The sequence below is a fragment of the Chanodichthys erythropterus genome, chromosome 10 (genome assembly GCF_024489055.1).
Source record: "Chanodichthys erythropterus isolate Z2021 chromosome 10, ASM2448905v1, whole genome shotgun sequence".
In the NCBI taxonomy this organism is placed as follows: domain Eukaryota; kingdom Metazoa; phylum Chordata; class Actinopteri; order Cypriniformes; family Xenocyprididae; genus Chanodichthys; species Chanodichthys erythropterus.
The window spans coordinates 22481594-22769951 of NC_090230.1; the positions used below are offsets into that span (position 1 = coordinate 22481594).

The window sequence follows — 288358 nt, forward strand, 5'->3', positions numbered from 1 at the left end:
CATTAACACAAAATCCGGGTTCAGACTTGAAGTGAAATAAAACCTTTGTTTGACAGAGGGAATATTACTGACTAAGCTTAAAAATTATGCAGCAGTCTGTCTTAAGGCATCTTTACACAGAAAAAGCGGCACAGAAACCAACTCTGAAGCGGCATAAAATCACAAAAATGTGCATTTACACAGACTGTTTAATGCTCATCTGAAGCGGCATAAATGCATTTACACAGGAATTAAAATCGCGGGAAACAATGCTTTGAACATAAGTATTTCAAAACTAACAGTTTAAACAAAATTAATTTAAAAATAATTAAATAATAAACAATTAAATATAACTCGAAATAAAAAAAAAATACGAAAATTTAAAGTAGTAAACTGCGTGCTATATCTCACGCTTTGATGTTTGTCATAATAAAAATTGAACGATGCAACAAAAAATTATTCATTATTACACCGGGTAGTTCACAACAGGAATAAAAGAGACAGAAACAACAAAAGATGCTAGCATTTGCGTGTATCAGGCAGCAGCAGATCACCAGACAGACCGTCGTGTGTGGGAGAAATATCGTCCTCAAGGAGATGATTTTTGGAATATAATATAACAGTACACAATCAAAGTGACGCCGATTGTGTTAAGCATTTACCTTATCTGAGAGAAATGTAGCAGCGCGTTGATCTGACAGTCTCTTAATAGGAAGATTACAAACGCCGAAAGCCAATTGATGACACACGACGATTCTCTGCTGTTATTTTGGTGGTTTGCTTCACGATGTGAGTACAGGACTCTTTTACTTAAATGCCCCTTGTTGGAAGACATTATTTTTATTATTTACCCTAAGTTAGCTAAGTTATATGTTTCGTTTCCTGCTTCTTGAATCTCGCGCCGCTTGAGCTGACTGGAATGCTTTTGGTTGTCATGACAATGACGTAGTTTAGAGCGGCTATATTTCGCGTTCATTTACACTGAACCAGAACAGTATCAGACTCGCCTTTTATACTAGGGGCTGAGGTGGGTCAGACCCGGCGTATTTTAGGTCTTCTTTAACACGGCATTGCGTCTTTACACTGAATTCTGAGCAGGTACAGACCCGCTTCAGAACAGCCATAAATCGGCTGTGTAAAGATGCCATTATTATTATAATGCCTGTGCCAGTGAAAGCTTAATAACGTTTAAATTAATATGTAATATTATTATTTTCTCCATATATGGGACCTTATGTTAATCATATTTTTACAGTCTTTTACAGTTAAAATTACAATCATTTTAACACACACACAGAGCACACAGGCAGGCGAGAATCTAACAGGAACTGGGCCGAGGTAATTTTGCTATCTGGGAACACTGTTTCAGTGTTTCTTTTAACATTATGTAGATTGGACTCATATAAACACAGATCAGTGTTCACTGAGGATTTTGCTGTGTATGTTGTACATTTCAGCATTTATCCAAACAGTTTTATACATAAATATTATTTTATTTTATTTTACATATATATATATATATATATATATATATATATATATATATATATATATATATATATATATATATATTAAAATAATTATTCTACAAGTATGTGTATTTTATGTTTGTTTCAGGGCATATGTATCAGTGGGGAAACGATCCTCACAGCAAGAAGGTTCGAGTCTTAGCTAAGCCAGAAAATCTTTCTTTCAGATCTGTGATGTGTGAATTACAGATGCTAAGTTGTCTAAAGGTATGAACGTGTGTTTTACTGCATGTGTTAACGTCTATATGGGACGTTCAGAACATATTAAAAAAAGACGTCATAAAAACGTTCATTCTGACTCCTCAGTGTCAACGTACGACTTTTGTGACAAAGACGGACATAAGACGGACATCTTCTCGACATAGTGGGTTGAGAATAAAATATGTCAAATATTTCGTTCGTGTTGTTTCTACATTGTTTACATTTTCATATGATCTTGAGGACCGCCCATTTAAAACAACCTAACTTAACCCACTGTGTGATTTTCGTTTCACTTTGACAAAATTAGACTCCAAGAAAGAAGAGGAACAGAGCACGTTTATTTCATTGAATCTTCTCATGAGGAAACGTGGATGAAATGAACTTTATTTATATTTTGATCTCAGCGAGTATTTTGCTCGACCATGGTAAGACATTTATCTGTTATATAATATGTTATATATGGCTAATCTCTTTTCTGGTCTAGCCTACGATTAAAAAAAGAAAAGAAAAGAAAAGAATGATGTATTATTAATTTATTTTATTTTAATTAATTTGAGTTTTATTGCTAATTTAGCTCGACATAAATTCATTTATTTTTTATATTTGTAATGCTCTTTGAAAAATGGCCAAATTCTGACAGTAACAAACCATTTTCCATTAAAACAGTAATATACTATAGAAAATAATGCCCTAATGTAAATCATTAGTCTGTTATTAATGTAACAATGGATAAAGCACAGTATGAATTCAGTGAATCAAGAGACTATGTGATGGTTATGTCTTCATCAACAAGTCACCTTTATTTATATAGCGCTTTTTACAATGCACCCACTGAGCAAATTACGTCCAGAAGACGTCTTTTTGAGGTCTTGTCTCAGGTTGAAAAGACGTCCACTGAGGGGCCAGAATGAAAGTTTTTATGACGTCTTTTTTTGACGTCTTCTGGACATCCGATATAGACGAACACGCAGAATCACCAAAGGAGAAAAATCACAATTTTTAAGCCACCATCGTGGAGATGAGTGTTTGTTTTAGTTGGGCTCTTGACCCTTGCCTTATTAATATTAGAGTTTGTTTGGGCAGTTAACTGAGTCATAACAGCCAGACAAATAAAGAGAAATGATCAGGTGTTGATTATGTTTTCACATAGTCATTGTTTGACCTTAATCACTGAACTCATTTAGAGCCCAATCTCTGAGTTAGATTTACGTTATTGATTACAGCAGAAGATCAGCTTTATCAATATAATATAAAGGATTTCACATGATAAACAAAAAAAAAAAAAACTTTCTCTTAGGCACACACAGACATCAAGAATCAGCCTGTGAATCTCAATGACGGTGACAAGCAACATATTCTGATCAACAGATCAACTCTGAACATTAGAAAACAAGCTACTAAAAAGTCGCTTAAACAGAACAAAATAAAATATGAGAATAAAGGAAATTACTAAGACAATTAAGCTCATAATTTATTCATGAAGCAATGCATGATGGGAGCCATGGATGAATTTTGATTGGTGGCTCCCAGAATGCACTGCAACATGCTTTTTGATGGTCACCACTATTGAGATTCACAGGCTGATTCTTGATGTCTGTGTGTGCCTATAATTAGTTTTTTTTGTTGTTCAACACACCTTTTCTGAAATCATTTGAATCATATTGTAAAAGCTGATCTTGTGCTGTAGAATCACAGTTCTGCTGTAATCAATAATGTAAATCTAATGAGTTCAGTGATTCAGATCAAATAATGGTTATGTGAGATCATAATCAACACCTGATCATTTCTCTTTACTTGTCTGGCTGTTATGACTCAGTTAACTGCCCAAACAAACTCTAATATTAATAAAGCAAGGGTCAAGAGCCCAACTAAAACAAACACTCATCTCCATGATGGTGGCTTAAAAATTGTGATTTTTCTCCTTTGGTGATTCTGCGTGTTCGTCTATATCGGATGTCCAGAAGACGTCAAAAAAAGACGTCATAAAAACTTTCATTCTGGCCCCTCAGTGGACGTCTTTTCAACCTGAGACAAGACCTCAAAAAGACGTCTTCTGGACGTAATTTGCTCAGTGGGCAGATTGTGTCAAAGCAGCTTTACAGTGATAACTGGTATATAATTTTGGCTGCACAGCAGCTCTTAAAGAATAGTGTCAATGCAGGCGGATCAAAGCACTGTTGAATAAATGTCAAGAATACTATTGAATATCAAATGTCAAGTGTACCCAACTAAGTAAGCCAAAGGCGACAGCGGCAAGGAACCCAAGCTCCAACAGGTTACATCAGGTGGCAACAGGGGTGTATAGTCCAGGGGTCAGAAAGTAGAAGTCCTGCCATATTTTTCATTCCACCCACTGAAGCTGTGTTAAAGTTAATGAGATAATTAAGTGATAAATTGAGTGATGATTGACCATTACTGAAGACACCTGATGATAACAAGCAGAATCACCAAAGGAGAAAATCACAATTTTTAAGCCACCATCGTGGAGATGAGTGTTTGCTTTAGTTGAGTTCTTGACCCTTGACTTTTTATTTTTAGATTTTGTTTGGGTTGTTGTAACAGCTAGTCAAGCAAACAATAAGGATGATCAGGTGGTGTTAGTTATGTTTTCACGTAATCATTATAGCACAAGATCAGCTTTTTCAACATAATCAAAAGGGTTTCACAAAAGCTGTTCTGAATAAAACAAAACAAAAAAATTTTAGGCACACACAGACATCAAGCCTGTGAATCTCAACGACAGTGACAAGCAACATATTCTGATAAACAGATCAACTCAGAACGTTATAAAACAAGCTACTAAAAAGTCACATAAAAACAGAAAAAAAAAAAAAAAATAGTGAGAATAAAGGAAATTACTAAGACAATTAAAGGGTTAGTTCACCCAAAAATGAAAATTATGTCATTAATGACTCCCCTCATGTTCCAAACCCGTAAGACCTCCGTTCATCTTCGGAACACAGTTTAAGATATTTTAAATTTAGTCCAAGAGCTTTCTGTCCCTCCATTGAAAATGTATGTACAGTAGACTGTCCATGTCCAGAAAGGAAATAAAAACATCATCAAAGTAGTCCATGTGACATCAGTGGGTTAGCTAGAAGTTTTTGAAGCATCGAAAATATACTTTGGTCCAAAAATAACAAAAACTACAACTTTATTCAGCATTGTATTTTCTTCCGGAATCCTTTCCATTGAATTGATTCCATTGAATCCATTGAATGGGTCAAGAGCTCAACTAAAGCAAACACTCTTCTCCTCAATGGTAACATCAAACTAAACATTTTCAACAAAACAACAGCATCTAAACTTCTGTTAATTCTCAATAAGATTTTCTGTAGAAATAAAGTTAATCTGGTCAGTAATAAGTGTAATAATGTGTAATGGCTGGAAGACAGTTGTAGTTCTGCTCATAGTTGTAGTTTCTGCTCATATTTATTCTGTTCTTGTTCCTCTTTTCAGTGGTTCTGCTTGTTAACAGCAGGTGTTCATCATTAATGCTCAATCATCACTTAAATATTAACTTAATTATCTCACTGCAACACAGTTTCAATATTACTTTTTCTCTGTAGTGTGGACACTAGAGGATGTTCCTGTGGGGTTTAAAGGGTTAAAGGTGTAAGATAAAAAGACACACCCACAAAATGCATTTTAACATTAACAAACTGTTAGTTAAAGAACAGTTATATACTGGCAACACTGTTGCCAGTAGTTTACTGTAAAACTGAGTTTTGTGGGTCACCTATTGTGCTGAAGAGTAGAGCCTGTGCTTAGGTTCAGAAGATCAAAAGACTTTGATGATATGCTGCATGTTGTTTTATTTAACAGATAGTGACTGTGTAGTTATTGATGCAATGAAAATCTTTTTATTTATAGTTTTTTATTAAACTCTAAAGAAATAAGTTCATAGTAATGATATGCTCATATTATTAGCATGTAATAAAATTAGTTTGTAAATTTAAATGGTACTCTGACAATTTGAGGCAGTTGGTTTCTGCGAATGAAATGATGTAACAAGTTTAATTTAGTTCGTGGTATCTTTACAGGAACATACTGTAGATTACAGTAAATAACTGTACAATCAATATTAAATTACTGGCAACAGTGTTGTCAGTATTACACTGTAAAAAAGCCCGGCAAGGTCTAACAGTGTACAAGAAAAAAGGCTTGACCAAGCTTGGAGTTTATCAATTAGGCTATTGCAGTTTTATGTCGATGAATTGAAGTTGTGTGCTTGAGAACAATAAAAAAAAACACCTGTTTTTTAAAGGTGCAGAGACAGACGAAGTGCTGCAATGAACAAAGAGTATTTTTTTTCTTGATGTTACAGAAATTTTTTTTATAAGGTATGATGTTCCTCAAACGTTCTTTAAACTTAATTTTGATTTAAAATTCAACATTGTAGGAACGTTGATTTGTAATATTACAAGAACATAAATTGTCCAGTTTCCTTAAGCTTCTGTAGGCGTGTGACAGAAATACAGTCAGTCTGGTTAGTAATAAGTGAAGCTGGTAAAGCTGTTTGTGGAGTTGTTGAATCAGATCTTGAGAGATTTAATGTCTTTTATCTTCAGTTCATCTAAGGCTGTGGCTGAAGAAAGTTGTAGTTTGTGTTCTTATTTCTCTTTCTTTCAGTGTTTGTTCACAGCAGGTGTTTGAATGATTGAAAGAGTGTTTCAGGCAGAGGTGGGTAATCCAGGGGTCAAAGAGTAAAAGTCCTGCCATATTTTTATTCCATCCACTGAAGCATTAATGAGATAAATAAGTGATTAATTGAGTGATGATTGAACATTATTGAAGACACCTGATGATAACAAGCAGAATCACCAAAGGAGAAAATCACAATTTTTAAGTTACCATCATCGAGGTCAGGGTTTGTTTTAGTTGAGCTCTTGACCCTTGCCATTTCGATAATAGATTTTGTTTGGGCAGTTTTTAACTGCATTAAAACCAACCAGAAAAGCAATGTGAAAAAAAATGATCAGGTGGTGTTGGTTATGTTTTTACATAATCATTATTTGATCTGAAACACTGAACTCATTTAGAGCCCAATCTCTGAGTAAGAACATCAAACTAACCTTTAAATAACATTCTACTAACATTAAGAAAGCTAGGCATTTTTATGTTCTTGGAATGTTACAAATCAACGTTCCTAGAATGTTGAATTTTACATCAAAATTAAGTTGAAAGAATGTTTTAGGAACATTATGCCTTATAAAAACTTTCCTCTAACATCAAGAAAACTGGACGTTTTTAATGTTCACAGAACCAACACTGTATATATTTAGAGAACGTTCTTATAACAAAATTCTGTTAACTGGGTCCAAGTTGTTCAAGGTCCAAGTTGTTCAAGGTCCTTCATGGGACTTGTATATGTTTGTCTGATGAGTGAATGTGTAAATCAGCGATGTTCTTCTGCTGTTTGATTGCATGTGTTACATTATGAATTCAGACATATTTCTCTACCCACCGTCTCTATGATCTGTAGAAAAACATTTTCACAGTACTATTGTATATTGTTTTTGTTTGGCTTACAATGAACTGTTAATTTCTTCCCCAGGTGTTTTTCATGTTGGTTCAGATGGAGTGTCAGTGTTTGTGAAGGAGGGCGATTCAGTCACTCTAAACACTGGTAGTAAAACAAACCAACAAGAGAAGATTAAATGGTATTTTAATAACATTCGCATCGCTCAAATCAATGGAGATCTCAGCTGTATCTGTACAGAACTTCAGTGTAATAATGGTACTGAGAGGTTCAAGGACAGACTGAAGCTGGATCATCAGACTGGATCTTTGACCATCAGAGACATCAGATTCACTGACTCTGGAGAATATGAATTAAAAATCATCAGCGACAATAACAATGATGGGATCTTCAATGTTTCTGTTTGTGGTGAGTTGTTTACTGAATGTTTAAAATCAGATTATATATGTTCAGATCATTGTGTTTATTAGCTAAAATTATTTTTTCTTTGTTAATTACCTATATCATTAATCAGTTCAGGTTGATTAGAAATTAATTAAATGAACGAATCCCTTTCTTATCATCTGTTTAAATTTATCTATTATTTCATACTAATTTTTCCCTTTTGAGAGAACTCAGTGCTGTCATTTGATGGTGTGGCCAATTCACACCAATGCAATAATGTCCCACGGAGCACCCGAACATATAAACAGGGCGCGTGCAAATATGTCATCAGCTTTATTGTCTTCAGGAAGCTGCTCAAGAGCTGTGCACCAGAGGTGTATAGTCCAGGAGTCAGAAAGTAAAAGTCCTGCCATATTTTGCACCCATTGAAGCAGTGTTAAAGTTAATGAGATAATTAAGTGATTAATTTATGATGATTGACCATTACTGAAGACACCTGATGATAACAAGCAGAATCACCAAAGGAGAAAATCACAATTTTTAAGCCACCATCGTGGAGATGAGTGTTTGCTTTAGTTGGGCTCTTGACCCTTGACTCTTAATATTAGATCTTGTTTGAGCTGTTAACTGAGTTGTAACAGCCAGACAAGCAAAGAGAAAAGATGATCAGGTGTTGGTTATGTTTTCACATAATTGTATTTTGACCTGAACTCATTTAGAGCCCAATCTCTGAGTTAGATTTACATTATTGATTATAGCAGATCAGCTTTATCAATGTAATCTGAGGGATTTTGCAAAAGGTGTTCTGATCAAAAAAACAAAAGTTGTTTTCATTTAGACACACAGACATCAAGAATCAGCCTGTGAATCTCAACAATGGTGAGAATAATAAAGAATGTTGCAGTGCATTCTGGGAGCCACCAATCAAAATTCATCCATGGCTCCCATCATGCATTGCTGCATGAATAAATTATGAGCTGAATTGTTTTAGTAATTTTCTTTATTCTCACTATTAAAATGTTGCTGTTTTTCTGTGACTTTTTAGTAGCTTGTTTTCTAATGTTCAGAGTTGATCTGTTGATCAGAATATGTTGCTTGTCACCGTTGTTGAGATTCACAGGCTGATACTTGATGTCTGTGTGTGCCTAAAAAAATGTTTTTGTTTTTGTTTTATTCAGAACAACTTTTGTGAAACCTGTTGGATCACATTGATAAAGCTGATCTTGTGCTGCAGAATCACAGTGCTGCTGTAATCAATAATGTAAATCTGACTCAGAGATTGGGCTCTAAATGAATTCAGTGATTCAAATCAAATAATGATTATGTGAAAACATAACCAACACCACCTGATCATCTTTATTGTTTGCTTGACAACAGTTACAACAGCCCAAACAAGATCTAATATTAAGAGTCAATGGTCAAGAGCTCAACTAAAGCAAACACTCATCTTCATCATGGTGTCTTAAAAATTGTGATTTTCTCCTTTGGTGATTCTGCTTGTTATCATCAGGTGTCTTCAATAATGCTCAATCATCACTCAATTAATCACTTATTTATCTCATTAACTTTAACACCGCTTCAGTGGGTGGAATGAAAAATATGGCAGGACTTCTACTTTCTGACCCCTGGACTATACACCTCTGAAAATAAGTTTGGTTTGATGTCACCGTGATCGATGTCAGTGCTTACTTCAGTTAGGCAGTTTGACTCTTGACTGTTTTAGAGTTTTTCTGGCTGCTTTTGCTTAGCCCTTTAACTGTTACGGTCCCGCTGGCCGGACACCTCCCAACCAGCACACCCATGTTTAGCACATGGTTTTGTCCAGATGAAATGAACACTATTCAGTGTGAACACTACAGGTTATTAAACGTAACACTGAATCTGTGTTGGAGTTAATGAGATAATTAGGTCATAACGAGCAGAATCACTGAAGGACAGAGAAACAACAAGAACTACAACTTCAGCCACAGCTTTAGATGAAATCAACTGAAGATAAAAGACATTAAATCTCTCAAGATCTGATTAAACAACTCCACAAACAGCATTATCAGCTTCACTATTTGTTTGATGTCACCATGATCGAGGTCAGTCTTTGCTTTAGTTAGTCAGTTTTACTCTTGACTTTATTAGTGTTAGTTTTTTTCTGGTTGTTGTAGCTGTTTGTTATGGCAATAATGACAAGAGAAAATGTGATCAGCTGCTTTATGATAAGAATGTAATTGGCATGTAGTGGCTTAATTCACTTATCTAAAGGCTGAGCTTTATATGAATAAAGAAATACAATGATAAAACGGTTTTAATCAGAAAAGCTGTGCGAGTTTTAAAACACATTGTACACTAAACTCTTTAAAACTTCCTCACACACAGACATCCAGGATCAGTGTATGAATCTCAACAACGGTGACATGCTTCATGCCACAATGCATTCTGGGTGCATAATGAAAAGAAAAGAAAAAAAAAGCAGCATTGTGGTATGAAGCATGTCGCCATTGTTGAGATTCATACACTGATTGTTGATGTCTGTGTGTGAAAAAATCTTGCAGGTGTTTTGGAGTGTTTAGTGAACAATGTATTTTTCAGATTTATTATTTTGATCTGATTTATTCAACTGTTTTGTATTCTAGAGAAGATCCAGCTCAAGGTTAATAACATTTTTTCATATAAAGTTTATCTTTAGATCAGTGAATAAAGCCACTACATGTTAACAATCATATTCTTATTTTCTCTTGCCATAACAAACAGCAAAAGCAGCTAGTGAAACACTAACACTAAAACAGTCAAGAGTCAAACTGCCTAACTGAAGTAAGCACTGACCTCGATCACGGTGACATCAAACCAAACTTATTTTCAACAAATCATCAACATCTAAACCTCTGGTGATTCTCAATAACAACTTTTGTAGATGTATGACAGAAATAAAGTCAGTCTGGTTAGTAATAAGTGAAGCTGGTAATGCTGTTTGTGGAGTTGTTTAATGACATTGGAGCTTGACAAACAATTTTGTGTTTAGACATCAACCTGATTTTCATTTTCAAAGTTTGACGTTTATGGGTGATGTTGAAGTCCACATCCAGGAAACTTAAATCCAAAACTTTATAAGAACGTTAGGGGATAATGTTCTAACAATGTTATCACTAAACATTTTTACAATGTTTTTAAATAATCCTACCTTTTTAGGAGAATATTCTAGGAACAAAAATAAAACTTGCCACTGAAAACATTACCAGAACATAGCATAATGTTCTCAAAACATTCTTATAACAATCACATTTCTAGCTGGGATAGTTCTGTTTTGTTTGTTGTTTCAGTCAGATGTTTATTTATGTTTGTTCCTGATGCAGAAATGGATCAAATCAAGAGAAAATCATTGAAGGAAGGACAATCTGTCACTTTTTATCCTGGTGAAATAAGAAAACCAAATGATGTGATGACGTGGTATTTTAATGATACTTGTATTGCTGAAATCACTGGAGATCAGTGTAAGATCTGTACAGATGAACAGTGTGATGAGAGATTTAGAGGAAGACTTCAAGTGACTCAGACTGGATCTCTGACCATCACAAACATCAGAAACACAGACTCTGGAAATTATACACTAGAGATCATCAGCAACAAATGCAGCATCATAAAGAGCTTTAATGTTCCTCTTATTGGTAAGTATATAATTACTGGCTCACTTCCCATATAGCAACATTGTTTCTGCCCTAATCTGGCCCACATCTGGCACATGTGGCATGATGATCTGGCCCACATGCTGCACTGAATTACGTTCCTTGTGTGGGCCGTTTCTGTCTGCCAGATCTGAGCCACAAGCAAGCCACAGCAATGCCACATGTCAGCCAAGAGCAAAATAAACCTAAACTGGACCTTATCTGAGCCACAAAATCTGTGTATATTAAGTATAGATTCATCTCAGCCTTAATAATCCTGTTAACAAGCAGAATCACTGAAGGAAAGAAGAGAACAGAAAAAGAGACGAGCAGAAACACAAGAACTACAACTGACTTCAGCCACAGCCTGAGATTAAATCAACTGAAGATGAAAGACAAACAAACAGCATCACCAGCTTCACTTATTTCTAACCAGATTGACTTTATTTATGTTAGACATCTACAAAAGTTGTTATTGAGAATTAACAGAGGTTTAACTGTTTCATCTGAATTCACCATAATGGTGAATAGTTGTTCCATTAGTTGGGCTCTTAACAAAACATTGAACAAACAACCATCATTTTGCTTTACCTTCCTTTTGCTACTGATACCTTTTGCTTTGTGTTTAACAATCTCACTTTCACAGCAGCTAGAAAATACAAACGTATAAGAGTGAAGAGCCCAACTAATGGAACAACTGTTCACCATTATGGGGACTTCAAATGAAACAGAGTTAAACCCTCTGTTAATTTTCAATAACAACTTTTGTAGATGTCTAACATAAATAAAGTCGATCTGGTTAGTAATAAGTGAATCTGTTAATGCTGTTTGTGGAGTTGTTTAATACTCCTTTGTTGAGATCTTCAGAGATTTAATGTCTTTTATCTTCAGTTGATTTCATCTAAGGCTGTGGCTGAAGTTGTAGTTCTTGTGTTTCTGCTCGTCTCTTTTTCTGTTCTCTTCTTTCCTTCAGTGATTCTGCTTGATAACAGGCTTATTAAGGCTCAGATGACTCTATATTTAATATACACAGATTTTGTGGCTCAGATAAGGTCCAGTTCAAGTTTATTTCTTTGCTCTTGGCTGACATGTGGCATTGCTGTGGCTTGCTTGTGGCTCAGATCTGGCAAACAGAAACGGCCCACACGAGGAATGTAATTCAGTGCAGCATGTGGGCCAGATCATCATGCCACATGTGCCAGATGTGGGCCGTCATAATGTTGCTATGTGGGTTATAGACCCATCAGGCCAATTCTTCAGTCATTTTCACAGACTATGATTCATAGCAACATATTTTTGCATTGGGAAAAAAAGTTATAATGCCTGTATTTTGTTTATTAACATTAAACTACAGTAAAATATATCTCCATGATGTCATGCATTTCTAAATTTATAACAGATTTGAAAAACTGTTTTCAAGACATTGTGGAAATGAATAAAATAAGTTCTGTAGAAAATATTAATTTTTACTTATAATTTACTTCCTTATTTAACTGATTAAAATGATACTCGGTTGTGTGTGTGAACTTTAAAATGATTGACTGGAAAGTCATGAAAATTCTCAAATGATTTGTTCAGAAAGTGTAAAAACCCTGAATCTCTGAATCACATGATGAATGAGCATTTCCTTCATGGAAAACATTTATTTATATTTATTTTACATTTATTTTTGTTTAATTTCTTTTTTTTATTTTAATACATTTTAATTTTTTTTTATTGCTCATGCATCTCTTACAAGTATTACCATTGCATATAAAATGTGCTATATAAATATCTTGCCTTGCCTTGATTTAAGTGTTGGCTACAGATCAGACTAATGACTACATCCCTCTATCCACTACAAATTCACATGTAGAAACTCCAGCACTGGATCAACCTGGTATAAAGGAAAAATTTGTTCTCATATTTCCACTACTGGCCATGGGCGCAGTGATTTGCTGTCTCTACTGGAAGTCTAAACAAAAAAGTGTAAAATGTAAGTAGCAATTTCATTTTCTAAATCATTTTTTAAAATTTGCATGCTTTGCAGCCTTTTGTGTTAGTGACCATATATGTGTGATGTAAACAAAACAGTAGCTATCTTTCCATTCAAAGTTGCGAATTTAACTTGCTCACAGAATTGGAATAATGCATAAAGGATTTGCAAAGCACCTCCCACATAGAAGGCAACGTTCTTGTGACCTTGCGCAGCATTTCCTAAAACGTATATACTTTTACAGAACATTACGGATGTTCCTAAAACGTCCTCTTTTGATAATGAGAATGCTGCAGTTCAATGTTCCTTAGATGAGTTTAGGGGAACGTTCAATTTTGGTTATTTATGGTCACATAAGAACGTTATAAAGAGTACATATGGGATGTAAACAGCACATTCCCACATGGTCAACTGTTGGTTATATAATAACGTTCCCAATGTGACTTTAGGGGGATTTTCTATTTTGGTTACTTTATAGTCGTGCGAGAACATCAGGTCCGCCTCCGGCCAGCGCCATAAATTCTACTGTCAATCAGCGGATCCTGAGCGGACCCATGCAGGAGCGGAGCCAGGGGTGGCCAGGGCCACCCCTTTGGCCACCCCGCTCACAACTGCTGTTTCTGTCTACTTTTTTGTTGACAAGAATTACGTTTATTTAAATGCAGAACCGTCTCTTTAAGACCACAAAAAACGGGAGATTTTTCAGTCAGTTCTCAGTTCGCCTCAGCGCCAGGCGCAAGTCAGACGCGCGTGGAAATGATACAGGTGCCAAATGAGCTTCAGCAGAACAACAGTGAATGGCGAACATTATAGCTTACGTCAATGTTTCTCAAATGGTGGGTTGCAAGACTGTGCACTTTTCAATCACACGCAAAAACGGCGCGCTGTAGGCTATATCACTATAAATTAAGCGCAAAAGAAACTACGAGCATGCAACGTCGTAGTTCTGTCATCTATTAAGTCATGAAATAACCAAAAAGGCGATTAAAGCTGCGTTAAAACTGTGCATTCATGTGTGTGTCCATTTGAGATATATATATATATATATACAGAGGTGGGTAATCCAGGGGTCAAAGAGTAAAAGTCCTGCCATATTTTTATTCCACCCACTGAAGCATTAATGAGATAAATAAGTGATTAATTGAGTGATGATTGAGCATTATTGAAGACACCTGATGATAACAAGCAGAATCACCAAAGGAGAAAAATCACAATTTTTAAATTACCATCATCGAGGTCAGGGTTTGTTTTAGTTGAGCTCTTGACCCTTGACTTTTTAGTGTTAGATTTTGTTTGGGCAGTTTTACCTGCGTTAAAACCAACCAGACAAGCAAAGTTAAAAGATGAACAGGTGTTGTTGGTTATGTTTTCACATAATCATTATTTGATCTGAATCACTGAACTCATTTAGAGCTCAATCTCTGAGTTAGATTTACATTATTGGTCACAGCAGCACTGTGATTCTACAGAAGATCAGCTTGTTAGTGATGTGTCGTTTTTGAACGAATCTTTAATGTGACTCGGGAAGAACGAGTCGTCTCGGGGGGTGATTCGTACAGTCGCGCATGTGCAATATTCTACAGGTTCTGTACTGCTAGTAGTAGTTCACCTGATGATTCATTTCATTAGTTCATTTCATGAGTCTTTCGAGTTTTGAGTCGTTCCTTAATCACGTGACAGACCCATACGCTACCAATGCATTCTGAGCCGGAAAGAGAATTGATTAGTTCTTTTTATGAGTCTTTCGGGTTTTTGAGTCGTTCCTTAATCACGTGACAGACCCATACGCTATGCTGTGTGAACCAAGCACATTATATTTATTAGTAAATAACACTAACTCTCCAGTTTTGTTTGAGTTTGTGTTAAACTGTTAAAGCTGTAGTTATCATAACCTTAATGTTTTAAACTAACATTAATAATTCAAATTCAAAATGTTATTTGCTTTTAATTTATGTCATTATGTCCTTTTTGAGCAATCTTCTTATACATATATTAGACCAATATGTCAAGTCTGCCTAGGAAAAGCAATTATTATAACAGCAAACTCAAAATTGGAGTAAAAATAAACAAACTAGGCTATAAGTACTTTGTATTGTAGGCTTGGATTATTATATTATTATATAGCCTAGTGTTTATTTACAGATAGACAGTCAAAAAGATAAATTAATCAATATTTTATTTACAACAGGGCTTTATTTATTTATAATAACACACCACAGATCCTCAAGAAACAGTAACAAAAACAGTGACAGAAATGTCAGAAATAGCATATGGGTCTGTCACGTGATTAAGGAACGACTCAAAAACCCGAAAGACTCATGAAATGAACTAATCAATTCTCAAAACTGCATTGGTTTAGCATGGGACTGCCTGTCATGTCATTAATGAATGACTTAAACCCGAAGACTTGTCAGACAAGAGGTGAGGTGAGCTTAATCAGCTTGTCATAAACTGAAGACCCAGGTAATGAATTAATCATTTCTGAATCTTATAGCATTGTAGTTTTGTATTGTTTGTAACATTTGCATAAGTAGTAGATGTGTTGAGAATGTAACACATTACATTTTAATTACATTTTGCTAAAATGAACGAAATGACTCGAAAAAAGATTTGTTCATTTTGTTAAAAGAGACTCAAAAGTCTGAGTCGGTAAAATGATCCGAACTTCCCATCACTACAGCTTATACAATATGGAATTTTTTTAAAAAAAAAAGTTGTCCTTATCACAAAAAAATAATATTCTTTTAGGCACACACAGACATCAAGTATCAGCCTGTGAATCTCAACGACGGTGACAAGCAACATATTCTGATCAACAGATCAACTCTGAACATTAGAAAACAAGCTACTAAAAAGTCACATAAAAACAGCAAAAAAAATAAAATAGTGAGAATAAAGGAAATTACTAAGACAATTCAGCTCATAATTTATTCATGCAGCAATGCATGATGGGAGCCATGGATGAGTTTTGATTGGTGGTACCCAGAATTGCAGATTCATACGCTGATTCTTGATGTCTGTCTAAATGAAAGCCTTTTTTTTTTTTTTTTTTTAATTATTATTATTATTTAGAACAACTTTTGATGAAACCTTTGAATTATTTTGATAAAGCTGATCTTGTGCTGTAGAATCACAGTGCTGCTGTAATCAATAATGTAAATCTAACTCAGAGATTGAGCTCTAAATGAGTTCAGTGATTCAGATCAAATAATGATTATGTGAAAACAAAACCAACACCTGATCATCTTTTAACTTTGCTTTTCTGGTTGAAAGCATGAAGCGTGTCACTGTTGTTGAGATTCATATGCTGATTCTTGATGTCTGTGTGTGAGGAAATTTTGCCAGAGTTTTAAAGTGTTTAGTGTACAATGTGTTTTAAAAACTACCCAACTAAAGTAAACACTGATCAATATGATGGTAACATAAAAACCCTCAAACAAATTTCAATAAAACATCAACAACAAAAAAACTCTCTCTCTTAATTCTCAATAAGAGCTTCTGTATATGGAGTTGTTTAATCCTCCTCTGAGATCTTGAGAGATTCAATGTCTTCTTTTATTTAAGGCTGTGGCTGAAGTCAGTTGCTCTAATGTTTTTGTTTTCTGTTCTTGTGTTTCTTTTTCCTTCGTTCATTCTGCTTGCTAACTGTCTTCAATAATTCTCAATCATCACTTAATTAATTACTTAATTATCTCATTCAATTCAACACTGATTCAGTGTTACATTTAACAGCCTGTAGTGTGCACTCTGAACAATGTTCATTTCATCTCGGCTAAACCATGTGGGCCCTACATGGTTGTGCTGGCTGGGAGGCGTCCCGCCAGCGGGATCGTGACAGTTAAGAGGTTTAATACTGGCTTGTCTAATGCCTTGAACATGGGCTGGCATATGCAAATATTGGGGATGTACATATTAATGATCCCGACTCTTACGTAAAAGTCGGGGTTCTTCGGAGGTCTTTTAAACAAATGAGATTTACATAAGAAGGAGGAAACAATGGTGTTTGAGACTCACTGTATGTCATTTTCATGTACTGAACTCTTGTTATTAAACTATGCCAAGGTAAATTCAACATAATGTTGCTATGTGGGAAATAGTGCAAAAATTGCAAGTGCAAGTACCTTTATGGATCTTGAGAAAGGAAATGTCATTGCTCCCTATGCAGGCCTCACTGAGCCATCAGATTTCAACAAAAAAAGCGTAATTTGTGTTCTGAAGATGAACGAAGGTCTTACGGGTGTGGAACGACATGAGGGTGAGTAATAAATGACAGAATTTTCATTTTTGGGTGAATGAACCCTTTAAGCAAGACACATTTACAGTATGCATTAATAAGTTATTATTTTTCTAGTGCTTCTATGGTTATATTAACTTTTATCCAAATGTTATCTTAAAGGGGACCTATTATGCAAAATTCACTTTTGCATGCTGTTTGGACATAAATGTGATTTGGCAACCTTATAGTGACAAAAATCCACCCACTCCTTTTTTTTTTAATCCCCATAAATCATAAGCAGTGTCTCAGAACAAGCCGTTTCCAGATCCCTGGCAGTGTGATGTCACAACAGTCACAGACCCCGCCCATGAATGTTCACAGACACTGACGTTTGAACATAGAACCGCCCTGAGCGCATTCCAGAGGTGGGTAATCCAGGGGTCAAAGAGTAAAAGTCCTGCCATATTTTTACTCCACCCACTGAAGCATTAATGAGATAATTAAGTGATTAATTGAGTGATGATTGAGCATTATTGAAGACACCTGATGATAACAAGCAGAATCACCAAAGGAGAAAATCACAATTTTTAAGAAACCATCGTTAAGATGGTCGTGTTTGCTTTAGTTGAGCTCTTGACCATTGACTCTTAATATTAGATCTTGTTTGGGCTGTTGTAACAGATAGTCAAGCAAACAGTAAAGATGATCAGGTGTTGGTTTTGTTTTCACATAATCATTATTTGATCTGAATCACTGAACTCATTTAGAGCTCAATCTCTGAGTTAGATTTACATTATTGATTACAGCAGCACTGTGATTCTACAACACAAGATCAGCTTTATCAACACAATCTGAAGGGATTCACAAAAGTTCTAAATGAGTTCAGGCCAAATTACAATTACGTAAAAACATAACCAACACCTGATCATCTTTTTAATGATTTGTCTGGCTGTTATAATTCAGTTACAGCAGCGCAAATAAATCTAATATTAAGAGTCAATGGTCAAGAGCTCAACTAAAGCAAACACTCATCTCCATGATGGTGGCTTAAAAATTGTGATTTTCTCCTTTGGTGATTCTGCTTGTTATCATCAGGTGTCTTCAATAATGCTCAATCATCACTCAATTTATCACTTAATTACAGAGGTGGACATTCCAGGGGTCAGAAAGTAAAAGTCCTGCCATATTTTTATTCCACCCACTGAAGCATTAATGAGATAATTAAGTGATTAATTGAGTGATGATTGAGCATTATTGAAGACACCTGATGATAACAAGCAGAATCACCAAAGGAGAAAATCACAATTTTTAAGTTACCATCATCGAGGTCAGGGTTTGTTTTAGTTGAGCTCTTGATCCTTGACTGTTTAATATTAGATTTTGTTTGGGCAGTTTTAACTGCATTAAAACCAAACAGACAAGCAATGTTAAAAGATGATCAGGTGTTGTTGGTTATGTTTTCACATAATTATTATTTGATCTGAAACACTGAACTCATTTAGAGCTCAATCTCTGAGTTAGATTTACGTTATTGATTACAGCAGCACTGTGATTCTACAGCACAAGATCAGCTTTTACAATACTTTTTTTTTTTTTTAAGAGTTCTGATTTAAAAAAAAAAAAAAAGCGCTCATTTAAACACACAAACATCAAGAATCATCCTGTGAATCTCAGCAGTGGTGGCCATCATAAAGCATGTTGCAGTGCATTCTGGGAGCCACCAATCAAAATTCATCCATGGCTCCCATCATGCATTGCTGTATGAATAAATTATGAGCTGAATTGTCTTAGTAATTTCATTTATTCTCACTATTAAAATGTTGCTGTTTTTCTGTGACTTTTTAGTAGCTTGTTTTCTAATGTTCAGAGTTGATCTGTTGATCAGAATATGTTGCTTGTCACCGTCGTTGAGATTCACAGGCTGATACTTGATGTCTGTGTGTGCCTAAAAGAATTTTTTTTTTTTTGTGATAAGGACAACTTTAAAAAAAAAAAAAAAATTCTGTATTGTATAAGCTGATCTTCTGTAGAATCACAGTGCTGCTGTAATCAATAATATAAATCTAACTCAGAGATTGGGCTCTAAATGAGTTCAGTGATTCAGATCAAATAATGATTTTGCGAAAACATAACCAACAACACCTGACCATCTTTTAACTTTGCTTGCCTGGGTGGTTTTAATGCAGTTAAAACTGCCCAAACAAAATCTAATACTAAAAAGGCAAGGGTCAAGAGCTCAACTAAAACAAACCCTGACCTCGATGATGGTAACTTAAAAATTGTGATTTTCTCCTTTGGTGATTCTGCTTGTTATCATCAGGTGTCTTCAATAATGCTCAATCATCACTCAATTTATCACTTAATTATCTCATTAATGCTTCAGTGGATGAGATAAAAATATGGCAGGACTTTTACTTCCTGACCCCTGGAATGTCCACCTCTGGTTCTGTCTTCCTGTGTCTGAACTGCATTAACAATAATCACAGGTGTTAAAAGAACAAAGGTTGCATTATTTGTTTATTGAATTCCTTACCTGATTTTTTACATTTCCTGCAGATGCAGCAGATCCCAACCACAGCTACAATCACCAGCAACAGAGATCAGCACCAGGCACGTGCACACATAGACAAAAAAGGGGCTTGAGCACCTGCCCTTTTTCTTCCTCGAGAGAAAGTGCCCTTTTTTCTGGGGTGCTTCTTTTTTTTTTTTTTTTTAATAAATGAATATATATTCCTGTTTGTGCACAGCTTCCCTGTCAAACAAATATATTTACTGAATAAAACAAAATACTAAATCAGGTCGGCTTTGTCGATTTCAGATGCCCTAGCTCACTCCGCAACACGCCATTCATGCCCGCTCGAGCGCGCGCCCCGCCCCACCTAACCTCAAGTTTGCTGCTGCTGGCTGAAAACTTGTGACAACTATTCCCGCGAAAAAGCAACTGCTGTCTGGCGATGAGAAGCGAAAAAGAAAAAAAACCCTAGATGGATGCATTTCTTTCAGGTAGGCTATTTGTTCACAAACCTGAAAGTTCTGGCTATTTAAGGGTTATTTATACATTTAACGCTGCATTAATAGTTTGACCACCATCGACACATTTGCCTGATTTGATACTAATGAAATCTATGTCATATTATAATTTCAGTTATTTTATTGTGCTATGCATTGCGTTTTGAACCATGGTAAAGATATCGGTTGGGCTGTCAATACCAGAAGAGGAGCACGGACGCACATCCATGAACCGCATTATTAGACAGTTTTCTAAGGATGCATGGTTTGTTAAAACTATTTAAAAATCATGATAATACAGCATTAGCTACATAATGTTATTCTTAAATCTACGCTTACACAGGGTAATACATCAATTGCTCTCTCTTTGCATGTTTGATGTCCACATATTCTTGTTGAAGAAATTACAGTGGCTGTAGCATTTCTATCACAAAGAAGTGGCCGAATATTATTATTTTACTAAAAATATATTTTTAATCATGGTAGCCTATTTTATAATATATAATGCATTAAGCATTAACAGTTTTTGTTTAATTTAGAAGAAATCTACAGATGCAAAAAGATGGATGGTAGTACGCTTAATCTAAATGTGTATAGGGTTAGGGTTAAGTTTTCTTTTCATTAGAGTAAAAGACATGGAAGCAAAAATGGACCAAAATCTAAAAATTGTCCACTTCATGAAAGCAATCCAATAACACCGAAATAATTAAAACGATTTATTGATTTGTGCAAAATAAATTATTAGTGAAACTATGTCCTTCTCCTTGGTGCAGTCATTTATTCAAAATATATAGCTACTTGCTAGTTGCTGTTGCCTTCTCTTGTGATAAACCTAGTGAATACTAAAGAAGAACATGGTCTCTGTGTGAACTGATTATTTTGTAGAAATCTGTGGAGTATAAAACAATTCTGTGAGTGTGAAGGAATTAAAATAAATTGGTAAGGAAAGTCAGAGTTGTTTTAATATATTTAAGGGTTCATTATTTTTAAAATAAATAATTATGAGAAGTGCCCTTTTTACCACTTGAGCCCCTGCCCCCCAAAATGTCTGTGCACGTCCCTGATCAGCACTATGTTATATAAAAGTAGACGCTGATCTGTAATGTACAAAATCTGTCAATCCGACCTTGAATAAGACTGAGATCTCATTAATGATTTATTTTAAGTCAAAAACAGCTCAGCTGAATAAATAATCACTACACAGCAAAATCCCCAGAGTTAAATCAACTCCGCTCTTCTACATTTGGTCCCTCTCTAAATAGTGTTAAAATAACACTGAAGCAGAGTTAAAGTTAATGAGATAATTAAGCAATTAATTAAGTGATTGAGCAATAATGATAAACACCTGCTCTTAACAAGCAGAATCACTGAAAAAAAGAGAAACAAGAACTAAAAATCGTTAATGAATCAGCATTACCAGCTTCACATTACTAACCAGACTGACTTTATTTTCAAACATCTACAGAATTGAGAATTAACAGAGGTTTATTGTTCAAGAAAAGAAAATGTAAAAAGAAAAGAAAAGAAAAGAAAAGAAAAGAAAAGAAAAGAAAAACAACACCACCATGATGAAGATCAGCATTTGCTTAAGCTGGGCTCTTGACCCTTTTCTGCAACAGTGTGTATGATGTTGTTGTAAAGCAGTGAGGTTAGTGCTCTACAATGAGCAGATATTAGCTGCTTTTATGTGATGATATAATCATTGTGAAATTCTTTGGTTGGATCCAAAACAACTGTTCATATATTTTAGTTTTGCTTTACCAGCCCTGTGAAACTTCATCATGAGAAGAGAGAGAAATAAAAGCATTGCAGCATAAATTTTTTTTAACACAGAGACATCAAGAATCAGCATAGAACAAAAAAAAAAAACGCTTCATGCTGCAATGCATGCTGGGTATCACCATAGGACACCATAGGATTGTATGCTATATTTTCATGTATAAGCCTGAACAATAATAGTTGATTCTTGTTAATAGCAGGTGTTCATCATTAATGTTCAATTATCACTTAATTAATTGGTTAATTATCTCATTAGCTCTAACTCTGCTTCATGGTCAGTTTATACTGAAACGCAAACCCAGCATTTTCAAAGTAAAACGAGGTCTGCAGCATTTTTGAAAGTCTCCGTTTTCGAGGTTCGTAATGTAAACGACAGGCGTAATCGTAGCAATTGTACTCTGAGCAGAGTTGATTTAACTCTGGGGATTTTACTGTGTACTGTCACCACTTTCGTACCAGAGTGAATCTGGCAGACTTGAGTGATGTTGAGATGTTTGATCTGGTTGCTGATGGGATTGTTCAGCACACAGCTGTAGGTGTTTTTATCCTGATATTCCACCTCCAGAGGTAGAGAGAGACTGATGCTGAGATCAGACACACTGATGCTGGACAATAAACTGTTTCCTTTGTACCAGGAGAGAGTCACATGACTCACATTCGCAGCTGAACACACCAATGAACAGTTCTGGCTTGATGGTGATGAAAGATTTTGTGAATAATCTCTGATAATGACAGGAATGGGCAGACAAGCTAGAAAACAATAAACAGAAATATGGGTAAATCTACAGCAATCTTATATTTTGTGTTGAGGGTCAATGAGTATTTCTTTAATAAAAAATATTTTTTTGAAAATGATCTACTCACCATAGACAGAAACACTGAATGTTTTTGATGACCACCTGGGTCCATTTATCTCTAGTTCATAGTGTCCAGCATGTTCAATCCTGATGTTTGTGATGGTCAGAGATCCAGTTTGATGATCCAGCTTCAGTCTGTCTCTGAATCTCCCATCAGGGAAGGTTTGTTTCTCTTTATTGATTTCAGCTATTAGAGAGTTTTCAGCTCCATATTTCCACAGTAAATCTTCATCTTCATGTATTTCAGTAAGATCAGTGTGTAAAGTAACAGAATCTCCCTCCATCACTGAATTACCAAACACACCTAGAGAACAGGGACAGAAAGAGATTTCACATATTTGAAGTGAAATCTGAACATTCAAAGTGAACTGTGAATTGAACATCCCAAACAGCAGCAGAAATGCAAAATAAAATGCTTTGACTTCAATTTACAGAATGCATGAACTAGTCAGAGGTGGAAAGTCCAGGGGTCAGAAAGTAAAAGTCCTGCCATATTTTTATTCCACCCAATGAAGCAGTTTTAAAGTTAATGAGAAATTAATTGAGTGATGATTGAGCATTATTGAAGACACCTGATGATAACAAGCAGAATCACCAAAGGAGAAAATCACAATTTTTAAGTTACCATCATCGAGGTCAGGGTTTGTTTTAGTTGAGCTCTTGACCCTTGACTTTTTAATATTAGATTTTGTTTGGGCTGTTGTAACTGAGTTATAACAGCCAGACAAGCAAAGAGAAAAGATGATCAGGTGTTGTTGGTTATGTTTTCACATAATCATTATTTGATCTGAATCACTGAACTCATTTAGAGCCCAATCTCTGAGTTAGATTTACATTATTGATTACAGCAGCACTGTGATTCTACAGCACAAGATCAGCTTTATCAATATAACCAGAAGGATTTCTCAAAAGATGTTCTGATCAAAAAAAAAAAAAAATCTTTCTGTTAGGCACACACAGACATCAAGAATCATCCTGTGAATCTCAACGACGGTGACAAGCAACATATTCTGATCAACAGATCAATTCTGAACATTAGAAAACAAGCTACTAAAAAGTCACATAAAAAACAGCAAAAAATAAAATAGTGAGAATAAAGAAAATTACTAAAACAATTAAGCTCAAAATTTATTCATGCAGCAATGCATGATGGGAGCCAAGGATGAGTTTTCATTGGTGGCACCCAGAATGCATTGCAACATTCTTTATTATTCTCACCACTGTTGAGATTCACAGACTGATTCTTGATCTCTGTGTGTCTAAATGAGAGCTTTTTTTTTTTTTTAAAGAAGAACTTTTGATGAAACCTTTGAATTATTTTGAAAAAAACTGGATCTTCTGCTGTAGAATCACAGTTCTGCTGTAATCAATAATGTAAAACTAACTCAGAGATTGAGCTCTAAATGAGTTCAGTGATTCAGATCAAATAATGATTATGAGAAAACATAACCAACACCTGATCATCTTTTAATTTTGCTTGTCTGGTTGGTTTTAATGCAGTTAAATCTGCCCAAACAAAATCTAATATTAAAAAGTGAAGGGTCAAGAGCTCAACTAAAGCAAACCCTGACCTCGATGATGTTAACTTAAAAATTGTGATTTTCTCCTTTGGTGATTCTGCTTGTTATCATCAGGTGTCTTCAATAAGAGTCAATCATCATTCAATTAATCACTTAATTATCTCATTAACTTTAACACCGCTTCAGTGGGTGGAAAAAAAAATATGGCAGGACTTTTACTTTCTGACCCCTGGACTTTCCACCTCTGGAACTAGTCATTTAATATTTAAGGTGTTATCTGCCTGTCACTTCATGTTTATTTTGCTCTGCCAAGTCTCACAATAATATCTGTTTTATTTAATCTGGGAAGAACATTAAATGCAAATCCTCAAAACTAATCTGAACCAAATCAACATTATTATTATTATTATTATTATTATTATTATTATTTATATATTATGTATTATTTTATCAGTGAAGTGGAACGAAATTAAAATGTTTTTATAACTTACTAGTCCAGCAGCACAAACAGAACAAAACGAACATGTGAAACATTTTGTTTAGCGAAGTGCCTGACCCAAAAAGACTTTACTCTGAGAGACACTCAAGTTCATCTGATCTGTTTGAATCCTCCCACAACTGTTGACCCACCTCATGAAAAGAAAATATATTTCCCTACATATGAATGATTAATATATACATGATTTAATTGAAAATATACAGAAAAATATATTGTGTAAATATATTACAATATATTGAATAATACATAAGGAATTGCCGCTTTTCATATATTGAAAATATGTGATAATATACTTACTAATATATCATAATGTATGTAATTTTATATTCAGTAATATACTTCATAACATATAGATTTATATGTGACCAGATATGGTCCTGCATGCATAACATTACAGATATATTTACTCATAAGGTATAAACATATATGGTAAAATATTTTATGTAACACATTTCAAAACACAGCAAAACACATGAAATAACTCTAACATTTACTCTCCTTTAACAGTCAAAAGCAAAGCATGCTGGGAACTAGAAGTTTGTTGTAATCACTGATTGTAACTCATTCCATGAATGTGTGTATATATGTGTGTACAATACATTCACATTAATATGGGAACATGTGTGTGCAATATATGTACACAATAAAGAATAAAACAAAATAATTGTTTGTTTGTTTGTTTTAAACAAATGTAATTTTTCTCTGTTTATTAATGTTTTTTCCTCCAAATTTGTGCAGCTTTTGGAGGATTTATGATTTATATAAATAAATTAAAAAATATTTTTTAAAAATAGGTTTTTATACAAAAACAGCTTTTCATGTAAAATTCACTTTATAAATGTCCCACATTTGTAACTTTCATTCATGGGGATAACATGGATAATTTGACATAGTTAATGCAGATTTTTGCCCATCTTTTGAAAAATGCAGTTTTAAAAGTAAAAAATTATCTCTTTATCCAGTATATGGCTGCAGAGCTCCACTGTTTGCTATTTGACTAACTGAATGTTTTTCCATTTGGATTCATACCTAAATATTATGAAATCATGATTACAACAATAAAAATTACTTTTGAGTCTTTAGAGCAGGGGTCTCAAACTCAAATTGGCTGGGGGCCATTTCTGTGATTGACACCTCGGAGGGCCATTTTAAAGGTCCCGTTTTTCGTGGTTTTTTGAAGCTTTGATTGTGTTTATAGTGTGCAATATAACATGTGTTCATGTTTCGCGTTTAAAAAAACACAGTATTTTTCACATAATTTACTTATCTGTATACCGCTGTTTCCACTGTCATAAAAACGGGCTGATGACTTCCTTGTTCTATGAAGTCCCTCCTTCAGAAATACGTAACGAGTTCTGATTGTGCCAGCGGTTCCTGTGTTGTGATTCGACAGCAGCTTAGCGCTCCTTGCCCGGAAAGGTCACGCCTCTTACCATAACGTGTGCTGCACATAGTTTTACATGTGGATTATTGTGGTGTTGTGCCGAATGAACACAAAAGACAATAATTCCCGAGAGACTGAACTCTTTAATCTCCACAAGCAGCGACAGAAAATGTACAACGTTAGCACTCACTCAGAAGAGTACCTCATACGCAGAGGTGGACATTCCAGGGGTCAGAAAGTAAAAGTCCTGCCATATTTTTATCTCATCCACTGAAGCATTAATGAGATAATTAAGTGATAAATTGAGTGATGATTGAGCATTATTGAAGACACCTGATGATAAAAAGCAGAATCACCAAAGGAGAAAATCACAATTTTTAAGTTACCATCATCGAGGTCAGGGTTTGTTTTAGTTGAGGTCTTGACCCTTGCCTTTTCAGTATTAGATTTTGTTTGGGCAGTTTTAACTGCATTAAAACCAACCAGACAAACAAAGTTAAAAGATGATCAGGTGTTGTTGGTTATGTTTTTACATAAACATTATTTGATCTGAATCACTGAACTCATTTAGAGCCCAATCTCTGAGTTAGATTTACATTATTGATCACAGAAACACTGTTATTCTACAGCAGAGAAACAGCTTTATCAAAATAATCCAAAAGATTTCTTAAAAGTTGTTCTTCTTTTAGGCACACACAGTCATCAAGAATCAGCGTATGAATCTCAACAATGGTGACAAGCAACATATTCTGATAAACCGATCAACTACTAAAAATTCACATAAAAACAGCAAAAAAAAAAAAAAAAGAAATTACTAAGACAATTCAGCTCATAATTTATTCATGCAGCAATGCATGATGGGAGCCATGGATGAATTTTAATTGGTGGCTCCCAGAATGCACTGCAACATGCTTTTTGATGGTCACCACTGTTGAGATTCACGGGCTGATTCTTGATGTCTGTGTGTGCCTAAAATGAATACTTTTTTTTTTGTTCAACACACCTTTTCTGAAATCATTTGAATCATATTGTAAAAGCTGATCTTCTGCTGTAGAATCACAGTTCTGATGTAATCAATAACGTAAATCTAACTCAGAGATTGGGCTCTAAATGAGTTCAGTGATTCAGATCAAATAATGTTTATGTAAAAACATAACCAACACTTGATCATGTCTCTTTACTTGTCTGGCTGTTATGACTCAGTTAACTGCCCAAACAAAATCTAATATTAATAAGGCAAGGGTCAAGAGCCCAACTAAAGCAAACACTCATCTCCATGATGGTGGCTTAAAAATTGTGATTTTTCTCCTTTGGTGATTCTGCGTGTTCGTCTATATTGGATGTCCAGAAGATGTCAAAAAAAGACATCATAAAAACTTTCATTCTGGCCCCTCAGTGGACGTCTTTTCAACCTGAGACAAGACCTCAAAAAGACGTCTTCTGGACGTAATTTGCTCAGTGGGAATTAGGGCTGGGCGATATATCGCATGCGATTGTCACGCGCATTTCGTCAGTAAAGCCGGTTCCCTGATTGCCGCTAAATCGCCATCACCTGCTTTCAAATGGAGCGGCATTTAATAGACAGAGCCGTAGATCACTGATAAGCCACGCAATATCGCGTTCATATCGCAGATGTATCGCCTTCGATATTGAACGCGATATTGCGTGGCTTATCAGTGGTCTACGGCTCTGTCTATTAAATGCCGCTCCATTTGAAAGCAGGTGATGGCGATTTAGCGGCAATCAGGGAACCGGCTTTACTGACGAAATGCGCGTGACAAAAGCATTCGATATATCGCCCAGCCCTAGTGGGAATTATGAAGTTGACTCGCATATATAGAAATACATATTTAAATCAGATCATGAAAACTAAACATTAACCTGAAAATCAATAATGTCATGTAACCCACAGCTGACCTATCAGCATCAGCTACATTGGGCTCTAAAGTGATTCAGATCAAATAATGATTATGTGAAAACATAACCAACACCACCTGATTGTCTTTTCTCTAACATACTATAAAATAGGTCAAGGGTCAAGAGCTCAACTAAAGCAAACCCTGATCTCTGTGAGGGTGATTTAAAATTGTGATTTTCTCCTTTGGTGATTCTGCTTGTTATCATCAGGTGTCTTCAATAATGCTCAATCATCACTCAATTAATCACTTAATTATCTCATTAACTTTAACACCGCTTCAGTGGGTGCACTCTAAAAACTCCTGGGTTATTTCTTTAACCCATTTTCTGGGTTATTTGTGTTGGGTTAAAATTATGGGTTATTTTTTCTGAGAGTAATCATTTTCTGGGTTATAGGGCTAATATTTTGACCCAGTTCCTGGGTTGTTTAGGTTTCTGGGTTATTTTTCAAAGAGTAACCCATGTTCTGGGTTAACGCCCCTTCCCCGCCCCCGCTGTTGTTCTGGAATTTTCTCACAACAGTCGTTTGAAATAACCGTCACTTGAACTTGAACTTGAACGCGATCGATCCGTTTTGGCCTGGGCTTTCTTCGGTGCAACTTCAGTTGACCCTCAAAAAGGTACAAACATGTTCCCAAGCATTAAAAGGTACATATATGTACCGTTTCTTTTAAAGGTTAAGGTACAATATCAAGAGACAGCCTCTGCTAAGCCTTTTTTTTTTTTTTTTGTAAAAGTTTGTTTAAAGATTTTGATAAATAATATAAATGATATATATCATTAAAGATTTTAATGATATATAGATTTGTTGTTTAAAGATTTTAAAGATATTTCATTAAAATCTTTAAACAACAACTTTTACAAAAAAAAAAAAAAAAAAAAAAAAATGGCTTAGCAGAGGCTGTCCATCTTGCCAGGTGTTAAAAAGTAACACTGAAGCAGTGTTAAAGTTTGATGATTGAGTGATGATTGACAATTAGTGGAGACACCTGATGATAATAAGCAGAATCATTGAAGGAAAGAGAGAAAAAAAGGTGTTAATTAATGTTTTATGGAATGTTTCATTTCAAGTCACCATGAAAGAGGTCAGCGTTTGCTTTAGTTGGGCTCTTGACTCTTTACCTTTTATTATTAATTTGTCTCTGATTGCTCCAACTTTGTGTTTGTAAAGCACATTTGTTATGGTCAGAGAAAATAGGATTTGATGATGATATAACCATCATGCGATGGCCTGATGTCTATTAGAGTCTAAATCTCTGACCGTATGCTTGATGTGTAGTTTTAGTATTAATGATTGTAGTCATGTGATTTTACAGCTTGAGATCCAACAGCAGTATTACTTTTTTTTAAAGAATAGATTATGCACTGAAGCATCTATGGAAGTAAAATAATGCCAAATGTTTTTGAAATAAAAAGCTTGTTGAATTGCACTATTTGAAAAAAATATGCATTACATTAGCTGTACTTGCATTTAGATGCACTGTATTTTTAAGGCTTGCATTTTTATGGGCTGAAATTCAACATGGTCGTATATTTAGGCTGTGAATATTTCAATTAAAAATATTTCACACACATTTTCATTATTAAAAATTCAATAATTCATATTCACCTTTTAGATTTCACTTCCAAAATATTCATTCATGTTTAAAAATACAACCTATAAAATTCAACTAGCAATTTTCAGTCCATTTTATTTCGCTTTACAAATTCGCTTCCACAAATTCAGTGGCTCAAATTCGGCAGAAAATTCAACATTTCACATCCGGGAACTGCAGGAAGAGCAGTAGAGTGCCGATGCATCATCTCTATCTGCTGTTGGTCTTCTTCACCAGCAGGTGCCGCTAGCGGCTGTTTAAGACGAGATCACGGCTAGTAAGTCATTCATTCATAAAAACAGATTTACAGAAATGGAGCAAGCGGTAAGTGAATGTGTGATGATTATCAGGGCCAGTATAAATGCAGAAAAGCTGATAAAGACACAAAAGCTGCATTTATGTTTAATTCAGTGTATTTACGCTTACTTTCCCAGTGTAGCTACAGCTTTCTCTCCAGTGAACAAGATAACGTTATTGCCCGATGCTGGTGTATAGATCAAACGTTAAATCTGAGATAGACATATATTTCTCTCTGTTGTTTAGTTTCCTTAACTTTATATCGCAGCGCTGTGTTGTAATACTAGGGCTTCCCTCATCCGTCATAGCTGCCATCAGGACATATAAACTCTTAACACAGCTTAATGGACTCGTACAGTGATATAAAAGACCAAACTCGCACCTCATTTGTGATGTAGGTTAGACTATATAGGCTCCAAGAAAGCAGATACTGGCATTAAGTTGATTTGACGCTGAACGTTTGATTATGATATTCGCAAATTTAGGGACTGTCTCTAAAGTTACAACATTATGTATTCACGTTTCTACCTTCAATAGCATTTAAAGAGAATGACTTAGTCACAAAACCAACTGTAAATTGTTCATCTAGGTGTCAGGTATAATGCAAACCTTTTAGATTTTTGATGTTTATTAAAATAAAAGGTAACACTTTATATTAAATAGTTGATATGAACGAACAATGAACTGCACTTCTACAGCACTTACTAATCTTTGTTAAAGTTAATTCCAGCATTTACTAATACATTATTAAAATCAAGAGTTGTATTTGTCAACTTTAGTTAATGCACAGTGAAGTAACATGAACAATGAACTGCTGTATTTTTATTAACGTTAACAAAGATTAACAAATACAACAACAAATGTGTTGCTCATGGATAGTTCACATTAGTTAATACATTATGAACCTTACTGTAAAGTGTTTCCAAATAAACTGTCAAGTAATATGTAAAGATTGCTATGTATTTCACTACTGTATTGGATCATACAAAAAAATGCCATAATTTAAAGCTCAATAGCATTTGATGAGAATGATTTACAATCACCAAAACTACCTGTGAAGTGTTCATCTATAGGTGCCAGGTCGAAGAGTGATGCACCCTTCTCTCTCTCTCTCTCTCTCTCTCTCTCTCTCTCACACACACACACACACACACACATATTCAAACACACTCAACTCAAAGTACATGCACATATACTTTTTCTTTTTTTTACACATTCATCACACAATTAGTTCTACTTAGTTAATTTTATTTCTAAATTTAATTTAAAATTTGTATAAGCAGGATAATATATGATCAGGTAAAATAAAAAATGAACAAAGTAAAAAAAAAATTGTGTGATGAACGTGTAAAAAAAAAAAAAAAAATAGTATATATGCATGTACTTTGAGTGGGGTGTGTTTGAATATGTATATGTGCATGTGTGTCTACAAGAGTTTGGTAGAAGGTAGAAACGTGAATACAGAATGTCGTAACTTTAGAGACGGTCCCTAAATTTGCGAATATCATAATCAAACGTTCAGCGTCAAATCAACTTTATGCCAGTATCTGCTTTCTTGGAGCCTATATAGTCTAACCTACATCACAAATGAGGTGCGAGTTTGGTCTTTTATATCACTGTACGAGTCCATTAAGCTGTGTTAAGAGTTTATATGTCCTGATGGCAGCTATAACGGATGAGGGAAGCCCTAGTATTACAACACAGCGCTGCGATACAAAGTTAAGGAAACTAAACAACAGAGAGAAATATATGTCTATCTCAGATTTAACGTTTGATCTATACACCAGCATCGGGCAATAACGTTATCTTGTTCACTGTAGAGAAAACTGTAGCTACACAGGGAAAGTAAGCGTAAATACACTGAATTAAACATAAATGCAGCTTTTGTGTCTTTATCAGCTTTTCTGCATTTATACTGGCCCTGATAATCATCACACATTCACTTACCGCTTGCTCTAATTCTGTAAATCCGTTTTTATGAATGAATGACTTACTAGCGTTGCTTTGGTCTTCCTAAACAGCCGCTAGCGGCACCTGCTGGTGAAGAAGACTAACAGCAGATAGAGATGATGCATCGGCACTCTACTGCTCTTCCTGCAGTTCCCGGATGTGAAATGTTGAATTTTCTGCCGAATTTGAGCCACTGAATTTGTGGAAGCGAATTTGTAAAGTGAAATAAAATGGACTGAAAATTGCTAGTCGAATTTTATAGGTTGTATTTTTAAACAGAATAAATATCTTGGAAGTGAAATTTGAAATGTGAATATGAATTATTTAATTTTTGATAATGAAAATGTGTGTGAAATATTTTTAATTGAAATATTCACAGCTTAAATATACGACTGTGTTGAATTTCATCCCATAAAAATGCAAGCCTTAAAAATACAGTGCATCTAAATGCAAGTACAGCTAATGTAATGCATATTTTTTTTCAGTTAGAGCAATTCAACAAGCTTTTTATTTCAAAAACATTTGGCATTAATTTACTTCCATAAGCATCTGTGTTTAAACACACACAGACATCAAGTTAATCTGTTAATTCTCAGTAAGAACTTTTGTTGATGTATGACAGAAATCAAATCAAACTGGTTAATAATAAGTGTAATAATGTTTAATGGCTGGAAGTCAGTTGTAGTTGTTGTGTCTCTCTCTTTTTCTCTTGTTGTTTCTTCAATGATTCTGCTTATTATCATCAGGTGTCTCCACTAATTGTCAATCATCACTCAATCATCAATCAATTATCTCATTAACTTTAACACTGCTTCAGTGTTACTTTTTAACACCCGGTAAGATGGACTCATATGGAATATTTAAAAATGAAGAGTTCATTTGCAAAAACCGATAAACGCCATTTTTTAAAAAAATGAACTAAGTGCTGTGCATTATTCTCCATATATAGCACGTTCTGTACCCTAAATCCATTTTGTCAGAAGAGCCGGTTTTGCCCACTTTCAGGCATGCAAGTTCACGTTTTACAGCAGAAGCCGACAAGCGCCCTTGTTTGTGTACAGACAGAAACCGATAAGTCCGTTTTAGCGAATCAGCACGCAGTATTCAGGTCAGGTGACAAGGCTTCTAGTCACTTCAAAAAGACGCGCTAGCTGAGGGAAGTTTTATCAAAGCTCACTAAAAGTGATCGAGGATTTATGATTTCGACTCCTGTAAGTCCTTGTACACCATACACGACTTACATGCTGAAAAATTGGTTGTCCTTTTGCTTGTGTGTGTGTGTGTGTGTGTGTGCGTGCGCGCGCGCGCACGTGCGTGTGTGGATGAGTGCGTGTGTGTGTACTTGTGTGCCGATCTGTGTGTGTGTGTGTGTGTGTGTTTGATTGAGAGAGAGAGAGAGAGAGCGAGAGAGAGCGTGTGTGTGTGTGTGTGTGCCGATCTGTTTGTGTGTGTGTGTGTGTGTGTGTGTGCGCGTGGGTGGGTGGGTGTGTGTGTGCGTTTGTGTGCACATGTGTGTTTGAGAGTGTTTTAAATGCAATTACTTGGGTTTTGTTTAACTATGAAACATGAAATGTGGAGTTATCTGCTTTTGCCAAAAAACAAACTTTTAATATATATATAAAACATACTTTCAATGAATTTTAATTTTTTAATTTACATGTATTTTTTAGAGTTATCATTACTTAATCAAAACAGCCCAACTGCAGTTTGATTGTTATTACTTGGAATGCACAATAAAAAAAACATGATTTGTGAGAATTCACAAAAATGGAGTTATCTGTTTTTGCAAATAAACTCTTCAAATGTGTTTAAAAAGAAATGTTGTAAAATGTGAAAATGAAAAGTATTTAATAAATTCTGATTTTAATTCAATGTGTGTGTGTGTGTGTGTGTGTGTGTGTGTGTGTAAAATATATATATATATATATATATATATATATATATATATATATATCATTATAGTCAATGATCGTACAAATTGTCAAAGCCAATTTTGTACCCTTTTTGAAGGGTCAATTTTTGTACTGTTAAATAAAGGTACAAAATTGTCACCAAAGGTACAAAACTGGTCTCTTAAGGTACAAATCACAAGGGTACAAATTGTACCCTTGAGGGTACAGCCCCAGTGACAAGTTATTGTACCTCTAAAGGTACAATTATGTACTTTATTTTCTGAGAGTGTTAATTAAAATAAAAACTGCATGCATGATAAATCTAAAACAAGTAGACAAATGTTAAGTAGATTAAACAGAGCATGTGACTGACTCTGAAGGTGATTGACCCCTAATGTATTTCTATTCAATTCAATTCACATTTATTTGTATAGCGCTTTTCATGAAACATATCATTTCAAAGCAGTTTTACAGAGAATGCATGTCAACATTACAATTTAAGAATGCAGTTAGCAAATATTGTAATAATTTAGAATAAATATTCTATCACTGTTAGCAGTTTAACTGAAGGTAGAAGCAATGAACTCCTGGAAAAAATGAATTACATTAACAATAATTTCTAAGTATTTTGATATTATAATAATAATTATTATTATTATCATTAACAGTTAAGTTCTTTTTGAGAATTAACAGAGGTTTGATTGAAAATATTTGGTTACCATTATGGTGATCAGTGCTTCCTTTAGTTGGGCAGTTGCTCTTGGTCTCTATGTTAAGATTATGTTCAACACTTTGTATTCACAAAAACTTATAATTTTATACAAATAAGACATCAGATAAGAGCAGTCTGGTGATAGAGTTTACACCATAAATAATAAAATCTAATCCCATCACTGACTGAAAGTGGTTGTTCATTCATTATTAAGTTATTTTAACAACAGTATTTCATGCAACAGATCAGGCATTTTGAATTAAAATCTTAAACACACTGGGAGAAAAGAAAAATTTTGCCAATTTTGTACCCTTTTTGAAGGGTCAATTTTTGTACTGTTAAATAAAGGTACAAAATTGTCACCAAAGGTACAAAACTGGTCTCTTAAGGTACAAATCACAAAGGTACAAATTTGTACCCTATGCCAAGGGTACAAAAACTGTACCCTTGAGGGTACAGCCCCAGTGACACGCCATTGTACCCCTAAAGGTACAATTATGTACTTTATTTTCTGAGAGTGTAAGAACGTTTTCACTCAACGAGAACGAGAACATCAGTCAAGTACAAATAACGTGATAAAGATGTTACAAGAACGTTGTTGTGAGAACATTCTCATTCAACATTATGATAACATCAGTCAAGTACAAATTAGTTAATACATTAACTGATGTTAACAAATGAACCTTATTGTAAAGTGTTACCAAAAAAAATGTAGTATATTTCCATGTGATGTTAAGCTACAAACAGAACGTTTATTTTAGTTTCTGAATGCTGTACTGTTGTGAACCACTAAATTACAGTACTAATATGGAGCAACAACATTTCAGACATAACAATGACCAAAAAAAAAAAAAAAAAAAGTGTGATCAAGCAATGTAATACAAAGAGCAAAAGCAAAATAGAGAAATTCTGAAGACAACCAAAAGTTGTGAGTCAGGGACCGTATGAGCTCTGACATCAATTCCAGTATTTGATCAATTTTCAGGGACATTTTCATACACTGCCTCTTTCTTTCTAAGGAATCTCTGAAAGGAAACACAAACTCAGTCAGGAACCTGCTGATGCAACCTGAGTGAAAATGAAAAATGAATTGCAGACAAGCCGTTAAAACAAGACCTCATTACAGTGTCTGTAAAATAATTTTTTAGCTAATAATTACAAAAAGTCTATAGCCTACATTGCGTTTTCAAACTTTATACACTTCAACTGCATCAGGCATCTTCAACCCCTTGAGTATCGCTGCTCATTTTCATGATATTGATCTCTTGTTTCATCGCCAGCAGTCACTGTACCTTGTATCTGTGGATTAATGCTGTGCTCAGGCTATGCCTAAATAACTGTAGTCTCAAGATAACAGGTGACGTTATATTAATTGTATGTCATGTTAATTACATATTAATTACATGACATAAAAGCACCCCACTGCCTTCAAGTACTATTGGAAATTTCCTACTTCCCACTTCTGAAGATTATGAGCTTATTGTATTCAAGTGCTTTGTTTTTGGAAAGAACAGGAATCATAGAGTTAATTCTTGCGTCTTTTATAGGAAAATCTTATTAAAGTAAAAATAATATTTAACATCCCATTCATTAACAGCCATATAGATGTTCACCACATTATCAAGATTACTGATGATTCTAGAATTTTGGTCTGTTTTTGCTGTGTATAAACATATAATATGCTACAAATTATTATTATATGTGCACTACTTTGATGATGAAAAAACAAGGCAATGCAGTACATGTGTAACTAATTATTAAATATAATAATAATAATTCACTAGTAATTTTAATATTTTATTGTTATTGGGTAAAAAAATAATTGTGTGTGCTAATAAATTGATTCATGCAAATTAATGTATTGGTCTGCAGAATGGAAACATTGTGTTTTAGTGAGTTTCAGACAGTACATACACTTAGTGTAAATAGCATGAAAACACTTTTGAGCCTCCCTTACTGAAGGAAATAATGACCAAGATCCACATCTGCCACATCTGTTCACCAACTGTCTGATGCATACTGCACACACTTCAATCAACAAGCTTCATTCAGCCTGACTGACTACAACTTAATCATAAATGATCTTACTGTTTTTGGTGTTGTTGGATTACACACTGCTGAATCAGTGTTTTCCTCCAGGGTCTGGACTGTATAAATAATCACGTGTTAAAACATAATTTTAAATCTCATATGAAAATTTGTGCTTTGAAAAAAATAAATCAACATTTGCGGTAAAGGGTTAGTTCACCCAAAACATGAAATTTCTGTCATTAATTACTCACCCTCATGTCGTTCCAAACTTAAGAATATAATATCGTTGCTGCCCGATGAAACTCACGTATGTCCAAAACGGTTACTTTTCAGGAAGTGAAAAAAACACCGTATTTCAAAAGCAGTTGAATGTAGCGTTGTCATACTTGGTACGGCATCTTTACATGTAACCATATTCTTGCCAGTGTAATGATATAATCCACATTTGACCAAAATTGAGTTTAAATGGACATACGTGCATATTTTACAGTAACGGTGGTCGATACGCGTTCTTCCGATCATTAATTAGAATGGCCAAGTCGCGTTTCATATTGACAGATGAATACGCTCAGTTTATTAAATAGCCTACGTCTTAGTTTATTAAATACGCTTAGTTTATTTAATATTAATTATAAATTTATTGAATGTCTCTTGCAAACTATGAAGGGACAATGAATCAATACACTGACATGGTAATGCTAGACAGATACTTTGTTTGCACAGTCCTACCGTAATTATGTCACTCCTAGACGTACGTCTGGCATCAGGGGGGAAACGTTTACCTCGATAAAGGAAAGTCATTGTCTCACCAGGCTATGTTTATTTGGCAATGTAACCTCACAGTGTTATTCGGCTATCCAGTGCTGAGCTTCGATGAAACTTCACGAGACCAGCGAGATGCTTCCACAGGGCGGGAGATACGCGGCGTGATTGACAGCTTTGACACCAAATGGATATACGTGAAAATCAGATGACATGATTTCACAACTTTTCATTGGCCATTTAGATATGTGAAGCATACTGTATACAGAAATGAACCTGGACATTCAATCCGTCGAAAAATCTCAAAATCGGCAAAATGGACATACGTGGTTTTCATCGGACAGCGACGATATAATATTCTTAATAAGATAATATAATAAGAATTTTCACCGGAAATAATGACGCAAAGACAAGCGGCAGTAGGCTTGAATTTCCTATGGAAACCTCCAGTACCACTCGAATTAGAACACAATATTATAAGCTTACCGCTGTGAATCGGACTAAGGTAAGGAGATAGTTTTGAACACTGGCTGGTTATACTTGCTCGATGATTTTGGATCATTTTTAACCAAAAAATGCTACTGACTGCAGCTTTAATGTTATGAAGCGACAAGAATACTCTTTGTGCATAAAAAAAAACAAACAAAACAAAAATAACTAATTTATTCAAAACTTTCTTCTCTTCCCTGTCATTCTCCTATGCTGTTAAGTTATAGACACTGTCCAGCACTTTCAGGTTATATGTCAGAACGCTGACTCATTATTGGCTGGCTTCTGCATCAGCATCACACGCATGCTTTGTGCTGATCATGTGAACAGCGTCGGCCAATACTGAGTTGGCAGGTGGACGTATAACACGGAAGCACTGCACCATCTATACAATGTAAACAGTGTGGGAGAATGACACAGGAGAGAAGAAAATGTTAAATAAAGTTGTTATTTTTGTTTTGTTTTTGCGCACAGAAAGTATTCTCGTCACTTTATAACATTAAGGTTGAAATATAGCTGCAAGCAGCAATTACGGGGCCAAGCACAAAAACGGCACAAGAAGCAAGCCAACACGACTGGGAGCATCAGGCTAACTGCAGCAGTGAACAATTAAAGACCTATTAAGATCATTTTATGTGAAAGAGCTGAAAAATGATCAAAAATGAGGATTTACTGCTTCATCACTTTCGACCAATAGGTGGCGCTGTGTCCAAATTGTTGTGGTATGGTCAGAGTGAGGTGACAATGACACTTGCAAAGTTCGGTGTCAATATGTCAAAGCACTGAAGATTTATACAAAAACGGTTTGACATATCGACTTGAAATCCATAACTTTTTGTCGGCATCGTCTGAAGATGACACGGTTCAATTTTGGTGAAAATCGGAGCAACGGTCTAGGAGGAGTTCGAAAAAGTAGGTTTTTAAAGAAAAACAATATGGGGGAAAGGAAGTTTAGCTGACTATGGCAAATTTGATATCTATGTTCTCAGCATGACCCAAAGAATCTACTGAGACCAGTTTCATTTCAATTGGTGAATGCAGTCAAAAGTTATTAACATTTTTGTACATTTTGTTATAACTTTTGGCCACAAGGTGGTGCTGGTCTGAAACTTCTCAAGCACTTTCAGGGCATTGTCCTGATGACCCATACCGAGTTTCGTAACGATACACAAATGCATTCACAAAATACAGCATTTTAGCACAAATTTCAAAATGGCCGAAGAACAAAATGGCCCATATGAGAAAATTGGATATCATTCGACTCGGCATGATGCCTCGAATCTAAAGAGACCAAATTTATGATTTTTTGTCAAACCCATTAGAAGTTAAAAGCAAAAATAGCCATTTTTCATATCTCCACTCCAGTAGGTGGCACTGCGCCGAAACACTGCATGATGCCTCAGGTCATGCTTGTGATGACATGTACCAAGTTTGGTCTAAATATGATAAAGCAGTGCAGAGATACAGCTTCAGGAGTGGGTTTTGCATCATGACTCAAATTCGTTGCTCCAGTATATGAAAACGATTTGACGTATCGACTTGAAATCCATAACTTTTTGTCAGCATGGTCTGACGATGATACGGTTCAATTTTGGTGACAATCGGAGCAACGGTCTAGGAGGAGTTCGAAAAAGTAGGTTTTTAAAGAAAAACAATATGGCGGACAGGACGTTCAGCTGACTATGGAAAATTTGATATCTATGTTCTCAGCATGACCCAAGGAATCCACTGTGACCAGTGACATTACAATAGGTGAATACAGTCAAAGGTTATTAGCATTTTTGTAACATTTTGTTTTAACTTTTGACCACAAGATGGCGCTGTGCCGAAACTTCTCAGTCTCCTTCAGGGCATTGTGCTGATGACCCATACCAAGTTTTGTAAAGATACGTTAATGCGTTCGTAAAATACAGCATTTTAGCACAAAATTCAAAATGGCCGACGGCCAAAATGGCCGAATTGGGAAAATTGGATATCATTCGACTCGGCATGATTCCCCGAAACCAACGAGACCAAATTTATGATTTTTGGACAAACCCATCAGAAGTTATAAGCAAAAATACCCATTTTTCATATCTCCGCACCAGTAGGTGGCGCTGCGCCGAAACACTGCATGGTACCTCAGGTCATGCTTGTGATGACATGTACCAAGTTTGGTCTGAATACGATAAAGCGTTGCGGAGATACAGCCTTACTTCTGTTTTCGCAAGCACTACGTACAATTCGTTCGTTAGTTTTTCGAAAACGGTTTGAGGAATCAACTTGAATTCCATAACTTTTTGTCAGCATGGTCTGAAGATGATCTGATTCAATTTTCATGAAAATCGGAGTAACGGCCTAGGAGGAGTTTGAAAAAGTAAGTTTTTCAGAAAATTCAAAATGGCGGAAAAATTTTCATGACGTCATATGGTGCGTTCGATTCGTCTTGAGCCAAGGAATAAGAGCCCTTATGGTTCAAAAGTTATTAACATAAACATAAGTGCAACTTTGGACAGCTGGTGGCGCTAGAGGGATTGAGTTAGAGACTCCAAATTTGCTATGGACAAAGGTCAGACTGTCCTCTGACTGTGTGCCAAATTTCACAACTTTCCCGCCAGCGGTTCTATGGGCTGCCATAGACTTCAAGAGCGGAAGAAGAAGAAGAATAATAATAAGCGTACGGAACGCCAACAATAACAATAGGTGCCTAAGCACCTTCGGTGCTTGGCCCCTAATTACTGTAGTCATGTGGACTATTTTAACCATGTTTTTACTACTTTTCTGGACCTTGAATGATGGTAAAAATTTAGTTTTCTTTGGGGGATAAAAAAAACCTCTCTGATTTTCTTGGATCTTAATTTGTGTTTTTAAGATGAATGAAGGTCTTACGGGTGTGGAACGAGTAATTAATTACAGAATTTTATTTTTTTGTTGAGCTAACCCTTTAATTGCTTGCTTTCCTGACCTGTTTTTTCATGTTTCCTGCAGATGCAGCAGATCACGACTGTAACTACAATCAACAGAAATCCAGCAGCAGCAGCAGCAGAGACCAACACTATCAGAGAGACTGGAGGACCTAAAGGAGAGGAAACGAGAGCCAGTCATTAATGTCTGATCAACAACAGAAGAAAGATCAAGCCAGTAAATATACGCACAGTATATCGATGCTGTCGTACCTGCACATGTGTGACAGAGGTGAGTGATGTCCAGATGTTGAGTCTGGTTGCTGATGGGATTGTTCAGCACACAGCTGTAGGTGTTTTTATCCTGATATTCCACCTCCAGAGGTAGAGAGAGACTGATGCTGAGATCAGACACACTGATGCTGGACAATAAACTGTTTCCTTTGTACCAGGAGAGAGTCACATGACTCACATTCACAGCTGAACACACCAATGAACAATTTGATGATGATGATGAACTTCGTGAAGACGAGCTGAGAACATAAGAAAATGAAAAGAAATATGGTTAAATCTAATCTACAGTCTTATTTACAGTGTAGAATGTTGACGGCCAATGAGTGTTTATGTCACCCCAAGGAATAATCTGGTTTCAGTACAAGTTCAATCTGGAGCATTTGTGACATAATAGTAATTACCACAAAAATAATTTTCAATTACCTACTTTTCTTTAAAAAAATCTTACGAGTTACAATGAGGTACTTGCAATGAAAGTCAATAGTACAGCCACAAGACAAGCAATATGAGTATTAACATGTTTTTTCCTCTTATTCCTTGGGTCATGTAGAGTCAAATGAATGTGTTTTTTTTTTTTTTTTTTTTGCAGGATTTTTCCCAAAATGCTATTTTGTTAATGCCTTTGCGTATCATTATGAATCCTGGCAACCCAGTCTCATATGAAAACGTATCCTGACTACGTTGGTCCAAAGTGCAAAACGTAGAGGGGTTACAATAATGGCCCTTAAATTGTATGACTGTTACATTTTTTTTTTGCCTATTGTTTTGCGTCCAAGTCACGTGACTTTAGAGAGCCCGGCCGTGAGAACAAAAAACATGGCGGACATTTCTCTACTTTTTAGTGAAAAAAACAATATTTTGAGTTAGTTTCTGCATAAAAATAAGTTTTGATTACATTTTTAGCGAGAAATATATATTCTATTTTCATAATATTCACTCAGTGAATGTACATAATCACTCGCTTGCGCGTTGTTGCAAAGATTTTTCTGATCTCGCCAGAATAATGTGAAACTGCTACGTTTTGGTTGCTATGAACAATATTTTGAGTTAGTTTCTGCATAAAAATAAGGTTTGATTACATTTTTAGCGAGAAATATATATTCTATTTTCGTAATATTCACTCAGTGAATGTCAACCCGTTCTCACTCCTGACCGTTCTCACGCTGAAGAAATCTCCTTCAGAACACATCGCGATATTTGGCATCAGTTCGCGTGTGCTGGATGTTGGTAAGTAGTCGTAAATACGCTGTTCTAATGTTTGATATAATGTCTTTTCTGTTTGCAGATATTAATCAGATTAACGTTAGCTCCCTCATGTTCAGTCACTGCATTATATCTGTCACCTCCGCTGAGGTTTTGCTTTTCATTGCTTTCTATATTAAATACTAAACTAGGGGGATTAAACACTGTCACGTGACGTGCAATATATTGCACAATATATATAACATATTCATATCAGGTTCAAAGTAGTACAAGTGTAGTTTCAAAATGGTATTTGTTGTAGAAGCACGGTAAAAAACAACACTTACCATGCTTTTTACCACAGTATTGGTAGTTTTAATGTGATTTTTGTTGTAAATACAGAGTAACCACAACACTTATCATGCTTTTAATGCCTAATAATGTTAAATCCAAAAACTGTAAGGTCAATAAGAACTTCTTTCCTATATATATTTATATATAAACCTATATATTATAAATAATGATATTTTCTTTTCTCTTGTTTTAGCTGAAAAGACAAAAAGGGCCTTTTGGAAATGGATGAAGGAGACAGAAAGCTGCAAAGGCAAATAATTGCAATGGTATGTATGTGTTGCTTTTAACCCTTTATCAAACATTTTATCAAGCATTTGTTAAATAGTCTCACAGTTAATTAAAATTAAAGTCAAATCCTGTACATATTTATCACCTTATTTGTAAATCAGTTGTGCCCCTTCTTGGACAGTTGGACGTCCCACACATAAAAGTTTATATTAATTCCATTGAATTCTTTAAAATGATTACAGATTGGGCCCAAAATGTTCCAATGATACATGATGTCTCTCCGCACCTCATAACTACCTCTGTTTGCAAGAGTGGAAATTATCATTTGACTTGTCACATGACATCAGATATTCGATTATTTTGTCATAATCAAAATAATTGAATATCTAATGTCTATTCAATATCTAATCAGTTACACTGCTGATAATGTCCTGCTTGCATGTGAAACATGTTATTTATTTATTTTTATTTTTTATTTTTTAAAATATGAATATAGCTTGCTATACTTTTAATCATGGAAATGCCCACACATCAGTGAACTTATTACATAAATGCATTTAACATTTAATTGTGCAACACTCTTTACAGAAGGAAATCCTACGGTTATGTATGAACTCACAACATCATCATCAAGTGCTGTGCTGGGCACATTGGGTAACAAGTGTCCTCCAACGTATCCAATCTGTGACCACATTCTCCACATCTTCCCATGGGACACCGACATTCTTCAGGCCTTCGTTTCCATGTCTTCCCCTGCATTCTCCTGGTGGTGTCCACTTCATATCTGTCTTTGGGTGTTGTTGTTTGGTCATGCTTAGGGTGTGTCCAGGGAGGTGCACCCTTCACTCTGTCACAGTTTTTAAAAGTCTTCACGTGGACTCCTCCTTATGATCTCCTTGAAACGTGCAGAACCAATATTGAAAATAGTAATTTATCTTTTTCCATATTCTTGCCTTTATCAAATAAGCACCAGTGCTCATCCGGAGTTTTGGTAAAAGTTCTAGTAATGCTGCGACTATAGTCAAATATGTATTTCTGCATGTGTGTATAGCAGGTGTTTGTCCGAACAATTGAAGTTAGTGAGAGTGTTCAGGAAAACCCTCTGAGAACAATCAATATTTATTTAATTCTGTTTGGTGCTGATATAGAGTATTACAGAAATGACACATTGACATTCTGGACATTATTCTGTGAGTTTGTTACCTCTTCATTTAGATGGACTTGAAAATGTCTTGCATTTTGTTTCATTAAACCTTTTATTACAGTGTCACTATAGTAAATGTCCACCTTAACTACATCTATGGTATCATTATATCAGTACCTGGATAATGTAAATGTAACATACCCATGAATGTATTTTATAGAAGCATTTTATTGCTGAAAACATTTAACATTTATAAAATACATTAACTATTTGAATTTGCCTTTCATTTAGTTACAGTAAAAGTGAACAATAAACACAATATTATATTGTATTAAAGTTGAGAATGTAAAATGTTATTTTTTTCCCCCTATTCTTTAAAGAAACATATTTTCACATGGAATTTTATCTCATCTCTTGGTTTGTAAAAATAATACTTCATCATATCGATTTGTGTAGTTATATTTCACTATAATAGATTGCCTCTGTAACTGGATATATTTTTTTCTCACAATTAACTGATTTTTATACTGTTGTGCAGTAGTTTGGGGACTACATTTGTCTTTGACACTAAATATTGGAATATGATTACAAAATCGAGTACATTCATTATGCTTTTATTTATATTTATTTTAATTCCAAGAGTTCAAATGGTGAAGAATGGTATAAATAAGTGATTAAATGTATACCTTTAATATACTACATATCTACTGTAAATGTTAGAAGCACTTTAGTAGATGCAATTATATCTCTTTCAAATATATTTATGCATCAGTTTAAAACACAAAGGAGTCTTTCGTTGTAAAATGTGATTTTTATTATATTTAATTAGATTAATTATATATTTAAGGAATCTTTCTCGTCAGCCGGAACCGAAGGAGATCTGTCGTCATTTACCATAAATGGACAAGTAAGCGTGACGCATCTGTTCAGCTGTGTTGTGATTGGCTGTGACTCTATCGCAGAACTCGCTGTGATTGGACTACCTTTCAACCCATATAAAACGGCGCTTTATCTTACAAAGTTTGTTTTAGTGTGAATATTACGTTACTCATACATTAAGTTAACTATAAAGTGTTTCCATGTTGTGAGAAATTACTCCTTTACCGAGATCCCAACCCTAACCCTAGCTTCTCAATGAACTACAGCGCCATGTTTCCCGTTCATTGATAGAATGACAGAGACATATGGGTAATGTAGTTTAAAACGTTTAGTAAAGAAATGATAAATGTTAAAATAATAAGATCTTTAATGGACAACTCGATATCTAAATATGTTTATTGTGCAAACATTTATTACATATATGAGGGACAGGCTGAAATTTAATATTTTACTGTAATCACTATTAAAAAACCTTTATGCCAGCTTTCCATGTATGTCTGAAAACTGTGCCCAACATTATTTAGTAATCATAGCATAAGCAGTTGTCCTGTTGATTTTCTCTTTGATACGCTAACCGGACTTTGAGTTACAGCCATTTGAAATGTGCATTTTTTTGCTCTTCCAGGGGCCGGTACTGGCCCCTTGGGGGTGGAAGGGCATTAAAATCTACACAGGTGTGTACTCCTCATCATGGATAACAAACTTTGTTGAATCACATTTAAATATTGGAGTATTTTATCATTTCCTCATTTTCCATTCTAACATCATGCTTGTATAGGTTTTTGATGGGTATTGTGAGACCATCTGATGAAATATGGAAATATTATAACAAAATGTTGTAATAGAATAATAATAATAATAATAATTGATTAATTGAATAGTAGTTGATTATTTCTTTGCTTTTTTTTTGTATGAACACCAATAAATATAATGGATGAACCCACAACAACTTGCCATTATCCAGCTGCCAGTGTTGGCAGTAAACTAAAAACTATTTATATTTACACTTCACTATTACTGTTACACAAGGATAATGCACTATTCAGTAAAATAAGAAACTGTGCCAAAATGTCATTATCACCCCCTCTTCTTGCTCCTCACATGCCTGACATCAGTAATGTCCAGCTGTCATTTTGAATGCAGTAGTAGATGTACCAGAATGATCAACATCGATCTTCTTCAACTCTGCTTGAAGTGTTTGTATCAGTATAACCCACTGCAGCCTCTCTTTATTCACATTCCTTCCCTTTATTTCTCTGGAAAGTGCCATCCTTGTCACAACATGAAAGTATATGCAACTTTTGGTGCATTGTTGTCCCAAATATCATGAATTAGATCGAAAATATTTATGTAATATATATTTATGTATTAATAAGTAAAACAATCATGGAAATTATATGTCATTTTTTTAAATTATGAAATAAACTCAGCTTAGTTAAATTGTATTTACTCTACCAAACACCACGTTCACCATAATTTATTACACAACACTTTATTGGAGGATACAGCATAAGGTTGAAATTTGCATAAAGACAAATGAGATTCAAGATAAATAAAAACGTGTCTTCAAAAATACGTTAACGTCATAATAATCCATTCACAGACTTTACTCCTGTTGCACAAATGAGCGCCACAGAATCCCATCCAGTCAACTATGATCCAGAAAACAGATTTGATATTGAGTTTAAAATAAAGATTCATTATCACAGCTGAACTGGGTTCTTGCTCTTCCCTGTACATGTCTCTATCATGTTCATGTTCTTCTTCTTCTAAACAGTTTGTTCAGTTGTACTCTACAGTACAACTGATGACCAGAAGATGTGATCACTGATGTGCTGTAGCTTTTTCTCAACCAGAGGAAGAAGTCTTAACATCCCATTGTCAGGCGTTCTTCAGTCCTGGTCTAAAAGTAAAACAAAAAAACACACAATTCAAGTTAAGTAGTTTAATGGACAGCCAGGTCAGCTTATGTTCTGCATGATTTAAACAGTGGTGGGCTACTCTGGCCCTCAGCGTCCACGGTCCTGCAGATTTAGCTCCAACCTCAAACCCAACTGCCAACTGTCTATAAGTACACCTGAAGACTTTGGTTCAAATTTTCAGGTGTGCTCAATTATGGTTGGAGGTAAACTCTCCACCTCAAAAAGGAGACAGCAAAAGGGCTAGAGTTGCCTGTTCCTGATTTAACTTTACAAAACAGCAGTACATAATATATATATTATAATAAAAGTGCAGCACAGACTGTAAGCTAAGTACTGAACAAAAACTGTTTTACCCATATTAACAGCAACCTGTTTTAAAAGATCTTTTAGAAAGGCATGCTCTCTTTTGAGCCTTGATTTCTTTCAGGACAACATACTCTTCTGTTTCTTGTTTCAAGAGCATAATTTGGTCAAAAACCAAGTGATAACCTGTACAATGTAAAATTGTTAAAATACTGCAATAAAAACTTTAAGGCAAGAATTAAGAATAGGCATAGGACTTACCGTACTCATGAAGAAGCCATGGCCATGCATAGTTTCTGCCTCTTGTGTTCCTCCGTAGCTGCACATCAGTCGTTTTTCCTCTAGGATCTTCTGTTAGTGACTTCACTTGCTATCTGTTTTAAAACACAAATACAATGTTTTAGGTCTGTGCAGTATAAGGCCTTATTTCAAGCCAAAAAAACTAGGTATTACACATAATTTAAAGAACATTTACTATTTAATTCCTATTATACTATATTATATTATATTAACTCATTATCTTCCAAAGCTTCCCTGTCTGCTTTTATCTAAAAAAAACAAACAAACAAACAAACAAAAAAAAACAGAAGGAACAGTTTTTAAGAACTTTTTAAGAACTTAATAGTCCTTTGAGAGAACAACATTCAATTCTGTACTACATATTACAGCATTGCCTCAACACAAGACATACCAATGGACTTCTGTCTTCTTTGGGCATGAGATGGTCATGTTCCTTCCTCACCCTAAACAAAGGACTTCGATGAGCTTGCTTTGATATAAGGACTGGTCTTCCTTCTCTGCACAGAAAAACAAGAAAGTCTCTACTTACTCTGTGTGCAATTACTCTTGTTCTTAAAACATACAAATTGAGACAGTTATAAATAAGTTAATTTACCATACCATCCAGGAGAGCATTTGATGAGTAAATACTGATTTAAATATCTAGAAACTTTACCTGGAAAGGGCTGATCACGGCAGGTTTGCAGCGACTCACTAGTAGCTCTTGTGAGGGTCGGCTCTTAAAAGAGCTGTTGAGTTTGATGTTGTAGAGATCCTAAAAAGAAGGACTAAGTAATCTGCAAGTAATCCTGCAAGACAGAAAGGAAGGTAAATTTATTACATCACATTCAAGTTGTCAATTTACACATAACTGTAGGATTTCCTTCTGTAAAGAGTGTTGCATAATTAAATGTTAAATGCATTTATGTAATAAGTTCACTGATATGTGGGCATTTCCATGATTAAACATATGTCTTTAATAGCAAGCTATATTTATATTTAAAAGAATAAATAAAAAAATAACATGTTTCACATGCAAGCAGGACATTATCAGCAGTGTAACTGATTAGATATTGAATAGACATTAGATATTCAATTATTTTGATTATGACAAAATAATCGAATATCTGATGTCATGTGACAAGTCAAATGATAATTTCCACTCTTGCAAACAGAGGTAGTTATGAGGTGCGGAGAGACATCATGTATCATTGGAACATTTTGGGCCCAATCTGTAATCATTTTAAAGAATTCAATGGAATTAATATAAACTTTTATGTGTGGGACGTCCAACTGTCCAAGAAGGGGCACAACTGATTTACAAATAAGGTGATAAATATGTACAGGATTTGACTTTAATTTTAATTAACTGTGAGACTATTTAACAAATGCTTGATAAAATGTTTGATAAAGGGTTAAAAGCAACACATACATACCATTGCAATTATTTGCCTTTGCAGCTTTCTGTCTCCTTCATCCATTTCCAAAAGGCCCTTTTTGTCTTTTCAGCTAAAACAAGAGAAAAGAAAATATCATTATTTATAATATATAGGTTTATATATAAATATATATAGGAAAGAAGTTCTTATTGACCTTACAGTTTTTGGATTTAACATTATTAGGCATTAAAAGCATGATAAGTGTTGTGGTTACTCTGTATTTACAACAAAAATCACATTAAAACTACCAATACTGTGGTAAAAAGCATGGTAAGTGTTTTTACCGTGCTTCTACAACAAATACCATTTTGAAACTACACTTGTACTACTTTGAACCTGATATGAATATGTTATATATATTGTGCAATATATTGCACGTCACGTGACAGTGTTTAATCCCCCTAGTTTAGTATTTAATATAGAAAGCAATGAAAAGCAAAACCTCAGCGGAGGTGACAGATATAATGCAGTGACTGAACATGAGGGAGCTAACGTTAATCTGATTAATATCTGCAAACAGAAAAGACATTATATCAAACATTAGAACAGCGTATTTACGACTACTTACCAACATCCAGCACACGCGAACTGATGCCAAATATCGCGATGTGTTCTGAAGGAGATTTCTTCAGCGTGAGAACGGTCAGGAGTGAGAACGGGTTGACATTCACTGAGTGAATATTACGAAAATAGAATATATATTTCTCGCTAAAAATGTAATCAAACCTTATTTTTATGCAGAAACTAACTCAAAATATTGTTCATAGCAACCAAAACGTAGCAGTTTCACATTATTCTGGCGAGATCAGATAAATCTTTGCAACAACGCGCAAGCGAGTGATTATGTACATTCACTGAATGAATATTATGAAAATAAATAATATATATTTTTTGCTTAAAATGTAATCAAACCTTATTTTGATGCAGAAAATAAAATATTGTTCATAGCAACCAAAACGTAGCAGTTTCACATTATTCTGGCGAGATCAGAAAAATCTTTGCAACAACGCGCAAGTGAGTGATTATGTACATTCACTGAGTTAATATTATGAAAATAGAATATATATTTCTCGCTAAAAATGTAATCAAAACTTATTTTTATGCAGAAACTAACTCAAAATATTGTTTTTTCACTAAAAAGTAGAGAAATGTCCGCCATGTTTTTTGTTCTCACGGCCGGGCTCTCTAAAGTCACGTGACTTGGACGCAAAACAATAGGCAAAAAAAAAATGTAACAGTCATACAATTTAAGGGCCATTATAGACCTTTTTCACACTTCCGGGTTTTTGGCTTCCGGAATGAGCCACGCAGTGTAAAAGATTTTCCGGTTACAGTGATAGATAGCCTCGATCAGAACCAGTTCGGGAATCAAAGTCGTTTTACGAATTAAATGTCTTGAAAATGTTTGAACGGCCTTGGTGAATTATTGGTGAGACTACAGAGCTCGCATTAAGAGCTAAGTTTAATAAATAATTTGAAGTGATGGCGGTTAAACTGGTTATATTCTTCGTGTATGTTTGGCGCGGCTGTGCATTATCGCGCTCCATGTGCTGTAAAGACAGTGTCTGTGTCTAAACGTGCATACTATGTGACATTATTAATATTCAGTACTATTTAGGGTGGATAGTATGCACATAATGAGATGTATAGAGTTTTTTTAGCGACGTGCTGGGGAAATGATCGACTGGTAGATCCCTTATCACACAAGCCTGATCCTCTGATTCGTGAAGCAGGACTGCTCGCACCATGATATTTCTGGATATAAACACTTCAGTCATCTCTCACTCATTTTCCTGTCATCATCATCTTAAAGTGTGTATTATGCGCAGCATTGTTGTGCTATTGCAACATGCAAAGACTGATAGTTGTGTGGAAATGATGTCTTAGTTTAATCATTTTAATCGATCAGGATTAATGATAACATATGCTTGAATGTGGGATGTGATGCCATATGAGACATGCTATATATTTTTTTAAAACGTAGCTATTAAACTCACGACAATATTATGTATCTCACGACTTTATATCCCACATTAAAGTATATATTGGGAGTTAATTTTTTTAATTAATAAATTATATAAATGTTCGTAGTACGTAATACGATCTGGGAAATTGCTGAATGCGTAGCTGCATAGCCTTTGCTGTATGACAGCTGGTGATATAAATCCATCTTCCGGTAAATTCGATCAACGGTCTGAGTGGCTGTATAAGCTACAAACAAGTAGAAAATAATTTATTTGTAGATTATACAAAAGCTATTTGGAAAACAGACAAAACAGAAAAGGTAAGAAGCGATATTTGAGAAAAGAGCATATCAATGTAATAGCCGTAGACGCATAGCGGAACTAACTTTACCCTGCGTCACGTGATTTCCGATTCTTGTGAAAAAGGTCTATTGTAACCCCTCTACGTTTTGCACTTTGGACCAACGTAGTCAGGATACGTTTTCATATGAGACTGGGTTGATCCTGGTAAATGTCATCCATAAATGTCATGCCCTGAAAAAAAAAGAAAAAAAAAACTCCAGACCGTTTGTCCATTTTTCAACAAATTCGTGTCAGATCTTCTTCAGGCCAAGATCTGGATTTTGTACTGATAAAAAATAAATTTTCGTATACTGCATCAGCAAATTTGAAGGCATGATGCCAAAATGTCTCTGAGGCTGTTTCTCTGCAATGCTCTGTCATATTGACACCAAACTGTGCATATGTCATTGTTATCTTACCACACCACATCAATGACAGCGCCATCTATTGGTCAAAAGGGATAAAGCAATAAATCATGTTACCAGTGTTTCATGATTTGTCAGCCATTTTGACTGAAATCATCTTATAATGTATTTAATTACTCATTGTTGCCATTGGTTTGATGTTCTAAAGCTTTATGGGTCCAATTTATAATAGTCCTTTATGATTGTTGCTTGTCAGACTGTACAAACAAGATTCTCATGTCACACTGTGGGATCTCAGATGTCATTTATGTCAGACTGTATACAGTCAAGACGTATTAAAACGGATGTGCGCATTGCAACGGTCATTAACCGGTTGTCTGTGAACATGTTAAACTAGCGATCAAAGACTACAGATTTTTGGCTAGGATTATAGGAATCTTTTAGGATTTGCAGAATTTGTCTCAGACGACCAAATCGTGGCCAAAATCACACAGTGTGCACCTGCCACTATTGTGCCTTCATTGTGCTTGGCCCCATTGCTGCTGCAGCTATATTTCTTGGTATCATAATTCCATAAAACTAAAATGACTACAAACATGGCTTAAATAGTTTGCAGCTCAAAAAAAAGAAGTTTTAACAGAAAAATAATTCTGTGTCTCTATAAAATTGTACGCTTCTCATTTTTAAATTGTCAAAAAAATGCCACTGATGTACAGTAAGTGCCTCACCTAGCATTGAGTTTTGCTCTAAAAACCATTATGATTCTGTGGATTCTAAATGATTTTGTACAAATGAATTATGTTGATTGAGCTTATACCAAATATGTGGTCGTATATCCACGAATATGTGGACAAGACAAATTAGCTTCAAGACTCACCATAGACAGAAACACTGAATGTTTTTGATGTCAGTTTCTCTCCACTTATCCGTGCTTTATAGAGTCCAGCATGTTCAGTTGTGATGTTTGTGATGGTCAGAGATCCAGTTTGTTTGTCCAGCTTCAGTCTGTCTCTGAATCTCCCATCAGGAACATCATCATATATGGAGAAGTTTTGCTTCTTTTTTTTAATTTTAGCTATGGGAGATGTTTCAGATCCAAAATTCCACAGTATCTCATCATCTTCATGTATTTCAGAAAGATCAGTGTATAAAGTGACAGAATCTCCCTCCATCACTGACACTGAATCACCAAACACACCTGGAGAGTATACAGATTTTACACTGATTAAAGGCTTCTGATGGTTTACAAATCTTGAAATCAGCTATAGTGTGTGAATAAGCCTGAACTGAAAAACATTCACAAAAGCAGCAATGTCACACAAGCAAATGAAAGGTTAGATTTATGAACAGAGAGATGTGTGTGAACTAATAATATGATATTTATAATTTTAATGCCATCTGCAATAGAGCAAAATGAATGATTGTAGGTAAAAAGTCAGTTACACCATGAAAAGTTCAGTTCTTCCAGATATTTTCAACATCTTGACATTTTTGTGTATGGGATATTTGGATCAGTACAGAGTTCTTGAAGTGGCTTAGGATTCTCTCTCTGTGTCTCCACTGGTTGAAGAACTATAGCAATTTAAATTATTTTCCACAACTTTTCACATCTGTGAAAAATGTTACTAATGTTAATCCAAAAATATATATTTATAACTTACCAGTCAGACTCCACCAGCACAAACAGAACAAAGCAATCATGTGAAACATTTTCTTCAAATGTTCAGTGAATGTCTGACCACTGAAAACACTCAATCTGTTCATCTACTTTGTGAATCCTCCCCCAACAGTTTGAGACTTAGTTCACACGCTCTCTAAATGTGTGGTATGATTATATACATGCTCTAACATGCTATAGCAGGTACTTTCATTGTTCTTAGTGAAAAACATTTTTATTTTATAATTTAAAACCAATACTTTTAGTAGTTGATGTATTGCTTTAAAAACACAAGAGTGGAATTGTGTTAATATTCCTAATTCTTATCAGTAGAGCTTATTGGTTTTAAAACAGTCAACTTCAATCATTTAAATATCAATTATTGTATATGGGGTACCATCTTCCATCTCACTTGACCAGTCTTATTGAGGCGACTCTAGCAGCTAATAATGAGTCAAACTGAAACCTGATGTTGTCTGATTTCTATAGAAATGTGGTTTGATCAGATATGTAGACAAACAGCTTGCATGAGAGAGTGGTCATTTAGTGCATGTGTGTTTAGTTTGTAGACTAAGAGTTTCTTCCTGTCCTGCTTTTTATCAACCTCACAGTTGATGTTCTCACAAAACAGCTTAACAGTAAACTGATGCTTCAAAAACAGTCAAATCAGGGTTACAGGTCAAACTAGACTCTTACCCATCATGCATCTTTAATAACATACAGACAGCGAAACAAACACTAGATAATACACCAGACATAAAGATTTTTTTGGCTGCTAGCTGTAAGCAGTTAACGACAGAGAGAGGCAAGAGTTTGCAGTTGGTACATTGGTCCTCTGTATTGTCTTGTCATAAAACGTTGCATTCGTTCTAGTGATCACTGTAATCAGGCTGATACTTTAAGAATTCCTTTTTCTTAAGTAAGTCCCTTGGCTTCTCTTGGTCTTCTTGTCATTGATGGGATCATCTTTCTCCGCAAGGTTACACATTTCAGACATTTCATCTCCATGCCTATATCTAAAACAAGAATAAAAAAGAAAAAGTTGCCCAGTCTTTTCCCCACAAGAATCTTCTCAAATTCAGAGATATTTTAGGCATGGAGTTCTGGATCTTGCAGGTCTGGAAATCTCTGGGATTTTAGGTCATGGATCACTGTTCTTTTTCTTGAGAAAGTCTTCTGGCTCCAGTGGTTTAACTGGTCTTCTAGTCCTTCAAATGACCCGATCATTTTTCTCCAGGAGGTTACCCATTCCAGACAAACATCTCAATGCTTATATCTGAAATAAGAAGAAAAAAAGACAAGAATCTTTTCCCCCTCAAGAATCTTTTCACATTTAAAACATCAAAGTCACAGAAGTTTAATCAGAACATTAAACATCCGTAATGTCTTAAAAATATATTTTTTAAAGTAATGCAATTAAAACATTTCTCATTAACAACATTTACATATCAATGCCAATAAAACTTTTTTTAATAAATTATAATCAATCACCCCCCTTTTGATAGTAAACATATTTTTTAAATGAGCTACTATCATAAAACAATTTTCTAATTCACTTCATCATCTGCTTGTGACGGAGTTACAGTCATTTCGTTCATGCAGTGATCTGTCTGGCAAAGTGTGAATGTCCTTATTTCTTTTTAACAGTCCTAACAGGGTTTCTAAATTGCCTATTTTCTTAAGCAAATCATGATAGCTCATCTTTCTTTTGTGTAAAAAGTGACACTGTCTTGCCTTGTGTCCTGTGTTTCCACATGCAAAACAAACAACTTCCTGATCGTTCCTTCTTTTCTGCAAACAGTGCCTTGCAATGTGACCATCCCTTCCACATATATGACAGACAAATCTTTGATGAGGTCTCTCATTGTCTTGACACTGTCTAGCAATGTGACCAGCTTTTCCACATGCATAGAAAAGAATAACACCTTCTGAATTTACTCTTGCAGTTCTCATGAGGGAAACCATCAGATAATCTAGAACATTTTCTTCTGCCAAAGGCAGAAACTGGATGTCTAGATTTGGCATCTTTCATTTGACTATTTGCATTAGCATTATTGTTGTAAAACTGTGTCATTTTAGCAATAATGTCATTATATTCAGAGAGAGGTGTCACAAACATTGACACAGCAGAACGAGTGAGTGGGTCACATTTGTTAATCAAGGCAGACTTGAAACTGACATCATTATAGTAATATCCGAATTGCCACTGAAAGTTTTAAATGTCTCTGTTGTGGAAATTTTAATTTTTCATATGCTTTTTACCTGTATTCTTGTGAAATATGATGCTTATGGAACATGGTATGATGTTGGCTTAAGTGGTAATGTTTAACATAGTGTTAACATAGATGTTAGAAATAGAAAGAGCAAGATATGGTATGGGGAAATGCAAGATGTATGTTAAAAACATGTCTGTGCTAACAATGTGTGGAAAGTTACAGCCACTAAGGGATGTTCCAAATATGGTAAAAGGACAGAGGCTTCAGCCTTGGAGGTTAGAGATATAAAAGTGAGGGGAAGCTTTCGTTCTTGGTCTTACACTCTGCAGCTACTTGTGTTTCTGTATGGCCTGTCTGACCTTTCTTGCAAGAAATAAAAGCTTTAAAGACAATTGGACGTGTTTGTCTCTTATGCAGTAGAGTCGGAGGTGATTTTTTGCCAAAACAGTCTCCAATAATCGTTCTGAAAACGCTGCTGGGTGCTCTCCTTTCCTCATGTGCATCTCAGATATTTTATCCCAATTAACTGACATCACACCTAAAACTTCAAGTAGTGCCTGTTTCCTCTCTGACTTATTAGCAGTTCTGTCCTTTACTTTCTGAGTTAAGGCTCCAGACAAAGTGTCAGGCAAGCACATTCTTAACAAAACACATGCATCACTGTCTGTAAATTGGTAAATCTCTGCATATTCCTCCAAGTTTTTTAGAAAAACTAATGGATCTCATTTGGCAGGATCAAAGTTCCCAATATCCTTGACCACAGTTTCTAATTCATTCCGATTTAATCCTCTGGCCATGGTAGAGGTCATTTGCTCTTCCCTTCCTTCAATAGCACGCACAGTTGTAGTCGCATGAACTGGTGCCACTGGAACTGTACAGTCAGAGTACTGACTACTGAATGACTGAGAATCTCTTTTTCAACCCTCAGTGCTATCTTCCTGCAAATCTGGCATTTCTGGAACTGCGTTACACAATGTGACACCTAACAATGTGTGGTGTTTTTCTCAGTTATGCCATTCTTGATCATAATCTCATAAACTGCCTTCGTTTCCTCCAAAGTGTTGGCCAATGTTTCCACAGATGATTTAAGCATGTCATTATTAGTTCTAGGAAGTGAAATCTCATTCTGCATTCTTACCTTTTCTTCTTTCCATATTGTTTCAGTAGCCAGGTAATCTTTTGTAGAAATGACCCCAACACCGAGTCACTCATTTTCAGCTTTTAACTCATCAACTCTCTTCCTAGTTACTTTGTACGAAGCAAAAACAGCTTGAAGCACATTAGCAATTTTTCCTTCTTTGTTCTTAGACATTTTAGGGGAATTTTTGGGTCATCTGCCTTCTCTATCCTGTCAAATACTGTAGGTGAACCAATCCACCAACATATTTGTTTAGAATTGTTTAGGACTGTTTTCACTTGTAAGCTGAGCTTGATATTTTTGCTCATATTTTGGCCAGAAGCAATACAGTTACTGACCCTCATGCCGTCCCACACCCGTAAGACCTTCATTCATCTTCGGAACACAAATTAAGATATTTTTTGATGAAATCTGTTTTTTTTTTTTTTTTTTTCCTCTCATAGAAAGCAATGTAATTACCACATTCAAGGTCCAAAGAAGTAGTACAGACATCGTTAAAATAGTCAACATGACTACTGTGGTTCAGCCTTAATGTTATGAAGTGATGAGAATACTTTTTCCCCTCTTCCCTGTCAGTCTTCTACACAGTTGATGCAGTGAATGCAGTTCAGTGTTTCTGTGTTCTATTTCTGAGTGTCGGCTCAGTATTGGCCAACGTTGTTCTTGTAAGCACCATGATGCATGCGTGTGATGCTGACGCAAGAGCTGGCCAGGACTGAGTCGGCATTCTGACGTAAACACAGAAACCCTGAATATGTTCACTGCATCAACTGTGTAGAAGACTGACAGGGAAGAGGAAAAATTGTTGAATAAAGTCATTTTGTTTTGTTTTTGCACACAGTATTCTCGCCGCTTCATAACATTAAGATTGAACCACTGTAGTCATGTGGAATATTTTAACAATGTTTTTACTACTTCTCTGGATCTTAATTTGTTGCTTTCTATGGGAGATTAAATAAAAAAAAAAAATAAATAAATAAAAAAAACCTCACATATTTCATCAAAAATATCTTAACTTGTGTTCTGAAGATGAACGTATATCTTGTGGGTTTGGAACAACATGAGGGTGAGTAATTGATGGAAATTTCATTTTTAGGTGAACTTACACTTTAAAGGTGCTGTAAGATTTTGAACAATTTTATTAAAATGTTGCATATTCTGCAAGGGTTATAAATATGAGCAGAAATGTAGCTTAGGATGCTTCTGTCAGAGTCTGAGAATCACCAATTGCTGTTTACATTAATGTTTAAATGACATTAAAATGTAATTTATATAAACAAGTAATCTAAAATATATTTCAGATGTAACTGTAATTTGATTACCACCCATTTAAAATGTAACTGTAATGAAATACATTTACTCACATTTTGTATTTTAAATATGTAACTAAATGTATTTTGTTACTCCCCAACCCTGCTTATGTAGGCCTGTTTTATCACCAAAAGGCGCTCTCACATTATTCATGTCGTGTTATTTTACATTTTTTTTTCTTATTCCTTATATCTATTTCAGATGACAATTAAAGATAATTCAAATATTTTTAGTCATGCATCCTAAACACACACACACAAACACTTGATCAAAACACCACATTATTCCTAAATCAAGGGACAGTGAAAATAACGTAATATTAAAAAAAAAACGCTTGACCCAACGTAATGTAATATATGGAATTACATAAAATTATATTTATACGATGTTTTACATCGGCTCCAGATTATCACTTTCACTTTAATTCAACAACTACATCGCCATTAAATCAAAGAAGAATGGATTAGAATCTGCAGTCATTTGTCTGAGCAGAAAGTGGCGAAAATGAAGCTTCTCTTTAAGTGGCTCTCGGTGTTCTTGCTTTTTTCCGATCGTGGTAAGTTGCAATCTTCAACATCAAAGTTTGTTACAGTCTCTCTTCCGGGCATCGATAAAAACGATTATGGTTAGGCTAATACAAATCTAAAAGTCTATTAAAACTTGGTTATATTAATGCACAAATATTTGTCTAACGAAAGGGGACAATATATGACTCGAATGTGGTTTGCATGATCCCAACAGAATGTTGTTATAAGAACTTTCTCCAAATATTCAGTGTTGGTTCTGGGAACATAAAAATGTCCGGTTTTAATAACAGACAAATGGCTGCATTAAAGTGGTTTAAAGAACTGATTTTTCTGTAGTTTTGCTTGCTTTTGGAATTTAAATGTGATATGAGAAGGAAGTAGCCTTATTAACTCAAATAATATGATAAAAATCATTTGTAACACTGAAGTGGTTAAGATCGTCCAAAACGATTTAAAAGTTTAATATGACACACTTTAGACATCAGCAATCAGGTAGCCATAATTTCATAAGTGAGGTGGACAGAAATGTTGAGTGTAATACCAGTTTTTATCTGACTTTTGTCTAACTGATAGATTTTATGTTTCTTATCTCATCTGTTGCACACTGCTGTACAATAACTATGTTTGTTTCCCTTTATTTTATGACAATTTTATGATTGGTTTATTGACTACAAACACTTGTTCAAGTCATCATGGATTTTATACAATGTAAAAAATAAATAAATAAATAAATAAAAAAAGTCACAGAATAGGCATAAAAAAAGACAATAATTACCACTTTAACCAGCAGGTGGCGGCAAAGTAGCATTTATTTGCGCATATATCAGCCATTTCCAATCGTTTTTCACTTAATTTTTGACTAAATATTAAACATTATAAAATACCACGGTTTAAAAATACATTTTGTCAATGTGAAGTATAAAATCTTAAGAAAAACAATAACTTTTCTTGTGGATGAATGACATAGAAAGCGAGCACCACACTTTCGCTTTATAATCACAGTAGCTGTCACATTTGAAGCTTTTTTCACATAAAAGTGTGAAAACTGATGGTCGAATTGAATTTAGCCGAGGAGGAACAATGAGGTACATCTTTATTTATTTATTTTTTATGCCGTCTTATGTTTGAATAACTAAATTAATGCTATGTCTGACTATTTAAGTGACTATATTCTGATTATAAACTATAAGTATTACACTGATTCTCAACACACCAGCAAGTGACATCTCACCGGATGTTTTCGAGCTGGCTTAACACTCTGTGCATATATCCCATTTTCAGCATCATTACTCGGTCTTCAGTGTCACATGATACTTCAGAAATCATTCTGATATGCTGATTTGATACTCAAGAAACATTTCTGTTTATCATCTGTGTTGAAAATGTTGTGCTGCTTCAGATTTTTGTGGAAACCATGATACCATTTGTGATAAGATAAAAAGAGAGAGAAACTAATACTTTTATTCATCAAGGAAGCATTAAATTTAAAGGTGCCCTAAAACTCAATTTCACAAGATGTAATATAAGTCTAAGGTGTCCCCATGTGTCTGTGAAGTTTCGGCTCAAAATACCCCATATATTTTTTTTTTATTATATCATGTTTTAACTGCCTGTTTTGGGGTGTGATTAAAAATGCTCTGACTTGGCGGTGTGCACCTTTAAAAGGGTTAGTTCACCCAAAAATGAAAATTCTGTCATTTATTACTCACCCTCATGCAGTTCCACACCCGTAAGACCTTCGTTCATCTTCAGAACACAAATTAAGATATTTTAGTTGAAATCCGATGGCTCAGTAAGGCCTCCATAGGGAGCAATGACACTTCCTCTCTCAAGATTCATTAATGTACTAAAAACATATTTAAATCGGTTCATGTGAGTACAGTGGCTCAATATTAATATTATAAAGCGACAAAAATATTTTTGGTGTGCCAAAAAAACAAAATAACAACTTATTTAGTGATGGCCGATTTCAAAACACTGCTTCAGGAAGATTCAGAGCACAAATGAATCAGTGTATCGAATCAGCTGTTCGGAGCACCAAAGTCACATGATTTCAGCCGTTGGCAGTTTGACACGCGATCTGAATCATGATTCGATACACTGATTCATTTTTGCTCCGATGCTTTCTGAAGCAGTGTTTTGAAATCGGCCATCATGTAAGTATGGCATGTATTTTGCGGATGTTTGCTAACATTTGATTCTGAATGAGTTTCATAGTGCTGCACGGCTAACAGGGCTAAAGCTACACACAGTTAGAGAGACTCGATAAGAATGCAGATGCATCTATGAATTGTACAGACTACAAGCATTTTCGGGTTAAAAATGAAAATAACGACATGGCTCTGGTCTCCGTGAATACAGTAAGAAAAAATTGTAACTTTAACCACATTTAACAGTACATTAGCAACATGCTAACGAAACATTTAGAAAGACAATTTACAAATATCACTAAATATATCATGATATCATGGATCATGAACAGTTATTATCGATCCATCTGCCATTTTCGCTATTGTCACTGCTTGCATTCTTCACAATACCTGCATTAAGTCTGTTGATTCAGCTGTGCACAGATCCAGACGTTAATACTGGCTTGTCTAATGCCTTGAACATGGGCTGGTATATGCAAAAGTTGGGGGTGTACATATTAATGATCCCGACTGTTGCGTCACAGTCAGTGTTATGTTGAGATTCGCTGTTTTTCCGTGGTGTTTTTCACGCACGAGATTTACATATGAAGGAGGAAACAATGTGTGTTTGAGACTCACTGTATGTCATTTCCATGTACTGAACTGGACATTTTTTTTATGTTCCCAGAACCAACACTGAATATTTGGAGAACGTAATTATAATAAAATTCTGTTAGCTGGGATGTTGCTGAAGACCAGCAACATTATGTTCGTCTGATATTTGTTACATTATGAATACAAACATATTTGTTTATTCACAATCTTTATGATCTGTTTAAAATAACATTTTGAAAGCACTATTGTATGTTTTTGTTTGGCTAATGTTTTTTTTTTTTTTCTTCTTCTGGGGCATCAGGTGTTTATTCAGACAGAGAGTCAGTGTCTGTGAATGAGGGAGATTCAGTCACTCTGAACACTGGTGTTCAAACAAACCAAGAAGAAGAGATTAAATGGTATTTCAACAGCACTCGCATCGCACAAATCACTGGAGATCTCAGTTATATCTGTACAGATGTTCAGTGTAATGAAGGTAATGAGAGATTCAGAGACAGACTGAAGCTGGATCATCAGACTGGATCTCTGACCATCACTAACATCACAAACACACACTCTGGAGATTATGAACTACTGCTCTTCAGCAGAAGCAACAGTGAAAAGATCTTCAATGTTACTGTCCGTGGTGAGTCATTATTGAATGTTTACATCACATTGTTAATGTATTTATTGATTTTTAGAGAGATACTCAGAACTATTTATTTTCTTTTCCTGTATACTAGTTAACTTACAGTATATATCACAGGTAACAGGGAATGTTCTCATAACTTTGGCTAACATTCTGTCAAGGTTCTTTCAAAGTTATGAACAAACGTTCTTGTAACGTTAATAGAACATTTGTTTAATGTTATCTGGTCTTTAATATTGTTCCCCATAAAGTTTATTATTTGCATGTGTTTGTAAGTCTTACCAAACACTCAAGTGTTTTTAAACAACTCAATTGCAAGAAGAGGCAAATTTCTCAGTCGCACATTTTTTTCTGTGCGCACACACTCAAAGCACGCATGCTCTCAGAGGCACCTTTCAGATGGCGGAGATGGTGGAGTACGAAAGGTTTTGTCTCCAATTACCCAGAATCTCAGTAGTTGAAAATTATTCATTGTCATAAGGAAATGTGAAAACTCACACTTCTCAAGCATAAATTTGGATTAATAATTGTTTAGATGCTCCTAATGTATAATTTACTGTACATGAAATGTGCACTTTGATTTTAATTGTGGAAATGGCTTTTTCGGTCTTCTTTTATCTTTTATATATTCAGGCATCTTTTCTTCAGTCCACATATGAGAGTTACTGCAAGTTTCCCCTACAAAAATGGCGGCACCGTTGGCATGCGATCCAGCGGCCAATGGGACATCTATATATTTATTATATCTATGGTTGAGATAACTTAGGCTGAATCCCAAATGGCACACTAGACCCTAATTGTCTTCTTTTTGTTAAGTAATGCCGCTTTGACTGTCTTCTGCCTAGCTTGCAGACTCAGCTGATGTGTGCATTGAGGGTGCATAGCGGCTGCAAAAGGGGGCACTCGCGAGCACCCTTCAGAAATCTATAATGATGAATGGGACACCCTACGGTCTTGTGGACTCAATACTCGCACATGTGTCTCAACTTTTAGACAAAAAGTAATGATTTAAGAAAATCTAACAATGATCTTTTCAGTGTTACAAGTGATCTTTGTGTCACAACTGCTAAGTTTATTACCTTTTTTATTCATTATGTGTCAACTTCATAACTATTTTCACCAGGTCATGAAACTACAGAAAAAGCAGTCATTTGACTTCTATTAAAACACACATGTTGAACTGCTTTTCATCTTTCTCCTTCTTCAGCAATGCACAAATGTTCATTGAAAACACTGTTGCAATTGCTGAAAGAAATAATTTAATAAAAGTGAAGGACCAAGAGCCCAATAAAAGCAAACACTAATCGCCATAATGGTAACTTCAAATAAAACATTTTCATTAAAACATCAACAACTAAACATCTGTTTATTCTAAATAAGAACTTCAGTATAAAGAATGATAGCTGGGACAGATCTCTTTACAAATGCATTTGAGGTGCGAGTGCAATTTGTACCCAGATAGGCCCAGATAGTGTTGTGAGATCTAAAGAGATCTAAATAGACAGATTTTCTATATAGAAAACATCCATGCATGGGCCAGATCTAAACCATCTTTACTATCTGGGTAGAATTATGTCAGGTTACATCAATAAATAGTTCAGTTTTTTATTTATTTTATTTAAAACTAAATCTTTTCTTTTAGCAAGTTGTTATTTTTAAAAGTGTTTTTTCTTTCTTTCCTTTTTTCATATTAGGCTGCAGTTGAGCTCTGATAGAGATGTTGGAATCTAAACATGTCATGTATTTTCACCTTCTATTGTTATCTGTTTAAATGTTGATTTCATGTAAAATAAGATCATAGTTCTTTCATGTTCTGGAATTTTTTGTTGTGTTTTTTTATGTCTTTAGCTGAAAGATCCTCCAATCATCTGTTTGGTTTGTGTTTCAGGTGTTTCTGCTGATGAACAATATAAAATGAAGACAATATCAGTGATCAGGGGAGAAAATGTTATTCTAGATCCTGATGAAGACCTAAAAGATGTGATGATGTGGTATTTTAATGACAACATCATCACTAAAATCACTGGAGATCTCAATAAAACCTGTATAGATCAAGATGAGAGATACAGAGGGAGACTGACAGTGAGTCAGACTGGATCTCTGACCATCACAAACACCAAAATCAAAGACTCTGGAGTCTATAGACTACTGATCATCAACCACAGCAACAGCTTCAGCATCAGCAGAGCGAAGAGCTTCAATCTTTCTGTCTTTGGTGTGTATCATTCAGTCATTCAATGCTCTTTCCATTGAGAAATGTTAAAAACAGTTCAACCCAAAAGCAAGCTTTCACTCAGAACTTTGACTAATTTTGTTAACATGAAGAAATGCATATTATATTAGTTTTCTGTGCTGATGTTTCCTGTTCAGCTCACATTGCTGTGGTGCTGTTTTAGCTGCTTTTTCTCAAAAACCTATTTTAAACCTTATTTTATCCATACAACTGACCAATGTAAAAGACAGGTGTACATGTGCCAGTTATATCAGTAAAATTGATTATCAGTTAATTTTCTAGTAATAATGACTGTATTTATCTGTTCCTGGTTCAGTTCTGTCTACAGGTGAAATTGCAGGAATAAGTGCTGCTGCTGGTGCTGTTCTGCTGATGGCTGCTACAGCTGGTGTGATTTACTGCATTGAAGAAAAAAAAAAAAAACAATAAAGGGGTAAGTGTTACATACAAATGATTTAACAAGATTTACTGAGATTTACAGTGCAAAAAACAGTATTGAATACATTTGTATGTTATTATTATTATCATCTTTTTTGTTCTTTATTTTTGTCCTTTTATTTTTATCTTTATCATTATTAGGTCAGGCCATGCCAAATCAATATAAAAAATAATAATAATAGAAATAAACTAAATAACAAATAGTATAAATAGTTAAAGTGCAAATTTGTTCTGAGAGCAAGAGACTCCATAACGATAGTTGAAACATTTTAGATTGAAACCACAATGAATAATCACTCAAAATATCACTCTAAATAATTTGCATTTCTGCAGTACAGAAGATAAAGTTTTAGACATTTTGATAATATTTATCACTCTTTATATTACGCAAACATCAGGAAACATTCGTTTATGTAACTCAAACAAAATCCTTTCCATTTCTTTTATTCTATTAGAAGAAATGTGTTTTCATAGCAGATAATGATAATCTGTAGGAGACTCGTCAGAATTAATTTGAGTGAGACTCCCAATGAATCGTCCTCTAACCAGACTAAGACTGAGGCTGACAGTGAGACACCAATGAAAGAGTATTTATTACTTTTATACTTTTATTGAAGGTGACACCTCACACGGAACCTGAAGAGGCTTCAAGCAGAAATGATGGAACCAGTTGAAATTGAAACATTACCTAAAGAGTAATTGTGTCTCTAATCCTGGTACCAATAAAGTGACATTTGACCTATATTACATACCAATTTAAATGCAGCAACAACAACAAATCTGTTGTAACAAAGCAACACATTACAACAGAACACAGAGTGTATGTTATGGAAGCCCTGAACCACTACATGAAATGATACTCTAAGCATCTTTTTTAGTCTTTTTTCCCAATATTTAACAAGTTTTTTGAAACAATGACTTTATTCTCGAAATTTAATGAATTTATTCACATTTTATTTTGACTTATTTTCTTGAAATTTAACACGTTTTTTTCTTGAAAAAGAACGACTTCATTCATAAATTTTAATTGGTTGAGAAATGTTGATTTTTATTCTCAATATTTTATTTTGACTTTTTCTTGAAATTTAATGATTTTTTTTTTTTTTCAAAACAACATCTTAAAATGCAATGAGTTTACTCTCAACATTCTATTTCAACTTTTCTCTTGAAATGTAATCAGTTTAATCTTGCATTATAATGACTTTAATCTCGAGATTTTTTTATTGCTTGTCCCTCCACTCTGAATTTATTTTTTCATGTTGCTCTTCAGGGTTTCGATATGATGTTTTTCAGTATACAGAGGTTTATTAAAGCTGTTAAAGTGATTCAGACAGGAACAGTGAGAGATTTCTGTTTCTTGTCATTTGCACTGTAAGACCTATCAATGCACTGATATGAGCTGTTTTGTCATGTATTGTACCAGATTACCTCACCAAGAAAGGCATTATGACCAAAAAGTGTATTTGACTTACACTATCATACAGGTGCTCTTCACAGCTGCACTACTTATACTTACTGCTAATGTTGCTGTTATTGGAAAAGACTGGAATCATAATGTTGCTCTTTATAACTCTTGTTCATCCACCTTTATCATAAAACATTGGTTGACCAAATGTGAAATGTGAATAGCACCAAACAATCCATAACCGGTTTGGTGTAGCATGAACATACATTTATTCATTTTCTTAAGTTGGTGAAATACTTTCCGTTGAGTATTTGTTACACTGGACACTTATAACTGAATGATGATACAGGCCCCATGTTGTTACTCTGTGGTTAAACCTGAAACATACTTGATGTGATGTTTGTAATGAAGAAATGTTACAGCACAATTTTTACACAAATGTGGCTATATGTGATAAAAACAATGCCATTTTTGTAGTAATTGAATTATCTTTATATGTTTTATATATATTTATTGTTAAAAATGAAAAGTGAAAAATGAAACCGTTACATTTAGTCTTATTGTAATTGTAAACCAAACACTGTGATATTTTATGAGGTGCTGATTAGTTTATATCACTGCCAATAAGTTCATGAAGTAGTGCCCAATGTGATTTTTTTCTTTTGTGTGTGTAAATCATGGAATTGAATTCTATCTGTGTTTGTCTTGTAAAATATTATCACTGTTTGTTGGAAATGGGGGGTGGGGGTTTTAGCTTATATCAGCCAAAAGAAAAAGTGCCTTAAAGTAAAAACCCAGCTAAACACTATTTTCTTTTCTGAAACAAGAAAATAAATGTGTAAGATCATTTTTTGTGTAATGAAATATATTAAAAACATATTTGATTTACTCATGCTGGAATCTGTGAGTCTCATTTACATTGAATCAATCAGTGATTTCGACTGATGCACTAATTTTATTTCATTTATTAATGAACTATCAGGCAGTTTATATGAAGGGCACACTGTGTTTATTTTACTGTGATTTATTTATTGTACTTTTATACCACACATGATGAATCTGCATTAAAAATCCACAACTGGATGTTTTTATGTTTTTTGGTCAAGATTAAGCTTTTAAAAAATAATACCGTTATCCTTTCCATTTTTAGTCATTTTCACAGATCCTAAAGGGGATCTTGCAATGCTGTCATCTGTACATAAAAAAAAAAAAAAAAAAGAAGACGTTTCCGTTTTAGTACATTTTCATGTCTTAAATGTACCCTTAGATTTAACAGCTTAGATTGAGATTAAATTTAACATAATGAATAAAAAAAAATTAAGCTTCAGGTTCTGACAAGGCCAAAGCAATAAACAAAACCCCCAAACTTAACCCTAGTCTATTTGACCTAGCCAAAATTAAAACAAAGAAAAACTGTTCTCAGAAAACAACAAAAAAACTTTATTTATTTATTTTTTACAAAGGGGAACTAAACCACAGATCTGTGTTTGAGTGCATGACAAAGTCTTACATACCAAACTACATACCGACATACCACGACAGTGTACTCATATTACTGTGCTTCAGTTGCTATAAAAGTGTCATGATCACAAGTTGGAGTGCCCTATTTAGCCACCAGAGGGCACTCCAACCCGGACTGTTTCTCATCTCTTTTGAACTACAATTCCCATAACCCACTTCCCGGACTCATTTTCCCCTTCATTGCACCCAGCTGTTTTGTGTTTGTTCATTAGTGTCTGTCTATTTATACCTGGTTTGTTTCTGCTTTGGTTATGGTGTTTTCATGGATGTTACTGGTTTCTCTGTTTTGGTTTTCTTTGTGGTTTTCTTTTCTTTGTGTTTTTCTTGTTTTTTGTATGGACTGTTTCTGTGGATTTTGACCCTTGCCTGTTTGGGGATTACGTTTCTGGATTTCCCCATTAAAAGCTGCACATGGATCTTACCTTCTCGTCTCTGTGAGTTGCGTGACAAAAAGATGTGATATGTTCTGAGATGTGGGACTAGCTGGTCCAGCCTGAAATGTAAGCTTCTTTAATGGAATGTGACTTTACAGGATTTTTTGTTTTTTGTTTTTTGTATTTTGTTTTCATGTCATTTAAATGTGTCAAACAATTTTAGAGATTTTGTAATGCCCCGTCAAAGTAGATGAGATAATTTGGATAGCTGTTGCAATCATACATGACAGTATTGAGGTTGTAACAAATTGCATGCACACTTTCTGTTTAATGAAATGTCAAAGGGGTTACAGTTTGTTTGGTTAGTATTAGATGATGCAACTACACCATTATTTGGGGGAAAAAGGCATCTTTCTACATTGATGGCCATTCATATTATAGATGTTTCAAAAATGACAGATTTTTCCCTGTTTTCTGAAAGAATTTTAATATTAAGTCATCGGTCACACAGCATTTATTACTCAGGTGACATGCATGCCTACAAAGACAAAACATGGCTTACATTGTTTGAAATTTGATTCAAACCCATATTACAGAAACTCTAATAACTATATTTGGATCACGTGTTGTTGCTGTGTTTTGCCTTTGTTTGGCACATTGTCACACTTTTGTTAAACATGTTTGCAGTATTTTTTCATAGTAAAGATGTTTTGTGCAAACAGAGCCGTCCTCCCTTCCCTATGCAAAATACGTAAGTTGCATAGGGCCCCTCAACCACCAGGGGGCTCATTGCTTTCAAGAACGATTTAGTACTGTTTTAGTTTTGGTTTTGACAGTTTAAAAGCAGATTTTTAAACCACTAATGCAATAATTTGCCTATTAAAAACAGACATGTTGATCTGCTTTATCAATGCAAAAATGTTTTCTGAAAACAACTGCAATTGCTGAAAAAAAAGCAACTCAACAAAAGTTAAGGGTCAAGAGCTCAACTAAAGCAAACACTGATCTCCATGACAGTGATCAAATGAAACATTTTCAATTAGACATCAACATCTAAACCTCTGTTAATTCTCAATAAGAGTTTCTGTAGATGTGTGACAGAAATAAAGTCAGTCTGGTTAGTAATAAGTGAAGCTGGTAATGCTGTTTGTGGAGATGGGCTTAGGACTTTAATATCTCAGTTCAGAGAAAGAGAGAAAATGCATGTCGGGAGCTGGACGTACGGAGGAAAACGGTCGCAACGTGGTGATCTGCTGCGGACGTTGTTGGGAGAAACATTTGAATCATAAGGAGTTGGTAACTAAAACATTACTGTACAGTGAATGTAGAGTGGATGATGGCAGAACATTCCAATGGTTATGTGAAAGATCTCAAAGACTCAGATCCTGTGAGATTAGAGCAAGATGATGAGATGTGTTGAAAAGAAGTACACACTAAAAACTCCTGGGTCAAAAATAACCCATAATGGGTTATTTTTGACCCAAATCCTGGGTTAAAAAGGGACCAACTAATTTCTGGGTTATTTCAACCCAGAAAAATGGGTTATTCTTTTTGACCCAACTTCTGGGTTAAATACCTAACCCAAATTTTGGGTTAAAATAACCCAAAATTGTAGTTAATATAACCCAACTTCTGGGTCAAAAGAACAACCCCAATATCTGGGTTGAAATAACCCAGAAATTAGTAGGTCCCTTTTTAACCAAAGGTCAAAGGTAAAAAATAACCTGGGTTACTATGCCAGTATGCCTTATTTCAGAAAATAAAACTTCAGGCACTTACACACTTCAGGCACTTTTACATTTTTATTGCATTAAATTAAACTCTACATAAACTCTACACACTTGGACCTATTTATTTTAGGTCACACTGTAATAACATTAGACATTAGAAAAAATAGAAAAATAAACAACACATTCTCTCTCAAACATTTGACAACATTCAATAACTGGATTGAACTTGAGGGACAAGAGTTTTGATAGTGTCCTCATCTAAGAGAAGAAATGCCTCCTCATCTCTGTCTTCACCTGAAAGACAGAAAACAAGACAACATGAGTATTGTTAATAAGTCGAGACAATTGTGAACCACTCACCAGACACTCTTTGATTATCAAGCTAACAAATAATCACTTTTAAGGGAATGATGTTGTTGTTTTTTTTTGTTAAAAAAAAAAAAAAAAAAACGTGGCCCAATTTGCTAGTTAACTAATGTGGTTCTTTTGCAGCATTACCCATTTTGTGTGAATGACAGTCTATACTGTACATCTTTTCTTTCATTAACAAGTGTAATAATGACATTAATTCAAAGGTGAATATCTGGCCCATTATTATGCATAACAGTTTAAAGACAAGGCACAAGTATCTTTTAACTATAAGGGTTATTATAGAGATGCATTCCCCACTGTCGAAGAAGTTGTGACTGTCACAAAATCTTGCACTGACATATTAAAGCCATATTAAAGAAAATATTTAAGTATAGAGAGATGATATGAGGGCAGTTAAAGGGATAGTTCACCCAAAAATGAAAATGTGATGTTTATCTGCTTACCCCCAGGGCATCCAAGGTGACTTTGTTTCTTCAGTAGAACACAAATGATGATTTTTAACTCCAACCATTGTCGTCTGTCAGTCTTATAATGCGAATGAATGGTAACACAATTTATAAGAGTCAAAAAATAATCCAAAAATAAATCCAAATTAAACCCTGCGGCTCGTGACGACACATTGATGTCCTAAGACACGTTTGTGCGAGAAGCCGAAAATTATTTATATAATTTTTTACTTCTAAAACACCATGTCCAACTGCATTTAACAATCGCTTAGGTTTCTCGCACAAACCGTTTGTTTCGTGTCTTAGGACATGAATGTGTCATCACGTGCCGCAGGGTTCAGTTTGGATTTGTCTAAGCATATTTTTTGACTCTTATAAATTGTGTTACCATTCACTCGCATTATAAGACTGACAGACGGCAACGGTTGGAGTTAAAAATCATCATTTGTGTTCAACTGAAGAAATAAAGTCACCTACATCTTGGATGCCCTGGGTGTAAGCAGATAAACATCAAATTTTCATTTTTGGGTGAACTATCCCTTAAAAGAGTAAAACGCTCACCTCTAAAATTCTCTATCAGCTCAGACATCCGCCACTCAGTTAGCTTATCGGCAACAAAGCTGTCCATTTAAAATGACCTGGAGAAAACAATAGAGGTTAGCAACAATTTGAACACTTGACACACTTCTTTAACTCTCACTACTTAAGCCCGTAGAGCACTGTATAATATGATAAGCACAGCGCAGCTGGTTAACATAACTCAACTATTGTGTTGCCTCGTCGCTCTAGCCGCGGCTAAAGGGGGTCGCACACCGGAAGAGATGCGTATTTAAAACTGAAACACATTATTCTCTATGAGTGTACACACAACGGAAGCGCCCAGCAACGGTTCAGGACCTTGTTCAAAATCCTGCAGTGCCACGTACATAGATTTATATTAAATTTACACTTATTTGTCTCAAATCGTCGTTAATGTATATACTGACTTCACCATGTGCTGCAATATAAAGTTAATTTTACATTAATTTACAGTAATCAGCTGCATGAATAAAAATTGCTTATGTTATTGGATTTTCAGGTGATATTCTCAATTCATTCAGTTAACGGACACTCTGAGGTAAAGTGTTCAGACTGCAGACTCAGCAACAATTGTATTTAATTATACAGTACAACCATAACATAGTACTGACATTATCTTAATTCCACAATGTCCTAAAACATAACAATATTGCTGGCCATAAACTGAGAAAGTACATGATACCTCGAGTTGTCCTAGACGCGGCGCAGCGCGGTGCTTCTCGTCCGGTGTTCGACCCCCTTAACGCGGCATGAAGTCGCCACTAGCTGCACTGTACTTATCGTATTATTACGTTACGTCAAATTTGGCTGGGTGGTTAATAACACTTTCTTATTTAGTCTGACAAACTCAAAACACATATTTATTTTGACTTTACACAGACTTTAAGCTAGTTAATGTAGATGTTGTCGCGATATCCGCAGGCGGCTACATGCTCACCACAGAATTACCATGGTAAGCCATGGTCATTTTTTTAACAAATGGTGCTAAAATAGCAACGGGGACATGGACACAGACGTTTAACGTTACATTGACACTGAAAATACTTGCTTACCTTGAATACGCGACGAAGTTGCACCGAAGAAGCCCAGGCCAAAACGGATCGAGTGCGTTCAAGTTCAAGTGACGGTTATTTCAAACGACTGTTGTGAGAAAATTCCAGAACATCTGGGAGCGGGGGAAGGGGCGTTAACCCAGAACATGGGTTACTCTTTGAAAAATAACCCAGAAACCTAAACAACCCAGGAATTGGGTCAAAATATTAGCCCTATAACCCAGAAAATGGTTACTCTCTGAAAAAATAACCCATAATTTTAACCCAACACAAATAACCCAGAAAATGGGTTAAAGAAATAACCCAGGAGTTTTTAGAGTGTAAGAAAGAAGAAACAAGTTAGACAACGATCGGACTCCAGTAATAGTGTGGAGTCACTAGATACTGTCAAACGAAGTAAAACTGAAGAAAGCAGATCTAAAAGGATTAATGCTAATAAAATACCAAGTGAAACATTTAAAGTAGTCATAGTGTTTGATCAGCATGGACGGCCTGATTTACACCCGATACATATGACAAAAGCAATTGTGAAAGAAATAGGCAAAATTAATCATGCTAGGGGAAATGATCATTTCATGGGAAACGGTAGATTGCTTATTTTTGCAGCATCAGAAAAACAGCGTGCACAAGTGTTAAGTCAAGATTACTTCACACATACCAGGTACAACAACAAAAGCAAGAGGAGTGATAACAGGAATACCAATATCAGTTTCCATTGAAGAAATCAAGAAAAGTTTGAAAGGGGGTGAGCTAATGGATGCAAAAAGGTTGACTAAAGGAAAGGAGAAAGTTGAGAGTTTGTCAGTCCTGCTATATTTTAAGGCAGAAATGCCTAGTAAAGTTCAATTGGGATATATGAACTATCCAGTGAGAGAATACATTCCTCCCCCATTAAGATGTTTTAAATGTCAAAGATTTGGACATGTTGCGGCCCAATGCAGAGGCAAGAGTAGGTGTGCTAAATGTGGAGGGGAACATGAGTATGGTAACTGTGGGGAAAAGTTGACTTAAAATGCTGTAATTGTGGAGGCCAACATAGTGCAGCTCATGGGGGTTGTGAAAAGCAAAAGGAAGCAATTAATGTCACAATACAGCACACTATGAAAAGTGATAGGATAAAGTCAGTAGTGGAAGCAACTAAAAATTACTTGGGGATTATAGCAAAGGCTGATGAAGTGCATGAAATACTAAATATTAATCATGAAGGAACACAAAATGGTTAAATGGTTTATGATGTTGTCTATTCTTCAGTGGAATGCACGAAGTTTAGTTGCAAATGGACAAGAATTCAAAAGATATGTTAGTGAATTATCAAGCAAACCAGATATTATATGCATTCAAGAGACATGGTTAAAACCACAACTAGATTTTGTGTTAAATGGATACAATAGTATAAGATGTGACAGAGGAAAAGATAGAGGAGGAGGATGTTTGACATTTATTAAGGAAGGAATATCATACAGACCAATCAAGGTAGCTGAAGAATATGAATGTGTTGTGATGGAGATATTTAACAATGAGGACAAAGGTAAAATGGTAATTATCAATTATTACAATCCTTGTAAAATATTAACAAATGAGTTAATGAAGAATATTTGTAAAAAAAAGGCCATAAAGAAATATGGTGTGGGGACTTTAATGCCCATGATACTCTATGGGGAAGTAGAATTACAGACTTAAATGGAGAAGTGGTAGAAGAAATGATGGATGATAGAAGGCTGGTATGTTTAAACAATGGTACCGGTACACGCATAAATATATATAGAAATGAAACATCTTGTATAGATTTAACACTAGTGGATAGGAAACTTGCTAATAGGTGTGAATGGGAAGAGGATCAAAATACAAATATTGGTAGCGATCATTTCCATATTTCTGCAAGATGGAGACAAATGTATATATATACAACAAAACTATGTACATCATAAATGGTGCTTTCAGAAAGCCAACTGGGAAAAGTATTTGGAATGTTGTAATGATGAAATGAAGAACTCATCTTGTAGGTTGGATGAGACTATAGATAAAAAGAATGAATCTTTGAATATCATCATTCTAAATGCAGCAAATCAGAGTATTCCAATCAGTAAAAACAAAAGAACAAATGTACCATGGTGGAATGAAAAATGCACAGAAGCAACTACAGATCGAAATAAAGCATTTAAGAAATTACGCAAAACATTAACAATGGATAATTTGGTAGATTATCAAAAGAAAAAAGCTATGGCAAGGAAGGTAATTAAAGAAGCTAAGAAAGAAACTTGGAGACAATTTTGTTCAACAATTGGAAGAGAAAAAACTTTGGATAAGATGTAGATGATGATGATAAAAAAAATGACAGGTAAATATAAATGGTCACAAATACCAGTGTTAATTGATGGACGAAATCATGCTGTATCAGATTCTGATAAGGCAAATATGTTAGGTAAAAAGTTTGCTGACATTCATAAAGGTAACCACTTAGATTAAATGTTCAAAAAGAGAAAATATGAAATCTTGAAGGAAAATAAAGATGTATTAAATGCTAAACAAGAGACAAATACTATACTAGATGCTAAATTAACTATGTCAGAACCTAAAATGGCCTTAAATAACACTGAGTACTCCTCGCCAGGAATAGACAATATATGTTATGCTTAGGAAATTACCAGATGGAATACTGAATAAGATTCTAGAATTATTTAATGAAGTATGGAATAAGGGCAGACTGCCAAAGATGTGGAAAAGGGCAATTATTCTTCCATTTTTCTAAGCCAGGAAAAGACCAAAGCAATCCAGAGAATTACAGGCCTATTGTGCTGACATCACATTTAGGGAAATTAATGGAGAAAATAATAGTGGCCAGACTAAATTATTTTTTGGAGAAGAATTGTTTACTTAAAGATTACCAAACTGGTTTCAGAAAAGGTAGATCTACAGTGGTTGCTTTGGCAAAGTTGTGTAATGAAGTGGAGAAAACATTTATGAAAGAGGTAATGGTGGCTGTGTTTTTAAATATAGAAAAAGCATATGATACTATGTGGAGAGAAGGGTTATTGATCAAACTGGATAGAATGGGAATTGGTGGGAAAATATACAATTTTATATTGGACTTCCTCTCACAGCGTACTTTTAGAGTTAAAGTAGACTCCGAAAATTCAGATGAGTTTACAATAGAGAGTGGAATTGGAAGTGTAATCAGTCCCATTTTATTTAATTTGATGATTAATGATATATTTGTAAAACTAGGACAAGAAAGTGAAGAATTACTGTATGCGGATGATGCTGTAATATGGAAAAGAGGCAGAAATATTCCATACATAACAATAATGCAAAAGAAAATTCAGTCATTAGAACAATGGGGAGTTGAATGGGGATTTAAATTTTCTATACAAAAATCAAATGTTATGTTATTTACAAGAAAGAAAGTTGCTGATAACCAAAAATTGTTTATTTACAAGCAAACCCTGGAGAGAGTCATGAAATTTAAATATCTAGGAATTTGGATGGATGAAAAATGTACATGGAAATATCATATTAATCACATTGGAACTAAATGTAAAAAAAAAAGTCATAAATATGATGAGAATGATTACTGGAAGCAGATAAACCATCTTTAATGGATGGATATATATATATATATATATATATAGCGTTAATCAGGTCAGTTATAGATTATGGCTGTATAGTATATAGCACAACATGCCAAACAAATTTAACACAGATAGATAGAATTCAGTTTAGAGCACTGAGAATGGTCATAGGTGCTATTAAAACAACTCCAACAAGTGCTATACTGGTAGAGACAAAAGAAGCCCCACTTACGTACATAAAGATTCATTAAACTGGCATTGACATATAGGGTTAGGTTACTAGGGAGTAGTAATAATCCAGCAATGTCAGTATTAAATGATTGTTGGGAATATCAAACAAAGGCTAAAGGGTTTGAATGGAACATACATCATTTAGCAGAACAGTACGGCATTAAAGAGTTAGAGTTTAGTCCTGCAATAGTTCTGAGTGAAGTTCCTCCCTGGATGCTTCCAATGCCAGAAGTCAACATAGAACTATTGAAAGAAAAAAGAGAATACTCAGATGAACAGAGTTTTGCATGGTATAGTGAAAGATATTTGTCTTCTTCATTTTATGGTTTTATCAATATTTACACAGATGGATCAAAAGATCAAAATGGTCATTGTGGTGTAGGAATTTATATTCCTGAATTTAAAAAAAGGTCTGAAGTATAGACTAAATAATTTCCTTTCAGTATATTCAATTGAAATGATTGGTATAATAACAGCATTAGGGTGGACAGAAGAGATAAAACCATTAAAATCGCTAATATGCTCAGATTCAATGGCTGTAATGCAGAGCTTAGAAAGTGGAGTTTCAGTCAGAGATGATCTAATAGAGGTTAGAAATATACTGTTAAATATTCAAAGCCTAGGAATAACAGTTCAGTTCTGTTTGGTTCCAGCACATATTGGAATTAGAGGTAATGAAAAGGTAGATGATTTAGCTAAAAAGGCACTAAAAAATAAAGAAATAGAAATTAATGTTCCAATAGGGAAAGGAGAAGCGAAAGCTAAAATAAAATTTGAAATAACAAAGAAATGGCAACAGGAATGGGAAGCAGAACCTAAGGCTAGGCAATATTACAATTTTCAGAAACAGGTTGGAGGAAACAGAATTAATATGAAAAATAGGAAGGAAGAAATAGTATACAAGAGATTAAGAATGGGACATACAGGACTGAATGCAACACTGAAGCTGATAGGAAAAGGAAATGGTTTATGTACAGAATGCCAAACACAGGAAGATGTAAAACATGTTTTATTTAGATGTAGAAGGTACAGTGATCAGAGACAAAGATGGAAAGAAATGGACGATAGCATTGAGGATATTCTTGGGGAACAAGGAATACAAAGTGAAAGAATTAGAACCTTATTTATTTTCCTTAAAGACAGTGATTTAATAAGAATTTAAAAGTTTTTTTTGTTTGTTTGTTTGTTTTTTTGCCCCATTTTGATAGAATACCCAAAGGTTTACTGCAACACTCTACACACTCCTGGGGGGTATTCCAGAGAGCAGGTTATGTGACATACCTGGGTATGTTTAAGAGTAAGTAAGCGGATAACCTGAACTTTCGGTTCCAAAAACAGAGGTAACTTTTAGGGTATGTAAGTAACCATAGCAACTTGCTCTCTGAACATAACCTGCTCCGGAGCAGGTTATGTTAAAGGGTTAGTTAGTTTAAGAGGAATTCAGATGCATGTTATATTATCAATATGGTTATATTAATGTATCTAAATTTGTTATATAGTTACAGCTATATACACAATGTTATATTATACAATATATAACTGTCTATTCAATTCTAATATATGAATGTATTTTATTGTCATCTCACACATGGATCTGCTTTTTATCCTTTATAACAGGACATTTTCTATGCTATAATTTCTATAATAAAATACATATCATATATGTGATATCTTATTTAATAATTAGCATCAAACAATATTAAGAATAAAAAATGATTGCATAACCACCCAATAGGTGGTGATGTGCACCAAGTAGGTTATGTAAATCGCCATTAAACAAAAGAAGAAGAATGAAGTAGAATGGCGCGCTTTTTCCAGTGCCCAAGGAAGTCGACCGGAAGTTGAAGTCGGCCGGGTGCCGCCATCTTGTAGCAGAACTTCACTTGCGCTAGCATCCCCATTGACTCCTATTCATTTTGGCGTCACTTTGACAGTGAATAACTTTACGTCTGAGGCGTTTAAAGACTCCATTTGTCCATTATTTATTTCCAAAGATACACGACAATGTATAAAGGGCTCCATTACCTTCTATGTTACATTATGGCCCCGTAGAAACAGTTTTTGTAAAAATAAGCTAACGATTGCGTCATAAACACTCGACTCTCTGTCGCACAGAAGAGAAGTTACCGTACAGACAGGAGGAGAAGCTCACAGGCAATCGGGGAGACGTCAAGAGAGAAGCCTACTGGCGTTACATTTTAAAATACTATACAAACTAATTAATCAGAATACTTACTCCTTCTCACTCACGCCAAAGAACTCCCCGCTCAAGCTCACCGTCTCTGCAAGATTAACGATGGCAGTTTGTACGCACAGCTACTAGAAGATTTACATCTGTCAGACAGGTTGCTGACGTCATCAAGCTTAGTTTGAGTCTGCGCGTCAGAAAAGGAAGTGCTAAAAATCGCTAAAAATGGGCTTCACTTGTCTCAATTGAGTTCCAATGGGGTCGCTGTGTCCATTTCTTTTACTGTCTATGGCTTTTTCTTAGCGTCTGTTTCCATGGTGAATCATCAATTCGTCGCTCTGTTGAGAATGTCTTGTGTGTTAACAGGGAACATCCAGAGTTGGCTGAACTTACTCCTGGAGGCATTTTTGGAACCAGCATACCACAAGTAAGCAAGGTTTGGGTTAATCAACCGAGAGTTCAGGGTATATGTGACAGTAAGTTAACCCTGCTTTCTGGAATACACCCCTGTACAGTAGGTGGCGGTTTGCAAAACATAAACGATGCAATCTGCCAATAAACTAAAAGAAGAAGAAGAAGTAGTAGTAGTTTGTGGAGTTGTTTAATCAGATCTTGAGAGATTTAATGTCTTTTATCTTCAGTTCATCTAAGGCTGTGGCTGAAGAAAGTTGTAGTTTGTGTTCTTATTTCTCTTTCTTTCAGTGTTTGTTCACAGCAGGTGTTTGAATGATTGAAAGAATGTTTCAGGAACATCATACTAACCTTTAAATAACATTCTACTAACATTAAGGAAACTGGACAATTTATGTTCTTTGAATGTTACAAATCAACGTTCCCACAATGTTGAATTTTTAATCAAATTTAAGTTCAAAGAATGTTCGAGGAACATCATACCTTATAAAAATGTTCCTCTAGCATCAAGAAAACTGGAAATATTGCAGGGAGCCACTACTAAACTCTTCACAAGCTCCTAGGGTTTTGCTTTTGGTTGTCATTTGTTGAAATAAATGTAAAAATACAGTGTGTTCGTGTCTGTCTGCTGAAAATGACCCAAAATCTCAGATTCTCCTCCCAGCTCTGTGATTGTGGAAAAGTTGAATATTTACCATGACAACAGTTGTAGGCCTACTCTATTATGCTCGTTCAAAAATCATTAAAACGTTTCCAACAAAGAAATCAATCGACTTCTCTCAGCGTGTTGAACATGTAGATTTTATTTGGATATTCATATGATGGCTGAAGCAGCAGCAAGCGTCCTCCAGCATGCAACACGGTAATCGGATCAACATTGTAAACGAAATTCTACAAAAATTTTGTGAAAAAAATGAAATTATCATGAGATTCGATAAATAGCTTCTATTCCCTGCAAACGATACCATGAAGAATGAGAATGTTCCAGAAACAAAACAAAAGGTAAGCATATATCCATAGGCCTATTAATTTCAGTGCAAGTAATGGCGGCGCCAAAAAAAAAAGAAAAAAAAAGTAATGGCGCCGCCACACCGCTATGCAACGCGGTGTGATGTAGGCTTGTCTTCTTCTTCTTCTTTAACGGTGGTTGGCATCCAGCTTAATGGTGCAGTACCGCCACCTTCTGTTCCGGAGTGTGGATCAGTCAGTAAATTCACAATATAATCTACAATTTTTCATTGATTGAGGGAAAGGGAGAAAAAAAAACTTACCATTATATCCTATAATAAAGCCTAGTACCCCTTAAAAAAACGACAATTCTCTCACCTGTGCGCTATCATTCATACTCATAGTTTCTGCACCCCTCGTTCCTTTAGTCTATTATCCATTATCAGCCTCTCCCTCTGATATTTCCAAAATGTAGAATTACATGTTCCACAGATTCCTCTTCCTGACACTCCTCACACATGATGTTGTTTCCCCACCATTTTTAATGTTTTATTTAGAGCACAGTGTCCCCAGCCTTAGTCTCGTTAGTACCGTTTCCTCTTTTCTGTCTCCACCTCCTACCTTTTTTACTTGTATACTCTTTTGAATATGGTATAAATGTCTCCCTTTCCCCTCACTATCCCACATTTCTTGCCATTTTTTGGTTAATTTTTTCCCAGATTATACATTTTACTTCCACTTTACTGATTCTTATTTGCATTTCAAAAATGTTCCTTCTTTAATGCCTTTTTTTGTGACCTTGTCCACTTTTTCATTCCCATTCACTCCTACGTACTTGGGTAAAGTTGGTTTTATATTCGCACATTCTGACTTCTGATAAATTCAGACTTTCCAATAAATGTGCAATAAATTAATGTTTGCGAATTTTAAGCAGCAACATGATATTGACAACCAACGATTGTCAACTTACAACATTTTTCACAGTCGATCAAAATAGGCAAGTATTGTTTTAATGGCATATTTACTTGTGAATGTCCACTGAATGTCCAATGTAGTGTGATTAACAAGGCTATTGAATACGGATGTCCGAATGTGCGAATATAAAACCAACTTTACCCAACTCTCCTACGTGTGCCGGAACCCACTAGTCCACCCTGGTATGTTATTCTTGTAACTGAGTACAGATTTTCATATCCTGTCGACTTGAATGGAACGATATTAGACTAACAAGAGCTGAAGCTGAGCCTGTACATATTATGATTTTGTCAATTTTTGCTTTTTCCACCCAACTAATGCTACTAAAATTGCAACCATCTCCACTGTACATACTGTTAAATTATTAGAAGTACTTCTATTGATTTCAGTTCCTTTTGCTGGAACCACCACACCCATTCCTGTTACCTTCAGGGTTCTTAGTGCCATCTGTATATTTGAGTAAAGTTTTTGTATACTTCAGTAATATAATCATTAAACACCCCAACAAGATCAGCACTTTCTTCTTTCCTTTTCACCTCTAATAGATACCAATCTACCTCTGGACATGTCATCTTCCATGGGGCTATGACTGGATGTACTATTGAAGAATTGATTTTCATATCAGATACCTATCCAATACAATCCAATACATCCATAAAGTTCATAAATTAATTATGACAAAGGCATACTTAATGTGTAAAGACAGGCCGAATAGAGCCTCACAGAGCTTCACAATGATCATTTGTTTCCTTTTCATCTGTCAAACAAATGCAAAATCAACACAACTGTGAACATGAACAGTGGCAATAAAGGTAAACATGACTTTAAAACCTTTTTAAGCTGTCTCTAATTATATTTGAGCAAAAGATAATATTTTAAAAAATAATAAAAAAATATTTTGAAGATCTTCTGTGTGTAACTGTGCCTATTGTGCAAGATTCAGCTATAGAATAAAATAATATAACATTCAGCTAACAGAAAACTTAAGTGATGCTGACAGATCACAGCGAAAGTCCAATCTCTCGTTTAGAGAGTTCCCTACGTGTGCGTACACTGAAGTGACTTTTATTATGAAATATCTCGTTCGTGACATTAGTTTCCGCTATTGTATTTTACTTTCACTTTCACAAGTCGCACGCTGTCCATTTCTTCACGTGTTAATGCGCGCGATGGAATACCACATTTAATACATCGTGTATATGTTAGAAAATTCAGCACAACTGGATGATGCCAATGGATGTGAACATTCAAATACTATATATAAAGAGTTCAGTTCTCCTGTCATTCTTCGGAGACCCGTGTTTGTGCATCCACCTGCAAATGCGTGTTCCTCCCCCCAAACCAGTTCAGCGGTAACCCCTGGAGCCGATTCTAAACATTTTATTGGCCATGTCAATCACAGTAATGATTACCTACACCCCCAGTCACTGTAACTTCAGCCAATGAATTGGTTGCAGGGCGGGGATTTCCGCAGAACCGTTCGCGGGAAATATCTTTATAGAGTATTGGTGCGCAAAGCGCATGGAAAGCATGGACGTGATTTTAAGTTTTGTGTTTTTGTTTTTATTTGCAGACGGTAAGACATTCTACGTTACAATCTCTGTTCTAGTCAACCATAAAAATGAATAACAAACGTTGCGCAGTAATTTGGCAGAATATGTTTGTCCCCCGTATCTCCGCAATTTCTCCCACGTGCTGCATTGTATCATATGAAGTAGAAACGCATCAATGTAAACTGAATAAAAAACTTATACCAAATGAATAAATGAACATCAAAGAAAAAGTAGTAGGCTATTTTTTTTCTTTTACTGCATAACCCACTAATAAAAGTACGTTTTGCATTTAATAGCAAATAGTGTTTTATGTGTAATATTCTTAATGGGTGATATAAATCTATGAGAATAGGCTACCTTTTGGTCCGTGTAACGCTTCACAATTTAATTTTCAGACCATACAATGCAAATGCAAAAATTAAAAATTGAAACCAGACGTTCATTTTTGTTTTTCGGTTACATCATCAATGGATATTTGCCATTTTCTCCCTTTTTTCAATTTTACTTTGGCTAAATTACGACTTTAGAAACAATCATTTGAATAAATGAGATCTAACCGATTTCTATTTTTCCATTGTTTGTCTTGTAATTTGCGCTGTGGGCTGTACCATTAGCACAGGGGGTGTGGCCGCGGATCATCTCATTGATGTAACTGCTTTATTTACACTGCATGCGTGTTGAGGAGTAGTTTAAAAGAATGGAGGATGACTTTTTGCACCCAAAGTGCTATCATGTTTAATTATTAATATAATAACTGTGCTAAATATAAGGCAGTCCGGACTGGCCATCGCGTATCCAGACATATTTCTCATAATCTCTGTGATCTGTAGAAAACATTTTCACAGCACTTCCTGTTTTATAATTTTATTTGGTTTATAATTGTTCGTTTCTATAGGTTCATCTGGCACTAATAAAGTTAAAGTGTCTGTGATGGAGGGAGATTCAGTCACTCTAAACACTAACGTTGAAACAGACAAACAAGACGATATATCATGGTATTTTAATAACACTCGCATCGCTCAAATCACTGGAGATCTCCGTTATAGTTGTACAGATGTTCAGTGTAATGAAGGAACTGAGAGATTCAGAGACAGACTGAAGCTGGATCATCAGACTGGATCTCTGACCATCACGAACACCAGAAACACACACACTGGAGAATATAAACTACTGATCACCAGCAGCAGCGACAGTCAAAAGATCTTCAGTGTTTCTGTTCATGGTGAGTCATTTAAGGAATTTCATGAGTGAACCTGTTTAAAAGAAAGTTATATTTGTTATATAACATATATAGTTGTGCTCAAAATTATTCATACTCTTTGTAAATATGACTAAAGAAGGCTGTGAAAATAAATCTGCATTGTTAATCCCTTTGATCTTTTATTTTAAAAATGTACAAAAATCCAACTGTGTATTGAAGAATAAGTGTTTTAAATCGGGGGAAAATCTCATTATGATTTTTTTTTTCTTTTCTCTAATACACACTACTCACAATTAATCATACCCTTTTATTCAATACTTTTTTGCAACCGCCTTTTGCCAAGATACCAGCTCTGAGTCTTCTATAATGCCTGATGAGTTTGGAGAACATGTGACAGGAGATCAGAGAAAATTCCTCCATCTCTCCAGATCCTTCAGATTTCCAGCTCCATGCTGGTGCTTCTTCTCTTCAGTTCACTCCTCATTTTCTTTAGGGTTCAGGTCAGGGAACTGGGATGGTCATGGCAGAAGCTTCATTTTGTGTTTAGTGACACATTTTTGTGTTGATTTTGATGTTTGTTTTTGGATCATTGTCCCGACGGATGATCCAACCACGGCCCATTAGAAGGATCTGGAGAGATTCTGAATGATCTCTGATCTTTTGTCAGGTGATCATCAGGCATTATAGAAGACGACGCAGAGCTGTTATCTTGGCAAAAGGAGGTTGCAAAAAGAATTGAATAAAAGGGTATGATTAATTGTGAGCAGTGTGTATTAGAGAAAAACATTTATTTCATAATGAGATTTCCCCTCATTTAAAATACTTTTATCCTTCAATATACAGTTTGATTTTTGTAAATTTTTAAAATAAAAGATCAAAAGGATTAACAATGCATATTTATTTTCACAGCCTTCTTTGGTCATATTTACAAAGGATATGAATAATTTTGAGCACAACTGTATATACAGTATATACACAGTAGTATATTGTTTTAATTGTGTGTGTGTGTGTGTTTGGCATAATAGAGCAGCTGTTGGTTTGTGTTTCAGGTGTTTCTGATGCTGAAAGAGATGAAGTGAAGAGAAAGTCAGTGAAGGAGAGGGAATCTGTTACTTTAGATCTTGGTGTAATAAAAAACCCAAATGATGAGATGACATGGCATTATAATAACACACTCGTTGCTGAAATCATTGGAGATCCAAGTAAGATCTGTACATATGTTCATACTGAAGAGAGATTCAGAGACAGACTGAAGCTGGATCATCAGACTGGATCTCTGACCATCATGAACACCAGAAACACAGACTCTGGAGAATATAATCTACAGATCAGCAGCAGCAGCTTCAACATAAAAAGGGGCTTCAGTGTTTCTGTCACTGGTGAGTAGAGTTTAGTTTTATCTCCCTTGAGCAAATTTAAAATGTTTTCATTGTGGAATGTTAGAGAGAGTTAGCTTTTATTTTATTGATCATATTACACTATAATTGACAATCACCTTCACATTGAGCAACACACCATTTTGACACAACCAACACATGCTTTTCAAAAAATATTAGTTATTAACATTAAAAAAACACCAGATGGCGCCATTTATCAGTTATATTAAACTTACAACTGATGGCCAAAGCCGAAAGTGCAAATATGAGGAGACATTAGTAAAAATGATTATCAGTCACTCTATAAATAATAATGACTGTCTGTCTTCAGCTGTTCCAGATTCAGGTCTGTCTTCAGGTGCTGCAGCAGGAATAGTTGTTGGTGTCTTACTGCTTGTGGCGGCTGTTGTGATTATTTGCTGCAGGCGTCAAATAAGAAGAAAAGGTAAGAATTACAGTAGTGATGAGAAGTTTGATTCTTTTCTGCAAACTGGTTCTTTCATAGTGTTTTTTCAGTAACCAGAACCTCAATACTAGGGATGTACTGATCCAAGTTTTTTGTGCCCCTGATCAGGGATGCTCAGAGAGGGGGTAGGGGCTCAAATGTAAGAATAGTAACTATAGTAATTATGTACACCCTCTGGCCACAGAAAAGTGTTCCTTACAACTTGTCAAATAAACCTAATCCATGGATATTGACTAGGGTTGCCACCTTCAATACAGAAAAATAAGGGACGCCTGCCGCAGTGGGGGCCACACCCCTCAGGGCCACGATGACCACAGTCCCGATGGCGTGCCAGTGGTGGTATATAACTTAAAACATATTTTCATAAAAATATTAAGATTGATACCAATGGACATTATAATAAGATATCTGCTATTGAAATCAGTGTGAACAGATGCACTCAGTCTCTCACTATCACAACTTAAGTGGTCATATTGAATACACAGCTATGACAATAATAAACATAGGCCAACAAAGTGTGACTGAGACCACAAAAAATAAGCTTATGGAGGAACTTGTGAGATGTGAACCATATTTTATTAACTTATTAAATTAACAGATCCATAACTTAGTAATTATAAATTAAACAAATTGTAAATTGTTATTTGTTGTGAAAAAAGATTTTGGCTAAAATATTTGTCATTGTTTGCAGTAACACCATCCAAACAGTGAAACCACACCTAAATAACTGGAAATGATATATCTACAAACATTTCTTATTTAAGTAAAACACTTAACATTTTTATTATTGGTAAGTAAATATATTTATGTATTTATTTATTCAATTTTCATATAGTATATTGTTAATTATATAGTATTGAATGATGCAATTATTTAAATTGGTTAAGCATAACAAATAGTTGTTTATTTTATTCACATAGGTACTATATTTTGATTAAATAAATATGTATTTAATATAGGCTATATATATATATATATATATATATATATATATATTATCTCTTATTAAAGTAATGCTTATGTGTCTTAACAAATCCTACCATAACATGATTAATGTACATTATTAACATTATTTCTTAATAGGCAGCATATGAAATCTAACGTTATCAATCAAAAACTTGAGGTGATATAAAAAATAAAACATTACACGAAGCGGCGAGGCGGCGTCCCGCCCTCCTCTGACTCTGATTGGCTGTGATTCACGGTCCGTGAACCTGAAACCAATCAAACCATGATGGCAGCGAGTATTACCCAATCAGGGGCAGAATAGGACGTGTCTTCACACAATGCGGGTGGGGTGATTTGCATGGGATGCTGCATAATGTGGACCTACTGTATGTAAAATACGGGACAAATCGCGTCCCGTCATTTTGCCTGTAAATACGGGACGATTCCGTATTTCACGGGACAGGTGGCAACCCTAATATTGACGCATAACCTGATATTGCTGATTTCAACATGTTCCTGGGTCAACATTTTTGCTGATCCTGGAACAACATTCAAATCAACCAATCAGATTTGAGGGACAAGTTTACAGATTATGTCAAGTTTAGGCTTAAAATGATGAATTGGTGCTTCTACATCAGTGTTATTCATCTGTCATTTCCCTCTGATTTTTGGGATAACTTATGGGTAGGGTTAGGTTTAGGGGTAGGAATAGGGTTAAGACTAAATTTTCAGACTAGAATGTTGTTCCAGGATCAACAAAATATGTTGACCCAGGAATGCATCTAACTCAGCAAAATCAGGACGTGCGGATATTGACATGCAGCCAGGAATTGTGCTTCCTGACATTTGTATGTGCCTGATTTAGACGCCGGTGAACACCGTAGGTCTAAACAGAGTGATGACTTTTTTAAACACCCAATTATGCAGAATATAGGATGGTAAATATTTAATTGAGTTGGCAACACAATATATAACAATACAATATATAGGGTATGATTTTACTGCAAAATCCAACATTTTGACAAAATGATAACTGCAAATCCATGTTTCTCTGCCTGGAGTCCAGCTGTTTCTGTGAATTGCAGCGATACATTTGCTTCTTTTTTTTTCTGTAGCTTTCGGCTTGGTGTTTTTGTGACATTCACACTGAAAACCAATGCAGTCTTTTCCCACTAAATGTGTGTAACCGCAGTCATAATGGTCGACGGTGACATCACTATAGAACTGCTGCTCACTGATATTTTCTTGTTCTTTTTTTTCTGACCATACTCCGAGATGGCTGTGTGTGAAAAATCAGCAGTTTCTGAAATACTCAGACCATTGTGCTGCATTGTGGTCTGTTGGAACTGCCTGAAGTAAGCAGACATGCTATTTAAAATAATCTTCCCTTGCTTGACGGGAACTTCAAAATGGCAGTGGGGATTCCCAGAGATGAAGTTTTTGGGGAAATTTGAGTGATGTGACCAAGTATGGCAACCCATACTCATTCATTTGTACTCTGCATTTATTTCATCCAAGTGCACACACACACAGCAGTGAGCAGTGAACACACCACTGGACCATTTTTGCTGCGGCACCCGGGGAGAAATTGAGGTTAGATGCCTTGCTTAAGGGTACCTCAGTCATACCTCAGGGGTTCATTACAAGTCTGACCCTCTAACCATTAGGCCACAACTGCCCCTCTTGGGTGTATGTCTAAAGTGGAGTTAATGTAGCCATATTAGACAGGTCATCACATGTCCGATGTCTCTTCCTGCCTGAGGCTTCTTGTGGCATCTCTCTCTCTCACACTCTCTCTCTAAAAAGCTGAGTAGTTGGCAACTGGCTCCAGTCAGTGCAGGAGGCAGCTGTAATTGCTGTTGCAATGCTGTTAATGAATGGTAAGCACCTAGCCACACAGTGTGTCTGTATAATATGGAGTTGGCCCACCCTTTGCAGCTATAACACCCTCAACTCTTCTGGGAAGGCTTTCCACAAGGTTTAGGAGTGTGTTTATGGGAATTTTTGACCATTCTTCTAGAAGCGCATTTGTGAGGTCAGGCAGTGATGTTGGCGAGAAGGCCTGGCTCACAGTCTCCGCTCTAATTCATCCCAAAGGTGTTCTATTAGGAAGAGGTCATGACTCTGTGCAGGCCAGTCAAGTTCCTCCACACCAAACTCTCTCATCCATGTCTTTATGGATCTTGCTTTGTGCACTGGTGGGCAGTCATGTTAGAACAGGAAGGGGCCATCCCCAAACTGTTCCCACAAAGTTGGGAGCATGAAATTGTCCAAAATGTCTTGGTATGCTGAAGCATTAAGAGTTCCTTTCACTGGAACTAAGGGTTCAAGCCCAACCCCTGAAAATCAACCCCACACCATAATCCCCCTCCACCAAACTTTACACTCGGCACAATGCAGTCAGGCAAGTACCGTTCTCCTGGCAACTGCCAAACCCAGACTTATCCATCAGATTGCCAGACAGAGAAGCATGATTGGTCACTCCAGAGAACACTAACAGTTGACACTTGAATTCACTGAGCTTCCGAGAGTGACCCATTCTTTCACAAATGTTTGTAGAAGCAGTCTGCATGACTAGGTGCTTGATTTATACACCTGTGGCCATGAAGTGATTGGAACACCTGAATTCAATGATTTGGAGGGGTGTCCCAATACTTTTGGCAATATAGTGTATGGTCCATATGTGTCCACCATGGTCCATTTGTGTACATAATTAAGAGTGTAAACTATATAAAATCATGATATGAGTCAACATTTTAACTTTAAAATTAAAATTTTAGCATTACATACATCAGATTATTCAAGTAAGTAGAACCCCTTAACAGTGTGATTGGGCAATCTCTCTCAAATAAATCCTGTCGTCACAGGCGTGCAATGAATTCTAGGATAGGCAAGGCTGCAAAGGATCCATCTGTTGTATCCTTTTCACAAGAAATGAAGGGCGGAATTGGTGGACGCATTTGAAGGAGTCTTTGAATTGGGACAGCCTTCGTTGCACTTTGCTAACGCAATCGGCCTCCAAATGCGCCCTTTAGAGGACACAGCCTTTGAACTGTGGCACAGCTATAGCTATAGACCGTTATTGAGTCTGAGTGACGCATCTGAAAAGTGAGTTTTGATTAAGTAAACCTGCATCAGCACTGACTTGAGCTGCACACTATTTCAGACAATTCAGTTCAATTTGGTGAACTGGCTCATCCATGAACTGGTACAGAAGAACGATCTGAAATGATCAAATAGTTCTCATGATTTGACCATTACTATATTACTTACAGCTGAAGTAATAAGATGGAAATTGTGTTTTAAAGACCTTTTAAAAAGCTTATTCTAAATAACCAATGTGTTTAATTGTGTTTGTTACTGTTTTTCAGGATGCAGGGATGCAGCACAATGATCAGGTAAGAAACTATGTGCACTAAATTTGTATTAAAGAGTATAAAAAACATTTAGATCTGCAAGCTGGCAACATGTTTATGTTTTACTTGATTTGATTCAGAAATCATTACATATGAAATATAAAACAATAACTGACTCTTCCGGAGAGCATGGACACATTTTGTATTATGTAATTGGAATGATTTAATTATATTATCATCATAATATATATATATATGGTAAATGAATATAAATAGGGCTGTCAATAGATTACATTTTTTAATCAGGATTAATCGCACACTTATCATGAAATTAAGCATACACCATATATCTTGTTTAACATGTCCATTTTGCTATCATTGCCTATTTCCAGCAAAGTAAACCATCAGATTGAAGTGTGAATATCACAAAGCTTTTAAAGGGTTAGTTCACCCAAAAATGAAAATTCTGTCATTTATTACTTACCCTCATGCTGTTCCATACCCGTAAGACCTTCATTAATCTTCGGAACACAAATTAAGATATTTTAGTTGAAATCCGATGGCTCCGTGAGGCCTGCATAGGGAGCAATGACATTTCCTCTCTCAAGATCCACAAAGGTACTAAAACATATTTAAATCAGTTCATGTGAGTACAGTGGTTCAATATTAATATTATAAAGCCACGAGAATATTTTTGGAGTGCCAAAAAAACAAAATAAGGACTTATTGATTGATGGCCGATTTCAAAACACTGCTTCAGGAAGCATCGGATCATAAATGAATCAGTGTATCGAATCATGAGCTGGATCGCGTGTCAAACTGCCAAACTACTGAAATCACGTGACTTTGCCGTCTGAACAGTAGATTCGACACACTGATTTATTTGTGCTCTGAAGCTTCCTGAAGCAGTGTTTTGAAATCAGTCATCACTAAATAAGTCGTTATTTTGTTTTTTTGGCGCTCCAAAAATATTCTTGTCACTTTATAATATTAATATTGAACCACTGTACTCACATGAACTGATTTAAATATGTTTTAGTACCCTTATGGATCTTGAGAGAGGAAATGTCATTGCTGGCTATGAAGGCCTCACGGAGCCATCAGATTTGAACTAAAATATCTTAATTTGTGTTCCGAAGATTAATGAAGGTCTTACAGGTGTGGAACGACATGAGGGTGAGGAATTAATGACAGAATTTTCATTTTTGGGTGAAATAACCCTTTAAATTTAGGTGTCTTTCCAAAAAAGTACACTTGCAGACACCAAATAACCAAATGACGATTCCATATAATTCATACATTTATGTACACCAAAGTGCTCCCCAAAAAAACGCAGCAAAAAAACGTTTCAGAATTCACAGTGTATAGTGTGGCAACAGCAAATAGCTTGTTTACATTTTAGACAAGTCAAGTTGTGATACTGAACAGGATCACATGGAGATGCCAAAAAACCTAAACCAACCACCTTGACCTGCATTTATATTAAAGTACACAGCAACATACACAGGACAAATCCAAACATTATCCTGAATGTGTGTGAAAACAACGTGAATGTACTGAAATGTGTCTGTGCATAAATACAATGTGTGATTTGTTTGTGCATCAATATAACGGACTATGCTTCTGTACATCACCGCAATCGTTGTATCTTTGTAATAACTTGTATTAACCCTTTCAAGCATGAGTTTAAAATATTCTGACCCCCCATTCAAATTCTTTCTGAATGTGATATGTGTATCATAATGCTTCAGACACTTTCATGCAAACATAATCCAGTCATGGTCAAGTATTGACAATAGTCATAGAGACCTAATCATTTCATATTTAGCTTTTTTTTTAGGGCTAATTTGATTTATTTATTTTTTTTTTTCATTTCCATTTTTATTTATTTATTAATTAATTTTTATTTTTTTTTATTTTTAATAATAATTAAACTTCTGTAAATCTGTTTTCTTGCAGGCAAATGGTGTTAAAGAATTGTGCCCTAATCAGAACGAGATTCCACTGGTGGATGATGCCAATGAGACGTGCTATAATCAGACTGAGTAGAGGATACTGACAAACACAACTAATCGGTTGTCCCCTAATCATATTGAGATTGAGCCTGAAGCTGCCAGTGAGACTTCAATGTAACTTTCTTTTTTCTTCAAAATTGAATTGTTGTGTTTTTTGCCTTTTATTATGAGAAGACAGTGTGTAGACGGAAAGCAAAGTGGGAGAGAGGAGGGGGACAGGGTCAGGAAAGGTCTGCTAGCTGGGACTCAAACTTGGGTCACCTGAAGTTCTGTATTTCAACACACTACCCATGAACCTATTGGTGCAGACACCATGCAACATTACTAATTATTTTGATATGTTAATTGTAATGGAAAATGAGAATATGGAAAATTTGAATCCTCAAATTTGTCAACCCTAACCAATACCAAAAATGAAAATTATGTGAATTACTTACCCTCATGCTGTAAGACCTTTGTTCAGTTTCAGAACACAAATGCAGATATTTTTGATGAAATGTGAGTGATTTCTATCTCTTTATTGGTAAAGACATTATTAAAGTAATCCATGTTATCCCAGTGCTTTAACCTCAATTTTATGAAGTGACACCAGTGCTTCTTTGCACAAAGAAGACATGATTTACCACTTTAATAAAATATTGACCTCCATTCCATAAGGGAGAGCACGACGCATTTGTGTTGTGTTGACTCCAGAGCAGACACTGTTTTATTTGTAAATAAAAGGGTAGATTGTTTTTTGTGCAAACAAAGCACTCATGTTGTTTCATAAAATTGAGCTTAAACCACTGGGATAACATGGATTACTTTAACAATATCTTTCCTACTGTTGAGGGCCTTGAATGTGCAAGTTGTGTTGCTGTCAGTGAAGGGACAGAAAGCTCTGAGATTTCATCAAAAATATCTCCATTTGTGTTTTGAAGATCTTACGAGTGTGGAACGACATCAGGGTGAGTAATTAATGACAGAAATTTCACTCTTGGATGAGCTAACCTTTTAAGCTATATAGACATTTCTTTAAAAGCTACAAATAAACAGCATACCACTAATAACATGAAGAACAAGGAAATGCTTTACAAGCAACAGAACAGTGGGGCCTTAGCAGTTTTTATTATAGAGGTTTGTTAAAGCTGCTAAATTGGCCAGACAGGAAGTTTTTGTTTTTTGTCATTTACACTAGGATCTAATAATGCACTGATATACCAGTTATTTTGCCCTGTTTGGATATTGAATCATAACTGATAGAAATGACTGAATTTGTTGCCAAGATGGACACACAGCTGCCACACCTGCTCTTCACAGAAGTGTGTACACGGATGTGTAGAATACTGTGAGATAGTCAGGCATTGATTTGAATCTGCACTACTGATTTTGTTGGTGTTTTCACTGGTATTGTTGTTAATGGAAAAGACTCATTATGGTGCTATTGTAACTATTCGGTTGTTAAGTCTGACGTCACGCTGCAGTGCTTCCGGGTCCAAACGCTCTATCTCATACCACAAGAAAACAACAAATGGTGCTAATATACACACACGATGTGGTGTAATACAAAAAATGATAATCACAACCTTTATCTCCATACCAAAATCCCAGATGTCCAGACTGATTCATCTTTTATAAATCGTTAAAATATTAATGTCTGTGACGCTGTGAGCACAGAGACTGTTTTAAAATATTAAATGTTTAATATGAATAAATAGCACTCATAAGCGTCTGTGGAGATGCCATTCTCAAGTGAAATGAGTCGAGGCTTGGACCCACTAACGACGTTCCTCACGTCACGACTTAACAAGATTACATTTTTAACCAGCTTAAATGGTAAACTGCCTGTGATCAACCTTTTTTTTTTTTTTAAATTATAAAATACATTTGTTCATTTTGTTTATTTTTTTTTTTACTTTATATCTTAATTGTGTGACCACAAAATTTAATAAAATGTGTATGAAGTGCTGCTGATCATTTTCACTAAAATGAACAAAACCTCTAATGCCTTGCTTCTCTGGAAAATTCCACATAAATGCTCACCTGATCAGTTACTTGGCCTGTAAGCTAAGTTTTGTACTCCTCCCTTGACCCATGCAACATGCAATGGGGTGATTAAATGGACAGTTCACCCAAAAATGAAAATTATCCCATGATTTACTCACCCTCTTCTTTCAGATGAACACAGAGATATAATTAAAAATATTCTTAGTCCTCCATGGTTTATGATGGTTGTGAATGGCTGCCCAGATTTTGAAGGCCAAAAAAAAAAAAAAAAAATTAGTCCATATGACTTCCAGGGGGTTAATAATGGTCTTCTCAAGCAAAGGGATGCATTTTTGTAAGAAAAAATATCCATATTTAAATCTTTATAAATTAAAATTTCTTCCGGCAGACGACCACACACTCAAAAAAATGAACTTTCACTGTTGTTAGTTTCACTCAAACCACCCTTGTTCACATTACTTAAAAAACTCATTTAACTACATGAACATAATTTAACTGCGTTGTTTCTACTAAAATTGAGTATTGTCAGCTTTACTTAGTAAGTGTTTGTTCAGTCAACTTAACATTGCTGTGTGAAACGCACACATTATTGTTGACATAACTAACTGTGCAGTGGATCCGTAGTTCCCAGCATGCTTTGCAAGGGACTGCATTAGGAGAGTAAATTTAGGGATTAAAGTGTTATTTTATGTGTTTTTCAGGAAAAGGGAAAGATGTTGTTAGTTTATGTTAGTGTTTAATGTTCAGTTATGTTGGACATTTAGAGTAGTTTCTGTAATGTTTTTGAATTTTGTGGTTACCATCATGCAGAAGAGTGTCGCCTGTGTTTAGGCTGTGCGCACTCATATATAGGATGAAATTCCTGCTCTCAATTCAATTGAGTTTGTTCAATTAGTCATTTTTGAGTGCATTTTGGGGTGAGGGGCTGCATTCTGATATGTTGTATCCTTTTTATTTAAATGATTATTCAAAAAATCGACATAACATTATTAAGTAAACTGCACATATAAATATTATGTAACAGTGACGCTCAAATGATTTGTATTTACTCAAAGAAATTGTGTCAGCTTTACTTGAATTCTTTTGTTCATTCAACTAAATAGTTTTTTGTACAAATTACTCAATATTGTTGCGTGGAATCACTTGACACTTATTTTTTAAGTAAATCCAACAATTCATTTTTGAGTGCACTCAGAATGTGTAAGTTGACTTGCGCCACAAGAGTAACCCGTGATGGAGTATCTTAAGCTTAGACGCTTCAAATAGGGCTGTGCAACAAACTCAAGCTCCTCTTTTATTGAAATCCTCAGACATTTCTCTTTAAAAAAATTTGTTTTAGACTTCTAATTCATGACCGGTGTTTTGTTTTGGGTAATATGTTGCAACAACATGTTAATTTTTTGCGCATTATATATATATATATATATATATATATATATATATATATATATATATATATATATATATATATATATAATATATATATATATATATATAATATAAAAATGAGCATGTAAAGCAAAAATCTGTGCGGAGCATGCCCCCACCCCACACAATGTTCTCACCTTTTCCCCCCTTACCTGTTTGCTTCCCTGGAATTTAAAAAAGTTTTAAATAAGGATATTTTTCTTACAAAAACAAAAGTCCTTTATTAACCCACTGGAGTCATATAGATTTTTCTTTTTTTTCTTTTCTTTTTTTTTTAATGGATGGATGGATGTATGTTTTTTTTTCTGTCTTGGGAATATGGGCTGCCATTCACAACCATTATACACCTTGGAGAACTAAGGATATGTTTAAATATAACTCTGATTGTGTTTGTCTGAAAGAAGATAGTCATATACACCTATGGCTTGAGGGTGAGTAAATCATGGGATAATTTGAACTATCCCTTTAATACTTAACATCATGTGTTGCAAATAATTTCTCCATTCATGGTGTTTTTTTTTTGTTTGTTTTTGTTTTGTTTGTTTTTTTGTTTTTTGGATGTGTTGTGTTTTTCAAGTGTTGTATTTTTCAACATTATGGAAATGTGTGATGGAAATTTTTGCCTTCATTTGACTAGAATCCATGGTTGGTCTTCTATTTTGTTCTTTGAGAAAACATCTTTAAATCCTATCAAGTCATAATATGATGCCTCTAAATCTTGTTGAGGCTATAAAAATGTGACCTGTGCTGGCAAAATGAGTCAGAATGCACTAATTTTGAACTACAGGCAAAAAAAGTACCTTTTTTTTCAGCTCGCTTCTAGACAACTGCTTCTTCTTCTCACCTCAAGTTGTAGGCCTATCATTGCAAAGTACAGCATTCTAGCTTTGTGAATATTCATAGCGAATTCTCAATGACATGCGTCTGAACCAATGTTATTTTCAAACCCATGCTGATTAAAACAAAATGATCACGTTTACTAACACTTCCGAGAGACACGCGTCTCTCAGAAAGCATGCAATGCCAATATACACACAACAGATATTTTGCAACAGAATCCGTGTAATTGCCAGTATTCACAAACATAATCTGTTATGACTTGAGTGAATGTTTGCTGGTACAAAATAACCGTGTTACAACCATCCCCAGTCTTCCTATACTTACTTTTGTAATTTGGAAATCACAACTTCCCTGAGTAAAATTCACAATTTCACAGTAAGTATACTTTTAGCATAAAGTACTTAATGTGCTAAATTTTATATATATTAATGTGGGGGGAAAAAAGAGCTACTAATATAATAGTGTACCTGTCACGGTTCACTGGTTCACTCTGTCTTTAAGTGTGTTGCTGCTGATGAGCTGATCAGCGTCAGCTGTGGTTCATCAGTGCTGCTATTTAATGTCTGCATTTTGCCCTGTGTTGTCAGATTGTAGTCTCTGCCCTACTAAGAAATACTTTGTCATCTGCACCCATGACGTCTGACCCTTGCTATCATTCCTGCTGTGATTTTTCTTAATAAACTGATATTTGCTGCTTTCGATATTGAATCCCCCTTATTTCACGTGACGGTACTATTTAAAGATACCATTAACATGTAGTTAAGTATATTATATAAAGGGAATATTAACATGGTACATTTGAAATGAATTATTTAATGTATAAAAATATGTGGGCAATATATTATAAATGCATTTTGTGTATATTATATGTTCTTATTTTAAATAATTCATAAGTGTATTTATGAGTATATTTAAAAGTGTATTAAAAAATATGGGATCAAATGTACTACAAGTGGTAACTAAATACACTTTTTTTAATACAGAGATAGTATGTTAAAGCACATTTTAGTTCATATTCATGACGTCTCAAAATAAGTTTTGCTCCTAGTTTTGAGGAGCTATTGGGCGGGTTTTGTTGTGAAAACCTGGCAACCCTGGTCCTAGTCTAAAATGAATATTGTATCTGTTAACTGAAAGCAACTTGCACTGGCATATCTTAAAATATGTTACTGCCATTGTTTTGTATCAAGATGAACACCAGCAATGTGTCTTTCTAGGGCACGTTTATAAAAGCTACCTAAATGTCTTAATTGAACTAAGGCCTAATCCTGTCTTAGTCTAAGCCCTGTGTGTGAAACCGGGCCTTAGTATATTAATTATATTAAGTTTTTTTTTTTTTTTCACCTGGGTCACAAGTTTGTATTTGTACTTTGACACCATTATGTTGGGCAGATTTTCTACCTACAGACTTTTGACTGGCCCTCATTGTCCGACACAATGTTTGAAGGCCAGAATTAGTCATTCATGGTAAAGCTCTTTTGCAGAAGTCAGACTGTGAACATCTTATGGGCAGAAATGAAAAAAAAAAAAAAAAAAACACCTTAAACCTCATGCTCTTGACACCGACACAATGTTCACACCTCAAAGACAAACTTGTGAACAGACATTGAACACAAACATACAGCAGTAGATAATTCTCATGCAGAAGATGTTTGTCTAAAAGATCGAACCACATTTTGTAGAATGAAGCATGGTCTCATATAGTTTACATGCCTTCACAACCAAGCCTGTCTGCAGTATGGCGATATAGATATTAACATTACCATAGCGTTGCAATGTCATGACACAGCATGGAGTTGAAAGGGAACGTCTCAGATCACACATGTACTCTGGTTCCCTGAGAGGGAAAGGGATGCTACATTGCCTTGCCATATGTCATGCAATGCCTGAATGTTTTTTTTTTTTCTTTTTTTCTCACACATGCGTCAAACACCGGCTCATGCAGGGTTGTGCGCATAGCATCACAGTGTCATGATGCAGCATCTTGTTCCCTCTCACAGAAAAATCAATGTCCTTTTTTTTTGTGTGTGTGTGTTTTGTTTTTTTGGTGTTGATTCTTATGATTGAAAGATTGAAGTGTGATCATCTTCTCTTTACAACAGGTGTATACACAACATGAGCCTCCTCTTCAACTTCCTGTAAAAAAAAAAAAAAATCACATAAGTTATATTATTATAAATGTTAAAAAAGCATCTAGAAGATTGACTGAGATTCAGTGTGAAATAATAATGATGCAATGTTTACAGAAAAATCAGATCTGTTATGTGATTTTGCTGTAACAACAAAGATGGACAGTGTAAATGTCGCCATGGTGTTACACAGCAGGTTTGACTGTCATTGCTAGAAATACCAACACACTTGGTGTTAATTAGTCTTGTTGAATTAATGTTTTCTTTTGTTTTAATAATTTTTTAATCATGTTTTCCTGACTAAAGCCTTTTTTTTTACAGTTATTTAAACATATTGCTAGTGAAGTTTTCACTAATAATGTGATAGTTATTGCTTTTATAAATATCTGATATGATGCGGTGGTGTGGTTGATAGGTATACAGACAAAGACAAAAGCGACACAGACTAAATGCAGAGATTAAACTTACCAATTTTTGTGAATTTCTTACGTAGAACATTGTCTCTGCATAAGTTATTTCTTCATTACGAGTCTGGACTGTTTAAAGATACATAATAATAGATTGAGTTTTATTGTTATAATCTCAAATAGATCAGTTAATCACAACCTATAACTCCCCAACATTGAAAATGTTTCCCTTATTTATGATACAACGCTTCACCTCCATTGACAGAATTTCACAGTAATCCATGTCATTATTATATGGTAGGGGGCGCTATTACACATCTTCTGAAAGAGTACAGAATCTCTGTGTCAAAACACAGCTGAAGAAGTAGCAGAAACACACAATAGAAGCATTGCTTATGCACATGTGGTACAGAACAACCACTGAAATAATAAAAATGCTTAGGAGGAGGACACTGAGATGACAGATGAAAGAGGGAGAGGGAGGATCCAGAAAATGACCTGGGTGCTTCTCAATTCTTATTTGTGCATCCTTGTTTCCTTTCCTCGCTTCCTTTCCTCACGTCTTAGCTCCACCCCTTTAGGATGCAAGGGAAGGACACAACTCCACAGTAGAGCCAATGGAGGGAGTAGCCATGGTGAATCCCTGGAGTCCAATTGATAATATGGAGTCCAATTGACAGACAGAGGCAAAGGTGGTAGAGGTGGAAACCCAGGAAGAACTGAAGAGACCAGGGGCTTCATTTATAAAGTGTGTATACGCACAGATTTGATCTTAGAGCGTGTGTATGCTTAAATCTATGCCAACACTTTATAAAAAAAAGTGTTTGACATGGACTGTGCTTAGCGCCACGTCAGGGTCTGAGCAGACGTACTATTCCTTGATTTTTGGAAATCTAAATTAAAGGATTTGGACGATGACTGGTGATCTTATATATGTAAATGACATTAATTAGTTGTCGTTTACAATGCAGAGAACTGAAACCATTCAGCTGCGTGCAAGTTCAAGATCATTTGCGATTTACAGATTTCACATCTAAAAGACAGGCGTACACTCGTTATCTGTGTGTACGTTCATTTTATGAATCACATGTACACACACATCTGAGAAATGATCGTAACATCAAATGTTGGGCTGTTTCTATGCAACATTTTATAAATGAGGCCCTGAGATCCTGAGGGCCAAGGCAGAGCGCTGAGGTGAAGCTAAAGTACCAGGTGTTCTCTATGGAGCTATTCATACTGGGCGTGAACATTCATGGTGTGAACATTGCCCAATATGGGACAGAAAGTGCATTTAAAATTGGCCTTCTTGGACAATATATGACAGGCATCGGAATTGAGAGCAGGTGGCATAATAAACATACATAGCATAATAAACCATATGGTGTTGGGTAATGAAACAGGCATGCACATCAATCTTTACAACAGGGCTTGAGTTCGGCACACTGACTGAACTGGGAACAGTGAAAAACGAACACAATAACAACTCAAAAGTCAAACCCAGAACATGCTGCAATATTTTAAGTAGCGTTCATGAATTTGACATTATAATGGTTTCACGCATACGTAAAAAGCTCTTAACAGAGTATGCTTTATATTTAAATTTAGGACAATATTCTTAACTCATAATTTACACTGAAGCTCAACAAATGAAACATTATCATTCACAGAAATGTTCATTTGAACACCAGCTGAGGTCTGAATCTTTAATCTTATAAGATACTTATAAAATGTTTAATACAGTATTATAAAAAAGCAGTAGGTAACACTTGCCTTCTTGATCAGTTGTTTTACATTTCCTGCAGATGCAGAAGATCCCAATGACTGCAACAATCAACAGAGATCCAGCAGCAGCAGCAGCAATCAGCACTTTTAGGGGTGAGTCTTGTTGTGAAGTAGAGTTTGGGTCTGGTTCTGTAAGGGAAAAAATATGTCAGTCTGATCTATGACAAAACACAGAGGTCAGGAAAGTAAATAAACGCTAATATCAGCATGACGCACCTGAACAAGAGGTGTGACAGAGGTGAGTGATGTCCAGATGTTGAGTCTGGTTGCTGATGGGATTGTTCAGCACACAGCTGTAGGTGTTTTTATCCTGATATTCCACCTCCAGAGGTAGAGAGAGACTGATGCTGAGATCAGACACACTGATGCTGGACAATAAACTGTTTCCTTTGTACCAGGAGAGAGTCACATGACTCACATTCACAGCTGAACACACCAATGAACAATTTGATGATGATGATGAAGAACATTGTGAAGAGTTACTGCTGATGACAGGAACAGGCAGACGAGCTGAAAAACATCAGAGAATAAGAGGAATATGGATAAATGAGTGTGTCTATAATCTTAAAATATAAAATGATTTTACATGTAAATAAAATATATGTGGAATATATATGTGGATGTTTATAAAATAAGAATATATAAAAGACAGGACTGATCATCTCTACTCACCATAGACAGAAACATTAAATGTTCTCAGCAAATGTTGCACTCCCCTTATCTCTAGTTTATAAACTCCAGCATGTTCAGTTGAGATGTTTGTGATGGTCAGAGATCCAGTTTGATGATCAAGCCTCATTCTGTCTCTGAATCTCCCATCGGTTCCATTAAAAGCAGAAACAATTTCTTTGTTTCTTATAGTTTTAGCTATTGAATAGTTTTCAGCTCCAAATGTCCACAAAATGATGTTATTTCCATGTAATACGGTAATATTAGAGTGTAGAAGCACAGAATCTCCCTCCATCACTGACTTTTTTTCAATTGTATCTGCCCCAAGAACACCTGAAGAACATACAAAAGCATATTAAAGCTTCTAATGGTTTCTAAAGCCTGAAATCAGTAGTCTGGAGCAGCAGCATCCAGAGCAGCAACAAAGGCACAAAATCAAATTGAAAAGTATAAAATGAAAAGACAGACAAGGATGAACCAATAATTTGATATTTATATATCTTTTAAAATTTTCTAGTAAAAAAAATCACATCATTTATAAATTTTCAACAGATTTTTTTTAAAATAAAGAACCACTGAGATCAATAGATAAACAGGCTGACTGGATCTTAGGGTTTTGTCCACTGAAGTTTCTTGTAGTTATGATGATACAGGAGTATTTAAAAAATATTTTTTGAGAAATTGTTAGATTCGTTTTGAAATTAAGATATTTAAAATAACAAAAGACGACTGGGATTTGAAAGTGTTACAGTGAAGGTTTTGGCTTTCTGAGCAGGAGGAATTTACTGTCACAATAAAAGCCATGCATGTCCGTTTACAACTACAATTAAGACAGAGACATGAGTTCAAATTAAGCAAATCTCATGATATCGATTCATTTGAGTATGGTACATATAACAGCAGAATGTGATTGCCCTGAAACCGAAAGAAATTACATAGTAAAAATGCTTTATAACTTACCCATCAGACTCCAGCAGCACAAACAGAACAAAACAAAACCGTGAAACATTTCCTTAAATGGTTCAGTGAAAAGTCTAATCAGACTGTCGACTGAAAACTATCAATCTGTCAGTCTTGTGTTTGATCCTCCCACCACACATTTTGGCACTCTTAGTTCACATGCTCTGAATGTGTTATGAATATATATATATATATATATATATATATATATATATATATATATATATATATATATATACATACATATATATATATATATATATATATATATATATATATATATATATATGAAGTGTTCATAATGGTGGAAGACATTATTCATGTTTATCGATTAACTTCTTTTTTCAGCTATAGTTGTCTGTGTTAAACACATAAAAGTAAGAATATTGTGTTAAAATGTAACTCTAGTGATTTAAAAATATTTGTGTATATTCAGTTTATTCAACTCTTGTGTATGGAAAATCCAAAATACAAAGTTAAAAATGTCTTCATCTCTTGAAGTCTTTCTGAGGTTCATCATCTGAGTCAAACTGAAAGCTGCTGTGGTCTGTTTTCTTCAAAAAAACATGGTTTGGTCTGTTTGGTGGACAAGAAGCAGCTTGTGCACGAGAGAAATTTAGAGCATGAGGTGAAGGGCTTCTTCCTGCTTTTATGCACAACTTAGACACTTAAATCTATAGAAACATTGAACCATGATGAGAAAGTGTTGACAGAGAGGGAGATATAAGAGAAATAATAGAAACACAATGATCATATTTCACTTACTTGATACTATTTCACATTTTATTATAAATGAACTGAATATGTAGCTGTAAAATGAGAGCTATTGGCTAAGTCTCAGTAAGGGGCTGTGTGAAATTTCCACCCACGGTGAAGGAAAAAAAAAAAAAACACTCTGTGGTGTCCAACCTTTCATTCTGCTCTCATATTGATGTCTTTTATGTCACAACTATAAGACAATAACTACATATTTTTCAAGGTTTAGTAGGTTCTCACTGGGACCTGTTGTTGACATCAGTGGAACCATGTTAACAATGTAAATCCAAATCTGATTATTTGTATATCTGATTAGAATCTGATCTAAGTGAGAATATTTCCACCTGTCCACACTGTGTTTTGCACAATCACTTTTGTGTCTCATGGCACGCTTTAGTTTTTGAACAATTAAAGTGCCATACGTAGAATTTTAAACCTACAAGTAAGTGTATTTTTATGATAGTGTAATAAATGTCCACTGGAGCCGAGCTTGAAGAACCCATGTCCAGTTTATTTACATTACCAACATGAATCCAAACATAAAAAAATACCAAACAAACAAACATGAACATAGCACTCACCAGCTGTGGTTGTCACGTGAAAAGAAGACTGGATGCAATAGCAAGTTAATCACTTTAATAGTGCTTCACGCCAGGTAGTCAGATATATAAACACAGTACAGTCACAACACAGACAGCAGGAGAGATGGTAACACAGGGACTGGATGGGCGCTGGTGTCCGTGGTGAGTGGTGCTCCGTGGTGAGAATCCGTGAGAAGAGATGAGCAAGGTAAATCCAGAACGAGTATCCAGGGGAACAGACAGGAAACAGCAACGAGAACTCCAACTCCAGGAAACAAGAAACACGGTAACACAAGACAACACCAGGACTCCAAAACAACGATCTGACAAACATGAGACGAAAGACAAGGCGTTAAATAGGCAAGATCTAATGACCCACAGCTGCCGCTGATCCGTAATCAGCGGCGACGCCCACACAGAACAATCAGGTGACACACCCCACAACCCACACACAGACAACAGAATGACACAGTGGATCTGCGAACCGTGACAGTACCCCTCCTCCTAGGAACGCCTCTCGGCGTTCCCACCACTCCTTACCTGTTGATTGTAATCATCAATAAGGGAGTGATCCAGAATGTCCCTCGCAGGTACCCAACTTCTCTCCTCCGGACCGTAACCTTCCCAGTCCACCAAGTACTGGAATCCGCGTCCCCTCCGCCTCGAGTCCAGAATACGATTAACCGAATAAGTTGGTTCCCCGTCTACGAGACGCGGCGGTGGAGGAACCGGAGCAGGCGGATTAAGTGGTGAATGAAAAACTGGTTTGATTTTGGACACATGGAAGGCGGGATGAATCCTCCTGTACGCCGGAGGCAATTTGAGCGGACTGCCACTGGACTAATGATCTTAGTGACAGTAAACGGGCCAATGAATTTGGGAGCAAGCTTATTAGCCACGGAGCGGAGCGGAGATGTTCTTAGTAGAAAGCCACACTTTTTGACCAACGACGTATACGGGTGGCTTTGACCGGTGGCGATCGGTCTTAGCCTTGGTGCGCGCCCTCACTTGCAACAGAGTCTCGCGGGCTCTGTTCCAAGTGCGATGGCACCTCTGGACAAAGGCGTGGGCAGAGGGGACCGCAACTTCGGACTCCAGACTGGGAAACACAGGTGGCTGGTAACCTAGGCTACATTCAAACGGAGAAAGGCCCGTAGAAGACACTGGTAACGAGTTGTGAGCGTACTCAATCATAGAGAGTTGTTGGCTCCAGGAGGAAGGATTCTTGGACGCCAAACATCGCAACATTCGCTCTAAATCCTGGTTGGCTCTCTCGGTCTGACCATTGGTCTGGGGATGGAACCCAGAGGAAAGACTCACCGTCGCCCCCAGTAACTTACAAAACTCTTGCCAGAATTTGGACACAAACTGGGGACCCCTGTCAGAAACCACATCCACCGGGAGGCCATGAAGCCGGAAGACGTGATCAATGACAGTAACCGCTGTCTCCTTAGCAGAGGGTAATTTGGCTAAGGGTATAAAATGGGTCACCTTCGAGAACCGGTCCACAACGGTCAAAACAACCGTATACCCTTGGGAGGGTGGGAGGGCGGTCACAAAATCTAGCGCGATATGGGACCAGGGTCTCGAAGGGACAGACAGCGGTTGGAGTAACCCATCTGGAGGGCGGTTGGAAGTCTTACCAGTAGCACAGACCGAGCAAGCCAAAACAAAATCGCGAATGTCGCGAGCCATACCTGGCCACCAGAATCGTTGCTTGACCAAAAATCTGGTTCGATTAACCCCTGGATGGCAAGCCACGTTAGAACAATGACCCCACTTGATGACGCAGGACCTTAACTCATCCGGCACAAACAAACGGTTCGGTGGGCATGCGGGCGGAGGCGTTACCCCTTCTAAGGCCGCCAGGACCTTCGATTCGATCTCCCACGTAAGAGTGGAGACCACTAATGTCTCGGGAAGAATACACTCGGGAGTTGACGGGCGTTCGGAGGGATCAAAAATGCGAGAAAGAGAATCGGGCTTGATGTTCTTGGAGCCCGGGCGGTACGATAGAGTAAAATCAAAACGACCGAAAAAAAGTGCCCACCGAGCCTGCCTGGAATTGAGTCTTTTAGCCGATCGTATATACTCTAAATTCTTATGATCAGTCCAAACGATAAAGGGTACCCCAGAACCCTCTAACCAGTGACGCCACTCTTCCAACGCTAATTTGACTGCCAACAACTCTCTGTTACCAATATCATAATTGCGTTCAGCGGGAGACAAACGATGAGAATAATACGCGCAAGGGTGCATCTTGTTATCTGAGGGAGAACGCTGGGAGAGAACTGCACCTACCCCCACCTCTGACGCGTCGACCTCCACCACGAACTGACGCGAAGGATCAGGGGCTATCAGAATGGGGGCCGAAACGAAGCGGCCCTTCAGTTTGGCAAATGCAGCCTCGGCTGCATCTGACCACCTGAAGGTCATTCTGGAGGAGGTCAAAGCGGTCAGAGGCGCGGCTAGTTGGCTGAAATTGCGAATAAAACGCCGGTAAAAATTGGCGAACCCCAGAAACCGCTGTAGGGCCTTACGGGAATCTGGACTTGGCCAATCCACCACAGCCTTAACCTTGTCAGGATCCATGCGAATTCCCTCAGACGAGACGATGTACCCTAGGAAAGAAACAGATTGTGCATGAAATTCGCATTTCTCCGCCTTGACAAAAAGCCCATTCTCTAGTAGCCGCTGAAGCACTCGTCTGACGTGTTGAACATGCTCCTGGAGAGACGATGAAAAAATCAATATGTCGTCCAGGTAGACATATATGAACTGGTCAACCATGTCTCTCAACACGTCATTGACGAGTGCCTGGAAGACCGCGGGCGAGTTGGACAGCCCGAAGGGCATGACCAAGTATTCAAAGTGCCCTCTAGGGGTGTTAAAAGCGGTCTTCCACTCATCCCCCTCCCTGATGCGGACCAAATGATATGCGTTTCTTAAGTCCAATTTAGTGAAAATGGACGCTCCTTGCAACCTCTCGAAGGCTGAAGACATCAACGGCAAAGGATAAGTATTCTTTACCGTGATGTTGTTCAGCTCGGTAATCAATACAAGGTCGCAAAGACCCGTCCTTCTTCCCCACAAAAAAGAACCCCGCCCCCGCTGGAGATGAGGAAGGGCGGATGAGCTTGGCTGCCAGAGAATCAGAAATATATTTCTCCATGGCCTCCCTCTCGGGAACAGATAGAGAGTACAACTTGCCTTTAGGCGGAGACTTACCCGGAACTAAGTCTATTGCACAATCGTAGGGACGATGCGGAGGGAGAGAAGCAGCTCGGGACTTACTGAACACCTCCTTCAGGTCAAGGTACTCCTTGGGCACGTTAGACAGATCCACCGCCTCATCCTGCAAAACAGAAACAGACACCGTGGGACAAGCAGACAATAGACAAGACTTGTGACACTGGGTGCTCCATTCAGTGATGGTTCCGAGTTGCCAGTCGATGCGAGGGTTGTGTTTGGTGAACCAGGGGTGTCCAAGAACGACAGGTGCGTGAGGGGTGTCCATGAGGAGGAACTGTGCTTCTTCTGAATGGTTACCAGAAGTGACGAGGGTGATGTAATCCGTAGTGTGGGAGAGACTGGAAAGAGACTGTCCATTGAGTGCGTTGACTGAAATGGGGTGCTCAAGGGATGATGTAGGAATTCCATGTTGTCGTGCAAACGTGATGTCCATGAAACTGCCCTCCGCCCCAGAATCCAAAAGTGCGCTGCAGGTGATGTCGTGTGTAGCCCATCTCAGTCTAACCGGGAGGAGGGTCGATGGCGAGGACTTCTCGGCGGAGATCCCGCCCGATAGTAGCCTCGAGTTTACTATCGGGCTTGGTCTTTTACCGGGCAGTTTCTGATGATGTGTCCCGATGTCCCGCAGTATAAGCAAAGACCAAGGGACCTCCGCCGCTCCCGCTCCTCCCGAGAAAGCCGAGCTCTCCCTACCTGCATGGGCTCAGGATCGGGTGCTGGGCTAACCGCATCCACCGGGCTGGCAGGAAGACCGCTGTGCCTCTCTCCGGATTCCACTAGTGACTCCACTCGTCGGAGGCGAGAATCAATACGAAGCGCCAGCTCAACAAGCCCGTTGAATGTCTCTGGGAGGTCCAACGTGTATATCTCCCGGTGGATACGATCAGCCAGCCCATGCAGGAACACGTCCCACTGCGCCTCCTCGTTCCACCGACACTCTGCCGCGAGGGTGCGGAACTCGATGGCATAGTCAGCGACCGTGCGGTTGCCCTGCTTGAGAGCGGTGAGTTTGCGGGCGGCCTCCTTTCCCGCAACCGCACGGTCGAACACCCTCCTCATCTCGGCAGCGAGTGCCGTGAACGAGGAGCAGCACGGGTCTTGGTTTTCCCAAACCGCCGTTCCCCATAGCGCCGCCTTCCCGGTGAGCAGGGTCAGTACAAACGCCACCTTGGACTCCTCCCTCTCAAAGGTGCGTGGCTGCAGGGTGAAATGAAGAGAACATTTATTCAAAAACGCTCGACAAAAATCTGGCTCACCGGCATAATTCTGAGGAACGGGAAGGCGGGGCTCCGACAGGTCTCTTTGTGCGGGTGATGGTGGGGGAACGGACGGTGGGGCTGGCGCAGTGGGAGCGCGAAGTTGTTGTAGCTGCTGGGAGAGCTCGGACACCTGTGTTACCAGCGCTTGGACGGCGCGTCCGGTGGATGAAAGACTCTCCTGCTGCTGGTCCATACGATTAACAGCATGACTGATGAACTCCGTGAAAGCTGCTGAACTCGCTGCATCCATGGTAGATGGTCAGATCGTTCTGTCACGTGAAAAGAAGACTGGATGCAATAGCAAGTTAATCACTTTAATAGTGCTTCACGCCAGGTAGTCAGATATATAAACACAGTACAGTCACAACACAGACAGCAGGAGAGATGGTAACACAGGGACTGGATGGGCGCTGGTGTCCGTGGTGAGTGGTGCTCCGTGGTGAGAATCCGTGAGAAGAGATGAGCAAGGTAAATCCAGAACGAGTATCCAGGGGAACAGACAGGAAACAGCAACGAGAACTCCAACTCCAGGAAACAAGAAACACGGTAACACAAGACAACACCAGGACTCCAAAACAACGATCTGACAAACATGAGACGAAAGACAAGGCGTTAAATAGGCAAGATCTAATGACCCACAGCTGCCGCTGATCCGTAATCAGCGGCGACGCCCACACAGAACAATCAGGTGACACACCCCACAACCCACACACAGACAACAGAATGACACAGTGGATCTGCGAACCGTGACAGTGGTTGCAGGGAACAAAGCTAGACAATGAAACATGAGGGCTATATTCATGTTTCAATTTGTCAAGTCAAGCCAAGCCAGAGTTTCTTCACGTCTCGCCTGCCAAGCCATAGACTGTTCACGTCATGCCTGCTATGCCTGTCTTTAGACAAAATAGCCACTTTGTCTGTGTCTTTAGACAAGAATGCCATTTACGCCTGTGTCTTTGTACAAGATGGCCGCTATGCCTGTGTCTTCAGACAAGATAGCTACCATGCCAGAGCCTCTACATATCATGACCGCCACTCAAGAGACTCTTCACGAAATGGCCGCCAAGCCAAAGCCTCTTTATGTCATAGCCGAAGTCATCAGCCAAGATGGCCACCACACCGGAGTCATCAGCCATGTTGGCCGCCATGCATAAGTCATCAATCAAGACAACCTCCAACTGTCATGGCCGCCATGCCAGAGTCTCCAGCCATCATGGCTGTTGTGCCTGAGCATTCAGCTGTCATGGCTTCCATGCCTGAGCCTCTTTACATCATGCCTGCCAGAGTCTCCAGCCATTATGTTTGCCTCACCCAAGAGCCCCATCACATCATGTCTGTCCAAGTTCCCCTGGAGTTTTTATTTTGGGGAGGGCCTGGTCCAGGTTTCATTAGTCTCTGTGTATAAATAGCCCTCATGTTACCATTGTGTCTTAGCTTTGTTTGTGTAACGTTTGCTGGAACTTTGCTGCCATACCATGGGTGCAGCAGACGCAATGATAATACGCAGCGTCTCTCACAAATGTCTCCATGGTTGCAAGGCACGCTCCATGGTTCACAGGCGGTGCGTAATATCATTGCACTGCTGCACCCATGGTACGGCAGCAAATTTCCTTGATTATTATGCTAAAATGAGAGTATAGTTGCTAGCCGTATCGGCCTAGAATATTGCAACTTTTCATTTTTCATCGGTCTTAGTTCACGGTGTAACTACAGAAGAGTCAACTTTTAAATAGGAAAAATATTGAAACTCTTTGGTCATTTTTGAGCGAGATGCTAACGGTCTAGTCAGATTCAATGAACTATGCTAAGCTATGCTAAAAGTGGAACTGCCAGACCCAGAGATCGGCTGAAGGGATTCGAAAACGGTAAAACTCAACTGTTTAACTCTAGGGGAGTTGGAAAATAAGCCTATTTTCAAAAAAAAGTGGAGTGTTCCTTTAAAACCAGTCACTGGTGCACCTTTTGAGGCCAGGGGAGTGAGGTGAGACTGAGGCAATACAGCTCTCACTCACTAGCTGGCCTCCATTAAAAATGCACAAAATCTTATTGATAGCAGTGATCAACTGCACTAAAAAGTAATCCAAAACACATTTGGATTGTGATTCACAAGCTGATTTGAGATGCAACAAATGTGTAGCTGCAGCAACTTTGCCAGTCTGCATTTACTGTATGCATCACCCCACAGTGAAAGAAGGGATGACACCTCATCACCACAGACAGTCAAAATGGGAGTGTCAAACTGTCAATTTAAAAAAAAAAAATTCAATATTTTGAATAAAAAATGTGCAATAGCAATAAATTAATTTCCCAGCCCTTTGTATGGGCTGTTTATTGTCAGGGGATTTTAAAAATATGGAATGATCATAACTAGGTTGTATACATATGGGGAGGGAGGTATGATGTACAGCCTAATACACTCTTTAAAAAAGGCTCCAAAAGTGGGTTTTCACAGTGATGCCATAGATGAACCATATTTAGTCCCCACTATCCCAGAATTGGTTTTGTTATCTCATCTCAGGGACACAGTCTGTTGGTGCTTCCCAATTTGCATACTGCCATCACTGATGTGCACAGACATTTCAAGGGTCAGTTGAAACAAACAACAAAAAAAAAAAACCAAAAAAAAAAAAAAAAGAAAAAAAAAAAGGGCACTGAGGGGAGAACCTTTGAAGAGGAGATACATTGAAATAAGTATCCCCAAAGTACCCGGATAGTATACTAAAATAAGTCTACAAAAATTTGATGTGGACATTCTGATGGCTAATAGTGCCCATGATCAATTCCACATTTGGAGAAGGATTTGCTTTAGCGCTACAAACACCAAATTTCTTTAAAACCAAAAAAAAAAAAAAAAAACTGCAAACATGACAGAAGTACGAGACTCTGATTTTTTTGATGACTCATGACTCCATCTTGTGGTGTGATTCACTGGATGCACAGAGGTTCAAAGTGGGCAGTGGTGAAGTACAAAAAAAGTACACTAAATACCCTAATAAAATATTACTCCTTTTCAATTTTACTTGAGTAATAGTACTTAATGTACTTAAATACTAGAAGTAATTCATTTTGCAATTTTATGAACTCCATCTTATCAAAATATATGGGGAGTATAATGTCCTAGACCAGAGGTCTCCAAACTCTGTCCTGAAGGGCCACTGTCCTGCTGTGCAGACTGTGCAGACAATATGTATTTAACTGCAAGAAAACTTTTATTACCAAAACTGAAAACTTCTACACTGATAACTATTACTGATAATTCAAGTGTGTGTACAAGTGAAAATAACAAAATATATGTTTAATTGTTAATGCATGCAAATAAATAAATATAAAATGCCAATAGTATAGTATTCTGACCTGTGGGAGTGTGTGATACTTAAATTTGCTCAAGGCTGTTAACCTATTCATGCACACTAATATAACATTTTAATATTCTTTTCACTAGAAATTATGACTTTAAATCCAAAACCATTAATTTTAACTTGATTTATTGTTATTTTATCATATTAAGCAATACATCTTTGTTTGCTTGATTTGGTTTAGGTCTTATTGCAATAGATATGTGACAGATTGGTTCACAGATGACAAGAGAAAGGTATCTGTTCAAATAATACAGCAGCTTTAATTAATACAAAGTGCAGTTTCAAAGGCAGTTTGGTGTCAGGAGGAAATCACGAAGGCCCATGGCAGAAACAATGGTGGGCGGAGCAAGGGAGGGGCCAATACTCCCAACAACCAATAGTGGAGCCAGGAGATATGAAACCCAGACGTAGCTGATGAGATGACAAGACAGGATGACATTGTATGTCCTGGAGGGCACAAAACACGATGAAACTATACAGAACTACATCATGATACAGTGTCAATTATGTATGATATATAATAAAATATATATACAAAAATGTCATCCTGTCAGAGAATAAATCTGAATAGAGATATTATTTGTTCATCGCTTTTTGGGGACATTTTCGTACACGGCCTCCGTCTTTGATTTCTGCAAGGAAACACAAACTCTATTAGGAACAACATAAAAAAAAATAATAATAAAAAAAATAATAGAATAATACAAATTTGTTTCAAATTTACTCAATCCAACCTTTACAATGACACCTTATTATAGTTTCTATAAAGTAATTTATTTGTTTCAGTACTGAATACTTTAAATTATGTTTTATAAACAAAGTTCGAGAGGAGCATGTTCAAATGATCTACCCAATCAGCTTGAGAGGATATATATATTCATAGCCGACTCATCTATGATCCTCTGCAGGTTTTTGCATCCCTCCACCACCCCATCTCCTCACTCTCAGCTTGTTCCTATTCCCAGCTAGAGGTACAGGGGGAGTACTCTGGGTTCAGGCCAAATTCCGAGCTCAGAGCCCTCCCCTCGGGCAGCATGCCAAATATGCATATTTTAGGCTTTTATTTGATCATTTGTAAGTGTGAATTTGAAACTATTATTAGCAATGTAGCACAACTGTGTACTCTAATTTTTTGACTTTAAGTAATGTTGCACATACGTGTCGATTAGCAGTTATTAGACTCATTAAGATCTCCATATCTCTAGGATTGAACCATTAAGGACCTTTAAAATGCAGATACAAAAAGGAAAGTTTGCTGAGAACCAGAATCAAAGGATATCTTTAATACTTCTTGAGTTACAGGCATGCAAACTTGAGACTTGAGAAAAAACAAACAAACAACAAAAAACAGAAGTGCTTTTTAACATTTTTAAACTGTCACCGTTGGCATACAAGCAACAACAAAGATGGCTAAAATCAACAGATTTTACTAATAGACTAACTAGTCTCTGCATAAAAATAAAATAATGCTTTGTGAAGTGGATCCATTCAGTGCATTCTTAAAAACCCCCAAATTTCCATAAACTTAAGTAATAATTACAATGTTTTTTTTTTTTTTTCAGTATGCAAGGTGCACTGCCAGTTTTCTATAGGGTAATGGAATTAAAACATCAAAGAAACAAACTTCAAGATATGAAAACCTTAAATAAATATGTAAAGGGAAACCCGTTAAAAATGGCAGTAAAAACAGTTAAGTAAAATTAAAACCAAATTTCGTTGCCAGCTTAATGAACACTTGCTGTAATTTTCATTATTTTTCTGACAGCTAGGTGGTGCCAGAGCATTACTATTAAAAAATAGTAATGCTCTGGCACCACCTAGCTGTCAGAAAAATAACGAAAATTACAGCATGATAAATAAAAAAGGCATGGTTGTTTCAACCCAACCCATTGTCCATTTTTGGGTCAAATATGGACAACCCATCTGCTGGGTTACATTTTGTTTTTAATTAGGCTACATTTTTAACCCAAGGGAAGGAGGGAAGGAGTATTGCTCCCATAACACGAGATACATTTACAGTATGCATTAATAATTTAATATTTTTCTAGTGCTTCTGTGGTTATAGTAATTATTTGTATCCTAATGTTATCTTAAGACATTCACATGTATGCACAATAAACAAATATCAATAATCACCAGCTTTAACTATATTATTTTGATCTGCTCTGCATATAGTGGAGGTAATGATAATGACGGTTCAGCCGATAAACCACAAACGTCTGATGCTACACATTTCAGTCACACTGATTGCAACTTCTTGCTGCTTCTCACCTTTTGTCGTGTTGTTGGTTTACACAGCGCTGAATCAGTTCTGTCTTCCTGTGCCTGAACTGCATTAACAATAATCACAGGTGTTAAAAGAACAAAGGTTGCATTATTTGTTTATTGATTTCCTTACCTGATTTTTTACATTTCCTGCAGATGCAGCAGATCCCAACCACAACTACAATCACCAGAGATCCAGCAGCAGCAGAAATCAGCACTATGTTAAATAAAGGTAGACGCTGATCTGTAATGGACAAAATGAGTCTGTCAATCTGACCTCGATCAAGATTGAGATCTCACTGATGATTTATTTTAGAGTCAAAAACAGATTGGCTGAATAAATAATCACTACTATCACCACTTTCGTACTTGAGTGAATCTGGCAGACTTGGGTGATGTTGAGATGTTTGATCTGGTGGCTGATGGGATTGTTCAGCACACAGCTGTAGGTGTTTTTATCCTGATATTCCACCTCCAGAGGTAGAGAGAGACTGATGCTGAGATCAGACACACTGATGCTGGACAATAAACTGTTTCCTTTGTACCAGGAGAGAGTCACATGACTCACATTCGCAGCTGAACACACCAATGAACAGTTCTGGCTTGATGGTGATGAAAGATTTTGTGAATAATCTCTGATAATGACAGGAATGGGCAGACAAGCTAGAAAACAATAAACAGAAATATGGGTAAATCTACAGCAATCTTATATTTTGTGTAGTGTGTTCTAATGAGTGTGTAGTGTGTTGACGGTCAATGAGTATTTCTTTAATAAAACAAGAATTTTTGAAAATGATCTCTACTCACCATAGACAGAAACACTGAATGTTTTTGATGACCACCTGGGTCCATTTATCTCTAGTTCATAGTGTCCAGCATGTTCAGTTGTGATGTTTGTGATGGTCAGAGATCCAGTTTGATGATCCAGCTTCAGTCTGTCTCTGAATCTCTCATCAGGGAAGGTTTGTTTCTCTTTATTGATTTCAGCTATGAGAGAGTTTTCAGCTCCATATTTCCACAGTATGTCTTCATCTTCACTTATTTCAGTGAGATCAGTGTATAGAGTGACAGAATCTCCCTCCATCACTGACACTGAATCACCAAACACACCTGGAGAACAAACAGGTGTTTGTTCAAACACATATTTGAAGTGAAATCTGAACATTCAAAGTGAACTGTGAATTGAACATCCCAAACAGCAGCAGAAATGCAAAATAAAATGCTTTGACTTCAATTTACAGAATGCATGAACCAGTAATTTAATTTTTAAGGTGTTATCTGCCTGTCACTTCACGTTTATTTTGCTCTGCCAAGTCTCACAATAATTCCTGTTTTATTTGATCTGGGAAGAACATTAAATGCAAATCCTCTAACTAATCTGAACCAAATCAACATTATTATTATTATTTTATCAGTGAAGTGGAAAGAAATTAAAATGTTTTTATAACTTACTAGTCCAGCAGCACAAACAGAACAAAACGAACACGTGAAACATTTTGTTTAGTGAAGAGCCTGACCCAAAAAGACTTTACTCTGAGAGACACTCAAGTTCATCTGATCTGTTTGAATCCTCCCACAACACTTGACCCACCTCTCTCTCTCTCTCTCACACACACACACACACACACTCCATCTCACTCTCTGGCTGAATGTGTATTATATAACCAACATTTGTCTGGCTTTTATTAAGATCTTAAAGGGTTCGTTCACCCAAAAATGAATTCTGTCATTTATTACTCACCCTCATGCCGTTCCACACCCGTAAGACCTTCGTTCATCTTCGGAACACAAATTAAGATATTTTGGTTGAAATCCGATGGCTCCGTGAGGCCTGCATAGGGAGCAATGACATTTCCTCTCTCACGATCCATAAAGGTACTAAAAACATATTTAATATTCTAAAGCGACGAGAATATTTTTGGTGCGCCAAAAAAAACAAAATAACGACTTATTCAGTGATGGCCTATTTCAAAACACTGCTTCGGGAAGCATCGGATCATAATGAATCAGTGAGTGTGTGTGTGTGTGTGTGTGTGTGTGAGAGAGAGGAAATGTCATTGCTCCCTATGCAGGCCTCACAGAGCCATCGGATTTCAACCAAAATATCTTAATTTGTGTTCTGAAGATGAACGAAGGTCTTACGGGTGTAGAACGACATGAGGGTGAGTAATAAATGACAGAATTTTCATTTTTGGGTGAACTAACCCTTTAACTGTTCACAATTGTGGAAAACGTTTTTATTTTTATCCATTAACAATAATGTTTTTTAAAAACGAACTTCTCCCTGTGTTAAATATACAGTAAGAGTGGAAAATTGTGTGAGTATTGAATTAGTCAATCTAAATATAATTGTAAATAAGCTTATGGTTTTATAATCATTTGTGAATGGCAAAAATGTTAAAATCATGAACCATCTCACATTTCCAGTCTTACTAATGTGAGGCACGAGCAGCTCGTCTTCTGAGTCAAACTGAAACCTGCTGCGGTTGGTTTTTATTTAAAAACAAGGTTTGATCTGTTGGGTGGACAAGCAGCTTATGCGTGAGAGTGGCCATTTGTTTCATCTGTGGGTAGTTTAGGTGAAGAGCTTCTTCCTGTCTTTATGAATCTCACAGTCTGACTTCCTCTCAGGCCCTTTATATGCGGCTCTTTGTTTGGGGTACACTCAGGCTCTTTGGAGTCTCCAGGCAACAAAATGTAGTTTTGTAACAAAATAATTGTTTTCTTAAACAAATGTAATTTCACTGTTTAATAATATTTTTCCTCCACATTTGTACAGCTTTTGGAGGCTTTGTGATTTATATAAATACATTTTTTTTTAAAAATTAAATATGTTTTTATACAAAAACAGCCTTTAATGTAAGGTTCACTTTATAAATGACCCACATTTGTAACTTTCATTCATGGGGATAACATGGATAATTTGTCATGGTGTTACGGATTGAACAGAGCAGGAGACGTACGGATCGATGTGCATGGCTTTATTACAGAAGCATGGTCAGAAAACAAAACAAGCAAGGGTCAGATAACGACACATCTCAGGCAAGGCAAAGAATAATCCTAGGGCTGGCGTGGGTCTTCAATCGGCAAAAAGTATCCAGAGGGCTTGACGAGATACTAACAGACTAAGTCTGGTTTCTCCCAAGGTTTTTTCCTCCATTTTAACACCTGTTTGCCACTTGTTTGCCACCTGATGTCACCTGATGGAGTTTGGGTTCCTTGCCGCTGTCGCCTTTGGCTTGCTTAGTTGGGGACACTTGACATTTGACTTCACATTTGATATTCAACAGTATTCTTGACATTTATTCAACAGTGCTTCTGATCTGCCTGCATTGACACTATTCTTTAAGAGCTGCTGTGCAGCCAAATTATGTACCAGTTATCAATGTAAAGCTGCTTTGACACAATCTGCATTGTAAAAAGTGTTATATAAATAAAGGTGACTTGACTTGTTTCATTTTGACAAAAATAATATCCAAAGCTTAAAGCCTAAATAATTACCTATGTGCACATGTCTGAATGTTTAACATGGTGCTGTAAATTGACCTGCTTCAACTGATGCTGCTGCTAATATATCGTTAATCTGTCATAATCACCTCAGGAGTCACTGTCGAGGGGAAGGAAAATCGAAAGGTTGATGGCATTTTTTTTTGCATGGTTTTTGTTTTTAATTTAACTCATTTTTTTTAGTACTTAGTATGGAAGCCCGTTTCCGCCACTAAAAAAAAAAACTCCATTAAAAAAAAAAAAAAAAAAAAAAGCCACTAAAAAAAAAAAGATGAATTGCAACTTTTTATCTCAGAATTCTGACTTTTTAACTCGCAATTGCGAGTTTATATCTCACAATTGCGAGTTATAAAGTCAGAATTCTGAGATATAAAGTCGCAATTGTGTGATAAAAAGTCAGAATTCTGAGATATAAAGTCGCAATTGCGTGATATAAAGTCAGAATTGCGAGATATAAAGTCGCAATTGCGAGTTATAAAGTCAGAATTCTGAGATATAAAGTCGCAATTGCGAGTTATAAAGTCAGAATTCTGAGATATAAAGTCGCAATTGCGTGATAAAAAGTCAGAATTCTGAGATATATAGTCGCAATTGTGTGATAAAAAGTCAGAATTCTGAGATATATAGTCGCAATTGCGAGTTATAAAGTCAGAATTCTGAGATATAAAGTCGCAATTGTGTGATAAAAAGTCAGAATTCTGAGATATATAGTCGCAATTGCGAGTTATAAAGTCAGAATTCTGAGATATAAAGTCGCAATTGTGTGATAAAAAGTCAGAATTCTGAGATATAAAGTCGCAATTGCGTGATAAAAAGTCAGAATTCTGAGATATAAAGTCGCAATTGCGTGATAAAAAGTCAGAATTGCGAGATATAAAGTCGCAATTGTGTGATAAAAAGTCAGAATTCTGAGATATAAAGTCGCAATTGCGTGATATAAAGTCAGAATTGCGAGATATAAAGTCGCAATTGCGAGTTATAAAGTCAGAATTCTGAGATATAAAGTCGCAATTGCGAGTTATAAAGTCAGAATTCTGAGATATAAAGTCGCAATTGCGTGATAAAAAGTCAGAATTCTGAGATATATAGTCGCAATTGTGTGATAAAAAGTCAGAATTCTGAGATATAAAGTCGCAATTGCGTGATAAAAAGTCAGAATTCTGAGATATAAAGTCGCAATTGCGTGATAAAAAGTCAGAATTCTGAGATATAAAGTCGCAATTGCGTGATAAAAAGTCAGAATTCTGAGATATAAAGTCGCAATTGCGTGATAAAAAGTCAGAATTCTGAGATATAAAGTCGCAATTGTGTGATAAAAAGTCAGAATTCTGAGATATAAAGTCGCAATTGCGTGATAAAAAGTCAGAATTCTGAGATATAAAGTCGCAATTGCGTGATATAAAGTCAGAATTCTGAGATATAAAGTCGCAATTACGTGATAAAAAGTCAGAATTCTGGCTTTTTTTTCTCGCAATTAACTGATGGTCAGTATCTCTGTCTGTAACAGTGCATCCAACGATAGCCGTGCTGCCGAAAGATGATAGGTATTGGTTGTTTTAGTATTAAGCCCACTAGATGGCAGTAAAAGCTGTTTTTTCTCCTTGAAACGCTGTGTACATGGTTACCGTGGAAACATTCTATATGCATATTCCTGCATAATGCACATGTCCGGAGACTAATCTTTATGTGTCTCCTCCAGTAAAATCAATATTTCTTTATTGGTAAATCGGCGCTAAAAATAATCCTTTATGATGTCCTCTATTTTATGTATAATAATAACAAAGCAGCAATCCTGATGGTCTATTTAATGTATAATAAGCAGTAATCCTGATGGTCAGTCGCAATGAAAGGAAACGCAAGCAAAGTAAAAACTGTGAGAAATAACGTTTCACAGTAGTGAGAAAAAGTCAGAATTCTGAGATATAAAGTCGCAATTGCGAGAAATAAAGTCAGAATTCTGACTTTTTATCACGCAATTGCGACTTTATATCTCAGAATTCTGACTTTTTATCACACAATTGCGACTTTATATCTCAGAATTCTGACTTTATATCACGTAATTGCGACTTTATATCTCAGAATTCTGACTTTATATCACGTAATTGCGACTTTATATCTCAGAATTCTGACTTTTTATCACGCAATTGCGACTTTATATCTCAGAATTCTGACTTTTTATCACGCAATTGCGACTTTATATCTCAGAATTCTGACTTTTTATCACACAATTGCGACTTTATATCTCAGAATTCTGACTTTATAACTCGCAATTGCGACTTTATATCTCAGAATTCTGACTTTATATCACGTAACTGCGACTTTATATCTCAGAATTCTGACTTTATATCACGCAATTGCGACTTTATATCTCAGAATTCTGACTTTATATCACGTAACTGCGACTTTATATCTCAGAATTCTGACTTTATAACTCGCAATTGCGACTTTATATCTCAGAATTCTGACTTTATATCACGCAATTGCGACTTTATATCTCAGAATTCTGACTTTATAACTCGCAATTGCGACTTTATATCTCAGAATTCTGACTTTATATCACGCAATTGCGACTTTATATCTCAGAATTCTGACTTTATAACTCGCAATTGTGAGATAAAAAGTCAGAATTCTGAGATAAAAAGTCGCAATTAATCTTTTTTTTTTTTTAGTGGCGGAAACGGGCTTCCATAACTTTGTTACAATTATTCATAAGACATGCTATTTCTAATCATTAAATATATATTTTTTTGATTTCTGGAAATCATCTCACGACCCCTCGCTTGATGTCTCGCGACCCCCACTTTGGAAACCACTGCTCTAGGCAAGAAGCAAACGACAAGGCAAGAGAATCAAAGGCAAACAGGAGAACAGTCAACGAGGCAATACAACAAACAACATTCCCTAGTCTGCCTTAAAAAAATACATTTTTATCAAGCTAAATCTACATATAGTTCCCAACGAAAGTATTGTCTAGTGTAAAACATGCTGAAGATTGGCAAACAGACTGTCCATTATTTAAATGATTAGCTATTTTCCCATAAAAGCTGTTTAATCAGCATAGTGAAGCCTCTCATTGACATCCATTCAAAAAACAGTCTCTGGTGTCCTTCCCCGCCGTAATTAGCGTTACGTTTTTTTGGCTAGCAGGCTGGCCTTCCAGTGGCTTTGATACAGCTGTGTGTCATCAGTGCAGTGTATCATGGGAACTGTAGTCTGGGGTGAAGTACAAAAGTTAGTGTAGTGCATGAGTCCATGTGGTAAGCGGGTGACCTCTGCTGGTGAGTGAACAGAAGTTCATAGACCGGATTCGTGACACATGGTTTGCATCTCAATGTGCATACTATCCATCCTAAATAGTATGTGACACTAGTAATATTCAATACTATTTAGGGCAGATAGGGTGGATAGTATGCACATTGGGATGCAGGGATGGTTTAGTGTAAGATTTTTGCCCATCTTTTGGAATAAAAAAAATGATCACTTTATCCAGTAGATGGCTGCAGAGCTCCACTATTTGCTATTTGACTAACTGAAAAACATAAGTTTTCCAGTTGAATTCATATCTAAATATTATGAAATCACAATTACAACAATAAAACTTACTTTTTGTCAAACTTTAACTATTTTTGTACTGCATTTTCTGCATTGTTGGAAGTGTGCCACTTCATTTCTGTCTGTGTGTTCTGTGTTGTTTCTGATTTTGAGGATGAATTTTGTACATTTTCTCAAAGGCCCTGAGTGTGAATTTTTTTCACACTGACGAAGGAACAGATATAACTCCAAATGTATTTATTTATTCATTCATTCATTCATTTGTTTTGTAGATCTAGAAAGTGTTGACAACCGTACAAAAGTCTCATGTAATTTTGAAAAAGAGAACTTTTTTTTTTTTTTTTTTTTAAAGACACAACATGTAGAATTTTTGGATTTAAATATCCAAAAAACACTAGAACAGTGTTATATATTTTGTTGTTTTGTTATCCCAAATTTTTCCAAGAATGTTTAAATCCAGAGAAATAAGCAATTTTAACCAGGACATGGACGTGTACGACTGTCCGTGCGTCAGTGACGTCATACCCGTGCTACCCTCGATTTCCAGTTTTATTTTGTAGACCCCGAAGACCCTAAAAGGGCTGACAAAACTGCTTTTATGACCAACAAGTGTGTAATATTCAATCTTGTTGAATCTTTATCATATTCATAAATCTCTAAACAAGCGCTCCACATTGTTTTCTGAAGAGAATTTACAGGCTGAATCACAGAGATGTTCCATTTGAGAAATTCTAAAATTCATTCACAAGGCCCACGTTCACACTAAAAAATTCTGGGTTAAAAACAACTCAATTTGGATTATTTGGCAACCCAGCTCTGGCTAAATACGGGACAGAATACATGCTGGGTTTTATACAGTAATCCATTTGCTTTTTTTCCCCAGTCAATTTAATATTGGTTTTTAATTAAAAAAAAAAAAAAAAAATCACTACTCTATACATAGGACAGGAACAGTTCAATATTTTTATTTAATGGCAAGTCAGTTTTTTACAATCATAAAATACTCTAAAACATTTAGTAACTGTTTTAGGATGTGACAGGAGCAGAAACAGCAGCCAGTGGGAATCTATGGAAAGAAAATTGGTATCAGTAGCCTAGGCTGTTGCAGTTTATAAAATGGCAATCATATCCTCCTGAGACTCCGAAAAAAAGTTTTTTTGAATTTAGTATTTTTTTCACGTCATTACATTGTTTAGAGCAGTGGTTCCCAAACCTGTCCTGAAGGACCCCCAGCAATGCACATTTTTGAAAAAAAAAAAAAAAAAAAAATCTGAACAACTTTTAAGAAATCCTTTGAATTATGTTGAAAAATCTGATCTTGTGCTGTAGAATCACAGTGCTGCTGTAATCAATAATGGAAATCTAACTCAGAGATTGAGCTCTAAATGAGTTCAGTGATTCAGATCAAATAATGCTTATGTGAAAACATAACCAACACCTGGGGTGTATTCCAGAAAGCAGGGTTAACTTACTGTCACATATACCCTGAACTCTCGGTTGATTAACCCAAACCTTGCTTACTCGTGGTATGCTGGTTCCAAAAATGCGTCCGGGAGTAAGTTCAGCCAACCCAGAGTATGTTCCCGGTTAACACACAAGACATTCTCAACAGAGCGACGAATTGATGATTCACCATGGAAACAGACGCTAAGAAAAAGCGCGCCATTCTACTTCATTCTTCTTCTTTTGTTTAATGGCGATTTACATAACCTACTTGGTGCACATCACCACCTATTGGGTGGTTATGCAATCATTTTTTATTCTTAATATTGTTTGATGCTAATTATTAAATAAGATATCACATATATGATATGTATTTTATTATAGAAATTATAGCATAGAAAATGTCCTGTTATAAAGGATAAAAAGCAGATCCATGTGTGAGATGACAATAAAATACATTCGTATATTAGAATTGAATAAACAGTTATATATTGTATAATATAACATTGTGTATATAGCTGTAACTATATAACAAATTTAGATACATTAATATAACCATATTGATAATATAACATGCATCTGAATTCCTCTTAAACTAACTAACCCTTTCAGAGAGCAAGTTGCTATGGTTACTTACATACCCTAAAAGTTACCTCCGTTTTTGGAACCGAAAGTTGAGGTTATCCGCTTACTTACTCTTAAACATACCCAGGTATGTCACATAACCTGCTTTCTGGAATACCCCCCTGATCATCTTTTCTCTTTGCTTGTCCGGTTGTTATAACTCAGTTACAGCAGCCAAACAAAATCTAATATTAAAAAGTCAAGGGTCAAGAGCTCAACTAAAGCAAACCCTGACCTCGATGATGCATGGTGTCTTAAAAATTGTCATTTTCTCCTTTGCTTGTTAACATCAGGTATCTTCAATAATGCTCAATTATCACTCAATCACTAAATTATCTCATTAACTGTAACACATGATGACGTTTACACAACAACGATGTAGTAAAAATGTTTTTATTTGTACAGATGACAACTTTATCAAAACTATCCCTGTTCACACGGATCTGCGCAAACAACTAAAAACACTGTATGACACATGCCAGACAAGGAGTTGGCGATGTCACTTTGTAAAGAAATACTACGCACCTGTGACTATACGCATTCTTTAGGACCACTTGCCTTGCCCATGCCTATCCACCTTATTTCTTCTCATTATTTCCATATAGCGACTAATAAATCCGAAGTCTCGCAGATTCACAGAAAACACCTTAGGCCCGCATTGAAAAATAAGGCGGATTGACTAAACGCGTAATACGCATGTGCATGCCGTCACCATTTTCACAGATTTATGTTTTTGCAGTTTACATGGAGATGATAACAATATTTTTTTCAAAAACTTCCAATTTCAAAAAGGTTTCAGGAATAGTTCTTAGAAGGAAGTGTTGCTGGAGCTGGAAATAGCTACTGAAACCAGCACTGCTTAACTGCATGATTACAGCATGAGCCACAAATAAGATCATGACACATATGCACACAAAACAAATGATATTTTCATATCTCAAAGTAATATCTCTGTATGATTTGAGACCTTTTTGTCAAACACCAGCATTGATGAGTTCAGTATTGTGTAAAGCAGGTTTTCTATAGAGCAGAAGTCAAATGGTTTCATGTGAGCAGGAATGGAAAAACACCTTAAACCACACGCTATTGACAGACACACTTTTCACAGCAGACACACTCACAAACTGACATCAAACACAAACATCCAGCAGAAGATACATGCTCTGTCCAACTGACCAAACCACATGAGATTTACACACATGGTCGCTTTTAGAGTCAAACATGAAAATGCTCCATGTGGGCCATACGATTTAGATAATTTGTTAAATGTCCTTGTATTATAAGGCAAGTTCTTTTGAAATTTTAGGAGACCATTTGATAAAATCATCTTAAATTATGATGCTTTAGATCTCTCACAAGTCACACAGTTGGGTCTTGTACCCTAAAGATTGAAGTCTGTTCATCTTCTCATTGCGAGAGGTGCATAATCCACATGATCCTCATCTCCAGCTTTCTGTAAAAAACACAACACAAGATATAATACTACTACTACTACTAATAATAATAAATGTTAGGTTCATCCTAAATGAGAAGTTGTGATATAGAGTTTTTGTCTAATAATATTTATCAGCACTTATCAGTATAAAGCATCTTGAGGAAATGACATCAAACATCTTCTATATTTCACTAAAATGTGAAGAGTAGTTATCCAGAACTTTAAAGTTAACCACTTTTTTTTTTTTTTTTTTACAAAATATTTATCTCCAGCACGTGTTCATGAAACAACCTCTGCTATTGAGTCAGCACACATGTCCTGATGCTCTTGTGAACTTGCATTGGAGATTCATATTTTGTAAATAAAGTAGTAAATTATGTTGATGTTTTTGCACAAACAAAGCACTCATATCACTTGAAAAAACTGCTTTATAAAATTGATTAAACGACCTGAGTCGCATGGATTATTTTAAAGGGATCCTTGATTATGATTTAATTTTTTAACTTTATTTAGTGTGTGATGTTGCTGTTTGAGCATAAACAACATCTGCAAAGTTACGACACTCAAAGTTCAATGCATATGGAGATATTTTCTTTTACAGAAATCTCTTTTTAATGACTACAACAAACGGCTGGTAGGGACTATAATGAGCTTCTTCCTGGTTGGTGGCATCACAACCCCAAAATTTACATAAACCCTGCCCCCGAGAACATGCAACAAAGGGGGTGAGGCTGTTGGGCTGCTTTAGAGAAGAGGAAGAGTTAAGACCACATTGCAAGAATGGCCCGGTCCTGCAGATTTGCCTTATACAACATTAGGAAGATCAAGCCCTTCCTATCAGAGATAAAAAAACACCTTGTCCAAGCTCTTGTTCTATCCAGACTGGACTATTGTAATGAACTTGCAATTGCCGCTCACATCAAATTCAAGGCACAGATGTTTGACTACAGAACAACCACTGGCTCTGCAGCATATATATAAACTTACTTTAGACTTATGCGCCCTCCAGAAGCTTGTGTTCTGCAAGTGAATGGTCCCTTGTGGTGCCATCATCCCAAAGAGGCACACAAGCAGTTTCACTTTTACCTTGACTATTTTAAGCTGGTGGAATGACCTGACAAACTCGACACGAGCTGCTTCAATAAACGGCTGAAGATGCATCTTTTTTATCAACACTACACTGTAAAAAATGGCTGTGAAATCTACAGTTATTTACTGTCGATTTCACAGTAACATTACTGTATAAGATTTTTACAGTAGAATATTGTAAAGTTTACAGTAAGACTGTAAAAATCACAGTAGTCCAAGAATTACAGTTGAAATCACAGTAGTCAAAGCATTACTGTAAAAAAATCACAATTTAGCCACTATAGTACTGTAAATAGTAAAGTAAACTACTGTAATTTTCCTTTTTTTTATCATATCTTTCTTTGTACCCCTTTCACATGGACGGCTCCAGATTATTGTTGTTCAGAATTCATTACCGGAATATGATGTAAATACTCGATAGTGAGCTTTAAGTAAAAGTGTAATATTAATAAATTAAAATGTGTCATGTAACTTGTACTCTGATGGACCTGCTGCAGGAGCTTTCTATTCCATACAATATATATTTTTTAAAGAATTCACATTAGATTCCAAGAATATGTTTTGTTTGTTTGTTTTGTGACCGTAAATGGGTGTTTGGGTGTAGGTGTTAACAGGGCAATAAAATATTTGATAAGCCTTATCTTAATCTCCAAAGTCTCCCCTGACATGGTCTAACAATATAGGCTTCATAAATGCATAATTTTTTTAGATATCATCCTCAGATTTGAACTGAAGCATGACCATTGGTTATAAGTTGCAACCCAGCAAACACAGTACATTGTGACGACGTCGTCATTGTTAGTCGTCATTTGGTCAGTGTGACATTACTTTATGACAACGTTATGAGGACGTCGTGGTAATGTTCCATTTTTTAGAATCTTGGCTAACGTTCCAGAAACGTCGTGGGCACGTCCTCAAAAGACGTCGCTGGTTAATCCCACGGAGAATGTTGTAGCGACGCGATCCATGGTCTCCTGATAACATTCCAGACGTGTAACTTTTTGTGTTCAAAATGTACAAAAAAATCTACAATGGGAATGTACAACATGAATCTATTTTCCAAACCGTGTTTTTGTCTTACCCTGAATTATTATGGTACACCTAGAATAAGTGTGTATATTTGGACTATTTTAGACCGTGTAGAAACCGCTGCGGAGTAGCACAAATACCTGCGTGACTCGTCATAGAGATAACAGAGAGAAGTAGCTCCGGCTACAGTGTTCTTCCGCAAGGTATGCCGTTTTGTTTATGAACTGCTAGAGTGCCAAAAGACTTGTTTATATATTATATATATATGTTGTGTTTGTGAATTACGGATATTTATTGGATGGGGCATGCGCGAGACAAATTCGAACTTTTAAACAAGCAGGTCAAACGGACTTTAGGAGAATCTGAGTACTGCGCATGCGCATCAACGGTCGACCTCCAGCAGACGGACACAGAGTAAAAGGTAAGCCCTGCAAATCTTCTTTTATTCATCGTTTTTGCCCATATGACACTAAATATCACTTGTGACGAGTAATGTTAGTGCAGTGTTTTTGGTTTTCTAAATGTATTTAATAAATAAATTCCGTTTGGTTATGTGCGCACGAGCGTTGTCTCCCGTGAGGCGGTAACGTTCAAATCTGAGACAGTTTTACATTTTTCTTTTAGTTATTTTAAATGTAATGTTAACTGTTTAATGCTATAAACAGCAGAATAATCACTTATATTCGTTAAATGGCAACTGTAGTAGAGTGTTTGTTAATTTTAGACCCTGCCTGGTCTCCTGAAGCTCACGTGAACCATTGTGTATAAAACGGTTAACGTTAATCAGACACGGTTAATTACTTAACGATTCGTTTACTAAAATTATTTGTAATGACTTTCAATAATCCTGGTAAGTCAATGATTTAGAGTTGTTCATAACGAAATATTCTCGTTTGTCGCCACTTACTGGTTTAACGTTATGTGTGATTAGTCTATTCATTCCTATCTAACATACTTTTTATTTTCAGTAGCTGAGGAGAGACAGCCATGATGCCATGACAATAATTGATGATTAAAAGCAGGGGTGGGTATTAAATTCGTTTCTGACTGCTATTGATATGTATGTAACGTTCAGTCTTTAATTACCCTTTATATACAACCACATATCATTCAGATAATCTCCAGGTGGACTGCACGGGTCCAGGATCTAGAGATCATCCATCATGAGGACGATGTTCCAGGAGAAGCAGCGTATACTGGGTGAAAAACTATGCCTCATTTTTCCAATATCACAGGTAAGACTAAATGTATTTAAATTGATTTCAATCATGGGTCATGTCTTTCAGGTCTGCTTGATCATTTTGTTGTCCTGGATGTGAGAACATGGTCAAAAGGTGTGTCAATCAGCATCCAGCCATAAAAGCAGCCTTCTCGTTAAAGGGCTCAGAAGGACAAACAGGTAATTCACAGGGTTGAATTTCACAGAGACAAGATGTTAATAATTCTGAATTCAAGGGGTCAGCAATTTTACTATTTGATACATTTACACTTTTTATTTCAGTCAAAATTAAATCTCTGATTGATGAATCTGAACATAGTTGATGTGTACATTTATTTAGAGATCAGATTTGATATCTTAAAATGCACTGTCTGTCCAAAATTACAGACTTTCCTGCTGTTGGTGCATGTTAACCATCATCCTGTCATTGCTTCTTTTATGTTTCAAAAAGCAGACTTTATCATTCCAGGTCCTGATTAGGAGACGCAGAGAACATGAAGCTACAGTATGTGCCGTGCAGCTTATATTTATCAAGCAGTAAAAATGCTCAAAACTAAAAACAAGCATTTAAAAATTTTATGAAAACAGTCATTTATTACACTCCATTCATTCAACAGCAATGGTTGATTTTGTACGTCATTGCATCATTTCTACATCATTCCACATGCTTTACACTTTCAAATTTCTGTTTTAATCAAGTGTTTACATGTCCTATCGAACATATTAGAAAAGGTTTAAACCACCCCTTACATTCAGAATGAAATTTTAAAAAATTTGATTTGGCAAATTTATTCTGAATGACATTGTTGCATGTGACTTAAAGTTCACCCAAAAATGAAAATTCTGTCATCCTTTACTTATCCTTTACAAATGATACACAATCACATCACATAGGCTGCTTGGCAACCCTATATATATATATATATATTTTTTTTTTTTATCTAAAACTATAGCAGCAACATTAGCTGTGTTTACATGGGTTCTAATAATCAGACTAGTAGCACAGATGGAACAAGAAGTCACATGTTAATTGGAATGAATTGGCCGGGTCCAATTGACATTTCATTCGGATTGAAAGAGCATGTTTAAAACTTTTTTTTAAATCTGTTCGATACTATCAAATACAATCCAAAATCTCCTTCCACTCATCATCTTATCCACAAGCTCCTTGTTTTGGCCGTTGAAATTAGCATTTTTACTGCTTAAATATAAACAGCATGGCACAAAGCTTAATGTATTCATTGTCTCCTAATTAGGACCCATAATAGATAAATGTTAAGTCTTGTTTTTAAAAAATCTGTGTAGTGCAGTCGTGCAATGTACCAACTGCTTTGATATGATTATTGGGTTAACTAACTTGTATGCAAAGGCTCACAAACTGTTAGAACTTTCACAGTGTACGCCTGCCAAGACTGTTGTTCATCTTCGAAACATAAGTGAAGATATTTTAATGAAATCTGAGAGCTTTCCATCCCTCAATTTACAGACCATGCAACTAACACTTTGACACTTCAAAAAGTTCATAAAGTGATTGTAAAAGTGATCCATATGAATGGAGAAGTTTATTCCAAATTTTTTGAAGAGACTTGTTCGCTTAATGCAATATACAGTTTGAGTTTAGACTTTTTTCACATATAAACATTAATTAGCAAACAATGGAAAATGGAAGCTCAACTTGTTTGTAAATGCACTAGTGTGTTGAATTTGTTTATTATATAAGGTGATCAAGTTTATTCAGAAAATTTGGACTAAACCTCTCTATTAGATTAGATTTACGATCTGTATGAAATTGTTTTATTTTAAACATCAAAGTGGCGGTTGTGTAGACTGTCAATAAAAGGAACAAAGCTCTCAGATTTCATTAAATTATCTTTATTTGTGTCTTGAAGATGAATGAAAGTCTTAACAGGTTTGGAACGACATGAACTCATGTCATGATAAAAACAATGTTATAACTTACAATATATACATGATAATATTTTAATGATTTCAAAATACTTTGAAGAATACAAAAAACATTTAGGTAATATTTAAATTATTTTTTTTGTGCTTTCGTGTACATGAAGATGTATTTTTTGAGGATGCTGCTATGATAGACCCTAGATTTAAGGGAAAGGTGAAAAATGAGTAAGTCTGACAGTGACACGATTATAAATGTAATTCGGTAATTTAACGGATCTTGCCCAAACTCACCTAGTCAGAGCCAGTTGCATTCAGTCAGTGTTTAAAATCTGTAAGGAAATAGCTAATAGTAAAATTGTTTAGAATATTAAAGTAAAACTACTTTAAAATATTATTATTTTACTATATTTTTCAACAAATGCAGCCTTGGTAAGTGGAAGAGACTGCTTTCAAAATGCAGCTTCTATCAATGTAATCTTCTCTTTCAGCTGCCAGAGGAGGAGGAGGATGATGGCAGTGGTGACCGAGACGAAGAGGAGGAGGAACATGTAAGTTAGACACACTTTCCTCATTCCTTTCTAACAAATAATAAACCTGACTACAACAACTACTACAATAACATTGTTTTTTAGCTTCCAGTTTGCAAAAATCCAAAGTGATCCTTGCCTCAGAAGAGCCTGAGAAAGACACACTTCCTCTTCTCTCACAGCTCTCCATCATCTTCCTCCTCAACACTGTTGGAAAGAGTGTTCTACACAGCTGAGGACACGGTAATGAAAGATCTCAAATTCTTCCTGAGAAAGTCCACATGTTTATTTTCTTGAACAAAAACTGTACATGTATTTTTGGGTGGGCCAAAGTATTATTTGAAGAAATGCTAAAAATCTCTATATTGCTCTTTATACATATCTTTTACTCTTTATGAGTGTCATCTTCTAGATTTTTTTTATCTTTTGGGAAGCTCAAGGACTGTAAAAGTTCTAGTAAAGCAGTATTAAAGCACATTACCTCAGTATATATTACTCATACAGGACACTTAGGAAATGGTTTAAAAAAATTTTTTGCAAATAAAGTAATATTTATTCTTTTTCACATATCATTTTTGTGCTAAATTTTGGAGAGTAGTAATCATAAGAGTATAAATATAATTGATAAAATCATTATTTAACTATACCCATCTCTCTAATGATGAAACACTTTTTCAATAAAAAGAACAAAACATTAATCATTGGTTACATTTATTTATTGATTGTATTGTTTGGTCTATGAATGTGTTTGATTTATAAATTCATGTTCAATTCTCTGTACTCATAACTTAATAACACTTGGTTGCATGGTAATGTTAATGTATTGGCTTATTTTACAAAGTAACAATGCTGATGATTTCATGGATGCAGTTTGTTTCTAGCCATTTTCTATCATACAATTAGAATTTATAATATTTTATAGCAGAGAATTAAGTGTTCAGTTCTGCATAGATTCTGTGCATGGAACACAGAATGTTCGTTAACTTTGGATGGTATAAAGGCATGTTGTCCAATGTCCATTATCCCTTTATGTTGTACCTGTTTTGTCATTCCTGTTCATCAAATGTTTTTAAATAAATAACTGTTAACAATTATCTTATTGTCTGCAGTTGATTGCTATGTTTTAGAATATGGGTGATTCTTTTAATGATGGCTAATATTAAATCACAGTGATACAGTATTTAAATTGTACAGCGAGAAACTGAATTTACAGTGATTACCTGTTATCTACTGTTTATAGTACTGTATTGCATACAATACATAAAAAAGTAGTGCTTAACTGTTTTTTGTATGTAAATGCAATCGAAATCACAGTATTTTTTTCTTCTACAGTAAAACAATCAATACTGTAAATACAACTAAAATCACAGTGTTTAATTGTTTTTTATTTTACAGTGAATACACAAAATACTGTAAATGGAAGTACAGTACCCTTACTGTAAAATGTATTCACAGTAACTTACTGGCAACAATTAGCCAGTAAGTTACTGTAAATACAAGTAAAATCACAGTATTTAATTGTTTTTGATTTCACAGTGTATACATAAAATACTGTAAATGGAAGTACAGTACCCTTACTGTAAAACGTATTCACAGTAACTTACTGGCAACAATTAGCCAGTAAGTTACTGTAAATACAACTAAAATCACAGTATTTAATTGTTTTTGAATTCACAGTGTATACATAAAATACTGTAAATGGAAGTACAGTACCCTTACTGTAAAACGTATTCACAGTAACTTACTGGCTAATTGTTGCCAGTAAGTTACTGTAAATTTCACAGTAAATTTTTTACAGTGTAGACCCATTAATACTAACACTTACTGTTCTATTTCTGTTCTAGCTAGGTTTTCTATATATGTAAAATGTTGATAAAAATGAAATCTCTGATGTGATCCAAATAACACAATATGCAATAAGAGTTTCTTGCATTGAATGATGATCTTATGGCTTTTATATATATATAATATGGTGCTTGTGTGTGTGATTGATCAGACAAAAACACAAGCACACACTTTTAGCACTTTTTAACTATTTTAGCATTTGCTAAAAATGACAGACACATGACAGGAAGAAATGATCTTACCGATTTCTGTATGTTTCTTTTGTAGAACGATGGTTCAGCGTAAGTGATCTCTTCCTCACCAGTCTGAACTGTTTTAGCAATAATAGATGTATTAAAACTACAAAACTCAGTACAAACTAGATCTGATTCTTCACAACATATGTATTATTATTATGGCTGTCAGTAAATGCATAAAATGCACACATTTCATTAAATGTTTAACACTGTCATTTAAAAAAAAAAAAATGGCAATTACAAATATAATTTGTCAATAGGCCTATAACTTTTTCACACAAAAAGTTACAAACACAGTATTTGTTCATCATAAAATTTAGAGAGACATTCTTTACACAATGTATAAATCAAACTCGTATTGTGAAATTGAAGCTCAACAAAAGTAATCAATAATAGATATTTTGACTTCAGCACCAGCAGCTTCCAGCTTTTTGTTTTTGAATCACATTTATATTTTTGGCATCTCCAGTATTTTGATGCAGTTTGAGAAATATAGAATTTTTTTTTTTTGTGTGCAAGATGAGTAAAAAGAGCACTGCTCGATTTCATTATGTATAAATATGTTTATAATAGGCTTATATAAACAATTCAATCATTATGTTATGATTGAAATGTACAAACGCATTTTTATTTAGGTTTCTTTTCATATAAATGATCTAGAAGGTGTTTCTACAAAATCATGAGAATAACTATTGATTAAATTATAATTAGGGGTTTCAACTGACTATAAATATTTAATGTATATTTTCAATTAGTTATTTATTATAATACATGTCTAAAAGCAGTAGGTTACACTTGCCTTCTCTGTCAATTTTTCTACATTTCCTGCAGATGCAGAAGATCCCGACAGCAGCAACAATCAACAGAGATCCAACAGATATCAGCACTATCAGAGTGACTGAGTCTGGAGGAGCTGAAGAAGAGGAAAAGAGAGACAGTCATTAATGTGAGTGAATTTCTACATAAATGTTTTTATCAGTGCTGTCGTACCTGCACATGTGTGACAGAGGTGAGTGATGTCCAGATGTTGAGTCTGGTTGCTGATGGGATTGTTCAGCACACAGCTGTAGGTGTTTTTATCCTGATATTCCACCTCCAGAGGTAGAGAGAGACTGATGCTGAGATCAGACACACTGATGCTGGACAATAAACTGTTTCCTTTGTACCAGGAGAGAGTCACATGACTCACATTCACAGCTGAACACACCAATGAACAATTTGATGATGATGATGATGATGATGATGAAGAACATTGTGAAGAGTTTCTGCTGATGACAGGAACAGACAGACGAGCTGAAAAACATAAAGGGAAATAAGCAGATATATGGATAAATCTAAACAATGTTACTTTTGCTTCATTGTGTTGATGATAAGCAGTGATTGTCTGTAATTCCAAACTATAACATAATAATTAATTACATAACATCAACATTTCAATATATAAATAGCTAATTGAACAAGAAGGACATGATGAATGACGTTTCTCACCATAGACAGAAACATTGAATCTTTTTGATGTCAGATCCACTTCACTTATGTAAACTCCAGCATGTTCAGTTCTGGTGTTTGTGATGGTCAGAGATCCAGTTTGATTGTCCAGCTTCAGTCTGTCTCTGAATCTCAAATCAGTACCATTAAATGTAGAGAAGAGTCCAAACTTTCTAACTATTTCAGCTATAACATGATCTTCAGATTCATATTTCCACAGTATAATGTCACTTTTCTGTACTTCAGTAGCATCAATGTGTAAAGTGACAGAATCTCCCTCCATCACTGACACTGACTGTATTTCAGTTGTTTCAGCAGCAAACACACCTGAAGAACAGATTTTACATTAATCTTGGTAGTTTAGAAAGCCTGAAGTCAGTTTGTATCCTTTAACAGCAGCAGAGCCCCGAAACAAAATGAAGTTGCAATTATGTGAGTGAATCAATAATTTGATTTTGTTTTAATATTTTAAAATTATTTGCTGTAGAGCAAAATAAAATATATTCAACATGTTTTATTACTGAATTTCCATGAAGTTTGTAGTTGTCTATGATTACTGCAGAATAATTTAAAATGATTTAAATGATTTTTTAGAAATTGCTAAGAATGATTTGCATTTGCAATCATTGAAAATAAGATTTCTAAAACAACAAGAGAGATTTGATCAAAATAATCTAATTTGAACCGCAGCAGGAGTTTATTATTACTCTGAAATGTAAATAAATGACACAAATATGTTTATAACTCACCGGTCAGACGGCAGCAGCACAAACAGATCAAAACAAACACGCGAGACATTTTCTGATCTAATAAGACTGTCAATAAAAGCACAACTGATCTAAACTAATACGAGAAGTGATGTGATGTGAATCCTCCCCCGACAGTCTGACCCTCCTAATGAACACACACACGTTATATATGGTTACATGTGTGTATATAAAAATTTTCTTAACTTCTGAACTCAATTAACTGTTCTTAAATGTGGATTTTGTTGTTGTTGTTGTTGTTGTTGTTGTTAAATACCGGTAATCTTTTATCATTTGACATTTTTGAAACATATTTGCCTGACTGTGTTGAATATTTAAAAATAGTTGAATATTGTCTGAATATTGGATGAATTACATTTCTGGAGAGTAACTTTAGTGATTTTAAATGGCTGTATATATTTATTCAGTTCTCAATTTTAGTATATGGAAAATGTACAAAGTTAAAATTGTGTCTGGTCTCACACTTCCGGTTTACTAAAATTCATCTCTGAGTCAAACTGACACCTGCATGTGGTCAGTTTTCTTCAGAAATGTGGTTTGATCTGTTGGACAAACATTTAGTGCATGTTTTTGTAGGTGAAGAGTGTTTTCCTGTATGAACAGCTTTTTAAGACCCTTTTATCTGTGAAAAAAGCTAACAAACAAAAAACATGAGAAACTGAGAGAGGGAGAAAAGCAATAAATACACAATGATCATATTTAACGAAGTTATTTTAATTTTTTTTTTTTTTTTTTTTTTTTTTAGAAATTGATGCTTTTATCTCATTAGTGAAATCACAAAAACATTTTTACATTCTTGTACTGGCTTCCACTGGGGTGCTTTATTACAGGTGAAATGTTGTCAACAGTTTCCTTTATATATATACAGTTGGCTGTACAAAGCGAATGATGAATGGAGTTGTAAACAATTATTATAAGACACACACAGGAGAACAAAGAAACACACCAGTGGCAGGTAAATGAGAACAAATAAGGAAACAGGAACTAGAATTAAACCAAAACAGAACATACACGTGACAGTGTTCAAATATTTTACACATTTTTCAGAATTTTTTTGTAAAATAACTGAATACTATATCTGAATGATGAGAGATGATAGCAAACTTTAGCTGCAGTAAATAACAGATTGTGTGAAATTTACACCCACTGTGAAAAAAGGAAAGGCTCTTAATCTTTTAATACAATACTTTAATTAAACATAGGAGATTCCAACGGGATATAGACAGCATTAACACATGTAGACATCAATGAGAACGGACAAGGAGTGAAGGAGAACACAGGGTATATATACACAGGTGACTAACAAAGGGAGCTAAACAAGGTGACTGGATAATTAACAAGACACAGGTGGATCAAATGAACTAATAAACAGAACGGGAAACTAGGTCACAGGAACACGAAATGTAACATTTCGCCCCCTCCCGGGTGTCCAACAGAGGAGGGAGGGAGGTGGTTCTGGAGGAGGGCGGAGAAAAAACAAAAGAACAAAAGAAAAGAGTCCATGGAAAATAATGACAGTCCAAGGGGGAGTGGAGGGTGGGAGGAGCCAGGGGGAAGCCAGGAGCAGGAGGAGCCAGATGTTACCACAGAAGCCAGCCAGGACGAGGCCCCAGGGTAGAGTCGCGGGTGGGAGGTGCCATGGTGGAGTCAGCTTGGGGGCAGACGACACCCTGGGGACGACCAACGGAGATTCAGCTGGAGACCCAGATGGAACTGAAGAGCCGACGAGCCCACGAGCCCACGCGCAGCCGATGGTCCTGGAGACCGAGGAGGAGCCATGGTGACGAGCGTCCGAGGAGGGGGCGGACATCCAGAGGGCAGAGGCTGAGCCGGTGGGACCGAGGATGTAGGCGGAGCTGGAGGGAAGGAGGAGCCAGACGGAGCCGTAGGTGCAGGCAGGTGGACGACTGACCAAGGCGGAGCCGGAAAGACGAGGGAGCCCGGAGAAGTCGTATGGCCGATGGTGTCCTGTGGAGCCGAGGGAGGGAGGAGCCAGGGTGACACCGACGTGTCGACGGGCCAAGGTGGAGCAGGGGGCGTGGAGGCTGGAAGTGGAGGCAGGGGATCTGCTTGAATGGATGGAGTGGAGGGCCTGAAGATGCTTGACATCCCCACCTGGCATGTGGGAGATGTCAAGCGGCTGAAGGGCAGAAATGATGGTGGGGCTGAGGAACTGGCTGTGAGACTGGATGACGGAGGAGGCAGGAGAGGGAGGCTGGGTGGGCAGACAGGGAACTCAGGAGACGGAGAACTGGAGAACACTGGAGATTGGTCCTCTGGAGGCTCAGGAGATTCATTAAAAACAGGAGAATCAGGGGAATGCAAAGTCACCTCTCCGGAAAAAAAAAATCGATTAAATCAGCCGTAAAAACTTCTTTCAGTTCCTCAGCATATTTGTCAGTGTCAGTCATTGTTTCCATCGTGGTGGTGTTATGGGCGGAGCTTTCCTCCCAGCCCTCGAGCTCCACAAGCACTCCCTTGACGTCAGATGATGTTACCGGCTCGCGCACCTGGTCAGAACCTTGCTGTAAGGTTGGTTCCGGGGCGATAGTACTGTCTGATCCTTTCCTCGGTCCAGGCTCATCCATCGCGGCAGGCTGGCCTCCTCGGTATGCGGTGGGCACGTGAAACATCTCCGTTCTGACGTTCGTTGATGGTGGCTGACTGGCTTCTGGCAGTGGAGTGGTGGCGAAGTCATCCTCCGTGGGGCCGACGGTGAAGGGCGAGTCATTACTCACCAGCACCCACTCCACGAGTGCGGCGAAGTCCTTCTGCACTCTAAAAAATGCTGGGTTAAAAACAACCCAAGTTGGGTTGAAAATGGACAAACCCAGCAATTGGGTTGTTTTAACCCAGTGGTTGGGTTAAATGTTTGCCCAACCTGCTGGGTAGGTTTATTTAACTCAACTGTTGTATAAAAATTACTGTATTGCTTGCTTAAAATGAACCCAAAATATGCTGGAAATTAACATTTATTAATATGTTTAATAAATGAGCATTTATTAATAAGATAATGAATAATAAACAATAAACATTTATTAAATTGCTTATTAATAAATGTACACCTTTTGATTATTATTGTTGCCTCTAGTAATTATGTGTCTGATTTTTAATTTCTCACCTATTTTGTATTCATTTTAAGCCAGCCATATAGTCATTTTTAATCAGTAGTTGGGTTAAATAAAACACAAGAACGTCGCCTCCTATGTGGGCCCCACATACGTGGCATGTTGTCACATTAAACCTCCATTCTTTCGAGGTAAATAAAGGAAAGTATAATGAAAGAAAACAAAATTTTTGTTCTAGACATGTATAAAAATTCTAAAAGGTCTGTACTCTAAAAATACTTTTATTATAGACTGTTCACCAGGAGATAACAGTACGTTTCAGCTAATTGCCTTCATCAGTTTTTGCCTTTGATTGGATTACTAGACAAGTGTGACATTATTGTGGAAAAAAAAGGATCTGAACCCCAAGTGGATTTACACAAAATGAGAAAGCCAAAAAATGTTAGGTTATTCCCCGCTCTCTCCTAGCTTACATGAGCCCTGCGCTTTCTGAATCAGCGGCAGCACAAAAGCATGATTAAATTAATATTCCAGTATGATCATAACTTTAAAGGTTTAATAGACTGCGGAATTGTTGTCATTTAGGAATAAGATTGCATGCCCAGCTAAAAGAATTTTGTTATAAGAACTCTAAATATTCTGGGAACGTAAAAAATTAGAGGAACGTTTTTTTATAAGGTATGATTGTAACGACTCGTCACCCGAAGTGGGATCCATAAGCAGGCTTTATTAAACAGTGATCATGGTCAGACAACAGCAGACTGGGACAGCAGAGAGCAGGCAGAATCGTATAGTCATAATACAGGCAATGGGTCAGGTCAGGCAGATAACAATCACAGGTCAGAATCAAAGCAAAGAGTCCAATGGGCAGGCAGCAGAGAATCGTAAACAGGGATCAAACAGGGTCAACAACAGCAAGGCAAAAACAATGAAGAATGCTCAGAAATGCAAACCGTAGTAGTACAAGACCTCACAAAGAATACAAGGTTGAAGGCAGTTTATATAGTCCTGATAATGAGCTTCAGCTGGGTGTGGTGATCAGTACCAAGGTACGGGGCTGATGGGAAATGTAGTGTGTGTGTTTGTGTGTGTTGGTACTCTGACGATGGCGCCCTCTGATGGCCAGAGGAGGGAATCACGTTTGTCTCTGTGACGATGTTCCTCAAACATTCTTTCAACTTAATTTTGATTTAAAATTCAATATTCTAGGAATGTTGATTTGTAACATTCCAAGAACATAAAAATGTCCAGTTTCCTTAATGTTAGTAGAAAGTTATTTAGAGGTTAGAATGATGTTCCTGAAACATTCTTTCAATCATTCAAACACCTGCTGTGAACAAACACTGAAAGAAAGAGAAATAAGAACACAAACTACAACTTTCTTCAGCCACAGCCTTAGATGAACTGAAGATAAAAGACATTAAATCTCTGAAGATCTGATTCAACAACTCCACAAACAGCATTACCAGCTTCACTTATTACTAACCAGACTGACTTTATTTCTGTCACACTTCTACAGAAGATCTTACTGAGAATTACCAGAAGTTTAGATGTTGATGTTTGGTTGAAAATGTTTTGTTTAAGATCATTATCATGGAGATCAGTGTTTGCTTTAGTTTAACTCTTGACCCTTGTCTTTTGTTGAGTTGCCCATTTCATTCAGCTGGCTGGGATGATTTATCGCATAGCCTTCGCAGTCCTCCTTCACCTTATCAAGGAGATCATAGCTTTTACGATTTTGAATCCGAAATTGGTGAAGCAGCTGTCTGTTGTGTCGAAACCCTTATTGGTTGAGGTACTGTCACACAGACCCGTTAGGAAACTCGAAGCTCTGTGCAAAATTTATCTAACCATCTTTTATCAGTATCAGATGTCCTGGGTTCGTCTGTCAGAATATGATCAGTAGCATTGTCATCGGGGGTCAAGATCGTGATCGAAAGACATGCTGCAGATGTGAGCCTGCTCTGAAGCTTCATCTGGAGACATGGTTTATAAAGATGTTCTGTGGGAAGGGTCTGACTTATTGCGGCTTATAATGGGTGTAGTGAATGGGCGGGACGGCAGAGCGTATGTACTGCTGCATGCATCTCTCGGGGTGGAATAGCTGCACTTTAATTTTGTTCTATCCATCATGCAAGTCGCACCACTTGAACATTTTGTTTATGACTGAGAAAAGGGAGCTCGGCAGAACCAGATCGCACCACTTGAACAAAAAATTGCATCTCGTACATATCATGATGTTCATTATGGAGGAAGGCCCCTGAGCGTTCGCAGAGCTTCGTCTTGTCTTTGCAGCAAAACATGTAAACACACTCTTCCTGCTTCTTTTTAGAATGATCACCGACCACTCTGTGGCAGACATTCAAAGTTATCCCATCCAGCTGCGATGTACAAAGGTTCTTCTCTGCAGTCATGTAAGTCTTTCCAGACTCAAGTTCCAGACACTGAGTCAAAGTCAGACTTTCCATCATCTTTTCGTCCCATTCTGTCTGGAGGATTTTAGGTGAGTATAAACCAGCCATGTTTTCACAGCTCTTTTCTGTTTCTGCAGAATGCCTGGAGCTCTATAGGCATGACATAGAAAGCGGATGCCAGCAACACGTGCTCCGTCTATGTGACTCTCAAGATTTCATAAAAAAAACCTTCAATTTATTCACCCAGAAGACAACCAAAGGGCCAAAGGCCAACGTTGGTATTTAAAATATTATAAGGTCATAGACCATATTGCTCCGAGAGGATAACCCAATGTCAAAGGTCAACACAACGTAGGCGGTCAAGGTCATGGGAGGTCACAGCGTTGGTTGTCCGGTGGGGGAGTTTGTTTGTTTTTTTGTCCATTGTTCTTTGAATTTCGGTCTACATTGTCTTCTGTGTATCAGAATAACTCTTAATGTCATCATGTATGACTGTATTAGTATCCTTATTTGCACATATATTTAATTTGAAGAATACGTGATTAATAATATGAGCACGTGGTGCTGGTTCATGTTTTGAGCACTATAGAGTATGTGAAATATGTAATTCAAAATTAGAAAAATGCTTACTTCACTCCGTATATGAACTTTGATCCGTGTTGTGAGCATTGTTAAATTGTTACATGTTGTTTGAATTCTCCACTGTAATGCGATCTCATGCATAATACAGCACAGTGATTGGTTTAAAAGAGTTCATTCTCATGAATAATTCAAAGAAGCGCTCAGAACTGGAACCTCAGCAGCCGATCGTACACTCCAGAGGCACACTTCTAGTCAGATTTTGTGACATTGCTTTGACTTTGAAAAAACGCAAAAATAACCAATTTCCACTTGTGCTTTTAGTGTTTCAGTGATGTGCCTATACATATGTTCACATCTCAAAAAATGTATTTTGGGGTTTTATGACTCTTTAATAGAAAGAGAGACATACACACAGGTACACATCTATCATCTCATCTCTCTCTCAGTAACAAATTCAAATAAATGCTATAATTCATTCAAATAAAAATCACTGAGCACTACTTTGTTTCTATGTCTGATTCAAAGCTGGCAGAATGCTGACAAAAATATCTGTAATTTTTAACTTCCAGTCAAATATTGCACTGCAAACATTAAAGGGGACCCATTATGCAAAATTCACTTTTATAAGATGTTTGAACACAAACTGTCCAGTGTGTAAACCACCAGCTTATAATGGTAAAAATCCACTCACTCCCTTTAAGATATCCCATTATATCATAAACAGTCTCTCCAAATGCACTGTTCCTGATTTCCCCCTATACTTAGCGCAGATCATGGGCAGGGTTTCCCTATTAGCATAGACACAGCCGAGTGAGCAGTCTATTTCTATTTCCTCACTCTAGCAGCTGCAGGGATATATATCTTCTGCACAAAAAACATTACAAATGTTCTGTTATTGGATGTACCAACGAACATAAGAGTCAACACAACACTACATAAATTTATCCACTAACCATTCAGAAACATTTGGATGCATTCTAAAAGTTGTAACTTCTTCCTGAGTCTCTCCATCAGTGTCGACTCCGGTTTGAACAATGTAAGGCTGAACACCGTTACTGACAATCCTCATTTTGGCTGCGTGAGATTCTCCAGCTTTGTTGTTGTTGAGTATGCAAAGTGTGAGCTGTTAAAGCTCAAACGGACGCACACAAGTAACCGTGTGTTTTTGCTCACACTCAAATAGGGGTAAATTTGAAAATAAATGATCTGTGGGGTATTTCTGGCAACATCAGGGACTTATATTACAAATTGTGAAAAGGGGCATAATAGGTGCTCTTTAATAACTGCTTTTAAGTTTTAAGTGCTGGCAAATTAACATGGCAAAAGTGGGATAATCCACGGCTAACTCTGCATTAAATGATTTTCATGCACTTTGCTTCAGGCAGTTCTTTACCTCCATGTCATGAATTAAATGATAAACTTAAAATAGAACATTTTAGTTGAATTTTTGTATGTTATTATAATTAAAACACAATTTCAGACATTGCAATAGCACAGAAATATATGATACAAAGAGTGAAAACAAAATGTAGACATCCCGGCACAGAATAAATGTGAACAAAACCAAAAGTGTGTTATCTATAATCTATAACAAAAATCTCAGTATAGATATAATGTTTGATCATCGTTTTTTGGAGACATTTTCATACACAGGCTCCATCTTTGATTTCTGAAAGGAAAAATACACTCAGTCAGGAACCTGACGAATTGATAGAAAATTAATAGAAGATGTTTCTGTCTGAATAACCTTTTTTTGTTTTGAAAAACTACCATACAGGACAGATGATAAGAATACATGGAGGAAATTACCTCAATCATGACTTTTTAAACAGTTGAAAGTAAAAAAAAAAAAAAAGTGATTTTGAAGTGATGTGTGGCCAAGCATGGTGTCCCATACCTGGAATTTGTGTTCTGCATTTAACCCACCAAAATACACACACACATAGTGAACACACACACACCGTGTATATCATCAAACAGAGTATTTAATTTCTGAAGTTTCATCTCGACAGCCTCTGCTCTGAGAATAACTGTCTTTCACACAAAAGCATCATCAAAGATACTTTTGCAGTACGTTTACTAAGAAACCAGCGGATGCTAATACTACATTTCAGCTCAGAATATAAACCACAGGAACATTAATGACAGCGTTGATAAACCACACACGTCTGATGCTGCAAACTTCAAACTAACTGACTGCAACAACTTCTTGCAACATCTTACCATTTTCCGTGTTGTTGTTTTAAGCATTGATGAATCAGTTCTGTCTTCCTTCTGGGTTTTGACTGCATTAACAAGATATGTTAAAATGAGATAAAGTTTTCAATATTTGCCTTTTATTAACATGTGTATAGATACATTTCTTACTCTCCTGACCTGTTTTTCTACATTTCTTGCAGATCCAGAACATCCCAACCACAGCTACAATCAACAGAGATCCAGCAGCAGAGATCAGCACTGTGTACAATAATGGTAGACCTTGATCTGTAAATGACAAAATGAGACATTAGTGTTAGTGAATCTGTCCATCTGATCTACAACAAACACTATCAAACATCAGCACTGTATAACTGAGAGTAAGTCAATGTTAATATCACCGTACCTGCACATGTGTGACAGAGGTGAGTGATGTCCAGATGTTGAGTCTGGTTGCTGATGGGATTGTTCAGCACACAGCTGTAGGTGTTTTTATCCTGATATTCCACCTCCAGAGGTAGAGAGAGACTGATGCTGAGATCAGACACACTGATGCTGGACAATAAACTGTTTCCTTTGTACCAGGAGAGAGTCACATGACCCACATTCACAGCTGAACACACCAATGAACAATTTGATGATGATGATGATGATGAAGAACATTGTGAAGAGTTACTGCTGATGACAGGAACAGGCAGATGAGCTGAAAAACATCAGAGAATAAACATGTTTTTTAATTTATTTTTTTATTGAAAGCAGTATATTCTTTCAAATCAATTTACCATAATCTTGATTTTTTTTTTTTCCAAGATTTTTGTTTTTCCAAAATCAAGCATAACTTAATTTTACCTAAAACATTCATTAAATAGCATGACAATATTTGAAGGTCAGGACAAATTACATCTCTACTCACCATAGACAGAAACACTGAATGTTTTTGATGATCGTTTCGCTCCACTTATGTGCAGTTCATAAACTCCAGCATGTTCAGTTGTGGTGTTTGTGATGGTCAGAGATCCAGTTTGATCGTCCAGTTTCAGTCTGTCTCTGAATCTCCCATCAGGAACATCATCATATATGGAGGAGATTTGGTTCTCTCTGTTGATTTGAACTATCAGAGAGTTTTCAGCTCCATATTTCCACAGTAAATCTTCATCTTCACATATTTCAGTAAGATCAGTGTATAAAGTGACAGAATCTCCCTCCATCACTGACACTGAATCACCAAACACACCTGGAGAACAAAGTTCGCACTTTTTAAAGACTTTTTTGGGGGGTTTACAAAGCCTGATGTCCATTCTCGTAACTAAATATGAACTGAAGAACATCCTGAACAGCAAAAGAGATGCAAATGAAAATGCAATTACAATAACTTACAGATTGTTCTGTGAATCAAGTTTAATTCTGCTGAATATTTTCAATAGTTCCATTTTAACTCAGGCTCACTGAAAAACAGGCCTGAAAAGTATTTGATTTTACTGATTCAGGAAGAAGAGCAAATGCAAAACCAATAATTAATCTCAACAAAAGCAGCAGGTCGAAATGGAAATGAATTATTTAGATGTATAACTTACCAATCAGACGCCACCAGCTCAAACAGAACAAAACAAGCATGTGAAGCATCTTCTTCTGAGTCTGATCTATACCCACCAAAAACAAACTATAAATCTGGTGGGTGAATCCTCCCCCCGATGACATTTAACCCTCCTTGTTCACACACACAAACACCTACACACACACACACACACACACACACACACACACACACACACACACACACACACACACACACAGTTCTTAATGGTTCAAAACATTTTTTATTTTATCATTAACCGTTGGTTCTTGTCATTGTCAAAAAAAAAAAAAACCTAAATAAGGTGATAATTAAACATAGTGTGTACATTTTATTAATAAAATTGTGGTTCAGTGTTATATAGAAAATACTGAGAACATTTCACTAATAAAACTAAGACATATATTTTCCAAATTTGTTTAAGGTAACTTGCAGTTTTGAGGCTTGAACTAAGGAACCGATTAAGCTAATAAAATAAAGGTTTTATTTGAAGACGCCATTGTAGTTCTCAGCATGCTTTGCATATGGCTGGAAATGGGGAGTAAATATTGAAATTAAGCGTTATGCGCTTTTAGTGAAGAGATTTGCGAAGCTCCCCCTACAGGTCCCTTCAGTGAAACACACTGTCGTAAATACTCCAAGCGCAGCTCTGGACTATAACGACTACAACGCTCACCAGCGCAGTAGTTTTGCAAATACAGTACAAGAAATCTCGATGGAGGTGGGTAATTTTCGAAATTGTCTTATAAAGTCATAATATATACACTGTTTTTGAATTACCGTAAAGCATTTTGCCACTCTCGCGTGAACGTGAACATGAGGCGAGATTGTGTCTGGTCAGCGAAGCTCAACTTGCAAGTGCTGTTTTCTGGCGTAGACGTGCCAGAGGGGGTTAGTGCTCGCCTCAAACACACCACTACAAGTCAATTAACCATCGTAAGGACTTAGAAAACTATTTATGAAGGTAAAAATAGTTACTTAGTTCTGCTTTAAAAACTATTTAAAAATGTGAAATATTGTTACCATACCATTTTTTAGGATAAGCAGCACATAACATGGTAAATAAGCTTATGGATCTTAAAATTTATAATCATTCGATTTTTGCAAATGGCAAAAAAAGTGTGTACCATCGCACGCTGAAGTGTGAATCCAGCAGCCCATCTTAGTCAAACTGAAACCTGTAGACACCTGTTTTTTCTTTAATGTCACCACCTGACTTCCCTCCTACACATAACAGCTTAAAGCGCTGTTTTTTAACAGTCTAATAACAGTCACAAGATAGATGTCAAAATGGATCGTTAGTCATCATGCATCAACATTGAGAAACTACAAAGTTTGACAGTTGATCATCTCTTGGCACTAAATATCACACAAGGCTGACTGACAGGTGTGTTTTGCTTGTTTTGTGTTCTATCTATAGCATAACAAAGATTAGCAACTACTAAATGGTAACAATGTGTCTTAAAATTGTTAGAAATGTGTTAATTTATGTTAGAAACATTTTATTAACATGATAATTCATTCTAACAACATGTTAAAACATGTTAGCAACATGCTAATTAATTCTAACAACCTCTTAAATCATGCTATCAACATGTAAATTCATGTTAGCAATTTGAAAAAAAAACATGCTAGCAAACATGTTAAACTATGCTACCTACATGCTTCATGCTAGCTACATATTAAATCATGCCAGTGACATTTTGAATCATGTTAGCGACATGTTAATTATGTTGACATAATGCTAGCAATGTGCTAAATCATGTTAGAAATTTGTTAATCCTGCTTGCAACATGTTAAATTATGCTAGCAATATGCCAAATCATGCTAGAAATATGCTAATTCATGTTAGCAGCATGCCAGCAAAGTGCTAAATAACTTCAAAATGTCAGTTTTGTTATAAAACATGCTATTATATTTTGTGTCTAAGATCACTGCTAAATACCTGTTGAAAAAAACAGCATATGCTGGTTAAGGTAAGTTTTGAAGCTGGTATCCTGGTTTGAGCTGGTTTATGCTGGCCAAGTGCTGGTCCAGCATAGGACCAGCATAAACCAGCTTCAAAACCTACCAGCATATGCTGTTTTTTCAACAGGGATACCTATAAAGTATCATATTTACAAATAGCATGTTTACGCCTAAAGAAAATCATGAGCTTCCTACTCGACTGTTGAGTGATCAACTCGTAAATACAATATTTCCGACATGACTTGAATGCACCAATGCTTTTTAACAGTCCATTGTGTTGCTTTAAGGGTGTAGTAAAGCATTTAATTTTTGTTTGACGATTGTAAATATGTAGGCCGCTTAACTGTCATCTAGAAGCATACGTGTAGCATGGTTTTCAAATTTAAATGTAATATGCAAAATGGCAGTGCAATATGTAAAATGGCAATGCATTTCTGTATTTAAATTTACATTTTCCATAGCATATGTGCAATGTTTGGAGCAAAATGATCATTCAAATTCAATAATATAATTAACATTTGCTATTTTATACACTAGTTTTAACATCTAATTTAAACATGTATTTAATATACGTTGCAAAATGAAATGTATTACAGAAATTATTATTTATGTTTAACCTGTTCAAGCAAAAATTTTAGCAAAATTAAATGTTATTTTTCTTATTTGCACTCACAGTTCCCGCAATGAATGTAATAAAATTCAAAGTGGATTTGAAAATGCATTCCGGGCCAATCATGTCCCTGCCCCGCCCTGTCAATCAATACGTCAAGGCGGGGCCAGCTGTTGGAAACTTGGCGCCAGCAGAGCTACGAAGAGCGAGGCATAAACTGGCAGATGAAGTAGAGCAAGAACAGAGTTCCTGAAGATTATGCGCGTCCGTCAGGGATAGAACCAGTACATTATTAGAAGCATAGATATTTATGGTTAGAACGCCCAACGACGCACAGAGAACGCGCCTGTCGCTCGTGCATCTTGAGGTGAGCGCGGTCGCGTGTCTGTAGAAGTCGCGTCGAATGAGCGGTGCTTTACAACAGGTACTTACTCGTAGAAATAATCTTAGACAAGATGTAATTTTTAAATATAAAGTCCAAATATTTTTATTCAACCATCTAGTTATATTACATTTGATGGAAAAACAAAGAATTTGATGCACAGAACAGAGTAGTTCCCCCAGTCTACCCTAAATTCACAATTCCAAGTTATAAAGCCACAATTGTGTCTTATAAAGTCAGAATTGTGAGATTTGCTATAATTATATATATATATATATATATATATATATATATATATATATATATATATATATATGTGTGTGTATATATATATATATATATATATATATATATAAAAGCCTCAATTACGATCCATATAATCGTTTTTTTTTTGTCACTTAATTGCAAAAAAATTTTTTTTTTATAATATTCTGTATTATAATGTTTTTACTCAAGTAATGATCCATAAAAAATTAAAACCAAAACTTGAATAATTGTTAACATCCGTGATAAGAAAGCTGCAAACAGTTGTAATATATTTCCAAAATTAATGTACAAATGATTCTGTACCACTTCCGGGTTAAAATATATGGAAATGCAATAGAAGGCTTAACATGTTTAGTACTGTCAGAGGTCTTTCATGATGCTCCATATGCTGGGATGTGAATCTGATAGATGCTTGATATAAAATAAATGGTGCTTTAAAATGTCCTTGAAAGTCCTTGAATCTGGTGTTTATGAAAGAGTTGGTACCCTGGTTAAAACAAGACAAAGTTTTCAATATTTGTGTTTTATTTACATTTGTACAGATACATTTAATGCTCTTCTGACCTGTTTTTCTACATTTCTTGCAGATCCAGAACATCCCAACCACAGCTACAATCAACAGAGATCCAGCAGCAGAGATCAGCACTGTGTACAATAATGGTAGACCTTGATCTGTAATGGACAAAATGAGTCATTTGTGAGTGAATCTGTCTGATCTACAACAAACACTATCAAACATCAGCACTGTATAACTGAGAGTAAATCAATGTTAATATCACCGTACCTGCACATGTGTGACAGAGGTGAGTGATGTCCAGATGTTGAGTCTGGTTGCTGATGGGATTGTTCAGCACACAGCTGTAGGTGTTTTTATCCTGATATTCCACCTCCAGAGGTAGAGAGAGACTGATGCTGAGATCAGACACACTGATGCTGGACAATAAACTGTTTCCTTTGTACCAGGAGAGAGTCACATGACTCACATTCACAGCTGAACACACCAATGAACAATTTGATGAAGATGATGATGATGATGATGATGATGATGATGATGATGATGAAGAACATTGTGAAGAGTTACTGCTGATGACAGGAACAGGCAGACGAGCTGGAAAACATCAGAGAATCAAGTCAAGTCAAAATTAAGCATAAATTAATTTTACCTGAAACATTCATTAAATAACATGACAATAAACAACATCTCTACTCACCATAGACAAAAACACTGAATGTTTTTGATGATCGTTTCGCTCCACTTATGTGCAGTTCATAAACTCCAGCATGTTCAGTTGTGATGTTTGTGATGGTCAGAGATCCAGTTTGATCGTCCAGCTTCAGTCTGTCTCTGAATCTCCCATCAGGAACATCATCATATATGGAGGAGATTTGGTTCTCTCTGTTGATTTGAACTATCAGAGAGTTTTCAGCTCCATATTTCCACAGTAAATCTTCATCTTCACGTATTTCAGTAACATTGTTGTATAAAGTGACAGAATCTCCCTCCATCACTGACACTGAATCACCAAACACACCTGGAGAAAAAAAGTTTACACTTTTTAAAGACTTTTGTTGGTTTACAAAGCCTGATGTCCTTTCTCGCAACTAAATGTGAACTGATGAACAACAGCAAAAGAGATGCAAATGAAAATGCAATTACAATAATCTACAGATTGTTGTGTGAATAAATAACAATTTAAATCAGGCTCACTGAAAAACAGGCCTGAAAAGAATTTGATTTAAGCAAATGCAAAACCAATAATTAATCTGAACAAAAGCAGCAGGTCGAAATGGAAATGAATTATTTAGATGTATAACTTACCAATCAGACTCCACCAGCTCAAACAGAACAAAACAAGCATGAGAAGCATCTTCTTCTGAGTCTGATCTAATGACCTATCCACCAAAAACACACAAACTATAAATCTGGTGGGTGAATCCTCCCCCCGATGACATTTAACCCTCCTTGTTCACACAAACACACACACACACACACAGTTCTTAATGGTTGAAATGGTTTTTATTTTATCATTAACCGTCGGTTTTGAAGGAACTACTCGTGTAACAGTTGAAGAGTGGCATATTGTGTGAATATTGGGTAGTCAATCTAAATGTCATGGTAAATAAGCTTATGGATCTTAAAATGGTGTTAAAAAAAAAAAAAAAAACGTGTTTACCATCGCACACTGTTATTTACTGAGGTGTGAATCCAGCAGCCCATCTTAGTCAAACGGAAATCTCCAGAAACTTGGTTTTTCATGAATGTCATGGTCTGTCTTCCCGCCTACTATAGGTCACAAGTCTGATGTGAAACTTCACTAACAAAGCCTAGCAATATAGCATAGGACATAACAGTGTGTGTTAAAATTGTTAGCAATGTGTTAATTTATGTAAATAAACACATTTGAAAAGTCAACATTTATGTATAAGTATTTGGCTAATAATATATTATTGATCAAATCACACAAAACACAGCAATCTTTGGTTCTCGTACAGTATATTTGGTAAAGTGAAAGTGAAATCATCAGTGACCACATGTTTTTCTATACCAGTCCTGTATTGGTCTCAAAAAGGAATTAGAGAAATTATATGAAAAATGACTGTATCTTCAGAGAAATAATTACTAAAATAAAGCAAAGACATATTTTCAAAATTAAATTTTATTTATTTATGAAATGTTTTTTTGAAGGATATATGTAATTTAAGACTAAAGTGCATCACTTTTGCTTTGGGGAGAAGAAAAAATCTTAATTAAGCTTTTCCGAAATATTTAACTTTTTTATCAAATGTATGATCTCATTTATTTCTCAAGGTTTGACAGATAGCATGACTGGATGATAATAATAATAATAATAATAATAATGCATTTTATTTAACTGCACCTTTCATAAAACCCAAGGTCACCTCACAAGTGAACAATCAATAATATATAAAAAATAAAAATAAATAAATACATAAAACAAATCCCATTGGCATCACAACAACTTAAAGGTGCCCTAGAACCTCTTTTCAAAAGATGTAATATAAGTCTCAGGTGTCCCCTGAACGTGTCTGTGAAGTTTCAGCTCAAAATACCCCATAGATTTTTTTTAAATTAATTTTTTTATTCTTTTTTGAGCCATTATTACATATGCACCGATTAAGCGTGCAGCCCCTTTAAATCCCCCCCCCCCCAGCTCTCAGCTGCCTTAAACAGCAAACACAAAGTTCACACAGCTAAAATAACCCTCAAAATTGATCTTTACAAAGTGTTCATCATGCCTACATCAGTTCCTGTGAGTAAAGTATTTATTTGGATGTTTACATTTGATTCTGAATGAGTTTGAGGCTGTGCTCCATGGCTAACGGCTAATGCTATACTGTTGGAGAGATTTATAAAGAATGAAGTTGTGTTTATGAATTATACAGACTGCAAGGGTTTTAAAATAAAAATAGCGACGGCTCTCTTGAATACAGTAAGAAACGATGGTAACTTTAACCACATTTAACAGTACATTAGCAACATGTTAACGAAACATTTAGAAAGACAATTTACAAATATCACTAAAAATATCATGTTATCATGGATCATGTCAGTTATTATCGCTCCATCTGCCATTTTTCGCTGTTGTTCTTGCTTGCTTACCTAGTCTGATGATTCAGCTGTGCACATCCAGATGTTAATACATACTGCCCTTGAACATGGGCTGGCATATGCAAATATTGGGGGCGTACATATTAATGATCCCGACTGTTACGTAACAGTCGGTGTTATGTTGAGATTCACCTGTTCTTCGGAGATCTTTTAAACAAATGAGATTTATATAAGAAGGAGGAAACAATGGAGTTTGAAACTCAATGTATGTCTTTTCCATGTACTGAACTCTTGTTATTCAACTATGCCAAGATAAATTCAATTTTTCATTCGATGGCACCTTTAAAACACACATGCATCATAGAAACAGAAGAGTAAGTAGTAAATCATCTTAAGACAGGAATTATGCAGATTGTCACTATTATGGATATAGAGTGGGAGAGAGTTCCATAGGCGAGAGGCCGCATGGCTAAAAGTTATAGTCGCTGGGTAGTTGGTGAATTGTGCATAGGAGAAGGGGTTCCAGTAAGAACAGGAGCCACAGAGTAACTTAACCTGTCTTATGTATTTGTTAGTGCAAAATTTATATTCAAATTCAATATCAATATTATTCAATATAATTCAATAGAATTCAATTATCAATATTCAATACATTTTCAATATCACCACCAGCACATAGAGGGGAGGACTTGGAGTAAAATAGGGAACATATCATCAACATTTTTATATCCTACGGTACTGTGTTAACAATGGTTTTGGATGACAGGCAAATCTGTGGTTTAAAGTAAAATAACTGTAATGTAAGATGTTACCACTCTTAACCATTAGATACATCACATACACATCCACACTAAATATTTCTATGTAACCAGTCTTCATAAAATAGAGATTTGTATGTAAAATATATTTATTCCAGTTAGGAGTATTGGGGGTGTAAAGTTATGTGTGCGCCAATTTCCCAAATAACAGGACAAGTGTGTGTAATGCTGATGGTTTCATTGAGAGTTTGAGTCAATCAAAGTCACATCTGAGAGGAAAGTGAATACTCACTTTATAAAACAAAGCTGAATACCAAAAGCTATCAGTATTACCCAAAAATATTTAAAGCCACTTATACAATGAGTTTTTTGCCTCCAAATAAAGTCATACATTTTTATTACTTGTTATTGTGATAGCTAAGGTTTAGCCAGGTCAAGAGCAGGATAGATCAGTCTAGAAAAACATACATCCTTAAAGCTCACAATTGTTCAAATTTGTTGAAGCCATACAGGAGGAGATAAACAGAGAGATAGCTGGAGGGATTTTGTCTTTATTTTGAAAAAAAATAAATAAAATAATAATAATAATAATAATAATAATAATAATGTGGTGTCATCTGCTAGCTGCCTGTTTGCTAAAGTTTTTCCATATACATGTATCACTGATAAATCATTAGTAATCAAAGCAGACAAAATATTTGCAGTTATAATAAATGAAAAAAGGAGATCATGGGCGTCTTATTCTGTGATCAATTAGAAATCTAGAGAGACACGGAACTATTTAGCTGGTTAATGTGCATGGGGAAGTTTTTGCCCTATGGCATATTAGCATTTCCGTATTACTCACATTGTAGTATTCCGTTTCTACATAATTTAGTTTAGTTTTCACATGACTGGGTGTGAAAATGTTTTCTTTATTGTTATGGATTGCAGTGAGTGTTTTGTTTGTGGGAGGTAAGATGCGGGCATACATTTGGGAGTTGTTAGAAAAGTTGTTAGTTTCTGTTTCAGCCCTTTCGAAACTTAACCACGATTTTACTATAAATGAAACCAAAAATACATGGTCATTGTAGTTAAACCATTGTAACCAAAGTTAACTGTAGTTTTCCTACACCAACTATAGTTTAACCATGTAGTCTGAAAAAAGTTGGGTTAAAAATAACCCACATTAGGTCAAATTGGGCCCATGGTTGGGGTAATGTAACGATTTAAAAAATCAAAAACAAAGATAATCCAAACCATGGGAGACAAGAAATTATTTTAAGTTTAATTTTCACCTTAAAGTAATCCATTGTCTTGACTATTTATGAGTTGAAACAAAAGTTATCTTCAAGTTGAGTTAACTTATGTTAAGGCAGCAAGTGAACTTTCATTTCTAAGTTTAACCAGCTGAAAATGTTTTACAGTGTACAAATGTTAATCAGTCTGCCAAAACCATGGTTGCCACAATTTTACTATTATGCTTTTACTATAATAAACCATGGTTATTACATTTCTATAATAAAACAATGGTTAATTTCTGTAAGGGATTCTTGTAGTGTTCTGAGTGAGGAAGACCCTATAGTAAACTTAAAGGGGTTTATGGAAGTCAAAAGCTTTTTTTAGTAAGATGATGAGTTTTTTGTATTCAATGAATATTCATATGGTTCTATGAAAATGTACAATAATCATTACTTGCTTGATTGCACCAACAGATATACAGGGTGTGGCAATTTTATGAATGTCCATGAAACTCCTGTATGTTTGTCTGATGAAAGAATGTGTGAATCAGTGATGTTCTTCTGCTGTTTGTTTGCATGTGTTATCAGAGAGAGAAATATGACTGAAACTCTTTCTTATTGTATGTTTTTGTCCTAGTTCATCAGAAGTGATATCTGTTCATTTCTTTTTCAGGTTCATCTGGTGCTGGTTCAGGCAGAGAGTCAGTGACTGTAATGGAGGGAGATTCAGTCACTCTATACTCTGGTGTTAAGATGAACCAACAAGACAGAATTAAGTGGTTTTTTAATGACAATCGCATCGCTGAAATCACTGGAGATCACAGTAAAATCTGTTTAGATGATCCGTGTAAAGAGAGATTCAGAGACAGACTGAAGGGGAATAATCAGACTGGATCTCTGACCATCACAAACATCACAAACACAGACTCTGGAGATTATAGACTAGAAATCTTCAGCAACAGATTCAGATTCAGTGAAAATATCTTCAACATTACTGTCAATGGTGAGTCATTTATCAAATGTTTAATTATTTTTAAATCACATCTTTGTCTTTATTACAGCAGTGGTATTCTGCAGTTGTGTTCTGAAGACAGCAGTTCCTTACTGTAACATTAGTTAAATTAGTCTATTATATCATGAGATTTTTAGCTGGACAAATGTGGAAATGTTGCTTTTGAGAGAGCAATTAATTAATTTTCACTTTTTTTTTCTTTCTTTTTTTTTTCTTTTATGCTCACAAGTTCCAGTTATCTATTTTAATTATCTTTTTGGAGAGAATACTCTACAGTCATCTGTTGGTTTGTGTTTCAGGTGTTTCTGCTGCTGAACAAAATGAAATGAATAGAAAGTCAGTGAAGGAGGGAGAATCTGTTACTTTAGATCCTGGTGTAATAAACAACCCACATGATGAGATGACGTGGTCTTTTAATGACATTGTCATCTCTGAAATCACTGGAGATCAGAGTAAGATCTGTACAGATGTTCAGTGTAAAGAGAGATTCAGAGACAGACTGAAGTTGGATCATCAGACTGGATCTCTGACCATCACAAACACCAGAAACACAGACTCTGGAGAATATAAACTGAAGATCATCATCAACAACAGCAGCAGTGTTGAAAGAAAATTAGCAGTATTGACTGTCATTGGTGAGTATCATTTATTCATTCATTTGATTTCCCCTCCAGTTTTAGAATGCAGTTATTGTTTTCATTGTGGCTTATGTGAAGAAAAAAACATTAAATAGTATCTAAACAGTCTCTATCATCTTCACATGCATATCAAAATTGTATATCAGCATCAATACAAAATGCAAAATGAAAAATGCATCAAATTTGATATTTTATCCAGTAAACACTGTTGTTTGGTGTAAATCTGATGTGATGCTGTTTTAACTGTTCTTCCTCAAACTCACAAGATTTATTAGTTAAATTTAATATCATAAAGGTGTAAATATCAGTCAAGGTGTTGTTAAATATTGAATGGATTATCAGACAATCTCTAGAATTAATGACTCTCTCTTTCAGGTTCATCAGTAACAAAAATAAGTGTTTCTGTTGTCTTGCTAATAACGTTTGGAGCAGCCGCTGCTGTGTTTTTCTACTGCATTGCACAAAAAATTAAGGAGAAGTGAGTATTAAAAAAAGCTGAATTAACAAGACAAATATGAGATTTATTGTGCTAACCACTTTATGTATTATGTATTTTTACACTGATTATCCAAAGTAATTTGTATTCAAATGGGTATCAGAGCAGTCAAATTGCAGGTAGGATACTATGAGCACTGAATCTGTCTCAAAAGAATATGTAAAATAATTTAGTACATTTACAAACTTCAAAATTCAAATTTCCCAGTGTTAAATTAACACCGCTCAGGGTTTATATGAGTTCACACTCAGAGTGTTATAAGTAACACCGGAGCAGTGTTGAAGTTGATCAGGTAATTAAGTGATTGATTAAGTGATAATTGAGCATTATTGAAGACACCTGATGATAACAAGCATAATCTGAAGAAAAGAGAAACACAAGAACTTCAACTTTCTTCAGCCACAGCCTTAGATCAACTGAAGATAAAAGACATTAATCTCTAAAGATCTGATTAAACAACTCCACACAGTGGCGCCTGCAGCTGTACGCACTGTGCGTACTATGAGAGGGTGCTAATTAATGCTGTTTTTATTTTTTACATAATTCTTTTAATTGATTATTAAAATCTATCTGCGTACACTCATGACATATTAAGAGAGAATGAGAATACATAAAGGTGTGTGTTTGTGTGTTGTAAAGTCAAACGTGTGTATGTGCGTCCATGGGTGGGCGTGAGGGATATGGGTGAAAAGAAATCTGATTGGTTTAGTTTTTTTTTCCACGCGTGAAAAATGACGTTACAGATAGTTAATGTTTAAAAAAAGGCTCAAAATGAGTGAACGCTCTCTAAAACAGCTAAATTCGACTGAAAAATTTGCAAAATGGCCTAAAACTATTGAGTAGGGATGGAGAAATGAAGCCTCTTAAATCTTTGAAGCTTTTCTCTAAATGTTTCGGGAAAGGTTTCTGGTTTCAAAGTATCAGGAGTGTCGAAAACAGTGCCATCTTGTGGCAGGTAAAATTTACACCACCCATAAACTTGAGTGCGCAATTCCATTTTTTTATCCATTAAGCACAAACAAAAGCCTGACGACGCTAAATGTGTTTATTTCAATAATATAATTCACATATTAAAGTTTGGCAATAGATGAAATCGGTCAACAAAAACAATAATTATAATAATAATACTAATGCATAGCCTACTGAGTTGTTTAAGGTAAGTAAATGTGCTGTTATTTTATTGTAAATACAGTTTATATGACAGAACATATGATGATGTAGTATAGGCTACAGGCTTATATATTTAAAATGTTTAGTAAATGGACTTGAACTTCCATATAGTAGTGGTCTTGGTGGGTTCAAACATTCTGACATGCAAAGTGAAGTATTTACTTGTCTGGAAAAGATGTGAGGCTTCGTTTCTCTGAAAACAATATGCACATTTCGGGACAAGTTGCTCAAAGACAACATAAAAAAAAATAAATAAAAAAAAAGCAAAACATTCACAAAGCATTAAGCACATCAGAGTGCAGTTACATGCATCAGATTTTCCACCAACTCACTGATTGATTTAATTGGGTACAGGCGCCCCTGACTCCACAAACAGCATTGCCAGCTTCACTTATTACTAACCAGACTGACTTTATTTCTGTCATATGTCTACATAAGTTGTTAATATTAGTTTGGTTTGTATTCATCATTGTGGTGACCAGTGTTTGCTTTAGTTGGGCTCCTGAAGAGTTCATATTTTTCAAGTTACGATCACCAGTGATGAATATCAAGATGTGCAGTTACAGGGCTACTGTAATCAATGATGTGCAGTTCTTAAAACATAACCTGTATAATCAGAAACTAGACTGAGTGAGAACAGTAAATGAGACTATTACATGATGATTATAGCCTTATCAAGCCAACATCATCTGATCACATCTTATTTTACTGTTAGTGCCATTACAAACACAGTTAAAGCAGCTAGAGAAAAAGAAATGCTAAAAAGTCAAGAGTCAAACTTTCTAACTAAAGCAAGCAGTAACCACCGTAATGGTGACTTCAACCAGAAATTATTTTCAATGTATCATCAACATCTAAACCTCTGTTAATTCTCAATAAGACTTCTGTAGATGTATGACAGAAATAAAGTCAATATGAATATTTCCCAAACAACGATGTAACTCGCTGCTGAACTCGCTGCTGAACTACCATAGTACGAACTAGTCATGACTGTTTCCCGAAACCGTATTGACGTAAACCTGTCGTTCAAACATGTTGGTGAATTACATCACACAGGTGGTGGAGTAATAACTTCTTTAAATGAATCCATCTGAGATCGAATTAATGCTAGAATTTCTGCTATAAATTACGAACATTGCATAATTCTCAATTTCCTTAGTTATTTTGCTTTATTTCCAGATTAAATCAAATGCTTGTTCTTACATACTAGAGCATGTACGCACATGCACACTCTTCAAAAACAGTGCTTTAAATCTCTTGACAAACTAAAATATATAAATGAAATTTGTATATATTCGAAATAAAATATATACATTGTACTTAATGTCAGCTTGCTTATTTTGTCCATGATAATGATTTATTAAGTCCACATGTCATAAAAACAGGAAATTATGCTTCTAACTACATCATGAGAGCTGTTGTTCCAACCACACAAGTTTGCGATGCAGTTTGGGCATGGGGTACATTTTATCCCTGTTTGCACCAAACCCATCTGGTGGGTTTGCTGCCAAAAGCTCGTTTTATTTTGACTTTCATCTGACCATAAAAGCCAGTCCTGTTTGAAGTTCCAGTCTTGTCAGACAACTAAATTTGCTTGAGTTAATTTTTTTGGATGAACCAAAGCTTAACAAAATAGAAAATAGCTATAAGAAAAAAGCTAATGCATTGAAAATCCCCATTTCCACCATCAGGGAAGATCCAATCAACTAAAGATGTTACAAATCTGTCTGGGAGAGGACGTGTGTCTATAGCGTCCTAATGCATGGTAAGGAGGAGAGTTTGCATGGCCAATGGCTCTCCAAGGATCACAGCTGGAGAATTGCAGAACTTAGTTGAGTCTTATGGTCAGAAAGCCTAAAGAAATACCAAACAGCACCTACATCACTAAAAGTTGTTTGGGAGGGTTTCAAGAAAAATCCTCCTCACTCATCCAAAAATTTATTTGGCATATTCAGTTGTCAGACATGACTGGAGCTTCAAACGGGACCTGGTTCTGTGGTCAGATGAAACTAAAAAAAGAGCTTTCTGGCAGCAAACCCACCAGATGGGTTTGGTGCACACGGAGATAAAAAGTACCCCGTGCCCACTGTTAAATATGCTGCTGGAAGTTGTGGGACTATTTGTTTTGCTGGAGGTCCTGGACATCTTGTTCAGATACATGGCATCATGGATTCTATCAAATACTAACTGATAAAAATCAAAACCTGACCGCTTCTGCTAGAAATCTTATAATGGGCTGTGGTTGGATCTTCCATCAGAACAATGTTCCAAAACAAACATCAAAATCAACACAAAAATGTGTAACTGACCACAAAATTAAGCTTCTGCCATTGCCGTCCCAGTCCCCTGACCTGAACCCTATAGAAAATGAGTGGAGTGAACTGAAGAAAAGAAGCCCCCAACATGGAGCTGGAAATCTGAAGGATCTGGAGAGATTCTGTATGAAGGAATGGCCTCTGATCTCTTGTCACAAGTTCTCCAAACAAAAGAAATCCACCAAACATTCTGCAAACATCACAACTCCATGTGTTTTGTCTTTTGTGTTTTGAATATGTGTTAGTAAATCGCTAGGCTATTGATTTCTTTTACCTTCTGCAAAACTGTGTTTTCTTGCAGGAGAACGGTGGAGTAGAAAATCTGTCTCCTGATCAGAAGAGAACTCCATTGGTGGATGCTAATGAGAAGTGAATCAAGATTTCAACTTGGTTTGTCAAACATAACAGCCAAGATGTGATGGTTGATCATTTAAAGTGCCCCTATTATGCCCTTTTTAAGGTTCGTAATATTGTTTTAGGTGTCTCCTACAACAGTTTTAAAAGCATGCATGATCAAAAAGCACTTCCGTTTTCTCATAATATACATTTCATTTGACCTAATTTTTTACCTCTTTTACAAACAACTCGTTTAATTGACTCAGAGTTGACTTGCTTTTGAGAGACAATAACTTTATATATGGTGCACTTTCTGATTTTAAAACTTTGCAGGATGTTTTCATTCACTTAGAGCTATGTTACACACTACATGAAATGTAATTTTCAAAAATCCATAATAGAGGCACTTACCCTGCTAGAAATTTTACGTTCCCAGAACATTCTCAGAACGTCCCCACTGGAGTTAAGGATGTTGTCTAGTAATGTTCCCAGTACGTTCAGAGGCGTTCACAATGTGGAGTTCTTTTAAGGTTTAGGGGACATTATTTGGCGGACCTTCACAGAACATTCAGGACGTTCTCTGAATGTTTAGGGAACCATATTTTATTTGGAAATGTTCTCAGAATGTCCCTGCTGCCCTTGTCAAAAAAAAAATTATTGAAAATTTGAGCGTCAAATTGATTAACAAAAGTCGCTGTTCAAACAAAAACTAATTTTGTCTTACAAAAAAAAAAAAAAAAAAAAAAAAAAGCACTTTACAGGTATCTCCTGGATTATGAACCCTAATTTCTTGCACTAAGTCATAACAGCACATGAGCTAATGTAACTACTGTATCACTGCCTCAGCTACTTCACATAGTTACTGTATTTTGTGGGATTACAAATTTAATAATCTGTTTAAGATCTGCTGATCCTACATCCTGACATAACCTCACATGAATTACTAAGGTGGATATATATTATATATTATATAAATATATATTATATTTAGCATGTTAAGGTAAAGATAATGGCATTCTAAGGAGATTGAGGCAGGCAGCCCAGGTGTCTGTAACATTAACCTTTTGTTTTCATGCACTTGCTGACCATTTGGCAGGACAAGCTCTGAAGCTCAAGATACAGCGGTGCCTTTGTCTCTATGATAATGTAAAGCTATGGGTGATACTGTTAGACTGATTAGCACCTATGCATTTGAATGACACAGTTATGCTGATTAGATCATGGCTGGGAAATGTAGGGAATGGGCTGATTCCTGCACTGCATTTGCATGCTTTGTTTAGATTGTCTCCACCTCTGTTCTATGTATCCCTCCCCCTTGAATGTATATGAACTACCAAGTACACTGCCTTAGTTAGACTTGGATGACTGCAGCGACGCACAGCGCGTTTCTCAATAAAGAGTAACTTCTGCTTGAAAGATATCCCAACATCTCCCTGTCTCTGCTTTGACAAGGAAAAAGTTTCCTACACTTTAAATAAATCAGCATGCTGCATAACATCAGTGTTTCTGGCTCATTATTTACTGAAGCACAGACTCTCAAGCACAATGATAACAGAATAACTCAGATAACAGAAACAACATTAAACACCAACAGATCTCTCTAGATCTCTGCATGTTCACTTATTTAACAAACCACTTTATTTCTTTCATACAAATCATCTTAATGAGGTGTTGTTTTATTAAAATTTATAAATGTCACTGTTACAGAGGTAAGTGCTTGCTTTAGGTCAGCTCCTGACCCTTGACATTTTAACTTTATTTTTTCTGTAATTGTTGTAACTGTGTTTCTAAAGCACATTTGTTACAAAAAACATATGTGAGAAAAAACTGATCAATTGGGTTTAGTTGTTTATTGTTGATGTTTTATTTGTTATTCAGTGGCTTTATTCGCTGATCTCTGAATATTATATTTTTCTCACATTATTATAACCCTATGATACTGCATGTAATCCTGTCCTGCTTTGATATTTTGAAAGTTTTTATCACTTCTCAGACATCAAGATTTTGCATATGAACCTCAACAATGGTGACAACATTTTCAGATAAACAGATCAACCCTGAGCATCACAAAACAAGCTACTAAAGTCACAAAAAAGATTTATTTATTTATTTTTGTTACCTTTGTTGAGGTTCATACACTGATCCATGCATGATTTCTGTGTGAGTCTAAAAAACACTGCTCGAAACGAACTGTTACTTAATGCAAAACTAACAGTTAACACACTCAGAGTTCAGTCTCTGGAGAGGATCAGTGAATCAAGACACTCCATGATGATTGAATCACCATCACTAAATAACCAAATTTATCTGATCTGAATTTATTTTGCAATTTTTGCTGTAACAAGTGTGTTTTGGAAACAGTTAAAACAGCCAGAGAATTTGGGCAGTTTGACTCTTGGCTTTTTGTGTGAGTTTGTAATAAGTTACATTCACCAACAATACTTTCTTGTTACAGATCAGACATTCTGAAGCTTGACCTTTAAAGTAAAAAAATAAAAAATAAAGGAAACACTGATCACCAAAATGATGACCAAACATATTCAATAAAACATCAACATCTAAACCTCTGTTAATTCTCAATAAGATCTTCTGCTGAGATCTTTAGAGAAATGTATTGTCTTCTTTTATCTTCAGTTGATTTCAGGCTGTGTGGCTTTAAGTCAGTTGTAGTTGTGTTTCATTTTCTGAGAGTTCAAACATGATGTTGAACCAACTTCACATTGTAACATTGATTTAATGACATTACCATTGATTTTTTTTTGGTTTTGTTGTTATTGAAATTTCAACATTTTTTCAACATTACTTGCGGGTGAAAAAGTGATATTGATTCAATGAGGTTAATGTTGACACATTAACATTGATTTAACATTGTTTCGATCATTGCTTGCTATCTGGGAAATTATTAAATTATTAAAGGTTTGTGGAATAGTGTCACTGCGAGAGAAGGAGACAAATGGTGCAACCAGCCAAAAGAAGAATTCAATGATTGACATCGGCTGCAGGGTGGCATTGGCCTGGTTTCTGACATCACACATTGGATGTGGGCGGGGTTGAATGCAAACCACAGGCTGCAGCGGGACACTTCTCATATGTAAAGTGGGAGGAGTTGGATCTGGATCCAACCTCGCCCCCTGATCTCATGTTCTGCAATTAGGACCATCTGAGGGTGGAAACTATGGTAATTTAGGACTGTCAGTCAGTGGCTGTGGGCGGGGCCTGAGCAGTGTGACATCACGCTCTGAGAATCAAAACGGCATGTCTAGTGAGACTGCTTTGGTTTAATGGGGATTTTAAAAAAGGAGTGGGCGGATTGTTATCATTGTAGGGTGGTTGTGATGTTCACATACTGCCAACACATTTTGTCCAAAACACTATGTAAAAGTTGATTTTGCATAATAGGTGCCCTTTAAGTTTCCGTATAAGCCAGGGGTTCCCTAACACATTCCTGGAGCCTCTCCAACACTGCATGTTTTCCATGTCTCCTTAATCAAACACATCTGATTCGGATCATCAGCTCATTCATCGAGACTCCAAGACCTGAAATGAGTGTGGCAGACAAAGGAGAGATACAAAATATGCAGTACTGGGGGGCCTCCAGGATCATGAACCACTGGTATAAGCTATGCAACTAGCAAGCCACTAAATAAAAACATTTCAGACATCACAATAACACCAAATGATATGATCCAAAGAGACATATCCTGCTGAGAATAAACAAATAAAACCCTGCCTTTAGAGATTAGGCTGGCCCCTTCCTTGTCTATTTTTAAGTCCTTGCTAAAAACATTTTTATTTTCTTTAGTGTATTGAACACTGTGATATGTTAGAGCTCATACAGGACATTAACACATCAACACAAATTCAAAGTTTAACATAAGTTCCAGTATAGATACAGTATTTGATCATCGTTTTCTGGGGACATTTTCATACAGAGACTCCGGCTTTGATTTCTGAAAGGAAACACAAACTCAATCAGGAACCTGCTGGTGCAACAGGCTATCTTTCTCTCTGAATAATCTTGTTTTTCTCTTAATAACAAAACCTTATTAATGCTTTTTGTTTTGAAAAAACTATGGTGCTGATATGAAACAGGAAGAGGAAATTACATAAATCAGGACTTTTTAAACAGTTAAATGATCAAAGTATGTTCTAAAGTTTTATCTCAACAGCCTCTGAGCTGAGAACGAGGTCTTTCACACAAAAGCAACAGCAAAGACACTTTTGCAGCACATCTACAAAGCAACCAACGGCTGCTAATATTTCCGCTCAGAATAATGATCAACCGCAGTAATAATGATGACGGTGGAGTCGATAAACCACCCACGCCTGTAGCTGTACACTTCAGTTACACTAACTGACTGCAACAACTTCTTACCTTTTTTCATGGTTTACACAATACTAAATCAGTTCTGTCTTTCAACTGCATTAACAAGTTATGTTAAAATGTTTTTAATATTTATGTTTTATTTATTTTTGCATGTTAATTGTTTGCTCTGACCTGTTTTTCTACATTTCCTGCAGATTCAATCAACAGAGATCCAGCAGCAGCAGTAGAGATCAGCTCTATGTACATTAAAGGTAGGCCTTGATCTGTAATGTACAAAATGAGCCATTAGTGTGAGTAAATCATTAATAATATCACCATACCTTCACATGTGTCCAGTTGTTGAGTCTGGTTGCTGATGGGATTGTATTTATGTTATTATCACTGACACTGAATCACCAAACACACCTGGAGAACAAACAGATTTTACACTGATTAATGCTCTTGTTGGTTTAGAAAGCCTGAAATCAGTTTGAAACCTTTAACAGCGGCAAAGACACCAAACGTTTTGAAAAATTAAGGGGTTGTCATGTGCTAGCTGTCATGGTTTAGTTCTGTTTTTGTGTTTCTAGTCTAGTTTTCATTGTGTTCTCGTTTTGTTTGTGGCTTGTTATTAGTTTCAGCTCATGTTTGCCTGTTCCTCTTAATTTGAGACAGTTTCCCAGTGTGTCTGATTGTTTGATTCCTATCACCTGTTGTTCATCAGTGCCATGTCAGATGTCTCGTTACTTTGATTAGTATCTGTGTATTTAAGCCCTGTGTCTCTGTCGGTTCAGTTGTCTGTTATTTGTTACGCGTATGTAGTTGTTTTGTTCATTTGATCCTGTAATCCTGAGTATCTTTATTAAATACTTGTTACTGCTGCATTCAGTTGCTGCTTCCTCCTTGTTTGCAATTACATGTGCATGACACTAGGTGTCTGATTGCTAAAGTTTTTACATACATGTAATTCCTTCACTGATAAATCATTAGTAACCAAAGTAGACAACGTATCTATAATAAATAAAAAAGGAGATTATGGGTTAGGGTTATTCTGTGGCCAAATAGATCTTTGTATATACCAAAAGGGAGAGAAACAAGATATTCATCTGTGGTCATGTCTCCACCCTATGACGTGTATCTACTGCGACCTGTTGTTTTCCGGGCTGCTTTCATTTGAAGCTTTTGTTTCTATGTAATTTGTGTTTAGTTTTCATTTGACTGTGAAAATGTTTTCTTTATTTTTATGGACTACAGTGAACATTTTGTTTGTGGAAGGTAAGATGTGGGCATATGGGAGTTGTTTTTAACAGTTACCATGATACAAAAAATGAAACCAGGCCATGGTTATTGTAGTTCATCCATTCTAGCCACACATTAATTGTTTTGCTGCCCTACCCATAGTTCAAATATGCAGTATAAAAATGCTGAGTAAAAAATAACCTATGCTTGGTCAAATGCAGACAAACCTAGCGACTGGGTTGTTTTGAAAATCCTGGGTTGGGTTAATGTAATGACTGGGCAAGGAGCAGAATGAGAAGGGCTTCCACATTCAGCAAAGTTTTATTAAAATACAAAAACAAAGATAATCCAAAAAAGACAGGGAAGCACATACAATGACTGACCAGCAACAACTGAGGACAGTGTTGACAACTGCTTTCAACTGATTTTAGCTAAAACTGGTCGCTAAATGTTGAAAAATGACGTCATAATGGTGAGTTCACTGATCTATATAAATAAATATAGATCAAGTCTTGGAGTATATATATTGGAATAATAATTAATGAACATTTATTACATTGCTTATTAAAAAATATTCACCTTTTAATTGTTACTGTTGGCACTAGTATGTGTCTGATTTTTAATTTACAACCTATTTTGGGTTCAGTTTAAGCCAGACATATAGTCATTTTTAAACAAAAACTGCCCAGCACGTCAGGCAAACATTTAACCCAACCGCTGGGTTCGTCCATTTTCAACCAAACATGGGTTGCTATTAACCTAGCATTTTTAGAGTTGTAGTAAACCTGCAGTTATACAAATAATAATCAATCAATCAAAAAAAAAAAAAAAAAACATGGTTGCCACACTTTTACTATTATGCTTTTACTATAATAGACCATGGTTTTTACATTTCTACTATAATAAAATAATGATTCATTTCTGTAAGGGATTATTGTAGTGTTCTGAGTGTGGAAGTAAGGAAAACCCTATAATAAACTTAAAGGAGTTTACTGAAGTCAAAGGCTTTTTTTTGTAAGGTAATATATTAATAGAGATTTTTGTATTCAGTATTGAATATTCATATGGGTCTATGAAAATGTACAATAATCATTACTTGCTTGATTGCACCAACAGATATACAGGGTGTGGCAATTTTATGAATGTCCATGAAACTCCTGTATGTTTGTCTGATGAAAGAATGTGTGAATCTGTGATGTTCTTCTGCTGTTTGTTTGCATGTGTTATCAGAGAGAGAAATATGACTGAAACTCTTTCTTATTGTACAGGTGCTGGTCATATAATTAGAATATCTTCAAAAAGTTGATTTCACTAATTCCATTCAAAAAGTGAAACTTGTATATTATATTAATTCATTACACACAGACTGATATATTTCAAATGTTTATTTCTTTTAATTTTGAATAACTGACAACTAAGGAAAATCCCAAATTCAGTATCTCAGAAAATTAGAATATTACTTAAAACAAATACAAAGAAAGGATTTTTAGAAATCTTGGCCAACTGAAAAGTATGAAGATGAAAAGTATGAGCATGTACAGCACTCAATACTTAGTTGGGGCTCCTTTTGCCTGAATTACTGCAGCAATGCGGCGTGGCATGGAGTCGATCAGTCTGTGGCACTGCTCAGGTGTTATGAGAGCCCATGTTGCTCTGATAGTGGCCTTCAGCTCTTCTGCATTGTTGGGTCTGACATATCGCATCTTCCACTTCACAATACCCCATAGATTCTCTATGGGGTTAAGGTCAGGCGAGTTAAGAACAGGGATACCATGGTCCTTAAACCAGGTACTGGTAGCTTTGGCACTGTTTGCAGGTGCCAAGTCCATGTTGGAAAATGAAATCTGCATCTCCATAAAGTTGGTCAGCAGCAGGAAGCATGAAGTGCTCTAAAACCTCCTGGTATACAGCTGCGTTGACCTTGGACCTCAGAAAACACAGTGGATCAACACCAGTAGATGACATTAGTGTGACCACCCGTCCCGCTTTGCGTTGTACCGCACAGCATTTTGACTCCTTGTCCCGACTCCCGCACGTCGCATATTGAGAAAATGTCCCGCATTTTCATCAGTCTGTTGGTTTTTAATTATAATATTAAGAAAACGTGCATGCGTTATTTTGACTTTTTAAGGAAGCATTACATGTATTGTTTTTACAGCGTAGTTTTTATCTACCAGCGCTTCAACATAAGTAACATCCCAACAGCCGTTTTTTTTTTTAATTAAAGTGTATTGCTTGTACACTTTTTTTCTACCACATCTTTTCCTTCCCTTCACCTCTCTATTAATGTGCTTGGACACAGAGCTCTGTGAACAGCCAGCCTCTTTTGCAATGACCTTTTGTGTCTTGCTCTCCTTGTGAAAGGTGTCAATGGTTGTCTTTTGGACAACTGTCAAGTCAGCAGTCTTCCCCATGATTGTGTAGCCTACAGCAATAGACTGAGAGACCATTTAAAGGCCTTTGCAGGTGTTGTGAGTTAATTAGCTGATTAGAGTGTGGCACCAGGTGTCTTCAATATTGAACCTTTTCACAATATTCTAATTTTCTGAGATACTGAATTTGGGATTTTCCTTAGTTGTCAGTTATAATCATCAAAATTAAAAGAAATAAACATTTGAAATATATCAGTCTGTGTGTGATGAATGAATATAATATACAAGTTTCACTTTTTGAATGGAATTAGTGAAATAAAACAACTTTTTGATGATATTCTAATTATATGACCAGCACCTGTATATTTGTGTTCTAGTTCATCAGAAGTGATATCTGTTCATTTCTTTTTCAGGTTCATCTGGTGCTGGTTCAGGCAGAGAGTCAGTGACTGTAATGGAGGGAGATTCAGTCACTCTATACTCTGGTGTTAAGATGAACCAACAAGACAGAATTAAATGGTTTTTTTATGACGATCGCGTCGCTGAAATCACTGGAGATCACAGTAAAATCTGTTTAGATGATCCGTGTAAAGAGAGATTCAGAGACAGACTGAAGGGGAATAATCAGACTGGATCTCTAACCATCACAAGCATCACAAACACAGACTCTGGAGATTATAGACTAGAAATCTTCAGCAAAAAAAGATTCAGTGAAAATATCTTCAACGTTACTGTCAATGGTGAGTCATTTATCGAATGTTTAAAAGCAGGTTATTTTTAAATCACATCTTTGTCTTTATTACAGCAATGGCATTCTGCAGTTGTTCTGCTGACAGCAGTTCCTTATTGAAACATTAGTTATAGTTTTATTTATTTTACGTTTTTACTTATCGTTTTTACATATTTTGAAATTAGTCTATTATATCATGAGATTTTTAGCTTTCCAGAAAGTATGTTCAGTGTACACAATGTGGACAAATGTTGCTTTTGAGAGAGCAATGAATTCATTTTTCATTTATGCTCACAAGTTCCAGTTATCTATTTGAATTATATTTTTGGAGAGAATACTCTACAGTCATCTGCTGGTTTGTGTTTCAGGTGTTTCTGCTGCTGAACAAAATAAAATGAATAGAAAGTCAGTGGAGGAGGGAGAATCTGTCACTTTAGATCCTGGTGTAATAAACAACCCAAATGATACAATGATGTGGTATTTTAATGACACTCTCATCGCTGAAATCACTAGAAATCAGAGTAAGATCTGTACAGATGTTCAGTGTGATGGGAGATTCAGAGACAGACTGAAGCTGGATCATCAGACTGGATCTCTGACCATCATGAACATCAGAAACACAGACTCTGGAGAATATAAACTGAAGATCAGTAGCAGCAGCAGCAGTGTTGACAGAATATTCACTGTATTAACTGTCATTCGTGAGTATAATTTATTTATTCATTGAATTTTCCCTCCAGTTTTAGAATACGGCTCGATGTTATTGTTTTCATTGTGGCCTATTTGAAAGAGCTTTATCTCAGTTTTAAAATAGTATCTAAACAGTCTCTATCATCTTCACATGCATATCAAAGTTGTATATCAGCATCCCAACAAACAAGCTGTTCTCAGGTCTTTTTATATGATACTGCCCCTCTTCATAAACCTTTCAGATTTATTAGTTAAATTAATATCATAAAACTGGCGATGAAAGGTGTAAATATCAATCAATTATATTGTTAAATAATGGATTATCAGATGATGTTTAGTAATATTGACTGTCTCTCTTTAGCTGTTCCAGATTCAGGTTCATCTGTAGAAGGAATATGTGTTTCTGTTGTTCTACTGATAATGGTTTCAGCCGCTGGTGGGTTTTGTTATTGAAAGCATCAAGCAAAAAGGAAAAGTGAGTATTGCAAAAAGCTGATTTAACAAGAATGAGATTTATTGTGTGAAACAAGTCTTTAATAGATGTGAAAATACAAACTTTTATTCTAATTTTAACCAAAGTAATGTGTGTTTAATCAAGATTTTTGTTGTTCAAACAGACATACGGGAAGGAGCACAATCAAGTTCAGGTGAGATACTAACACTGAATCTTTGTGCCTGCAAAAAAAAAGGAATTTACTACAGATTCAGGTTTGTAATTGGTGTGTGAGTGTGTGTGTGTTTTAATTTGGATATCACATATATAGTTTGAAAATGCTGTTTTTTAAATTGAAGACACTGTGTTAAATATTAGGAAATTAAGTCTAACACACATTCTGCAAATCTGAAAATAATTTTTTTCTTACAGGAGAACGGTGAAGTAGAAAATCAGTCCCCTGATCAGAATAAGACTACTGATGGTTCCTGATGGTAACTGAAAGTATAGTTTGCTGCATAATGTTTTCTAAAGGTGAACCTTCGATCAATCACATTTAGATTACATTCAAATGGATTCAACTTTATTGTCATTGTGCAGAGTACAAGCACAGAACCGATGAAATGCAGTTAGCATCTAACCAGAAGGCAGGCCTGGACTGGTAATCTGGCATACCGGGCAAATGCCCGGTGGGCCGACGCACTTGAGGGCGGGGCCGCTATATGATATGATTTGTTTTTTAATAAACATAAAATTGGCCAACGACCGGCCCATAAAGCAGGGACAGCGGCCCATTGGTTCATTTTCCATACTGACACTGGGCTGGCCCAATCACATCTCTTAACAGACTCCACCCCGTCCCATCTGTTTCGCCAGAACATCCGTGGATTAGGAGGATGGAGAAACAAAAGTGCAAGTGCAAGGGGGGTGCGGAGAAGTTGCGGGCAAAAAAAAAAAAAAAATCAAAAAAATGTAGAGGTTGATGCCTCAACGTGCAAAAATTACAGGCATGTTTAGTGCGGTTACTATAGCTTCAGTTTCCAAACTTACAGTACCTGACGTGCAAAAACAGGTGAACATAGAAGAACATGGAGGAGACCTGTATGGCAGAAGAGCAGTGAAGCCAATGAGGGACAGAGTAAGCAGGAGAGTATAATAGAAGCGGTAAGCAGGGTAGTTACATGATTAACAGCGAGGGACTCATGAGGCGACGACGACGATGATGCTTAAATGAATGAATATTATAAGACAACATAATCGTCGTCGTTATTATAAAGTCAGACTGTCACCTATACTGCACTGGTCACTCAGTCAGCTTAAGTCAAATAGCACAGCAAAAGTTGTTTTGCACTGTTTTTTGTAGCAGTGCCCTTGTAGCTATCAGAGTTCACTTATGCAGTAACGGCCCTTCTCATAGAAAAACCTGAAATGATGCAATTTGATTTTTCAAAAAAAAAAAAAATCAGGTTATTATTATAATGTAATATTACTGATGATGTGTTTATTTCACAACGAGACTATAGGTGTCTATTTATAGCTGTTAGTCGTGATGATGGTCTACTAGATCTCACGTTTCGGCTATAAAAAGTTATGTTTTGTAGCTCTTGTACCCTATTACTCTGGTGTGAACACTTGGTTGTTTATGGCAAGTGAATAGCATTCTTATCATTTTATTAGGACGTTTTTTGTGAGTAATTTGGTATTATAGTTTTCTTTTTCATTGTTTTTAATGGGGAGTATCTAAACAATGAGAGGTAAATGTTTGATTCTTAAACAGGGGTTTGTGCTCTTTAAAACAAAGTATATTTGCAATTGTAAATTATAGTTTTTCTGCTGTCTGTTTTTTTTTAATTTCTTTATAGAATTATCAGTATTCTACATCCACGTTCTAAGGGTTAGCTTTTATATCATGGAGCACATTGTCCATCTAGAAATCCTACTCTTACTAAGTGTACTTTTAATAACTCTACCAAATAATTGTAATACTCTTTTGGGTGGTGTCCGACCGATTGTGGTGGGCCGGTCTGAGCAAAAATGCCAGGGCCATTTTTTTGTCCCAGTCCAGCCCTGCCAGAAGGTCAAATAGATAATGTATATAAATTAGTATAAATGTATATATAAATATGTGTGTATACAATAAACATTTATGAGGGACAAGTGCAGAGAAGCAAGACGCTACAATATGGACAAAATCTTTGTTCTAATTTTATGCACTGGTCACTTTTGAGATTTTGATGCTAAACATGTCTTTTCATGATATATTGACATTCAAAATCCCTTCTGTAAAAACCACTAAAATTTCAGAAAACAGTAATCCAAACAGTTGTGTTAATGTACTGTTATTAATCTAATTTGACCTAATCTAATGTGGAAAGATGTCTGTAAGTTAAATTGTTTATTCTTCTGCAGTGTTTTATTGTATACTTTTTTACCTGACGCACAACATACTTTTTTTTATTATTATTATTATTATTATTACTGTACTGTAAACATTTACTTTTCATAGAATAAATACATCTGAGTTTGTGAGTTTGTTGTTGTTCAAACAGGCATTAGGAGGTGCAATATTAAGTGTCCTTTGTTGGGTGTTCTAGGTTCCTTGAGTACAGAAGTGTGTATTTATTGCACACCCCGTCCAAGTAGAGTGCTATTCTTTTAGTGATTTTCTGCTTTGGACACTCAAGAGTGATGATGTTTATATTACATTTGCCAAAATATCCAGCTTATTGTGTGTGGAACTGTAAACCAGCAAAAAGATTAAAACATGAACAATAAATGAAAAACAAAGAAGCACAGTGAATGTTGAAGTTTAATAATGAATGCAGAAAAATTCCATATGAAAAGTCAAAAATAAAACATTTTAGTTAAGTTTCTGTTTGCTATGCTACTAGCAAACCACTACACATTCAGACATCACAATAACATTAAAAGATGTGATACAAAGAGTGAAGACAAAATGGACATATCCTGTCTAAAATAACACAACATACACCATCAAACATCAACACTGTATAACTAAGAGGGAATCTATATTAGTTAGCACAGCACACAGCTGTAGGTGTTTTTATCATAGATATACATAATAAAGGCTAGATGTCTCGTCCGCACTGCTGGCCAATGGAGGTCGACGTCCGCACCTGGCGGCCATCTTGTCACAGTCAGCTCGCTCACTCGTAACATTGTGTTTTAATGGTGCATGTACTTTTAAATAACCATAACTTGCTCAATTTTCTACCGATTTTCAAACGGTTTGGTTTGTTATAAGCGTCAGAGATGTACTTATGACACTGCATACTTATGAATAATTATAACCATGGACTTCCATATGAAAATAACATTGAACAGAACAGATAGGTGCAATGAATATGCACATGCACAAGGTATTTATGTTAAATCAATATATAGGCTACTAAAACTCAGTGTACAGAATAGAAACATGATATATATATATACACACACTTTTATAATATGAATATTACTACTAAAAAGTGGTCAGGACAATATTGATCCTTTCAAAAAGTAGTAGGGACATGTCCCACCTGCGAATTACGCCTATATTATGGCTGTTTGTGGAGTTGTTTAATCATCTTCTTTTGAGAAAATTACCCCTGCTGCCAGGAAATTACTTTTTTTTTTTACGGGATATTTTTATTTAATTTTTAATAAAATACAGTTTATAACCATACTTTTATATTAAAAGCTAAATAAAATACAAAAGATTTTATGTAAAATTATGGTTATAAACTGTATTTTATTAAAAAAAAAAAATCCCCTACAAAACGGTTATTTTCTGGCAGCAGGGGCACCAGAAAAAAACTGTAAAATGGCCAGAGGTGGGTAATCCAGGGGTCAAAGAGTAAAAGTCCTGCCATATTTTTATCTCATCCACTGAAGCATTAATGAGATAAATAAGTGATTAATTGAGTGATGATTGAGCATTATTGAAGACACCTGGTGATAACAAGCAGAATCACCAAAGGAGAAAATCAAAATTTTTAAGTTACCATCATCGAGGTCAGGGTTTGTTTTAGTTGAGCTCTTGACCCTTGACTTTTTAATATTAGATTTTATTTGGGCAGTTTTAACTGCATTAAAACCAACCAGACAAACAAAGTTAAAAGATGATCAGGTGTTGGTTATGTTTTTACATAAACATTATTTGATCTGAATCACTGAACTCATTTAGAGCCCAATCTCTGAGTTAGATTTACATTATAGATTACAGCAGCACTGTGATTCTACAGCACAAGATCAGCTTATACAATACAATTTTTTTTTAGAGTTCTGATTTAAAAAAAACAGCTCATTTAAACACACAGACATCAAGAGTCATCCTGTGAATCTCAACAGTGGTGAGAGTAATAAAGCATGTTGCAATGCATTCTGGGTGCCACCAATCAAAATTCATCCATGCCTCCCATCATGCATTGCTGCATGAATAAATTATGAGCTGAATTGTTTTAGTAATTTTCTTTATTCTCACTATTAAAATGTTGCTGTTTTTCTGTGACTTTTTAGTAGCTTGTTTTCTAATGTTCAGAGTTGATCAGAATATGTTGCTTGTCAACGTCGTTGAGATTCACAGGCTGATTCTTGATGTCTATGTGGGTCTAAATATTTATTTTTTTAAAATATTTAAGGACAACTTTAAAAAAAAAAATCTGTTTTGTAAAAGCTGATCTTGTGCTGTAGAATCACAGTGTTGCTGTAATCAATAATGTAAATGTAACTCAGAGATTGGGCTCTAAATGAGTTCAGTGATTCAGATCAAATATGTAAAAACATAACCAAACCCACCTGATCATCTTTTAACTTTGCTTGTCTGGTTGGTTTTAATGCAGTTAAAACTGCCCAAACAAACTTTAATATTAAATAGTCAAGGGTCAAGAGCTCAACTAAAACAAACCCTGACCTCGATGATGGTAACTTAAAAATAGTGACTTTCTCCTTTGGTGATTCTGCTTGTTATCATCAGGTGTCTTCAATAATGCTCAATCATCACTCAATTAATCACTTATTTATCTCATTAATGCTTCAGTGTGTGGAATAAAAATATGGCAGGACTTTTACTCTTTGACCCCTGGATTACCCACCTCTGGTGTTATCTGTATACAGGTGTGAAGGTGTGGTTCTAAATAAACAGAAAGAAGGAATAATTACTAACTGCAATATTATAACAAATAGTACAGCATTATGCTCACATGCAAGGGCATTAAACAATATTAAGATAATATAAAGATAATATAAATTAAAAGTAGGTCAACAATTCTCTGTATAAAGTAACCAGTTGTATCAATTAAATGATTACAGCATGAATAGTGCCTTAATAATCACATAGCGATCGACAAAATGTCATACTAATGACGTCTTTCACTAATAGTCATCATTAGCTTAGCTTACGGATGAGTCATCACTTATGGTGAATAAAACGATCACAAAGTAACAATAATAATAAACATCACACTTACATGTCGTCATTGACGCACACCAACTAGAAACAGATGATAACAGTTCAAATCTGATCAAAGATACTAGCTATTTGGTATGATGAGCACACTCGGGCTCTAAAACGAGCTGTTAGAAAAGCTGAACATAGTTGGAAGAAAACAAAACTAGAAGTTTTTCGCCTTTCGTGGAAAGAAAAAATGATTGAGTACAGAACAGCCATAAGAAATGCTAGATCTACTTATTTTTCAAATCTCTTAATAGAAAACAAACATAATCCTAGGTATTTATTTGACACAGTGGCTAAATTAACTAGAAACAGAGATTCAACTGCTGACGTTTCCATAGAGCACAGCAGTAATGACTTTATGAACTTCTTTACTTGCAAGATTGATAATATTAGAGAGAAAATTATAAACATGCAACCGTCTACAGTTTCTCTTCAGACAGTGCACTGTAGTGTCCCTGAGGTAAAACTAGAATCATTCGCCGCTATAGGAGAGGAAGAATTATCTAAACTTATCAAATCATCAAAATCAACGACATGTATGTTAGACCCAATGCCGACTAAACTACTGAAAGAAATGCTTCCAGAGGTCGTAGGTCCACTTCTTGATATAATTAATTCATCTTTAACACTAGGACACGTGCCAAAAACCTTTAAGCAGGCTATTATCAAACCTCTTATTAAAAACCTCAACTAGATCCGAGAGATTTAGTAAATTACAGGCCAATCTCGAATCTACCTTTTCTGTCAAAGATACTAGAAAAGGCAGTTTCAACACAACTGTGTTCCTTTTTAGAAAGAAATGGAATCTGTGAGGATTTCCAGTCAGGATTTAGACCATACCATAGTACTGAGACTGCTCTCGTTAGAGTTACAAACGATCTACTCCTATCATCCGATCGTGGCTGTATTTCTCTATTAGTGTTATTAGATCTCAGTGCTGCTTTTGACACTATCGATCATAACATTCTTTTAAAAAGACTTGAAAACTATATTGGCATTAGTGGAATTGCTTTGGCATGGTTCAAATCATACTTATCTGACCGTTATCAGTCTGTGGTAGTTAATGAAGAGATGTCGTATCGATCACAGGTTAAATATGGGGTACCACAAGGCTCAGTATTAGGACCGTTGCTTTTCACTCTGTACATGCTGCCCTTAGGAGAGATAATTAGGAAGCATGGTGTTAGTTTTCACTGCTACGCTGACGATACTCAGCTCTATATTTCCTCGCGCCCTGACGAAACCTACAAATTCACAAAACTAACAGAATGCATAGCTGACATTAAAAACTGGATGACAAGAAATTTCTTATTATTAAATTCAGAAAAAACTGATTTCCTAATCTTTGGACCAAAAACTTCCTCACGAAAAAACCTTGAATACTCTCTAACACTTGACGGGTGCTCCATTAAACCTTCGTCCTCAGTTAGGAACCTGGGTGTGCTCTTTGATACCAATCTTTCATTTGAAAGTCATGTTTATAGTATCTGTAAAACCGCCTTCTTCCATCTAAAAAATATATCTAAATTACGACATATGCTCTCAATGACAAATGCGGAACAGTTGGTTCATGCATTCATGACCTCAAGACTAGATTATTGTAACGCTCTACTGGGTGGTTGTTCTGTTCGGCTTTTAAACAAACTACAGTTGGTTCAAAATGCGGCAGCTAGAGTTCTTACTAGAACCAGAAAGTATGACCATATTAGCCCAGTTCTGTCAACATTACATTGGCTCCCTATTAAACATCGTATAGATTTTAAAATCTTGCTACTTACTTATAAAGCTCTAAATGGTTTAGCTCCCCAGTACCTAAGTGAGCTCTTAATGCATTATAGTCCTTCACGTTTATTGCGATCTCAGAATTTAGGCCAGTTGATAATACCCAGAATATCAAAATCAACTGAAGGCGGCAGATCATTTTCCTATTTAGCACCTAAACTCTGGAACAATCTTCCTAGCATTGTTCGGGAAGCAGACACACTCTGTCAGTTTAAATCTAGAATAAAAACACATCTCTTTGCTCTTGCATACACATAAGACATTATCAATACATTAACATTTTTCAAATCCGTTAAAGGATTGTTACGCTGCAATAATTAGGTCGGCCGGAACCGAGAACATTTCCTATAACACTAGATATACCTGTACATCAGAACAAGAATGGCATCTACGCTAATATCTGTCTCTCTGCTTATCCTGAGGTTTGCCGGGTGCTGGATCCAGGCCGTATCCAGGTCAGATGGAGAACCTGCGTCTGGACCTGACTACAACGTAGCCCAGGATCCCCGTATCCGCTTACATATATTTATATATAATCGATTTTTAATCTCTATAATAAAAATGTACAATTCAGATTTTGATCTCCATATACATTTACATATATATATCTTCCAAGGGGATTTTCCCTCCTAGGACTTTTTTCCCAGTGCTAGCATGCTGGGTTTTTCTCCTAGGGGGTTTTTTCCACCCCTGGAAGTCAGCCGACATTGGCTTAATGTGGCACCATCTTGTATATGTTACATATTACCACGCTTGTTTGTACAGTTTTAACCACTTCCCTTTTTTTCTGTGCTTCTAATATGTAAAGCTGCTTTGAAACAATTACCAATTGTAAAAGCGCTATATAAATAAATTTGACTTGACTTGACTATTTTCTCCTAACTTCACCGGAGTTCTGGCTGATGCAATACTTGCACTGAACTTGAGTTAAGGGTAGGCTGCCACCTATTGGACGTAATAGATAATACTTTCCATTTAAATATATACATGCTTGATTGATTGAGGGCCTTTTGTACAGTGGTACTTTTTTACTTTTACTCAAGTATGATTCTGTCCAGATACTTTTACTTTTAACTGAGTAAAATGTTCACTCAGTACTTGTACTTTCACTTGAGTAACATTTTTGAGTACTTTTTACACCTCTGAAAATAACCCACGTCTGGTCAAATACAGAGAAACTGAAAGCGACTGCGTTAATGTAAAGATTGGGCAAGGAGCAGACTGAGAAGAGCATCCGCATTCAGCAAAGTTTTATTAAAAACCAAAAACAAAGAGCACATCGGCCAAACATATATCCCAACCGCTGGGTGTGTCCATTTTCAACCTTGGGTTGTTTTTAACCCAGCATTTTAGAGTGTACTTGTAGTAAAACTGCAGTTATATAAATAAATAATATACTGTAATCTGCCAATATATAATAAATAATCTGCCAAAAACCATGGTTGCCACATTTTTACTCTTTATGCCTTTTTTCAGCTGTTGACTATGTGGAAATTTCCACCCTATGACGTATTTCTAATGCGACCTTCATCCATTTTTGTTCTTCCGTGTTATTAGAAACTTTTGTTTCTCCATAATTTGTGTTTAGTTTTCACATGACTTGGTGTGAAAATGATTTCTTTATTTTTATGGACTGCAGTGAATGTTTTGTTTGTGCAAGGTAAGATTAAGCATACATTTTTACGAGATGTATGTAACAGTTTCGTTTCATCGCATTCTACAACCACAGCTGTACTATATATAAATGAAACCAGGCCATGGTTACTGCTCAACCATTGTAACCACACATTTACTGTAGATTTGCTGCACTACCCAAATGCTTGGTTTAAAAATGCTGGGATAAATAACCCACGTTGGGTCAAATATATGACAAACACATGCAACTGGGTTGTTTAGTTAATGTGACGATTGGGCAAAGAGCAGACTGAGAAGAGCATCCACGTACAACAAATTTTTATTAAAAAACAAAAACAAAGATAATCCAAAAAAGAAGCATATACAACGACTGACCAGCAACAACTGAGGACAGTGTTGCCAACAGCTTTCAACTGAATGTAGCTAAAATTGGTCACTAAATGTTGCTAGATGACATCATAGTGGCTAGTTCACTGATCAATATAAATAAATATAGATCAGTACACAAGTCTTGGAATCTAGATAAAGTTTGTGAAATTTTGAAAAAAGTCTAAAAAAGGAGTTGCTAAATCATCAACAATGACCGAGGAACAGTTCTTAAATACACAAAACTTAACAAGCTAATGACACACAGGTGTGTCATTACATACAGGAATGTAATGACACAACACTGAGTCCAGGCAAAGGTTAATGGAAACGTATGTGAAACAATGGTAAAGGGCTAAGGAGGAGTGTTCTCTGGTGAATATAAGTTTAATAAATAATAATTAATGAAAATGTATTAAATTGCTTATTAAAAAATATCCACCTTTTAATTATTACTGTTGCCACAAGTAATTACAGTCGTGCCCAAAATCATTCATACTCACTAAAAAATATTGGGTTAAAAATAACCCAACAAGTAACCCAACTATGGGTTAACATAGCACCTTCCCAACTGTGGGTTATTTTTAACCCAATGGTTGGGTTAAAAGCCAGTTGGGTAAAAAAATAACCCAACAGTTGGGTTAAAAATAACCCACAGTTGGGAAGGTGCTATGTTAACCCATAGTTGGGTTACTTGTTGGGTTATTTACTAATTATGACTATTAACTTTTATTCATGACATTATTTTAATATATAAAATACACTTTGTTTTCTAGATTATTTATTTGTATAAAATAATATGTTTTAACAAATATATTTTAAATGACAAATGAAATATTGTGGAGCCATTTAATGTAAATATAAGTGTACATATTAAATTCAAAACACACAAGTGTAAATCAATTCAAAACCTATGCAAATTTGCACAAACAGTACACATTCAAAACCTACACAAACATGTACAGAGTAAACTCAAAACATAAATAAAATATGTATACAGAACACAAAAATTCAAAATGAACACTATTTAAACCTACAAAAGTGTACAGTAAATATTAAATTCAAAACCTATAAATTTGCAAACAGTACACAATTAAAACCTATATTTAAAACCTTCGCAACCATGTAAACTCATACATAAAATATACAGAACACAAAAATACAAAATGAACACTAAATGAAAAACTACGAGTACACATAAATTCATAACATTAAATCCTTCAATAAATAAACATATCACACGTACAGCAGGCGCTTGAGGTCCGCAGTGAGGTCGGCCACAGGTAGGAATAATGGAATAGGACTCTGGTTCTATTTTGTGGGTCAACACTGTACATTGTATGCATTGATGTGTTGTAAACATACCTTAAGTGATAAAACCACAAATATGTTGGACCTAATGATGATGATCAAAGTTCTTAAGGAGGCAGCAGTGTTGAAGGAACCCCTCTTAATAGTCAACTTTTGAAGTGGATCCCAAAAAATATATATATACATAAAAAAACTTGGGAGTTCTCTTTGTCCTCAAGGCATCAAGTCATGTGGATCCTGGCTTGTCTCACTGCTCAGGTAATGCATTATATTAGTGCCAACCTTCAAAGAATAAATAAAGTTTAGTTGGCATGCACTGTGACAACATAAGCAATGTAAAATTATGTAAAAGTTACACTGAAGCAGTGCTGTACTGAATTAAAATATAGTCACTGCATTACACCTGCTGTTAAAGGGTTAATTCAGCTTCCCAAAGAGCACAGCGTTAAGGGAACAGTGGATGAAGTTTCAGGGCTCGACAATAAGGACTGCCCGATGGCAGAGGGGCCAGTGTGAATGACGCTCGGGACGGTAGACGGAACGGTCACTTGTCTGATCAGGCCAGTGTTGTAGGGTATGCAATATATATCGTCTATGTCTATGATATCGCAATTGTTGATTTAACGATCTGAAATTATCAAGTATGTCCCTCAATTTACAAAACCAAACAAAAACACACTCATTGAGCGCACGCATGCACTATGTGTCGTAGTCTAGTAACAGTTAGGTTAGACTAGTGCGCGTGCATATTTAAGAGTGTACGCTTTCACTGCGCGTGGTTTAGTCTATTAAAATGCCTTTAGAATGACCCAGAATTCAAGGTAAGGGGCAAAAATGCTCCAGTATATCCTTTATATTTATATCACTTAATATAGTTAACCAATATTACACAGCGCAATTTTTCTCCAAATATCAACAATTTCAAATGTGATATTGATTTTATTCGGCGTACAGTTTAATGAACAATAACTTAATATCAATGGACTTTAATTTTAGACACTAAATAGCCTGTTTCACTCTATTTCGCCAACGAAAATAGTTCCAAACAAAGTCCACAGAATTGTTTTGCGTCTCTGAGCAACACTTCCTGAATTGATCAGCCGTTTTAATGAATCGGTTGAATCTCAATGACTCGCTCATTAGCAGGGACTTGCTGCCACCTACTGAGCGGGTTTAACTTCAGGTTTAAAGTGTCTTTTCATTTTTTAAATAATTTCAAATAACCCTTCTGGGCCATAAAAATTTTAGTTGCGTGGACTCTTAATGGAGGGACAGAAATTTCTTTAAATATCTTTAAAAAGATTTTGATTTGCGTTCCAAAGATGAACAAAGGTCTTATAGTTGTGGAACAACATGAGGGTGAGAAATTAATGACAGAATTTTCATTTTTTTGGGTAAACTAACACATTAACAAGCAGAATCAATATGTAGAGAGCAGTGTAATTTATCAAAGCTAATTTTGCAGTGTTGCTTTTACTTACAGGGTGATTGTCAGTTAAGCTGTGCTTCATTTCAGCACCATTTTCCCATCTGTGAGACATGGCGATGATGGCAGGACAGCGGGAAGGGTTTTGAAGGCAGTTTCTCCATGGCCATCTTTGAAAGACAAGTTTAAAAAAAACTGTATTTATACCACGTGTGTGTTGACAAATTTCACAAGCATGACATGGTCAATACATTTTTTCCCAAAATAAAACAACCCTTCACTATTCTGAACATCATTAAACTCAGCATTCCATTTCTTCAATAGTTTTTGTTCCAAAGGATCAAATCCATGCAGTTTGTTGAGGTGTTGTACATCTAATGAACACATTAGCTTGGCTGTGAGGACTTCTTGCGTTCTTTTGATACTAAATCGTTGTCAGTCATTAAACAACTTGGATTCTGTTTAAATTAAAACATAATGTATTAAAATGAAGGAAGACAACTGAGAAAAAAACAAAACAAGAGTAATAAACTGTACCCCAGTGTTTACCTGGTTCTGTAGTAGCCCTAGCACTGCACATTTTGTCTTTCTAATCCTGATTTAACTTACCAGCTTGTTAGCAGAGAGACTCCAAGGCCGTAAAGGGTGTCAGATAAGGAAGACATCAAAAATGTGTATTGCTGGGGATAATCTAGGACCAGTTGAGAACCACGGTCATCCAGCAGCATAAAACTTTCATCCACTTCTTGCTCTGTGTTACAATAAAACAGAAAAATGAAATATTGACAGTATTTTAAAAAAGTTGTCACTTATTTAAATAGCTTACCTTCAAATGTTTCCATTAAATAGCAGGTTGTTGTAGTCTTTGCTTCACAAATTATTCCATTTGTCTAAAACACAAGTATAAACACATTTAGTACAACACAAATGCAAGAACTAACATAACGTTAGCTTCATAAGAAATAATAGTACAAAGATGCTTCAGATACCCCTGTAATACATTTACATGCATTACTATATAGAACATGCATTATTAATATACCACATTTCTGCAAATACCAGATTTGCATTTAGTGTTACTACAGTAAATCTAATAAACAGTAGGTTATTTATCGATAACTCATGAACTAATCGTTCATTGGTTGCAAAACGTTTTTCCAGCTTTTGCATAGAAGCTGTTGGGAATATTGCGCTTTTTCATCTTACAGTATCTTAGATTTTAGCGAATTCAAACAGCCCTGTTGTGGTGCCGTATGATCGAGGATCGAGGACCGAGCTCGCGCTGCGTAGGCTGATAAACGGTCCGTGCGGCGGCTCGGCCCAAACGGCACTTTCGTTCCGCATTTCTAAAAGACCTGTACAAAAAAAAGTACTTTTTTAAAGTCTGAAGCTCAAATTTAGTTGTCATGAAAGATTATCACGAAGACCGTAAAACATGCGTAATATTGGATAGTGATTACTGAGACCTAACGATCTTCCTTAGTAAAAATATAAAATTCATTTTTAGAATATACGTAAGTTAATGTTTCACTACACAATACCTAATTTTATAAAAGTTTTATATACGAAAACGACATGCTTACCTTCATAATCAGGCTGCAGCAGCTTCTTTCCGTTGACTGTCCCTGGACCGTTAAAATTTGAACCGTCACGGGATCCGCATTTAACCCAACAGATGGGTTATTAATAAAAATAACCCAACGATTTTAAAAATGACCCAACATTTTTGGTAAATAACCCAACCTAGTGACCCAATATGTGTAACCCAACGGTTGGGTTAATAAAATAACCCAACGTTTTTTACTGTGTACCCTTGGTAAATATGACCAAAGAAGGCTGTGAAAATAAATCTGCATCGTTAATACTTTTGATCTTTTATTTAAAAAAATCTATCCAACCTTTCATTTGAGAATAATTATTTTAAATGGGGGGAAAATCTCATTATGAGAGAAATGTTTTTCTCTAATACACACTGCTCACAATTAATCATACCCTTTTATTATTGTCCTGCTGGAAGATCCAACCACAGCCCATTATAGGAGTTCTAACAGGGACAGTCAGGTTTTGATTTTTTATCTGTTGGTATTTGATAGAATCCATGATGCCATGTATCTGATCAAGAAATCCAGGACCTCTGGCAGAAAAATAGGCCCACAACATTAAAGATCCATCATTGTACACATGCATGTGTAAGATTGGTTTGGTGCACACAGGGGTAAAAAGTACACCATGGTGTACTTTTTACCCCTGTGTGCACCAAACCAATCTTAAGTGTTTGCTGCTAAAAAAGCTATTTTTTTGCTTCATCTGACTATATAACCCATCCCGTTTGAAGTTCCAGTAGTGTCAGTTACTTTTCAAATATTTTATGGTCAGATTAAGCAAAAAAATACCAACAGATGAAAATCAAAACCTGACCGCTTCTGCTAGAAATCCAATAATGGGCCTTGGTTGGATCTTCCATCAGGACAATGATTCAAAACAAACATAAACAATACAAAAATGGGTCACTGAATACAAAACCAAGCTTCTGCCATGGCCATCTCAGTCCCCTGACCTGAACCCTAAAGAAAATGAGTGGAGTGAACTGAAGAGAAGAAGCACCAACCCAGCCAACACAGCATGGTGGGGCCCAGATGGGAGTCACCTGGGCAGCATAACTGGGGCCCATACATTTTTGTCCACGGTTTCCATGGAGGCCCCACATGGGTTAGCCCAGATGAACTGAACACTACTCAGTGTGCACACTACAGGCTGTTAAATGAAACACAGAAACATGCTGGAGTTAATGAGATAATTAGGTGATAACGAGCAGAATCACTGAAGGACAGAGAAACAACAAGAACTACGACTTCAGCCACAGCCTTCGATGAAATCAACTGAAGATAAAAGACATTAAATCTCTGAAGATCTGATTAAACAACTCCACAAACAGCATTACCAGCTTCACTTATTACTAACCAGACTGACTTTATTTCTGACATTCATCTACAAAAGTTGTTATTGAGAATCACCAGAGGTTTAGATGTTGATGATTACGTTTGGTTTGATGTCACTGTGATCGAGGTCAGCGCTTACTTCAGTTAGGCAGTTTGACTCTTGACTGTTTCAGTAATAATGTTTCTTTGGCTGCTTTTGCTGTTTGTTATGGCAAGAAAAGCAAGAGACAATATGTTTAGCTGTCAGCTGTTCAGTGATATGAATATAATTGTCGTCATGTAATGGCTTTGTTCACTGATCTAATAACTGAGCTTTATATGAAAAATGTTATTAATTTTGTGCTGGATCTTCTCCAGAACTAAAAAAAAAAAAAAATCAGATCAGAATAATAAATCTAAAAAATACAAAGCTTATTCACACACAGACATCAAGAATCAGCGTATGATTCTCAACAATGGTGACACACTTCATGCTGCAATGCATTCTGGGTGCCTCATACAAAACTCATCCATGGCTCCCAGAATGCATTGTAGCATGAAGCATGTCACCATTGTTGAGATTGATATGCTGATTCTTGATGTCTGTGTAAGTTAATCTTGCAGGAGGTTTGAAGTGTTTAGAGAACAATGAGTTTTTCAAATTTTTTGATTAAAACATTTTTAGTGTTGTAATTCTAGTGGAGATCCAGCACAAAGTTAATCACTTTTTGCTCATAAAAAGCTCATTAGATCAGTGAATTAAGCCACTAAATGATGACTATATTTTTAACATTTAGCAGCTGACCACATTGTCTTTTGTTTTTCTTGCCACAACAAGCAGCCAGAGAAGCACTAAAACAATCAAGAGTCAAACTGCCTAACTGAAGTAAGTGCTGACCTTGATCACGGTGACATAAAAACAAACTTATTTTCAACAAATCATCAACATCTAAACCTCTGGTAATTCTCAATAACAACTTCTGTAGATGTATGTCAGAAATAAAGTCAGTCTGGTTAGTAATAAGTGAAGCTGGTAATGCTGTTTGTGGAGTTGTTTAATCAGATCTTCAGAGATTTAATGTCTTTTATCTTCATTTGATTTCATCGAAGGCTGTGGCTGAAGTCGTAGTTCTTGTTGTTTCTCTGTCCTTCAGTGATTCTGCTCATTATCACCTAATTATCTCATTAACTCCAGCATGTTTCTGTGTTTCATTTAACAGCCTGTAGTTTGCACACTGAGCAGTGTTCAGTTCATCTGGGCTAACCCATGTGGGGCCTCCATGGAAACAGTGGACAAAAATGTCTGGGCCCCAGTTATGCTACCCAGGTGACACCCATCGGGGCCCCACCATGCTGTGTTGGCTGGGAACATGGAGCTGGAAATCTGAAGGATCTGGAGAGATTCTGCATGAAGGAATGGACTCTGATCTCTTGTCAGGTGTTCTTCAAACTCATCAGCCATTATAGGTGAAGACTCAGAGCTGTTCTCTTGGCAAAAGGAAGTTGCGAAAAGTATTGAATAAAAGGGTATGATTAATTGTGAGCAGTGTGTATTAGAGAAAAACATTTCTCTCATAATGAGATTTATCCCCCATTTAAAATAATTGGGTTTGTCCATTTGCAATCAAACTTGGGTTGTTTTTAACCCAGCATTTTAGAGGTTACTTGTATTGGTAGCAAAACTGCAGTTAAACAAATAATAATCAATCAGCCAAAAACCATGGTTGCCACACTTTTACTATTACAGTTTTACTATAATCAAACAAAGCTTAATTTTCATATGGAATTGTAGTGTTCTGAGTGTGGAAGTGAGGAAGACCCTATAATAAACTTGAAGGGGTTTATTGAAGTCAAAATCTTTTTATAGTAAGGTAATGTATTAATAGAGATTTTTGTATTCAGTATTGAATATTCATATGGGTCTATGAAAATGTACAATAATCATTACTTGCTTGATTGCACCAATATATATACAGGGTGTGGCAATTTTATGAACGTCCATGAAACTCCTGTATGTTTGTCTGATGAATGAATGTGTGAATCAGTGATGTTCTTCTGCTGTTTGTTTGCATGTGTTATCAGAGAGAGAAATATGACTGAAACTCTTTCTTATTGTATGTTTTTGTCCTAGTTCATCAGAAGTGATATCTGTTAATTTCTTTTTCAGGTTCATCTGGTGCTGGTTCAGGCAGAGAGTCAGTGACTGTAATGGAGGGAGATTCAGTCACTCTATACTCTGGTGTTAAGATGAACCAACAAGACAGAATTAAGTGGTTTTTTAATGACAATCGCATCGCTGAAATCACTGGAGATCACAGTAAAATCTGTTTAGATGATCCGTGTAAAGAGAGATTCAGAGACAGACTGAAGGGGAATAATCAGACTGGATCTCTAACCATCACAAGCATCACAAACACAGACTCTGGAGATTATAGACTAGAAATCTTCAGCAACAGATTCAGTGAAAAGATCTTCAACGTTACTGTCAATGGTGAGTCATTTATCAAATGTTTAAAAGCAGGTTATTTTTAAATCACATCTTTGTCTTTATTACAGCAGTGGTATTCTGCAGTTGTGTTCTGAAGACAGCAGTTCCTTACTGTAACATTAGTTATAGTTTTTACTCATATTTTGAAATTAGTCTATTATATCATGAGATTTTTAGCTTTCCAGAAAGTATGTTCAGTGTACACAATGTGGACAAATGTTGCTTTTGAGAGAGCAATTAATTAATTTTCACTTTTTTTTTCTTTTTTCTTTTTTTCTTTTATGCTCACAAGACCAATTTTAATTATCTTTTTTTGGAGAGAATACTCTACAGTCATCTGTTGGTTTGTGTTTCAGGTGTTTCTGCTGCTGAACAAAATGAAATGAATAGAAAGTCAGTGAAGGAGGGAGAATCTGTTACTTTAGATCCTGGTGTAATAAACAACCCACATGATGAGATGACGTGGTATTTTAATGACATTGTCATCTCACAAATCACTGGAGATCAGAGTAAGATCTGTACAGATGTTCAGTGTAAAGAGAGATTCAGAGACAGACTGAAGCCGGACAATCAGACTGGATCTCTGACCATCACAAACATCAGAAACACAGACTCTGGAGAATATAAACTGAAGATCATCATCAACAACAGCAGCAGTGTTGAAAGAAAATTAGCAGTATTAACTGTCATTGGTGAGTATAACTGATTTATTCATTTGATTTCCCCTCCAGTTTTAGAATACGGCTCAATATTATTGTTTTCATTGTCTCCTATTTGAAAATAAGAGCTTTATCTCAGTATTAAAATAGTAAACAATCTCTATCATCTTACATTTACATTTATTCATTTGGCAGACGCTTTTATCCAAAGCGACTTACAGTACAAGTGAGGAATACAACAAGCGAGTCATCATGACGAGGCAAATAGACAAGAAGTGCTCACAATAAAAGTTATCGGCAGTGCTCAGAGTATCATAAGCTACAATAGAGAGGACATTTTTTTTTTTTTTTTTAAGATCTTCACATGCATATCAAAGTTGTATGTCAATATCACAACAAACACAAGTTGTTCCAAAGTCTGTTTATATGAAACATGCATACAATTTGATATTTTTTTCCAATAAACACTGCAGTGTTGATCTGACAGTGTTGTGATGCTGTTTTAACTTCTCGTCTTCATAAACTCATCAGATTTTTTAGTCAAATTAATATCATAAAACTGGCGATGAAAGGTGTATCAATCAATTATATTGTTAAATAATGGATTATCAGATGATGTTTAGTAATATTGACTGTCTCTCTTTAGCTGTTCCATGTTCAGGTTCATCTGTAGAAGGAATATGTGTTTCTGTTGTTCTACTGATAATGGTTTCAGCCGCTGGTGGGTTTTGTTATTGAAAGCATCAAGCAAAAAGGAAAAGTGAGTATTGCAAAAAGCTGATTTAACAAGAATGAGATTTAATGTGTGAAACAAGTCTTTAATAGATGTGAAAATACAAACTTTTATTCTAATTTTAACCAAAGTAATGTGTTTAATCGAGTTTGTTGTTGTTCAAACAGACATCAGGAAGGAGCACAATCAAGTTCAGGTGAGATACTAACTCTGAATTTTTGTGCCTGCAAAAAAAAACAAAAAACAAAAACAAACAAACAAACAAAAAAAAACCTGAATTTACTACAGATGCAGGTTTGTAATTGAGTGTGTGTGTGTGTGTGTGTGTGTGTGTGTGTGTGTGTGTGTGTGTGTGAGTGTTTGTGACATATCAGGACACAAATGTGTATAATGACATGGGTATGACATAGGTATTACAAAAAGAGGTGACTTATGAGGACATTACCCCATGTCCCCACTTTTCAAAAGGCTTATAAATCATACAGAATGAAATCTGAAATCTGAATTCAGAAATCATTCTAATATGTTTATTTATTGTGAGTGTTGGAATCAGTTGTGCTGCTTAATATTTTTTCATAACTTGTGATAATTTCTCTGAAGAATAAAAAGTTAAAACATTAGAAATCTTTTCTAACAGTATACAAAATTTGGGGTCAGTTTTTTTTTTTTCTCTCTCTTTTTTAAAATATAAATGAATGCTTTTTTCAGCAAGGGTGTGTTAAATTGATAAAAAAGTTATAGTAAAGGTTTATATTGTTAGAAAAGATTTCTGTTTTGAATAAATGCTGTTCTTTTTAGCTTTTTATTCATCATAGAATCCTGAAGGGAGTATCACAGCTTGCAAAAAAATATTAAGCAGCACAACTGATTCCAACACTCATAATAAATAATCATATTAGAATGATTTCTGAAGGATTATGTGACACTAAAGACTGAAGTAATGATGCTGAAAATGCAACTTTGATCACAGAAATAAATTATATTTTAAAGTATATTAAAATAGAAAACCATTATTTTAAATTGTAATAATATTTCACTTTTTTATCAAATAAATGCAGTGTGCGGTGTTGAGCAAAAGAGACTTCTTTCAAAAACATTAAACATAGTAATGAGTCCAAACTTTTGACCAGTATTGTATATTACCGCAGTTTAGCAGTTTAAGTATTTAAGATTTTTCTTCATGTATATATATATATATATATATATATATATATATATATATATATATATATATATATATATATATGTGTATATATATATATATATATATATATATATATATATATATATATATATATAGATATATATATATAGATATATAGATATATATATATATAGATATATATATACACATTTTTTCTAGTTTACTTTCTGAATTATGGAGTGATAAAAAAGAAATACCCTCTGTAAAAAAAAAATCCTATTTTCCGATTTTTGTACTAGAAATGTATGCAAAATAGCGCATTTAATTAAACAATGCCTCATTTTCATATTTAAACAATATTTTAGAAAACTTCTTAATGTAATCAGCTCGGGAAGTATGGTGATTATTTTATTTATTTATTTTTTACTTTATTCATCTACAGTGTCTCACCTTAAGTTACTGAATTGTTAGATTTCTTTTACCTTCTGAAAATTTGTTTTCTTACAGGAAAACAGTGGAGTAGAAAATCAGTACCCTGATCAGAATAAGACTCTACTGATGGTTTTTGATGGTAACTGAATGAATATTTTGCTGCATTACTTTCTGAAGGTGAACCTTCAATCAATCACATTTAGATTTAATTAAATTCAATATGAGCAAAATCTTTCTTTTTCCATGCACTGATCACTTTTGAGATTTTGATGCTAAACATGTATTTTCATGATATATAAACTAATAAAAAGAGACATTCAAAATCCACTCTGTAAAAAACATTAAAATTTCAGAAAACTTGTTATCCAAAACAGTTGTGATAATGTACTGTTATTAATCTCTGTGGAAAGATGTCTGAAGGCTAAAAGCTACTCTTTTTTTTTACCTCAAGCACAACACACTGTTTTATTTCTTATTATCACTGTACTGTAAAGGTAAACATTTACTTTTCATAGAATAAATCAATTTTTTTCAAAGCATTTAATGTCATCTGTTGAGTTTTTAAGCTTGTTATTGTTCAAACAGGCAATAATCAGTGTCCTATGTTGTGTTCTAGGTTCTTTAGCTCTTCTCTGAGTACAGAAGTGTGTATTTATAGCACACCCTCTCCAAGTAGAGTGCTATTCTTTTAGAGAGGTGTGATTTTCTGCTTTGGACACTCAAGAGCAATGATGTTTATGTTACATTTGCCAAAATATCCAGCTTATCGTGTGTGGAACTGTAAACCAGCACACTTAATATATAATTTTATTTAGCAAAAATAATAAAATGAACAGTAAATGAAAAGCAAAGAAGCACAGTGAATGTTTATGTTTAATAATGAATGCTGAAAAATTCCATATGATAAATCAAAAATAAAGTTTCTGTTGGTTATGCTACTAGCAAACCTAAACATTCAGACATCAGAATAACATTAGAAGATATGATACAAAGAGTAAAGACAAAATGGACATATCCTGTCTGAGAATAACACAACATATACCATCAAATATCAACATGGTATAACTAAGAGACAATCAATTAGTTAGTAAAGTTAGTTGATGTCCAGATGTTGAGTCTGGTTGCTGATGGGATTGTTCAGCACACAGCTGTAGGTGTTTTTATCCTGATATTCCACCTCCAGAGGTAGAGAGAGACTGATGCTGAGATCAGACACACTGATGCTGGACAATAAACTGTTTCCTTTGTACCAGGAGAGAGTCACATGGCTCACATTCACAGCTGAACACACCAATGAACATGAAGAAGAACAGTGTCTGCTGATGACAGGAACAGGCAGATGAGCTAGAAAATGAGAGAATTAAGAGAAATCTGGATAAATACGAGTGGTGGTTCTGGTTCTAACTATAACAAAAAACATACCCCTAAACCTTACCTAAACCTACCCCTTCCATAAAATTAAAATTTACTGTGGAGTTTCATTCTCAAATATGTCAAAAACTAAGGAAAACAAACAGGATTACTTATGCCGTCTGGTGATCTGTTATACAAAGCTTTATGCCTTGTCACTAGGTGGCAATAGTGAAGCTTAAAAATCAACGAAAGTCAAGTAGAAGAAGAGCATTAGTGATGACATTTCAGAGGGAGAGGGTCTGATGACATTCTAATGGCTGTTTCACTGTTGGGGGCGATTATTTAGGGCGTGGTTGGTAGTACTGTGGGACACAGTCGGACACACTTGGACCAAGGTGGAATCACAGTGATTAGTGTCTGAGGTAGAGCCAGGGTGTCAGTGGACTAAGGCGGGGCCTCAGTGTGACTGAGGACCAAAGCAGAGCTGGAAGGAAGGTGAAAAGACGAAGCATAAGTGGGAGTGTAACAAGCTGACTCACTCAGCTTAGGACTTCAAAGTTCTTTTGTACTGAACACAAAATGTCAGTGAATAAAAGTCTTGAATCTCAAAGTTCTTCATTTAACTGTTTAATTATGAATCTCAAACCATGAAAATAATTAAAAAAACTTAGGATATTACTTTTCTTACAAATTAACTGTGCAGTTCCGTGTAGGTCAAAAGACTGTGTTGCTCCAAAGTCCAGTGGCTTCTGACTGTTTCGCAAGGTTCTATTTCTTACATACTAAATCTAACAGCCAATCAAATTACATTATACTAGATCACTGGCTAACTGCTTACATTCCAATTTCTACATTTCATTTGCAACACAGGTTTTTCTCAGATTTTACAAAATAAACTCAAAATATTATTACTTCCATAGAAATGGCTTCAACAATAACTGAAGGCCCGTTATGAAGGCAGGGAGACATCTGACTGAAGCAAAGCCATATAGGGACAATGGAGCCGTAACAATCATCCGTGGTGAAGCCAAGGGAGCGAGGAGCCAAGGTGGAACTGACAGATTGATAGGCTGAAGTGGAGTGACAGGATCAGCAGTCTCTGGTCCTCTTGCCTGGAAGTCAAGTCAAGTCAAATTTATTTATATAGCGCTTTTACAATTGGTAATTGTTTCAAAGCAGCTTTACATATTAGAAGCACAGAAAAAAAAAAGGGAAGTGGTTAAAACTGTACAAACAAGCGTGGTAATATGTAACATATACAAGATGGTGCTACATTAAGCCAATGTCGGCTGACTTCCAGGGGTGGAAAAAACCCCCTAGGAGAAAAACCCTGCGTGCTAGCACTGGGAAAAAAGTCCTAGGAGGGAAAAAACCCCTTGGAAGATATATATATGTAAATGTATATGGAGATCAAAATCTGAATTGTACATTTTTATTATAGAGATTAAAAATCGATTATATATAAATATATGTAAGCGGATACGGGGATCCTGGGCTACGTTGTAGTCAGGTCCAGACGCAGGTTCTCCATCTGACCTGGATACGGCCTGGATCCGGCACCCGGCAAACCTCAGGATAAGCAGAGAGACAGATATTAGCGTAGATGCCATTCTTGTTCTGATGTACAGGTATATCTAGTGTTATAGGAAATGTTCTCGGTTCCGGCCGACCTAATTATTGCAGCGTAACAATCCTTTAACGGATTTGAAAAATGTTAATGTATTGATAATGTGTTATGTGTATGCAAGAGCAAAGAGATGTGTTTTTAGTCTAGATTTAAACTGACAGAGTGTGTCTGCTTCCCGAACAATGCTAGGAAGATTGTTCCAGAGTTTAGGTGCTAAATAGGAAAATGATCTGCCGCCTTCAGTTGATTTTGATATTCTGGGTATTATCAACTGGCCTAAATTCTGAGATCGCAATAAACGTGAAGGACTATAATGCATTAAGAGCTCACTTAGGTACTGGGGAGCTAAACCATTTAGAGCTTTATAAGTAAGTAGCAAGATTTTAAAATCTATACGATGTTTAATAGGGAGCCAATGTAATGTTGACAGAACTGGGCTAATATGGTCATACTTTCTGGTTCTAGTAAGAACTCTAGCTGCCGCATTTTGAACCAACTGTAGTTTGTTTAAAAGCCGAGCAGAACAACCACCCAGTAGAGCGTTACAATAATCTAGTCTTGAGGTCATGAATGCATGAACCAACTGTTCCGCATTTGTCATTGAGAGCATATGTCGTAATTTAGATATATTTTTTAGATGGAAGAAGGCGGTTTTACAGATACTAGAAACATGGCTTTCAAATGAAAGATTGGTATCAAAAAGCACACCCAGGTTCCTAACTGAGGACGAAGGTTTAATGGAGCACCCGTCAAGTGTTAGAGAGAATTCAAGGTTTTTTCGTGAGGAAGTTTTTGGTCCAAAGATTAGGAAATCAGTTTTTTCTGAATTTAATAATAAGAAATTTCTTGTCATCCAGTTTTTAATGTCAGCTATGCATTCTGTTAGTTTTGTGAATTTGTAGGTTTCGTCAGGGCGCGAGGAAATATAGAGCTGAGTATCGTCAGCGTAGCAGTGAAAACTAACACCATGCTTCCTAATTATCTCTCCTAAGGGCAGCATGTACAGAGTGAAAAGCAACGGTCCTAATACTGAGCCTTGTGGTACCCCATATTTAACCTGTGATCGATACGACATCTCTTCATTAACTACCACAGACTGATAATGGTCAGATAAGTATGATTTGAACCATGCCAAAGCAATTCCACTAATGCCAATATAGTTTTCAAGTCTTTTTAAAAGAATGTTATGATCGATAGTGTCAAAAGCAGCACTGAGATCTAATAACACTAATAGAGAAATACAGCCACGATCGGATGATAGGAGTAGATCGTTTGTAACTCTAACGAGAGCAGTCTCAGTACTATGGTATGGTCTAAATCCTGACTGGAAATCCTCACAGATTCCATTTCTTTCTAAAAAGGAACACAGTTGTGTTGAAACTGCCTTTTCTAGTATCTTTGACAGAAAAGATAGATTCGAGATTGGCCTGTAATTTACTATATCTCTCGGATCTAGTTGAGGTTTTTTAATAAGAGGTTTGATAATAGCCTGCTTAAAGGTTTTTGGCACGTGTCCTAGTGTTAAAGATGAATTAATTATATCAAGAAGTGGACCTACGACCTCTGGAAGCATTTCTTTCAGTAGTTTAGTCGGCATTGGGTCTAACATACATGTCGTTGATTTTGATGATTTGATAAGTTTAGATAATTCTTCCTCTCCTATAGCGGCGAATGATTCTAGTTTTACCTCAGGGACACTACAGTGCACTGTCTGAAGAGAAACTGTAGACGGTTGCATGTTTATAATTTTCTCTCTAATATTATCAATCTTGCAAGTAAAGAAGTTCATAAAGTCATTACTGCTGTGCTCTATGGAAACGTCAGCAGTTGAATCTCTGTTTCTAGTTAATTTAGCCACTGTGTTAAATAAATACCTAGGATTATGTTTGTTTTCTATTAAGAGATTTGAAAAATAAGTAGATCTAGCATTTCTTATGGCTGTTCTGTACTCAATCATTTTTTCTTTCCACGAAAGGCGAAAAACTTCTAGTTTTGTTTTCTTCCAACTACGTTCAGCTTTTCTAACAGCTCGTTTTAGAGCCCGAGTGTGCTCATCATACCACGGCGTTGGATTAGTTTCCTTAATCTTCTTTAGACGTAAAGGAGCGACCGCATCTAATGTGCTGGAAAAGAGAGAGCCAATAGTTTCTGTTGCAGCATCGAGTTCTTCTAAGTTGTCAGGTATACTAAGGCGATGAAACTGCTCGGGGAGATTATTTATAAAGCAATCTTTAGTGGCAGACGTGATTGTTCTACGATATTTATGGCTGGGTGGTGGTTTTGTAGCCTTGGCTAATTGTATTATACACAAGACTAAATAATGATCTGATATATCATCGCTCTGCTGTAGAATTTCAACAGCATCAATATCTATTCCATGCGACAGTATTAGATCTAGGGTATGATTACGACAATGAGTGGGTCCTGACACGTGTTGTTTAACTCCAATAGAGTTTAAAATATCTGCAAATGCCAATCCAAATGCGTCTTTATTATTATCTACATGGATATTAAAATCACCAACAACAAGGACTTTATCCGCAGCCAGTACTAACTCTGATAGAAACTCAGCAAATTCTTTGATAAAGTCAGTATGGTGCCCTGGTGGCCTGTATACAGTAGCCAGCACAAATGTCAACTTACATAATGTTACATAAAGCACCATCACTTCAAAGGAATTATATTTGAAATTCTTTTGAATGATTCTGAATATATTACTATAAATTACAGCAACACCTCCCCCTTTGCCTTTCTGTCGAGGATTGTGTCGATAATCATAACCTTGAGGACTAGATTCATTTAAAGTAATGTAATCGTCTGGTTTTAGCCAGGTTTCTGTCAAACACAGCAAGTCTAGTTTATTGTCTGTGATAATTTCATTTACAATAAGTGCTTTTGAAGAAATAGATCTAATATTCAGTAACCCAAGCTTTATCATTTGTTTATCTGATTTATCTGTGATTTTCATTTTTTGAACATCAATTAAATTTTTACCCTTAAAAGGTTTTGGAAGTTTTTTGTATTTACTAGTTCGAGGTACAGACACAGTCTCTATGTGAACCAGAAGACCAATGGGAGATCTACACAGAGTGGAGTTAGAGGAGAAGTCGAGGAGCTGAATTGAGCCATTGGAGGTGGGGCTGTTGGGCTGGGCAGGAACTCTGGAGACACATGAGATTTTAAGCTGGGCGGAATCAGCAGAGGCACAGAAGACTTTGAGATAGATGGGACAAGCGGGGATAGGAGATACATGCAAATATTCTTTTCCAATACATGATCATTTCCAGATATCTGCAGGAGACTTTGAGCTGGCTGGGACAAGTGGGGACAGGAGATATATACAAATATCCTTGTAACGAGTTTAGTAGATGGGGGAAGAAGGAGGCGGGAACCAGCGAACATTCAACAAACTTTAATATAAAATAAACAAAGAACAAAACGAAAGTAATGCCGGCAGACCCTCGCGGACGTCTGCTGGCCACACAAACATAATAAAACATAACATAAAGTCCAGGCCTGGTCCTCTCTCGTCCTTCACTGATGTTGCTCCTCCTTTTATGCCTCCGGAGGTGATGCTCATTATCACTCGCGTCACCGGCCTCACGCCGTTCCATTACGGCTCTCGCCCGCCCTGCTCGTCACATACCCCCAACGCCCCTCGCAGGCCGGGGGGTGCTCCCGCGACTGCGCTTACTCCCCCCCCCGGGGCCTGTCTCGGTGGCCGCAGCACCTGGGGGTAAGGACAGACGAGACGAGAGAAAGGAGAGGGAAGCAAGGGGAGCGACAGGACGAGAGAGGGGAGAGAGGAAAAAGAAAGAGGAAAAAAAAAATCTGGGTCCGGTTCGCAGACACACTGCCGCTCGGTCCTCAGCCTGCCGAGAGGCTCTTCTTCGTGGTGCCATGCGGTGGCACTGGACGCTCGGTGGACGGCCCGATCCTCGACCGCCTCCTGGCGGCCGGTGATGGCTCCTCCGACTGAGGGCAGACGGCAGCGAGTCCCCCGTCCCCTGCTCCTCCCCTTCATGGCGGTGGGCAGCAGGCTCCGGCCCACAGCAGACGGCGGCGACTCCTCTGCTCCCTCCTGGACGGCAGTCACCCCACCTCGTCCCAGGAGCACGGCATCTGGGTCTCCGTCCCACCTTTCACTAGGCTCCAGCACCACCGCCTCGGGCAGCCTCTCGCGGTCTTCACTCCCGCGCTGCCCGAACTCCGCAGCACCGCGATCCCCCTCAGCAGTGAGGGCTGTCCGACAGCATGTCCCTCCTTCCTCCCGGGTTTCGGCACCAATGTAATGAGGTCAGTAGATACGGGAAGAAGGAGGCGGGAACCGGCGAACATTCAATAAAAACTTGAATGTTTTCTCATTATCACTCGCGTCACCGGCCTCGCGCCGTTCCCTCACAGCTCTCGCCCGCCCTGCTCGTCACAATCCTCTTCCAAAATATGAGCATCTCACCCTCAGTAATTGGAGTGTGGGCAGAGTATTCATCCATTTCATCCATTCCCTCATACTCAAGCATCAGTAGTACCATGTAGCAGGATGAGCTCTGGTTCTGGAGTGGGGCTGGTGATGTCCACCATGAGGCAGATGGGAAACACCAATCCATTGTTCACCAACACACACTCCACAAACAGTGAAATTTTCCAGAGGGGCATTTTTCAGAGGATTGCTCACTGAGCCTAGTAAAAAATAAGATGTCCAAACAGGTGCACAACATTTTGCTAAGGTTTCCGGGTTGAACGACATGTTTCCTGGAAACGTTGTGCAAGGGGGTTTGAGGTACGTTTTCTCTTCTTTGGTGGGTGTGTCAAAATTGTCAGCCCAATCAGCAGTAGCATGTAAATTAACCCACACAGGATTAAAGAGACAGCTCACACAATGGGTCCACGTAAAGTTCTTTACAAATGTGTCCACTGCAGCTCGGCATATGCAACAATTGAAGATATTACAAGACATGTTTTTCGTCGGAGTTTTATAGTAAAAATATTGCATATCAAATCTTCAAAAATAACACAAAGAATGGCCTTCTCAGCTGCCAACTCTTGTGTCATCAGAATAGAACAAAACGCACCACCGTTTCCATTTTTTTTTTAAATGTAACCAGTTAAACCTTAACACTAACCAATAACGAGCTGCCGTTCTGACATAAACAACATTGAAGCTCTCCAACAACGATAGCGTTTTCTATATTCACCATTTAACTATAAAATGGTGCAGTCTTTGTTTATAGGCATTCATTCTATTGGCAAACCTTCACAATTCACAAAATGTTACCATTCTTTACAATATGGCGTCATTTTCTAAGGTTTGGCCTATAAAGCAAATACATCCAGTGTTAGCGTCAGTTCTGGCAGGTCACGTCAGTCAAGCTCGCATCAGCTGACTCCCAGGTAACTCAAATCTACCTATAGGAATACGACGCCATAGCATCTATATATAAGTTCCTCAGTATTATCAGCAGCTATTGCATTCTCAGGAGCAGTGGCGGACTGGGACAGTAAATCAGGCCGGGAATTTGACTCCACCACAGGCCACCTCTGCTGCTGCAGTCACCACCACCAAATTCATGTGTCCACCAGCCTGCTAAAGTTATAGGGTAACCCTGTTAGTTGATGTAACAGGTAGACTACCATTCATAATATGAATGGATAAATAAATAAACCCTCAAAAACTCACTAGGAATAGACCATCTATACTACCACACCAAAGACAAATATAAAATTGGCTTACACATTTTAAGAAGGGATAATAAAAGATACATATTCACATGTTAAAATATTTATATTTTATATATTTCCAATGCTCAACTCAAGTATATCAAAAGTATCAGAAACACAAACAAAAATAAACTTAACAAAAGCTACGACAATGTATGTAACAGATAACAATGTTTACTCAATAATGCCATAACAAACCAGTAAGAGTAAACAAAGTAATTAGCACTACTAGTACACCAGTAGGCGGCGCAGTAGCTCACTGGTCTCTGACATCTTGTCAATTATGTCATCTTTATCAAGTTCCATGAGAATCTCCTTCTCTGTTGCCATCAAAAGGAATGCTTCAAGGTTCTCTTGACTGAGGGAGGTTCTCAGACGGTTCTTCACTAACTTCAGGGTGGAGAAAGTCCTCTCACAGGCAACCTGAGTAATAGATAGTGTGAGGAGGAACTTGTAGCCCAAACCAATGATGTGATAAGCATCAGTAAGCAGATTGTACTGAGACAACAGAAGATAGCAGCATATTGGACAGTTTTTGCATGTGGAACAACTTCTGCTCACAAACTCCACACTTTCATTAGGAACCTCAGAGCCTTCCCCTGCTTCATCACTAGAGGCAGCACCCCTAATGTTGTAGTTCTCCATTAGTGATTGTTTCAGTCTTTCCCAGTGATGTGCAAGGCTGATCAGTTCAGCCTGCAATGTCTCAACACTGGCACGTTCATCAAATTGCTGTAGGCACTTGCTGAGCTCCTTCATGGCTGTCCCTGGAATGCCTTTTTCTCGGATTTCAGGGAAATTCCTAGGATCCATGCAGGAGACATCTGTACACAACACTGCATTTTCTGCATAACGGCTATGAAAGCTTTCAATAACAGTGTCCAAGATCACATTGTGGATGTTGATTTTGTAATCAATGTCTGCATTAGCAATGGGCTCATCTTGTGCCAGCTCACCTGGTTGCCTCTTGTGTTTTCTTATTCTCTTCTCTGGGAGAGCAGTCTGAACTTCAGCATCACTGTCCTGAAGCTTCTCCAGAATGCCATTGGCCCATTCAACAAAGTCATCTGCTGCCCTCTTCACACCCTCAAAGTCCCGGGCACACTTTCTCAAGCTATCCTCTGTTCCTGTCACCAAGTGCTGTGCTGAAGCAAAATCCATGCCACTTGTTTGTAAATATTTACTAAGAGGGGTTGTCTGCTCAAAAATCCTGAGGAAAATCTCAGCTGTCAGTATGGTTTCATACTTTAGGAGAGCAGCCTTGTACCCTTGGGCCTTATTTCGGATGACAGGTTTCATGGTCACATCCTTTTCAATTTTTTCCATAGTGATGACCAGATCTGTGTAAAGTGCATGGTCAGGCTTTGCAAACCTTCCAAATACTTTCCTCAAGGCCTCATCTTTGGCCCACCAGCGTGTTTCACCGATTACACCAAGCCTTCTGTGTCTCTTGTCTTCACTGTTTTCCTCCCATAGCTTCATGCGCTTGTAGGAATCACGAATGAACACTGCAATGTCATTCAGTAGTGAGAAAAGGGACTCACTTGCCACAACAACCCCTGTAGTGTCAGCTAGAACAAGGTTGAGGACATGTGAGTAACACCATATGTGCACTTGGTTAGGTGATGCTTCTGTGAGCAATGCAGAGAAACCTTTGTATTGTCCCTGCATGTTTGCAGCTCCGTCTGTTGCATTGCCAATGCACTTTTTGATGTCTATGTCCATCTTCTCTAGGGTTTGTTTTACAAGATCAACAAAGTAGTGTCCAGTTGATGACTCACAGTCAATGACTGCAATAAGTTTCTCATGGACAACATCAGTAACATATCGCAGAACTACTGCACACTGGTCTTTGGATGTTAAATCCTGTGTTGTGTCAATTTGTATTGAGAACATCCCTGCCTTTCTCACTTCAGCTGCAATTTTCTGTTGAATCATATTTCTTATTAATTCAATTACTTTATTTACTGTTGTTTTGGACATCAAAGTTACCATGGACCCTCTTCCTTTAGTTTTCATCTGCTTCTTTCCTTTCTCAATACAATCACTAACATGTTCTTGTAGGCATACATCGTACTTGCTCAGCAAGAGTATGAGCTCAAGAAAGTTACCATGATTGATAGCCATGTTTTCAAGGTCATATGTAGCTTCATGGCTGTGCCCTCTGTAGCTTAGGCCACATTTACCAATAACTTTGACTACATCAATCACACGTTCCAAGACCTGCCTCTTCTTTCTAACCTGGTCTCGATGAACTGTCATTTGCTTATCAGTCAGAAGGTTATGGATGTCTGCTTTGTTGACTCGAAGAAAAAAAGCTTCTGCACTTTCTCTATGGTTGTTGCTTCTCTCATGTTCCTGTACTCTCTGATGGGCATGTTTCCAGGCCTGCATACCTCCTTTGACAAATGCACTGTCACTGCCTAAAGGTTTTGCAAATTCAAGACATACTGAGCAGAATAGGGAGTGATTACTTTCACTGTATGTCAGCCATTTCCTGTTTGTACCATCTTTTGAGTGGAAAACATCAGGAATGGCTCTTTCAGATGTTTGAATTGGGTGATACTTAAAAAATAAATCAAAATCCTTAGACTGTGGACGGGCAAAATAATCAAATGGAGTATCAAGGCATTCACTGTCTCTATCATCTTTCCCTGAATCCCTCTCTCTCTCACTCTGCACATCGAGTTTTTCTGCAATATGAAATAAGCACTTTCAATAATCTATATTAATTGTGCAGCCATCAATTGTATGTCCCCATGATCACAGTCCTACTACTGATGATCTTATAAATCATAAAAGCACATATTTTTCTAAGAGTATAGCCAGCATATTTAGTTTTGCTTATAGCTTAAACTTTACCTGGAGGTTCCTGCACTGACTCAAAAGCTGAACTGTCCACCACCAGCTCTTGTTCAACAGCAGGAGCACTTGCAGCACTAGTGCTACTGTTGCTTCCTTCGTCACCTTCAAAATAAATAAATAAACATTGTAGACTTGGCTAATGTAGGCTAGAAATGGAAAATCTAAATTTCTGGTCAAGTTTGGCACTAAAAAAATACTGTATCCCCATATGTAAAACAGTGTACTAGTTTGTCATTAAGATGCGCTTTTAAAACTATAAATGAAGAGTTTGGTTCCAAAACGCGATAAACGCCATTTTCAAAAAAATTGAGTTTCCGCCAAAATCAGTATTGTATCTGGTCGGTATTGAAAAGTCATTTATTAATTTTGCGCAAAATGCGATATCCGTTGTGTTATTCTGTCATGTTTTCTCCCTTTCTTTCCAAAACGCGACAAACGCCAGTCTCACTTCTCTGCAGAACGCGATATATCCGCTCAACCAATCACAGCGCACCATTCCATGCACTGTAAACAGTAATGGCGGCGCTCTGAATACACCCCGCATCCTTTATCTACTTTGTACTTTGTGATCAACAAAAACAGAAAAATTAATAATTTCGATGAACATTGCTGAACCTGTGGTGCTTTCTGCGGTGGGGAAGAAACGCAAGCCATCGAAATCATTTACGTGAGGAGATTAAGAAGGCGAGGCACTCGAGTCGGGAGGAGGAAAAATGCCGGCTGTTGCTTGTTTCACGACAGCATCAAACTTCTATCACGCTCCCTAAACTGAACTGTTTATTTTAACCATGCGGTGACGCCAGATACGCCTTGATCGGTAATGACAAACAGAGACATAATTCATTTATAAGATTAACAAGATGACTCGTTGAATTCATTTTGGGAGCGATGACTGAATGTATTTTTAGTCAAATGCATGTACATACGATTAGTATTGACAAAGTTCAGAGGCTGCCATATATGTGAATTAACTTACTTTCAATATGAAAAATAACTTTTATATTGATGGATTAATTGCATTTTGAAAAAAAAAAAAAAATCAAAACAAAAAAACGTGTCATGCATTTATTGCATTTTGGGGAAAATTTTTTTATAATAAACCTTTGAAAATCAAAATCTAGATTTGAATTTTTAATGTTTTTATAACCAAAAGATGCTATGTGAAAGTTTGAAACAGAAAAGAGTGGTTTTCATTTTGCCAATTTCTTGGTAAAGAAAACACCTTTTTACTCAAATTAATCAAAATGGATTTATAGCGTTTTGGAACCAAACTCTTCAAATATATATAAAGAATAGATTTTATCTATTGTAAGTTGCTTTGGATGAAAGCGTCCATCTGCCAAATGATTAAGTAAATATTAGGGGTGGAACAGTTCAACTTTTTCACGGTTCGGTGTGTTTCATAGTTTTAGAGTCACGGTTTCGGTACCGTTGTTACAACGGCGTTGTATGTGCTATATTTATGGAAAAACGATACTTTCAAAAATATATATATATTTTCTCATATTATTTGGAATATTCTAACTACAAAAAACAGCACAATTAAATATAATAGATTAAAGATACAAATAAAATAAACTGACTTCAGTTTTTTTTTAGGGAGGTCTAGCATTAGTTTTTAGGTACAGAAATTGAATAAGGTAATAATGTAAAACAGCATTGCATTTTGGACTATACATTAAAGATTATTCTTTATTAAGGTTACAAAAGCTTTTTAATCAAGAGCAGTGAGTGATTTCTTCGTTGTTGCTGTTCAATTAATATAAAGACTGTCACTTTAAGAGAAATCACTGATACAGTGTTCGTATTTAACAAGAGTGAATGGTTTGTCCACGGTTTTATTTTATTTTTTTTTCATCGCTGTTGTTGTAATGTCTGGGAACCCAGAATGTTCATCCATCAACAGAAACATATATTAACTGAACCCTGATTGTTTTACGTGTTATTTATATTAAACCATATTACAGATGCTTCGTCAGATTTAAGTTGAACAGCGGTCCGAGCGCGTGCCGAACCGAGTGTGGAGAACCGAACGGATCGATTTTTTTCCCCACCCCTGGTAAATATTATGTAAATGTAATTCTGACCGACCTGTTCCCTTACCGGCGAACATGGCTGGGATTTTGCAGCAACTTGCTGCGTCTGTGGCCAGGGCTTTTCTCCTTTTTATGCGTTCCCTCTCTGCTCCTCCTTTGCGTTTACGCTCCATTTTTTGCACTATTTTTCAAGATAAAGCCTGCCTCTGGATATAGCCAATTAGGCAGTGCTTCGCTGATGTTGGGTCATGTGGTGGTGTCATTTTCACTCCGCGATCGCCTGATTCGTAGATTCATAAGTGCGTCAATTAATTCGCAGTTGCATACAGCCTATTGCACGTCAGTCTGATCGACAGCACAGCGGCAGCCGGCAGGCCAGAATGACCATCAGGCCACCGGGAAATGTCCCGGTGCTCCCGATGGCCAGTCCGCCCCTGCTTAGCAGCGTCTAACACTGCCGGAATTCAAATAGAGAAGAAGAAGAAGAAGAAAAAGAAGAAGAGAGCTAGTTCAAGATGAGCATTTATGGATAAAATGTATAAAATTTAGATTTTTTTTTTTTTTTTTAGAAAATGAGCAATGTTCTCTAGATAAGACCCTTATTCCTCATCTGGTATCGTTTAAAGCTCTCCGAAGCTGCACTGAAACTGTATTTTTGACCTTTAACCGTTTGGGGCCAATTGAAGTCCACTATATGGAGAAAAATCCTGGAATGTTTTCTTCAAAAACCTTAATTTCTTTTCGACTGAATAAAGGAGGACATGAACATCTTGGATGACATGGGAGTAAGTAAATTATCAGGAAATTTTAATTTGAAAGTGAACTAATCCTTTAATCACAATGCGTTTATATTATAGCAGCGACATTTGGTTTCTGTTTCTCGGAAATTTAGTTGGTATCCCCTTGTTTTCCCATTCCTGTTTCTTTTGTTCTAGTTACCAGTTTGTTGTCATCGTCTTCTGCGTGTGACTTTAGTTTGTTGTTTTCTTGTGTATTAATGTCATCATTTCCTTTCGGTTCAGTGTCTGGTATTGTTGTGCAAAGCTGTTCTCCTTTTTCTGTCCTCATTATTATCTTTGTTTATTTGGTAAATAAACTATTATTGCTGCAAAAATTCACTTGTCTTTTTCCTTGCCTGCATCGCCATAACATTCAGAGCTGTTTATTCTCTTACATGTGTACAGTTGAATACACAGGTAAAGAGACCTACTTTTGTTTCTGACTTACAGGAAGCCATTTGTTTTGTTCAATACATTGATTATAGTCATTCAAATCATTAATTTTTCCAGGCTGAATAAGAAGGTATCCTAACAGTTAGTACACGACAAATTTGAAAGTTTGCATATCTGCCATTAGGGGTCAAAATGTGACAATCATAGCCTCTGCGAATGTCGAGGATAATGGAAAGGCTGCTTAAAAAGTGAATTACAAATACAAATACTTATATTAGTTCCTTTAATAATATATTGATTAGTGCAGTGTTTCCCAACCCTGCTCCTGGATTTCGGATGTCTCCCTTATCTGACCCATACATTTTTAGGTCTTGCAGTCAGGTGTGTTTGATTAGAAAGAGTTGGAAAATGTGTAGTGTTGGTGTGCCTCCAGGAACAGGGTTGGGAAACACTGGATTGGTGCATACTAATGTTATATTTGAATATGTTAGTTTAGCAGCAAATGATGTTCATTAGAGAGGGATTTTCCATTTGTGTGGCTCAATGAATAATTTTTAATCCAGGAAAATTAAAATTCCCTTATTACTCAAAGTTAATGTCTCATTCTGGTCATTTGTATACAGATATATATATTTTTTTCAAATGAGTTGTTTCTTGTTTTATGTTGTTGCTGTTTTCTTTAACAGCACAAAAAGCAGATATTTCCTTGTGTTTCAGATGATGCTGGTGGAGAGACGGATTTAACGATGTCAGTGAACGAGGGAGAATCTGTCACTTTAGATTCTGGTGTAATAAAAAACCCAAAAGATTTGATGACATGGTATTTTAATGACACTCGTTTAGCTGAAATTGCCAGAGATCCCTCTACAGGTGATGAGTTTAAAGATGCTGATGAGAGATTCAGAAACAGGCTGAAGGTGAATCATTCGTCTGGATCTCTGACCATCACAAACACCAGAACCACAGACTCTGGAGTTTATCAGCTAGAGATCAATGCCAACAGCAGCAGCATCCGCCGGCGTCAGCACAGCATCAGCATTATCAGTGAAAAGAGCATTAGTGGGACTGCCACTAGTGAGTTTCTCACTTCAGATATTATCTGTTCACTCAATATCATATATCTGCAGGTGGAAAGGTATAAATATCAGTCAAATATCTGAAAAATCAACTGACAGTCACAGCAAAATCGCCAGTGTTAAAGGGATAGTTCACCCAAAAATGAAAATTTGATGTTTATCTGCTTACCCCCAGTGCATCCAAGATGTAGGTGACTTTTTTTCTTCAGTCGAACGCAAATTATGATTTTTAACTGCAACCGCTGCCGTCTGTCAGTCAAATAATAGCAGTAGATGGGAACTTCAACTATAACAGTAAATAAAACTTGCTTAGACAAATCAAAATTAAAACCTGCGGCTTGTGACGACACATTGATGTCCTAAGACACGAAACGATCGGTTTGTGCGAGAAACCGAACATTATTTATATAATTTTTACCTCTAATACACCACTATGTCCAACTTCGTTCAGCTTCCTGTTAGTGAGGTCAAAAAACGCGTTCTGAAGATGGAAGTGATGTCTCGCCCATATACTTCAATGAGCGCGAGACATCACTTCCGTTGTCAGAGCGCGATCAGACCTCACTAGCCGGAAGCTGAACGAAGTTGGACATAGTGGTGTATTAGAGGTAAAAAATCATATAAATACTGTTCGGTTTCTCGCACAAACCGTTCGTTTCGTGTCTTAGGACATTAATGTGTCGTCACGAGCCGCAGGGTTTAATTTGGATTTGTCTATGGAAGTTTTTTCGACTCTTATTGTTCAAGTTCCCAATCACTGCTATTATTTGACTGACAGACGGCAGCGGTTGCAGTTAAAAATCATAATTTGCGTTCGACTGAAGAAAAAAAGTCATCTACATCTTGGATGCACTGGGGGTAAGCAGATAAACATCAAATTTTCATTTTTGGGTGAACTATCCCTTTAAATAAACAATCCTCAGTGTACATATGTGTCTACACCACTGTGTGTTAATACTAACACTGAAGTAGTGTTAAAGTTAATGAGATAATTAAGTGATGATTGACCATTAATGTTGATACTAAGCAGAATCACTGAAGGAAAGACAAAAAAGATAAATGTTTTGTTTCAAATGTTTGAGCTCTTGACCCTTTACTTTTTAATATTAGTTTTTCTCTGGCTGCTTCAACTTTGTTTTTGTAAAACACATTTGTTGTGGCAAGAGAAAATATGATCTGGTTACAGTGTTTTGATGATTACATTATTATCCTGTAATGACATGATTCACTGATGTCTCTGTGTGTGTCTTTTGTTTGTTTTTTATTGATTAAAAGCACTGCTGGATCTCAAGCTGTAACATTAGAGATTTACTAATGGAAAATTAATAAAATATCTATATAACCAGTTAAAGCTGGATGCAACCAGTGAATCAGGTCATTACACGATGATAATAATATTATCATCAAAACAGAACCATCATGATCTGGCCTGCATTTCCCAAAGCATTGATCAACTCATGCTCACAATTCTTTTGGGAAACGCAGCTCAGATCATAGTTTCTCTGGCCATAACAGATGTGCTTTATAAACACAAAGTTGAAGAAGCCAGAGGAAAATTAATATTAAAAAGTAAAGGGTCAAGAGCCCAACTAAATAAAACACCGATCACTATCATGATGACTCGACACAAAACTTTCATTAAAACATTAACATCTAAACATCTTGTTAATTCTCAACAAGAACTTTTGTTGATAAATGACAGAAATAAACAAAACAGGTTAATAGTAAGTAATATTTTTTAATGGCTAAAAGTCAGATGTAGTTGTTGTGTTTCTCTTTTTTTTTCTATTCTTGTTGTTTCTCTTTCCTTCAGTGATTCTGTTTATTAGCATCAGGTGTCACCACTAATGGTCAATCATCACTTAATTATCTCATTAACTTTAACACTGCTTCAGGCTACGTTTACACGTGGGCGGCTATTTTCATAAACGGACATTTCAACCTCTCCGGTTTCAAAAATAACATTGTGCACACATGTCAGTTTTCAGAAAAGTGCTCATTTACACATACCCGTGTATGTATGACGTAAAGAGTGTAACGAGCAGTTCAAGCCCACGTAAGCCAATCAGAATCCCGAAAAAGAATCCCGAATTCCTCTTGAAGTGATTCGAAGTTGTTGCAATTCATTCGTCTCTGCTCCTCAACATAATGGAGCAGCTGTATTTGTATAGCTGTTTGCAAATGCAAACACACAAGAAGAGTTTGCACCAACATAAATGCGACTGCTACTCTAAACGCTTCCATGATCACATGTAAGCATAGGTGCGAGCTCTGGCGCATACTGTGACGTTGGCTGCCTAAACACCCGTTTGTCTCAGTTTACATGCAAAAGAAGATTTTCAAAATCTCCACTCTGGCCGGAGTTTTTAGAAAGACTCGTTTTCAGAGGCGAATTCTCCGCTTGTGTGTAAACGAAGGGCGCAAACGAAGGGAAATATCAAAATAACCATGTGTAAACGTGGCCTCAGTGTTACCTTTAACACCCTGTAGTGTGGAGACATATGTACACTGAGGGGTGTTCATTTAACACTGGGGGTTTTGCTGTGTAGTAAGAATGTCTTCTTTCATAACAGATGAGATTGTGTATTACCTTGCCAAAGCTGGAGTAAGTGTGTTGGTGTTCTGCTGGTGTAACAGGTAAGAATTTCTGGTTTTGTTTTCTGTGTGTGTATATGTGTGATGTGGTTTCATTTAGTCATCATTATAAAAACACTAATATAATTAACTATTTAAAAGAGTACTGTTTTCTTAAATGTGCAAGTTGTTTAGGGGAGATTTTTTTTTAACTGCAAAATTAGATACTTTGCATTTAAAATCAATTGTGAAATCACATGATGCATGCATTAGCGCTCAATTCCGATTTAATGTTCAGATAAGCTATATTCATGTCTGGTGTGAAATCCTATTCTAATCGGATTTCTGGTTTCAGTGTGACTGCTCTGATTGGATTTCACATGGTTTATGTGACTTTCTCCCGCCATGCAAAATGTAAACATCAGACATTAGGAAACATGCTGAAAGTCACTGCAGAAACAAGGTTCTGTTGTTGCAACGGAAAAAGGAGTTAAAAGAGGGTATCACACACAATTTCTGCCAATTTAAACTTTAGCGCATAGAGTAGTGCATCCTTTATATCTCTAAAAGTTTCTTTAGTTTAATCATATTTATAAAAGATACATAAAAGATACTGAGTCTTTCCGAAAACAGCCGAGTGCCTGGAGGCGTGCCGTGTGAGCGGAGCTAAAGTGTCAAGCTATCACGTGTACGTGCAGATTTTGTGTAGCAATCGTCTACAAGCTATCATTGGTCAGCTAAACAACTGTATTTAAACACACACAATACACCATCGCAATATCCCTGGATAACTTTTTAATCACTATAATGAATATAGCATATAGTGAATGAAGAATAAAGAATTTATGAATGCACTACATTCATGTTGTTTACATTATATGTACTCAGGTGCCTATTGCCAACAAAACAGACATTTGAAGCAGTTTTACTCACCACCTGCGTTTCCGACTCATGACCAGGATCATTATCGCTGTGACCGCTCCATCCTTCAGTTTATAAAACCATAAGCGCCAATCCTAAGGGCTCAAACAGCCACGGAAAAACACGAGATATTCTCCATTCTTTTTAACCAATAAAAAAGTGATTGCAACTCTCAGTTTCTGGTTATTTTAATAACAAATATCAAGAGTTCATCAATGTAATGTGTGAGAACAAAATTCTCAGCTCCACTTAACGCTCGGTTCTTTGGGAAACAAGGTTATCTTTCCCTCACAGCCAAAACACACTTCTTTGGTGACATTTTTGATTTTGTGAAGTTCTGTGACCTGTGCAGCGCTGCTGACGACTTCCGTAAATCCAAACTCGTGTTGATAGGTGTGCTCTTGCTCTCTCGCTGTGGTCGATGTGTGCGCATGCTCTTCTGGGAGAAGTGCCTGTACAAGGAATTCCGACCTTTATGCTATCACACAGGCTCATTTGAAAAAAAAAAAAGACCTTTGAAATTCATTAAGGATTTGGAAGAGTATTTTTGGTACAGAAATACTCTGTCATGCGTTCAACTCGTGTTTTGAAACTTTGGCCATGTTTAGCATGAGAATCCAACTCTTTAACAGTGTAAATAAGTCAGACACACACACACACACACTTTAACTTTTGTAAATGTTTTCTTATAGAATAGTGGTGTAGAAAAAGTGCCTGCCCTGTACAAAAGATGTCTACTATTTCAGGTAAAATAATCAAACAGCTGTCCCAACGTGGTCAACTTGGGAGTGCATTATATCCTACAACACCTGGACAAAACAAGGACTTATGGGGATCCTGTTTATGGGCTTCATTTCGGCCTTCAAATGGTTGGTTCAGAATGTTTAGTACATACAAAATTAGTGCGCAAACGCACTTTAAGTATATTATAGAAGTGTATTTTTTTAAACCTTGTTCCATTGATTAATCCATCAGGGGTTTGTTTGTTTGTTTGTTTGTTTGACACTGTATGCAGCTTCTGCAAGTATTTTGATCAGCTCATGGAAAATCTTTAATCTTAATGTACTTTGATTCATGTTTATCAGAAATAAATTCAAACAACAAAACTAAAAAGTGTGTTCTCTATTGATTTGATAACAAATTCAACTGTAGATACACATAAATGTTCTTTAATCATGTTCCTCAAAGTACTTTAATGATAAGTTAAATCATTAAATCGCTGCAATCAATGAACTTTATAGATCTTGACTCATTTAAATCAACATCTCAGCACATATTTTCACGAGTCATGCATTGTGGGAAAAAAGCAGTGAATGTTGGATCCACCCTTGTGCCTTAACTTCTCCACAAGCCTCTTCCATCATTTGAAGAAGATGTACTTGGTTGTAAGGGTTGTGATCATATGCTTTCCATATCCAAGAGAAGAATATGCTGGAAGGAACACCATCTTGAAATGTGGGTGATGCTCAAATGGAGTCCAGGACAGACAGAGACTGTGACACTAACATGCTCTCACAAATGCACATCAGCTGCAAATGTTCAATAATAGGCACTCTTACCCGTACGGAACAAAAACATATGAGAATATACTGCAAAATACAATGCAATATATTACATAATACATTTCCATATTGGAAAGTGCTTATATTTTTCAATATAATGCAATATATTGATTATGTATGGCTATATACTGATAAAAAATATTTAGAAATGAAGACAAAAATAGCATTACCTGTAATATTCATAATATTTGATCCTTTATTGTGTACATATATTGCACATATGTTCCCATATTGATGTGAATGTATTGTACACACATACACAAACATTCACGGAATGAGTTACAGCAGATTTCTAGTTCCCAGCATGCATTGCTTCTGACTGTTAAAGGAGAGTAAATGTTAAAATTCATGTATTACAGTTTTATTTTCAACTGCTTACACACAAAATCCATACTTGTCACACAATTTCTGAAACCTGACACTCAAACAGCAGAACCACACACCAAATCTACACTAATTCTCAGCCTTCGACTCAGTTTTCAATTTCATGAGACACTTTTTGTAAATCACAACACAGAGACCTCTATGTAACACACAAAAATCTAACAGGAAGTATCTTGATTTCCTTTTTCAAACACAACCTTTGTTTCGGTTCAACTACACATAGTATTTCTTTTCTTTCCTACTGTAATACTGTATTCATAACCACAAATGCTTACAGTAAAAAAAAAAAAGTTTGGTTTTAATCTTGCTTTCGTGTTTACCATGAATTTTTCAACATTTCTCTGCCAATTACTTCTTGTAATTGGTACTGTCTTGTACAGAAATGTATATAGGAGCTCATAAAAAGGCTTTTGAATAACTGTGTATATGATATATCATAGAATATTATGTAAAAGGTGTTTGCAACATAAGACAAATGTTTGCTTTCGAGATGTGTTTGTGATATTTTGAATGCAGTGCTTCAGTTTGCAGGAGATGTGAGGCATTTTGTGTGTGCAATTCTAGGATTTGTGAGGCAAAGTTTTGAAAATGACAGATCTGTTAGTGTTTAATGTATTATTTGGGAATTTACATTTTTTTACGATTGCTTACACACTAAAATTAAAAATAATACACAGTTACTGAAATCTTTACCTCAAGGAGCAAAACCTCAGCCCAGATCTGCACAACTATAAGCACATTCTCAGCCTCACACTTTTTGCAAAACACTACACACATTGTTTTGCACAACACTAAACACACTTCTCTACATTAGACACAGAAATCTAACATAATGTCACTTCTTTGCCATTTCAAGACACTGCTTTCCAGAATACCACCCCTATAAACCAATTGATCAAACATGGCCGTCAGGTCTGCAGACACTTAGGTGCTTAACTATAAACTCAACAATCAGGTGCAAGTAGTCTACTAAAAAAAGGCAAAAGGTGGGTTTATGTGTCTTCAACAAAAGATACAGTAAGAGGAAGCAGTAAGAGGAAGAGGGAGAAACATCATTGGCCACAGAGTTATTTTGAATATCCCGGGACAACATGGTGGTAACATCACAATGAATGTTGCAATCATGCAGAATGTGGTCCTCCACCAGCATGCCAACTTAGGCCCTTACAACACGGCCACATATTCAAATTTTAGACAGACTGAAAGCAAGTTCAGAGTGCACAGTTTGCTGAAGATTCCAAACAAACACAATGGATGAAGGCAGAGTCAGGGGAAGAAGGAGGGAGAAGATCTGGCCATGGAAGAAGAGGAGCAGGCCAACGAGGAAGAGGAGTTCAAATCATAGGAGTAAGAGGAGCAGGCCAACAAGGGAGAGGAGAAGGTCCAGGAGGGAGAGCAAGACAACATCGCACCATCATTACGGACGAGATGCGAGCAACAGTCATTGACCATGTCATTGTCCATGGCATGACAATGGCTGAAGCAGGACTACGAGTCCGTCCAAACCTGAGTAGGTTCACTGTGGCCACCATTATCAGGGCATTCAGACAACACAACAGGTATTGTACTCTATTGCTTTCTTTGTCACAATACAATTTTACAAGCCTATGAAAGTAGTCTATTGGTTTCAAATCAGTTGTTACTGTATTGTAAAACATGTCAATTGACAACACATGTTTCTTTCTTTAGAGTTGAAAGAATGCCACATAGAGGTGGGAGGGTTGCCATATTTACAGCGGCACAAGAAACCCGCATTGTGGATATGGTTCGTGAGAACAACCTCATCAGACTCCGGGAGATCAGAGACAAAGTCATTGCCGATAATGTCAACTTTGAGAGCTTTGATGTCAGCTTGGCCACAATAGACCGAGTTCTCCGGCGCCAAAAGATGCGGATGAAACGGGTCTATATGGTTCCCTTTGAGCGCAACTCTGCGCGACACAAAGACCTACGTTACGAGTATGTGCAAGTAAGTATACATCCATGTTCACAGTACAGTTAGTGGACATACTGTGTTGCTCAGTGGCCTGCATTACTTCTGGACAATACTGTGCTACCTGATTGACTGTTGTTCTGAACACCTGTGCACTTTCACATTTTCACAGAGGATATTACAGTTGGACGCGATGGCCAGACCTCATGAGTACCTCTTCCTGGATGAGGCTGGCTTCAATCTGCAGAAACGAAGGCAAAGAGGCCGTAACATCATTGGCCAAAGAGCCATCACTGAGGTTCCTGGCCAACGGGGGGGTAATATTACTCTTTGTGCGGCCATGGGTTTGGAGGGGCTTGTCCACCGGCATGCTGTCCTTGGGTCTTACAACACCCAACGTCTCCTCACCTTCCTAGAGGAGCTAAAAGACATCCTCCTGGAGCGCCAACAACACCATCCTGGGCCCACACATCACATTTATGTGATCATTTGGGACAGTGTACGCTTCCACAAAACAAACCAAATCAGAGAGTGGTTCACCACCAACAGTAACCACTTTTTAAACGTCTGTCTGCCACCCTACTCCCCTTTCCTGAACCTTATAGAGGAGTTATTCTCATCGTGGAGATGGAATGTTTATGACCGACAACCATACACTAGAGAGAACCTCCTAAGGGCAATGGAGCTGGCCTGTGTTGACATCCCAGTGGAGGCCTTCCAAGGATGGATTCGCCATTCCAGGGCATTTTTCCCGCGGTGCCTGGCAAGAGACAATATAGCCTGCGATGTGGATGAGGTGATGTGGCCCGATGCAGCTCAGCGTCATGATGCCGCACAGTGATTGTGGTGTGTGTGTGTGTGTGGTGTGAATAAAGTAAATAAAAAAAATTCACATCCTGATAGTGTTGTCAAAAGTACCGACTCCGGTACCTAGTCGGTACTGAAATTTTAAAAACGTGACGCTTTGAGCGCTGTTGAGTGGATTCGTAAACATCTCTGATTGGCCGTTGTTTTCACGGCTCATTGGATATGTCTGTGATAGGCTTCAGTGATCAACGCTGTAAAAACGTTGTAAATAGTCATCAATTAATCTCTTCACAAAGCGCTTACACAGATACACACGGGAGCGTTTGAAAGCAGGCGTCTATCGCGGATCGGTCCACTGTTAGACGCCTGCTTTCAATCGCTCGAGCTCCCACTTTCAAAACGCTTTCAAATTCAAACACTTCCGTGTGCTTTCAAATGCTCCCACGCGTTGATCATTGTAGCCAATCACAGGCATATCCGATGAGCGCGTCAACACAACGGCCAATCAGAGATGTTTATGAATCCGCTCAACAGCGCTCAAAGCGTCACGTTTTTAAAATTTCAGTACCGATAGGTACTGAAGTTGGTACCTTTGACAACACTACATCCTGATCATGTTTTCAAGAGTACTGTTGTGTGCAATAGATTCTGTTTTTGCATTGAGTTGTGTTACAGTAGTGTACATGCAGAATTTACTATAGATTTATACTCTTCATATGAAACTCACAAATCTAAATGCCTAATCCTCTGCAGAGATCTAAGAACATTACTGTAAAGTTTCTAAAAATATGCATTGGCAGTTATGAAACAAAGAACCTTCTCACAAATTAAGCATTGTGTTTTCAATTGTTTTGCTGTAGTGTGTAATGATGTGTATAGTGTTTACATTTTTGAAAGCTTCGAGCTGCTCTTTTGGTGTGAAAGTTTGAGTTTTGAAGTGAGAAGGTGTGGTTGTGTTTATGTAGCTTTAGAAAAGGGTGTTTTGTTTAGACATTGGGGAACATTGTCTAACAGCCGTAACATCTTTGTTCAGCTTCGGAACACAAATTAAGATATTTTAGTTGAAATCCGATGGCTCAGTGAGGCCTGCATAGGGAGCAATGACATTTCCTCTCTCAAGATCCATTAATGTACTCAAAACATATTTATATCAGTTCATGTGAGTACAGTGGTTCAATATTAATATTATAAAGTGACGAGAATATTTTTGGTGCGCCAAAAAAACTAAATAACGACTTATAAAGTGATGGCCGATTTCAAAACACTGCTTTATGCTCCAATGCTTCCTGAAGCAGTGTTTTGAAATTGGCCATCACTATATAAGTCGTTATTTATTTATTTTTTTGGCACACCAAAAATATTCTTGTTGCTTTATAATATTAATATTGAGCCACTGTACTCACATGAACTGATTTAAATATGCTTTTAGTACATTAATGGATCTTGAGAGAGGAAATGTAATTGCTGGCTATGGAGGCCTCACAGAGCCATCAGATTTCAACTAAAATATCTTAATTTGTGTTCTGAAGATGAACGAAGGTCTTACGGGTGTGGATGTAACGACATGAGGGTAATTAATAAATTACAGAATTTTCATTTTTTGGGTGAACTAACCCTTTAACACAATATATTAATCTGTATATTTTCAAATATACCATTAAATCATTTAATATATTGATCATTCATATATAGAGAAATATATTTTCTTTTCGTAAGGGTAAGAAACAGATCAAACCACATGTCTGTGTGTATTTAAGAGAAAACGACCACAACACTCTCAAACTGATCTGGTACCCAAATGTAGTGAACCATATCATCCCAAACCTTGGAAGATGTCCAGAACTTCTAAAGATAAGAGATCACATACAAAATCCAAATGCCACAAGAAAGGGACTTGTACTTATTAATATTAAAGTTTAATTATTTTATGCAGATAGGTGCATACTCCACATGATTCTCCTCTGTAGATGTCTGTTAAAAAACGTCACACAAGATAACAAAAAATTAACAAGTTTTCTTAATAAAATTAATTTAATTAAATAGAATTAAAAATGTAATTGCATAGTTTAGATTTTTTAAAAATGCATAACAGTGGAAGTGTGATTTACCAGGCATATACCCATTTCTTGGGTTACAACTAAAGTATACCATTAACTGAAAAAAAAAAAAAAAAAAAAAAATTGCTATACAGCACTAAAAGTGGTTCTTGGCTCATGGGGAACCACTTTTGGTGCTGTATAGCACCATATCTTTAAAGGTGCTCTACAGAACCTTTGTCAAATGGTGCTCTGTAGAACCCATAAGAACCCATTTTATTTCTTCAACAAAAATGGTACTAAACAGCACCAACAGTGGCTTAAAAGTGGTGCTAACCACCCCAAAGAAGAACCATTCAGGGACTTAACAGGTTCTGTGTCCATCAGGGTAATAGTCAAGTCAAGTCAAATTTATTTATATAGCGCTTTTTACAATTGGTAATTGTTTCAAAGCAGCTTTACATATTAGAAGCACAGAAAAAAGAGAAGTGGTTAAAAATAAGCTGTACAAGCAAGCGTGGGAATATGTAACATATACAAGATGGTGCTACATTAAGCCAATGTCGGCTGACTCCCAGGGGTGGAAAAAAAAACCCCTAGGAGAAAAACCCAGTGTGCTAACACTGGGAAAAAAGTCCTAGGAGGGAAAAAACCCCTTGGAAGATATATATAATATATGTAAATGGATATGAAGATCAAAATCTGAATTATACTCAAAATCTGAATTATACAATAGAATAAAACTAATTTAGAGTCTTTATTACAGTTTTTTACTATTGCTACTTGGGTCACTATTTCAAAGCTCTTCACACAATGAGCACAACAGAAATCTATGCAGGTTAAACTGCAGATCATTTATCTTTGCTTTGGCACAAAATGTATTCACTGACTACATCTTTCAAACTACAATAATTATTTTCTCAGTTTGACACAAGAAATGTCAAAACTCATTGTACCTGCAAGCCAGTTTGCACATGCTGACAGTATACTGTTTTCAAAACTGTTAAACTTACGTTCAGAAACATTAACATAATACGCAACTCAATAAGAAAGAAATATCCTGCATTTCTACAGTAATATTGTAATGAAATCTAAAAAAATAAAATATTATCAAAGCACTTACATGAAACTGAACACCTTTCAATTTCATTATAATCAATTCACAGAGAAAAACTTCTCAATAATTTTGTACATGTAATGGTTCATGTAACATAAACTGCAGTGAATTATAAGCAACAGAGTGTAATTCTTGTTTTGTTAAGAAATTTTACAAAAGAAAATATCATATAATGCTCCCTGTTGTTGGTGTTTTTAGGTTGTTTTGATATGAGTGTTTTGTTGCTTGAAAACCTTTGCTAATGTTGTAAAAATGAGTTGAGTTGAGTTGAGACAAGAATGAAGTGTTTTGTTAGTTTTAGTGTATTTTGAATGTGAAATTAACTGCTGTGCCAAGATGAAAGTTGGCTGGGAGAACTGTGTGAAGACTTTTGAAAACGTGACCTTTTAGCATTGAGAAATGTGTCCTAGTGATTGTAAAAAACAATAATATTTGTATTATGTGTGTGTAAGATCATCATACAATAACACATAAAAAATGAACTTACAAGTTTGTGTTCATTTCGTTTGTAGAATGTCGGATCAGCGTAAGTGATCTCACTGTCACGAGTCTGAACTGCTTCATTATCAACAACAACAGCTATAATACAATAATAAAAAAAAACGTTGGATCATTTATCATTGCTTTGGCACAAAATGCATTAAATTATGACATCTGTTAAATTACATGAATTCTTTTATCACTTTTACATAAAACCCACCAACACTTTATGGGTCCCACTTTATATTAGGTGGCCTTAACTGTGTACTTACATCAAAAAATAAGTACAATGTACTTATTGGGTTCATATTGAATTGCAAAACACTTTTGCTGCTATTGAGGTGGGATACGGGTAAGGTTAGGGAAAGCTTTGGTGGTATAGGTTTGAGGGTGTAAGATGGGGCAACAGTGTAATTATAAATGTAATTACAGAAATTAATTACAGATGTAATTACATGCAGGTGTTTTTAAAATATAAGTACAATGTAAAAATGTGTATGTACACAATAAGTGCATTGTATCAAATGATTACTTTAAATGTAATTACATAGTAGTTAAGGCCACTTAATATAAAGTGGGACCACTTTATGTACTAAATCAATTTGCACGTTTACATACTCTTTTCAAAACTGTTAAACTTAAGTTCAAAATCTAGCACAATACAAAAATGAATAAGACAGTAATACTAATACCATATTGTAATATATTCTGAAATGTATAAAAAAAAAATCAAATACAATTCTTTTTAAAAATACTTTAAGTAACACTTGCCTTCTTGGTCAGTTTTTCTGTTTCTCCTGCAGATGCAGAAGATCACGATTGCCGCTACAATCAACAGAGATCCAACAGCAGCAACAGCAGAGATCAACATCAGAGAGTCTGAGACTGGATGTGAAGCACAGTGTCCATCCAATACTGTAATCATAAAGAAGCAAATGTGTCAGTCTGATCTACAACAGAACGCAGAGATCAGGTGAGTAAATAATCACATATATCAGTGCTGAGAAATCTAATTCAATATGCTTGGTTTGATGCACTGACTTAATCTTGAGTATAATGAGATTTAGTGAATGTGTTTGTGATCTCACATCTGATATAAATTATATAGTTCCAGTAAAATTCAATAAGATATTTGAAGGACAAAAGACATCACTACTCACCAAAGACAGAAACATTGAATAATTTTGATGACAGTGTCGCTCCACTTATCTCTACTTTATAAACTCCAGCATGTTCAGTTGTGATGTTTGTGATGGTCAGAGATCCAGTTTGATCGTCCAGCTTCAGTCTGTCTCTGAATCTCCCATCAACATCATCGTATATGGAGGAGATTTTAGCCTCTTTGCTGATTTTAGCTATGAGAGACTTTTCAGCTACAAATCTCCACAGTATGTAGTCCTCTTCATGTATTTCAGTAACATTTGTTTTTAAAGTGACAGAATCTCCCTCCATCACTGACACTGACTGTATTTCATTTGTCTCAGCACCAAACACACCTGAAGAACATGAAAAGATTTTGATCCCAGTTTGTTTCGGTTTCGAAAGCCTGAAATCAGTTTGCAATATTTATATAAGAACAGCATCAAAGACACAAAAGATAAAAGTTCACATAAATGAACAGACAGATGAGCAAAGTAAACCTCAGTTTGATTTGACGGATCTGGGAAGGAAAGCAAATGCGGTAACGCTTTAGATTACAGCCCGGAAAGTACTGCGTAATTACAACGAATTTACAGCATAACTTTCAATAATTATAGTGTAACTATACAGTAAGTATGTGTAAGTATAGTGGAACAATATGTGAAGTATTGGGAATAAAGGGGGAACAACCAGGAAAATAAATTATTTATACTATAAATATTTTATATCTAAGGGGTACCTATGACATATAACTAAGGGGTAAGTATGACATCACGGGCCGTAAATTAAAGTGGAGCTTGTTACCCTCTTATTTCATGTAGTTACAGGGTAAGTAATTAATAAAATGCAAACAATCTGATATCACTGACTCCGAAACCTTTATTTGAAAAACAACTTTATTAAAAACAGGTCTACAACACTTATTATTCATTTTTTTAAATCAACTTTTCATTTCAAACTCTAAAGTCCTGACAGAAAGTAACAAGTTTTGTCCGTTTTTTGGTTGTTGTTGTTTCTCGCTTGGCTTCCTCCTGCTCTCGTTTCTCAGCTGATGAATCTTAAGAAGGAATCTCATTGCCGTTCTGTATTATAAGAAAATACAGTACACCCCTAAATTTTCTCATGGTTTAGGCTATTCATCTTTTCGCTTCTGACCAACTGTCACCAGTGCCTGCATGAGAGTCGACTTCGCGTTCGATGCGGTTCGATAAAGCAGCGTGAAGCTTTCATGACGTTCTCGCGGGAGATTCGTGTGAAACTCGCGCGAGAACTGCCGTCTCTGTTATTCTGTCTTGTTTGTTTCTCATTCTCATTATCTGTTATTCTGTGTATTTTGTTGTGAGCATTACTAAAATAATAATAAAAAAAAAAAAAAAAAAAAAAAAAACTGACGGCATCCAACATCTGCATGAGTTTCTCGGCACGCCTACGTCACGCTTCAAGTTAGGTCACGCATGAACTCTCAACCCTCGCATGCACGCGCAGAAGACAGCTGGTCGAAAGTTTTAAAAATATTCAAATATTTGGTATTTTTCTTACAAATACGTATCGTTTCAGTTCAGAAGACATCGATTCATCCATTGGGGTCGTATGGATTACTGTAGTTATTGCTGTTTGTGCTGTTTGATGCTTCGACTTTTAGGAACACGTGAGCTTGCATTATAAAGCGTTCCCAGATGATTTATTTTTTTCCTAAAATCCTTTTTGTGCTCATCTTAAGAAGGAAAGTCGTATACATCTCAGATGGCATGAGGGTAAAAGATGAGTAAACGGTGAGCACATTTCCGGGTGTTCTGTATTTTTTAAATACAGAATAGCAAATGGGATTCCCTCTTAAGATTCATCAGTGGAAAGAAAGAAGAAGAGGAACAAGAGGAGGAGGAAGCCAAGCAAGAGAAACAAATAAGAAGTTTTGTAACTTTAAATCTGTTTTGAAATAAGTTGTTTTTCAAATAAAGTTTTCCAAGTGATATGACTGTTTGCGTTTTTATTTATTTATTTATTTTTATTAATTACTTACCCTGTAACTACATGAAATAAGAGTGTAACAAGCTCCACTTTAATTTACGGCCCGTAATGTCATATTTACCCCTTAGTTATATGTCATACGTACCCCTTAGTTATAAAATATTAAAAGTATGAATAATTTGTTATTTTTCCTGGTTGTTACCCCTTTATTCCCAATACTTCACATATTGTTCCCCTATACTTACACATACTTACTGTATAGTTACACTATAATTATTGAAAGTTACACTGTAAATTTGTTGTAATTACGCAGTACTTTCCGGGCTGTAATCTAAAGTGTTACCGCAAATGCAAATCCCTAATTTGAACAGCGGCAGCAGTTGATCTTCTGAAACTGAAGAAATGAAGCCATGAAAACGCGTTCATAACTTACCAATCAGATTCCTCCTGCACAAACAGAACAAAAGAAGCATGTAAAACATTTTCTTTACTAGTTCTGTGTTTGATCTAAAAAGCGTCTGAAAACACATGGTGTGAATCCTCTCACGGGTGAATCCTCCCAGTTTCACTGTCTTAATGAACACACACGTGCTCTGTGTCTGATGGTGTTTCCAATTGAGAATAAAAGTATCCAGATAGAAATTTGATGCCTACTCTCACTGGGAAAGTGCCCAAGCAACATCACTCGGCAAGATTGCTCAAAAGGATGCCTTAATAATCACCCTAAACTTTTCATGGTAAATAAAGATTATGGATTATAAAATGGTTTACAATCATTTAGTTGTAGTGAATGGAAACAAAACAGGGAAAATGATCACTCAAGGTGTTACTGAGGTGTGATTTGAGCAGCTCAACATGAAACATGCATGTCAAACTGAAACCTGCTGTGGTTTGACTTCCTTACAAAGAGGGTGTGATCAGTTGCTGGACAAACATCTAATGCATGAGGGTTTTAGTGCAGGTGTGTTAGTTCCTACTTTAATATCTCTCAGTTTTTCCCCTCTATGCAGAACAGCTTGAGGTAAAATGAGTCAAAAACCATCATACAGGTCCAAAAAAGATAATGAATCAGTGATAAACTTCATAGACTGACATATGATCATTTTGTACCACTAAATAAAACACCAGTGGACCGTAGTCCCCTCGGTCAGTAGAAATCAGGCTAGGGTCTGGCAACTGCCGCATGGAAACGCCGCCCCTGCTCCGAGTCCTGACCTTAATCTCGAGTCCAAGTGTTCGTGATGTGCTGGAGGAGACTTTACAGAGTAATAACGTCTTGCACTGTGAGTACAAGATCTTGACCAAACAATGATGCACCTCTTGATGGAAATAAATGCAGTGATGTGTGATGTTTTTGGTTAAGACCTTGTATTGTTTTTACTCAGTGTTGCCTTTTTTAAATGTTTCCAGTATTTCTGTTAACCCAGATAATAATTTAATGCACAGCTGGACATGGATTATTCCACTTTATACAATAGCCATTTGCCAGCTCTGATGACTTAAAGCAATGTCATGTCAAATATTGACAGTGCAATATTTGACCGGAAAGGTAAAAATGACAGCGATTTTTGTCAGTTATGGTTTATTCGCATTCTGTCCACTTTGAATCAGACATAGAATGAATGAATGAATGAATTGTAGCATATATTTAAATTAATTATCAAGAGAGAGACAGATGCATGTGATTCTTTATTAGCATTGAAGCTTTGAGTTTAATTACTTAAGAACCAGACATGTTACCTTCTCATTGCAGACAAAAATATAAAGATTTATAGTGAAGCTATTTTATTTGCTGTCTACGGCGCTGATAAGTTTCTGTACCAATTTTTCTGTGTGTGCGCAGGGTGATCTCTGATCTCTTTGTGTAAGTGATGTGTGTACTTGAGTCCAAAGCTGAATGTTCATCATCCATTACTGCAGTCTTCAGTGTCACGTGATCCTTCAGAAATCATTCTAATATGCTGATTCATTATCAATGATGGAAACAGTTGTGCTGCTTAATTATTCATTTATTTTGAACCTGTGGTACTTTTTTCAGGATTCATTGATGAATAAAAAGTTAAAAAGACCAGCATTTATTTAAAATAGAAATCTTTTGTAACAATATATACTACTGTTCAAACGTTTGGGGTCAGTCATTTTTCCTTTCTTTCTTTGAAAGAAATTAATACTTTTTTCAGCAAGGATGTGTTGAATTGATAAAAAGTGATAGTAAAGACTTATATTGTTAGGATAATAAATAAATTATTCATCAGAGAAACCTGAACTATTAAGCAGCACAACTGTCTCCAACATCGGTAATAAATAAGCATATTAGATAAATGATAAAGAGTCTTTGAGTTTATTCAAGAACTAGTAACCTCAGACAAAAAGGAAAAATAATCCACATAAAGAGAAAATTACATGAATTTTGCTATATAAACAAAAGCAAGAATTTCTGTATCACATCTCATGAACAAGAAAGAGTGAATTACATAATATTAACATTAAATATGTTACTTGTTTCTGCAAACAATCTCCTGCTACACATGAATTATGTTTGGCCATTATCTATAAAGATTCACCAGATAGTGCCATTTATCTTTAAACTAATAACCAAAGTAGAAAGGTGTAAAAAAGGTACAATGATTTATCTGTCTGTCTAGCTGTTTCACATTCAGGTTTGTCTTCAACTGCTGTAGCATGAATATGTTGGTGGTGGCGCTGTTGTTCTGCTGGTGGCTTCATGTTGCTCTAATTTACAATCACTGCAGAACTAACACCATTGGACAAGCACATTAAAATTACAAATATTACATACAGCTGATATAATTAAGAGAATATGAGATTCCTTGTGTATTTTATTATTATTATTATTATTAAGATTTGCACGTTTTCACAGTCAAAACATTTTTTGATTAAAAAGGAGTTTGTGTGAATTCTGATCTATCTGTCCCTGAATACACAACAGATTCAGATCTGTGTTTAATTTCATGAATTTGAGTAAATGTTAGTGTATCTGCTTGTAATTGTCATGTGTGTGACAACATTACAAATAAACACCAATAATCAGTTGTTCTGTTACCAACAGTGTTACAGTGTCAGTAATATATTTTGATCAAACTTTTCATGTAGGATTTGATAAGGTCAGTCTAGAGTCAGGGCATGATATAACGGGCACTATATATAAGGACACTACATGGCATTATTGTAGTACCAGTAGTACCTGTGCACATATAGAAAACAGAAAAATGCTGCCTCCAGAGGCAGGATACAGAGGAAGGCAACAAGGCATATCTGAATCCAGTTATTGTGCCACATTCTGTCTCCTGAGATACTTCCATCTTGTTTATTTTTGAAGGCAGCATAGATGCCTTTGATATCACTCCACCACCGCCAGAGACCAGCCATCCAGCACTGACCGCTACCAGCACGATGGAGTTTCCCGTGCCCACCGCAGACTGTGGAGACCACCCTGCCGTGATGGACGAACCCGAACCAGAGAAGAGGTCGGACCACTGCTAGAGTCTATATCTCCAGAGCTTCCTGTATCTCCAGTGCCCCTTGTATCTTTAGTTTCCAGAATTCCCACCCAGAAGCCTTCTCCCACCTCCTCAAACAGCCAGTTCCTAAACCCCGCCTCCGCTGCTGTCCATCAGCCCTTCTGCATCTCCCACATGCTGTGAGGACCTGCCCAGTGTCTTCAGACCACCAGCTCCATCCAGCACAGAGGATACCCTATCTCCACCTCAAGCCTCTATGCCCATCACTCCACCACAGCCTGTGGATACATCTGCTCCACCCTGGGTCCTCCCTCCCTCCCTCGGCTCCACCAGAAACCATCAGCCATACGCCTTCTCCGGTCTCCCTCGTTCCTCCGGCTCCCCCTTGGTCAGTCTTCCACCTCCCTGTGCCTTCAGCTCCGTCTGGCACTGCCTTCCTCCAGGCTCTGCCTCTGTCTCACCGACTGCATCCGAAAACCTAGGTAGCTGTCTTGCTGCCTCGCTGCCTTATAAGAGAATGACAGCGTTTGTACATGAAGGCACCTCACGAAACTGATTTCGGACAGACTTCTGAGGCAGCGTAACAGTTTAATGATCTACAGCAATATAGCGCAAGCTTTGGTGCCCAGCCAGCACAACATGGTGGGGCCCAGATGGGTGTCACCTGGGCAGCCTAACTGGGGCCCAGACAGTTTTGTCCATGGTTTCCATGAAGGCCCCACATGGGTTAGCCCAAATGAAATGAACACTGCTCAGTGTGCACACTACAGGCTGTTAAATGTAATACAACTTGTAATTTCTTGAATACACCAATAGAAATATATTAATTAGAAAGTTTGAAAAATACATTGTTCACTAAAAACCCCTTGCAAGCTTCACTTACACAGACATCAAGAATCAGCATATGATTCTCAACAACGGTGACATGCTTCATGCTGCAATGCATTCTGGGAGCCATGGATGAGTTTTGTATAAGGCACCCAGAATGCATTGTGGCATGTTACCATTGTTGAGAATCATACACTGATTCTTGATGTCTGTGTGTGAACAAATTTTGCAGGTGTTTTAAAATATTTAATGTCCATTGTTTTTTCCAAATATAGTCTTCTGCTCTGATTTTTGTAACTTTTTTTTAGTTCTGGAGATGATCCAGCACAAAATGAATAACATTTTAATCTATGAACAAAGCCATAATATGATGACTATTAGAGTCGTATCATTGAACAGCTGACAACAGCTAAACAAAACTTGCTTTTTTTGCCATAACAAACAACAAGAGCAGCCTAAGAAACATTATTGCTAGAAAAATTAAGAGTCAAACTGCCTAACTGAAGTAAGCGCTGCCCTCGATCGCGGTGACATCAAAACAAACTTATTTTCAACAAATCATCATCTAAACCTCTGGTAATTCTCAATAAGAGCTTTTGTAGATGAATGTCAGAGATAAAGTCAGTCTGGTTAGTAATAAGTGAAGCTGGTAATGCTGTTTGTGGAGTTGTTTAATCAGATCTTGAATGATTTAATGTCTTTTATCTTCAGTTGATTTCATTGAAGGTTGTGGTTGAAGTAAGTCATAGTTTTTTCTCTGTCCCTCAGCGATTCTGCTCATTATCACCTAATTATCTCATTAACTCCAGCATGTTTCTGTGTTACATTTAACAGCCTGTAGTGTGCACACTGAGCAGTGTTCATTTCATCTGGGCTAACCCATGTGGGGCCTTCATCGAAACCGTGGACAAAACTGGCTGGGCCCCAGTTAGGCTGCCCAGGTGACACCCATCTGGGCCCCACCATGCTGTGTTGGCTGGGGTGAGAACTAAACAAATATTTAATTATTACAGTAGTAATTTCTCGATAGAAATGATATCAAAATTGAAATATGTTGGTCAAAATCGTACATTTATACACAAACTGAGCAGCAAACGCAACTTTCGGACGCCATCTTTATTTTTCTAGCTCAACTGTCACAGAATGGAAAGCACAGGATTGTGGGATATCAAAGGCAGCTAAGGATACATCCATGCTTCCTTCAAAAATCGATCTGAGGAAGGTATCTCATGACACAGGAAGTGAAGCTAACATTGGATTCGGACGTGCCTTGATGCCTTACTACCTTGAAATGTGTCCTCAGAAGGCAGCATTTTCCAGTTTTCGGACGCAGCCACCGACTCTGTTCTCTGGTTATCCGGCTCCACCTCGGTCTCCAGTGTCATCAGTCTTACATGGGCTCATCGACCTGTCAGCTCCACCAGTGTCTCCAACTTTGGTGGTGGTATCTTCATCAGCTGTCCCCAGGGTACTCTCCAAGTCGTCCACACCATGGCTTCTCCCACTTTTGACTCCGCCCTGGGGCCTCGTCCTGGCTGGCCTCTGGATAAACATCTGGCTCCTCCTGCTCCTTGCTTCTCCTTGGCTCCTCCCACTATCCACTCCTTCTTGGACTAAATTGTTTTTTCTGGACTCTTCTTGTTTTTCATCTGTTCTTTGCCCTCCTCCAAAGCCTACCTCCTTACTAATTTAGTCTAGTTACGGTGTGAGGACTCATATTTTGGGAAGAGGGAGTACTGTAACATGTATATGCTGGGTTCTGTTTTCATTGTGTTTTTGGTTCAGTCCCTGTGACCCAGTTTTCCCCAGTCTGTCTAATTAATTATGTCCTTCACCCTGTTTATTACTTATCTCATTATCTCATAAGCTCCCTCATTTGTTCTAGTATATATTCCCTGTGTCTCAGTTTCTTGTCCATTCTCATCTATATTTTACACGGTTGTGTTCTTGTCACGGTTCATGGATTCATTTACTCGCCCTCATGTGTGTTTGTTGTGTGTGTATGTGTGTGAGTGAATGATTGTATGGGCGTCACCCATTATGGTCTGATTGCGATCTGTTGCCAGCCGTGTCTTGTTTAATGTTTGCGCGTATGTTCATGCCGTCTTTGTCAGTTTGTTGCAGGCCGTCCCGGTGTCGTGTTCTCTGTTTGTCTCTTCCTGGTCCTCGGATTCTGGACTATCGTCGTGTGCCCTGTTTTCTGAGTTGGATTATTCTTGGTCTCTGATAACCGCTGTAGCCCTGCGCCACCCTGTTCATCACCACTCTGCACACCACCGTTTCTGCACGTCACAGTCTCTGCATCGACTGTCCATTTGGAGTGAAGTTATTGTACAGCGAGTTCTGTCAATAAATATTGTTATACTTGCATTTGGATCCTCTGTCTGTGTTCATTTCCTGACAGTTCTCCCTTATCTGGATTTGTTTATTAAATACTATTAACTTGTACTTCTCCTGGCATGCATTTCATTCAACACACATGGTGTGACAATACCGGTAATCTCGTTCTGCTTCTACACATTACCGGTAATTTAGTGGTAATGTTACAACTTCTCATACCAGGCCCTGTTCACACATAATGTCTTACTGCTACGGTAAGTTTGAAAGGGGCTTATGAGTGTCATAATGGCAAGAATTTCCTCTCAGTCACATTCACACCTCAAACACACACACACGCATGAACTAACATGAACCACAGACTTCCAGTAAACATCACATGTTCACAAAGAAGTTATTTGTCTGCACAACAGGTAAAACTACAATATGATAAATGAAGACATATTATAGATAAAAATGCAGCCTTGAGGTTTTAAGAGTAAAAAACAAAAATGCTAAATTGGCTGTACAGTACAACACCTTATACTTTTTCTGGGCCAGACTTAGTGCTACTTGTGGTGATTATTTTCCCCAATCCTAAAACTCAACTATAGCACAACCATGAGCCCTGCCCCTCAAAATGTCTGTGCATGGCCCTGGAGGTTCCTATATTGAAGACAGCTGGATCTGGTACTTATAAAAGGTTTAAAGATCATCTTCTAATGCTGATAGGCTCCACATGATCCTCCTCTTTAACTTTCTGCAAAAAAAACAACAACAAAAAAAAAAAACATGAAACAAAATACAATATTAAAATATTGGCATGCCAAAGACTGGTTGAGATTGAATGTTAGGCACTTTTTTTTTTCATCAGTACTGTGTCCCCATCACCAAACTTGGGCATAAGAACCCACACAGAGCACAGGTGGTACCCCTCTTCTAGTCTTTACTAACACCTCTTCCGGCAGCAAACCAAATCCAGGTACTGAGCAAACTCAACTCTTCTTAGCTTCAGTGGGCACCCAGAATTGGGCTACATGGGTGATACGGCTTTTGAAACAAAATTATGTGGTTAGGGTCTGTGGCCCTCTTAGTATAGACCCTTAACCTATTTATTTGGTTGTGTATCATATGAATTCCTGACTGATTCATTGGAAATATCTAGCCTGTTTACCTAAGTAATGTGGTCAGTCTTATGACATCGGCTATTTAAACATTATATTATTTGTTTTTGAAAGATTTGGGAAGGTTATATTGAATATTTAGTAGGATTTCTGTTATCTTTGAGTTTTTGTGTGTTTGTGCTTGGGTTGTTAATAGCTATATTATTGTTACATGTGCCCTAGGTCCATGTTCATCAACATGATTATATGGACTCCATTTCCCACAAAACCCCATCTAGGAACTAATCATGCACTCACATCTGTTTCCCATCAGTGACCCTTTATAAGCTGCACTTATACACACTGCTGAGTATTGTTCTGTTTCTGCCTGTATCGGTTTGCTGATGTTTGACCTACTGCCTGTACGACTACGCTGTCCTGTAAATAAAGCCTGCACATGGATCCCCAACTCCGCTTGCCCTGCTCCCTGCATTACAATTATGAGCAGGATATCTGTTGGTGTTTCTTGCACTGAATGATACTTTTATAGTGGCTTTTATAAATATCTCTTATGTTGTGGTTTTGTATGTGATGTATATAATAAATCATTATACAGATAAAAACACAAAAATGTGACTCACAGAGACACACTGATATAAATCAGCTTACCAGTTTAGGTGCATCCCATTGGTGGAATATAGGTTCAGCGTAAGTGATCTCTTCATCACCAGTTTCATCTGTTTCAACAAAATTACCAGATGCATTAAACAACAACAAACTCAGTCTTAACTAGATACATTTCCTTACAAAGTATGTGTTATTGATGCTGTCAAAAAATGAGATTGTCTTTAAATGATAATTATGGCTATTCATTGATTAAAAGCTCACTGTAAAACTTTGCTGTAAAAATGGCCAAATACTGACAATAAAATACTATTTTCCATTAAAACAATAATATACCATAAAAAACAATGCATTCTGGGTAATATTTGTCATTTTCAAGAAAGTAGCCTACAGGAATATACTGTGAATATAAATCTCTCTAAGTAAACACTCAGAGGCTGTGTTCCAAATCACACCCTATACCCTCATCCACTATTCCCTACACTAGTTCACTAATATAGTCCACTTGACAGAGTGAATGAAAAGTGAATGAATTCAGACACTGATGAACACCTGCTGTTAACAAGCAGAATCACTGAAGGACAGAGAAACAAAACCAGAAAAAAAGAGAAGAGATGAACAATGTCTCATAAGCAATCCTAGATCTGTGCCAACTGTTCATGATCCTCCAGAATTAGTAAGCGTCACACTGTTTGTTTTATGATTTTTAGCCAGTTCCACAACAAATGCGGCTAAAGCTTTTGTTGTCTTTGAGATCAGATGTATGTTGTCTATTTTGAACCTTGTTTATATACATTAACGAGTTCGTTTGCCCATATAATCTTTAGGGTATTAGGTTAGCTAATTTGGCTTGCTGTCCACTGAGGAGGGGCTCGATAAAGCATCTTCAACTCGAGCTCTGATACACCCCCCAGTGAATAAATATAGGATGTGATTACATAGGGCAAGGTACTTGAAATGAAGGTGGAGTTTGGGGAGGTGGAGGGATGCTGAAACAGCTGAGACTGAAGAGAGGTAAGCAGCTGCTTATATACTCTGGCTGTTGATTGGAAGATTAGATGGGCTCGCTCCTCCCTAAATTACGTTTAGGAACTTCACTTATAACCACACTTTTGTAAAGAGCAGTGTAAAAGGTGATTGTCTTGAAAAACTGTGTATGTTTTCTGTAAAGACAAGATATTAAAAATGCTATGCTTATTTGCAAAGGCCAGCACATTTATCCAATTACCATTCAGAAATGTCCAGATGCATTCTAAAACTTTTAACGTCTTCCTGAGTCTCTCCATCAGTGTCGACTGAACAATGTAAGGCTGAACACCGTTACTGACAATCCTCATTGTGGCTGCGTGAGATTCTCCAGCTTTGTTGTTGTAGAGCAACTGAAAATGAGCTGTTAAAGCTCTGCCCTCTTCTGGAAAGGGGGCCGGGAGCAGCAGCTCATTTGCATTTAAAGGGACACACACAAAAACGGCGTGTTTTTGCTCACATCCAAATAGGAGCAAATTTGACAAGCTATAATAAATGATCCGTGGGGTATTTTGAGCTGAAACTTCACAGACACATTCTGGAGACACCAGAGACTTATAATACATCTTGTGAAAAAGGGCATAACAAGTGCCCTTTAATTTGCAGGTCAATGTTTTACAGTGTAGTTTGAACGCAGTTGGAAACACTTGCCTTCTTGGTTTGTTTTTCTTTGTTTCCAGCAGATCCAGAAGATCCCAATTACAGCTACAATCAACAGAAGTCCAGCAGCAGTAGCAGAGATCAGCACTGTCTGAGATACAGAGTCTTCTGTGGGACCTGAAGGAATGTGTGTTGTGATAATTAAGAGAGATATTAATGTAAGTGAATGTGAACATAAACACATATCAGCACTGTCGTACCTGCACATGTGTGACAGAGTTGAGTGATGTCCAGATGTTGAGTCTGGTTGCTGATGGGATTGTTCAGCACACAGCTGTAGGTGTTTTTATCCTGATATTCCACCTCCAGAGGTAGAGAGAGACTGATGCTGAGATCAGACACACTGATGCTGGACAATAAACTGTTTCCTTTGTACCAGGAGAGAGTCACATGACTCACATTCACAGCTGAACACACCAGTGAACATGATGATGATGAAGAACATTGTGAAGAGTCTCTGATTATGTTAGGAGTGACGAGAGCTGGAAAACAAGAGAATACAGAGAAATGCGGGGAAAAAGCTATAGTCAACAATTTTATTTTTTGTTGATGAGTGGGTGTGTAGTCAGATAACAATCAGTAAGTGTTTCTGTGATCTGAAAATATAAAATGATTAAACATTTTAATAAGTAAATAGTTCATAAATTAAGAATATGTAAAGGACAGGACTGATCATTTCTACTCACCATAGACAGAAACACTGAATGTTTTTGTTGTCAGTTTCGCTCCAGTAATCTCTAGTTGATAATCTCCAGCATGTTCAGTTGTGATGTTTGTGATGGTCAGAGATCCAGTTTGATCGTCCAGCTTCAGTCTGTCTCTGAATCTCCCATCAGGAACATCATCATATATGGAGAAGATTCCAGCAGCTCTACTGATTTCAGCTATCAGAGAGTTTTCAGTGCCAAATTTCCACAGTATGTCATCATCTTCATGTATTTCAGTAACATTTGTGAGTAGAAGAACAGAATCTCCCTCCATCACTGACACTGAGTCACCAAACACACCTGGAGAACATGAACATTAGATGAAACATGTTCACTGGACCTAAATAATAAGCATAATGAATCATAATGAAGACCTGATTGGTCGAAATGTTGATTTGTGGCAGAAAGTGTGCAGAGTAGACATTATTTTTTTATTTTTTTTATTATTTTTATTTTGTGTCCTGCACCTGAACCCAGTTTTGGGTTGTTTTGATGTGCACACCTGTTTTCACCTTTGTCACTGAATCTAAATCCCTTAATGCACTTTTTGAGCAATATATTTCCATGATTTTTGTAGTTCATAAAAAAGATTTTTGTAGTTCAGGATTTTTATTGTTCATTTGTATATCCATCATTGTATTAAGCAATAAAAATGCTTTTTAAACTTACCAATCTGATGACACCAGCATAAACAGAACATAACTAACATCCGAAACATCCTCCAATAGTTCAGTAAAAAGTCTGATACCAATAAGACTATTCCCCCAGCTCAGCTCAAGCTGTGGTCTGTGAGTCCACCCCCAACAGAATATGAAGATCCTCCTCAGGCACATCCTCTGAAGCTTTTGTCTTGTGTTACATATATAGTAGCTTTTATTTAGTCTTCAACTGTTCTCAACATTGAAGAACATTCTTCATTTTTATCATTTACTATAAATAGTCGTCTACTTTTACACATAAAAGTAGATGTTATATGTAAAAATAGAAGAGTGGAAAATTTTGTGATTATAACCTAAATATGGAGGGAAAAATAATTGATTTTTAAATGTTTTTGTAATCATTCAGTTAAAAAATGAGACCACCTGCCATCTCAGTACTGGACTTCAATACTGCGGTTGATTTAGTTTTAGTTTTAGTTTTAGTTTAGGCACGTAGCTTGTAAGTGCTGGGAATTTGTCTGGTTGAGGTGATATGTGTGACAGATTAGTTGCAAATGTCACAGAAAGTCATTTAAAGTGAGACTGCATGCTATGAACCCTTACGAAAAACTAGTATACATCAAGTTCATTTGATCAAGTATACTAAAGTAATTTTCAAGTATAATATCAATGTACTAGTAGTAAACTTGTAAGTGTACTATTTTAATACCGCTTGGGACTAAATTGGCCCAATTGAAGTATACGTTTAAGTGTACTATAAGTGTAACAGTAGTAAACTTTAACCAGTTCACAGCTACGTTTCTCATTTGTACTGCATCTGTACTAAAAGTGAACTTATACTAGTATACTAGTAGTTTACTATTTTAATACTAATAGTAGCTACATTTTTAGTATCCGAAAGTACACTTTGAAATATACTCTCAGTAAACTGCTAGTTTAGTGCAAGTATACTTTTAAGTTTTCTTTAAGTGAACATGACATCACACTTATAGTTTACTTTTTATATATTATTTTTGCACTTTAAGCATACTTCTATGTTCCAACACAGCAAAAACTGCAGTGTTAAATTAACTCTCCTGGGAGTACAGGTGAGACCATACTCAAGAGTGTTAAAGTTAATGAGATAATTAAGTGATTAATTGAGTGATGATTGAGCATTATTGAAGACACCTGATGATAACAAGCAGAATCACCAAAGGAGAAAATCACAATTTTTAAGTCACCATCGTGGAGATGAGTGTTTGTTTTAGTTGGGCTCTTGACCCTTGACTTTTTAAAATAAAATTTTGTTTGTGCTGTTTTAACTGAGTTATAACATCCAGACAAACAAGTGGAAAAAATGGTCAGGTGGTGTTGGTTATGTTTTCACATGATCATTATTTGGTCTGAATATCTGAACTCATTTAGAGCCCAATCTCTGAGTTAGATTTACATTATTGTTTACAGCAGCACTGTGATTCTACAGCACAAGCTCCGCTCTATCAACATAATCTGAAGGATTTCACAAACAGTTGTTCTGAGCAAAAATATATATATATATATATATATTTCTCTTAGGCACACACAGACATCAAGAATCAGCCTGTGAATCTCAATGACGGTGACAAGCAACATATTCTGATCAACAGATCAACTCTGAACATTAGAAAACAAGCTACTAAAAAGTCACATAAACGGAACAAAATAAAATATGAGAATAAAGAAAATTACTAAGACAATTCAGCTCATAATTTATTCATGCAGCAATGCATGATGGGAGATTGGTGTTGGAGAATTTTGATTGGTGGCACCCAGAATGCACTGCAACATGGTTTATTATTCTCACCACTGTTGAGATTCACAGGATGATTCTTGATGTCTGTGTGTGCCTAAGAGAAAGATTTTTTTTTTTTTGCTCAGAACAACTGTTTGTGAAATCCGTCAGATTATATTGATAAAGCAGATCTTGTGCTGTAGAATCACAGTTCTGCTGTAATCAATAACGTAAATCTAACTCAGATATTGGGCTGTAAATGAGTTCAGTGATTCAGATCAAATAATGATTATGTGAAAACATAACCAACATCATCTGACCATTTTTTCCACTTGTTTGTCTGGATGTTATAACTCAGTTAAAACAGCCCAAACAACATTTTATTTTAAAAAGTCAAGGGTCAAGAGCCCAACTAAAACAAACACTCATCTCCACGATGGTGGCTTAAAAATTGTGATTTTCTCCTTTGGTGATTCTGCTTGTTATCATCAGGTGTCTTCAATAATGCTCAATCATCACTCAATTAATCACTTAATTATCTCATTAACTTTAACACCGCTTCAGTGTTCATTTAACACTCTTATTTTAACACTTTAACACTCTTGAGTATGGTCTCACATGTGCTCCCAGGAGAGTTAATTTAACACTGCAGTTTTTGCTGTGTAGGAACATAGATGTATGCTTAAAGTGCAAAAATAATATATAAAAAGTAAACTATAAGTGTGATGTCATGTTCACTTAAAGAAAACTTAAAAGTATACTTGCACTAAACTAGCAGTTTACTGAGAGTATATTTCAAAGTGTACTTTCGTATACTAAAAATGTAGCTACTACTAGTATTAAAATAGTAAACTACTAGTATACTAGTACAAGTTCACTTTTAGTACAGATGCAGTACAAATGTGAACTAGTTAAAGTTTACTACTGTTACACTTATAGTACACTTAAACGTATACTTCAATTGGGCCAATTTAGTCCCAAGCGGTATTAAAATAGTACACTTACAAGTTTACTACTAGTACATTGATATTATACTTACTACATAAAGTATACTTAAAAAAATATACTTGAACATTACTTTAGTATACTTGATCAAATGAACTTGAAGTATACTAGTTTTTCGTAAGGGAAGTAATATTGTTTGCAAGGCTCAGGGTGTTGCTTGAGCCACAAATGATTTTAGTCTAGCCCTGAATCTCTCTCTCTCTCTCTCTCTCTCTCTCTCTCTCTCTCTCTCTCTCTCTCTGACACAAACACACTGATTCATTAATAATTCATTGACCCATTCATAAAGAGGTGCTTCTCAATCAGAAGGATGTCCTAGTTAGGCTGCATATAGGCTGCCATGTCATCAAGCTATGGTAAGTTAACACGTGGATCACACCAGTAAATATGTCCTCGGGGGTGGTCGTGAAAGTGAAAGTGAAAGTTCTAATCCCCCCTTCATTTCACTGAAATCATTTTCTAAAGAAAGGTGATAGAAATGAAGATTCTCATTATTTTGCTCACAGCGTGTATTTTACACCACGGTAAGACATTTTGTTACAATCTACAGCAGTGGTCTCAAACTCAATTCCTGGAGGGCCACAGCTGTGCACAGTTTTGCTCCAACCCTATCAAACACACCTTATCCAGATAATCAAGGTCTTTGGGATTACTAAAAACTTCCAAACAGGTGTGAGCTGGAGTTGGTTGGACCTAAACTGTGCAGAGCTGTGGCCCTTCAGGAATTGAGTTTGAGACCACTGCAGACTTTGAGTTTAATTAGCCTATAGGCTTACTAATCAGTTTATGCAATTTTTATTTTTTTCCAGCTATTGCTGTTCTATGTCAATGAGGACGTTTAGTGTGTTGAATGAGGGAATTGTAGTTGCAGTAGGCCTACTATACACGTTTATGGGGTACGGGGACAGAAACTGAAATTCAGTGGCATTAATTAAGACAAAAATATTAATTATGGCAAAATATATTAAAAATTCTCAGGTCAGGAGATATGGTTTAAAAACGTTCTCTATAAGTAACATATCAGCATTTGTGATGATGCTGTTGTTTCATAAAGACAAGATGCACCTTAAATACAATGTGAGTTGTGGGAGAAAAAAGTGTGTGTGATTTTTGTAAAACAGTTATGTTCATACACTGTTTGTTCACATCCTGTGCGTATTGTTTTTAAACTGTATGAATCAAGTTGTATTTCTTTACATAAATACATGTCAGTATTTACATTTGGCACCCCATCACTGCCATTATAAAGAATGGCCTTCTCAGCTGCCATAGTTGCAACTCTTGCGTCATCAGACCAGGCTGTTCAATGAACCACCATTTCTGTTTAAAAAACATTTTGCAACGTTTTGTCAGGGCTGAAAGCAGCCCAGCTATCAGCAGCTTATATTTTAGATTAATGAATATATCTTTAATTCAGATTCAAGTCGTAAATTAACACGCAAATTATCTGCATTGATTATAAACTGCTTGATTTGCAAGTAAACTGAGTAAGCATTGCTTCTAGCATCGATGCATTGGACTCTTTGCCCGCAATTTCGCTGAAGTTATGCTAATTCAGATGTGTCAAGAACAAAGTTTAGATGAGATCTGCCACTGGTGTCAAAAATATTCACATTCATTACTCAAGTAGAAGTATAGATACTAGGGTTTAAAAATACTTTTACTACTGTAGAAGTTGAAGTATCAACTCAAGCTTTTTACTCAAGTAAAAGTGTAAAAGTACTGGTTTCAAAACTACTTAAAGTATAAAAGTAAAAGTAATGTAGGGGGGGAAATGCCATTAAGGACAAAAGCTTAGGCTGCGCCACAGGGGCCTATGTACTCCACCTCCTCAAAAAAAAACAAACAAAAAAACATTTTTCTAAAGGCCATAATGACTATAATGTTATAAGAAAATGTTAATGTTGAAAAATTTGGGATGTACTAGGCTACCCAGCCGGATATATGCCCATTGAAAATGAACGCATTTTAGTACAATGCAAATACAGTGCACTGTACATACACTTTCAATGGAGGGACAGAAAGCTCTCGGACTAAATCTAAAATATCTTAAACTGTGTTCCGAAGATGAACGGAGAAGATGAACGAAGGTTCTTTTAAACTAAAAATAAGAAAGTATACTTTCAGTCTACTCTTTATATACTTCTCAGAAATATACTTTATGTACTTCTGAGATATATACTCAAAATTGCACTAAAGTATACTTGACAAAAGTCTAAGTATATTTGGCTTATACATGGACTTGTTTATGGACTCGATCTACTTTAAATAAAAAAGAAAAAAAAAATTAAACTTACTTATATTTAAGTGTTGATAAAAAGGATTCATGAAGCTACAATAAAATGTTTTTAAAATGGAAAGAGTTAAAGTACAGTTCAAGGTATTTCAAGTATAAAAAATAATACCTAAAACTGCAGTGTTAAATTAACTCTCCAGGGAGTACATGTGAGACCATACTCAAGAGTGTTAAAGTGTTAAAATAAGAGTGTTAAATGAACACTGAAAAGTGTTAAAGTTAATAAGTTAATTAAGTGATTAATTGAGTGATGACCATTATTGAAGACACCTGATGATAACAAGCAGAATCACCAAAGGAGAAAATCACAATTTTTAAGCCACCATCGTGGAGATGAGGGTTTGTTTTAGTTGGGCTCTTGACCCTTGACATTTTAAAGTAAAATTTTGTTTGGGCTGTTTTAACTGAGTTATAACATCCAGACAAACAAGTGGAAAAATGATCAGGTGGTGTTGGTTATGTTTTTACATAATCATTATTTGACCTGAATCACTGAACTCATTTAGAGCCCAATATCTGAGTTAGATTTACGTTATTGATTACAGCAGCACAAGATCCGCTTTATCAATATAAATATATCTGAAGGATTTCACAAACAGTTGTTCTGAGCAAAAAAAAGAAAATCTTTCTTTTAGGCACACACAGACATCAAGAATCAGCCTGTTAATCTCAACAATGGTGACAAGCAACATATTCTGATCAACAGATCAACTCTGAACATTAGAAAACAAGCTACTAAAAAGTCACATAAACGGAACAAAATAAAATATGAGAATAAAGAAAATTACTAAGACAATTCAGCTCATAATTTATTCATGCAGCAATGCATGATGGGAGATTGGTGTTGGAGAATTTTGATTGGTGGCACCCAGAATGCACTGCAACATGGTTTATTATTCTCACCACTGTTGAGATTCACAGGATGATTCTTGATGTCTGTGTGTGCCTAAGAGAAAGATTTTTTTTTTTTTGATCAGAACAACTGTTTGTGAAATCCTTCAGATTATATTGATAAAGCTGATCTTGTGCTGTAGAATCACAGTTCTGCTGTAATCAATAACGTAAATCTAACTCAGAGATTGAGCTCTAAATGAGTTCAGTGATTCAGATCAAATAATGATTATGTGAAAACATAACCAACACCACCTGATCATTTTTTCCATTTGTTTGTCTGGATGTTATAACTCAGTTAAAACCACCCAAACAAAATTTCATTTTAAAAAGTCAAGGGTCAAGAGCCCAACTAAAGCAAACACTCATCTCCACGATGGTGACTTAAAAATTGTGATTTTTCTCCTTTGGTGATTCTGCTTGTTAACATCAGGTGTCTTCAATAATGCTCAATCATCACTCAATTAATCACTTAATTATCTCATTAACTTTAACACTCTTGAGTATGGTCTCACATGTGCTCCCTGGAGAGTTAATTTAACACTGCAGTTTTTGCTGTGTAGGAATATAGATGTATGCTTAAAGTGCAAAAATAATATATAAAAAATAAACTATAAGTGTGATGTCATGTTCACTTAAAGAAAACTTAAAAGTATACTTGCACTAAACTAGCAGTTTACTGAGAGTATATTTCAAAGTGTACTTTCGTATACTAAAAATGTAGCTACTATTAGTATTAAAATAGTAAACTACTAGTATACTAGTATAAGTTCACTTTTAGTACAGATGCAGTACAAATGAGAAACGTAGCTGTGAACTAGTTAAAGTTTACTACTGTTACACTTATAGTACACTTAAACGTATACTTCAATTGGGCCAATTTAGTCCCAAGCGGTATTAAAATAGTACACTTACAAGTTTACTACTAGTACATTGATATTATACTTACTACATAAAGTATACTTAAAAATATACTTGAACATTACTTTAGTATACTTGATCAAATGAATTTGAAGTATACTAATTTTTCGTAAGGGAACCCTTTAAGTAAAACACTGGGAAGAAAGGGTACTCTTTAAGGAGAAAAGCTGTCACAATCAGAGTTATATTAATAAACATCCTGACGCATCCAAGCTTTATAATGGCAGTGAACGGGTGCCACAAGTTTGAAGATCAAAAAAGTGCATCCATCCATCACAAACGTACTCCACACGGCTCTGGGAAGTTACTAAAGGAATTCTGAAGAGAAGCGATGCGTTTGTGTAAGAAAAATATACATATTTAACACATCATTAAGTAAATTAACTAGCTTTTTGGAGCTTCAAACTCATGGCACCCCATCACTGCCATTATAAAGCTTGGAAGTGCCCATGCTAAGTTGCATGGATGGGCAGGGAGGTTTTGCCCAGAACAGAACCATACTGCCAATCCAAACTGTCCAAACAATCCAAAATCATCTTTGATGATGGTGATCCTGACAGAAATTATATATTTTTTGTCTCAATTGTAACAATATGTGGCTTTTTATTTTTTTCGAATACTGAAACAGCACCAATATCCTAGTGATTTATATTTAACTGTTCGTTTCTTCTTCAGGTGTGTTTGGTGTTGAAGAAATTACAGTGTCAGTGATGGAGGGATACAGAGATTCAGTCACTCTGCACACTGGTGTTAAAACAAACCATCAAGACAGAATTAGATGGTATTTTAATGACATTCGCATCGCTCAAATCACTGGAAATCTCTCTAAGACCTGTGCAGATAAACAGTGTGGTAAGAGACTCAGAAACAGACTGAAGCTGGATCATCAGACTGGATCTCTGACCATCACAAACATAATGACCTCAGATACCGGACTTTATAAACTGAAGATTTTAGGCAGCAGCAGCAGTGAAAAGATCTTCAATGTTACTGTTCATGGTGAGTCACATAAAGAATTTTTAAAAGCATGTGTTTAAATCACAGCCCAGCAAATTACTTGTATTGTTTCGGTCTGGCAGGAATGAGGTGATGCGAGAATCTAACTGCAGCAGTTTATTTACAAATACACAACAAAGATCATCCAAATGTGGCAGAGGTCCAAACAAGGCTGAACTACCAAACATGCAACAGTGAAATAGCAGAACACAAGCAACAGAGAAAAACACTTCAACATAAAAGTCTTTAAACACAAAATAGGCGAAATGAGACAGAAGTTGAGGAGCTCAGAAAAAGCAACTACCATAATTTATTTTGCAGTTACTTTTGTTTGTACTGAATTTCTCAAGATCCAGGAAATTAATATGTGCATTTTTCATCATAGCAATTTGTCGTTGTTGAGTTTTCCCTAAAAAGGATCTTTCAGTTAACTGGCGATTTGTGCTTCTGGTGTTTTTGCTACAGATCAAAAGAAGACAGTGCCAGTGAAGGAGAGAAAATCAGTCACTTTATACACTGGTGTAGTAAATCATGTAGATTTGATGACTTAGTATTTTAATGATATTGTCATCGCTGAAATCACTGGACATCCTAATAAGATCAGTAGAGATGGTCAGTGTAAAGATGGTGTGGCGAGCAGGAGGTTTCTCCTCCATGAGAAACTCGAGACCGGTGTGGCGCACAGGTGATGCTCATTAACACTCACGCTACCAGTCTCACTCTGTTCCCACTGCTCTCAGCCTCGTCCTGCTCGCCACATATGGTGATGAGAGATTCAGAGACAGACTGAAGCTGGACCACTGGATTTCTGACCATCACAAACACCAAAATCACAGACTCTGGACTTATAAACTACAGATCAACTGCAGCAGTATTATTAGGAGTTTCAGCATTACTGTCTTTAGTGGGTCTACTTTAGTCATTCAATGGCTCAGCAGTAAAGTTATTTCTCTTTTCAGACCACTGCCTTTTTTTACTTGCTTCCTCAATATTTTCACTGGCTAGAAAAATATTTTTCTGTTGGATGTTGCTTAAATCGTAAAATTACTAATTCTTAATATTGTTTTCAAGTCATTCTCTCAGTTTTGAAGACCTCGTGTAGGTAGCCTTACTCTACTGACATTTAAATCGGCAGAATTTGCAATAACTGTGTGAAAAATACTTTAAAGCCCATTTTATAAATAGAATAGGCTCAAATGCATAATATCAGTGGATGTGAGATGCAGTTACGATGTAGAATTGGCCTAATCTAGAAAGTTGACGTAATTTTTCACTTTTTTTCTGTATTATGCTCATAAAATCCAGTTATCTTTTTGGAGAGAAAACTCTAGTTTCTGTTGGTTTGTGTTTCAGATGTTCCTGCTGCTGAACGAGATGAAATGAAGAGAAAGTCAGTGGGCAAATCTGTTACTTTAGACTCTGGTTTAATTAAAACCCTAAATTATTCAATTATATGGTATTTTAATCAGATTCTCATCGCTGAAATCACTGGAGATCAGAGTAAGATCTGTACAGATGTTCAGTGTGATGAGAGATTCAGAGACAGACTGAAGATGGATCATCAGACTGGATCTCTGACCATCATGAACACCAAAAACACAGACTCTGGAGAATATAAACTGAAGATCAGCAGTCGCAGCAGCAGTGTTGACAGAATATTCACTGTATTAACTGTCATTGGTGAGTATCATTTATTTATTCATTGAATTTCCCCTCCAGTTTTAGAATACGGCTCGATGTTATTGTTTTCATTGTCTCCTTTTTTTGAAAAAAAAAAAAGAGCTTTATCTAAATATTAAAATAGTATCTAAACAGTCTCTATCATCTTCACATGCATATCAAAGTTGTATAACAGCATCACAACAAACAAGCTGTTCCCAAGTCTTATGTTTAAATGAAACATGCATACAATTTGATCTTTATCTTCCAATAAACACCACAGTTTGGTGTTGATCTGACAGTGTTGTGATGCTGTTTTAACTGCTCCTCTTCATAAACTCATCAGATTTATTAGATAAATAAATATAATAAAACTGGCAAAGTAAAAAGGTGTAAATGGATAATCAGATGATGTTTAGTAATATTGACTGTCTCTCTTTAGCTGTTCCAGATTCAGGTTCATCTGTAGAAGGAATATGTGTTTCTGTTGTTCTGCTGATAATGGTTTCAGCCGCTGGTGTGTTTTGCTATTGCAAGCGTCAAGCAAAAAGGAAAAGTGAGTATTGATTTAACAAGAATGAGTTTTATTGTGTGAAACAAGTCTTTATTAGATGTGAAAATACAAACTTTTATTCTAATTTAACCAAAGTAATGTGCTTAATCGAGTTTGTTGTTGTTCAACCAGACATACGGGAGGCAGAGCACTCAAGGTGAGATATTAAACCTGAATCTTTCTCCAGTTTTCAGTGTCACATGATCCTTCAGAAATCATTCTAATATGTTGATTTATTATCAATGTTGGAAACCGTTTGCTGCTTAATATTGTTTTATAACCTTTTTTGAGGATCCTTTTGAAGAATATAAAGTTTAAAAAAGAACAGCATTTATTCCAAATAGAACTCTTTAGTTGCAATATACCATATTGTTCAAAAGATTGGGATCAGTAATTTCTTCTTTCTTTTTTGACAGAAATTAATACTTTTATTTAGCAAGGTAATGATAGTAAAGACTTGTCATGAACACCAGCTGGAGTGCCCTTTATAGCCACCAGAGGGCACTCCACCCATGACTACTGAATATATATATTGTTAGAAAAGATTTCTATTTTGAATAAATTAGTCTCTTCTTAAAATAACTTTTTATTCATCAATGAATCCTGAAAAAAGTATCACGGGTTCCAAAAAAAAAAGCAGCACAACTGTTTCCAACACTGATAATAATTCGGCATATCAGAATGATTTCTGAAGGATCATGTGACACTAAAGACTGAGCAATGGCTGATGAATATTCAGCATTATTATCTCAGAATTCTGACTTTATATCACACAATTGCTAGACTGGGTAAACCCGCCCGGCAACTCAGTCTGGAAACCCGTACATTCATTTCTACTGCGTCTGTTACACTTTTGCGGGAACCAATCACAGACTGGCTTATCCACCTTGCTTGCTATTGGCGGGTATTACACGATGACGATAGAGAAGCGGCGGCAAGCATGACCTTCAATCCAATTCCTTTTAACCTCTCGACGATGCTTTTTTTTCTTTTTTTTTTAGTGGTGGAAACGGGCTTCCATACAAACCATTATTTTAAATTGTAATATTTCACAATATTACTGTTCTGTTTTTTCTGTACTCTTGGTCAAATAAATGCAGGCTTGATCAGCTTATGTGACTTCTTTCAAGAACATTAAAAATTGTAATAAAATATATATACTAGGCAATATAACAGTTCAAGCATTTTAGTTATATTTTAATCATTGAGCATTGTGACATTGTGTTAAATATTAGGAAAAGAAACCGCGCCATACATTCTGCAAGTGTCAGAAAAAAATGCTTGTCTTTAATAGTTTTGTATTTGTGTAACTAGTCTGTTTATTTCTTTTACCTTCTGTGAATCTAATGGTGATTGAATGAAGATTTTGCTGCAGATCTTTCTGAGGGTGAACCTTCAATCATTCACATCATCTATTACCATCCAGTATGATGTTTTCTCCTTTTCTGTCTGTTTTATCATATTCATATTGTGTTCTTTATGTGTTTGTGGAATAGTGTCACTGCCAGCGAAGGAGACAAATGGTGCAACCAGCCAATAGAAGAATTCCTCACCATTTTGTGAAGCAAAGTACTTTTGAATATATTTTGTAAATATTTAAAAATCTCCTGAATAAAAACCACATGATATAACCATATATGCTGTTTTATTTATTTTTTATTTTTTTGAAACAATGAAAGTAACTTGAATTTCTTTAGCATTTCTTTCGAGTCTACCCTTATGGAAAGAAAATATATTTCCCTATATATGAATGATCAATATATTACATGATTTAACAGTATTTGAAAATATACAGAAAAATATATTGCTTAAATATATTACAATATATTGAATAATAGATAAGGAATTGACGCTTTTCATATATTGAAAATATGTGATAATATATTTACTAATATATCATAATGTATGTCATTTTATATTCAGTAATATACTTCATAATATATAGATTTATATGTGATCAGATATGGTATTGCATGCATTATATACTGCGGGTATATTTACTCATGCAGTTTGAACACATATATGGTTAAGTTAGTTAACAAAAGCACACCTGCGTGTACTAAAGTTTCTACCATAGAGGCTATCACTGTGCTATAGTGTGCACAGCTGTTACTGTTTAAATAAAGTTATTATAGTATTAACAGTGTTCAGCCAATCATAAACCTAACCACAAAAACTCATGCATACCAGAAAACCTTTTAAATTTCAAAATAATAGAACATTAAACTCTAACAGATCTCCCCCTATATTAGCCTAATATTGAGCAAAATGCATGAAATAACTCTTAGTTTTAATATTTACTCTCCTTTAACAGTCAGAAGCAAAGCATGCTGGGAACTAGAAGTCTGTTGTAACCACTGATTGTAACTCATTCCATGAATGTGTGTATATATGTGTGTACAATACATTCACATTTATATGGGGACATGTATGTGCAATATATGTACATAATAAAGAATAAAACTTTATGAATGTAATGCTATTTTTGTCTTCATTTATAAATATTTTGTATCAAAATATAGCCATACATGGTCAATGCATATATTGCAGTATATTGAAAAATATAAGCACAAGGAAATGTATTATGTAATACATCGCATTATATTTTGCAGTGTATTCCCATGTATTTGTGTTCTGTAAGGGTATAGCAGGGGTGGTAAACTCAGTCCTGCAGAGTTCAGCTCCAAACTCGCCTATATCTTTCTAGTAACCCTTCAGACATTGATTAGCTTGTTCAGGTGCGTTTGATTAGAGTTGAAGTAAAACTCTGCAAGACTAACCCTGCGTTCCAATGTCCATACTATCCATCCTAAATAGTATGTGAGATTAAAATAAGTGTGTCCCAAAGCATAGTATGTTGAAAAGAGTATGCCAAAAGTCCCAGGATGGTCTACTATTTCCGGTAGATTTTCGAAGTGTGGATCCGTGCACACTATAGAGGCTAATATTGCCCACAACCCATTGCGCATTGGACGAGGATTCAGTTCAGAACTACAAACACGAGTAAAAAGTGTTAAAAACTACAAAACATGGCGGATACGCGATTGACGCTAAGAGATTTGAGTGACTAATAATCAGTTTAACCTGATAGAAAATATATATTTAATGTTACCCGTGTTATTTTTCATCTGCAAATACCAATGTGGACTTTTATAAAGATCCGATTGGCCATTAACTTTTAAATGCATCATTATGCATTAATAAGAGGAGAGTTCTCCACATGAAAGACCCGCAACTGCAGATCAACGTGCTGTATTTCTCTCCGATACGGTAGGAAATTAACTAAATGAAATGTGGAGGATGTAAGATGATTGACAGGCCAGTTTACGGTGACTGGATGCTACAGAGAGAAAAGACGCGATTGTATGACGTGTTAGTATGTCCCAAAGCTTGTCTACTCTTTTACTACACACTCAAAAGTAAGTACTTTTAGTTCACAGAAAGAGTATATACTTTTAGGGTGTAGTATAAGTAGGCGAATTGGAACGCAGCATACGGCTCTCCAGGACCAATGTTCGCCACCCCTGATTTCTAGCACACCCTCTCCAAGTAGAGTGCTAGTATCAGAGAAATTAATTTTCTGCTTTGGACACTAGAGAGCGATGATGATACATTTTCCTAAATATCCAGCAAAGTTATTATGTGTGATATACTTTAAACCAATGTACTCAATATCCAATTATATTTAATAAAATTAAAAAAAAAAAACTAAAAAAACTAAATGAAAGACAAAGTAGCCCATTTCCACATAAACTAAAAATTTAACATTAAATTAAATTAAAACAAAATTTCAGATATCACAATTAAGAGTAAAAACAAATACAGACATCCTGGCTGTGAATAAAACCAAATGGTGTGAGGCAGGGACCTGTATGAATTCTATCATCACTTCCACTAGATACAATGTTTGATCATTGTTTTTTGGGGACATTTTCATACACAGGCTCCGTCTTTGATTTCTGAAAGGAAAAGTAAACTAAATCAGGAAAGTGCTGCTTAGACAGAACTACTTAGGCTAGCTTTCTCTCTGAATAGCTTTGTTATTCTCTTAATAACAAGACCTTATTAATGTAATCTTTATCTACAAATACTGACAAATGTGCTGTGCTTTGAAAAACTACTGTAAAGGACAAATGCTAACATGCTAACAACAGCTAGAGGAAGTGACATTAATCATTACTTTTTAAACAATTAAATCATCAAACAATATAATTATGTTCTGAAGATTCGTTTCGACAACCTCTGTGCTGAGAATGATTGCCTTTCAGACAAAAGCAACAGCAAAGACAGTTTTGCAGCACGTCTACAAAGCAACCAATGGATGCTAATATTTGAGCTCAGAATAATGATGAACCGCAGTAATAATAATGATGGTGGAGTTGATAAACCGTCCACGTCTGTAGCTGTAAACCTCAATCACACTAACTGACCGCAACAACTTCTTACAACTTTTTACCTTTTGTCGTGTTGTTGGTTTATACAATGCTGGATCAGTTCTGTCTTCCTCCTGGGTTTCGACTGCATTAACAAGATGTGTGAAAATGACAAAGTTTTCAATATTTGTGTTTTATTAATATTTGTACACATTAATTGCTTGCTTTTCTGACCTGTTTTTATACATTTCTTGTAGATCCAGAACACCCCAACCACAGCTACAATCAACAGAGGTCCAGCAGCAGCAGAGATCAGCACTGTGTACAATAATGGTAGGCTTTGATCTGTAAATGACAAAATGAGTCATTTGTGAGTGAATCTGTCCATCTGATCTACAACAAACACTATCAAACATCAGCACTGTATAAATCAATATTAATATCACCGTACCTGCACACGTGTGACAGAGGTGAGTGATGTCCAGATGTTGAGTCTGGTTGCTGATGGGATTGTTCAGCACACAGCTGTAGGTGTTTTTATCCTGATATTCCACCTCCAGAGGTAGAGAGAGACTGATGCTGAGATCAGACACACTGATGCTGGACAATAAACTGTTTCCTTTGTACCAGGAGAGAGTCACATGACTCACATTCACTGCTGAACACACCAATGAACAATTTGATGATGATGAAGAACATTGTGAAGAGTTACTGATAATGAGAGGAACAGGCAGATGAGCTGAAAAACACGAAAGAATAAAGAGAAATATGGATGAATGAAAATTGGCACTGAAACTTGTGTTACTCATTCACCCAGAAACTTTTGAATTTTGACAGTGCATTGTTATGTTATACAGTGGTGTGAAAAAGTGCTTGATTTTTTTTTTTTTTTTTTGCATGTTTGTTACACTTTAATATTTCAGATCATCAAACAATTTTAACACAACACAACACGTCATGCAGTTTTTAAATGAAGGTTTTTATTATGAAGGGAAAACAAAATCCAAACCCACATGGCCCTGTGTGGAAAACGTGCTTGCCCCCTAAACCTCATAACTGGTTGGGCCACCCTTAGCAGCAACAACTGCAATCAAATGTTTGCGATAACTTGCAGCGAGTCTGTTACAGCGCTGTGGAGGAATTTTGGCCCACTCATCTTTGCAGAATTGTTGTAATTCAGCCACAATAGAGGGTTTGAGCATGAACCGCCTTTTTAAGGTCATGCCACAGCATCTCATTAGGATTGAGGGCAGGACTTTGACTAGGCCACTCCAAAGTCTTCTTTTTTTTCTATATTCAGCCATTCAGAGCTGGACTTGCTGGTGTGTTTTGGATCATTGTCCTGCTGCAGAACCCAAGTTCACTTAAGCTTGAGGTCACGAACAGATGGCCGGACATTTTTTGGTGGACAGCAGAATTCATGTTTCCATTTATCACAGCAAGTCTTCCAGGTCCTGAAGTGGCAAAACAGCCCCAGACTATAACACTACCACCACCATATTTTACTGTTAGTATGATGTTCTTTTTTCTGAAATGCTGCGATACTTTTCTTGGGGTAATTTTGGTCAGCCGGCCACTCCTGGGACGGTTCACCACTGTTCCATGTTTTCGTCATTTGTGCATAATGGCTCTCACTGTGGTTTCTCTGGAGTACCAAAGCTTTAGAAATGGCTTTATAACCTTTTCCAGACTGATAGATCTCAATTACTTTCTTTCTTATTTGTTCCTGAATTTCTTTGGATCTCAACATGATGTGTAGCTTTTGAGGATCTTTTGGTCTTCGTCACTTTGTCAGGCAGGTCCTATTTAAGTCCTATTGACATCTGACTAAGGCAAAGCCATATAGGGACAATGGAACCCGGTAGAGCCTTAAGGACAATCATCCGTGGTGGTGCCAAGGGAGGGAGGAGCCAAGGTGGAGCTGACAGGTCGACAGGCTGAGGTAGAGTGACAGGATCAGCGGCTGGATGTGGAGCCCGGGGATCCACTTGCCTGGAAACCAGAAGACCAATGGGAGATCCACACGGAGTGAAGTTAGAGAAGTCGAGGGGCTGAAGTGAACCAGTGGAGGTGGGGCTGAGGAACTGGCTGTTATAACTGCATGTTATTGGAAGAGGATGTGAGATAGGGAGGCTGAGCAGGAACTCTGGAGACTAGGAGTGTGCATCTCTATGCATAGCCAGCGATACGTTACATTAAAGATACATATGAAGCAGCTATCGATTCGATGCGATGCGATACGATTCACCCCTATTACAATTCAACACAATGCGATTCAATACAACACGATGCAATGGGAAAAAATATGATGCTATGCAATTTGCATTCAATATGTAGGGCTCTAAACTTTTTATTATTTCTTTGAATCGTGTGTTTTGTGGGCCATCACTGTGCTGAAGAGTAGAGCCTGAGCTTCAGTCCAGGATGAGCCAGAAAACATTGGTGTTATGCTGCATATTGCTTTATTTAAAGGCTGTTACATACTAAGTCATGCATGTAGTTAATTCTGTATATATATGTACGTTTTTCTGTAAAAAGTTTAATGAATATTTCTGTAAATGCTTTTTGCACTTTTTAAAAATAGGATGCTTTAATTTTTTGGTTTTGTTTGACAGCCATAGCTAACAGTGATTGACCTTTACGATGTTTTTTTTTTTTTTGCTTTTGTTTTTTCTGCAGTGTAGATAAGGCCCAGTTGTGGCTCAGTTTTGGGGTTTCTGGTTTACTTAAGACTGTGAATCGGTACCAACACTAAAACCTATTCAGGTCCGGTGCAGGGCCAGTTATGGGTTAGTAATTGGCCGAGATTCTTTAATACAGATCTGGGCCACTCCAGGACCGCCATTATTTGCGGCATGTGGGCTGAGGGAAAAGGTGAACCGTAAAGCTGGGCCAAAAAAATAGCTATGTGGGATGGTAAACACCGATCCATTGTTCACCAGCACCCACTCGACAAACAATGACATTTCCCAGAGGGTCACCACCTGGTAGGCGTGCCTTGGATTGCTTGCTGAGGCTAGTGAAAAAAGAAGACGCAAAGCGAGCTATTGGGGAAGCTGGTGAGACACTCCAGATCAGTGAAGTCCTTGTGTGGTCCTCGAGTTTACGCTGCTCCTGTTCTAAGCATAAACCCTTAAACAACTGATTTCATTTTTTAAATTTATGATATGCTTTAGTTTTACCAAACAATTACAGTGTTTTATTAAACTAAGCATTTACATTTACATTTGGGCTGTTATATCTTAAAAAATAGACCTAATTGTAAGAGCCTCAGAGTAACTTTTTTTTTTTTTTTGACTCATCAAAACGCAATTCTGTCAATTAATCTTAACGTGTACTGAACCAACTTTTCCTTTACTAAGTGAGAATATGTGAACATTTCAACAAATGACATCTCTGCTCACCATAGACAGAAACATTGAATGTTTTTGATGTCAGTTTTACTCCACTTATCTGTAGTTCATAAACTCCAGCATGTTCAGTTGTGATGTTTGTGATGGTCAGAGATCCAGTTTGATCGTCCAGCTTCAGTCTGTCTCTGAATCTCCCATCAGTACCATTATATGTAGAGAAGATTCCAGAATCTTTACTGATTTCAGCTATAACATGCTTTTCAGCTCCAAATTTCCACAGTATATCATCATCTTCATGTATTTCAGTAAGATCAGTGTGTAAAGTAACAGAGTCTCCCTCCATTACTGACAGTGAATCACCAAAACCACCTGGAGAACAGATTTACACAGATTAATACTCTTTTTGGTATACAAAGCCACAAACATTTAACAACAGCAAAGACAGATGAGTTTAATTCTGCTAGAAACGTACTAGTTTCGTATTTTTATGTTTGGCTCATTATAGCAGGCATACTGAAAAGAGAACTGAATTAAAAGTACTCTAAATCTCACAATAATATCTGTGACATTTACAAACACAAATCTTTTAATTTGAACAGTAGAAGCGTCTTTTTTTTTAACTCCAAAACGGAAATAAATTAAGCTTAAAAATGCATGTATAACTTACCAATTAGACAACACAAACAGAACAAAACAAGTGTGTGAAACATTTTCTTCAGCTGTTCAGTGAAAACTCTGATCTAATAAGACTATCTGCTGATAACACTGAAGCTGGTTTGTGAGTCCTCCCACGAGAGAGTTTGACCACCCTACTAGTTCACACGCACACTAGTAATGATCTTAAAAGTTGTTCTGGCTCTTTAGACATTAACGTGTTAGCGGCTGCAACCATACCTTTCAAAAGAGATAAAAATCATGCATATACTCCACATGGTTCAAGAGCAGCATGCAATTTACCTTGGGTATGCCTTTTTTAGGCATTTTAGGCTAATTTTACAGGAATGCCAAAGGGTTAACTCACTGGAATAAAACATTTTTTACAAATTTAAGATTGATGGTTTCTGAGAGGTAGTTTTTTGACTGTGTAAGCAGTAAAAAGTAGAATGGTGGAAAACTGGATTAGTCAAACTAAATGTAATGATAAAATAAATCTAATAGATTTCAAGTTGTACATTCAGTTGTTGTAAATGTCAAAGACTATCTGCCATCTCACAAAGATTACCACTTTTACTGAGGCACGAGCAGCTGCCTTTCTGAGCCAAACTGAAACCTGCTGCGGTTGATTTACTTCAGAAATCTGATGTGATCTGTTGGGTAGACAGTTAGCTTGTGCATGAAATCAGCCTTTTGTTTGATGTATGTTTAGTTTGTAGATGAAGGGCTTGGTATGTCTAATATATACCCTACCCCATTGGGTTAGATTAGTGCAAGGCAGCCTGTCTTCTACTAGCAAACCATTAAAATAAGTAATTCGGATGAAAAACATGGTTGACATTGCAGAAAAACTACGAGACCAAGAACATTTTGACTAAAATATTCATTAGTTTCAGTAACAAATTCTGTGTTTAGTCTGTTTTTGGGAAGGTTACAACTTTAGTATTCAACATATTGTTTCAGAAATACGAACAATTAAAGATATTGAAATTTCAACTTCATATGGTTGGTTTTATGTTATTTAAGGTAGCTTTAAGAAAATAAATATAAATATTTGTAAACAGATATTTGATTATTTAGTTTTCAAAAGAGGTAATCTTTTAAAAGATGTTATCTTCAAAATTGCACATGGGTTTCAGTTAGATGGTCAGTTTACACCCACCTACTGACTCGGCTCAACTTACCCCTAACCTGGGGCAAATTGAGCCACAGGAACACTTTTTTATAAGAAGCCATATTTGTATATCCCTTTGTCATAGAACTATTCTGATCATTTAATATGATATGAAGCATCCTGAAATCACTTTAAATACTTTCATTGTACTTCATTTTCCCTTATTGTAAGGACCACATAAGTTTAAAAAAATGGCTCATCTTACCCCACTCTCTGTTTACATACAGTACATTTTGAGATAGCGGTATCATCTCTTTATTTTCATCTCAGTCTGGGTTTTCCAGCTTGGTAAGTCATGCCTATTTTGTTTGGGTGAGCAATAAAAGGAGTGGTGAGTGTTTCATTTTATAGCTCTCAGAAGCCCATTGCATGAAACTAATTGAACAAAACTAGGAGTTTCAGAGTAGGTTTAGAGTTGACAAATCCAAACAAACCCAGCCTGGTTTAGATTAGGATCAGCTGTTGCTCGGTATAATCGTTCTCAGTTTACTCAGGTTTGATCCAGAGTTTGTAAGGCATGTGCACCTAAAAGTGTGACATATGCGGCAAACAGCCAATCACATTGTACATGGAAAGCTTCATTATTGACTTCTCACGAGAGTCAGTGCATATACAGAATTCTAAAATTTTAAATGTAAATATAATTAGCCTAACAGTTGGCAGCAAAATCTTTAAAATGTTATCACTATAAACTTAATTAATTTGGAGCAAGAGATAGAGGGGGAGTGGCTTTATTGCATCAAATATATGTCACTTTGTTCAGAGCTGATTGGTCCAGTTTTGGTTTGTGTTCACTAATCCAGAATAAAACCTGCTCCGAAGCAGGGTAACCAAGGAAAACCAACCCACCTTCTTTAGTCTGAAAACTCAGAGTTTGCTCAAACTAAATGCGAACTTACCTGAGTAAAAAGTAGCAGACTTTGTGCAACAGACCACTGATCACTCGACATTAATAATTTCGTAATTAGCCTAGCACAAGCTTGCATTAGCCTATTATGACATTTTATGTAATTTGTTGAGTTTATTATTTGTTCAAAAAAACAAATTATTGGTTCTTTAATTCTTATTAGTACAGAAGTGTATATTTACATTGCACACTAGATGGGAAAGATTTTCATATTTTGGACACTTGAGGGCGATGGGGTACTTGTGTTACATTTAAAATGTAAGAGAAAAAATGTTGAGAAAGTCAACACATTGATATTCTATTTAAACGTATTATTATTATTATTATTATTATTATTCTGTGTCATGATCACGCCAGTTCCTGTCAGTACTCGGACTACAATAATCCTCCCTGCCAGTCACATGCTCACTCCACACCAATCTGTTGCCACATATAGCTTAGCTCTTGACCTGGACTATAAAAGACCCACACACACACTACCTCTTTGCAAAGTCTTGATTCACCCTGTGACAGTTCTGAGCGTTTATATCCTGTCTGCCTGTCTGTTATTGATCTGCCTGTCCCTTGCTGTACCTGTTTGTTCCTGTTTTGACCCTGCCTGTACGACCACACTCACTTTTAATAAAAGCTCTGCAATTGGATCCCTGCCTGAGTCCCGCTTCGGTACATTCTGAGACTAAAAGGCTGACTATCTCTTCCTAGGGCTTTAAGGTTACAAGCACCAAACTCAGTAGAGACCTGGGCCCTGATGTGTAGTTTTTTGCTATATCTTTTCTGACTGATCAGACTTACAGTTTTGGTATAAATAATTATCAAAATCATAAATACAGAGAACTCATGTGTGCCCCCCACAGATGTAGAACTACCACCCACAGTGACGCGTCAGCCAGAGCTGACCCTTGCCCCGGCACTGGAGCTCCAACATGAGTCTGAACAGCCTGCAACATCAGCGGACAAGGGAGCCGTGAAGATGGACAACAAGGACTCATTGATAAACTTCAATGAGGAACTATCAACTCCCACCCTATCCCACCTGGTACCCTCATCATCATCACTGTTTTTGAACAGCACTATTGACTGTATGGACTATCTATTCCTCTTATCGACCTACATGAACTGTGTCATACTCACCATTATTCTGTCAAGATTCTTACTGCACCATCACCGCACGCTCAGCCAGTCCACTAGCCCCGCAGATGCCAGATGTCAACAACCCTGCGCGCTGTCTCCATGGAAGCCCTGCTATGATGTTGAGCCGCAGGTCGTGTTACCACCAGTGCAAGAGGATCCTGCAGCTCCGCCTCCCACCTTCAGCTCTACCGGAGACCCTCGGACTTGTGGCTCCACCGGGTTCCTTCATCCTGCCGGCTCCTCTTTGGTCAGTTGTCACACCACTTCCACCACAGATTTGCATGATATGTCACCATTATGTTCTGTTACTTTTAGTTTGTTTTTCGAGTTACTTTATGTGTTCCTTTGTTCAGTTTTCCCACTCCTCATTAGTTCATATATGTCAGCTGTGTTATATATACATATATATATAGGGTGAATTCAGAGTGATTGGGACACTTTTTGCCATTGAGATGACTTGGTAAAAGTGTCCCAATCAACCTGAATTCACCATATATATATATATATATATATATATATATATATATATATATATATAATCTTTCATATAATATATATATATATATATATATATATATATATATATATATATATATATATATTGTCACGATCACCGTCAGTTCCTGTCACTTCCCGGACTACATCTCCCATCATCCTCTCTGCCACTCACCTGCACACACTTAACACTAATCACTAATCACCACACCCAGCTGCTGCTCATTATCAGGACTATAAAGGACTTCCACTCACACCACCTCACCGCGAAGTATTGTTTAACTGTTGTTGCAATTCCGAGCATTTCTCTGTATTCCCTGTCTGCCTGTTCCCTGTTTTTGACCCTTTGCTGCCTGTCCTGATCATTGCCTGTCCCTTGACTACGATTCTGCCTGTTCCTCACTGTTCCTGTTTGTTCCTGTTTTGACCCTGCCTGTACGACCACTCTACTTTAATAAACGCTGCACTTGGATCTCCAGCCTGAGTCTCCCATTCACAATATATATATATATATATATATCTGTCTTTGCTTATACTCTACTCAACCAGGCTTCACTGATGTTAAAAATCCATTTTGCAGATACTTTAAATGTCTTGAAATATTTTTGCTACATAGAAAACGTTTTTTCCACTAATTGTACATTTCATCATATAGAAATAAAAGACTCAATTTAATGTGTTCATCATATACAGTGATATAATCTTTCAAGAAAATTTGGACTAAACCGCCTGATTCATATGTTTTTATACGTTTTTTGAAGCGACAAAGTAGTTGTGTGGACTGTCAATGGAGAGACAGAAATCTCTCAGATTTAATTTAAAATATATTAATCTGTGTTCTAAAGATGAACAAAAGTTGTATGGGTTTGGAACAACATGAGGGTGAGTTAATGACAGAATTTTCATTTTTGGTTTACCTGTCCCTAGAAGATGACTTGCTCTGGAGCAGGTTATGTTTAGAGAGTAAATTGATCTGGCTACTTGCATACTGTGAAAGTTACATCAGTTTTTGGGACTGAACATTGAGGTTACCCACATACTCTGAGAAAAAATACCCATGTTGCATAACCTGTTTTCTGGGCGTATCATTTGGGTATACGTCAGCGAAACAAGCAGGTACAGACACAAGCAGTCATCAACCACTTAGTTTCAAAAGAACACAAATTTACTTGTGCGTTTACATGGACAAAAGCTTTTATTTCCACAGATTCAGCATTCTGTGACTATTGTAAAATGATGGTCTTTATTTTAATCGTAGTGTGTGTGTTAATGGATGGTAAGTGCATTTATTTAGTCTTTTACGAATGATAATGAAACCAAAAGTGTGTAGTTTGAACATGACCTAGTTTAAATTTATTCAGTTTTATTCATCTTTATCTATGTGTCAGGAGTTTGGTTTGATTCCTATTTTCCTTTCTCTCCGAACTGCACATATGCTTTTGCACAGCTGTCCGCTATCTTAATCACATATCTCTCACCTGTTCCTCCTTTGCCCTGATCACCTGGCTATTTAGTTATCATGCTCTTCTCTCCTCTTTGTCAGGTTATTGTGTGTGTTCATTCATGTCTGCTACTTACGCCTTGTCATTGTCTGCTTATCTAGTAAAATAGTGATTTGATGAGGTTGCTGTACCAAATTATAGCATGCAAAATTGCGTATTGGTCATTTATTCTGAACCGCTAATTAACATTTAAGGGGGAAAGTCAAATAAATAATTTTAACCGTGGTCTAGGGGTTGATAAAACAAGCAATGATCTCTAATGTGTGGGAAGGGGATTTGTATGAGAAGGTGTTTGTGAGTGAAGTGTAAGATCATAAAATTATGTTCTTCTGCTGTTTGATTTCATGCATTGCATTTCGTATTGCATTTATCGCATTTCCTGAACGCAATTTGGTTGCAGGATTTAAACATATAAACAATACATAAAAAGCATATGCGGTGCATAAACCCTTAAGAACCTTTTCAAATTTCTTCCCACAATTAAATATTCAATTTAATTATGAATTAAATATAAAAAAAAAAAAAACCTGTCAACTAATTTATTGTTTTGTTGGATATTTTAAAATGAATTAAAGAGTTGAAACTCATAGTGCTTCCGCCTTCCATTCTAACAAAGAAAAATATTTTCACAGCACTTTCTTGTTATATGATTGTGTTTGGCTTAATTAACTTCATGTCTTCTTTAGGTGTTTCTGGTGTTCGTATACATGAAGTGATTCTGGTGAAGGGAGATTCACTCACTCTACACACTGGTGTTACAACAGACCAACAAGAGGAGATTAGATGGTTTTTTAAAGACACTTTCATTGCGGAAATCACTGGACATTTCAGTTACAACTCTACAGATCTGTGTAGGGTCTGTACAGATGTTCAGTGTGATGAAGATAATGAGAGATTCAGAGACAGACTGAAACTGGATTATCAGACTGGATCTCTGACCATCACAAACACCAGAAACACACACTCTGGAAAATATCAAATACAGTTTAACAGCAACAGCGACAGTGAGAAGATCTTCAAGGTTATTGTCTGGGGTGAGTTGAGTGAAAAGCAGGTTATTATGTTTAAATAACATCATATATATATATATATATATATATATATATATATATATATATATATATATATATTTATATATATATATATTTTTTTTTTTTTTTTTTTATATATAATATTAATGTTCAGACATACATTTACAATACATTTTGTGATCACATGAAACAATTTTGTATTATTACAAAGTAATATTCTAATCTGGTCATTTTAGTAATGCATTAAATTGTGTGTAAAATGTGTAACATGAGGGTCAATAATGGCTCCTTCCAGCATCTGTTGGTTTGTGTTTCAGGTGTTTCTGCTGCAAAACAAAAGAAGATCATGGAGGGAGAATCTGTCACTTTAGACTCTGGTATAAGGGAACAAAATAATCTGATAGCTTGGTATTTTAATGACACTCTCATCGCTCTAGTCACTGGAGATCTCAGTTTGATTGGTACAGATGTTCAGTGGAAAGATAGTAATGAGAGATTCAGAGACAGATTGAGGCTGAGTTATCGGTTTGCAAGGTCTCTGACCATCACAAACATCAGATACGCACACTCTGGACTCTATAAACTAAAGATCATCAAGAGCATTTTCACCATCATGAGGAACTTCACTGTTACTGTCATTGGTGAGTTTCATTCAGGACACTTCTCTCTTGAGCAGTTTTAGAAAACATTTGTTAAATTGACACAATAAATGTTTTTATTTACTTTATTGTATTTGTAAACCTGTTTGTGAATTGAATATCATACCACCTTTGCATGCATGTCAGAGTGCCACAATTTTCACATTGTATGTCACTCTCATAATCACATGATGTTGACCAATGTTATTAAAGTGATAGTTCACGCAAAAATGAAAATCATCCCATGATTTACTCACCCTTAAGCCATATAATGTGTATATAACTATCATCTTTCAGACGACCACAATCAGAATTATATTAAAGAAAAATATCGTGGCTCCTCCAAGCTTTGTAATGGAGGGTCAGATTTTGAAGCCCCAAAAAGTACATCCATCCATTATAAAAGTAATCCACATGACTGCAGGGGGTTAATAAAGGCCTCCTGAAGCGAAGTGATAGGTTTTTGTTTGAAACACATCCATGTTTAAAACTTTATAAACTATAATAACCAGCTTCTGTCAAACATCTGTACGTATTCAGCTTACAACTGAAATGTAACTTCTTACACAATGTAGAACGAATTGACGAATGTGGACGCGAATGCGATAAGATCCTCTTTCTCTTTAAAAACTCCCCTTGTAGAGCTTTAATTTGTGACCAGTGGTTTGTTTTGCTCTGAGATTGCTGCCCAGCCTTATTTCCCAGATAGCAACATTGTTTCGGCACAGATCTGGCCAACACCTGCCACATGTTGTGCTGAATTACGGTCCTTGTGTGGGCCATTTCTGTTTGCCAGATCTGGGCCACAAGCAGGCCACAGCAATGCCACATGTCAGCCAAGACCAAAGAAATAAACCTAAACTGGACCTTATCTGAGCCACAAAATCTGCCTATATTAAATATAGAGTCATCTATATTTTATTAATAAGCCTGTTATCAAGCAGAATCACTGAAGGAAAGAAGAAACACAAGAACTACAACTGACTTCAGCCACAGCCTTAGATAAAAGCAACTGAAGACGAAAGACATTTGATCTCTCAAGATCTCAACAGATGATGATTAAACAACTCCACAAACAGCATCAGCAGCTTCACTTATTAATAACCACACTGACTTTATTTTTATGTTAGGGTTGTTTGAACCGCAGGAAATGTGTACTCTCACCTTCTCCTATGTTGCGCAAGAAGTTGACTACATATGGATGTTTGATGGAAGCTGGATATTATGGTTTATAAAGTTTTAAATATGGATGTTTTTTCTTACAAAAATCTAATGCTTCCCTTCAGACGGCTTTTATTAACACCCTCAGTCATGTGAATTACTTTTATGATGGATGGATGCACTTTTTGGGTTTTCAAAATCTCAAGCCACATATGCATGTAGGATTTTTGGTGAACTATCCAAACATGAAACATGAAAAATGTGTTAAGTCAGTATTTCAGGGCAGATGTTTACTATTTAGCTCATTGCTGATGCTGTTTGAGCCAGCTGTCCACCAGATGGCACCATTTATCAAACAGTTCAATTCATGACCAAAGTAGAAAGTATCAAAGATATCAGTAAAATCAGTTGCTCTCCAGTAATAATGACTGTCTGTCTTTCAAAATTCCAGTTCCAAGTCTGATACCCTCTGCTTTTGTTACTGTTTTTCTGCTGATGACTGTTTGGTTCCGTACGGGGCAGATTCACGGTGAATATTACAAACAGATGATTGAAAATGGAAATAAGATTTATTGTGGAAAAATATTTTTAAAAGAAAACAAAAAATATGTATTTCCTTCTAATTCACCAAAGAAATTGTATATTTAACAGAGTATTTTGTTATTGTTCAAACAGATGAATGGAGGCTGCGCTATGATCGGATGAGATACTATGGACATAATATAGATCGGGTGATATCTGGGGTACTATCTATCTCAGGTCTCTGAGATCTGTAAGTGGCATTTGAGTTTCCTCAGTGTGTGGTTTCATTCAGATATCATTACATGCAAAAGTGCACTGCTCTTATATGGTTTAAGTTTAAAATGCATTGATATATTTAGGGGCCAAGCACCGAAGGTGCGGAGGCACCTATTGTTATTGTTGGCGTTCTTTTTTTTTATTTATTTATTTTTTTATTATTATTAGGGGCCAAGCACCGAAGGTGCAGAGGCACCTATTGTTATTGTTGGCGTTCTTTTTTTTTTTATTTTTTATTCTTCTTCTTCTTCTTCTTCTTCCGCTCTTGAAGTCTATGGCAACCCATAGAACCGCTTGCGGGAAAGTTGTGAAATTTGGCACACAGTTAGAGGACAGTCTGACCTTTGTCCACAGCAAATTTGGAGTCTCTATCTCAATCCCTCTAGCGCCACCAGCTGTCCAAAGTTGCACTTATGTTTATGTTAATAACTTTTGAACCATAAGGGCTAGAAACAAAACTTTTTTTCCTCTGATTCCTTGGGTCAAGACGAATCGATCGCACCCTATGACGTCATTTTCCGTCATGAAAATTTTTCCGCCATTTTGAATTTTCTGAAAAACTTACTTTTTCGAACTCCTCCTAGGCCGTTACTCCGATTTTCATGAAAATTGAATCAGATCATCTTCAGACCATGCTGACAAAAAGTTATGGAATTCAAGTTGATTCCTCAAACCGTTTTCGAAAAACTCACGAACGAATTGTACGTAGTGCTTGCGAAAACAGAAGTAAGGCTGTATCTCCGCAACGCTTTATCGTATTCAGACCAAACTTGGTACATGTCATCACAAGCATGACCTGAGGTACCATGCAGTGTTTCGGCGCAGCGCCACCTACTGGTGCGGAGATATGAAAAATGGGTATTTTTGCTTATAACTTCTGATGGGTTTGTCCAAAAATCATAAATTTTGGCCGTCGGCCATTTTGAATTTTGTGCTAAAATGCTGTATTTTACGATCGCATTAACGTATCTTTACAAAACTTGGTATGGGTCATCAGCACAATGCCCTGAAGGAGCCTGAGAAGTTTCGGCACAGCGCCTCCTTGTGGTCAAAAGTTATAAAAAAATTTACAAAAATGCTAATAACTTTTGACTGTATTCACCAATTGTAATGAAACTGGTCTCAGTAGATTCCTTGGGTCATGCTGAGAACATAGATATCACATTTGCTATAGTCAGCTAAACTTCCTGTCCGCCATATTGTTTTTCTTCAAAAACCTACTTTTTCGAACTCCTCCTAGACCGTTGCTCCAATTTTCACCAAAATTGAACCGTGTCATCTTCAGACCATGCCGACAAAAAGTTATGGATTTCAAGTCGATAAGTCAAACCGTTTTCGTATACCGGAGCAAAGAATTTGAGATGTGATGCAAAAATTACCCTTGAAGCTGTATCTCTACAATGCTTTATCATATTCAGACCAAACTTGGTATGTGTCATCACAAGCATGACCTGAGGCATCATACAATGTTTCAGCACAGCGCCACCTACTGGAGTGGAGATATGAAAAATGGCTGTTTTTGCTTATAACTTCTGATGGGTTTGACCAAAATTCATAAATTTGGTATGGTTCATCAGGACAATGCCCTGAAGGAGCCTGAGAAGTTTCGGACCAGCACCACCTTGTGGTCAAAAGTTATAACAAAATTGACAAAAATGCTAATAACTTTTGATTATATCTACCGATTGTAATGAAACTGGTCTCAATAGATTCCTTGGGTCATGCTGAGAACATAGATATCAAATTTGCCATATTCAGCTGAACTTCCTGTCCGCCATATTGTTTTTCTTTAAAAACCTACTTTTTCAAACTCCTCCTAGACCTTTGCTCCGATTTTCACCAAAATTGAACCGTATCATCTTCAGACCATGCCGACAAAAATTTATGGATTTCAAGTTGATAAGTCAAACCGTTTTCGTATACCGGAGCAATGAATTTGAGGCATGTTGTAAAACACACTCTTGTAGCTGTATCTCTGCACTGCTTTATCGTATTTAGACCAACCTTGGTACCTGTCATCACAAGTATGACCTGAGGCATCATGCAGTGTTTCGGCGCAGCGCCACCTACTGGTGCGGAGATATGAAAAATGGCTATTTTTGCTTATAACTTCTGATGGGTTTGACCAAAATTCATAAATTTGGTATGGGTCATCAGGACAATGCCCTAAAAGAGCCTGAGAAGGTTCGGACCAGCACCACCTTGTGGTCAAAAGTTATAACAAAATTTACAAAAATGCTAATAACTTTTTTTTCTAATTGCTAACTGCTGCTGTTGGTCTGATGCTGCCAGCCATGTTGGCTGGCTTCTTGTGTCGTTTTTGTGCTTGGCCCCGTAATTGCTGCTTGCAGCTATATTTATTATTATTATTATTAATAATTATATAATTGTTTATTTATACAGGGTATTATGATCCTGCTTTAGGGTCAGGTTGTAACAAATGCGAGAACAGGTTTCCTTTTTATTATCCTTTATTATAATCAATACATCAAAAGTTACAATGCTATATATTTTTCTTCTTTTCTTTCTGTTTTTGGATAATGTTGCATTTATATTTTTGATGATTTAAACGATCTATTATTCTGTATAATTTCTGTATATTTGTTAAAAGTAAACATTGTTAAAAATGCATTGTTTTTTTTGTCTCTGTAGTTGCACATTTATGATTGTTGATATTATACAACTGTAAAATAAAAGCAGAACCAATGGAATAATATCTCAGTGCTTTCTTAACACATCATAAGTGGTGAATCATAACTCATATATTGGTCAGTTCTGTTTCATTTGGTCACTCCACGCCTGAAATTAAACAATGAAATGGGATCACGCTAGGGAGACCAATCCTCTCCGAGTGTAAACTAAAACATTTGCATACAACCTTTGCATCACGCACTCTGCCCCACTGTGCGGGTATAAATACGGAAGTGGATGCCTTGGATAATTGTCTTTCGCTTCAGAGTTGAGTGTTTCTTATGTGTTCAGCTCTGCATTCATTCATGGTGTTTCTTCAGCAAAGTCTACTTTTCTGGGAAACTGCCTCTCGTTCGTGCTGGTGTGACGGTGCTGTCAGCGGTGGCCATGACTTTTGAGAGCTCACAAACAACTGAGAGTCTGCGCCTTCATTGAGAAAGTGCTGTTCATTCAGCAGAGAGGTTGCGTCTTCAATGAGAGTGTGAGTGTACACAGCAACAATTTCCCCTGCGTGCTTCGGCACTCAAGGGAGCAAATTCCCTGAAAGAGCAAACACGGGTGTGACACTGCATCATTTTCGGTTGCGCTTGTGTGTTTCTGGATGCAGTCACTATCTGGCGCCAGCTCATGGTCACTAACGTTGTCGCTTGTGTCTGGGTGTTAAACACACTGAGGCTGCGTTCGTAGATGCGCATGTTCCCACTGCAGTGTTGAGATCGAGACTCGAGCTCCTCTTACGGGGTGGAGTCCCTTTGCCTATTGCCCAATCTAGTTCCTCTTCTGGTAGATAGCAGAAAAGGGCTACTTAGGCTAATAGCACTGGTGATCTGAGGGTTACAGTGTTGGCTTCCCTGACAAGACCATCTCCTCGGGCCCAACACTCCTCTTGCACACCACAGCCATTTAAATTTCTGGCAGAGCGCATCTTCCCGTGGAGTACCAGTCATTTCCTTCGGGGCTCGACAGGAAGACAGTATGTCGATCGTTGCATCGGAGGGTGAGCATGAGTCATCTGGAGATGAAGATTTGGCTACGTTACCTCCTTCAGGGACCGTAGCGTTGCCCGAGTCAGACCCAGAATAGACTGTGAGTGGAACCCTCCACTGTTTCCCGAACCCTCAAGGCTGGACGACTAGTTTCTTCCCATTCTTGAGCACATCCTGCCCTGGTGGGCAGCTGCTGCCTCCATTGTGCCGTCGTTGCTGCCTCAGCAGCAGCCTCCACCCAGGCATCAGCCGCAGGTCAGCTGCAAGAGGACCACCCAGCCCATCCAGGCTCATGCCAAACCCGCTGGTAAGAGGAAGAACAAGTGGCCCTGAGATGGGCGACTCAGAAGTGGAAGGGACTGCTCTTCAGGAGATGGTGACTGCACCACTCTCTCCCCTGGAGGAGGGCCAGGTGGAGAGCCTGGCTAGTGCTCCTCAAATCAGTTCACCCAGCGTCCTCAACGTGATCAAGCCAGTCCTTCCAGCCAATATGAAGATGGGGTTCTACAGCCTGTACTTCATTGTACCAAAAGAAAGGTGGTGGGTTACGGCCAATTTTGAACCTGCAAGTCTTGAACTGGGCCCTTCACAAGCTCCCGTTCAAGATGTAATGCAGAAACGCATTTTTGAAAGCATCTGTCACCGAGATTGGTTTGCAGCGATCAACCTGAGGGGTGCGTACTTTCATGCCTTGATTCTTCTTTGACACTGGTCGTTTCTGTGCTTTGCTTTCAAGGGTTGAGCATGTCAGTACAAAGTCCTGCCCTTCGGGCTGGCCCTGACGCCTCTGTTGCCATTGCTGCTCTGAGAGAATGCAGCATTTACATTCTCAACTACCTCAACGACTGGCTCATACTAGCCCACTCGCCAGAGCAGTTGTGCGAACACAGGGACATGGTGCTCAGGCACCTCAGTCTGTTTGGTCTTGGGAGCAAGAGCAAACTCTCCCCTGCACAGAGGATAACTTATCTCGGTATGGAGCTGGACTCGGTCAACCAGACAGAATGCCTCATAGAGGAGTGTGTCCAGTCAGTGTTGAACTGCTTGAAGTTGAAGTTGGAACAGAGACTCAGGGATACATTACCAACTCTGTACTGCAACCTCATTCCGAAATGGCCGGATCAGAGACTGATATGGAGATGAGATGATGCTGCTAAGCAACAACACATGTTCTATTTTAATAGAAGGCATGGAGTGAGAAATTTACCTCTGCTAAGGCCAGAAGATTCAGTCCCTGTCAAGCTGGAAGAGGAAAAATGGTGGAGGACTCCAGTGATGGTAATGGGACAAAGTGCAATGGAGCACTCATACATGATCAGTAGCCTGGAAGGGGGAATGAAAAGGCGAAATCGCGTCACTTTCCACTTAGTCCCTCTGAGAGCAGAGCTGATGCCGAAACAACAGGGCACTCAGAAACAAAGTGTGATGATGACACTATCTGAACAAATGACTAACTGCCTATACATACTAGTGAAGGATGGAGAGTAACAAGGTGTGGTAGAGTGAGAAAACCAGTGGAGAAACTGAATTTGTAATACCATATTTTTTACAAGTAGTGTAACAATTGTTATTAACAGACTGTTCAAATGTCAAGGTTAGTCATGATCAGACACATATGGGGGTTTTATCCTTTTTAAAGTGTACAGGATTAGAGCATATAGGATATAGTCTTAGTGGCGCTTCTACCCATCTTGGTGAGAGAGGAGTCCATTGTGGAAGCTGGAGGAGCTGAACATGCAGTGCCAGCTGAAGCATGGGCTCTGATTCTCTGGGGTGGGTGGGGCATTATATACAAACAACAACAACAAACCAACACAATACAGAAACATCACCCATGTAAGTTAGTAAGTTATACAGTAAGTGGCGGTAATACTCTTAAGGAATGAACGACCATTTAACAAGAAGAAGAAGAAGAAAATGAAACAACAGGCTTATGTTTCCACAGAATCTGCATTCATTCATTCGTTTTTTTTTTGTTTTTTTTCAGGTGAGTGGTAAAACGAACGGTGGATGTGACTCAATTTCATCTTATACTAGCTCTGATAGATGTTCATTTATTATTTCAAAATAAGCCTAGCCAAACTTGTACAGCTGATTTATTAAGATGGAATATGACATTTTTAATGTAATCTGTTGTATTTGTGAGTTTGTTATTACTCAAACTTTAATAGGGGGAGCACTGATCATTATTTTAATTTTAATCTTATTCGTTTTATTCGTCTTATTCGTTCACAGGTGGGGTAAAATGCCCCCACTCTGTCAAAACAATTTGCTTTATACATTTACAGCAAGAGTGAGTACAGGCAGTTTTAACTTAAAGCTAAAAATACAAGCCAAAATAATAGTGGATAAATATCAATATTTATTAATGAACATTGCTGAAAATCAGTCTGACAAACAATCAACATATATAAATAGACTATTTGAAAAGTATTGTTAGCTGATGTTAGCTAACTAGCTAGTTGATGTTAATTTGAGGTAAATTTTAAATATTAAGTCCAAATACTTTTATTCAACAGCATTTCATTAACAGCATTACCAGCTTCACTTATTACTAACCAGATTGACTAAATTTTGAGTTATTGTATCATTTAGACATACAGACATCAAGAATCTGCATATGTATCTCAACAATAATGATACAAAAAAAGCTTCACACTGCAATGCATGCTGGGTATCACCATAGGACAAAACTCCCATCATGCACTGCAGTATGAATTAATGTCATCACTGTTGAGGATTGTATGCCATGTTTTCATGTCTAAGCCTGAGCAGTAATAGTTGTTCATCTTCAGCATTGGCATTTGTATAATGGATTTTTTTTTTTTTGGCGCAATTTTGTAATAGCTGAATCTCCAAAAGAAACCAAAAAGAGAGACCTCTTTGTGATATTCATTTGAAATGGCTTTCAAACAGATCTTCTCCTTCAATCTTTTGATTGTTTGCTGTGAATCGAGTCAGTTCACGCATCGGCGCGTTATGCAGGATTTCTTTCACATTGCAGCAAAACAGACTTAAAATACTCTGACATTTTTATGTCTATTGACATAAGTAATATATCAATTTAAACTATAGAATGTCTTATTTTATTTGTGTACACTCAGAGTAAAAACAAAATGTTGTGCTTTTTGTAAAATAAAGAAAACAAACATGATGTGTGATCTCTCGTCTCCCTCTGAACGAAGTCCAGTCTGATAGTTCTCAGAAAATGAAGTGTAACTTAGTGAATACTAATCACAAAAAAATCTGACTTATGTCTAAAAAAACGCTGAAATGTCAGGTTTTAAATCGTGTAAGTCAAATCAAAAACAAACATTCTATGTTTATGTAATCTGTATGAAAAGAGAGCCATGTCAGACGCCCTTGATTCAGCTCATTATCCACTAATGCGGCCATGCCCACGGAGCGAGCGCTATTAAGATGCAAATTCTCAAGTCATACAGGCATACATCATCTCAATCATATATTTATTGTCTTGAAAAGTGTTTATCTGGATGTAAAAGCCATGGTTAGTGACCTCTGGAAGACATGCAGTTATTTTCTGGTGTATTTTCTTCTATAGATCAATTTCTTTAGCGCCCTCCGGCTGCAGTATGAATTGAAAACACCATTCATGGAATAGCCTCTTCTTCTTTAGATGAATTTGTGGACTAAAGGTGCACAGAGAGCGCCCTCCGACTGCAAGTATGAATTGAAAACACCAGCGCTCATAGTGATGACAATGAAAATTAAATAAATATAACTCCTCTGTATAGAAAATTGACATAAACATATGAGAATCCAATATTTCTCCAAATGTGCATGCTTTTAAGCTGAAAGCTTATATTCAGACTCTGTTTGCATCACAGAAATACATTATATTTTAAAGTATAATATAAAACCATTATTTTATATTGTAATAATATTTTTCTGTATGTTTCATATACCTGTTATGGTACAGAGGGATCGGACACAGATGTTACACAGGTAAGTAGTCTTTATTTAAACCAGTGAGTAGAGATAGTAGTGCAGGAGTGAATACATGGATGGTAGAGATGAATGGTGATAGTTACTGTCCTTTTGTGGTTGCAGGTTGGAGAGTCTTTGGTAATGCTGGAGCTGGAGAACACAGGAGACGTAGGAGCACTCACACGGAGACGAGGAACACACTGGGAGATCGGGAAGCACAGGAGACAGGTAAGTAGCGAGCCGGGAGTCCTTGAGGTAAGCATACATGTGAGTATAGCAAAACGAGACCGGACATCGAGTACTGGGTGTGAGTGCTCTTTATGCGGGTGTTGATGAAAGTGATAATGACGTGCAGGTGGCGGTGATCAGTATTCGGGTGATTGAGTGCGTTGTGATTGGTGCACGGTGGAGCCTGACGTGTCTGTGACAGTACCATGATGAGCTTGAGACATCAAAAGGTTTTTTTCACAGCCTACCTGACTGAAAGGCCTCATTAATATGCAAGTCATTTCAGCTCATTACTATGCAATTCTTTTGACTTCTCAGGTGTAAATGACCCATTATTCATGGTGATTCACGCATACTGTTTCTTGGCAAAAAGTGTCTTACAAAAACTAAATCAATATATTGTTTTATGTGAACAAGTAGGAAGGATAATTTTTACATAATTTTAAAGCAAAAATTCTAGTCTACAACATACAATACCCTAAATTATTATAAACACAGATTTAATATACTTTTTTTGGCCTTATTTCAGTGACTTAAGTTTTTAGTTTTTTTCAATAACCACGCATAAACGTTCAAATCAACCTTCAAAAACACAAAGATATACTTACATGTTCTTCACATATTATGGTAGCCTAGTTTGTGCTGAATACAGTGTAATGACACTCGTGTCATTAATATGTTTATGAACAACTGAAAAAGTACAAAATGTCAGGGCATGTCAAAATCCAGGCCCCAAATCAGCCTCAGACTCCAGAGAGTTAACTCAGGGATTTTGATGTGTACAGACAGTGTTTGGGAAAAAAATATGGTAACACTTTACAATAACAGTACATGAATAACCATGAACTAATACCTAAATTAATAGTTACTTCCACATGAACTCATGATTAGATAAGATATGAACTAATCATGAACTAATGAAGAGTGATCCTTAACTACGACAGGAGTCATAAGGATTCATGCATGAAAACAGCAGCCTTAACTACGCATTAAAACATGTTTGATAATTAATGCATTAATTAACATTTAGGGGTAAACTAAATAAATCAGCCTCCATAAGAGTAAACAAGAAGTACTCTGAATTTGAATTAAACGTGATTTAATACTGTCATAATTTACACTGTAATATCATAATCTGCCATCTGCAGCTTTGTGACAAATAATTGCAATGGCACATGATTATTTAGCCATTAATTACATAGATCTGTCTAATCAAATGTGGAAAATAGACTAACTACCACTAATAAATTTAATTTGATCTAAACTGTTTTCTGATTTTTACAGTTCATTTATATTTAGTCATAGATAAATAGTCATAGTTTATTCCCGGAACTAAAGTATATAGGGTTTGTTTCTGGCGGGACCCTCATTAGTGGCGCACGCTAGGTGTTCTCTTGGCGCGCTTGTTGTGTTGCTGGCATTTTAAACTAATAAATGTTGACTGCTTTGGTAAGCCGAATTAATAATTAAAGACATATTTACATGTATGTTTTATTGGGATTTTCAGGAGGTTATGTGCAGTTATTAACTGTATTTGTATTTTTGTCATTTAAATGTATATGCTTTGATTAGCATTAGCTTGTGGACGCGCGCGATTTTACATGTAAATGTGCCTTATGTGTGTCTTTACAGGTATGTTTATGGCTTGCTTTCAAGTCCATATATTTAATTATATAAATAAAAATAAAATACAAATACTTTTTATTTTAGTTTTTTTTGTACAGAAACAGAAACTGTTTAGGATGTAAAGGAATAAGGATGGCACTCTATAGTATTTATTCATATATTAGTTAATGATGTGTGATATGTGCATCATGTCATGACTTTACTTGAGGGGGCAAAATCATAATTAACTCATTATTAACTAAGCATATACTAACATCAACTAATGGTTTGTTAATGTATACTTATGTCATGACTTTACTTGAGGGGGCACAATCATAATTAATTCACTGTTAACAACTTACCAAATTCAGCTCATGATTATCATTAACTTACTATCAAATACACATGTAACACAACTATATAAGTAATCAGCCCAGTTAAGTGATGTTGTGTGACTTTTCAAAAAGTCAGAGAATGGAGGTACAGTATGATCACGGCCTGCGTCTGGATGGAGAGTGAACTTCTGAATCTGATCCCAGCAAACGCTCCCTGACCTTAGTTCATGTTTCCTGTTTGGTTATTTTTTTGGGAACAGATTCCTCAGGAACTGATGTAAGTCATAGTAGTTTAGTTTGATAGGAAAGAATATCACAAAACAGATTAAGACCTTTTAAGATAAATAGTGTATTTAGTATTTTATATGTTTGATAAGGAGGGTCAGTGAAAATAATGGCAAACTAATCCTGTGCCTTTTAGTGATGTTTATAATGAAGCTGCTGATGTCAGTAGTTTAAATTCTGACAATAATAAATTGTTTAAATTTATTTCAAAGTCCAAATATGTATTATTCCTTCTTATAGAGACTGTTTGATTTAGTTTACCCTAAATGTAAATTAATGCATTAATTATCAAACATGTATTAACGCATAGTTAAGGCTTCTGTTTTCATGCATGAATCCCTATGACTTAAGGATCACTCTTCATTAGTTCATATCTTAACTAATCATGAGTTCATGTTGAAGTAACTATTAATTCAGGTATTAGTTCATGGTTATTCATGTACTGTTATTGTAAAGTGTTACCAAAAATATTCTAAAAATGTAAATATATTTTCCTTAAATTACATGTACTTCCTAACTACAGGCCTTAATATTCTCATAACTGTGATGTTCTGCAAAACATCAAGCTTTAAAACACTTTTCTTACTGCTGAAAATTAGATCACTTACCATGAAATCCAGTTTCTCTCAAGTACGTCGCCAGTGAAAGCTTCACAGTAAATACTTCTACATCACTCTTGTCAACGTAGTCCATAGCAACAACAAACATGTATCTTGACTCGATCTAGTGGTTATTTTGGGGAAAACGTTTTACCACAAGGGGGCGTTTTTCCCCACTCTACCCTTTATCACATAATTCTGACTTTATAACCTTCAATTAAATGCACTTAATATTCAGTTATATTTTAGAAAAAAAGTATTAAAAAAGAACAGAAAATGAAATACAGAGGAGCCCAATGAAGGTTGAAATTTATTTTTAATAACAAATGGTAAGTCAATATTCATACACTAAATTAAAATAGAACATTTTCTGTATGCTATACTGGTAAACCACTAACTTAAAACAAAAATTCAGACATCACAATAACACCAAAAGATATGACACAAAGAGTGAAAAGACATTCTTTTAATCTACTGAAGCCTTATGAAATTTCCAACCTGATGTCACAGCAATTAGTTTTTTGCTAAGTATTTTACAAGTTGCCAAATTTGTTTGCTAAACCTACCCGTCACTGAAGTTCAGATCAATCATATGAATTGTACGAATTAGCCACCTCGTAAAATACATACAAATTGGCCATGAGATATTGTTGGAAATCTCACGGGGGAGAATTCGTCACCATTGCATCAGATTCTTGGACTGAAGCAGAGTGCAGCTGACAAAGACTCTGAGCTATGTAACACGGCAGCGTACGAAGTGTCCCGTTTCCTCCTCTCAGAGAAGAGAACTTTGCTTCTGTACACAGCAGACTACTGCCCTAAGTTGGGGGGCTTGCTTATCACATGAAGAGTGGGCGACTGAACCTTGAGAAGCAGGGCTATATCCTGAAGGGTTGGGTGAGAGTAATGCGTACCCTTAGTCGGCATGAGCCCATTACCAGAATTTCTAAGGTCCATCACTGTTAATGAGGGCAGATGGACTCATGCTGCACCGCTTCTGAGTGGGCATCACCCAGGCAGAAACACGAGGTCCGGAAGGCATCTGAAAGAAAAGTAATACTCACTGGAACACTGCAGGGGAGCGGCAATCAAGGCCCCATCCCCTGGATGAGCGTACCTCAACGGCGAGCTGTAGATGGCTTCTTGTAGCTGGAAAAAAAAGATTCTGAGGCCTCACATCGCGGGGGAGCCCACCTCAATTTCACGAGTTTAAACGCCATTGGCGGGCTTTCATAAGATTTCATAAGGCTTCAGTAGTTTCGAGGAAAGAGGTGATAACCCCAAGCGTCAGCTATGATGCAGTGTCGAGAGACCGACTCGAAAGGGAACCAAAGTGTTAAGCAGGGGGAAATTATTTCCATTAGTCACAGTATTTGGTCATCGTTTTTTGGGGACATTTTCATACACTGCATCCTTCTTCAATTTCTGAAAGGAAACACAAACTCAATCAGGAACATGCTGATGTGGCAGAAAATTAATAGAAGATCTTTTTCTCTGAACCTGACTTTATTATTCTATTAACAACGAGACCTTATTAATCTACAAACTACTGTAAAATTTGTTCTGTTTTGAAAAAATACTGCTACAGATCAGACTCTAACATGGAGCAGCTACAGGAAATGACCTCATTCGTGACTTTTTAAACAGTTAAAACTTCAAACAGACTGTTTAAGTTCTGAAGGTTTGTCACGGCAGCCTCTGTGCTGAGAATGATTGTCTTTCACACAGAAGCAACAGCAGAGATGAAGTTGCAACACTTCTACAAAGAAACCAATGGCTGCTAAAGCTGCATTTGAGCTCAGAACAATGATGAACCGCAGAGCAGGCTTCAGCACAGCTAACATGAGTTTACTGTGTCCTACTTTCTTTCCAGTAAAAAAAATGAATAGTTTAAAATGCACGAAAACCCCTCAAAAAGTAGCCTATGCATAACAAAATCTAATGTATTTGCATGTATTAGGGTTAGGGTAAGGGTATGCAGATATCTGCAAATATCTGTGAATAAAAAGAATGTCTACTCAGCTGCTCAAAAATGTCAGGTCAAACATCAACAGGCCTGGTTGTTTCAGTGCCCAAATTCTAAGCATATACTTACAAGTTGAGAAAACTATTTTCGGTGGTATTTTTTTTAAAAGCGCGAACAGAGGAGCACGATCAAGCTGCCCTCATCGCACCATGGCAAACGCGAACGTCTGCTGTTTTCAGTTGGTAAAATTTCACTTGGCTTGTGTATGAAAAATAGATATCAAAGTAAAAATAGATATCAATTCAGAATATTAGTGACAGAAAGTCACCGTTCTCTTTTTTTGTATGAAAAAAAAGCGTGAATGGTGCTTCAGGTAACATTCAGCCTAAAACATTATTGAATGAACACTTTTATGTTTAATAATTTATTAATGATAAAATATTAATGTTACTGAGAAATGCAATACATTAATACATCTTAAAATATTTTTAATGTGTTTGAATGTGATGTTTTTTTAATGTGACTGGCAAACAGCACACTAACTTAGTGTAACTGCTATAAAAACACATGCTTAAACTACCTTTTTTTTTTGCTGGTCTATACTAAAGGTACTAATGATGACGGTTAAGTTTTTTAATCCACCCACGTCTGTTCACTGACCGTCTGATGAGGCAAACTTCAATCACACTAACTGACTGCAACAACTTCTTTTAACTTCTTACCTTTTGTCGTGTTTTTGGTTTACGCTTCGCTGAATCAGTTCTGTCTTCCTTCGGTCTCTGGACTGCATTTATGATAACCACAGATGTGTTAAAGCAACACATTTTATAAAGATAAAGATAATTACTTCTACAGATTAATTTCTTGCTCTCCTGACCTGTTTTTCTTTGTTTCCTGCAGATGCAGAAGATCCCAATGACAGCAGCTAGAATCAAGAGAAAACCAGAGGCAGCAGCAGAGATCAGCACTATGGGCAATAAAGGTAGGCCATCTGTAATGGATGAAATAAGACTTTAGTGTGAGTGACACAAACACTATCAAACATTAACACTGAGAGTAAATCAGTACTAACATCACACTGATTCTTGAGATAAGGGACAAAACATGTTGTTTTTATTATTTAATGATACATTATTTCTAAACTGATATATTTGCAGACAATGGTCTCAGCTAATGAACCATGTAAGGGAACAGGTTTTTCTGAATTTTTTTTTTTTTTGTTTCTTCTAAAAATGTACATTTATTCACTTCTGTACTTAATTTGTGTCAACTCTGTCAGATGCATTAAAAAGCATTTTCAAATTTTAATTTGATCCATCCAACAACAGTGTAACGTCTTCAATTACATAATAATGGTGTATGGTAAAGGAGCTAAGTGAAAAAAAAATGAATTCTCTAAATGTTTTTCTTGGGTTAGGGTGATTATGACCAATCCAGTTCCTAAATTCCCTAATTCTAATAAACTAGATGGCGGAGTTGACATGTTAAAGCTGTGACCGCAGAGACTTCAACATTGTTTGTATAAAATCTGAAAAAAATATATAAAATTATGAATTATAAAAAATCCTGATGGAGTTAATGCAAATTTTTTTTTTTTTTTTATGGAAAATATAATTAAAGACATACTTTTTGAATAGATTGATATATTACAGATCTCTACCATTTCAAATCAAATTTAAATTGCATTTTTAAACACTTTGTTTGGCAATTTTGCATTGTGACCTCATGCTGACGACAGGCTAAATTACATGTATTTCCAAGTACATTGCATGTATTTAAATTTAAATTATTTAAAAATAAAAGCAATGAATGTCCTGAGTATTCACATTTCCTTTAGATGTAACTTTTTAAGTATATTTATTTTGATGAATGTATTTTTAACATAAAGAGGGCTTTTGTGTGTAGGACATGTTTTGTCCCTTATCTCAAGAATCAGTGATCATCATACCTGCACATGTGTGACAGAGGTGAGTGATGTTCAGGTGTCTCGTCTGGTTAGCGAATGAATTGTTGATCACACAGCTGTAGGTGTTTTTATCCTGATATTCCACCTCCAGAGGTAGAGAGAGACTGATGCTGAGATCAGACACACTGATGCTGGACAATAAACTGTTTCCTTTGTACCAGGAGAGAGTCACATGACTCACATTCACAGCTGAACACACCAATGAACAATTTGATGATGATGATGAAGAACATTGTGAAGAGTTACTGCTGATGACAGGAACAGGCAGACGAGCTGGAAAACATGAATGTGGGTCAATCAACACATCAATCAATTTTTATTTTTGGGTGAAGTAACCACCTCAGTCAAAAGCATGTGTTGTGCATTGATTACCACAAAAAATAATTATGACTCGCCGCTTGTTTTCTTTAAAGATGCCTACAATAGAAGTCAATGGGGTCAATCTGTAAACTCTTAAATACTGTTTAGGGGTATTGTGTTAAGTTAAATTCTTATTTTACAGGATGCTGATTTAGCCCATAATTTTATTTTCTGCCATAAAATACAGGGATTCTGGTGTGAGGTTTTTAAAGTGCTTTCAGATGTCCTCAATGTAAACTTTGAACCAGACCCAGAGCTCATTATATTAGGATATGCTTACTATATATATTCGTTGAACAAAAATTTCTTACATATAGTTTGATAGCAGCCAAAAAACTGACCCTCCTGTGGCTTGAGGAACTAATGTCTACTCTACACCTGGAACAAACTAGATACCTTTTGAAAGGCAACATTGGACAATTCCACAAGATTCGGGACCCTTTCATCTGCTACCTCAGTAGGAATGTTATTCCTTAATGCAGTGTATTGTACGCTAACTGGAGTATTAATGTCGCTGGATTGTGTATTAACAGGCGGGAAACAGGGTGTTGGTTATACTTAATAGATTTTATATTTATTTATTTATTTTTTTAGTTTATTTATTGTGTGCATATAAGAAAATTAATCCTGGAATCTGTAATTATTTCAAGACTATTCAATGTTTGAATAAAAAAAAACCCAAAAAAACAAAGAAATCGTATTTTATAACATGGTCGCTCGACAACACAACACAACACTAAACGCCTGGTAAAATTTTGATTTAAACCGATTTACAGCTCAAATAATACACTAGTTTTGACAGAATAATTAATGTATTTTTGAATTATAAGCTTCACATTTCTACTTTTATATCTTCAAAAAAATGACGTTGTTGACTTCCATTCTAAGCGCATCGCTGTAACCTTCAAAATTATTTTTGTGGTAATCAACCTTATGCCACAAATGCTGTGGATTAAACTTAATTTGTACTGAACCAACGATTCCTTTAATATTACAAGAATATGTGATTTTTTGGACAAATGTTCTCTACTCACCATAGACAGAAACACTGAATGTTTTTGATGTCAGATCCACTCCTCTTATCTCTAGTTTATAAACTCCAGCATGTTCAGTTGTGATGTTTGTGATGGTCAGAGATCCAGTTTGATTGTCCAGCTTCAGTCTGTCTCTGAATCTCCCATCAGGACCATTATATGTAATGAACAATCCATAATTTCTACTGATTTCAGCTATAATCTGCTTTTCAGCTCCATATTTCCACAGTAAATTGTCTCCTTTCTGTACTTCAGTAGTATCAATGTGTAAAGTGACAGAATCTCCCTCCATCACTGACACTGACTGTTTTTCAGTTGTTTCAGCAGCAAACACACCTGAAGAACAGATTTTACACTGATTAATGCTGTGTGTTTAGAAAGTTCGAAATCAGCTTGTAACCTTTAACAGCAGCAAAGACACCAAACAAAAGGTGACATACTGTATATGAAAAAACTGATGTGTGTGAATCAATAATCTTTAATGTTTTTTCTGTTTGTAGAAAAGTTAAACACAAGTTAAATTCAGCCAAGTAAAACTAGTAATTGTCTAATTACTTCAGACAGTAGCGGCATCTTTTTTTCTCCAAAACGGAAATAAATGAAGATATAAAAATGCATTTATAACTTACCAACCAGACAACACAAACAGAACAAAACAAGCGTGTGAAACATTTTCTTCTCTTGTTCAGCGAAAACTCTGATCTAATAAGACTATCTGCTGATAACACTGAAGCTGGTGTGTGAATCCTCCCACGACAGAGTTTGACCACCCTTAGTTCACACGCACACTCTTACACGTGTTATGGATTCGATATATTGTTCTGGCTCTTTAAGACTTTAAGTAAATGGTGGAAAACAATCTGGAAAAAAAATATAACATTTATAGTTTCTGAAAGGGAGTTTCTGACTGTGTCAAATAGGGTGAATTCAGGTTGATTTGGACACTTTTTCCCCAATCAATCTTAATTCACCCTATGAAGAAGTAGAAGAGTGGAAAATTGGATTAGTCAATCTAAATGTAATGATAACATAAATGCAAATGTTGCTGTCTCACATTATTGCTAGTCTTACTGAAGTGTGACTCGACTCGCGAGCAGCTCCATTTTGGGGTCAAACTGCTGCGGTCGTTTTGCTGCAGAAACCTGATGCGAACAGTTGGGTAGACGATTAGCTTGTGCATGAAAACGGCCATTTGTTTGATGTATGTTTAGTTTGTAGGTGAAGGGCTTCTTCCTGCCCTGCTGTCAGGAACTTGACTTATCTGACTTATCTCCTCAGTGTTACTTTATCAATTATGATTCTAAATATATAGTCTTGTAATTTGGTAGAGATGTCTAATATAATGGTTTGTTAAAGGGATCGTTCACCCAAAAATGGAAATTCTGATTGTTGAACACAAAGGAAGATATTTAGAAGAATGTTTGTAACCAAACAGATCTCGCCCCTTCATTTACTACCATAGTAGAAAAAAATAAATACTATGGTAGTCAATAGGGGTGAGAACTATTTGGTTACCATCATTCTTCTAAATATCTTCCTTTGTGTTCAGAAGAATAAAGAGATTCATACAGGTTTGGAACTAGATGAGTAAATGATGACAGAATTTTCATTTTTGGGTGAACTATCCCTTTAAGAGCTGTAAAAAAAGATGTGATGAATAATGCAAGATTTGCTCACTGATTCATTGTTACCCTTTCTGCAGGTTACACGGTTACACCAGTAAGTGGCGACAAATGAATGTCTTATGTGTGAATCAATACTTACTCCCAAATCAAACCATACGCCCTTGCGATCTTCTGAGAGTCTGCATTTAATTTCACTTATTTATGCCCTTCTCTCGCTAACTTCCCTTCATCTTGTTCATTTATGTTACGCGAGTGCCCACACCTTTACATGACGATGATATACTAAAAACAGAAATGATTACACGAAAATGTAATGTATTATGCTGCCAGGCCAGTAGTCGGCGATGACACTTTGTAAAAAACACCTAAAGACTGAACACATAATACACATGCACGTCACCGTCTTGCAAATTTGCATTTTTCAGTTTACACAGTGACAGTATCAATTTGAAAACATGCACTTTAAAACCTGTTTTCTAAAGTTTGCTTTTTTAGGCCTCTGAAATGCCATTGTTATGTAAAGAATGGCCTTCTCTCATCCACTTGATGAAATTCAAACACTTCAAAATGGCGGCAGGGATTCCCCCGAGGGAAACTGCTTAGGAAAGTTCAAAAGTTTCTAAAAGTGGAGTTAAGCGCAGCCCATGTCCACACTTTCATGATGTAATGCTGTTTTGACTGTCAGGTAGAGGTCTGCTGCAGAGCTCTCTTCAGTTTGACCTCTGCAAGAGTGTGCATCAAGGAAGCATATTGGTCACAAAGGGGGCGCTCACAAGCACCCTTTTGTAACCTAAAATGACCAAAAGGACACACTACACTCCTGTGGACTCGCGCTCATCCACAAAAACTTAAGTGCACATAAAGTGCCATTTGGGACAGGGCCTTTGTCCCTTGTGGCCTTCCTAAAAACTTTGGGTTCTCGACAGAGCCCATCTCTATCCCTATATAATGATGATTAAAATTTAAATTATAGCTTTTGTTTTTTACATTTCAAATGCTCACCCATCTGATATAACATGTGAATAAAGTTAATATTCTAAAAATCCTAGATTGCGTTGAAGTGGGTTATTCAGAATGATTTACTTTAATGTCTGGTGCTGAGGAAATGCAAGATCTATTAGCATACATATTGTGATTACAGTCCATTGAATTCAGTTCACATTCAAACTGGCAAACAAAAAATGGGTCAGAAAAGGTTAAAAATGAAAGCTCTGTACGTTTTGACCCTATTTAAAAAGGAATAACCTCCCTCAGAGGTTGGTAGGAGCTTTCATCACTGGGTATATCAAACCGCATGAGTTCATAGGAAATAAGTCCTATATTAACCGCACAGTTCAGTTACAACATGAAATAATATTGAAACCTCTAACAATTTACATAGACTAAATTGTATAGCTTTTGTATTTTATTGTGAGAAAGTAGTCAAATCCGGACTAATTAATGTGTTTTGTGCCCTTGCCACTGACAGGTAGTACTATGGTCCGTAAAGCACAAAAATCATTTGACTATATTTCTAGTCAATGTATTGGACATGGTAGGGTGACTATATTTTGATTACCAAAAACCAGGACACTCGGCCCAGCAATGAGATACTCAAATGACACTCAAAGATGCCTTATAATTTCAATACATTTAAAGTATGCCTCTATATGTATAGAAAATTGTTATATTACAAAATACTGTACTATCTATAACCAAAGACACAAATTCAGACAGGCTTCTCAGAGGTTACTTAACATGTTTTATTATGACAAGTTTCAAAAATAACAAATTAAATAATGATAGAAATAATGTCTCTTCTGTAAAGATATAGATATTTTTTGTTAGTTAGTTTTTGTAGGTTTGTGAGAGCTATTTTTGTTCAATTTGGATTGCTAATATAGCAGAGGTATGTTTTTAGTTATTTATTAGTTATTTATTTTTCTAATACTTTTCTTCTTCATCCTTGTTTTCCTCTTCATCCTGTTTTTCTTCCTCATCCTCCTTGTTTGCCCATCTATATTTTGCTGTAGAGCTGATCTTTCCCAGCAGTTTTTTGTTGCTTAAAGGTGCTCTAAGTGATGTCACGCGTTTTTAGGCCAAAACATTTTTTTGTCACATACAGCAAACATCTCCTCACTATCCGCTAGCTGCCTGTCCCCTGAACACACTGTAAAAAAACGCGGTCTCTGTAGTCGCCACAAGCTCCGAAAACAGCAATAAAAACAAACTGATGCAGTCTGGACCACGAATAATAATAAACATGCTCCAGCCAATAACCGACAAGAATGATTTTAAATGCGCGTTCATGACTGTTTCAGGAAGCACGGATGGGAGGGGAGGAGGAGGCGGAGGGAGGGTCTAGCTAGCCTCTGTTTTGTTTGACAACACTTCGAACGTCAACAGGAAGTTACTCCACCCAGGATCGCTTAGAGCACCTTTAACAAATCAGCATGAAAGTTGCAATCGCGCATGTCTGCGAAACTCATTTATATTAATGTATGCTCCGCCTTCGGAAACCGAAAATCTCAGAAACTGAAAATCTCATAACACCGGTCAATTTAATGGCCCAATGAAAAACAATGAAAAACAGGACATATTCATCACTTTATAAAAAAAAAAACCCAGGATGGCCAGGACAGGACGTGAAAACAGGACATGTCCTGGGAAAACAGGACGTTTGGTCACCCTAGGACATGGCCACAAAGTACAGAATTTTCTACACCAAGAGAGTTGCATGAAGAGGATGGGTTTTTCCATAGGAAGGTACCATTTAGTTGGATCGTATATGACAGTGATTAAGGGTTAGGGAACCTCACCACCAACTGCTAAGGGTCAGCTGAGATCATTCTTAACATTATTTACAACATGGATCATCCGAATGCATTTACCAATTAGTAAAATGATATGGTCCAAGGCACTCGAATCTTATAGAAAACGTTTTTAAAAAGAAATTATTTCATCATGGCTAAATATTAAAACAGGTAACAAGTACACAGTCTGCACACCCTTTTAACGGTTTGCAAGCATAAGTTTGTTTCATTGAAGTTGTGCAGTGTCAAAATCACGTGTGAGAAACGTGACTGCTGCTGCAGAAGAACTTTCCCTTTCAACCTAGGCTCCGCCCACGAAATGAGTCATGTTTGTTTACAACTGTACATTTGACATGGTGTCAATATTGAAACAGAAAGGGCTTTCGTTCCCACAGAATCGGCATTCGTTTTTCAGAGAAACTGTGATGAATCTCTTTATTTTCCTCCTAGTGTGGGTTTTCCAGCTTGGTAAGTCATTTTTTTGTTTCTGGTGAAAGATAATGTTGAATGTGACTCGATTTCATAAAGCACAAACTTAAAGTCCAAATCGTCAAATGAGACGAGCTGGATTTAAAAAAAAAGAGTTATTAATAGTGTTTTAAACCGCGAATAAGATAAATATATTAGCTCGTTCTCTGGCAGCTGTCTGTGTGCGCCAGTGTTGCCATGTCCGTGGTTTACCCGTGGAATTGGGCTACTTTAACACTGATGCCGCGGGTTGAAGCAACCCCAAATAACATGATAGACCCTGGAATGCGAATTGTACCTGGGGACCCCCCTGAAATGCGTTTGGGTTAGTTTTGGACTAGTTTTGAGTAGCAATTGGGCGGGTTTTGTTGTGAAAATCTGGCAACCCTGGGAGCACCCCAAAATAAACAAAGTCAGCGAGCTTCGGGCGTGCCTAAGGTCAAATATACACAAAATATGTCAACCTTCCAGGCTCTGTTCACGTAAACAGGCAAGAAGCTGAACACTTTTTTAAGAGTTAAGATACTTTACTCTATTCATATTTTTACTGACACAATAAGGCGTTTTGGTAAATGTCCTCAAACTGTTTATACCCTATCTCTGTTGAAATATATCTCTATTCAAATTCGTATTTTGTGCAACGACTGTTGGTTTTCGAAACACTGACAAAATAGAGGTGCAGAACTACAAGATTTATAGAGAAAAAGAAAGTCATATTTTGTTTTGCTATTATAGGCTAATATATTTAATATATTTTTATTTTCTATGTAGTTTATTTTATACATTTATGGCCAAAACTTTTTATTTTTCCATATCTTGGTTTTTACCATGGTTTAAAAAATGCTTTTTGTTCCTGCACTTACAGTTCCCTCTTGATGTCAGTGACCCTTTGATGATGTTTATACTGTAGGCCTATTGTTCATGCTGTGTTCATTGTTGAAACTGCAACCTTGTGATAATGCATAAAGGGATTCAAACACTTTTACTGTTCTTGTACGTGTCCTACTTTTTTGAAGTGATTTCAAACTTTTTTGACTTTTCAGGTGTGTCCGGTGTTGACAAAGACAGAGTGTCAGTGTCAGTGATGGAGGGAGATTCAGTCACTCTGAACACAAATGTTAAAACAAACCAACAAGAAAAGATTAAATGGTTTTTCAATCACACTCGCATCGCTCAAATCAGTGATTATCTCAGTAAGACCTGTACAGATGTTCAGTGTAATGAAGGCACTGAGAGATTCAGAGACACACTGAAGCTGGATCATCAAACTGGATCTCTGACCATCACAATAATCATATCCACACACTGGACTGTATAAACTACAGATCATCAGCAGCAACAGCATCAGTGAAAAGATCTTTATTATCACTGTCTATGGTGAGTCATTAATGAATGTTTAAAGACTAAGGTTATACATGCTTAGTCACAGTGTGTTTATTTTTTACAGCAGTGACTTGCATTATAATATTTGGTTTCAGTTTCTCGTTTTATTGTGTATAGTTGCCCTCAGTATTATTTTGAAATAAAAATTTAAAGTGGAACTTGGGGTAAGGTGCTTCTCAGTTGGCATGTTGTTGCTGATGTTTTTGTTATAGTTATCTATCTTTTTCATATTTCCATATTTCCATAGTATAATTTCAAATATCTCCATTTAAACCCATAACATCTCCATTTTAACCTGTAATCCAATAATTTTTCAGATCCACGCTTTTTTTGTTTTTGTTTTTGTTTTGTTTTTGTTCCATGTTGTTGCTATTTTTTAATGGCATGAAAAGCAGCAGATGTTTATTTGTGTTTCAGGTGTTCCTGCTGCTGAGCGTGATGCAATGAAGAGAAAGTCAGTGAAGGAGGGAGAATCTGTCACTTTTGATCCTGGTGTAATAAACAAACCAAGTGATTTGATGAGATGGTATTTTAATGACACTCTCGTCGCTGAAATCTCTGGAGATCAGAGTAAGATCTGTACAGATGTTCAGTGTGAAGAGAGATTCAGAGACAGACTGAAGCTGGATCATCAGACTGGATCTCTGACCATCACAAACACCAGAAACACAGACTCTGGAGAATATCATCTTGAGATCATCACCAGCAGCAACAGCATCCGCCGTCAGCACAGCATCAGCATTATCAGTGAAAAGAGCCAAAGTGAGTATCTGTCATTCAGTTAATTTTCACTTGAGCAGTATTAGAATATAATTCAGTGGTCTTATGTTTTAACTAGGGTTGTCGATTTAACGCATTAATTAGATTATTTAGGTACGGTAAAAAATAACGCGTTAAAATTTGTAGCGCATTTAATGCACTTGCCCCACCCCAGACCTATGTAGTTCATCTGACATTACATACAGTTGAGATGTCAAGGACAACAACTCATTGCATGGCGGAGCCAAGAATGCAGTCAGAAAGTCCCTAAAATTAAAGATGTGGGGGCAAAAATGCCCCTGTTTGAGTTTTTGTTTCATATTTAGATCATATTTTGAGCAATATCCCATGAGTAACGAGTGCAATATTACACGTGTTTTTGTCCCACAGCCTATATAATGAGTGCAAATGCAATAAATTGATTTTATACAAAAATTCAGTAAATAAGAAGTTAATATTGTGTTATTTATTTAGACACAATATTGTCTATTTTGTTTAATTTTGCTAATGAAAATTTAAAGCCAAAGCAGAACTGTTCGTCTCCGCACAGTGCACAGCTGTGTTTCATTTCTGAATCCGCTTTTTGAAAGAACCGAGTGAAAGACTTGTTGGACTTGAAGCGGCACTTCACAGACCGAATGGTGTATGATATCAAAGTACAGCGAGAGCAATTCAAAAGCATACGGAGCTGTCTGCTCTTGCAGAACTACTTTACTACTTTGATGTCATACATGTCATTTGTTAAAATTAAATGTTAAATGTATAGTTCACCCAAAAATTAAAATTCAGTCATAATTTACTCAACCTCGTGGTCCAAAAGTTCATGTGTAAAAAATATCTTTGTTGAATTGAATAGAATATTTCTTTCTGAAGCTACTTTTTGTAATATGTATTTGTTGCTTTACACAATAATGACTTAAAATTATCTTTTGGGGGTAATTACTTTAACAGCCCTAGTTTTAACGCCTTCCTGGTCTCTTTCACTGTGACATGTCAAGTGTCACAATGCAAAATACCATCACCGTAAATATGTTTGTAGGTGATAAACACTAGATGGTGCCATTTCTGTTCATTCAAAATCATATAACTGATGAAGGTGGGAAGGAATATCAGTCAAAGTTATCTAAAAAGTCAATTGTCTAGCAAAAAAATCTAAATTATAAAGTCAGTTGTTGATCTCTATTAATATTCTGTCTAATAATAATGACTGTCTTTTTCATTACAGATTGGATTGTGTATTTATGTATAGGAGGAGCATGTGTTGGTGTTCTGCTGGTGATTGCAGGTGTAACTGGTGAGAATTTCTGGTTGTGTGTTTTCTGTGTGTTTGTGTGATGTTTTTTAACGGGGTCATGCCATTTTTAACTTTTATTACGGGGCTGTTGAATGCTCGAATCTGATTGGTTGATCAACTTTCTAAATTGCAATTATTTTCAGGGAAACGCAGAGCTAAAGTAGTTCTTGGCAAGTCTTGACCGCATTACAGTTCCATATCACTTCGCCAAATGATTTCAGTTATTTCAAAAGGTCCTTACAGCCTATAACAGCAAAAGTAATTAAACCCACAATGACACCAACCAAGCAAATAAATATAGTAAACTATAGGATGAAAACTACAGATTAGTGTCATGTGTTCATGTCATTTGCCAAAATATTGTGTCCTAAAAGCGCATCCTCTCTCACACTCTCTCTCTCAGCAATAGATCACGCACAAAACTTTCCACTCCCATCGGCGCCTTTGTGGAATTCTCAAGCTAATTTGCCCCGTTTAGTAAATCTGCCCCAAAGCATAATGACATCATTTACTCATGGTTTGTGCTACAGCTGCTGTCAGATCCAATACAGTTGCTGCTTCATCCTTCAACAAAAGTTTCATTGCAAACTCTGCATTACACTGGGCCCCTTTTACAAAGTAAAATGCTCTGAACAAACATAATTGTTAGGTTTTTGCTCCTAATTCGTGCCTCATCCCAGACCTCTTATTTGGCAATTGAATGAGCAATCACTCAGCGCTGAGGGAGAATATAGTCTCATTTTATTGATAAGAAAAGAGAGAATATATAGAAAGAGTACAAGGGGTGTAGTATAGTTTCAGACAATGAGAAAGAGAATACATCATATAGATCATGTTATAGGAATGTGATACATATAGAAAAACAAGTCTAAATATGGTCATCTACTGGTCAGGTACCCATGAGGTCCCTTAGCATCCCAAGGACCTTCTCCTATTCTTGGTAATACAGAAAAGCAGAGACCATTCCCTGTCTTACATTCACTCATAGTAGAGCCTTATATGGAATGGTTCTGGTACATAGAAAACCATATGTTTAAAACATAGTATACAGCTTTGACAGAGGAAAAAAAAAGGAGCCTCAGTCCACATACTTTCAATGCTGAGACCAACATAAAATCTATCAATTGCCCCTTTTGGCAATAAAATTGCCACACCCAAGTCTCAGCATTACTTTTCTCATATCCAAATACAATCATTTTCTTTACCTTCAAAATCATAACATTCTTCAGCAAATATTTCCTTCATTTTTCTTCAAAATTATTAACATTTAACAGTTCTATTCATCAAAGCATATTGAGAGGATACAAAGTTGTTCATGGCACGATTAATCAAAGCTCTAATAAATGGAATAATACAACAGATAATAAATGCCATAATTAATAGGATCACACCTATAGGAATCAAAGCAGATACAAGCATTTGTTGCCATCCTGTGAGCCATGCTAAGAACCCACTTTGATTATCAGTAATTTCTCGTTCTTGTAATTCTTGAGCAATTCTAGTCATATTTTTTAAACCCTCTGAAATTAAATGACCATCTGCATCATTTTCAGGGATATAAGTACAACAAGAGGTACCAACAATAACACAAACTCCTCCTCCTGCCGCAGTTAACTGATCTAAGACTAGCCTGTTTTGCAGGGCAGTTAAACGGAGCCCTCGGAGTTCCTGTTGAACACCAGCCAATGTGTCTCTTGTAGTATTGATAAATGAAATTAGCTCATATCTTGTAACCTCAACTTCAATTTGAAGACTAGAGACACCTATTCCTGGAAACACTGCTTCAAAGAATCTTTCAGTACCAGTCCAGAGTCGATGTTGCTTTGGTACTGGATTATCTCTACCCAAACTACTAGTTGAACTGCGGCTAGAGAGGGAGCGTTTCTTTTTCTGTTTTTGTTTTGTCATAACGTGAGGTTTGTGTGGTCTAATAACCATGGAATATTCTTCCAAAGTTACTAGAGCACATCTTCCACTCCAATCTTCTGGAAGAGTAGTGTAGACTAATGTCCACACAGCCAAAACCAATCTTTTACAGCTCTAGTTCCCCGTGAAGAAGGAGCATATCTGTAGCAATTTTGACCTGGCACAAGTGCACAATATTTAGAACACACATCTTGAATAAAAGGATTAGCCCATCCATAAGCAATCATAGTAGATATAGGATGTGGTGTTCTTTTAGAACACTCAGTCATATTAGCTTTTGGATAATGCAAAATACAACTCATACAACAAGACATATTTTCTATCTCACAATGATGGTATGTTTGATTACATTTACTTTTAGGAATTACCCCCAGTCTCACTGTTCCAGTTTCTCTTTCCATACATAACAGTGAGTCTGGAATAGAGCCAATGGTTGTCACTTTAGCATGTACTTGCGTTGCAAGCATCATTATTCTACTTTTTCCACAACTCCATATTGCACTTCTATTTGGAGCCATCATTCCAGTAATGCTAACAAAAATAGGGCATTCTAATTCTTCTTCTGTCCTTGGTGATTTAACCTCTACATGTGGTCCAGAAGCACTATGTGGCATTTTGGTGCAAACATAACAGTCACCTGTTTTTCCTTCAGATTTGGCAGTGTAGTTGGCTAATCTCCACCACATGTTAGCTGCAAAGGCATGTGGTTCTTCTTCATAATGTACCCAAGTTTCATTACCAGTGCTAACAGCAGCTTGTATGTGAATAAACACATTTGTCAGCACAACCAGGTAAAATATCAATTCAGCAATCATGGCTAGAGAGCTTTGATGATAATTATTGCTGGTTCTAGATCTCTAGCAATCTCTTTCTTCTTCTCCTCGTTGAACGTCTTGTTTCACCTTCCTTCGGATCTTTCCTTGGCTCACTGGCTTCCTTCTCCTCATTGACCAGAACGTTCCCCTGGGATGGAGCTGCTTTCAGTCGACTGGCATGGATCCACTGCGGCTGGAAGTCAGTCAGCACTCCTGTTCTCGTCACAGCAATCACCGTGGCGGGCCCCAGATATTTCGGCTCACCCAGTTTTGTGGGCTTCAGACACTTTATCAGCACCTGTTGTTCTGGAACGAAAGGATGAGTGGGTTTTTCTGCAGGAAGAGGGAGAGAGAGAGACACATCACCATTGATGCTATTCAAAGTTTTAATTAGGGAATCCACATAATCCGTGATGATCACCTACGTGTCACCTGTGGAAAAATTGCCAGCGCGACCTCTGACCCATGGGGTCGGGAAAGGTCTACCCATAAGGATTTCAAACGGAGACATCTTTGTTGTTGCTGATGGTGACATTCTAATTTCTGTTAATACGGCAGGCAGCAGATCAACCCAATTTCTGCCTGTATCAAGACACGCTTTATTAAGACGATCTTTGATAACCCTATTCATGTTCTCAACTTGTCCACTAGATGGAGGATGAAACGGTATATGTAAACTCCAGGTAATATTAAGCTCTTTGGCTAACAATTGTGTGACTTTGGAAGTGAACGGTGTTCCATTATCACTATCGATAACCATTGGTATACCAAAACGCGGTATAATGTCCTTAGCCAGAACTTTAACTACCGTCTGTGCATTTTCTTTTCCACACGGAAAAGCTTCAGGCCATTTAGAAAATCTGTCAACAATTACAAGCAAATATTTATTATTTCCGCAAGGAGGCATATGCGTAAAATCAATTTGCAAGTGTTGGAATGGTAGCTCAGGATGTGGTAAAGCGTCATGTTTAGTTGCCTTGTGCTTGTTAGTTTGAGCACACACCAGACAAGCATCCAATATCAACAGAGTATTTCTTTGAATATTTGCTATGCAATAAGATCGATTCAACATTTGTATCACTTTCTTTTTTGACACATGTGATACACCATGATAATGTCTACATAGCATAACAATCGCAGATGCAGGTAATGCAAGTCTACCCTGTTTGTCTCTCAAGATTCCAACTTGATCTGGTTTTACTTCATTGTCTGACCAGTAAGTCAAATCAGCTTGCGTAGGGTTAGCTTGTAATATTTTAATGTCCAAATCATTAGTCAATAATGAATTCATCATAGGCACATCTGTGCCCCTTTCGCTTACATGTGGACTTAACATTACTTCTTTAGCAGCCCATTTCGCTACTTCATCTACAAATCTATTTCCTTTGGCTTCATCTGTTTCTCCTGACGTATGTCCTGCTACTTTAATAACAGCGAGTTTTGATGGTTGTTGTGCTGCATTAATGAGCTCCGCTACAATACTATGGTGAGCAATTGGCTTTCCATCGGAGGTTTTAAAATTTCTTTCTTCCCACAATTTAGCAAAATCATGTACTATGCTATACGCATATTTAGAGTCAGTATATATATTAACACACTGATCTTTTGCCAATTGACAAGCTCTCGTTAAAGCAATTAATTCTGCAACTTGCGCTGACTTGTATGGCAAAGAGTATGCCTCAATTACACGATCAGGTAATTCAACAATAGCATACCCACACAAGTATACATTATCATTTGGCTTGAAACAGGATCCATCAATATACCAATTCTTCCCCTCCTCCAGGACAGATGTAGAAACATCTGGCCTGCAGGCAGTCGAAATCTGGATTCTGTTCAGGCACTCATGGTCATCACTCTGAAATTCACCTTGCGTCAGCAACCTGTGCAAATGTACAGTAGGGCCATGAATAACAGAAGTTGGCTTCAAAATCAAATTAGCAGTAGCTAATAATATAGCCTCATAGCCAGAGCGGCGTTGAGCAGTCATATGTTGAGTAGAAATATTACTCATAATGACTCCTACCTGATGAGAAGTATGCACTATCAATTTATGTGATAACACAATTTTTTCAGCATCTTGAACCATGATCGCCATGGCAGCCACTGCACGCAAACAAGCAGGAAGTCCCCTGGCTACTGAATCAAGAGTTTTAGACAAATAAGCTATGGGACGAAAAGTACCCCCATGTTCCTGGGCCAGGATTGCGGCGGCTGTACCCCCACTTTCATGCACGTATAAGTGAAAGTCTTGAGAGTAATTTGGGAGGCCGAGTGCAGGAGGTTTCATAAGGGAGGATTTCAAATGTCTGAATGCTTGATCCATCTCAGCTGTCCATGTAATGTCCTCTGTGTCCCCCAGAGTAGCAGTTCGTAGGATTTTATCATACATGGAACAGTTGGGCACCCATATTCGGCAATAATTAACCAGTCCCAGGAAGCTTTGCATCTGCTTCCGTGTCGATGGGTGCTTGAAAGTAGCAATAGCTTTCACTCTGTCAACAGACAATTGCACTTTGCCCTGTGACAGTTCATGTCCAAGGTACTCGACCCTCCTCTGTACCCACTGTAGTTTCTCTCTTGATGCCTTGAAACCAGCCTCTGCCAAAATATTGCAGACAATTTTAGAGGCAGCAGCACACATGTCCTCAGTTGCTCCTGTGATGAGTATGTCATCTGCATATTGAAGCAGACAGGTGTTTGGAGGAAGTTTGGCATTTTTCAGCGTTGCGTGCACTACAGCAGAGAAAACAGCCGGAGAATCCCTGAACCCTTGTGGGAGTCTTGTCCACGTTAATTGTGAATTTTCCAAGGTAAAAGCAAACAATGGCTGTGTTTGGCGATCAACAGGAATGCTGAAGAAGGCACTGGAAATATCCAGAACTGTAAAAAATGAATGTTCAGAAGGAATAGAATTAATTATAGTTTGCACATCAGGTACAATAGGAGACAATGGTGTTACTAACTCATTTACTTTTCTCAAATCTTGAGTTAAACGCCAAGAACCATTTGCTTTCTTAATTGGATTAATTGGTGTATTATAAGGTGAATGAGTGTGCACCAGGATGCCTTGAGCCAGTAATTTATCAATAACAGGAAGAATACCCTCCACCTTTTCTTTTGAGAGGGGGTACTGTTTCTGATACACAGGCTTGTCTGTTATTAGCTTAGCAACATAGGGCTGGACATCAATGAATCCTGCGTCATCCTTATGGGCTGCCCACAACTTGGGGTTGACGCCCTCAATTTCCTGTTTGAGCTCAGTTGCAGAATCATCCACAAGGAGAGCATTTCCTGTATCAACAGTGAGAGAAAAGGCTGCAGGAAAAATAAGTTGTAGAGAGTCAGCATTAAAATTAAGTTGAATACCAAATTTATGTAAGAGATCGCGTCCTAGAAGAGAAAATGGGGAACTCGGTATTATTGAAAAAGCATGCATTTTAAACAATGATGGGATATCATTAGAAGTAACTGGAAATGTTGGTGTCATTTCACATCTC

General features: G+C 36.4%; 9 protein-coding genes, 2 long non-coding RNA genes and 1 pseudogene across 11 annotated transcripts; 5 read left to right on the top strand and 7 right to left on the bottom strand.

Moving 5' to 3' along the window:
- The first annotated feature begins 7183 nt into the window (after positions 1–7183).
- LOC137028182 (uncharacterized) lies at positions 7184–11451 on the top strand. The gene is made up of 5 exons (XM_067396952.1): positions 7184–7190; positions 7288–7599; positions 10202–10216; positions 10917–11228; positions 11375–11451. The coding sequence occupies exons 1-5, from the start codon at positions 7184–7186 to the stop codon at positions 11449–11451; spliced, it is 723 nt and encodes a 240-aa protein (XP_067253053.1).
- An 8376-nt stretch (positions 11452–19827) lies between these two features.
- On the bottom strand, positions 19828–23345 carry LOC137028183 (SLAM family member 5-like). Its single transcript, XM_067396954.1, has 3 exons — positions 23069–23345; positions 22644–22954; positions 19828–19881 (listed from the first exon to the last, which is right to left on the bottom strand). The coding sequence occupies exons 1-3, from the start codon at positions 23343–23345 to the stop codon at positions 19828–19830; spliced, it is 642 nt and encodes a 213-aa protein (XP_067253055.1).
- A 23360-nt stretch (positions 23346–46705) lies between these two features.
- Positions 46706–49212, bottom strand: LOC137029260 (uncharacterized). Its single transcript, XR_010896266.1, has 5 exons — positions 49013–49212; positions 48253–48385; positions 47989–48094; positions 47559–47671; positions 46706–46975 (listed from the first exon to the last, which is right to left on the bottom strand). It is a non-coding gene; the product is annotated as an uncharacterized lncRNA (long non-coding RNA).
- Positions 49213–69570: 20358 nt separating this feature from the next.
- Positions 69571–72333, bottom strand: LOC137027946 (uncharacterized). Its single transcript, XR_010896110.1, has 3 exons — positions 72058–72333; positions 70988–71064; positions 69571–69902 (listed from the first exon to the last, which is right to left on the bottom strand). It is a non-coding gene; the product is annotated as an uncharacterized lncRNA (long non-coding RNA).
- A 9179-nt stretch (positions 72334–81512) lies between these two features.
- Positions 81513–93483, top strand: LOC137027945 (carcinoembryonic antigen-related cell adhesion molecule 1-like). Its single transcript, XM_067396583.1, has 6 exons — positions 81513–81955; positions 82828–83154; positions 84183–84512; positions 84841–84954; positions 89295–89321; positions 91239–93483. Exons 1-5 carry the CDS (start codon positions 81901–81903, stop codon positions 89315–89317), a joined length of 849 nt encoding a protein of 282 aa, XP_067252684.1. The 5' UTR covers positions 81513–81900; the 3' UTR covers positions 89318–89321; positions 91239–93483.
- Positions 93484–99503: 6020 nt separating this feature from the next.
- Positions 99504–143507, bottom strand: LOC137028184 (CD48 antigen-like). Its single transcript, XM_067396955.1, has 5 exons — positions 143468–143507; positions 142807–143127; positions 100086–100379; positions 99858–99998; positions 99504–99538 (listed from the first exon to the last, which is right to left on the bottom strand). Exons 1-5 carry the CDS (start codon positions 143505–143507, stop codon positions 99504–99506), a joined length of 831 nt encoding a protein of 276 aa, XP_067253056.1.
- On the bottom strand, positions 111290–122637 carry LOC137029331 (CD48 antigen-like). Its single transcript, XM_067398916.1, has 6 exons — positions 122622–122637; positions 113778–114080; positions 113340–113633; positions 113104–113214; positions 112977–113035; positions 111290–111337 (listed from the first exon to the last, which is right to left on the bottom strand). The coding sequence occupies exons 1-6, from the start codon at positions 122635–122637 to the stop codon at positions 111290–111292; spliced, it is 831 nt and encodes a 276-aa protein (XP_067255017.1).
- A 9273-nt stretch (positions 143508–152780) lies between the features above and the next one.
- Positions 152781–158763, top strand: LOC137028185 (uncharacterized). The gene is made up of 5 exons (XM_067396956.1): positions 152781–152808; positions 152916–153245; positions 153554–153889; positions 154268–154370; positions 158175–158763. Exons 1-5 carry the CDS (start codon positions 152781–152783, stop codon positions 158188–158190), a joined length of 813 nt encoding a protein of 270 aa, XP_067253057.1. The 3' UTR covers positions 158191–158763.
- Positions 158764–162483: 3720 nt separating this feature from the next.
- On the top strand, positions 162484–188475 carry LOC137028186 (carcinoembryonic antigen-related cell adhesion molecule 3-like). Its single transcript, XM_067396957.1, has 8 exons — positions 162484–162511; positions 162731–162787; positions 166540–166642; positions 167331–167557; positions 185040–185363; positions 185717–186052; positions 186920–186948; positions 188404–188475. Exons 1-8 carry the CDS (start codon positions 162484–162486, stop codon positions 188473–188475), a joined length of 1176 nt encoding a protein of 391 aa, XP_067253058.1.
- Positions 188476–245313: 56838 nt separating this feature from the next.
- LOC137028187 (CD48 antigen-like) lies at positions 245314–250192 on the bottom strand. The gene is made up of 4 exons (XM_067396958.1): positions 250141–250192; positions 248354–248671; positions 245401–245688; positions 245314–245342 (listed from the first exon to the last, which is right to left on the bottom strand). Exons 1-4 carry the CDS (start codon positions 250190–250192, stop codon positions 245314–245316), a joined length of 687 nt encoding a protein of 228 aa, XP_067253059.1.
- Positions 250193–269783: 19591 nt separating this feature from the next.
- Positions 269784–274899, bottom strand: LOC137028188 (SLAM family member 9-like). The gene is made up of 6 exons (XM_067396959.1): positions 274868–274899; positions 273797–274161; positions 272385–272675; positions 271314–271427; positions 271159–271220; positions 269784–269895 (listed from the first exon to the last, which is right to left on the bottom strand). The coding sequence occupies exons 1-6, from the start codon at positions 274897–274899 to the stop codon at positions 269848–269850; spliced, it is 912 nt and encodes a 303-aa protein (XP_067253060.1). The 3' UTR covers positions 269784–269847.
- A 3634-nt stretch (positions 274900–278533) lies between these two features.
- Positions 278534–282173, top strand: LOC137027947 (uncharacterized; annotated as a pseudogene).
- The last annotated feature ends 6185 nt before the right edge of the window (positions 282174–288358 follow it).

What these genes read in the sequence shown, in the direction of transcription:
- LOC137028185 (XM_067396956.1), top strand. Translation starts at nt 152,781, where the DNA reads ATGTGTGAATCAGTGATGTTCTTCTGCT. An exon ending in ATCAGTGATGTTCTTCTGCT is followed by an intron (nt 152,809 to 152,915) that starts GTTTGTTTGCAT and finishes TTTCTTTTTCAG; the next exon opens with GTTCATCTGGTGCTGGTTCA. An exon ending in AGCAGTATTGACTGTCATTG is followed by an intron (nt 153,890 to 154,267) that starts GTGAGTATCATT and finishes TCTCTCTTTCAG; the next exon opens with GTTCATCAGTAACAAAAATA.
- LOC137028187 (XM_067396958.1), bottom strand. Translation starts at nt 250,192, where the DNA reads ATGGCTTCTTATAAAAAAGTGTTCCTGTGGCTCAATTTGCCCCAGGTT. An exon ending in ATTCAATGTTTCTGTCTATG is followed by an intron (nt 245,689 to 248,353) that starts GTGAGCAGAGAT and finishes CGTGTTTTTCAG; the next exon opens with CTCATCTGCCTGTTCCTCTC. An exon ending in CCTCTGTCACACGTGTGCAG is followed by an intron (nt 245,343 to 245,400) that starts GTACGGTGATAT and finishes TGTTTGTTGTAG; the next exon opens with ATCAGATGGACAGATTCACT.
- LOC137027945 (XM_067396583.1), top strand. Translation starts at nt 81,901, where the DNA reads ATGGAAAGCATGGACGTGATTTTAAGTTTTGTGTTTTTGTTTTTATTT. An exon ending in CTTCAGTGTTTCTGTTCATG is followed by an intron (nt 83,155 to 84,182) that starts GTGAGTCATTTA and finishes TTTGTGTTTCAG; the next exon opens with GTGTTTCTGATGCTGAAAGA. An exon ending in GCGTCAAATAAGAAGAAAAG is followed by an intron (nt 84,955 to 89,294) that starts GTAAGAATTACA and finishes ACTGTTTTTCAG; the next exon opens with GATGCAGGGATGCAGCACAA.
- LOC137028183 (XM_067396954.1), bottom strand. Translation starts at nt 23,345, where the DNA reads ATGGAGGGAGATTCTGTTACTTTACACACTGATCTTACTGAAATACAT. An exon ending in ATTCAGTGTTTCTGTCTATG is followed by an intron (nt 22,955 to 23,068) that starts GTGAGTAGATCA and finishes ATTGTTTTCTAG; the next exon opens with CTTGTCTGCCCATTCCTGTC. An exon ending in CTGGTACGAAAGTGGTGACA is followed by an intron (nt 19,882 to 22,643) that starts GTACACAGTAAA and finishes TTGTTAATGCAG; the next exon opens with TTCAGACACAGGAAGACAGA.
- LOC137028182 (XM_067396952.1), top strand. An exon ending in CTTTAATGTTCCTCTTATTG is followed by an intron (nt 11,229 to 11,374) that starts GTAAGTATATAA and finishes TCTGTCTGCCAG; the next exon opens with ATCTGAGCCACAAGCAAGCC.
- LOC137028186 (XM_067396957.1), top strand. Translation starts at nt 162,484, where the DNA reads ATGATCAACCGCAGTAATAATGATGACG. An exon ending in CAGCTCTATGTACATTAAAG is followed by an intron (nt 162,788 to 166,539) that starts GTAGGCCTTGAT and finishes TTTCTTTTTCAG; the next exon opens with GTTCATCTGGTGCTGGTTCA. An exon ending in AGCAGTATTAACTGTCATTG is followed by an intron (nt 186,053 to 186,919) that starts GTGAGTATAACT and finishes TTGTTCAAACAG; the next exon opens with ACATCAGGAAGGAGCACAAT.
- LOC137028188 (XM_067396959.1), bottom strand. Translation starts at nt 274,899, where the DNA reads ATGGAGCTGCTCGCGAGTCGAGTCACACTTCA. An exon ending in CCTCTGTCACACATGTGCAG is followed by an intron (nt 271,428 to 272,384) that starts GTATGATGATCA and finishes CATCCATTACAG; the next exon opens with ATGGCCTACCTTTATTGCCC. An exon ending in AACCAAAAACACGACAAAAG is followed by an intron (nt 269,896 to 271,158) that starts GTAAGAAGTTAA and finishes GTTTCCTTTCAG; the next exon opens with AAATTGAAGAAGGATGCAGT.
- LOC137029331 (XM_067398916.1), bottom strand. An exon ending in ATTCAGTGTTTCTGTCTATG is followed by an intron (nt 113,634 to 113,777) that starts GTGAGTAGAGAT and finishes ATTGTTTTCTAG; the next exon opens with CTTGTCTGCCCATTCCTGTC. An exon ending in CAGGAAATGTAAAAAATCAG is followed by an intron (nt 113,036 to 113,103) that starts GTAAGGAAATCA and finishes TTGTTAATGCAG; the next exon opens with TTCAGGCACAGGAAGACAGA.
- LOC137028184 (XM_067396955.1), bottom strand. Translation starts at nt 143,507, where the DNA reads ATGCTTGTTTTGTTCTGTTTGAGCTGGTGGCGTCTGATTG. An exon ending in ATTCAGTGTTTCTGTCTATG is followed by an intron (nt 100,380 to 142,806) that starts GTGAGTAGAGAT and finishes GATGTTTTTCAG; the next exon opens with CTCGTCTGCCTGTTCCTGTC. An exon ending in TAAAACAACTGATCAAGAAG is followed by an intron (nt 99,539 to 99,857) that starts GCAAGTGTTACC and finishes CACTGTTCCCAG; the next exon opens with TTCAGTCAGTGTGCCGAACT.